The sequence below is a fragment of the Juglans regia genome, chromosome 11 (genome assembly GCF_001411555.2).
Source record: "Juglans regia cultivar Chandler chromosome 11, Walnut 2.0, whole genome shotgun sequence".
Taxonomy (NCBI): domain Eukaryota; kingdom Viridiplantae; phylum Streptophyta; class Magnoliopsida; order Fagales; family Juglandaceae; genus Juglans; species Juglans regia.
Window position 1 is genome coordinate 3,771,123 of NC_049911.1, and position 285,201 is coordinate 4,056,323.

At 35.5% G+C, this 285,201-nt stretch overlaps 28 protein-coding genes and 1 non-coding gene across 48 annotated transcripts; 14 read left to right on the forward strand and 15 right to left on the reverse strand.

The window, feature by feature from the left end:
* Nucleotides 1–6,927: 6,927 nt before the first annotated feature.
* On the reverse strand, nt 6,928–20,435 carry LOC108987886 (pleiotropic drug resistance protein 3-like). Of its 3 annotated transcripts, XM_018960937.2 has the most exons (25): nt 20,041–20,435; nt 18,468–18,591; nt 17,079–17,164; nt 15,969–16,053; nt 15,465–15,624; nt 15,289–15,365; nt 14,498–14,551; nt 14,312–14,402; nt 13,898–14,199; nt 13,534–13,815; nt 13,050–13,363; nt 12,651–12,811; nt 12,439–12,542; nt 11,436–11,589; nt 11,173–11,310; nt 11,002–11,075; nt 10,558–10,890; nt 10,167–10,457; nt 9,746–9,829; nt 9,529–9,662; nt 8,187–8,414; nt 7,750–7,921; nt 7,353–7,607; nt 7,134–7,238; nt 6,928–6,997 (listed from the first exon to the last, which is right to left on the reverse strand). In XM_018960937.2, the coding sequence occupies exons 1-25, from the start codon at nt 20,433–20,435 to the stop codon at nt 6,989–6,991; spliced, it is 4,212 nt and encodes a 1,403-aa protein (XP_018816482.2). In that variant the 3' UTR covers nt 6,928–6,988. The 3 variants fall into 3 exon arrangements, with proteins under 3 accessions (XP_018816482.2, XP_035538690.1, XP_018816481.2); XM_035682797.1 differs by having other exon boundaries at nt 6,928–7,238; nt 10,558–10,865; nt 11,001–11,071; nt 11,217–11,310; XM_018960936.2 differs by having other exon boundaries at nt 6,928–7,238.
* Nucleotides 20,436–22,604: 2,169 nt separating this feature from the next.
* Nucleotides 22,605–34,982, reverse strand: LOC108987903 (sugar transporter ERD6-like 5). Of its 3 annotated transcripts, none has more exons than XM_035682635.1 (17): nt 34,553–34,982; nt 29,958–30,047; nt 29,802–29,861; nt 29,621–29,686; nt 29,448–29,513; nt 29,292–29,367; nt 29,130–29,194; nt 28,907–28,993; nt 28,709–28,789; nt 28,388–28,472; nt 28,251–28,294; nt 28,059–28,121; nt 23,708–23,767; nt 23,543–23,596; nt 23,193–23,252; nt 22,956–23,070; nt 22,605–22,852 (listed from the first exon to the last, which is right to left on the reverse strand). In XM_035682635.1, the coding sequence occupies exons 1-17, from the start codon at nt 34,808–34,810 to the stop codon at nt 22,740–22,742; spliced, it is 1,443 nt and encodes a 480-aa protein (XP_035538528.1). In that variant the 5' UTR covers nt 34,811–34,982; the 3' UTR covers nt 22,605–22,739. The 3 variants fall into 3 exon arrangements, with proteins under 3 accessions (XP_035538528.1, XP_035538529.1, XP_035538530.1); XM_035682636.1 differs by having other exon boundaries at nt 22,611–22,852; nt 29,832–29,861; XM_035682637.1 differs by lacking the exon at nt 23,193–23,252 and having other exon boundaries at nt 22,611–22,852.
* A 7,176-nt stretch (nt 34,983–42,158) lies between these two features.
* On the reverse strand, nt 42,159–52,567 carry LOC108987883 (probable receptor-like protein kinase At2g42960). Its single transcript, XM_018960932.2, has 8 exons — nt 51,939–52,567; nt 50,717–51,401; nt 50,520–50,624; nt 50,198–50,320; nt 49,959–50,129; nt 45,199–45,328; nt 43,702–43,914; nt 42,159–42,570 (listed from the first exon to the last, which is right to left on the reverse strand). The coding sequence occupies exons 2-8, from the start codon at nt 51,379–51,381 to the stop codon at nt 42,445–42,447; spliced, it is 1,533 nt and encodes a 510-aa protein (XP_018816477.2). The 5' UTR covers nt 51,382–51,401; nt 51,939–52,567; the 3' UTR covers nt 42,159–42,444.
* A 16,146-nt stretch (nt 52,568–68,713) lies between these two features.
* LOC108987859 (serine/threonine-protein kinase haspin homolog) lies at nt 68,714–74,971 on the forward strand. Of its 3 annotated transcripts, none has more exons than XM_018960891.2 (15): nt 68,714–68,776; nt 68,918–69,038; nt 69,127–69,225; nt 69,898–69,988; nt 70,149–70,747; nt 71,526–71,649; nt 72,039–72,148; nt 72,542–72,653; nt 72,938–73,030; nt 73,122–73,183; nt 73,261–73,391; nt 73,498–73,568; nt 73,658–73,710; nt 74,121–74,187; nt 74,588–74,971. In XM_018960891.2, exons 1-15 carry the CDS (start codon nt 68,761–68,763, stop codon nt 74,711–74,713), a joined length of 1,875 nt encoding a protein of 624 aa, XP_018816436.2. In that variant the 5' UTR covers nt 68,714–68,760; the 3' UTR covers nt 74,714–74,971. The 3 variants fall into 3 exon arrangements, with proteins under 3 accessions (XP_018816436.2, XP_018816437.2, XP_035551451.1); XM_018960892.2 differs by having other exon boundaries at nt 70,149–70,741; XM_035695558.1 differs by having other exon boundaries at nt 68,771–68,811.
* Nucleotides 74,972–77,935: 2,964 nt separating this feature from the next.
* LOC108987910 (G8 domain-containing protein DDB_G0286311) lies at nt 77,936–80,918 on the forward strand. Of its 2 annotated transcripts, XM_035683012.1 has the most exons (5): nt 77,936–78,126; nt 78,454–79,911; nt 80,030–80,201; nt 80,303–80,349; nt 80,456–80,918. In XM_035683012.1, the coding sequence occupies exons 1-5, from the start codon at nt 78,060–78,062 to the stop codon at nt 80,458–80,460; spliced, it is 1,749 nt and encodes a 582-aa protein (XP_035538905.1). In that variant the 5' UTR covers nt 77,936–78,059; the 3' UTR covers nt 80,461–80,918. The 2 variants fall into 2 exon arrangements, with proteins under 2 accessions (XP_035538905.1, XP_018816523.1); XM_018960978.2 differs by having other exon boundaries at nt 77,937–78,126; nt 80,303–80,918.
* A 1,118-nt stretch (nt 80,919–82,036) lies between these two features.
* LOC108987904 (nuclear envelope-associated protein 2-like) lies at nt 82,037–87,517 on the reverse strand. Its single transcript, XM_018960962.2, has 6 exons — nt 87,198–87,517; nt 86,189–86,536; nt 85,910–86,017; nt 83,174–83,635; nt 82,962–83,063; nt 82,037–82,477 (listed from the first exon to the last, which is right to left on the reverse strand). The coding sequence occupies exons 2-6, from the start codon at nt 86,390–86,392 to the stop codon at nt 82,310–82,312; spliced, it is 1,044 nt and encodes a 347-aa protein (XP_018816507.1). The 5' UTR covers nt 86,393–86,536; nt 87,198–87,517; the 3' UTR covers nt 82,037–82,309.
* A 3,037-nt stretch (nt 87,518–90,554) lies between these two features.
* On the forward strand, nt 90,555–92,418 carry LOC108987850 (pectinesterase-like). Its single transcript, XM_018960875.2, has 2 exons — nt 90,555–91,563; nt 91,688–92,418. Exons 1-2 carry the CDS (start codon nt 90,555–90,557, stop codon nt 92,416–92,418), a joined length of 1,740 nt encoding a protein of 579 aa, XP_018816420.2.
* A 3,022-nt stretch (nt 92,419–95,440) lies between these two features.
* LOC108987845 lies at nt 95,441–96,935 on the reverse strand. Its single transcript, XM_018960871.2, has 2 exons — nt 95,936–96,935; nt 95,441–95,815 (listed from the first exon to the last, which is right to left on the reverse strand). Exon 1 carries the CDS (start codon nt 96,759–96,761, stop codon nt 95,982–95,984), a length of 780 nt encoding a protein of 259 aa, XP_018816416.2. The 5' UTR covers nt 96,762–96,935; the 3' UTR covers nt 95,441–95,815; nt 95,936–95,981.
* Nucleotides 96,936–98,567: 1,632 nt separating this feature from the next.
* On the reverse strand, nt 98,568–104,190 carry LOC108987889. Of its 4 annotated transcripts, none has more exons than XM_035695727.1 (6): nt 104,127–104,190; nt 103,892–104,001; nt 102,566–102,915; nt 100,514–102,480; nt 99,527–99,862; nt 98,568–99,431 (listed from the first exon to the last, which is right to left on the reverse strand). In XM_035695727.1, exons 3-4 carry the CDS (start codon nt 102,910–102,912, stop codon nt 100,527–100,529), a joined length of 2,301 nt encoding a protein of 766 aa, XP_035551620.1. In that variant the 5' UTR covers nt 102,913–102,915; nt 103,892–104,001; nt 104,127–104,190; the 3' UTR covers nt 98,568–99,431; nt 99,527–99,862; nt 100,514–100,526. The 4 variants fall into 4 exon arrangements, with proteins under 4 accessions (XP_035551620.1, XP_018816486.1, XP_035551619.1 ...); XM_018960941.2 differs by lacking the exon at nt 104,127–104,190 and having other exon boundaries at nt 99,527–99,637; nt 99,740–99,862; nt 103,892–104,095; XM_035695726.1 differs by lacking the exon at nt 104,127–104,190 and having other exon boundaries at nt 99,527–99,647; nt 99,740–99,862; nt 103,892–104,095.
* A 2,805-nt stretch (nt 104,191–106,995) lies between these two features.
* Nucleotides 106,996–111,341, reverse strand: LOC108987902 (probable L-cysteine desulfhydrase, chloroplastic). 2 transcript variants are annotated; one of them, XM_018960960.2, is made up of 2 exons: nt 109,524–111,340; nt 106,996–107,351 (listed from the first exon to the last, which is right to left on the reverse strand). In XM_018960960.2, exon 1 carries the CDS (start codon nt 111,007–111,009, stop codon nt 109,528–109,530), a length of 1,482 nt encoding a protein of 493 aa, XP_018816505.2. In that variant the 5' UTR covers nt 111,010–111,340; the 3' UTR covers nt 106,996–107,351; nt 109,524–109,527. The 2 variants fall into 2 exon arrangements, with proteins under 2 accessions (XP_018816505.2, XP_018816506.2); XM_018960961.2 differs by lacking the exon at nt 106,996–107,351 and adding an exon at nt 108,651–108,915 and having other exon boundaries at nt 109,524–111,341.
* Nucleotides 111,342–122,162: 10,821 nt separating this feature from the next.
* LOC108987909 (probable L-cysteine desulfhydrase, chloroplastic) lies at nt 122,163–126,958 on the reverse strand. 2 transcript variants are annotated; one of them, XM_018960977.2, is made up of 2 exons: nt 125,378–126,957; nt 122,163–122,702 (listed from the first exon to the last, which is right to left on the reverse strand). In XM_018960977.2, exon 1 carries the CDS (start codon nt 126,927–126,929, stop codon nt 125,382–125,384), a length of 1,548 nt encoding a protein of 515 aa, XP_018816522.2. In that variant the 5' UTR covers nt 126,930–126,957; the 3' UTR covers nt 122,163–122,702; nt 125,378–125,381. The 2 variants fall into 2 exon arrangements, with proteins under 2 accessions (XP_018816522.2, XP_018816521.2); XM_018960976.2 differs by having other exon boundaries at nt 122,251–122,726; nt 125,378–126,958.
* A 5,629-nt stretch (nt 126,959–132,587) lies between these two features.
* Nucleotides 132,588–134,479, reverse strand: LOC108987847. Its single transcript, XM_035682815.1, has 3 exons — nt 134,388–134,479; nt 133,789–133,947; nt 132,588–132,917 (listed from the first exon to the last, which is right to left on the reverse strand). Exons 2-3 carry the CDS (start codon nt 133,934–133,936, stop codon nt 132,775–132,777), a joined length of 291 nt encoding a protein of 96 aa, XP_035538708.1. The 5' UTR covers nt 133,937–133,947; nt 134,388–134,479; the 3' UTR covers nt 132,588–132,774.
* A 2,365-nt stretch (nt 134,480–136,844) lies between these two features.
* LOC108987896 (aspartic proteinase-like) lies at nt 136,845–142,306 on the forward strand. Of its 3 annotated transcripts, none has more exons than XM_018960952.2 (14): nt 136,845–136,972; nt 138,236–138,597; nt 138,677–138,737; nt 138,863–138,957; nt 139,081–139,193; nt 139,323–139,491; nt 139,602–139,641; nt 139,969–140,033; nt 140,190–140,303; nt 140,391–140,455; nt 140,732–140,888; nt 140,979–141,098; nt 141,707–141,795; nt 141,929–142,306. In XM_018960952.2, exons 2-14 carry the CDS (start codon nt 138,250–138,252, stop codon nt 142,011–142,013), a joined length of 1,521 nt encoding a protein of 506 aa, XP_018816497.1. In that variant the 5' UTR covers nt 136,845–136,972; nt 138,236–138,249; the 3' UTR covers nt 142,014–142,306. The 3 variants fall into 3 exon arrangements, with proteins under 3 accessions (XP_018816497.1, XP_035538703.1, XP_035538704.1); XM_035682810.1 differs by having other exon boundaries at nt 140,391–140,446; XM_035682811.1 differs by having other exon boundaries at nt 136,890–137,083; nt 140,391–140,446.
* Nucleotides 142,307–143,481: 1,175 nt separating this feature from the next.
* LOC108987907 (G patch domain-containing protein 8) lies at nt 143,482–149,122 on the reverse strand. Its single transcript, XM_018960973.2, has 8 exons — nt 149,039–149,122; nt 148,186–148,274; nt 147,737–147,923; nt 146,778–146,932; nt 146,388–146,531; nt 146,177–146,280; nt 145,609–145,768; nt 143,482–143,832 (listed from the first exon to the last, which is right to left on the reverse strand). The coding sequence occupies exons 2-8, from the start codon at nt 148,255–148,257 to the stop codon at nt 143,752–143,754; spliced, it is 903 nt and encodes a 300-aa protein (XP_018816518.2). The 5' UTR covers nt 148,258–148,274; nt 149,039–149,122; the 3' UTR covers nt 143,482–143,751.
* A 36,592-nt stretch (nt 149,123–185,714) lies between these two features.
* Nucleotides 185,715–185,807, reverse strand: TRNAY-GUA. The gene is made up of 2 exons: nt 185,771–185,807; nt 185,715–185,750 (listed from the first exon to the last, which is right to left on the reverse strand). It is a non-coding gene; the product is annotated as a tRNA-Tyr (tRNA).
* A 4,047-nt stretch (nt 185,808–189,854) lies between these two features.
* Nucleotides 189,855–193,570, forward strand: LOC108987866 (squalene epoxidase 3-like). The gene is made up of 8 exons (XM_018960901.2): nt 189,855–190,307; nt 190,621–190,732; nt 190,835–191,009; nt 191,164–191,332; nt 191,612–191,830; nt 191,904–192,179; nt 192,782–193,060; nt 193,227–193,570. Exons 1-8 carry the CDS (start codon nt 190,053–190,055, stop codon nt 193,326–193,328), a joined length of 1,587 nt encoding a protein of 528 aa, XP_018816446.1. The 5' UTR covers nt 189,855–190,052; the 3' UTR covers nt 193,329–193,570.
* Nucleotides 193,571–193,737: 167 nt separating this feature from the next.
* Nucleotides 193,738–196,998, reverse strand: LOC108987863 (pentatricopeptide repeat-containing protein At3g49740). 2 transcript variants are annotated; one of them, XM_018960897.2, is made up of 2 exons: nt 194,809–196,998; nt 193,738–194,712 (listed from the first exon to the last, which is right to left on the reverse strand). In XM_018960897.2, exons 1-2 carry the CDS (start codon nt 196,826–196,828, stop codon nt 194,618–194,620), a joined length of 2,115 nt encoding a protein of 704 aa, XP_018816442.2. In that variant the 5' UTR covers nt 196,829–196,998; the 3' UTR covers nt 193,738–194,617. The 2 variants fall into 2 exon arrangements, with proteins under 2 accessions (XP_018816442.2, XP_035538769.1); XM_035682876.1 differs by having other exon boundaries at nt 193,738–196,998.
* Nucleotides 196,999–197,522: 524 nt separating this feature from the next.
* LOC108987864 (putative pentatricopeptide repeat-containing protein At5g65820) lies at nt 197,523–199,915 on the forward strand. Its single transcript, XM_035682877.1, has one exon. It carries the CDS (start codon nt 197,727–197,729, stop codon nt 199,749–199,751), a length of 2,025 nt encoding a protein of 674 aa, XP_035538770.1. The 5' UTR covers nt 197,523–197,726; the 3' UTR covers nt 199,752–199,915.
* A 455-nt stretch (nt 199,916–200,370) lies between these two features.
* On the reverse strand, nt 200,371–204,589 carry LOC108987867 (DUF21 domain-containing protein At2g14520-like). The gene is made up of 11 exons (XM_018960902.2): nt 204,325–204,589; nt 203,548–203,624; nt 203,368–203,451; nt 202,907–203,020; nt 202,700–202,786; nt 202,283–202,422; nt 202,083–202,170; nt 201,441–201,514; nt 201,139–201,263; nt 200,768–201,027; nt 200,371–200,685 (listed from the first exon to the last, which is right to left on the reverse strand). Exons 1-11 carry the CDS (start codon nt 204,500–204,502, stop codon nt 200,644–200,646), a joined length of 1,269 nt encoding a protein of 422 aa, XP_018816447.1. The 5' UTR covers nt 204,503–204,589; the 3' UTR covers nt 200,371–200,643.
* A 6,284-nt stretch (nt 204,590–210,873) lies between these two features.
* Nucleotides 210,874–217,913, forward strand: LOC108987861 (putative pentatricopeptide repeat-containing protein At3g16710, mitochondrial). Of its 4 annotated transcripts, none has more exons than XM_018960893.2 (8): nt 210,874–211,370; nt 211,800–211,864; nt 211,972–212,034; nt 212,260–212,349; nt 212,448–212,551; nt 213,694–213,873; nt 214,042–216,472; nt 217,140–217,913. In XM_018960893.2, exons 1-7 carry the CDS (start codon nt 211,358–211,360, stop codon nt 216,275–216,277), a joined length of 2,751 nt encoding a protein of 916 aa, XP_018816438.2. In that variant the 5' UTR covers nt 210,874–211,357; the 3' UTR covers nt 216,278–216,472; nt 217,140–217,913. The 4 variants fall into 4 exon arrangements, with proteins under 4 accessions (XP_018816438.2, XP_018816440.2, XP_035551473.1 ...); XM_018960895.2 differs by having other exon boundaries at nt 213,729–213,797; XM_035695580.1 differs by lacking the exons at nt 210,874–211,370; nt 211,800–211,864; nt 211,972–212,034 and having other exon boundaries at nt 212,261–212,349; nt 213,729–213,873.
* Nucleotides 217,914–219,539: 1,626 nt separating this feature from the next.
* On the forward strand, nt 219,540–225,239 carry LOC108987865 (GTP-binding protein At3g49725, chloroplastic). Its single transcript, XM_018960899.2, has 13 exons — nt 219,540–220,039; nt 220,466–220,530; nt 220,622–220,684; nt 220,815–220,904; nt 221,018–221,130; nt 222,162–222,230; nt 222,719–222,857; nt 222,976–223,031; nt 223,159–223,209; nt 223,334–223,388; nt 223,461–223,517; nt 224,083–224,202; nt 224,432–225,239. The coding sequence occupies exons 1-13, from the start codon at nt 219,616–219,618 to the stop codon at nt 224,933–224,935; spliced, it is 1,806 nt and encodes a 601-aa protein (XP_018816444.2). The 5' UTR covers nt 219,540–219,615; the 3' UTR covers nt 224,936–225,239.
* Nucleotides 225,240–229,628: 4,389 nt separating this feature from the next.
* On the forward strand, nt 229,629–230,904 carry LOC108981773. Its single transcript, XM_035695624.1, has 2 exons — nt 229,629–230,238; nt 230,362–230,904. The coding sequence occupies exons 1-2, from the start codon at nt 229,629–229,631 to the stop codon at nt 230,889–230,891; spliced, it is 1,140 nt and encodes a 379-aa protein (XP_035551517.1). The 3' UTR covers nt 230,892–230,904.
* Nucleotides 230,905–231,413: 509 nt separating this feature from the next.
* On the reverse strand, nt 231,414–232,392 carry LOC108981774 (glutathione S-transferase T3-like). Its single transcript, XM_035695625.1, has 2 exons — nt 231,952–232,392; nt 231,414–231,854 (listed from the first exon to the last, which is right to left on the reverse strand). The coding sequence occupies exons 1-2, from the start codon at nt 232,390–232,392 to the stop codon at nt 231,414–231,416; spliced, it is 882 nt and encodes a 293-aa protein (XP_035551518.1).
* A 5,925-nt stretch (nt 232,393–238,317) lies between these two features.
* Nucleotides 238,318–242,494, forward strand: LOC109013456 (probable pectin methylesterase CGR2). 2 transcript variants are annotated; one of them, XM_035682950.1, is made up of 7 exons: nt 238,318–238,474; nt 239,397–239,550; nt 239,746–239,785; nt 240,051–240,092; nt 240,950–241,324; nt 241,577–241,632; nt 242,090–242,494. In XM_035682950.1, exons 2-7 carry the CDS (start codon nt 239,437–239,439, stop codon nt 242,240–242,242), a joined length of 780 nt encoding a protein of 259 aa, XP_035538843.1. In that variant the 5' UTR covers nt 238,318–238,474; nt 239,397–239,436; the 3' UTR covers nt 242,243–242,494. The 2 variants fall into 2 exon arrangements, with proteins under 2 accessions (XP_035538843.1, XP_035538844.1); XM_035682951.1 differs by having other exon boundaries at nt 238,354–238,474; nt 239,403–239,550.
* A 917-nt stretch (nt 242,495–243,411) lies between these two features.
* Nucleotides 243,412–244,195, forward strand: LOC109013455 (F-box/kelch-repeat protein At3g06240-like). Its single transcript, XM_018995541.2, has one exon. The coding sequence runs from the start codon at nt 243,477–243,479 to the stop codon at nt 244,026–244,028; it is 552 nt and encodes a 183-aa protein (XP_018851086.1). The 5' UTR covers nt 243,412–243,476; the 3' UTR covers nt 244,029–244,195.
* A 7,005-nt stretch (nt 244,196–251,200) lies between these two features.
* Nucleotides 251,201–251,788, reverse strand: LOC109013460 (TLC domain-containing protein At5g14285-like). The gene has a single exon (XM_018995545.2). The coding sequence runs from the start codon at nt 251,786–251,788 to the stop codon at nt 251,201–251,203; it is 588 nt and encodes a 195-aa protein (XP_018851090.1).
* Nucleotides 251,789–260,908: 9,120 nt separating this feature from the next.
* On the forward strand, nt 260,909–262,022 carry LOC109013459 (F-box protein CPR1-like). The gene is made up of 2 exons (XM_018995544.2): nt 260,909–261,673; nt 261,783–262,022. Exons 1-2 carry the CDS (start codon nt 260,983–260,985, stop codon nt 261,788–261,790), a joined length of 699 nt encoding a protein of 232 aa, XP_018851089.2. The 5' UTR covers nt 260,909–260,982; the 3' UTR covers nt 261,791–262,022.
* An 11,524-nt stretch (nt 262,023–273,546) lies between these two features.
* On the forward strand, nt 273,547–275,245 carry LOC109013461 (F-box/kelch-repeat protein At3g06240-like). The gene has a single exon (XM_018995547.2). It carries the CDS (start codon nt 273,782–273,784, stop codon nt 274,898–274,900), a length of 1,119 nt encoding a protein of 372 aa, XP_018851092.1. The 5' UTR covers nt 273,547–273,781; the 3' UTR covers nt 274,901–275,245.
* Nucleotides 275,246–281,803: 6,558 nt separating this feature from the next.
* Nucleotides 281,804–284,036, forward strand: LOC118343840. The gene is made up of 3 exons (XM_035682945.1): nt 281,804–282,123; nt 283,297–283,461; nt 283,541–284,036. Exons 1-3 carry the CDS (start codon nt 281,989–281,991, stop codon nt 283,865–283,867), a joined length of 627 nt encoding a protein of 208 aa, XP_035538838.1. The 5' UTR covers nt 281,804–281,988; the 3' UTR covers nt 283,868–284,036.
* Nucleotides 284,037–285,201: the final 1,165 nt, after the last annotated feature.

Sequence of the window (285,201 nt, forward strand, 5' to 3'; positions counted from 1 at the left end):
TCTGGATACCACTTGTAATAGACTAAGCTAAGAAATATGAGATCTAAGGAATGAAACAGACGAATCAGTGGCAAATTTCATTCAATAGAACGATAGCAAAGGCTCTCTTCGAGGGGAGCTCCTCCAAACAATCAAACAGTAAAAATTATTCAAGGTCTCAAATGCTTCTCTAGGTTGTTACCAGGCTAGATATACTAGAAATGAAAAAAGACTAAAATGTCCTTTAGAGCAACTATTACAAAGAAACTAGTAAAACGTAATAATATTCTTGGACCGGCCCGTTTTGCTGTCCGTTGCTTCCATCTTCCTTCTTAAGGCCCAATGATTTGCATTAGGCCAAGCCCACATGCATTGACTCGTAACTCTTTCTCCTTAAGCCTTCTATCATCCCCATTTGACCAAGTCTTCAAAAACTTAATGCCCTAGAGTTGTCGTGTTCCTTCCTTCTCCCATTCCGCCGCCTGAATCTTTTCCTCTTGAAACGGCATGTCACAAGGTATAAAAGTATTTCTGGGTATAAAAGTTTCTTAGGAATTCTATGAATTTTGATCTGGATATACTCCCTAATTCCTAAGAACTCAAGATGTCTGAGTCTGCAGCTAATCCCCTTTTAACCACTAGGTTACACCGGTATAATAATTAACATTAGTCATATACATAAAATGGAGAACCTAATTGATATTGTTGAAGTACAGATCTATGATTCAAGTTAAGGACTATCATTTTTTAATTATTCTGCTACTTATTTTGAATTTCTTTGAATAAATGGTTATGTTTGGAAGAGAGGAAAAGATTGGAAAATGAAAGGAAAAAATACATCCAATTAAATTCCCTAGATGATCCGATTAAGTTCGTCCCTAAGCTCCTTTAATTTGATCTCATCTAACTCAGAATCTTTCTGTCAATTGATACATTCAACTGTAAAATTACCTCCTTTATCTTAATGTTTCTTCCATTCCAAGGCATCCCTCCTAAATGAATGACCATTTGAACTATGTCCTTTTCATTTAATAGATTTGATTACAAATGAGGAGTGAAGGGCTCAATGGAAATAAGGGACAAGGCTTGGGATCGACCTTCAATTGACAGCCAGTAGTCTTGTAGTTTACTAATAAGGATCGTTAAGACTAATCTCGCGATCTCTAAAGGCTTAGGTCTTGTTATATGCATAGATCGGAAAAGAGATTGAAATCAGTTTGAATCAGCCAATTCAACTCGGTTCAGTCAAAAATCAAATCGATTTTAGTATATCATTCAGTTCAGTTGAAAAATCAATTAAATCAGTTAATTAAAGTACAGGATTCGGCGATTCGCTACTTAATTCAATTAAAAAGAAAATAAGTAAATAAATGAGTATTTTGTATTAAGCTTGAAATTGTGCATAACATGACCTTATAATTTCAGGGTATTTATCTTCTTCATAAAGGAGGACATTTAAGATTGATAAAAAATAAAAAATAAAAATAAAAATAAAATTCTCGAGGTCATACATGAATTGCACTATTATTACCACGACCTTACAATGTTCTGACTTTTGTTCCCTCTACAACGAGAAATATTAGAGGATCGAGTCATTTTCTATTAAAAAAAAGAGATGAGTCGCTGTGATTTATTATAAATCCTCACTTATGACGGAAGAATATTATAACTACAACCAATCATTTTGGGGTGACAAATAGGAGACCAAACCAAGGTGCATAAATAACCTTATTACCAACCATTAACCAAATCCAATACTCGACATAAGCTAATTTACATTTGAACGAAGACCGAGTCCTAATGCACCAAAACACTTGTGAAAAAAAAAATTCTAATTTAAAACAACAAAGGATGGTGGTATGACTGACTTTGACATAAACAGCACCAATTAACCATGCGGTGTGATTGCCTAACCCCCTTCCTTCCAACACCAGACAAGGAGTTGCTGTTTCTTTACCAAGAAGTTGAACACATAAAGCAGCAAGAATATGATCGTTTCAGTTGAACAAATCAAAGGGTTTTTCTTGGAGAATAAGCAAGTTTTACTGTACCTAAAACGCATTAGTTACAGCCTATCACACAAGGAATGAAACAATGGGGGGCCAATATCCCAGCACCTTATCACTACCAAAGAACTGCTACTCAGAATCAAGGAATTCATGAGCAAAAGAAAAAAGGAGAGAAAAAGAGAGAGAGAAATGAAACATTGTTGGAAAGGCAGTATCTAGTGACAAGACATAGCATCATGGCATGGCGGTTCATGGGCAATGCTTGTTGTTCTCTCTCTAGAAGATGCCTATCATATGCAAACATTGTTGGAAAGGTAGTGTCTACAGGCACTGTTGAGGATATCACTCCTCAATCATAGTCTTCCCATTTATGTCAAAGATTGACCAACGTGATTGTAGGAAATTCTTTGTATATTGTTTCCTTTTCAATTGTAATTATTTCCTTTTCAATTGTAATTTCATTTATTTGTATTAATGCAATACGCTATGTAAAATCATATAAATGCAAACATTCACCATCAGAAAAGTAAGGTGAATTTTCAAACATTCTCATGGTATCAAGAGCCTACCTGGATTAACATCCGTCGATCCTCATGGCCTCTGATTTTGCACCCACCCTCCTTCCCTTCAACACCATGATTCACATGGTTACCATCAAGCTTTCATCATCCAACTACCTCCTATGGAAGAGCCAACTCCTTCCCCTTCTTGAGAGTCAAGATTTACTGGGTCATGTTGATGGCACACTTGTGCCGCCATCTCAATTCGAACCCGCAGGCTCTCAGACGCCTTCCAACAAATACCTGGCGTGGAAAGCCACGGACCAGCGTTTGCTCAGCCTTCTGCTTTCCTCCCTCACCGAGGAAGCAATGGCCGAAGCTGTAGGCCTCTCCACCTCTCGTGAGGTGTGGCTAGCCATGGAAAATACCTTCAGCCACCGCTCGAAGGCACGCGAACTCTGTCTCAAGGATGATCTCCAGTTGATGAAGCGCGAATCCCGCCCTGTTGCAGCGTATGCTCGCGCCTTCAAGGGTCTATGTGACCAGCTCCATGCGATTGGAAGGCCCGTTGATGGCACCGATAAGGTGCACTGGTTCCTCCGCGGATTAGGGCCCGACTTCTCGAGTTTCTCCACCGCTCAAATGGCCCAAACTCCTCTCCCCTCCTTCGCGGATCTGATCTCAAAAGCAGAGAGTTTTGAGATTTTCCAGAAATCTCTAGACTCCTTTTCTTCCACTGCTGCGGCTTTCATCGCCACCAAGAACTCTTCTCATCGTGGTGGTTTCTCCCGAAACCAACGAGGCCGCACCAACGGCCATGGCAGCGGCTCCTCAAATTGCGGACATGGACGCTCCAACTCCTCTCAAGGACGTCGTCCCCCTCGCTGCCAAATTTGCAGAATGGAGGGTCACTATGCCGATCGTTGCAACCAGCGCTATGCTCGGAATGAGCACTCTGCTCAACTCGCCGAGGCCTTCACCAACTCGTGCTCCCTCGCTGAAGACGTTTCCTCTGATTGGTTTGTGGATACAGGGGCCTCGGCCCATATGACCTCGGATTCATCTCAATTGGACCAGTCTACAAGTTATACGGGTAAGGATTGCGTAATTGTTGGGAATGGTGCGTCACTACCTATTTCCCACACCGGTAACCTCTCTCCTATTCCGAATCTCCATCTCCTAGATGTCCTTGTTGTTCCTCATCTCACTAAAAATTTGTTGTCCATTAGTAAATTAACATCTGATTTTCCTTTATCTGTTACCTTTACTAATAATTTGTTCACTGTTCAGAATCGCAAAACAGGAAGGGTGGTGGCAACCGGTAAGCGTGATGGAGGCTTGTATGTGCTCGAGCGTGGACATTCCGCTTTTATTTCTGTCCTTAAAAATAAATCGCTTCATGCGACATATGATTTATGGCATGCGCGTCTTGGTCATGTCAACCATTCTGTTATTTCTCTCTTAAATAAAAAAGGACATCTTTATCTTACTTCATTGTTGCATTCTCCTACTTTATGCAACACATGTCAAATTGTAAAAAGTCATCGTTTGCCTTATTCTCGTAATGAACATAGGTCGTCTAATGTGCTCGATCTTATTCACTGTGATATATGGGGTCCCTCCCCCGTCAAATCCAATTTGGGGTTCGTTTATTATGTCATTTTCATTGATGACTATTCTCGCTTCACGTGGCTTTATCCATTGAAATTGAAATCTGATTTTTACCCTGTCTTTCTTCAATTTCAAAAATTTGTGGAAAATCAATATTCTGCTCGTATAAAAAAATTTCAAAGTGATGGTGGTGCTGAATTCACTAGTAATTTTTTTCAAGATCATCTTCGTTCTTCTGGCATTCACCATCAGCTTTCATGTCCATACACACCTGCCCAAAATGGTCGTGCAGAAAGAAAACATCGCCATGTGACTGAGACAGGCCTAGCACTTCTTTTTCATTCTCACATCTCTCCTCGTTTTTGGGTTGACGCTTTCAGCACTGCAGCTTACATCATTAACCGGTTACCCACACCGCTTCTTGGAGGTAAATCACCTTTTGAGATTTTGTATGGTACCTCTCCAAATTATGAAAATTTTCATCCTTTTGGTTGTCGTGTTTATCCTTGTCTACGTGATTATATGCCTAACAAACTTTCTCCTCGCAGCATTCCGTGCATTTTTGTGGGTTACAGTCCCTCTCACAAAGGTTTTCGTTGCCTTGATCCCACCACTTCTAGGCTTTACATCACTCGCCATGCTCAATTTGATGAAACTCATTTTCCTTCCCTTGCTACCTCTCATGCTCAACCTATATCCTCACTTCAATTTTCAAATTTTCTTGAACCTAGTCTTCTCCATACAGACCTGCCTCCCTCTTGCTCCGCACCCCATTCCCCACATATTACTCAATCTAAGTCTAACCCGTGCATTATTTGTACTAATCCAATGAATGAGTCCTTGCAGGTTCCTGATTCTCTTGCAGGTTCCCCTTTGCAGCAATTGGCCCCTAGTCCATCTCCTTCTGAGCCCCGTACAGATTCTACTCCTGCTGCAGTTCCATTGAGCTCTCATCCTATGCTTACGAGAGCTAAAGCTGGTATTTTCAAGACTCGCCATCCGGCATATCTTAGTTTCTTGGGCTCCTCGGGTCTTCTTCCTGCTCTTCTTGCATCAACAGAGCCTAAAGGTTTCAAATCTGCTGCTAAGAATCCTGCCTGGCTAGCTGCCATGGATGACGAAATTCATGCACTGCAGAATAATCGTACCTGGATTTTGGTCCCTCGACCCAACAACACCAACATTGTGGGCTCCAAATGGGTTTTCCGGACCAAATATTTGCCCGATGGATCTATTGAGCTCCTCAAAGCCCGCCTTGTTGCCAAGGGTTATACGCAAGTACCTGGTCTTGACTATACCGATACATTCAGTCCTGTCATCAAGGCTACTACAGTTCGAGTTGTGCTCTCTCTTGCCGTGACACAGAAATGGCCTCTTCGCCAACTTGACGTCAAGAATGCGTTTCTTAATGGCACTCTCACTGATAAAGTTTATATGGAGCAGCCTCCAGGGTACATTGATCCTCGCTTTCCCAATCATGTCTGCCAGTTGAAGAAAGCTCTTTATGGTCTCAAGCAGGCCCCCCGTGCCTGGTTTCAGCGCTTCAGTTCTTTTCTCATTCATCTTGGTTTTTCATGCAGCCGTGCTGACACTTCTCTTTTTGTTTTTCATCAGAAGTCGGATGTTATTTATTTGCTTCTTTATGTTGATGACATCATTATTACAGGCAACAATTCTTCTCTTCTTGACAGCTTCACTCGCAAACTCAATTCTGAGTTTGCCACCAAGGACTTGGGCTCCCTCAGTTATTTTCTCGGTCTTGAAGCTTCCCCCACTTCTGATGGTCTTTTCATCAGTCAGCTCAAATATGCACGGGACATTCTCTCTCGCGCTCAGTTACTTGACAGTAAGCCTGTTCCCACTCCCATGATTGTTTCTCAGCATCTGTCTGCAGATGGTCATCCATTTTCAGACCCCACTCTTTACAGATCTCTCGTTGGCGCACTTCAGTATCTGACCATCACGCGTCCTGATATTGCTCATGCTGTCAACTCTGTGAGTCAATTTTTGCATGCTCCCACTGACGATCACTTTCTGGCTGTTAAGCGTATTCTTCGCTATGTGAAAGGCACCATTCAGTTTGGTCTAACCTTTCGACCATCTGTCTCTCCTGGTACTCTTGTTGCTTATTCTGATGCTGATTGGGCTGGTTGTCCTGATACTCGTCGTTCGACTTCTGGTTATTCTATTTATCTTGGTGATAATTTGGTTTCTTGGAGTGCCAAGAAATAGCCCACTGTCTCCCGCTCCAGCTGCGAATCGGAGTATCGTGCCCTTGCTTTTACTGCCGCTGAACTCATTTGGCTCACTCATCTATTGCATGATCTTCAGGTCCCTATCCCACAGCCGCCTCTCCTCTTATGCGACAACAAAAGTGCTATTTTTTTGAGCTCAAATCCAGTTTCTCACAAGCGGGCCAAGCATGTTGAATTGGACTACCACTTTCTTCGCGAACTTGTTGTTGCTGGCAAACTACGTACACAACACGTCCCCTCTCATTTACAGGTTGCTGATATTTTTACTAAGAGTGTTTCTCGACCTCTATTTGAGTTTTTTCGATCCAAGCTCCACCTCCGATCTAATCCAACGCTCAGCTTGCGGGGGGGTGTTGAGGATATCACTCCTCAATCATAGTCTTCCCATTTATGTCAAAGATTGACCAACGTGATTGTAGGAAATTCTTTGTATATTGTTTCCTTTTCAATTGTAATTATTTCCTTTTCAATTGTAATTTCATTTATTTGTATTAATGCAATACGCTATGTAAAATCATATAAATGCAAACATTCACCATCAGAAAAGTAAGGTGAATTTTCAAACATTCTCAGGCACAACATAACATCTCCAAGCTCCATGGAAAGAAAGAGAGGGTTTACCTATGCTGGAAGTTCAGCCGTCCTATAAAGTATGCAAACAAGAAAGCAAACGTAAGGGGGAAGGCAATGAGAACAACTGCCACAAGAGCCAAGTGATCATGGTGAAACCCAAAGTAATCTGTTAAGAAATCAGGCACCGTTTTATTTTCTCCAAATACCATGATGTCCTTATCTATATCTCCATATTGTGAAGTAAGCAAGCCATTCAGCGACCAAGATGTAGGAGTCAGATAATACAACCAGATCCACCACTTCGGAATTTTCTGAAAAAATAAAACAGCCCGGTCAGTTTTTAACTATATTGTTCAAAACTTTCACACTGGCACATACTTATCATCCACAATATAGACAAGTTTTGAGGCCTTTTAGCAGCTTACCGGTTTAGGCATTGGAAAACCAGAAAACAGGTTGAATAATGTGTTGAAGGCCGGGTTCAAAATTGCAGCTACGGTGAAGTTTGGTGTCAATGAGACGAGTAGCATCCCTAGATAATTGAAGTACAGCAGTGAAAAGAATATTACATAGAAGTACCAGAAAACCTTACAAGCTGACCCATAATATCCAATCATTGGATATGTGACTATGACAAATATCGCAGTTTCAGTGAAAAGGTAGGGAACTTCCACTAGCACCTACAAAGTCAATATCCACAACTATATAAGCCAACAATACTGGTGAAAGAAGAGGCATCCAATCAAGAATTTAGGTTCCTTTTTATTATTATATTTTTGTGAAGATCAAATTCTTGTAGAACAAACAGGTAGAAGATTATACCTGTGCAAGTGAATAAGCCCATGAAGAGTACATCCCTGCAAATCTTTCCCTGTACATAACAGTTCGCTCTGCTGCTACATATGGCAGGACTGCCGTGGAGTTATGTATGCCCACGTAGACCACGGAAGCATACATTGAACCAAATATATTGAATAAGTTCTGCTGGTTATTTCTAACAGGAAAAAAAAAATGCCATGGTTAGTTGTTTGAAATATTCCAAAATATGCATCTTACGGAAAGAGGGATGTATCTGATGGATATAGTGATTTGTCTTAAGCAGAGCAGGGATGTAAAGATGTAAGATTAAACAGATACTTCCTGAGATTCTATCAAGTTGCAGCCGTAACTTACATTGCATACTAATTTTGTCAAGTGAAGTGAAGCATTCTTCAAAAAAAAAAAAAAGAAGAGGAAAACTGAAAAATACTAGAACTTACAATTTTTTCCCTTGATTCCAATATAGTCCCCCATAAAGTAAAGCACATACAAGTGTATACATGATACGCATCAAGTTGTATGCAGGATTCCTCCAATAAGCCAAATGCTGTTTCCATAGGCAAGATTTGACTTGTCCCCAACCATTTTGTGAAAAGCGGGTAGCAAAGTGAAGATCTGTTGAACCAGGAGGTGGACTACTTAACTGCCTTACAATTTTTTTATTGTTCCTGAAAAGATGGGAATAGAGGTCATAAGAAGATCATTGGTTTTAAGGACCATAATTTGATTCCACATTAAAGATGGCCTCGAGAGAGATGACCACAACCTCGATACCTCATAACCAGCATACGAGCACGCACACACACACACACATGCATGTATAGGTAGAGAAGAAACCGTTTTTAAGATCCGTTATAAATTGAAAATTAATGAACAACTTTGAGATGCTGCATCCATGATATCCCAGATTGTAGCGTATATGCAGTAACTCCCTCATGAGGTGGTAGATAGAAAAGGCCTTACATGGGTACTAAGTCCCACATTGGCTGTCTACTAGGAGCTTCAACTATAACATTACTAGATTATATTTAGGTACATCACATATGGTTAGCATTTCCATGAGTCGTGACAATGCCCACAGCCAAAGCTGGAGATAGTAAAGCAAGTAAAGATTGTTTAATTGATTAGCTCCAAATAAGTAAACCAGAGTTTCAACTTGGACTTCACGAAAACCTTGGTTGGTTTAAATAAACCATAGAAAATCAGAGTTTCTACTTTGACCAGCAATTGGGTTTTCATATGACATATATAAACTCCTATGACCGATTGCAAATTTGGATGGCCCTAGGTTTTGGAAATGAGCAAATCCTCGTAATGCAAATACAGCTTTTTTGTTTTGTTTGATAAACACTGATCAATATATAAAACAGATAGCAATGTTTTCTTTCTTTCTTTCTTTCTTTCTTTTTTGCCCTATACTTGGTTCAGATATAGAGTGCATTCTTTTTTAATTAGTGACATTACAGAATCACCCTTACATGTAATGAATCTTCAATCCTTTTAGTGGTCCCTTTGTGTAAGAGTTCCATTATAGGTCACATAAACATTAAAACTGACCTAAACTATGGACAGGCAAACATGATAGTTGGTCCTTCCTCCATTCTATTCAGAAAAGATGCCAAGTAAATGGTTTGCATCTCTTGATCTGATTATCCAACCCCCACAATAAGCTATGTTAGAAACTCTACTGCATTGAAGCTACTTTGTTGAAATAGCAAAGCATTGTTAGACTTTATATAACATCACAAACAATTACAGTTGTAATTGAACAGAGGAACTCACTCATATAATGTAGATTCCCTGTATTTCTGGGCAAAATCTACACCAAGTTCAGCTTCTGCAGATGCAGAGCTGACCTCTAACATCCATGTCGATGGATTATAATTCTCTCTAATCTTTGGAATTCCTGGAATGCCCTGTGAGAAAAAAATTTATTCATAAAAGTAACTTCAGCAACTAGAAATGATCCAACTGATATGTGGTGTTACAGGAAACTGACCTCAAAATATTCTATAACCCTGCTTGAATGCTGCCCCAATGGTCCAGAGTAAATAATGCGGCCACCAGTTTTTAGAAGGATTAACTGTAAATGTAAAAGAGGCATGAGATAAATATATCTTCATGATTTGATAACAAGAGACTTGTTTCCTGGCCAACACCAGTTCTCATATTCTGTTTTTCAAAAGAAATTATGGGGTCGGGGTGGTAGGATGGAATGATATGATCTGGTTGCAACACATCAGAGCACATTTTTTGCTCCATTGTAGACAAAAGTTAAGCCTCTATGCTTTTGATTTATCATTCAGCAGTCATGCATGTACAACTGAGATTAACAGAACTTCTGGGAGCAATAGAACAGAAAATTGGTATAAAAGTGTACTCCTTTGGCATTTCTACTCTAAATAAAAGATTGCTTATACCTCATCAAATGTTTCAAATATGTGAATACTAGGTTGGTGGATGGTACAAACAATTGTTCTTCCTGTATCAGCAACATTTTTCACTGCTCGCATGACAATTGCAGCCGCTCTGGCATCCAAACTGGTTGTTGGCTCATCCATGAAGATAATAGAGGGATTAGCAACCAGCTCCACAGCTATTGTCAGCCGCTTGCGCTGCTCGGTTGATAGACCAGTAGCCCCAGTTACACCTACTAAGGCATCCTTTATTTCATCAAGCTCAATGGTCTCCAGGACTTCGTCCACAAATTCCTGCAAGACTTGAAACAGCAGCTTTCACAAACTATTATATTATCTCTACAAAGTATAAAACTAATTCTTTTGACTTAATGTCAGTAAATTGTAATCTTACAGCTTTAGTTTTTGGGTCTACTTCAGCAGATAAACGTAGCCAAGCAGAAAATATGACTGATTCTTCTACAGTTAGTTGAGGAGAATGTATATCCGTTTGCTCACAGTAACCAGAAATCCTAGCAAACGTTTCTTGAACCTTGGAATACCCTCCAATCTTTATTTCCCCTTGGATATAACCACTGGTCTTTCTTCCAGCTAGAACATCAAGAAGAGTTGTTTTTCCTGCTCCACTGACACCCATCAATGCCGTTAGAACACCAGGCCTTAATGCACCCGTAATATCAGAAAGAAGTTGAAGCTTTTTGCTAGTGTATCCCCTTTCTCTCATTTCCTGGCAGCCAAAGGTAATAGAAAAGAAAACTACAAGAATGAATTTAATATTGTTTGAATGGTTATTTATCCAGTAACCACAAGAACCTTATATCAAGTTAAATGTGATTACCAATGGGGTGTTCACATAGTATTGGACATCTTGAAATGCTACTGTTAAGGGTGTAAAAGGTAAGACCGTCCTACCTGTAAGGACAAGATGGTCATTAATAGCTGGAAAATTATATATATATATATGTAATGAGCTGAAGAAAAATCATAAGAGAAAGAAAAATGATCTAACCTTTCTTAGGTCCTATATTACCCTGTACAGGAGAATTTCTATACTTTTCCTCTACATGGGCACTGGCGCATGAATCTTCACTTCCCAGTACTTTGGAGAGCTTTTCATGCGAAATAATAACATGGGATGATCCAGGAGCTGCAATGTTAATCAAATGAGGATGAATCAGTATCTAAGGATCTATCGTTGCATTGCCATTTAAGTTAAGATATAATGACAAGAAAGAACTTGCAATTCAATCAGAAGAAAGAGAGAGAACTTACACTTCAAGAAACTTAATGCCAAGATATATCCAAAGTTGAAAACAATTGCAAACCCAAATAGGGCCCCAAGTGATATCCAATAAAGATCTCCGTCAAAGTTTAGTCCACGGCTTTCAAGTGTTTCTCTTCCTATCGTGGTGCCTGTGGATAACATCTACAGATAATAGAGGAAAGGAAACTTAGCTGGTAAGAACATCTATTCACTCTGGATATTAATCCCATAGTTAATACTGAAACAGCAAGCATTATCAAGATAATATATAGGAGTATATGTCATACATCCAGAATTACTTGTGTAACAGCTACTTAAACTTGAAATTGCATAACCTACAAATGTAAACAGAATATTCACTACTTTAGTGGTTGGTGTATGAAGCAAGCTGACAACTATAAATTCTGCTAAGATTTATAGCCGGAAATCGGTAATCAATGAGCAACATTTGGTATGAGGTGACTATTAAGAGTGAACTTAGAGGAAAGTCTACTGAAGCTCCAGTGCATTAGAAATAATATGGAACACCAAAAAATGATGTAGAGTTGATAGTAGTAGTTTATGGCTTTATGCAACGGCAATGAGGCACCAATCCAACAATATAATTTATAACTTACTGGCTAAAACTCTAAACTACTAAGAAAGGCAAAATTGGGATGGAGTTGGGGAGGAAGGATTTGAATTCAATTGTTTAAGAAAATATTTGGTCAGTCAATTGATATGTTGCAACATAAACAAAGTTTAAATTGCCGCAACAAAAGGTTGAGATTCAAACTAAAATAAGAGGCATAAATCTAGACAGAATTAGCAAAGGCACTTATTGGAATTTTATCTGAATGATTTTCCAAGTCGATCTCTTTTTAGGGTTCATATATCAGTAGTTCTGCCCCTTGCTAGTGACTTGTGAGTAGTAGTTGTGTCACCACAAGATAGAATTTGTTCATCTTCTCCACGAACGACACTTTAATTTGCATTAATTCCAGGAACTAATTAACAGCATGAGAGACTCACCTTTTGCCATCTTGGGGCAAGAAACTCATTTAAAGAAAGGCCAATCTGTCCATATGTCAGGGGAGAAACCCAAAAACCCCACCTCAACCAGACAGGCATAGCAGCTGCAACCAACAGAACAGCTCAGTTCGTCCCCTTCCTTTCAATTGATTATCTTAGAGCATCCTCATGGGCTAGATTGAGATTGGCAAAAAGACTTATTGAAAACTTACAAGGAGTGATAATAAAGCCACAGAGTGACAATAGTAGTAATGCTGCATAACTAGCAGCTGCAAAGGCAGCATTAATAGTCCGGAAGACTGAGGCCAGGAAGCGGAACATGGACACTGAAGATAAGTGCACCGCAAAAAGTAGAATGAACTGGCGGAAGAACCTAAAACCACAGCACATGGTCAAAGAATCACAACTAACAGAATTTGACATTGCTGCTGCACTTAATATTCCTGATGTAGAAAGTAAACCATGAATGGTACAAAAGGTTCTAAAATAAATTAGCAAAATGATGTGTTGAGGCTCTAGCATATGAGAAGTTCTGGATATAAATATACATATGGTTAACCAAAAGTTGGGAGATTAACAAATAAATATACAGATTATCATGTCAAACTCACCTCTGGGCCTCAGGACTATATCCAATAACATAATAAGTAAAAGTCGTCCAAACCAGTGATTCCACAAAGGAAAGTGGAATTTTTAATATACATGCAGGAACCGCATAAGCCCAAGCTGGGTAAAAATACAATGCCTTCTGTTTGTAGAATATTTCAAGCCTTTGATTCGTCATAGACAACTCTGGGATCCCATCAACAAAAATGATGAGAAGAGCATAAAATAGGGCACCCATATAGGAATTTGCATGAAGAACGTCAACATCCATTTGAGTCCGCAAGAATACAGTCATTGTGATACATGCAATGATGACAAGCTGCAGATAGAAAAAACATAAACATGTTTCGGATTTCACTCCATGAACAAACTAAACAAAGAATATAGATGCAATAGGAAGAAAGAGCATGGGTCTCAAAGCCCCCTACCCAGGAAAAAAGTATGAATAGTAAAGGTCCAAGGAACATATGCAAAAGTAAGAATCTTAACCTGAATTGTTTTAAATATATAGATAAAAGAATTTCTTTTCATTAGAAGAAGTTCCCTTGACACACAGGCTCTAAAAAGTTCCCATTTGGAAAGAGAGTATGGACTAAAGGAAAGAGCATTCTGATTGCTTTGGGACGTATCATATGGCTCTGAGAGATCCTCATTCAGCTTCTTTCCATAAGGAGACTCATTGAACTTTTTAGAGAGGATATCATTTGGAATATAACTATAAGGAACATCCGTCTGAGACCAGTACTGTGCTTGATCTTTCCTAGAGATTACCTACATAAATATAGGGCGCATTAGTGCTTTTGAACAGATAAAATCTTACAAAGAAAACAATTATGAGCTGTTATGCACTTACCTCTTGTATAAAATCAGCAACCCCTTTCCTCTCAGGACACCTAAAACCACAATCCTCAAAGTACTCTAGAACATGATCACGTGGACCATGATACACAATCTTTCCTTCTGCCATTAAAATGAGGTCATCAAAAAGATCAAAGATTTCTGGTGCTGGCTGAAGAAGCGAAACCAGTGAAGTAGCATCTGTGCTGTGCACCAGCTGTTGAAGACAAGTAACAACTTGAAAGGCAGTTGAACTATCTAAGCCATCAGTTATTTCATCCATAAACAGAGCTTTTGTAGGACCAACAATCATCTCTCCTGCAAAATTTAAGTTCAACTCATTATAGTCAAAATATAACCTGGCATTGGGATTTAGTTATCTCATAAGACAAGAAAACTGGCCACTGTTCAATCTTTTTGTTCAGATTACCGGTAGTCAATCTCTTTTTCTGACCACCAGAGATACCTCTTCTCATGGCATCTCCAACTAGAGTGTCAGCGCAAATATCAAGTCCGAGGATCTGAGAAGTCAAGGAGCAATAGGCATAAACTGGTGATCATCCATTACAAATTACAGGGAATAGGTTTGCTGTCAGCTTTGTTGAAGGAGAATTACCTTTAGTATGTAGTCTGTTTGAAGGCTTCCTTTTAATCCTTCCACAGAAATCGCCTGCCAGAAAGATAATACAATCAATATGGTCGTAATGGAAAATGATTTATAGACATAGTGTATCTGAAAGTATTAGAGATTTGTATCTAGAACCATCTGATTTCAATTAGTAAATCCACTAACTGTAGTGATAACCAGTACTGGACACTGCTTTACATAGAATCCCAAGATAATGCACACATATAGGCTTATAGCCCATGGCTGCAAGTGCGATTTATTATCATCAAGGAACTCATTCAAATACAATGAGTGCAGTGTAATAAATCAGAAAACACATAGAGATGCCTGTCAATTCTCATTCCTACTTTGATTAAAACCCATAATGAGAATCACAACTCATGAGTTACTAATAAAGCAATACTCATTTGATCATGAAAACAATGAATTTAATTGAGTTTTGATGGTCTTATTTGATTCCGTAAGTAATAATAATCGTAGTATGATCAAAACTAATGTATTGCTAATCTTAATGGCTTTGATAATTTCCATGTGCAGCAGAAAGTTTTTCCAAGAGTCAAAGGGGTCCACTTCAAAGATTTCGTTAATAATTTCTCACATTATCTGAAGCTTTTAGTAAAAATCAAGAGGAAGTATTTCAACCACAGTAACTAATTTCATGTAGCCTAACCAGTTGGATTCTCCTTGTCATATGTATGAAGAGCATTTCAATCATGCTCTAGTATTACAGATTTCTTCACAGACATGAAGGGAAAGAAGACTGGAGATGAAACTGGTACCTTCATGTAAGTATCTATATCTGGATCTGGAACAATTCCGGCTTCTTTCTCCCTTTTACTGACTTCAGCCATAACCTCTTAATTAGGCCAAAAACAAATGTTGCTGTTATCATCATCACTGTTGTGGGTTTATGGGCGACAAATTATCTTCAATGTGAACTCCAAGGAAAACTTACCTGCCCGGCTTCCAACACCTTGACAACGAGCTGAAAAGTCCAGTATTTCCCTCACGGTCATGTAAGGAATGTGGACATCATTTTGGCTGATATAAGTTGAGGTCTTTTGGGGGACAAAGTCTTCTAGTTTGTGTCCGTTATAAGAAATTTCCCCAGCAATCTATTAAACAAAAACAAAAAGATAATAGCACACTCAATAGGACTAGAAACAAAAGTAGCTCCCAACCAAAATCTTAACAAACTAAAATTTTTTTATACAGCTTGCTAGATATAACAAAGCTGAATGCAGTATATAAAACTAGGAGATACCCTACAGTTTCACTTTATAATTCAAATTTTCAGCATCAACAAATGCCTTGCTTTGAGCTTTCATATTTTTTTTTATCATCATTCTGCTGATTTACATCACTGGTTATAGCTTCAAACTAGATCCACATTAATGATCGAATATGGTCCTCCTCAGGCTGTTAATAGATGCATTCAAGTTATATGGAAGTATGGAACCTTGAGAGATTGGTCTAGATTCCCTGACAGAGCCTTTAAAAGGGAGGTCTTCCCACAACCTGGTGGGCCAAGCAGCAGAGTTAACCTGCACTAAGGTAAGGTTATGTGAATACATTTCCAGACTAATATCACCTACATTAGTTGAATAATCTGCATGAAAGTTTTGTGAAGAGGTTATTATCATATATCAAATGGATTATAACTTGTAGATCCAAGAACACTTTGCAAATTGAAGGGAAAACATTACAATTCCACAGCATTGTAAATTTGTATTTAGAGAGACAGTGAAGATTTTGTAAGAATAGGATACCATTAGGTGGTGACAAATCACAGCACAATAACGTTCCCAAGTGAAAATTCTGCTTTGGATTAGCACCTCCTTTAAACAAAGAATGACAATCCCATATCTTAAAAACATAACACAACAGTCCTCAAAGAGTCCCTAAAACACTAATCTAAAAATAACTAAAACAGATACAAGCTTCAATTGAGGAACTTTATTTTATGTCTATTCATCCATGTCCAAAACATACAGAACCAGGAATGGCATAGGCACTCGTCCAGTAAAAGAAATCCATTGCAAGTTCATTTATCAGAAAAGTTTCAATATTTTTTCTTCTCCAACACTATTGTTTTTTATACTGCTCTTTAAACTTCCGCAAAAGTTATTCATTACTATGCAGATTATTGGGTAGTCAGTCACGAACATCATCTGATCAAAGCACAGCTCCAGAATGAAAATTGTGAGAATGGTAACAGGAACAAAAAATCATAGACTAAAAATAACTGCATCCATAAGAAGTTAGAGGTAGCAATTAATTAAAATTGTATGATGAGAGCTCAGAACATAAGTGATTCATGGGAAACAAAAGTGAATGACCATTAATGAGAATGGACTTGGTCAAAGTTCAAAGCACTACAAGGACAAGTGAAAAACTGAAATGACATACGGGTTAAAGCCACTAGAGGAAGACAAGGAGGCCATTAATGCAACAGAAGATAACCATTATACATTAAATTGCCAAAAAATTTAAATCAATAAAAGGGGTTATGAGAGTTAAATTATGTACACTTGACTTGAATAATTAAAAACTAAAGCTCTACTGCTACCTTCCAGGCTTTATGATACCACTAACGTCATTAATGATGCTGATCTTGGCTTGACGTGACTTTGAACCTGGCAGCTTAGTGAAGTACTGTTATGAAGAAAAAAATGGCCTCATTACTGGTAACAAACCTCGCCTATACAGTTGTAGTATTTTCCATAATAACAATATTTATAGCAGATAAAAGAAAAAAACTATTTTATCTCATATATAATGATAAAGGTAATTCAACAGGATTAAGACCGTCCCGGTCAGTCCTTGGTTGTCCAGATTGAAACCAGGTACAGCAGAATAGTCCCAGTTCCAGGCGTGACCACATCTGCGCCAGACAAATTACAAGAATGCCAACCAGCGGCACACCAAGAATTGGTGCTCATCCAGTTTTCCTAACTTGCTATAAAATGGTCACGCATACAAATGCATGCAGATGCAAATTTATATACAGAATGATGCCATTTTTTCTTACTTCTACCAATATTAAAAGTCCATGAAATAATGAAATCCATTGATATGGTCAGTAATCAAGCTCTATGTTACCTTTCAAAAGTGAAAAGAAATGTTCTTCATCCCAAAATTCACCACTTCCAATCACACCCGATATGTGGCATGTTTTAAGTGACTGTCATTTAAGTAACTGATGCTAGTTTGGCGGGCACATGCAACTCACATACTTGATCCCCTATTCAGTAATCGATAAATCCAAAATAAATAAAAAATACATGGTACCCAAATTATGCAAATCGAGGTTGAAAATTGAAGTGACTGTCATTTAAGGAGTAAAAGATTGCAGTGTTACAACTGCTCCATGAGTTTAAAACACATTTTCAGCATCACTCGGTATCAATTGAGGTACACAATAGTTCAAAACAATAAAGTTGCTCTACTATTGCAACAAAACCTATGGTTTTAGCAATATACTTTGGTGAGGAACAGAGAGCATGGCTCGAGATGGGATATGTTGTAGAATGGAACAGAGCAAGGGGAAAAGGCGGGGCAAAGCAGTAAATTAGTGCACAAAGTCATCAAATGAATAAAAAACCAATGACAAATCTAATAAATATTCCTCGAACATAAATAAAGCGGAGTAATGCTACTTATCATCCTAATTCTCATCATCTCAACTGTGACATTAGATAATTGGAGATTATTTATTATATTTCACTTGTGAACCAATCATCTAATACCAAATCATGGGATGATCAAAGGATAATGAATAGATTTGTTGAACAAAGCGAGTGGCATTTTTCGTGCATCCAAGTGTTAAAAACTCTCTTTTTTCTAATAGAGAATAGCTATAAAGTTATTTAAAAGGTATCACATTAACCAGTATGACTGGGATGACAAGATCTAGAATAAAAACTAATCTTACTAAAAAAAAATAAAAAATACTCACAGAGAGCTTGCTTTGAAGAGAATTCCATAGAGTTGGAATGGCCTTGCCCTGAACTACCTCACACTCAGCTTCCACACGCAGATTCTTGTACCTTACCTCCACAGTGGGCAGTTTTACACCAACTCTACAAAAAACAATTCAGGTCCAGCCAAATTATCAAATGATTCAGTTTTACACCCACTCACTCTACAGAAATAAATCTTCCGTTTAAAATCCTTTTGTTTTTTTTTTGGGTGCTTTTTTAAATGTAAAATTTATAATCAAACTGTAGTATTTGATTATTGTTAACCATGTCGTTCCAGTTACGTATCAACCTATATTAGATACCGGTTTGGCTGTGCATGCTCAAAAGACTGCTCCTTTTTTTCTCGCCTTCTGATTAACAATGGTGTGGCGGTCTATAACGAGTCATACATTGCACCTCCAGTATATTTGAGAGTGCAGAGTAGAAAGCACTCTTATTCTAGCATAGTTTCTTGGATCAAGATCCCTCCAGTCATTTTTCGAGCGTGAGAAAGTGTTAATAGATAGACGCATAAAATGAATTTACAGTATTTATTATCCATTTAACATTTTAGAGCTCACTTATCTTCTCAAAACCTCCTACAACCCCGCCCTTTTATTATTTTCTTATTTTATTAAAATAATTATTTTTATTTTTTATTTTTAATTTATTTCTTTTTACGGTTTCCTAACTAGTCAGATATTTATCTTTCTCCTTGTGTCTGGACTATTAATCTCTAATGATTTTTTAAAAAAATATATATTATTTATCTCTCGAAAACAATAATAATTTTTTTTCAAAAATTATCTTTTCCCAAATTCTAAGATTTTATAAAAAAAAATAAAAAAAAAATATTAGATTATCAAAAATGACAAACGGAGGGCATGTGAGAGAGAATGAGAAATGCGGAGGCCAATATGTTTTTTTGAGAGCTACCGTCAATCACATAAATTGGGAGTTACTGTAGCATCACCAAAAATTTTTCCCAATTTAATAGGTCAGATGCAGGGTTAAGGCTGCGTTTGGCTCCTTGACAAAATGAGTTTAATTCAGATTTAGACATCTTCTAACAATTAAATACTCAACTCTCAAATTATTAAATCCATATTAATTCAAAACTTCTTTACACGTAGAACCCATAATTTTTTTCAACTCAACACATCTTTACACGCAGAATCTATAATTTTTTTCAATTTCTTATAAATATATTTAAACTCATATTAACATCCAAATATATCTAAATTCATATTAAATAGATTTCACATAATTCATTTTATCATCTCAACTCAATATTATTTATAGAGAACTTAATTTAACTCAACTCAGATCAACCAGCCAAAATCTCACAAAGTTAAAGATAATTTTGACTATATTATTTTTAAGATAAATAATAATTATAATTACGAGTGTATAAATATTATATAAATATTTTAAGAAAATAAATAAATATGAAATTTATATAAAAAAATAATAATAATTTTTTAATAATAAATCATACTTTTTTTTTTTTAAATAATTATACGATATTTGGACGTTCCATTCCAACTGAACTGGCGTTAGATAGCTTACTTGTCTGTTCGGTTTCTGATATTTTGCAACAAGCGAAGGTTGTCATCCTCAACGTGTTTGATGAGCTTCTCAATGAACACATGCCGTTCTAGATCTCCGAGCTTGGGAACTTCAACCACGATCCGTTTCTGTTTCTCTTTGCTATCAACAGCGTCGGCATTATTATCATCCTTATCGAACAAAGATGATCCTATCCGCTCAAACGTCTCGATTTCAGCCCGCTGTAAACCATATTCATCGTCAGCATCGCCCTTTGCAGAACTCAATCCTGAACTGCTTCGAAAACTTGAGGCCGTATGACGCCGAGAAGATGATGCAATGCTTCTCCCAATCTCAGCCAACTCAACTCTCGGCGACTCTATCTCTTGATCTCTACCAACCATGCATCTCGCCATTTTCACTGAACTTGGGGTAGCTTCAAGTTGCAAGAAAAAATGGAGGAGAACGTGCGCATGAGGATACCCACTGCTAGGGAGGGCTGATCAGATGTATGTTTCTGTTTCTGATAAATTCAATTAATTAGCTTAAATATTAGAAACTCATTTTTCGACAATCAAAGAATATTATTATACAGTGCAAGTTGCAGCCAAGGGATTGACTGACTACTGAAATTAGCTGGTTTTTTTTATTTACCCTTTTTTTTTCTTTTGGCAGAAATGCATCAAGTTTCGATCCATATATATATATATATATATATATATATATATATATATATATACATGATCAAAATAGAACGCATGGACATGCTAGCCGCAAGAAAAATGCTTATTCTTATCAGATATTTTTTCATTAAAAGATTATTTTCATGGCAAATAAGTCATTTTTGGTGCAAATAAATCATTTTCGTCTTACAATTGCACAAAGCACCATAGTTTAGGCTTCGTTTGGATGTTGAGATAAAGAAAAAAAATTATAAATAATAGTGAAATAATATGTCAATAGTAATAAATTTGTTTGGTCAATTAAGATATTTTATGGAATTTAGAAAAATAAGAGAGAAAAAATTGTATAAAAATATTATAAAGTTAAAATATTATTAGAATATAAATTTTTAAAATATAACTTTTTTTTTAGAAATTAAAAAAGTTAAATTATTTTTTACGTTTTATTTTAAAGTTTAAAAAATTTTAATGATTAGATCATTAGAAGTTTAAAAATTAAAAATTATTTATATTTAAATAATATTTAAATGTTAAGATGAGATGAGTTGAGACCATCTCAACATCCCACCTTAGTCGGCCTCGTGAATCGCATGGAATAAAGTTTTTTACTTACAACGTGCCAATATTATAATTAAGGACTAGTTGTAAGCTTGGTAGTTGAAGATGATCAACATGCTATATTAATTTTTATCCAATTTTTTTAAAATAATCAGATAGACTAAATAATTGTAAATATTATACTATTAAATATATATATCATCCGTATCTTTATGAACTGTAACAATATTAATTACAAAAAGAAAAATATTTTAGTTACAAAAAAATTATATAAAAATAATCTATAGATTAACGTAGTTTGATATTATATATTAAATTATAAAATTAATTTTATTATATAATAAATCTAACGTATCATATAAAGACATGTCTTTCTGAATTTATTTTTATAAAATTTTTTAGTGACTATATCATTTCATAGAAATCTTGATTATATACGAAATCTTAATTATATAGGTATGTATAAACGTACATGCACAGGAAACAAGAAACGATCGAAGACTAGAAATTAGTTTAGATTATGTTTTATTGTTGAATTAAATTAAATTCATATCAACTCATCATAAATCAATTATTGATAAGACTCATTATTTTTTTAACTTCTCATAAAAAAATTAAATGCATCTCAACTTACTTTATATATTTTAAGACTCATTTGGATATAGAAATCATCTCATCTCATATCATCATTATAATTTTCTCAAACTCCCACACAAAATATAGAAACAATTCAACTCTTTCAAATCTCAAAATAACAATAATATTAAAAAAATAATATTTTATTCAATTCATCTAAAATCATATCATCTCATCTCACTATCCAAACGAGCCCTAATCTAAAAAGTTAAACTCATCTTAATAAAATTTATAAAATATTATTATTCACAACTCAACTAATCTCATCATCCAAATCTTAAGAATATTAGCCTCTTTTTCTACAATTATAAAACTCAATAAATATTACAATTCTAAAATATCAAGTACGACGAAGGCATCCAAGTGGCGTCCCTCTTAAGGCTTCAAAAAATTTCAGAAATGGAACAACAAATTAAAGTAGTCCTTATAATAGATTATTTATGCTAGCTAACTATAGATACAATTTAAATTTTTTTTTTTATAAATCTTCAGAAATTGAAAGGTTGTTTCGAGACATTAATTGAAATTCAAATCAGATAAAAAATTAAATATATTTAATGAAGTGATCATACTGTCACATGGTTTGTAAAATAAGTTATAAAAAATAATATTTATATCATTAATATACCAGAAATTATATTTTCAGTCGTAAAATATACAAACGTATTTTTAAAAAATTTTCAATATTTTTTTAAAAAAATATAAAAATTCACTAACAATCACTTCTTTAACTATTAAAAAACAAAAACAAAATAAGTATGGGTCTATTTGGGGGCAAGTTTATCCGTCCCCCAAGCATTTTCCAAAGCAAAATTAAGAACAGATAGATCTTTTTAACTTTCTCTAGAATTCAATGTTTTGTATCTCTTCCAAAGCTCGCCCCTTTGTCTCTGGTACCAGTTTTGCAATGAACAGAACAGTAAAACCACAAACACCGGAGAATAAGAAAAATGTTCCTGATTCATCATGCCAAAAAAAGAAAAAACATTCATGTCAAATACAAAGCTGCAAAATGAAAACTGGACATGTTAAAGTGCTGCAGAAATAGTAGTTGCATGCCTGCTGTACTCCATTCAATCATGAAATTGAAACTGTAGGTAACAATCCAAGAACCGGACCATTTCACTAAACTCACAAGGCTTCCAGCCGAACCCTTGACGTTTATAGGGAATATCTGAGATGGATTTCAAATGTATAACTGAATTAAAGCTAAAAAAAAGCTGCTTTTGTTCTGTGCAAAAGTACTAATATTGACTCCGTAAAAAGGATTTAAGATCAGTTCAATGAGCTGCATACCTCTGACACTATAACCCATGGTAATCCCCCCATGCCAATTACGTAAGACATACTATAACCCTGCAAAGGATTTGAAGTTTTGAAGCAATAGAAATTGCATGGATTGCCATGTTTTTTAGATCAAAGCTTAGTACAGAATGAAGAACAAACAGTACTAAGCTAATTCCATCCAAAAACAGCTCAAAACTCAACTCAAAAACCTGTAGTTCTTTTCTTGAGATGGAAAAAATGTCTCACGACAGATTCATCAGTTTTTTTTAGTAGAACAATTAGTCATCAATGTGTGAGTCAATTTATAAGTCTCTAGGTATTTTATCGAAAGACTTGCATGAGAAGAAGGAAAGTATTACCACAATCCCAACTAGCACCAAGATGGGAGTTAGCTCCTTCAACCGGGAGAGGTTCTGCTTACAACAAACACTTCGAAACAATTATCATTAATATTTCATACACGGGCATGCAGAATGTAAGTAAATCCTGAAATAAAAGCTCTGGGATTTGGTTTTGAAAGAAACCTGAAAGCAGAATGACAACCCTATGAGGAAGGAACCCAAGCACATGCCAGCAGCAGATATCTGCAGGAAATCATTGGTAGTGTTAATGCTAAAAATCGCACAACAGTCTGGAAGTGGAAAAAGAGTCATTCCTGGCCGGCTATGATGATTTGAGCCTCGATCGGTGTAGTCTAAAGCCTCCGGCATGATTCGGTGCAGTTGTGCGTACATCCATGGCAGTGAATGGAAAATAAATACTGAGAATGTAAAAATAGATGTACACACAAATTTAAGTGGTTCGACATAAAATCACAGTCCACGGGATTTTTGGAGATGGAATATCCACTATAATAAGCTTATTACAATCCTTCATCGCCTCTCATTTCTCACTGTACCATGGAAATCTCGTATATATTTGTTGGAGAATATTTTCTCGTTGGAGCCCTTTTCGAGAGGTTGAAGAAGTTGGAGAAGAAGTCGAAGTTGGAGAAGAAGTCGAAGTCGAAGAAGTCCAAAAAAATCCCCCAGAAATCGTCTGGCCATTTTTTTTTATATGTCTCCTCTTTTCACATGCCTCTAGGAACTGGTGAGGATTTGCCGCCTTTCCGTTACGTGTTTGACATATTCCTTTCCTTTCCGTTTTCTTTCCTTCCTCTCTTATCCTGACACCCTATTTTCCCTTGTCCCCTCCTTGTCTCTCATTCCTCTCTCTTCTTTCGTCTTTTGATAGTGGGACCTCCCCCATTGGGTTAGGCCTAGTGAGTTTACTTTTGGTCTAGTATATTTTATCTCTTCCAATTGCCCGCAGTCTTAAGGGTCATTTGTTCAAAAAAAGACAATGAGAATCTTTAAATATAAAATATGCAGTCGAAATGATCCCCGAATTCCGTAGAGAAGTAAACTCTAGGAGCGGGGGTTGTCCGTTTGACTTGCATTAAGCGACAAAGATTTCCTGGCATGGAGTTAGGCGGGAGATGTACTCGACTGCGTAAAATGCGAGCACGGAGCTCTGATGTGATGGGAGATGCACTCAACCAAGTAAATGGCGAGCACAGAGCTTGGTGTGGCGAGAGGTATACTCGACGGCATAATATGCACGAGGGTGGTTGGGCAATCAAGTGACTTGCCCGCCTACTCGAGCACCTGGGAGGCCAGGCGATCCCTAACCTTTCTTGCCTGTGTAACTTGAAAATGGTGGTAAACTGAGCAGCCGAAATGCTGGACCTGCCTCTTTGTCATGATGGAGACCGAGCAGTTCGTAAAACTAGACTCACCCGTCGTTATCGAAAAGTGCATATTTATACAACGTTTTTGTTTTCGATGATATTGGTGATTTTCCTTTTCCATCATAAATTGCTGTTAATGTTTCCATTTTATTGTCAATGTTGGAGTTTGTACGTGGTAGCCCACACAAAGTGGTCAGGAAGCTTCTCGACCCTTTGGATCCACCTTAGGCGGTTGCCGAGTCTGTCGACTCGTTCCCGAATGTATCCTGCGCAAGGCAGTTGTGGAGCTCGGATGCTCGTTAACTCCGAACGCTTGTTCCTAAAGGAAACCCACTCGCAGCGGTTATTGCACGAGTGCGCATGCCTGGCATTCGCTGAGGGAAGAGATGAGGCAAGCCCATGGAGACACGATGTTTGGCTACCCTGGTCTTCTCATCGACCTTGTAGATTGAGGAAAGGGATGAGGCAAGCCCGTGGAGACACAATGCTTGGCTCCCCTAATCTTCTCGTCAACCTCGAGGGAAGGGACGAGACACGGTGCTTGGCTGCCCTGGTCTTCTCGTCAACCTCATAGACTGAGGGAATGGATGAGGCAAGCCCATGGAGACACAGTGTTTGTCTACCCTGGTATTCTCGTCAACCTCGTAGACTGAGGGAATGGATGAGGCAAGCCCATGGAGACACAGTGTTTGGCTACCCTGGTATTCTCGTCAACCTCGCAAACTGAGGGAATGAATGAGGAAAGCCCGTGGAGACACAATGCTTGGCTCTCCTGGTCTTCTCGTCGACTTCGTAGGCTGAGGGAAGGGATAAGGCAAGTCCATGGAGACATAGTGCTTGGCTCCACTGGTCTTCTCGTCGACCTCGTAGGCTGAGAGAATGGATGAGGCAAGTCATGGAGACACGGTGCTTGGCTCTCCTAGTCTTCTCGTTGACCTCGTAGATTGAGGGAATGGATGAGGCAAGCCCGTAAAGACACAGTGCTTGGCTCTCCTAGTCTTCTCTTCGACCTCGTAGAATGAGGGAAGGGATGAGGCAATCCCATGGAGACACGGTGCTTCACTCCCCTGGTCCTCTCGTCGCCAGAAGTTCAGAAGTTGGAGCAAACAGTTGGGGCGCTTGGCCGAGCTACGGAAGTCAAACTGGTTAGCGCAGACAATTTTCAATCACAAGTGTAAGGTTTGCGCACCTAAATTATCCTATCAGAGCATGACAATGGTTTAAGGCATCTAGGCAAGAGGTCCGGGGTGCCCGCACGCACGTTATGCCAAGAAAATCATTTCTGATGAAGAAGAAAAAGGACACCAGCAGTCCGCATGGTGGTCGTCGGCACCCTTGTCATGCCACGGTTGGACTAGGCCAAGGATTTCGGCCATGCGCAGTCCCATGCACATGGTTGGTGTGGCGAGGCAAGCCGACAGAAGGCGCTGATGGTCTTGGTAGTGATTGCAGGCGGGAGATTAGGCTCACGGCAGTTGCAAACTGCCATGGGAGGGGGTCGTGCATCGTCCATGGCACTGTGGCCACGTTTTCTTGCCGCAGGTCTAGGAACTCCGACAACGCCCTGGAGGGACAGAGGACGCCGGCAGTCCACATGGTGGCTGCCGACACTGCTGCTATGCCACGGTCGGACCCGACAGAAGACGCTAGTGGTCCTAGTAGTGATCTCCAGCTAGAGCTCGAGCCCACGGCAGTTGCAAACTGCCATGGGAGGGGGGCCGTTCATCGTGCATGGCATTGTGCGTGTCATGCACGGTGCAGACGTGCATAGTGTCACATGGCACTTGCCCGCAATGTACAAGCATGCATTTAATGTATTTTTGTGCACAATATTTATATTGTACACTTGAATACACAGTGCACTAAAATTGCCAAGAGCCAAAAGCACTCATAGTCAAAGTGGCCGAGGAGTTTGGGCTCCCGGCCTTACATATTGGGTGTATAAAAGGTCCTCGAGAGAAGTGTACTTAATTACCTGGGCAAGGAAAAATTTACTCACCCCTTTTCTATAGCATTGTTTCCCATAAAAATAAAAGTGGAAAGGCCAAGAATACTTATCTAGTAGAATTTCATCTACTGCTTTCGGGATTATTCAGCATGCGGAAAATCATCATTCTCCTGCTTTCGGTGTAAAAAGTAACTCGGTCCCACAGACGACGCCGACTGTTAATGCCAAAAATTGTACAACAGTTTGAAAGGAAAGAAAGAGTCATTCCCAGCCCACTATTAGGATCTGGGCCTCGATTGGTCTGGTTTGGAGCCCCCGGCGTGGTCGGGTGCGGCTATGCGTACGTCCATGGCAATGAATGAAAAATAAATAGTAAGAATGTAAAAGAGAGGAAAACACACAGATTTACATGGTTCGGCATAAAGCCAACGTCCACGGGATTTTTGGAAAGGGAATATTTATTATAATAAGTTTATTTATAGTCTCTCATTGCCTCTCATTTTTCATTGTACAATGGAGATCTCGTATATGTTTGCTGGTGAATATGTTCTCGCTAGAGCCCATTTTAAGAAGTTGAAGAAGCTGGAGAAGAAGTAGAAGTCGAAGAAGTCCAAAAAAATCTCCAGAAATCGTCTGGCCGTTTCTTTTTATCTATCTCCTCTTTTTGCGTGCCCTTAGGGAGTGATGAGGATTGGCCGTCTTTCACTTGCGTGTCTGACATCTTCCTTTCCTTTCCGTTTTCTTTCCTTCCCCTCTTATCCTGACGAGTGACGAGTGATGCTAGACACAAGCCCCAAATGTAACAGCCTTGTACAAGCCTTTTGTAAAAATATGGGTCCCATCAAGAAAAATTGAGTTTTTCACACTTTTTCATAGTGGGGTCTACTTTTTTATAAAGGGCTTGTGCAAGACTTGTGCATTTGGGGCTTGTATATATCATTTCTCTATCTTGATATCCTCATTTCCCTTGTCTCTTCATTGTCTCTCATTCCTCTCTCTTATTTTATCTTATAATGGTGGGACCTCCCCCTTAGACCTAGTGCCTAGTAGGTTTATTTTGAGCCTGATATATTTTATCCATTCCAAGTAGCTAGGCTTTATTATTTATTTATTGCCTTCACCTTATAATTGATGAACTAAATTAACCAGAGACAAAAAAGTTGATGATTCTTTGCCATCCTTAATTAATTTAAATTACCATGAGAAGGGGTCGTCGTCCTGATTTATCTACCAATATTACACCCATTGCAGCAGCTGGAATCTGCAAAACAAAATAATTAATGTTTTCTATGCCGTTTCAAACCATTTTTCGTTAAAAAAACTAATAAATAAATAAATATTTAAAAAAAAAAAAAGAGGCGTGCAGCCACAGTTATATCGAGCCAAGTACCTGGACAATAGCCACTGACATAGTCCCGATACTAGTTGAAAAGCCTGCCATAAGCCATTCCTCAACATCATATTTCTTCTTCATTTTTAATATTCTCATTATTTATATCAATGAATTTTTAAAGCCTTTAAATTTACCAGCTTCTGCAAATATAGAGCTTGTATAATAACCGAAGGCGCTGGTCCCTCCTAATGGTTGTAGCAGCAACAACCCAACTCCAACCTATACCAATTAAAATTAAGAATTTTATTTATTTCAGAACATAATATCTCCAAAATAAAGTTTAAGAACTAATATGCCTCACGTCAGATTCTAAAGTTATTTTGTTATATCAGCTCTATGAACTTTACTTTTTTATAAAATATTTGTGAACTTGTCACTTTTCTAAATAGAATGCAGAGAAAAGGATATACTAGCCAAGAAAATCAAAGGAGCCAGCCACAATGATTGAGGCTTACCACGAGTGAATGAGCATATTTCCGCTGGAACAACTCTAGAATTCTAGTTTTTGAGTGCTGTTGAATGGTTTCTGTATAATCCTGTGCAGAAGCAGAGCATATCTTAATTCAGAAATGGTACCAAAATAAGAAAAAAGTCTCCTCTGGTCAAGGTTAGGAAAGATAAAATGTCATAAAACACAAGATAGGAAAGGCTACTCTGATGTCAGCAGCTTCTTGGGAGATATCAGCATCTTTCCCCCTTAGTTTCTGCAGATCTGCTTCAAGATCTCTACCAACTTTTGCCTGCAGAAAACTTGTGCTCATCATTTCACATTCTAATGAATGCTCACTTTTTTCTTTGAAGAATATGCCTCAAGGAAATCAAGATGAAGCATAAATGGACAAGATAAAGCACTTCCAACAAGATACTTGGACTCACCAGCCATCTAGGGGACTCTGGAAGGAAGATCAATCCCACTAACTGTACTAAACATGGAATAGCACCTGAAAATAAACTCAATTCCAATTTAACTTGTTCTTTTTAAAGAACATTATGTTCAGATCAAAGTACTGAAGGACCAAGAAACAAGTTATAAGTTACCAATTACAGCCAAGATACGCCAGTTAATGACATTTCCAAGGAAATACATCAGTGAAAAGCCGAAACATGTAATCAACTGCACACAAATGACATAGAACAGATATGTAAACAATGAGTTGGCTACTTTCAAACCATAATGATTAACACTCCCTTTACCTCAGTAGCTGATGTAAATCCTCCCCTAAGATTTTTAGGGGTTATTTCTGCAATGTATACAGGTACCTGTTTGGCAATAAGAATTTGTCACTGTTTTTTTTCTTTTTTTTCTTTTTTGTATTTGAAGTTGGTAAATTGATTAGCATATATAATATGTTAATCTAAAAGATTACCACATAGAAATAGATCCCTATGGCAAACCCCAGTAACAGTCTTCCAAGATCCAACCACAAAGCATTCTGCATCAAAGCATTGAACTCTATGATCAATGATTGAAACCCAGAAGAGAAAATGTTGGCCATCAAATGCAGCAAAATTTAGTGGCATCAAAGAGCGAAAACAAAAAAAAAAAACCTTGGCAAATGCTATGGCCATCCAACCTACCAAGCTGAATATTCCAGAAAACCACATTGCCTGAATAATAATATCATCAGCAAGAGTTGGAACGTATTGGCAAAAGAAAAAAGATAAAGTAAGGCCAAAAACAGAGAAAAGTGAAGAGAAACTTACAACCCTCCTCCCATATGTATCAGCTATCCTTGCATTTACTAATGCACCTATCACTCCTCCAAGAGACAACATCGAACCAAAAACAGAAAACTGCAAGGGAAGAAAAATGTACAAAAGAAATCATAGGCAACAGAGTAAGTTCTACTTAAACAGATATAACGTAACATTTTATTCCTCTCTAGTTTGTCAAAACGAAAACGCCCAGATCAAGCCACTGAGCGCGGGGAGGACCAAGGGGTGACCACCCTTTTTTTTTTTTTTTTTTTTAATGTTTTCGTTTTTTTAAAATAACTTTTTTTTGTTTGGATCTTGTTTTTTTTTTTTTTTTCTCAGCAAGATAGATTCATTCATTACATAAATAACTGTTCTTACAAGATTAAAACTGAAGCTGTACATCATCAACTAGAAATAAAAGGAGGGTCTTTTCCACTACGGAAATCCAACATGCAAGAAGGTAAAAAAGAAATGGGTATGCATCCATATAAGTTCTTGGAAGCTGCCCACTGCGCAATGGAATGCGCGCATCGATTCTGGTCTCGATGTATATTTCTAGTGTGCCAACTGTCGAATGTATTCAGCAAATGTTTGATGTCGTTGACTACAGGTTGTATTACCCAATCTGTCACTCTATCCGGATCATTTACTCCTTGCAAAACCACTAGTGAATCCCCTGCAATGACTAGCTTTTTTATATTGTTTCGTCTTGCCTCCTCTAGTCCAATGTTCATTGCAGTAGCTTCTCCTAGATTAGGGTTTTGGCTATCAATATGCTTTGTAATGACAAAGATTGGGTTGCCCTCTTCAGATCTGCATATTGCTGCTGCTATACTACCTGTTTGTCTAACTGCTACATCAAAGAATAGAGTGTAATGCCCGTTTGGTGTAGCTTTCCAGCCATGGCTGTCATTTACTTTTTTAATGTCCCACGCATTACAGTGTTCTTTATAGGTTCTCAAAGTATCAGAAATAAAATTATCAAGATTTGGAATTAAAGACTCATGAACAATTTTATTTCTTAAAAACCAAATACTGTCCATAGCATTGATAGCAAAGATTTGAAAATCTTGCTCTTCTCGGTCCAAAATGTTTAGCTTATCAGTGGGGGAAATGATGCATTCTATCCAATTTCTAATGTCATGGTTAACAAAGCATGCAATATCCAATGGCCATGGTGATTGCCTCCAAAGAATTCTGGTGAAAGGATAAGTGAAGAACAAATGAGCTTGAGTCTCTTCTTCATTATTGCATATTGGACACTGAGCTTCCTCCTCAGTTAATGGTGCAAACCTTTTCACCAAGGATTTTGTTGGAATAATGTTATTCAAAATTTTCCAGCAAAGCAGTTTCAGTCTATCTTGAATTTTAATCTTCCAAAGAGTTTTCCAAATGTTTTCTTGAACCTGAGGTGGATTGGAGTTCATTGTGATGGCAGCATAAGCAGATTTTACCGAGAAATTTCCAGAAGAATGGTGCATCCATCTTAGTTTATCCTCATGTCTATGAAAATTTGTTTGAGCTAGAGGAATTTTCAAGATTTCAATCACAGTATCAGGATGGAAAAGGGCTTGTAACAGAATAATGTTCCATCTTCTAGGTTCCTCCATAGTAAGTTCAGAGACAACTAGGGTCCTATCTAAGGTGATTGAATTGTTCTTTGGTATAGGCTTGAAGTTCAGCTGAGTTGGGATCCATGGATCAAACCAGACATTTGTGCTTATGCCATTATTGATCTGATAACACACACTCTGTTTCAAGAAATCTCTTTGCTTTAAAATACAATTCCAGATCCAAGAATCTGTAGCTTTTGGAAGTGTATCAAAGAAGTTTGAGTTTTCTAGGTATTTTCCAGATAAAACAGATTTCCAGGTGGCTTTGCTTTCATTTAAAATGTTCCAACCAATTTTACACAAGAGGGCTTGATTGAAATCAGAGATCAGCCTTAAGCCAAGGCCTCCAATGGATTTGGGTTTGCATATTGACTTCCAAGATTTGGGTGTGAAATTTTTTGATTTTTCTTTTGGAAATCCCCACCAAAATTTTGAGAAAGCTTTGTCAATATTTTTTGTGACAGATTTTGGGATCAAGAGAGTGGACATGACATAAGAAGGGATTGAGCTAGCAACAGATCGAATCAAAGTTGTTCTACTGGCTTGAGAGAGAACTTTTGCCTTTCATCCTGCAAGTTTTTCAAAAATTTTTTCTTGTAGATCTCCAAAGTGAATTTTTTTTTAGGCCTTAAAAGAGAGAGGAAGTCCCAGGTATTTTAATTTTGAAGAGTCATTTGAATAACCAAAGAGATTCCTAACCTCTATTTTCTTTTGAGGATGAGTATTCCTGCTGAATTGAATGGATGATTTGCTAGAATGTACTTTTTGACCCGACCAAGAAGAGTATTTTTCCAAACAATTTTTAAACATTTGAGCATTCTGTTGAGTGGCTTTACCAAAGATAATTAGATCATCAGCAAAGAGCAAGTGAGAAATTGGCGGGCTATTTCTGCAAATTTTTACCCCTTTTAGAAGACCTAAGTTTTCTTCCCTAGTGATAAGTCTCGTTAAGACTTCTGTACCTAAGATGAACAGAAATGGGGAAAGAGGGTCTCCTTGCCTAAGCCCTCGGGAAGGATGGAAGTAACCACAGGGGTTCCCATTGCTAATCACTGAGTAAGAAACAGTGGTAATACACTCTTTTATCCAATTAATCCAAATCCTATTGAAACCTAACACTGTCATAATGTTCAAAATGAAATTCCGTTCCATCATATCAAAGGCCTTCTCCATGTCTATCTTGACTGCCATAATACCTTCCCTCCCTCTTTTCTTTTTAAGATGATGGAAGATCTCTTGGGCAAAAATAGTATTTTCTTGAATGACTCTACCCGGGACAAAAGCTGTTTGATGGGGAGAGATAATTCTCGGAAGAATCTTCTTAAGCCTATTTGCAAGTATCTTTGCTACAATTTTGTAGCAAACATTTGAGAGGCTGATTGGTCTGTATTGATGAACAGTGTTTGGACAGTTTGTTTTTGGGATGAGGGCAATGTGGGTGTGATTCAATTCTTTTAGCAGCTTACCATGAATGAAGAAATTTTTTATGGCCACTATGAAATCAATTTTTATGGTGTCCTAGAAATGCTTGTAAAACAAACCAGTGAAACCATCAAGTCCAGGAGCTTTTGTTGAAGGTGTTTGTTTAATGGCACTAATGATTTCATCATCAGTAGGAATTTCACAAAGAAAATTATTTTCCATACTTGAGATCTTGTCAGGAAACAAACCTTCTAAGTCCATGTTTGGATTGGGATTGGAGGAAGTATAAATGCATTTGAAATGATCCAGAAAGGTGTTATGGATGACATTTTGATCATTCCCAGCTTTAAACTCTCAATTGAATTAGCTCTTCTTTTTATTGTTGTAGACAAGTGGAAGAATTTTGTGTTTAGATCAGTCGTTGTCAACCATTGAATTCTTGACTTTTGTCTCCAAAGGATTTCCTCTCTTTTGAGCTGCTCATCAAGGAGAGCCTTGATCTCAGCTTCAGATTCCATGACTTGAGAGGTAAGATCATTGCTTTGAATGTTTGAAAGAGTATTTTTCAAATTCTTTATGGAATTCTGAATGCTGCCAAAATGATTTTTATTCCAAGTTTTTAAAGCTTTTTTTACCTCTTTCAGTTTTCTGGATAAAATAAAACCAGGTGTTCCAATATGAGAGGTACTCCAAGCTCTTTGGACCACCATCTGACAGGTTGGGTCCCTTATCCAAAATTCTTCAAATTTGAAGGGATATCTATGGTGATTGCTTCCTATGGTGTCCAAAATAATTGGAGAATGATCATAAGAGCTAATGGGAAGGTGTTTAAGAGTGGCATCTGGAAACAGGTTGAGCCAAGAAGAATTAGCAATCCCTCTATCAAGTCTTTCTCTAATGTTCCTAATCCCTTGTCTGTTGTTGGTCCAAGTGTATTTTGGTCCATGAAACCCAATATCAACCATCCCATTAACATCCATGTAGGCTCTAAGTCCATTGAAGTTAGAAGAGCAAGCAAAAGGTCGACCTCCCTGTTTTTCAGATTGGTTGAGGACTTCATTAAAATCACCAATGCTAAGAACAGGGCCATTAAAGCTGTTTGTAATTCTCTCAAGATTGTTCCAAAAATTTCCTTTTTTACTATAATTTGCAGGACAATAAACAAGATTTAACAGCCACGGGGAGTGAACAGGATTCGAGTACACAAACATAGTCATTACATTACTATTCATGTAAACAGGTTCTACATCCATACCATTTTTCCACATACACAAAAGTCCACCCCATTTACTGTCTGGTGGGATATTCACATACAAGTTGAAACCTAATCTATTCACAATAATATTAGTATTCACAGTGTTCAAAATTGTCTCCGAAAGGAAGACGATATCAGGTTTTAGAGACCTGATATTTGCCCTCAAACTTCTAATTGCACGGGGACGGGCAAGACCCCTGCAATTCCAACTCATAATCCTCATTTTTCATCTGGTGGCAGTATTGGCCCTGCCACATTGGCTTCAGAATCCAATGAAAATAAGTTCAAAGTTTTGGTCTGAGACACGTTACCCAAATGTCGTGACTCCCTTTGATATGGAGAAAATCTTGACTTTTTTGTTTGCTTTTCCAAGATGCTGCGATTTTTTCCTTTTGCATACTGGAAGAACTTTGCAATCGGGGTCCTTTCCATTTCCTCAGAGTCCGAAAGTATTTGATGTATCTGATGTTTCTTGCTTCTTTTGCTACAAGAATCTTCTCCCAATGAGACCGTCTCTCCTTGCCCTTTGCGAGTCTGCCTTTTCTTTGAACCAATTTCAAGTTTTTCATTGTTTATTTGGCATGAAGTTTTCAGTTTATGCGGGTCTGTTTCGGAGGAGGAAGATGATTGTGAAAGGATTTTTGTTTCTGGGTGGAAAGGATTGTGATAGAACACAAGAGGGTATATCGGCTGGGTAGAGATGTTTTCCTTTAGGTCGTTGCTGTTTGGCTGGCCAGGGATGTTTGTCTGCTTGAACTGAATTGGATTTGTGTGCTGAGCTGATTTTATGGGCCATTTCAACGGGTCTGGATCAGATTGTGAGGGGTTAAAAGCCAAATTATTGGATGATTGAGCTGGGCTTTGTGTTGAATGATATGGGTTTGGTTTTATTGCAAAGCACGACCGGCCAGATGGGCTTACTAACAGTGATAAGGAATGGGCCTTTGGAGTGAAATCTGTTGAGCTTTTGAGCTGTTCGAACTGTGCTATGATGCTTTTGAAAATGTTGTTGGGTTCTTCCGTTGGGTGATCAGTTTGTTTGTTTTGTTTGCCAAAGGAAGTTGATGAAGTGATAGGAGTTAATGTTTGTGGGCTGTAATTAAGAGATGTGGGCACAGTTCTTACCCGTCGATTGCAATCATTTTGATGAGTGGAGTGGATGTTCTTGGTCTTTGTGAGAAGGGGACATATTTGACTATCTTTATTCTGCAGAGATATTTCCCAAGCCGTCGAGTTGCATAGGGGCCTATTTTCATTTAATGAAGTCACTTCTGCAGCTTGGTGTGTTCTCATGCTTCCACGTGTTCTCAACAGTTCTTCTTCCAATCCATGCATGCTGAGATTTTCACCATGAACGTCCACGCTGCTACATCTAAGTGCACTGAAACTGTGTTCTTCTTGGACCTTCAAGCTGTGAATTCGTTGCATTTCTTCCATCTTTTCTTTTCCTTTTGCACGATGATGAAAGTTAAACCTTGTTTCCAGATCTTCATTTCTGACTATAGATGCTTGCATTTCTGGTTGCCCCCATCTTGTTGCATGCAAGTGATTTTCGTGTTGCCTCCATCTTACCGTATCAGCTCTCATCCATGGACCGAAGTTAGTAACCTCGATTCTAACTTGAAACAGAGGACACACTTGTTGTATGTGACCTAAACATCCACAGCAATAACAAAAGTCTGACAGCCTTTCATATTTGAAGCTGATCCACGTTGCTTGTCTTCTAGGCCGTGAGAGTGGAAACCCATCTGAAAGTGGATTCTCTACATTTATCTCCACTTGCACTCTCATATATTTTCTGAGGATTATTTTCATGTCCGTAGCTTGCTCTACTTGAATAAAATTCCCTAGCCTCCTTGCTATTCTCTCTGCATTTGTTGTTGTCATATACTCCAGAGGCAATCCGTGTATTTGAACCTAGAAAATTGACATTTTTAGATCGATTTCTTGCAAGCTTAAACCAGTGGGCCAATCTCTAATCAACATATGAAAACCTCTGATATTCCAAGGTCGCTGCTCTAAGACCCTGTTTTTCTCTTGCTGGGTTGGAAATGTGAATAGAAAAGTGTTTGTGCATAGGTCTTCAATAGAGAGTCCGATCACGAAGCTCCATGCAGCCTTTATTGTAGCATGTAACGTAAGTTTGTTGAGAGGCTTGGATGTAATTATGCGTCCAATGAGTGCATGCTCTGAAAGGTATGCTGCATTTTCAGTTTCTGGCTGCAGATCCAGGTCTAGCCATTTGAGGGTTTCTGAGGTTTTGGTGCTTCCTTTTATTTTTGTCGTTGGATTCTCAGAAGTCTCAGAGAGGTTTTGGTGGAAAGTGAGAGATTTGGAGGAAATGTAATTTTTGTCCATATTTGAGAAAGCTACCGATGGTTGAGAAGAGTTTACGGGAAGGTGTGCGTTAGTTGTTGAAAGTTGAAATTAATGCAGGATTAAATGAGAGAGGATGGTGAGGGAACTGGGTTGAGTTTCTGGTTTGAGTTTTTGGTTTGATTAAGAAACTGGGTAAGAACTGATTCAAGTTGTTGAAAATCTTTAATCTCTATTATAATTTTTTATTATTATTTTATTGTATTAACTTTGTTCACGTATTGAATTTTCTTGATCTCTAGGTGTAATTTTTTGTATTATATATATATATATATATATATATTAAAAATTCATTGATGGTCTTCTAAGGATTGCTAGTAATAGTGATGAGTGTTGTCGGAGAAATAATTTGTAAAAATTTTAAATAGACAAGTCTCATGTAAAATGGATTCATCTTTAAAAAGAATAAAAATAACTATTACACTTTTTTATAAAAGAATTATATGAAATTTATCGATTTAAGACTTGTACCTAACATTAACCAGGTTGATATGATCAGCGGCACTTATCAATTACAGTGAAGTATAGTACAAAATAATTTCTTACGTTCTTACGTACGTACTTACGTACGTATGTCTTTGTATGTAGTGATAGGTCAACTGTCAACAAGACAAGAAGAATACATATACTGAGAAAAGAAAACTGAAAAATAAAAGAATGAATTTTTAACTCACGGCTGCCTTTGAGAGGCCCAAATCTTGGAGGATTCCTGATTCAGCAGGCGATGAATATCCTGACTGCAAACCACTCATCAAAATCATGCATTGTTCAACCTCAATGGGGATACTCCTTTTTGTTTAAAACTACTTTTCCTATTATATATATTATATAGACCCTCATTGATTAACATATTGTCACACAAAACAAGTTGTATAATAGACATTGCAATGTGTTTATATCATTGTTTTGTTATTGCCTTAAATGATCATACCCACATGCATGGCTGAGTAAACTTGGCAAAAAACACAAAATCTTTTTCACACACTCCATTTTTTGTTTGTAGGAGGGAGGGTAACTAGTTTATACTTTCTCGTACTAAATTAAGTAATCTTCCGAAGCAATACGAGAATAAAAGAATAAAATTACATGTTTTTAAGTGGTGTGTAGGAGTGTGAGACTTATGTCTAGAATTACAATCAGTAATATTATTTATACAGATTAACTCTAGAAGACTAAGTGTAGAAATTGTTGATAATAAGAATGGGACTGTACTTACAGCACAGCCATTGCAAAGTGAACCGAAAAGGGCGACGGCAGTGCTGAGTACAAGGACGGGCGTGGTTGAGTCAACTTTTGGTTGGATATGATCTCCAGCAGTTCCATTGAGCTTGGCTTCATGATCAACAGCTGTAGAGCTTGGCAGCAGTAGTCCCTCCTCCATGATTTCTCAGTTCATTTCTCAATGGAAGATTAGATGAGATGAGAGATTATATGCCATTAATGAGAGAGAGAGAATTAGGATAATCATATTACAAGACGACATGCATTGATATCAGTTCTGCGAGACTTTCAGATGGCCTGGCCACCCACTGTTTCATTTTATATTTAAGGATATCTTACGCACATGTTCCTGCATGGTTTCTCTTTTTATATTCAGATTTGTCTATATATGTTAAAAGCCAAAATCTGGTGCATTAGGCCATTTTATTTCCAAAGCTTTTCTGCAATTATGCAGAAATTAATATAAATATATATATATGCAGAAAGAAACCAACTGCTAATCATCTAATGTCATATAATTAGATGATGAGAGGATGATGATGAAATATTTATTATCTAATGCATTATGTGGCATTAAATAATTGGATGATTGAAATAATCTCCAATCATTTAATATTACATATTTGAATGATGAGAGAATGATGAGAATTGGGATAACGAGTAGTATTACGCTATATAGAATGCTTAAAAAAAACATTTTGCTTCGATAATACAAATTCTGTAAAAATTTTAATAGGGAAAAAATAGCTAACAAACGTCCAAAGCATACCAATTACCAGTAAGAATAACAACAAAGCTAGCTAGCTAGTTTAATTGCACCTAACTATCAAAGCATACCAAACTAAATACTATATTAAACAAAGGATAGAAATTAGAAGCATAGCGAACGAACCCCAGAAAATAACCACTAGCTCCAGACATCATTAACAAACAATAATCAAACCTACAAAATTCATATTCAACCACCACAAATCCGCATTCCACGTACAATATTAGTATGAAAAAACTGAAGAGAGAGACAGAGAGAGAGTCCACGTTCCTTTGATTCTTCTTTGGGAGATATGGTTGCGTAATGATATATAGTCTGTTCAATCCTAAATGTTCTTGATCTATTTCAAGTGTCATTTACAAAGCATCTCATTGGAGCTAGCTGTAAGTTGAACTCACTATAAAACCAATAATATAGCAGATAATTAGCTTTGGAGCCTCCATTTCATTGGAATTTGGATGCCTTGAAAGCTAGCTATACATGTCCCTCCATTTAGAGTTAAGAAGCCTTTTTTGGTCAAATGCATGGTTGTCTCCTCTATTTGGCAATAAGCTTAAACTTAATATAGATGGGGATTTTAATGGGAATCAGGGTGGAACAAAATGTGGAGGTGTTCTTATTAGGGATATAGTTATAGTAGTACTTTTGGCGATTGTGCTGGGCTCGAAGCATTGCTTCAAGCACTTCAGTTTTGTGTTGATTATGGACATGAGATGTGCTCATGCAATCTGATTCAGCTCTCCTGGTTTTTGTTTCAACCATCATGCCTTTTTCGGCCTCCTTTGTGAGGACTCCTGCATTCTGTTGTTACTCTTACACATACAGAGAGGGGATTGCCTTGCAAAGTTGGGAGTATCTTGTTGGTCCTGATCTTATCAGCTTCCTCTCTTGAGGCTCGGCTGTTGACGTCCTGTTGTGGTATGTGTGGCAATTACGATGAAAAGTATGTAAAGTGAAGAAAACAAGAAAAAACACACAGATTTAACGTGGTTCGGCAATATACCTACATCTACAAGAGCGGGGGCTGAAATTTCACTAACTGTTAAAGTAAGGATACATCATATATATTTATACTAACTCTAGTCGTACAAAAGTATTAGAAAATTTCAATAATATCCATGTACACTCCCCTCACTCCATTCCGTTTCACTTCCGGCATCAACTTGCTTTCTATGTATACGTGTTCCACTCAATATAAGCCACATACTACAACACGTCCCAATTAGATTTAGGCTCTTTATTTTTTTTAGTTATATGAGCTCTACCAGGGATGGCTCGATATATTTTGTGGCCTAAGGCGATATTAAGTACATGATGATTTAATTTAAAAATAATAATAATATTAAAATATTAAATATTAAAATTTTCTGAAATGCAAAACAAATATTAATATTATTTTAAATAATAATATTTATTAATACTATAACAATTTGAAACAGAATTTAATTTTTTTGTAAATAGAGTATTATTTCTTATCCATATATATACTTATTTTAATTAATACTTCATTATGAAAACAAATAAGGCCATCGATATCAAAATAAACATCATATTTTATAAAATATTGTAATATATCATTATATTTTTGCTACTTCTATTCCAATTTCACTATTGTCTTAAAATTTTGTATATTTTGAGTAATATTTTTTTTAGTAAAACTTCTATATTTACTGTTTTTTTTATCAAATTTTACCATTTAAGATTGATTTTATTTTAAGCAAAAGAAATTTCATCTTTTACACTAACTAATATTTTTTCTATAAGTTAATTTTTAGATTCATTAATATTTTTTTTTTCCTTTTGGGGGCCTACTCAAAATGGGGGGCCTTAGGCGGTGGCCTTAGTTGCCTACCCCTTGAGCCGGCCTGAGCTCTACAATGTACTAATTAGTATTGGAAATGTCTAATTGCAGCCAAGAATGTTCGTGGCAAAAAGTCTTTAGGGCTCCCATAAGTTTTTAGCGTTAAAACAAATATTCGTTAGAAAATGGGCTATTGCAGCAATTTTTAGAGTATTTGCGGCAAAAAGCTATCGCCACAAAAATCTTTTTCTCAATGATTTCCTATGATAATGGAATACACATTTCTGGTAAATTTTTAACTATTTGCGACTAACGTAATCACCAGAAATAACATATTATTTGTGATGATTTTTCCAATTTGCTGATTTTATGCAAAAAATAAAAAAGCAAACAATTCCGACGAACATGCGGGGATTAAAAATTCGATGAGAATGGATATTTTGGTGATTTTTCATAGTATTAGCGATGAAATGCAGTGTTGGAAAAAATATTTTTTCTTGTAGTATAAGAGCCGTGCATGAGAACTCGTCATTAAAATTCTTTCAAAAAAATATTTTTAAAAGCCTGTTCTTATTTACAACAAAGAACGGTGGTATGACTCCTCACAAATAGCACCAATTGGACAGTGTCATCATGTACTTGCCTAACCTCCCATCTCCCCAACACCAGAAAAGGAGTTGCTGTTTCCTTACCAAGAAGTGGAACACAAGAAACAGTAGTAGGAATATAGATGATCGTTTCAAAGAGAGGGACCAGAGGGTGGGAGGAGCCCAGCCTTCTCTTCTCGAATGGAAGGCAAATCTCTAATCAGCAGGTTAAGATTAGCTCGAAGTTATGGACCATATATATCATCAATCATTCATTTCTCTTCTTGATCTTTTGCTGCTACTTCAGTCTCTCAAAATCATTACCGGTATATTCGTACGTCAATTTCTATACCTGGCATGGACTTAATTTCCAATGTTTGCTGCTACTGATCCACCAAGTCGGGTCTTGTGATTTGATTATGCAAGTTATTTCTTTCGGATGTAACTACTAAATGGTTCTCGTCCTATGTAAAAATTTAATCCTTTTGCAGTTAATAAAGAAAGGAGCTTCTATTTTTATATAATGGGGTTATCCTACATCAATTGTGGAATGAGCTTGTGGCCAATTTATAAGTACAAAAGAAAGTCTCACCTCTTGAACTAGCTTTTGAAGTTAAGAGAGGCCCAAGACTACTTAACACTGATATCAGAGCCTAGGTTTACCAATAGTCTTAGCTCAACAATCTACAGAAAAAACGGGTTGTCGCTGCTTCAATCCAGGGTCCGATATGTTAGGAGGAGATTGTTGAAATTGTCCCACATCGATTGTGAAAAGGACTATTGGTCAGTTTATAAGTAAGGGAAAACCTAATCTCTTGAGCTAGCTTTTGAGGTTGAGAGAGGGCCAAGACCACCTAACAACATGCCATATCAAGCCACATAATTTTGTCAGACTAGGACCAAACATTCTCTTCATATTTTGTTCTACTTGTGTCATTAGAGGATTACAAAGCTAATAGGTCTACCTTAACCACTGCCTACCACACCAACTTTTAACTGAATTTTATGAATCGTCAGGTAGGATTTTCAGAGTACTCTTTGAATGGGAAAGGTTCAAGTGCCAATTTTTTATAAGAAAGTTTGGGCCAAAGGGGTAAAGGCATTCTTCTCATGGCGGCGGCGGCAGCGGCGGCAGCAGCAGCCACCATGATGCAATCACAAAGGGGCGAGAATATTTATCAAACAAATTTAAGGATCTATCAAATTCTGTACACAACCCCAATCTATTGGGTTCTTCACACCACTTTCATATAAAAACAATAATCTCTCCATCTACAAGAAACCAGATTAAAATAAAAAATGAAGAATGAAAGATCATCCACTTGCTCACCCACCAAACCCTCCCAGCCGAGGTAGGCAAACCCAATAATTCAATGGGTTGGAAAAATTGTAAGAGTTACCCTCACTTTATGTAATCCCTTCGATCATCAAAACAAATCACCCGTTTGGTTATGTACGCTGGTAGCCTCTGCTATTTGATCTTGAATCTGGGTTATCACTCTTCTCTGTATCAGAAAACTCCTTCTGGGACTCGATCTCCATGCTACCTGCCTGAGTTCTTCGGTGCCTTCGATCCTGAAAAGTCAAGAATTCAAAAAAAAAACAATCGATTCAAAAACAGTTGGGGACCAGCGTAAAAAAATTAACCTTGATCATATGGGCTACGAAAACAAAAATTATATAAAGCAGCAGGGAACAAAATCTAGGATGAATGGAGAACTGAATGGGATAGCGGGCTGTGCCAATTGGAATAAAAAGAAAACGACTTCTAAATGTCCATTAAAACTTAATACAATTGCATACATTTCCCTGGCACAAAGTTGAGATGAATATAAGGAAACTCATATAGCAGGTACATGTGCCTTCTCACTTTAGGATATGCATTTAATTTGATAGATTCGGGGCAGCTTTTGATTTGATAGATTCAAAATCCAAGCTTTTAGATAGTTAAACTCAAGGCTTGTGACTGAAAAAACAGACAATAGGCAGACACATCATTTTATGTGGCTTCCACTCCACTGCAGACTGGAAAGGAGAGAGGCCACCTCCCCCAATAGATCCTATACGCATGCAGTGGCCTCTCCACCATAATCTTTCCCCACCAGTTGCAGTAGGAGTAGATCCCCCCCTTCACTCTATGCAGTGGCTGGGGGAGTTGCCTCCACCACTCCATTTCCTTCTATAATATTAGACTCTTGAATTTAATGCTCTTAAAAGCACGGATCTTGAATCTATCAAATGAAAAGTGCAGGTTCTAAAATCAAAATGTGACAAGGTGGAGGTCCTATTGTCTGAACTTCTCGTGAGTTTATGAAAATTAGTTGATCGCAGCACACCTAATTTTGGAAAGAATGTGATGATTTCAATTCATCATAGAAAGGAAAATAAATGAAAGAGGAAAATATAAAAGACTCCTTAGAAGACAGGTAACACCAATCAAAAGAGTATGGAAAAGAGTAACTCATTAGAATGTAGAGATCACACCAATCAGAAGATTGTGGAGCCAGATCAACCATCTGAGTCCGATCATGCATAAAGAAAGACATGCTAATGTAGTAGGAGATCATACATGGATTTCAACATAGGACTTTCTCAGCTATTAAATCCGATCTTTCTAAGATTACAGAAGATCCATCTTAATTATTCATATAAGTTCAAGTTTCTGTCCAACAGAGTTGTGCTTATAGAAAGGAATCAGAAACTAACCTCTCTCGGGATGGGATACTCTTCGGATTCAAGCATACGGACAACCTGGCTCATCTTGGGTCTTTTTTCAGACTCTGGATCGACACACCTCAAAGCAGTCAAAAGGGCACGTTTTAGGGCTCTTGTTGATGGCCTTGGCTCCATGTTTGGGTCTACAACTTCTTCTGATCGCCGGCTTCCAACCATCATTTTCAGCCACTCGACCAAATTTACCTGTATATATTATAATGCATGTCATCTGAAACTTGAAAATCTCTTTGGATAAAAGAAAGTTGCAACTAAGATCAACTTTCTAAAACCTCCAGTGACTGTATGGTAGGACAAGTAGGACTGCTAACCTGTCCTAATCAAATGACCCTACTGACACTTTGAACATTTTGACCCATCTCTGAACCAATGAATTACAGTTCAGGGTTCATATGACCAGCCCATTTCTTTTTCAAACCAAAATAACATGAGAATCTAGAGAAGGTTAAGAAAGAGGCCTCAACCTCAACCTTTGAGGAGAAGATTTTACATGCAAACAACAGGACCTATTGTTCAGCATCACAAACTCTAATCCTAAAACAATGTTTTCAAACAAAAAAAATCTAATAAATCTTTCTTGAAAAATCAGGTCCTCTTATTAGCATATATTGTGCCTTCTAATTGTTCTGAGGATACAATTAATGATGATAACACTGCTAAAACCAAGAAATATTTGTTGGTATCGCTGGTTGAAATGAGAGTAACTATAAGTATGACAAAACATTTTTTTTATATATAGGTAATATAAGTATGACAAAACATGTGGCAGGCTTGACAAATTAGCAGTCTAGAGGCTGCAGAAGAGTTTCCATGTCACAAACTGAAAAGGTAGCTATGAAGAAACAAGCCCCAGAGATGGTTAAAAGCATAAATCTGATGAAGGCAGCAACACTGAAGGCACTAAGGTGACACCCATGACTATAATAATAAACTAAAAGGCTATCAAAAGATGTGTGTGACCAACGTATCCATAACATAGGCAGTTGGAAGCCATCGTAGTTCAGGCAGTAGTTTCAAGCCAGTCAGGGCTTCACCAAGGCTATAGTCAAGGGGAATGAACTGGTCTGCATTAATTAATCTCTAGCATGATAATTATCTTTTGATGTACCCAACAATTGTCAAATGACACCCATATTGCAAGATTTGTAATTTGTTAGCTAATTGTGAGCGTAAAAGGCTCTTGGACATAGCTATTATCCTCTTCAGTCCATCAAATTCATATTTGTAAAAGGCAGGGGTAAGTTGCATTCCAGATGTTTTTAATGAGAGGTACAAATCATGAAACATGAACTAATACTCTTATCATTATCTATAATTCCACACCTAGTACTGCAAATAAAACTTGCATAAAGTGCCTCTAGGGCTCATGGATAACAATAACTCAGTGTCATTCAAGCAGTTAAAAGGCATACAAACCAGCTTCAGGGAAAAAAAGGCATGCATACTAGAACTTGGTAACTAATCTCATACCTCGTGGGTAGGACGGCCATAGTCCACAGGGTCCCTTCCAGTAATTGCTTCTAAGAGCAAAACCCCAAAGCTATAGACATCACTCTTCTCATTTAAAAGGCCGGTATTTGCATATTCTGGCGCGACATACCTGTAAATGTTTTGGAGGAAAGGTAGAGAAGTAGGAGTATTAAATGAAAATTGCAGTAGTACATAGAGAGAGCGAATGAATACATTATCTTCATTAACATTCAACTTCCTATACATGCTACATTCAAATGACCATTGTACACTCCTAAACTATACTAATTACAACCATGTCCTCTAACACTCTCCCTCAAGCTGGGGCATATATATCATATAAACCTAGCTTGGAACAAATAAGTTTTAACCAACTACAACACAATGGTTTGGTAAACATATCTGCAAGTTGATTAGCAGACTTCACACAAAGGGTGTAAAAATGTCACCACTTAGTATATTATCCCGAATGAAGTGACAATCAATCTCAATATGTTTAGTCCTCTCATGGAATACAGGATTAGACGCAATATGCACTGCAGCTTTATTATCACAAAGTACCTAAAGAGAGACAGGAGCTGAAAACCCAATCTCTTGAAGAAAGTGTTGCAACCATGTCAGCTCACTAGTAGTGTGAGTCATTGCTCTGTATTCGGCTTTTGCACTAGACCGAGCTACTATTGTTTGCTTCTTAGGCTTCGTTTGGTTAGTTAAATACTCTCAACTCATCTCAACTCATCATTACAACTTTTTCAAATTCCAACACAAAATATAATAAACAATTCAACTTTTTCAAATCCCAAAATAATAATAATATTAAAAAAATAATATTCTAACAATATTTTATCATCTCAACTCAACTCAACTCAACTCACTTCAACATCCAAACACAACCTTACTCTTCCTTGTAACCAAGTTACCTCCTATAAAGGTACAATATCCAGTAGTTGATCTTATTTTTGAAGGAGATCCAACCCAATCAACATCTGAAAAGCTTCAATTCTAAGGTGTCCATTTGGTCTATACAATAGTCCAAGGCCAGGAACTCGCTTAAGATAACGAAGAATATGGATTATAGCATCCCAGTGTGAGACCCTAGGCATTTGTAGAAATTGGCTCACTACACTCACTGCATAAGAGATATTAGGTCTAGTGATAGTAAGATAATTCAATTTTTCAACAAGTCTTTGATACTAACCTAGATGTCCAAACAACTCCCCTTCATCTTTCAAGAGTTTACGGTTTGGGTCCATAGGAGTGTCAATAGGTCGTGCACCTAACATCCCCGTTTCTTCCAAAAGGTCAAGTACATATTTTCTCTGAGATAGGTTAATTCATTTTTTAGATCTCCTGACTTCAGCGAGCCACATTATCTGGACAAGGATCTCAGTTTTCTTCAATCAGAGTAATGAGAGATCAGCTTTAGCAGCCTCCTATGTTGCTCCTGGTGGGCGTGGAGGCCAGAGTGGTAGAGGTGCACATGGGGGGCGTGATGCCAGAGGTAATCGCACTTGAGGTTGTGAATCTCGTAAGTGCACTCATTGTGGTCGCACTAACCACTCGGTGGACTATTGTTGGGATCTCCATGGTAGACCATTTGAGTCCGCTAATCAAGCTATTTGCCAAAATACTACATTACCGTCAACGAGTTCCGACCCAACTCTCAAGATGATTAGTATATCAAAGGATGAGCATGATCAGTTTTTGGGTCGCACACGAGCGACTTCATCTTTCATAGCTACTTGTGCCCATTCAGGTACAGCATCCGCATGTCTTATCTCATCTGCTCAAGATCCATGGATTATCGATTCAGGAGCTAATGAACATTTGACCGGTTTGTCTTATTCCTTATCTAAGTTAGATACTTTGACATCTCCAAATAGTGTTACTCTTGCTAATGGTTCTCTTGCTAAAGTTACAAGCAGTGGATCCACTAAGCTCACCGATTCTATATCCTTGTCATTTGTTCTATATGCTCCTAATTTTCTCTTTAGTTTGTTGTCCATTAATAAAATTACTCAAACTCTTCAATGTTCTGTGACATTTTATCCCTCTGTATGTATCTTTCAGGATCTCAAGACAGGGAAGAAGATTGGTATAGGGCATGAAGCTAGTAGTCTGTATTATCTTGATGTCAAACAATCACCCACTTGAGCCCTCACATCCTCATCATCTACTTTTGAATGACATTGTCGCCTTGGACACCCATCTCTTTCTCTTTTGAAACGTCAAGTTAGAAATCTTAAAAATGTATTTTCCTTTCATTGTGAAGCATGTCAGCTTAGCAAACACCATCGTGTGTCTTTTGTACCTCGAGTTGATAATCAAGCATCTAGTTCTTTTGAATTGGTTCGCTCTGATATATAAGGACCAATCAACACTATATAAAACAAGTTTCAGTATTTTGTTATATTTGTTGATGATTATTCTCGTATGACATGATTGTTTCTGATGAAGGCATGATCTGAATTTCTTTCCATATTCAAAGTCTTTCAGAAAGAAATTAAAACTCAATTTAGACAAAAAATTCAAGTTTTACGTTTTGACAATTTTAAATAATATCAATCTAGTGTCTTTGCTACTTACTTAAATAATAAAAGAATTGTTCATCAAACTTCATGCTCTTATACACCCCAATAGAAAGGAATTGTTGATGGTGTTCTTATTGCGTGTCACCTCATTAACCGTATGCCTTCATCAATTTTCGATGGTTCCTCTCCATTCTCCATCCTATTCCCTTCCTCTCCACCTTTCTCTCCCTCCAAAAATCTTTGGGTGTGTTTGTTATGTTCATAACCTTTGCCCAAGCTTTGATAAGCTTGATCCACATGCTACCAAGTGTTTCTTTGTTGATTATTCCCCGACCCAAAAAGGATATCGCTATTATAATCCTACTCTTAAACGTTACTTCAGTAGTGCTGATGTCACCTACTTTGAGTCCATACCCTATTTCTCGGCAACATCTTCAGTTGTTGAGTGTGATCCTCTACCATTACCTACTCTTACCCTTTCTCCTACACACTCACTCACTTTTACCCAATAATCCTCCTCAGTTCCTTCCCTTGTTCCTTTACAGGTGTACTCGTGTCGCGTGCGGCCCCCGGCTCCCACGCCTTCACCAACCTCGTCTCCATCTTCAGATCCTGAGTTACCTAGTACTTCAGACTCTCCACCTATTGCTCTCCGAAAAGATACTCGTTCTTGTGTTACTCAACATCCGATTACCCAATATGTCTCCTACCATGCCTTATATCCATCTTTTTCATTTTTACTTCTCCACCTTCAAAACTTTCTATTTCTAAGACAGTTCAGGATGCTTTATCTGATCCGAAATGGAGGACAATTGTGAAGAATGAAATGGATGCTCTTCACCATAATGAGACATGGGATCTTGTTCCTCTACCATTTGGTAAACACCATGTTGGTTGTAGATCGGTATATACAATCAAATTTCATCCTAATGGTTCTGTTGAACGTCTGAAAGCCCGCTTGGTTGCTAAGGGTTACACTCAAACTTATGGCATTGATTATGCCGAGACTTTTGCCCCAGTTGCCAAAATTTCTTTTATTCGAGTATTGATCTCTCTTGCTGCTAACTTGGATTGGCCCTTATTTCAATTCGATGTTAAAAATGCATTCCTACATGGCGACTTAAATGAGGAAGTGTATATGGAACAACCACCTGGATTTGTTGCTCAGGGGAAGTATCGAGGTACTGTGTGCAAGTTAAAAATGCATTTATATGGTTTGAAACAATCTCCTCAAGCATGGTTTGGGAGGTTATCTGATGCTATATTAGCATTTGATCTTCATAGATGCCAAACAGACCACTCGGTATTTCACCTACACAGTGATGCAGGTCATATCATGTTGGTTGTATATGTTGATGGCATTGTAATTACTGGGAGTGACTCAGCTGGAATTGCCAGGCTGAAACAATTTTTACATGATCAGTTTCAGACAAAAGACTTGGGCAAACTTAGGTACTTTCTTGGAATTGAAGTCGGTAGATCTAAAAAAAGTATTAACCTATCTCAAAGAAAATATGTATTTGACCTTCCGGAAGAAACGGGCATGTTAGATGCACGACCTATTGACACTCCTATGGACCCAAACCATAAACTCGTTACCAAACAGACGTTATTCTAGATAGAAATCAGACCTTACTCCAGATTGGGGGAATACGTAGTCAAGGATAGATTAGTCGATACCTACAACCAAACTCTCTGAGACGTCGACATCGCCGGCGATAAACAGGGCTTCCGACAGCCGATGACGACGGGAGACTCACCAGTGTGCACAGAAAACACCAACGATCTCGATTTTGGTGCCCAGTACCGGAGACGACACCTGAGGTCACCGGAAACAGCTACCGGCCGCCAACGACAAAGAGGACAACGGCCACTAACCACCACAGACAACGACAGTGATACCACAGCTCCATCATACGACCACCACTAACTTCGTCGCAAAACCGCAACCGCCGCTAGCTCCGTCGCACAACCACCACTAGTTTACTACACTTTTCTTTGATACCATGTAGTCGTACATAGAGAGAGAGAATGAATACATTATCTTCATTAACATTCAACTTCCTACACATACTACATACAAGTGATCATTGTACACTCCTAAACTATACTAATTACAACCATGTCCTCTAACAAAAATGATTAATCCAATCCAAACTGAATAAAGTACATGGAAACAAACTTAAAACAGGGAAATGAAATTTTGCATGCACTGGAAGAACGACTTACCCAAAAGTTCCCATAACTCGAGTAGTGACATGACTTTTTCCAGCACCCAGCAACTTGGCTAGACCAAAATCAGATACCTTGGCATTGAAGTCATCATCAATCAATATGTTGCTCGACTTAATGTCTCGGTGCACCACTTTTGGCTCAATGGCTTCATGCAAGTAGGCAAGACTGCAACGATAAAAACCACATTAAATGAGAACTAGAATTCCTGAAAAGATGTAAATGCATTGGCTTACGCTTTAGCCGTGCCGAGAAGAACCTTCATGCGGGCCTCCCAAGTAAGATATCCATGCTGACGCATTGCTCCATGAAGCCACTGCTCTAAGTTTCCATTGTTGACATACTCATAAACCAACATCCTGAAATTTTTAAACCAGTAGAGCAAATTAAATTCCCTGATCAAGCTACCAAACAATTATTCAACCTCCAGAAGATTCTTTTTCTTCCCCCCTGATATCTGGTATTAGCACTTAAATCTCATCCTTTCTTGGAAATTGATTTCAGCTGTTGGTATAAGTATTTATATAGATTACAACACAATGTAACAGAAAACAGTACCTGTGAATCCCTTCAATGCAGTATCCCAGCAGACGAACCAAGTTTTTATGGCGCACATGACCAATAGCTTCAACTTCCACTCTAAATTCTTTCTCTGCTTGGCCCCTAAAGTAGAAGTTCAACCTTGGCTAAAGTGACATGAATAAGAACAAAATTCATTTTAAGTTCAGGAAATCAACTGTAATATTTAAACTTACAGATTATTCAGTATCTTCTTAACTGCCACCGGAGTACCATTTATCAACTGCCCTCGGTAAACAACTCCATATCCTCCCTCACCAAGAACATTGTCCTTAGAAAACCGATTTGTAGCAAGATCAAGATCCCTTAATGTAAACCAGTGACCCCAACCTAAGTGAGAAAATTCAGGCAGGCCAGAGAGAGGGGAAGGAGCAGTTATAGGATATGAAGAGGAAGGCTTGTACACAGTAACCTTGCCAGAACTACCTTCTTCTCCAGATTGTGATCCACAACCATCTTTCTCGAAGTGATTAAACGAACCTGACTGACTGCTATTGTCACCATTCTTCATCTTCCCCATACCCAGATGGACCAAAACTTTATCTGATTCTTTATCGCTGGATTTGTCATGAATTGTGAGAAGAATTCCATCACGAGGAACATATTCATCTGTTGATACTTGCTCAACTCTGACTTCCTTGATTTCCTTTGAAACAGCTGGGATTTGGCTAAGAGGGATCTTGTCCCTAGTTCTTGATTTCTTCCGTGATGTTAGACACAAGGACAGCAAGGAAAGGATAATTACAATAAATAATCCGACTACAATCCCAATTACTTCCCAGACCTTGAGACCAAAAATGGCAGTTTTCTTTGATAATTCCGCATTAAGATCTGAGGCCATCTTTCCGGATATCCAGATGCCTACAAAGTTTAGCAGAGATTGAAATATAAATCAAATAATGCAGGATCTCATAGCAAGTTTTGAAATTCTTCCACCTTCAATTTACTTAATTACAATCTTTGAGTCTTTTTCTCTTCTTGGGTAGCCATCAAAAGGGTAATAAAAGCTAGTAATATTCACTGGTATGAATTCTAAACAATCTTCACTATTCCATACAAAAATGGCAATAAAAAAAAAGGGAACTTGTTGCATCCACTAAGCCAAATAAGAAAGAGGGGGGCCATGAAGCAAAGATATCAAAATAAGAACTTAAACAAAAGCATTTCAGTGACCGAATACGTAGATCACAGAACACATTGCAAACAGAAGTTATGGTAAAGACTAGACCACTCTAGTACCAGATAATTCTTTCAACATCATGGAAACAGAGATTTTTCAAGGAATACGATCGCCAACTGGGAAAAAAAAAAAAAAGGAGCATAATAAATAACAACTAATAAGTGAGTGAGAAGCAGAACAAAGTGTTTTATTCTTCTAAAATCATTCCATCGTCTTACCTTCCTATGATTGGATCCCCAAAGGCAACCTTCAAATTCCAGATCTTTGAAATCCCTTCACCATACCTCATCCATAGAGAAAGAAACAGAACCCAAACTCTCAGATCTCTGGCCTAACGAAAACCCAAGTAAAATATAATCAAGTAGAACCCATGTAGTAAAATCCAGATCAAACCCAGCTTTCAGGAAAAAAACGAGTTTTATAATAACCCAAATAAGTTATTTCTAACTTGGGTTTTCTGAACAGGAGCAAAATGTGAGTCTGAATCTAAGCTGAGAGGGAGCTTTCTGACACCAGCACTGACGCTTCTTAAAAACCCAAACCCACAAATGACAAGAAAGTCCTGCAGCTTCCCGTAGAGAGCACACGGACAGGGAATTCTGAGTGGTGGGGATAATAAGAAGAAGGGATGGAGTTGTCAGTGGTAGGTGATTGGTTTAGATGCCTTCAATCGCACATACATACAGTAAAATAGAAGCATGGAATTCTGGAAGGAATTCTGGAAGGTCTTCTTGGGATTTTCTGATTTGTATGAACATGACGGATTATCAGTGATCAAATTGACTCTTCTGTTTTTCTAGACATTAAAAAGGACTGTTCTACTTCTTTTTTCCCTTTTTTCTTGTCTGGGTGAAGTGTGATCTGGTGGAGACATACCTCTTTTTATTTTTTATTTTTTATTTTTTATTTTTTATTTTTTTGATAGGGACATACCTCTTTTTATTAGTTTTGTTAAGTTTTTATATATTTTTCTTACAGAAGATGGAATTTTGTAGTCTATTATTTTTTTAAAAAATTCTTCTCATTAATTAATATTTATTATTTCACATTTTACACTTTATGAAAAACATTCATACACTTTATATAAAACACCTTTACATTCTATAAAAATAAAAAATAAAAATTATATACGTGAGATGTAAGAATGAATAGTGACTGATAAAAAAAAATTATTTACTTCCTTTTCTTTTTTTTCTTTTTTTTTCTGATTGGGTAAAGTGCACTCTAGTCAAGAAAAATCAACAGCTGTAACTTTTTGGTTGGTTTTGTTTAGTTGTTTTGTTATTTTCTAATAAATTTTAGCGTGAGTTGGAATTTTTTAATGGCTCCTCTCTTTTGTGGTTGGGGTAAAGTATACTCTGTTGAAGAAATACCAACAATTGTACCTCTTTCATTGGTTAATGGTTTCTTTCAGTTGCTTATTTATATATATTCTTATGAAATTTTGTGAAAGGGTAGAGTTTTTTTTTAATGAATTAGTTGGTCAAACATCCCAATTAAGACAAACAACGTTATGATTATGATTGGAAGATGTTAGTGATGAGCAATTAGTGAGATTTGGAATGGGAATGCAATCTCTTGGGATGGTCTAATGAGCAAAGATAATTACGGTTAAATTCCTAAAAATTAAAAATTACGAGTATTTATTTTATATCTGACGTGCTATATCAAGTCACGAAAATTTATATAATAATTTTTTTTATAATCATCTTAACTCATATATGCGAAATATTGTATTATGAGACTTAAATATCATCTCTCTTCCTATGCATGCGATTATGCAAAAGTCTTGAGTTATTCTTTCTAGAAGCAAGTCACAAGTTAAGACTTCTACTTTGGCCTTGGTTTTAGTGGAAATGATGGCTTATATAAGCAAAGAAGTAATTGATTGGATTAATCTCTTATTCCCCTTATAAAAGTGTGTCCAATTCATATAAGAAAAATTATATTTAGCAACCCTACATCAAACACTTGTTGAAAAAAAAAAAAAGATAAAAAATAAAAATCCATTGTGTGGTGTAGGGTTAAGCTGCTCCGCCTCGTTTGTTTTAATAGCTCATCTCATCTAATCATTATAATTTTTTTAAATTTTTACATAAAATAAAATAAACAATTCAAAATTATCAAATCTCAAAATAAAAATAATATTAAAAACATATATTCTAATAATATTTTATTCAACTTTTAATTTTAATCTCAATTCATCTCATCTTATCTGTAAAAATAAATGAGGAACTCTTCATATAAACCAGGATAAAAGATGGATCCTAGTTGATAAAAACCGATCCTAGTTGATAAAAAATAACCTTAGGTGAGTGATTTGCTATTATTCCAATTTAAATATAACAAAATTTGTTAAAAAGAAAAATGACAAAACAAAATGGACGATTACTTACAAGGGTAGCATATATATATATATATATATAATATATATATATATATATATATTTGTCTTTTTAATGAGTACTACCAAGTATTATTTTTTATTGATTACCAAACTCACTTCAACTCATCTCAACTCATCATTACAATTTTTTTAAATTTTAACATAAAATATAATAAATAATTCAACTTTTTCAAAATTTAAAATAATAATAATATTATTAAAAAATAATATTTTAATAATATTTTATCATCTCAATTCAACTCAATTCAGTTTAACATCCAAACACAATCCACTGATCGGGACCTTTCTTGGATTGGATTGGTGCTGTGCTTAGCCCATTAACCCGTCGTTTTAGGATCTTATTATTATTTAATTTTAAATAACAAGATATTTTCTTAAACTTCACATTTGTTTTTGTCGTCAATCATTACGTTCTTTTTAAAATAAAAATAAAAATCTTAATAATACTAATAAACCTTAATTCTATAGATGTTGCATAGTGTCCACCTCACATGCATCTTCTTCCTTGCCCTCGACACGTACCAATCAATGCACCAAAGTTCAAGATTGAGTTTGGGGTGAAAGATATCAAGTTTGACTATTGAGGGGTCTTTGGTTTTCAACCAAATTCAAATCTTTATTTTAAATAATTGAAAATAAGGTTTGGTTTAGATTTGAAAAATGTTTCATTTTATTTTATCTTATCATTATAATTTTTTTAAATTTTTACATAAAATATAATAAACAATTCAATTTTTTTAAATCTTAATTCAACTTTTTTAAATCTAAAAGAATAATAATATAAAAAAAATATTATAATAATATTTTTTTAATTTTTATCTTTTATCTAAAATAATTTTATCTCATCTCTAAATCTAAACCAGTCAGAAATGATCAAATCTTCAGTCAATGTATATGAGTTGACTAGTACGTATAATCAAGGTTTTTTTTATTTATTATTTTGTTAAAAGTAGGTATGCTAAAGTACCCACTAACATCTCCAATCTTTTCCTTATTGTACTCCAATAAGATTTTGCTAAGGAATTCAATGAGAGTTATAAATGCCATAAAAAGTACGTATGACAAGAAAATTATTTATTTATAATCAAATATTTTCTACTAAAATTATTATTTTATATTAAAATGAATCTATTATCACCACAAATAATTATTCTTGTTACAAATAACTCATTATAGATATATATTTTTTTTTTTTTTTTGTAGTGACTTAGCAATAAGGTTCTATATATAGTGAGGATGTTTTTTATTTGCATTTGTATTTCTTGTTATCAAGGTAATATGGTATTACTAAAAACATAAAAGGTTCAATAGATTGAGCAAAAGGTAGCTCCCAACAAAAGTAAAGGCAAAAAATAAAAATAAAAAATCCAAGTTCTGAAGATCCTCATCATCTAGCTGGAAGGATTGAGCAATAATCAACTCTCGACTCTCGAGAAAAAAGATGACAAACTTTCTTAAAATGGTGTGAAAAGCATAAAGATGTCATAGAATGGGATGGTGCATGCATGAGTCTCGCACGCGGGGTAATCGATCTTAAGTTTCTAGTGGATGGAGATAGATTTAGGTTTCGTTTGATTTAAGAAAATATCTCCTCTTATTGTATTTAATTATTATAATTTTTTTAATTTTAAATATAAAATAAAATAAATAATTTAATTTTTTAAATTTTCAAAATAAAAATAATATTAAAAAAATATTCTAACAATATTTTATTCAATTTTTTAATTTTAATCTCAACTCATTTCATCTCATCTATAAAAACAAACGAGATCAGGCCTTGTTTGGACAATTATATGAGATTAGATAATTTATAAATAGTAGTAAAATAATTTAAATTAAGTGTTTTATAAAATTTTAGAGAGAAAAAAATTAAATAAAAATATTATAAAATAAAAATATTGTTATAATATAATTTTTTACTAATATTCTTTTTATTTGAAAAAAGTTGATTTATTTTTTATATTTTACTTAAAAGTTTGAAAAAATTATAATGATTATTTAAAAAAAATTAAAAATTAAAAAATACATTTGGATATTGAGATAAGATGACAGAATCTTACAATCCAAACATGGCCTTAGCTTTTCATAGCTAACAAAATTTAAGGAAATTTGAATTTGAAAAGCTAAGGCCCCGTTTCGTTAGCTTTTCGTAGTTAATAAAATTTGAATTTGTTTTGGTGAAATCTCTTTATAGTTAAATTATTTCTCATTTACAAATTATATAGCAGAACTGATATTTACATCATCTTCTGCAAAACTGAAAAGAGAAAGATGAATCGATAAATCCTGTATAAAACATTGAAAAGCAAAGCAGTTCATGGCTTTGGACCAAGCTGCAGAAGAATGATGTAGCCAGAATTTTACTTGAAGTCTCAAGGTCTTTGTTGGTTGAATTTTGTATTTCACGTGACCTTTTATGTACACAACAATCATAGAAATATATATATATATTTTTTCTTTATGATATTCGGCGGATCCAAAAAACCCGTGAATGGAACCAAAAGCTAGCATGCAACACATGAGCTTTTTCCTTGCTTAAAAGCAACCTACCCATCAAATTCAACCTTTTCATGCCATAAAAATGAACTCCCACCAACTACAATCAATCATATATATAACTTTCTAATATATATAGAGCGTGGATTCTTTATCCAACGGATACAATTTCAATAGAAACTAGATCTAATTAAGATAGATAAATAGAGACAGACACACAAAAGAAAGATAAAGTTATTATTATAATTAATTAATTGTGGATTTGACAAAAAGAAAAATGATATTTACTGTTATAGAGTGTGCAAACACTGCACTCCTTTTGAAAAAAAGTGAGTAAATGTAAGACCCGCTTAAAAAAATTAATTTTGTAATGATAGATCACACTCTTTTTCAACTGGAGTGCGTAACGTTAGCATAACTCATGACTATATCTAACATTACTCTTGACAAAAATAAGTCTTTTAATAAATAGTTTTAGAAAAGCGACCTAGCTAAATCAATTATATAAACAACTTTCTAATATAGAGCGTGCATTCTTTATCCAACAGATACAATTTCAATAGAAACTATATCTAATTAAGATAGATAAATAGAGACACACACAAAAGAAAGATAAAGTTATTATTATAATTAATTAATTGTGAATTTGACAAAAAGAAAAATTATATTTACAGTTATAGAGTGCGCAAACACTGTACTCATTTTGAAAAAAAAAAAGTAAATATAAGACCCGTATGAAAAAATTAATTTTGTAATGGTGGACTACACTCTTTCTTAACTAGAGTGTACAACGTCTGCATAACTCACGATTGTATCTAACATTACTCTTGACAAAAATAAGTCTTTCAATAAACAGTCTTAGAAAAGCGACCTAGCTAAATCAATCATATATACAACTTTCTAATATAGAGCGTGCATTCTTTATCTAACGAATACAATTTCAATAGAAACTAGATCTAATTAAGATAGATAAATAGAGACAGACACACAAAAGAAAGATAAAGTTATTATTATAATTAAGTAATTGTGGATTTGACAAAAGGAAAAATGATATTTACAGTTATAGAGTGTGCAAACACTGCACTTATTTTGAAAAGAGTGAGTAAATATAAGATCTACATGAAAAAATTAATTTTGTAATGATAGACCACATTCTTTTTCAACTGAAGTGCATAACGTTAGCACAACTCATGACTGTATCTAAACAAAAATAAGTCTTTCAATAAATAGTCTTAGAAAAGCGACCTAGCTAAATCAATCATATATATATACAACTTTCTAATATAGAGCGTGCATTCTTTATCCAATGGATACAGTTTCAATACAAACTAGATCTAATTAAGATAGATATATAGAGACAGACATACAAAATAAAGATAAAGTTATTATTATAATTAATTAATTGTGGATTTGACAAGAAGAAAAATTATATTTACAGTTATAGAGTACGTAAATACTGTACTCATTTTGAAAAAAATGAATAAATGTAAGACCCGTATGAAAAAATTAATTTTGTAATGATAGACCACACTCTTTTCCAACTGAAATGCGTAATGTCTGCACAACTCATGACTGTATCTAACATTATTCTTGACTTATTTAAAAAAAAGTCTTTCAATAAACAGTCTTATAAAAGCGGACTAGCTAGCTAGCTAGCTAATTGTCATGTTGTTCCGTAATCAAAGCATAAATTGGATTACTTTTTATATGCTTTATTAATTATGTGCTCTGATCTTTTGATGTTTTGAGTTTGGTCCTCCGTTAAGTGTGGCGAAAGGAGGGGAAAGCAAGAACTCGAGATTGTGACATTTCCATTGACACTAAACTCCTTGGATCTGTTTCCTTTGTATTACATAATATCTTGTGACCCCCCAATCTCCCATACATTGCAATTAATTAGATTCCTAATATCCCGGTGATTGTGAATCTTTTCTGTTGATGATAATGAGTAGATTAATGTTAAACAATAATTATGTGTCAAAGACTCATATATATATATATGAAAAATGATATAGATACATCAACAAAAGTGTACCTATCATTTGTACTGATAGTGTTCTCTTCTTCTTCTTTTTTTTCTTTTTTTTTTTTTTTAAAAATTTTTTTTTAGCATTTGTATTTGTTTATTTTTTAGTATTATGTTTTTTTTTTTTTTTGTATTCTAAAAAAATACACAAAAAAATGCATTGAAAAAAAAATACACTGCCCATTTCGGTACCAAATGTCGGTGGGAGTAGCACTCCCGGCCTATATATATAATACAGCTTTCCAATTTTCACCTTAAAATATTAGAAGATTTTTATTCTTAGACCAGTGTGTAGAATACAACACACATAGTAAAGTATTTACAGGGCATAATTTGATTGAAAGATGAATTTTAAAATTTGAATCTTACAGATCAAATCTAATTATTTAAGTGATGTGGATGCTGTGTTCTACGTACCAAGTTAAAAATAAAATTAATAACTCAATATATTAAGTCCACCCTACAATATATATCTCTCTCTTAAACACCAAAATTTGGCAATTATTGTCTTGATTTAATAATTGTTTGTAATCTCAAGAAAAGAAAAACAGATTAGTGCACGGATAGAATAATGTGTTGTCCTAATTTGTTAAAATTCTAAGATTTAGTGAAAGTAAATTTGAGATTATGTGTAGTACAATAGATTCTTATGAATTGATCATGTACCATGCAAATGAACATATTATTTGGTGAATATTTTTTCAGGGCGAGTTTGATGCAAAATTCAAACCATGCATATATAATAGAGGGATGTTAGAGATACAGAAGGATCTCATATATTGATGTGGCACACTATCATTATGTCACGTGTCTTTTTTTTCTTTTTCTTTTTTTTCTCCCTCTCTTTTCTCCCCCCTCCCTCGTGCCTCTCACCTCCTCCCCCTTTTTCAACCCCTCCCCACCCCCTCAGCTTCAATGCCCACAATCTTCGTCGCCCACCATCCTCTCTGTCATCTAGCACAAACTCACAATCAAACCACAATCTATTCAAAATTACAATGAAACTCACTCTCAAACCTATTGCCCACCATCCTATCCATCGCCCACCACAAACTCACAATCAAACCACAATTCATTCAAAATTACAATGAAACTCACTCTCAAACCCACTGCCCACCATCCTATTTATCACCCACCACAAACCCACAATCCGTCGTTAGTGGTATTGGGTTGATGCAAGAAAGACGTCAGCGGCGGCATTGAGCATCGTGAGGGTCACGATTAGGGGCTGGCAGTGAGGAGAGTGGCGGAGAGGTGTCGCTGTAAGGGAAAGGGGGAGGAGGAGAGAGGCATGGGGAGAAAGGGAGAGGGAAAAGAAAAATAGAGGAGATGTCAGGAAAAAAAAAAAAACGTGGCACACTATTTGAGATCATTTTGTATCTATAGTGTTTTTCTATATAATATTCCTTGTTGGCCTAACATGCAAAATGCATGGCTGATATATACGTACGTTTATTTGTTTTTTATTTTTTATTTTAGTACTACGATGATTTCACATGGAATTGTTCATTAATTAATTATCCCCTACAAACAAACAAATAATTCCTAGTATTATAAAAAATAGTCCAAATTAAAGCATATTATATAAAATGGTCTTTTTTTTTTTGAAATAATAATCCTGTTGAAAATCACCAACGGTTATTCAGCACGTATCATTGGGTAGGTCACATGAATTATTTTAGTATTTATATCGATAATTTTATAATGTTGACTTCTAAAGGACCACATGAGTAGTATTATTTCCAATAACGTTAGCGGTCTATTTCGCAATTACATATCATAATTATCGTTTGACCAACAAGCTGTCCTACTACAAGCTGCTGGGTCCTGTCATATAAATATTGTGATAAACACAAGTAGAGTTCCTTCCACTTGAGAAGGTACTCAGTAACCACGAAACAAGACCCAAACAAGAAATCTCAAGAATCGTAGATCAACAGCACGAATATTAACAAGAACAAGTAAAAATAACAAGAAAAGTAAAAGGATAAGAAATACAAACAGATATAACGTGGTTCGGCCCTAATGGCCTACATCCACGGCAGGAACAGCCTCAGAGATTCTTCTTTATTGAGCAATCTTCAAAAGCCAATGTATATACACAGATCAAGCCAATATTGAGCCAAAATACAAGCCTCAATACAGCTTATTTCTTCCCTCAGTAAAACCCTAGAATCCCTCACATATGTACAAAGCTCTCTCTCTGTTCTCTTCGCAAACGGCAGAAAACAATAGCTCACACAATAATCCCGTAACCCTAACACGGCTAAGAGGCATATATATATACACTGTAGAGATGACCGCACGTGTCCTTAATCCAGCGGCTGAAGAGCACAAGTCAGAAGGCCAAAAGGTTGCTCACGTGAGAATCACATGACCTCAACTCTGCATATCAATAAGTGCCGCTGCTTATCACCAAGGGTCCCACTCTTATAAATGCTGCATACACACGGTGTTAGAGAAAACAATATACAGAATGATGGGAGAAAATAGTTGACACAGAACTCACAATTCTCCACCTTGACAATATTAAAACCATCACTTCTATCCTACTCTCATATCGGCTGTTCCTGCAATGTCCCTCTATTAGGGATCCTTAACATTCTGCATGTTAATAAGGTTCAGACAGTGTCTGAACTTAGCTACTGGAAGGGACTTAGTCATCATGTCTGAGGGATTTTCCTCAGTTGGAATTTTCTCTACTCCAACTTCCTTAGACTCTATTACATCCCTTACAAAATGAAGCCTAATATCTATATGCTTAGTCCTTTCATGATATACTTGATTTTTGGCCAAGTATATGGAACTTTGGTTATCACAATGTACAGTAATATTTCCATTGAAAATCCCTAATTCTCGTGATATACCATTTAGCCATATGGCTTCCTTTATAGCTTCTGTCAAAGCTATATATTCAGCCTCGGTAGTAGACAAGGCCACAACAGATTGTAAGTTTGACTTCCAACTAATAGCCCCTCCATAAGCAGTAAAAACATATCCTGTTAAGGATTTCCTGGTATCCAAATTACCAGCATAATCAGCATCTACAAAACCCTCCAACTCACAACCCCTTTTAACATTTGAACCATATTTCAGGCCCAAATTTATAGTTCCAGAAATATACCTTAAGAGCCATTTAATAGCTTGCCAGTGAGCCTTACCAGGATTACCCATAAACCTACTGACAACACTGATAGCATAAGTAAGATCAGGTCTTGTGCATACCATAGCATACATCACACTTCCCACCATGCTAGCATAGGGAATTTGTTGCATGAATTTAATTTCAGATTCTGATTCTGGTGCCTGGCTAGAGGACAGCTTGTAATGCTGACCCAGAGGTGTGCTTGCAGGTTTGACTTGGTCCAAATCAAACCTTTTTAGAATTTTTAAGAGATAATTTTTCTGAGATAGGTACAAACATCCCTTTGACCTATCTCTAATAATATCCATTCCTAAAATTCTACTAGCAGGTCCTAGTTCCTTCATGTCAAATTCTGATTTCAACATACACTTAGCCTGTTTGATTAAAGCAGGGTCTTTACAAGCCACTAACATATCATCTACATAAAGTAAAAGATATAGTAATGTTCCATTAACATCTTTATAGTAAACACAGCTGTCATAACAGCTCCTTTTAAAATCATTTTCAAGCATGTAATTATCAAATCTTTTATAACACTGTCTAGGAGATTGTTTTAGACCATATAAAGATTTTTTAAGTAAACAAACTTGATTTGAGTTAATGTCTTTTATGAACCCCTCAGGGGGTTGCATGTAAATAACCTCTTCTAATTCTCCATGTAAAAAAGCAGTTTTTACATCCAGCTGTTCTAAGTGCAAATCATGATATGCAATGTGAGACAAAAGTAATCTAATGGAACTATGCTTAACCACAGGAGAGAATATCTCATTAAAATCTATTCCCTCTCTTTGAGTAAAGCCTTTAGCCACTAGCCTTGCCTTGAACCTAGTACCTTCTACCCCTGGTATGCCTTCCTTTCTTTTAAAGATCCACTTGGATCCCACTAGTCTAACCCCATTAGGTTTGGTAACTAGTTCCCAAGTTTTGTTTTTATTTAAAGACTCCATTTCATCATGCATAACAAGTATCCACTTAGTGGCATCCTTGCTGGATATAGCCTCTTTATAAGTTCTTGGTTCTTGATAAACAACTTCATCTGCAACAGTCAAAGCAAAAGCTGTAAGCTCAGCTTGACCGTACCTAAGAGGTGGTTTTATAATCCTTTTCTTTCTGTCTCTTACTAAATTGTAAGAATCAGAACCTGGTTTATCTAATTCCTCTGAGTTTGAGTCCTCAGAGTTACTGTTTTGCCCAGTCTTAGGATCTATTGGGGTGTTTGCCCTCTCCACCTCAAATTGAACCTTTTCCCTAGTGATACTAGGTCTTTGGTTTACCTCTGACTTAGGTACCCTAGCCATTTCGGATTCATTAAAGACCACATCTCTGCTGATGATGCACTTATGTCTACCAGGTTCATCAAGCCACAATTTATACCCCTTCACACCCTCAGGATATCCCACAAAGATACACTTGAGAGCCCTAGGGTCTAACTTATCTGTTTTTGAGTGTGCATAAGCTGTACAACCAAAAATTCTAAGATAATCGTAGCTAGGTGGTTTACCAGTCCACATTTCTTGAGGTGTTTTGAAATTTATGGCAGAGGAAGGACACTTATTAATTAAGTGTACTGCAGTGGCAGCAGCTTCTGCCCAGAAAGTTTTAGGTAACCCAGCATTAGATAACATGCATCTCACTCTCTCTAGAATAGTCCTATTCATTCTTTCAGCAAGACCATTCTGTTGGGGAGTTTCCCTCACAGTTTTGTGCCTTAAAATCCCCTCCTTTTGACAGAAAACATTAAACTCAGTTGACAGAAACTCTAGGCCATTATCAGTTCTTAAGACTTTAAGTTTCCTGTCAACCTGATTCTCAACTAAGGATTTCCAGTCCTTGAAGGTTTTAAAAGTGTCACTCTTGTGCTTGAGAATGTAAATCCATACCTTCCTAGAGTAGTCATCAATGATGGAGAGGAAATAATTCCCTCCACCATGAGAAGCTACTCTAGAAGGTCCCCAAAGGTCAGAGTGTACATAATCAAGGGGCTGTGTAGTCATATGAGTTGCCCTTTTAAAACTGATTATTTTAGCCTTTCCAAAAACACAGTCTTCACAGAAAGGTAAATTTTCCAGACTATCATCAGTTAACAAACTTTGTTTGTGTAATTCTGAAAGTCCTCTTTGACTAACATGCCCTAACTTCCTGTGCCAAAGCACAGCTTTATTTTCAATGGCATTCTGCACAGGGGATGCTTCCCCTACAGTGGTTTTTCCAATTAGAGTGTAAAGGCCATTTTTAATTACCCCTTTCATAATAGTGAGTGAACCTTTAGTAACTTTAAGGACCCCTGCTTCAGACTTAAAGGAATAACCTGAATTATCAAGTGTGCCAAGAGAAATCAAATTTCTCTTTAAGTCAGGTATAAATCTGACCTCCCTCAAAAGTCTCTCCATTCCATCATGTAATTTAAGTCTTATACACCTAATGCCCATGATTTTACAGGATTTATTATTCCCTAAAATTACATGTCCACCATCTAATTCAGAAAAGGTTTCAAACCAGTCCCTGTTGGGACACATGTGAAAAGAGCAATCAGAATCTAAAATCCACTCTTTTCCAGACCCTACCTCAGATACATTCAGTACCTCAGCACTTTCATACCCATCTAACACCACTGCTACATCTCCATCCTCTTTAATTTTGTTACCTGTCTGAGTTTTCCTATCAGGACAGTCTCTCTTGAAATGTCCTTCTTTATGACAAAGAAAACATTTTAACTGTTTTCCTTTTGACTTAGACCTTCCTTTCTTAAAATCTAATTTGTTTTTCTTGCCTCTCTTTTCTGGTCTTCCTCTAACAGACAAACCCTCACCAAGATCTCTTTTGTTATCTTCTTGATTCTGTAATTCCCTAGCATGAAGAACAGACTGCACTTCATCTAGAGACAGGGTATCTCTACCATACATCATGGTCTCCTTTAGATTCTGATATGAAGAGTCCAAAGAACTCAGCAAGAGGATTGCTTGATCCTCATCCTCCACCTTAATGTCTATATTAGCTAGGTCTAATATAATTTTGTTAAAGGTATCTAGATGTTCCCCTATTTGAGTTCCAGGAGTCATCTTGAGAGTATATAACCTAGTTTTCTTACAAAGTCTGTTAGCCAGAGATTTTGTCATATAGAGATGTTCTAGCTTAAGCCAAATACCAGCAGCAGTTTCCTCACTTGCTACTTCCCTCAAAACTTTATCTCCTAAAGACAAAATAAGAACACTGTGGGCCTTTTGGAGAATGTCCTTATGGACTTCTCCCTTTCCTTCCTCTTTCGAGGAAAAACCCTTTTTATCAAAGGTGAGAGCATCTTGTAAGCCCTGTTGGACTAACAGAGCTCTCATCTTTATTCTCCATAACCCGAAGTCATTAAGCCCTGTAAATTTCTCAACATCAAATTTCGTGGTCCCCATAGAACCTAAGCTCTTGATACCAATTGTGATAAACACAAGCAGAGTTCCTTCCACTTGAGAAGGTACTCAGTAACCACGAAACAAGACCCAAACAAGAAATCTCAAGAATCGTAGATCAACAGCACGAATATTAACAAGAACAAGTAAAAATAACAAGAAAAGTAAAAGGATAAGAAATACAAACAGATATAACGTGGTTCGGCCCTAATGGCCTACATCCACAGCAGGAACAGCCTCAGAGATTCTTCTTTATTGAGCAATCTTCAAAAGCCAATGTATATACACAGATCAAGCCAATACTGAGCCAAAATACAAGCCTCAATACAGCTTATTTCTTCCCTCAGTAAAACCCTAGAATCCCTCACATATGTACAAAGCTCTCTCTCTATTCTCTTCGCAAACGGCAGAAAACAATAGCTCACACAATAATCCCGTAACCCTAACACGGCTAAGAGGCATATATATATACACTGTAGAGATGACCGCACGTGTCCTTAATCCAGCGGCTGAAGAGCACAAGTCAGAAGAGCACAAGTCAGAAAGCCAAAAGGTTGCTCACGTGAGAATCACATGACCTCAACTCTGCATATCAATAAGTGCCGCTGCTTATCACCAAGGGTCCCACTCTTATAAATGCTGCATACACACGGTGTTAGAGAAAACAATATACAGAATGATGGGAGAAAATAGTTGACACAGAACTCACAAATATATATATATATATATATATAATATATGGTACCTATAAAAACAATAATTAGAGAAACGATATTCACAATTTTCTCATTACAAGAAGGCTGGCTAGTCACTCACGTACCTATATACGTAGCTAGCCCATAAAACTTGGAAAAGAACCCCTAACAAATATGATTTGAAAGCTCGTATTATGCATCCATGCATGCATGCTTTCAATTAATTAATCCCAATCACATTTGTCCAACATATAATATATATATATATATATATATTTTAACGAAAGAAGCAAGTGATCATTTTGCCTTATTATAATTTATTATAACGTACGTATAGAGTGATATTAGATTCAATTTTAAAATATATAAATTTTGCATATTTCTTTTAAAAAATAGTTATGCTCACCAATATAAAAATTAGTTTTTTAAAAAAAATATATATTCGTCATCCATTTTCTCATCATCCCATGATGTAATATTAGATAATATGTTCACAAGTGAGATAGAATAAATATTAAATAGTCTACAATCATCTAATGACACATCATAAAATGATGAGAGCACGATAAGAATTATGATGATTAGTAACATTACATTTTTTTTTTTTTTATACGCAAGTATCAAATTTGCTCACTTCTTTTAATTGAAGCGATTCTACGCACTAATACGCGCACTCATTCAATATGATTGATCATAAAGTAAATTTTATTGAAAACAGTACTAATTTAAATTTAAAATATGAAGACAAGAATATTAATATACAAATTAATACGTAAACTTATTTATACATGACAAAACTCACGTATGGGATTGGATGAGAGTGTTGTTAGCCGGTAGCAATCCCTCAAATTTCTTTTTAATTAGAATCATGTGTTGTTGGAAGATAGAAGAATCGAAATAAATTCCCATGAATGATTATTGTATTAATTGAACATGTATATGTTTCTTGTTTTTTTCCGGCCATTGATTTAAATATATTATAATTTACATGATGTCCACATGATGATCCTTATATTATTATGTGCCGCTAATTATAACTAATTAAAAAGGCATTAGATCAATTATATCTAAAATCTGATGATGGGATTTATTGGGTAGGAGGTTCCATCTAATTAATTGTCCCATTGATAGGACTTTCGGCCAATATCTTAATCATCAGTATCTTAACAATAGCATCAAAATCAAAAGCATGCAACATGCATCGATCATATCTTAATAGATTTTATTATATATCAGTCATTATTCATTCTCATATTTTATATTTTATAATTTTTTTTATAAAATACTATAAAGTGTGAAGATAAATAATAATTGATGAGAAGAATTATTCTATCTTAATTACTATTAATTATTGATGCCATAGCTAATTGAAAATTTCCGTACATATATTGAATTAAATATTGAATAAAGTATTCTTATTTTTATATATTAGAAAAAAGATGAGGATCCATGTCAACTTCAAGTCCTAAATCTCATTAATTCAAGCAATAATGCTCTAAGTTTGAGACACGAAATATCCATTAATCATGTAACAATACTCAAAATTGTATCTAAACAATCTATAACTTTGCAACCCAAAGTGACAGAGTCGTGGGAACATTTTACATGCTTAATTCATACCGACACTATTAACGGATACTGTTCATGTGAGTGTCTCGTGTGAGACCTCCGAAATCTTCTAAACTGGGTTGATTGGGATAAAGAATAATGATAATTGACCATCTGAAATTTATAGCTCAGATGAATTTTTTTATGTGGCAGCACCAGGTAATGTGCCATGTGATTTATTAAAAAAAACACAAACACATGAAAGCTAAGATTTTAACATTCATCTTTTGTGTTTTTGGACGTTATTTTGTTTTGAATGTATTTTTTTTAAAAAAATGACATTTGCAATCCATGAGTATCCAAGCCCCCCGCGCACTTTCTTTGATAAAAGTGGATAATTTTGCAGACCCGCATGACAAAATTATTTTTTAATGATGAATTCTAATTTTTTTTTAAAGAAAGTATAGAATTTGTACACTTTAAGACTATATATAATATTACTCATTTTATTTTTATTTTTATAATAAACTATGTGACACTACATGATAACTTCATGTCAAGAGGGCATCTGACTGATAATATTCCAATAACCTAGTCTCAATGATAAAAGGCGTAAGATTGACAAAAAATTTGTTAAAACGAAAGGCTTCGATCAATTTATCTATGATCCTTATGACCAACTCACATGAAGGTTGCCAAGATCCTTTGGATCAATTGGAAATCTTGATTTTTTACTAAGAGAATTAAGGATCGAATTCCCCGCCCCATGTATTAAAAAACAAAAAAAACTCACATGAAGGTTGTGGAATTCAGATATTTACGCCTGACAAAAGTGGAGGAGCTTGAGTGGAAGAATAAAAAATTCTACTCGTCATTTTTATATCAAACACTACGCATGATTTTATTTATTTATTTATTTATTAAATGTGTGGACGTATAAATGATGAGTAGAAAAAATTTTTTAGTTTAACAAGAATAAAATAAATAAATTTAAATAAATAAATATGATGTGTAATATATAGATGATGAGTAAAATGGCTCATCACACCAATATTACATTCAAAACGAGGCTTTTAAAGCCCTATTATTTTTGGAACGAACTCTTCTCTTAAACCTGACCTCTCTCAAACCTGACCTTGGGCTGAGGTCGAACGGGAGATATCGCTGAAATTCTGAAATAAGATCTAGCCCAATCAAGGCCCAAAATGAATTCTCACTCCAAATTGAATGACACTCCAATACGCAGCGTTTTGCAGACTCCCACTCCCGCCCTGAGAGAGCCATTTTCAAACTCTGCCGAATCCCCGATACCTGTGAATCAGAGCATGGGTTCCAAGGCAGGTTGAGACAGAGAAATCCCTAATTTTTCTACTTCGGTTTTTCTCTCATTTTCAATTGTTTTTTTTTATATATTTTACATCCAAACGTTTACATACACTCGCATTATATGAAATAATGTATAATGTGTGTATTTATTTTCAGGTGGAAATTCCAGTGACCTATGGGCAGAAATCGTAGCCACTGAAAACCAACAACAAAAGCAACAAGTTGAAGTGATTTACAGAAGAAGAAGAACCCAGAAAACCCCTCAAGATGTAGACTTGTACGGTCTTCAGCATTCATATTCTCCTCCTTTTTGAATTGCTGTTTATTATTTGTTATTTTTGTATTCTATTGTTTTTTTTTTTCAGGAAGCAGCCGATTTTAAGTCGTCGGAATGGGAATCGGATGAGTTTGGCGGGCGAGGCCGCCAACAAGCGAGTTAGTTGGAACCGGTCCCTTTCCACCAGGTTATAAAATTGGGCTCCGGTCTTTTATGTTTAAAATTTGTGAATTTCTTTAAAAGAAAATTGTTTTGTTTTGGGTTAACGTTCGGTTTGCTTGTTTTATAAGTTTTTTGGGTGTGCCGTTTTTCGTGGTTGTATCCGTTGGCTTATTTATTCTTGATTTACTTTTCTGTTTAAAAGAGCCATGCTGATCACTTCCACCATGATAAACTTTAGAAGTGTGTGAGCAGGAAATCTTATGGCATATCTATTTTCTGATATCAGTTTTTTGGTGGTGGGATTTGAGGAAGAAAACCAAAAATTTACAATTAGTTCGTGATTATGCTTGGATTCAGTTCTCTATTGCACGCGAATGTTCTTTACCTTGATGGCTGCTTTGAGTTTTGTCAGTTGTATATCTGCATGTTTCATGTTGGATGCATACTTCAACTGACATATTTCAACGAAAGGAAGCTGCAAACATTGACCTATTATGTGGATTACTGAGAGATTACTCATTCTGTTTGGTTTTAGTATGCTTATCGGAAATAGGCTGCATCATACTGACTAATGAGAGACATATTTACTTTTATGTTTTCCCTGAACAGTTGACATATATCTTCGTGTTTCCTGTGGTTTGTTCTAACGTTAACTGTTGTCGCATTGTATGTTTTAATTTAATTTTCTGTTTGACAGAGGAAGGACAAGTATTGCTGTTGGTACTTGCGTGGATTATCAGCCTCAAGGGAAGCAGGCTAGACGAAAAGGAAAACCTGCTCTACCCAAAGTATGACTCTTTTACCTTGGTTTTTCAGTGGTATTACCTCAAGTGTTATTATCCTTTCCAGTTTAGTAAAACGATTACGCTGTTGGTCTGTGGTTTTCCAGTTGTTGTTCTTAGTATTTTGCAGTAACTTCATGATGTCTTATCGCTTTGAATTTTCAAGGGAAAATTTGTACAAGCTCCAACTTTTGAGAAGGAGAGGGCATACTTTCAAGAGGTCGATGCCTTTGAGCTGTTGGAGGAGAGTCCCTCGCCCAAGAACTTCAGTACATGGGCCAAGGGCACTCAAACTAACAATATTGCAATACCACGTTTGTCCTCAAGACTAGAGAAATGGCTGATTTCGAGGAAATTAAACCATACTTGTGGACCTTCCAGCACACTGTCGAAGATATTAGAAACTCCAGCCATGCCCTTGGAACCTATATGTGGCGATGATTTAAATTCCTCAAATTTGAGAACTCCAGAAAAATCTTCTATGAAGACTAATTCGAAGTTGCTTGCGGTCCATAGCAGATTAAGTTCGATTTTAGCTGATAAAGATGCACTTGAGAGGGATCACAATTCAAAATATAGAAATTTAGTATCAGGGAGTGAGGGTCAAAGGTGTTGTGAAGATTTAGAGGTTGCTGTCAGGAAACTCTCTCTGGCATCAACGTCGGTTTCCTTTGATGGTGATCAGTTGGATCCCTTTGCCGCATTATTAGCAGTTTGTGGACAGCCATCTCCTTCAAAGCTAAAGGATGTATTCTTCAAGTATTGGTTTGTCACTTATTCCCAACTTGTCAGTGTATGAGTATATATTTCACATACATGGTCACCCTGGTTGATTTCCTCGATGCTCTTCCATAAGTTTGTCATGAGTTTCATGCATAATATTAACTTATGTTTTTACTCAAAACGGCAGTTTCTTTATGTTTGACTATTTTCTGTCGCTGCTTCTTCCAGAGTTGACTATTATGCCACTTTTGTGATTTTATTCTCAAGGTATACGTTTATGGATTATCTCTTAATTGAGTGTGTGCAAATAAAAGCTTGTCGCTTAATAAGGGTTGTTCTCTTTCCTGTGTGCTTTCAGAACTTTTCAGAACTTGAGCTGCCCAAGCAAGGCAAATGGTAAAACCTAGAGAGAATCACTATATAGTATTTGTTTTTTTATGATAATAATAAGTAATTAGGGTATACAAACATAAGATTGCTCTGCTTCACGTGGTAATTAACACTGAAAATGTATGTTTTGACTCCTGGTAAGTTTTCCATGCTTTAAAATCTTTTGGATGCTTGTTAGCTTTAGTTTTGTAAAGATGGCATATGAGCTTGTGGAGAAAATTAGGAGGCATCAACCTAGGTTGTAATTTCTACGTGTTTCAGTCATTTGAGTGGTTTAGGAATAGGTCCTTTGTAGTAATATCATTGCAATTGTAACCTTATTGCTTTAGCTCGTGACACTTAACTTGTTGTCTTCCTTTTTGCATGAGTTTTCCTTTGAATTTGGTACTGCATTCTGAAGCTGATTAGAGATAAAACTTTCCTGCTCCAGTGAACTGGGAAATATCGCTAAAATTGGTGAAGGTACTTATGGAGAAGCATTTAAAGCTAGCAACTATGTTTGCAAAATAGTTCCTATTGACGGAGACTTGAGAGTGAATGGGGAAGTGCAGAAGGTACTTATCACGCTTCATTTATTGTTTCTTCAATCTGTTTCGGGTCAACATAAGGATAGCGGCTGGACACTTGCCAATGCCAGAAATATCTCGATGCCTACCTTTTGAAAATCGCTAAGTTTCCTGACGGAAATCATCTGAGGCCGTCCTCTATTATTTGAGTGCTAACATTTCTTCAAATGTTCAAGAGGGGAAAAACTAAAAGATGAAGGATAAGATGTCACTGTTTAGAAAAGAGGAGAATTCATTTCGAAAATACTTGTGGTATTTTGGGATGAATGGACTGTAAATGTCTTTTACTGTGCTGGGCTTCAATTTTATAAAAACTTTTGGTTGACTGTAGTTAACAAGTCTTGATTTATTTCTGAACCATAGTTTTGGTGCTCCAGAGGTCAGAAGAATTGCTTGAGGAGGTCATTCTTTCTCGAACTCTCAACTGTTTAAGAGGTTGCGACGGTGATGTTTATAACGCGTGCACCACATTCATAGAAACAATAGAGTATGTATTCCTCCTAGTATGTTCAAAAGCTTCTCCATTCTTCGACTATTTATGATATTATAGAAAATGACCCTGAAATTGAAGCCTCCCCATTCTAGAAATGATTAAAGCCTCGTCATGGGTACATACTATGATGTGCAATTAGTTCTTCAAGTTGGATTTAGCTACCACTGCCCAGACTTCTATTGTAATGTGTTGGGTTGGTCTAGGAGGTCTTTGTCAACAAGGCGTGAATTTAAATTTAGACTGGGTATGGATAGAAAAAGGTCAGTCCTTCAAATTCCCAAAAGATTGCACGACATGAACTTCACTACTAAATGTATACTTGGTAAAATTGTTACTTGTACTGTACGCTGTAGCTTTCCAGCCCTTCATGATTTGTTTCTCCTACAGTTTAAAGGTGTGCCAAGGTTCTTATGATTCTGCATTGATCAAAGCTTGGGAAGATTGGGATGAGAATAATGGTTCAGAAAACGATCACCCCAAGGAGTTTCCAGAGAAACAGGTTACTTATTGTCTTTATGCTTGATGCTTGTAATAGTTGCGTACCCTATCCCTTTTTTTGCCTGACAAGTAACTACTCTTTACTTCCAACTTGCACAAGACTCGTACAATGGCTTTGTCTGTGGGTGGAAAGTGCTTATTTTTTCAAAACTCTCTTTTTAGGAGTAAAAGAGTTTTTTCTAGTTCTATTATAAATTTTAAGTTCTGGCATATTGATTCTTTTTTATTTGGTTCTTTTTTGGTTGATTCTTTTTTATTTAACTTTTCTGACAAAGTTGCATTCAGTGCTATGTCGTATTTGTGTTAGAACATGGCGGCAAGGATCTTGAAAGCTTTATACTTTTGAACTTCGATGAGGCACGGAGTTTGTTAGTTCAGGTGATTTGCAGATTAGAGTTTGGTTAAAATGTTAAGTCTAGTCATGAAGATGGGATCTTTTATGTAACTGATTCTCCTTTGTGCACTTTAGGTTACAGCTGCGCTGGCTGTGGCTGAAGCTGCATATGAATTTGAACACCGAGATCTCCACTGGTCTGCTTACTTGCCAATCTATCCAAGCAATAGTTCTTCTTTGCTTTGGCTGACTCTTGAATATGTATTTATTACAGGGGAAACATACTTTTAAGGCGGAATGATTCTGAAACATTGCAGTTCATTCTTGAGGGGAAGCATATATCTGTCAGAACATTCGGATTGTTAATATCAATAATTGACTTCACGCTTTCAAGAATCAATACTGGTATTTTTTTTCTAACTTTTCGCTAGGTGCTTGATACTGTAAAGGGTATTCTTTTGTTTTTTAAAAATAAATTTAGCGTCATTAACAAGCATCCTATAATGCATAGGTGAGGAAATACTATTTTTAGACCTAGCCTCGGATCCTGATCTCTTCAATGGTCCAAAAGGAGATAGACAAGTAAGGGATTGGACTGGAATTTATAAATTTCTTCTAGTATTTTTTTTTTTCTTCCTGACATCACTCGAGTTGTTAATTTTTATATGCAGTCAGAAACGTATAGAAAGATGAAGGAGCTCACAGATGATTGCTGGGATGGAAGGTATTGTAACCAATATGATTAATTTTAGCCGTGACATTCTAATGAATTATATATTATGGGAGGGATTTTTTCTCTACTGGTTTTACTTTTATACGTTAATCTGGATACATCTAAAGATGTTCACATATGGGAGAATTTCAAAATGTTCTGGTTGCTAAATCATTTAATAAAAGAGTCGTGCTACACAAAAGTTTCACGTTCTGCACACCACTTAAAAATATTATATAAAATATGAAATATGATGGTAAAAAAATAAAATCATATATTTTTAAGTGGTGTGCAGGAGTGTGGGACTTATGTTTAAAATTTTTCTTAATAAAATGAACAAAATGTTTCTTTTCTCCTGCAAGTTATTTTTTTCTCTACAAGTTTTTATTAATGCCGACTCATTGTTATTTCATATTTTTCAGTTTTCCTAGAACAAATGTGCTATGGTTGCTGTATTTGGTGGATATACTACTCCTGAAGAAATCGTTTGTAAGTTTTCCTCTAAAGTTTTAGCAAATTAGTGAGTCTGGTTGCATGACTCAACTGTAGATCTTGAACACTTAAAGCAAACTGCTTCTTTTATGGGGTTATAACTTATATCTGTGTGACTTCCTTGGTCCAACCCTTTTTTTTTTGGACAATTAAGTCCAGCCTTCACTCGAAACTTAACAAAGTGAAGCAGCATCTTCAACTTTCTTTACCATTAGAAATCTGGCATGTTTGTCTAAACTCTAACTTGATGTTATGACAGTCATGAATGAGTTTTTACTCTGATTGAATCCACCATGGGATGAACTTGAGACTGATTAATGTCTTATTTATTTTATATTTATTCCCGTTATGAACCTAAGATAAGAAAGTAATGACAAGTTGATCAATTCTGTGGCAGGAACGCAACTCAAAAAATGAAAGAGATTTGCGCGCCCTGAAAAAACGTCTAGATAAGTATCAGTCAGCCAAAGAGGCAATTTTTGATCCTTTCTTCAGTGAATTGTTGATCATGGCGTGTGAGTGAGAAGTGGGGGAAGCAAAAGAGGTGGTGGTGACAGAAAAGAAAAGATGGTGTTTGTCTTGTACATATTTAGCAGGATGTGGGGCAGATGATCATTGTTTAAAGTTGGTATCTTCTTCATAGTTTGTGAAATATATGATGCTAAATGTGATTATTAAAGGATATGAGTCTGACAAAAAACAGTTTCACTACCTTAACAGTGACGCTAATTATCACTACTGATTTTGCTAGTAAATTGTATTGTATTGGGTATTGGTAACTTTCACATATTGCTTTAATTATTCTGTTGCCCTGAATATTCCCTTCTCATTGGACGGCTGAGTTTGCTGAGACCCACTAACAACAGTAGTTTGGTGAGACCCAAGTTCTGTGTCAGTGTCGGTGTGATTGAGGATGCTGTCCTGTTTAAATATTGAAATGAGTTAAGTTATAAATAATAATATTTTATAAATTTTATTGAGATAAGTTTAATTTTTTTAAGTTAGAATGAATTTTAAATTTTTAAATTAAAATATATAAAATAAGTTGAGATGAATTTGATTTTTTTTTAGTAGAAATTGATTAAATAATGTATCTCATTAATAATTAATTTAAAACAATTGAGATAAATTAAATTTGATTCAACAACCAAATACAACCTCGGAGTTTCAATAGTTTCTACATGAAATTTAAGAGTAAGATAGTTACAAGAGATGAGGTGGGTTCCACCAGATTTATAGTTAATGGTTTTTTTTTTTTTTGACTATTATTAAATTCTCTAAATACTTTATGTTTTACTTTATATGTTTATTTTTCTCTTAAGAGATCAAAATTTAAGAAGATTTATCATTTTTTGGGAAATTAATATTTTTGTACTTTTCATCGGTTCATTGCCATCTCCTACTTGTCTTATTGTGCTTTAAACGTTTTTGGTAATATACTTCCTATCTTCTCACCAGAATTTCGCATGATATGTTTCCAAAAGTTGTGGGCTTACACCTCATCTCTAATCTTGTTTGCCTCTATCCCTAAAATCTCTTAATCCGGATGCCAAATGTCTGATTACAGCTTGGAAAGGGGAAGATCACTAGAATCCAATGCAATTACAAAGTTGCCAAACAATCCCACAAAGCACAAGACATGAATTCAATGTAGCCATATCCTGAAGATTACCTTTTCCTCAATTTTCTTTGGTTCTTTATTCTCTGTTTTCCTTTAATTTTTTAATTTTTCAGCATCATGTAGGGACGCTTTCAAAAATGTGTAAAAATTTATTACCTTATCACTGGCATGACTGTATGGCCACCTTCTCTCTCTCTTTTGGATGTTTGCTTTCGGCTGAGACCTAGTCAGACAAGGTGCTTTTGATTCATTAATTTGAAAGAAGAGAAGCACAATACATGATTCCACATGGGGTGTCCCCACTCAGGTTTTATATTCTCTGATAAATCCGCAGAAAGAAGGTGCCTCTAAAAATATTAGATAAGATGGCCAATAAGCAGAAGGAGAGCATCTATCCAGAAAGAGTAAGGTGCCTTGGTTGTTGCAGTTTTTATATATAATGCATCTGCAGACATACAGGTTCCCTCGAGTACATACCAAAACACATCCCGGCTTATGCATCCAGTATATGTATGTGTCCCTTCAGTGTTGCAGACTGTGTCAGCCCATTAATGTGTACACTTGATGAATGCCTAAGGGAAAAACATGATGAATGCATCCAGAATTATGATAAATTTTGTGGGTTGGAGACTAGGTGATTGTTTGTTAAAAAGCAACAATGTTAACTTGTACATGATTCTGATACTTTTCTGTGCTTGAACATCTTCACTCATCATTACAACTTTACAAGCAATGAAAAAATGTCGAATTAAGCAGCACAAGATTTGTTACATGCCAGAAATTGATGCAGAAGTTGATAATTTAAAGCCCGTTTGGATTCAGAGGTGAGATGAAACTAATCTCATCTCATCTCATCTAATTTTAACAAAAAATCTCACTACTATTTACAAACTATCTCAACTTATCTCATCTCTGAATCCAAATGGGCTAGACTTTTTGTTTTTTGGTCACGACTATGTCACACATGAACAAATAACCCCAATTCAACCAACATCCAGGATGTGGCTTATTAGAGGATAATGTGGGATACTGAATCCTATGTGAGGCTTTCTGAGCTGCATCCATTAATTTCTCATCAAAGAAGAAACTGCCAAAATCTTGAATAGATTTGGAAGCCTAATCCCCGGAAGACCTTTTTTTCCCATGCCTTTTTGCTTTTTAAAAGATAATTCATTAGTTCTTGTAATGATATATAAGCTGAGCTAAGCCAAATTGACTTTGTTATCCTCTTTAACGTCTTCCAAACAACTTCAAAACTTTCTGTCCTCTTTGGATGGGCCAATGGGTGCTAATCACTGTCATTCTTCCTTATTGATCTTATGCAAGCTATGTTAAAATGCATTCTAGGATTCTTCATTGAATGTTGTGCCTCTTATCATTAAATTTATTGAATGAAAAGTACTATATATCAAGTAGGAAATTCTTTGGTAAGTTTGTCTGAGGCTAGATCCAAGGATTGCTGCCTCAAGTTCTGGGATATTGAAATGGAATTGGATCCCTAATATTCATAGTCTGAGGCTGTATTGACAGACTAAATAGCAAAATATGAAGAATATCTATGCTCCATTTTAAGGTCCTAAAATCTTAAGAGAAATGATAGTTGCAGTCGTGAGTGCACAATTTTCGTGCAATCACTTTGAAATAATGAATAAATACGGGATCTACATGAAAAAATAATTTTTTAATAGTGAATCTCACTCTTTTTCAAAACAATTTCTGCACTCCACGATTACATATAATATTATTCAAATTTTGAATTGTCTTCCTTTATTTATAAAGATGACCATATTTATCAATTTAAAGAGAAAGCAAATGATAATCTGGGTTGAACAACTTTTGCAGCTTAATTACTGTAATGCATGCGTGTTTGAACATGCATGTGCACATGTTTTCACCTTTGCCAAGTCAGGTTGCTTTGTATTTTGAGCTCATGGCTTTGGGAAAGATAAAGAAGCTAAAAAGCAGGATGATTCTTTGTACTGTTTAGCGAGGCAGAATATTTGTAAGTTGTAACCTCATCCTTCATGAAAAAGTAACATCTTTCCTTTATCATCTTTCTTTAAAGCTTTTTTTTTTTTTTTCCATTTACTCTTTCACCTTTATCTCCAGTGCTTTCCGGTTTTCCCTCCCCCCAAACGGCTCTGGTTATCGTTTTACGTGCAATGTCCTGAAAGAATAGCCATTTATATGCATCACATCAAAAATCATTTGGGTGTCTTCCTAGTGCCCGGAAACGCCTCTCGTTAACATGGCCAAAGGATCTTCTAAATGCCTTTTCTTATTACTCTTGTCTGTCCTCACCATCAGTTCCGCTGGTAAGTAACTCTCATTACCCAAAAGAAAAATAATTCATACCCTCCAACCTTCTATGGGGAAATCCATCTTCTAAGGACTTTACTCTTTTGGGTTTGCCTTGATTTCTGAAACCATAACAGTTGCTAGGGATTTGTGAAAGTAGCTTAATTGCTATAATAGCAACCTGAAGTTCAATCATCCAATAAATAATTCCCATTTTGCTCAAATATGTCAAGCTGCATATACATGTTCTTCTTTCCCCTTTTCTTTCATCCCTTTCTTCATATCATCAATTTCTTGTTTCTGTATTTACTTATTATAATTTGAAGATCGTTCCTACTTTACAGGAACTCTGGTGGGTTTCTCCTATCATGCAAGGGACAGTGCAACTTCATCTCCTGCTAGAACAATATCGTTCCTCAAGGTAAACAAGGACACCTCGGCTCATATTCGGGTTTTAGTAGCAGATCACAGGGATTTAAGTACTCTGTCTTACTCTGGTGCATCTGTTGATCTCTATTTGAGTAAAAGCCTGCCTAGTAATTTGTTGAATTCGAGATCCTCTGTTATTTCATGGCTGACAACCCATGTAATGACCTTTCTCCCACGTATGAACATCAATAGCATCATAGTCACTTGTGGCAATGACTGTTCAGGACAAAGTGAGCTCTCAATGCTTTTATCCACCTTAGAATCAATCCATTCAGTCCTGAGGACCCTTCATCTAGAAAGCCAAGTTAGAGTCTCCGTAGCACTTCCAATGTCATTCTTGGAGAAGTTGAATGGAAGACAGGAAAGAGACCTACATAGGATTTTTGGTTTCATCGAGAAAATTAGGTCTTACGTCATGGTTGAAGACGGTATTGATGGACAGTTGAACATGGGAGATCAGTTTGTGCAGTCTATGGTCGAAAGAGCCACCCTTGCTAGTTCTCTTCTTTCTCGCAAAGGTGTTCCAGTGGTTCTGACCATTAAGAGCCCTGCTGTTCCTACTGCAACAGAAATAGCTCAATTCAGGGACAAGGTGTTGAAGTCTTTAGAAAACAACACTCGACTCTCGGGACAGATAACTGGGTTATATGCAGAAGTATTATCCTTGGAAAATTTTGCACAAGAAGGGCTAAAAAGAGAAGAGGAAGAGATCTTTCCTTCTTCCCACAGAGAACTTCTAAGCAAATCCCACCTCACAACAATTTTACATGACACTGTGAACCCACCAATAGTCTTTCCCATAACTCCAATATCAACAACACCAGTCATCACCCCATCGGATAATCCCACACCAACCATAGTCACCATTCCCGCTACCAATCCTGGCACAATGACACCAGAAAATCCTGGTTCTACACCATTAACAGTTCCCTCAACCACACCCATCACGGTACCGTCCACAAGTCCTCCAAGCTCACCACTACCAGTCACCAATCCGGTAACAACTCCTATCACAGTTCCAGGGGCACAACCAGTAACTAACCCTGTAACAACTTATCCAGCCCCACCTGGAGGTGTTCCAGTCACAAACCCAGCGGCACCTCCTGCAATAACAAATGCTCCAGCAGTTCCAGGACAAAGCTGGTGTGTGGCCAAGACTGGAGCGTCAGAGGCAGCACTTCAGGCAGCACTGGATTATGCATGTGGAATGGGAGGTGCGGACTGTTCACAAATCCAGCAGGGTGGGAGTTGTTACGATCCAAATTCACTTCAGAACCATGCCTCATATGCATTCAACAGCTATTATCAAAAGAATCCAGGGCCAACTGGATGTGATTTTGGAGGGGCTGCCGCCATAGTTAATGCCAATCCAAGTAAGAGCCCGAGTTTCATTGATGATTTCAATTTTGGTATCGTATGAGATATGATTAGTTTCTGTAACATGCTTCAAAAAATTGAAATCATATCTGAGACCTTTTTGATTGTCAATAGGCACTGGTTCCTGCATTTACCCATCAGCATCATCACCATCAACAACAACAGCAACTCCAACACCGACAACAATTCCAACACCAACGCCGACAACTATTCCAACACCAACGCCAACAACTATTCCAACACCAATGCCAACAACATCGACACCACCCGGGGCAGATGCATCAGGGTAATGTGTTTTGTTCTCAAGTCTCAAATATTTGAAAATCTTCGTTACTACTTATCCCTGAAGAATAACCTATCTTTCTGTTTTTTTATAATTACTTGCAGCTCCAGTACTCCGCCTACAGTGTTAAATACAAACCAACCTGCTTCAGGTATAATGCCAAATTATAGCCCTCCTTTCAACTCATCAACATCCTTTTCATCATGTTTGAAACCCTTTATTGGCTGCGTTGTCCTGGTAACATCCTTTGTAACTAGAATGATAGTTCTGGACATTTAGAGCTGCTACTTCTCCATGCACATCAATCACTTTAGAGCTCATTGCTCCACTGGCAAATCAGAGATCTGGCCTTTCAAGTTGTGTACAGATCCATAAATGCAGGAAAGAGAGCAGAGGTAAGCTTAACAATGCAGAACTATACACCTACATGCTACTAAAATACTTTCTGGCTTGTATGAGCTTGCCTGGGCCGTCAACATATATACTGCTAAGCCACATAGCTGAAACATAATCAGAGGTTTTGTATATAGTGTCAACTGATTTCAGGCAATAAAGTTGGATGGTGTACTAGGGCTTCTTGATCTAGTGTACATGTTTTAGAAATTACTTAGATTATAGTTTTGATGCGTAGTGATGCTCAAACAGACTGTATGATCAAAGTTGCTTCAGAAATTACCTGAGTTGCATGAATAGGATTTGGTATTTGTTGTTTATGGTCAATGCCACCAACTCTAATCATCCGTTATTCATGCTTGTTATCCTTGGAAAGCAAGTGCGTGCACTAGTTTGCAAAGATAAGACCATATTTCTACATTCTATAGAATTTAAATGACTGGATTACAATCCACATAATAAAGGAGAGAATGTCGACAACTTCTCTCAGAACAGAGCATGAGAAGCCAATAGCTTATGAAACTCGAAAAAGCACCATCTTAATAAAATCTTAGAACTATTTTTATACCACCAACTAGACCCTAATAAATTACCAATTTGTATTTGTCTTTGCTTGATACTGTTGAACACATTGGAGCTTCTAAGTTTTTAATGGGATGCAATGTGCCACAAGTGTTTTAAACTAACTTGTATGATATTTTTTAGAGCAGTGCAACTCTGCCGCTCAGAGCAGCCCACTGCATGTTACCGCCAGGCCAAAATCATCTTTACATTTTTTTTTCAATTTTTTTTCATATTTTTTATCATTTTAAAACATTATTAAAATATATATAAAAAAATATCAATATACTAATAATCACTTCTTTAATTATTAAAAAAAAAACTTAAAATACATGAGGTGTCAAAATGAGGTATCAAAGTAGCATTATTCTATTTTCTACTGCTAAATTAAACAGACATCCACTAACCATTGATCCCACAAGATTAACACCTCTACACTATTATTTGGAGAGAGAAAAAATCTCTCTTTTGAATTAAACAATATTACCAATTATGTATAATGTTGCATCCATTGTGCTAAATAAAATAACGAGCACATATGATTTTGAATGTAATCAATTGATATTCTGGATTTTAAACTAATTTGAATGTCTCAGCCTTTTACTTGGATCCATCAAATGCTTCTGGTGGGCGGCATGATGCATACAAATTAGTCAAAAAGCATGTACTAGATTTCCATGACATTAGAAAGTAAAACAAAACCTGTATTTCATGTAAATTGATTTTTTTTCAAAGAAAAAGTCTCCTTACAGCTATTTGTTGGGCCACTCATGTCATGGTTTCATGCATCGGACGCCAAAAGCCAACAAATATTGACTTTAAAATTGAAGATCCAATGGATATGAGATATACCGTTGGCAAGAGTATCCCCGACTCTACAGGAATGATGAAAATTATTTAATAAATGACATTTCACCACCTCCCCATCAACATGCTAGAAATGGCCAAAAGTTTCAAGCAGTTGGTCACGATCATGCTCGGAACTATACTAACAAACCTAGCTGGTAGAAAATGGATCCCTCAACAATAACAATTCCATACACGAGAGCCTTTATAACGAGCATTTCTACATGGAAAATGGCCTCTGCATCCTTCAGTACCCCTCAAAATAAACTAAAAGGTACTAGATTCTTTATACACGAACTTAGCAAATGGTTTCATCTCTTTGAAAATACCACCAAGATCAACATTGACATTGAAACAACGATCTTGAAGCCTGAAGTTTCCCAGAAATTTTGTTTCTCAGCACCCACAGATGAACTTTGTTGTTTTGCTGCCAACTGATCTCTGAGTTCTTTTAGGGCTTTGTCCCGTCGCTCTCCCATCTGGTGGTGGAAGGAGTAGAGATTAGTGATTTAAGTGTATTTTCAAGTGGTGTAGAAATGATAAACTTATGGAAGTGAGGTAAATTTATGAAGCACGGCAAGTTGCATGTTTTAAACTTGCTCAAACAGAATAATGAACTGGCCTAATGAAAGCATAGCCTCAATCATCAATTTATCGAAGTTAAGAAAAAAAACGATGTAGCATTCAACCATGGAACTTCAGCTTATCAGAGGAAACTTACACTGTTATTAATGCGGACCATTTAGTTGACTAGGACCTGACCTGATTGGTCCGGTATTTTTTTAAAAAAAGAAAAGAAAAGGCACCAGAGCGATTGGTAAATTTCTAAGGTGTTGTTCATCAGGTTAGTGAGAAATCCATATGCTGTGTAATCAGCCTTGTAATTAACTTGTCTGCATAAGGTTTATAATGCAAACTTTGAAGATTGAACAAACAGCAGACACGTGGAGAGTTAAATATTACCCTTTGGAGCTTTCGTGTCTGGGAACGAGCTTCCTGGAGGCAGAATTCCAACTTCAACACTCTCTTTTTCAGTTCTTGATCAGCTCGCCGTTGCTTCTCTAACTGCTCCTCAAAACAGGTTGAAGCGCATAAACAAACAAGAATTGGGGACCTTAAAATAAAACACTGAACAAATGAACAGAGTAAATTGAAGAGACTGAAGGTGGATGTACCTGTGACTCCAACTCCTTGGTCTTATGCTTCCAGTGAGCAGACATTATCTTGATTTCATCCTTCAGTTTATCTATTTCTTCATCTTTAACAATCAAAAGCTTATTAATCTTCTCAAAGTTCTTTGGAGAAACCTCATCTAATAGTTTCCTCAGTTCACAATCCTTGTTTACTCCAGCTTTTGCAACAGCTTGCATAATATCATTTTCAATTCTCAAAACTTCATCTTTCAGTTGCTTTTGGGAAGATTCCCTAGCTTGAAGATCCCTCTGCAGATTATCTAATTGCTCTCCTAATCTGACTACCCGATCCTCATGCTCTTTTAGTGAACCGTTCTTCTCCTCTAATTCCTTTACAAGGGCTAAACACTGCAGCTCTGCTGATCGAGCTGACGCAGCACTTGAATCTACAATTGCTAGAGTGGCTGAAAGCTGTGATCTAAGACCATCCAACTCCTTGAGGTACTGTGTTCCAATAAATTTACAATTAGGGTTACAAAATTACACCATGATCACAAACAACAGAGGCTATAGTAGAGCACATGATGAATTGAATGTGACTGCATTGCAAAGTAAGAGCATTGTTAAAGATGTTAAAATATCTAAACCCTGTTTACACAACCCAAATATGATAAATGATATTGAAACTAAATCAATCAATAATGATAATAGTGGCTCATTAGAAAATACATGGCCTTAAATATGCTCAGCAACATGGTTACTACAATCCCAACCTAGATCATTAAACCTTACAATTCTACAATCTTATATATATATATATATATATATATTTTAATGTCGGGGAACCTTTTCAAGGCAAGGCCCTTCGGACCTACCCCTGTAGAGTAAACTATGGTCCTGTGCATCGCACCCTTAGAAGTTTTCCTATACAGAACTGGTTAAATCGCTAGCTTTTCACCAAGGGGTGTGGCCCCAAAGGATTGTTTGCACTCATGAGGTGTTGAACCTTAAGAACTTGAAGGGAGTGATACCCCATAGACCAAGACCTTCACCACTTGGGCCAATCCCTTGTGGTTCTACAATCTTATAAATAACTTGATATTAACAAGAATCTTAGATAGTTTTTTTCTGTTTTTGATAAGTAAGAAGAACCTTAAATAGTTATTACATCTTATTTTAAATATTTGCTGATTTTGTTCAAGCTAGAGGTAGAAACATCTTAAAATTCAATGATTACATAACTTCTTGAGTTGTTGAACAAATACTGTCCATGAGTTGTTCAATCTTTTTTTTTTATCGGAGAGAGAGAAAGAGAACACCTTGATAGGCTAAAGTTTAAATTAACTTTTCTATAAGGATAGATGTTGTATAACTATATTTACCCAGCACAGTGCAGATTAGTGGTAAAATGGCAGGCTTGGATCACCCGTAGACTCGTACATCCTGATTCAATTCATCACTAAAAGTTATCCTGAACTACCTGCTATATGGTTTTGGCAGGAGGGGTTGTGTATCCAAGGTTTACTCCTGGGGAGGGGTATGGATTATGGAAGGCCTTGCCCTAATCAGGTTCCAGACCATATGTTTGTTATTTTGTCCAAGGAGTTAAACCACAAAATGTAGTCAATTTTTGCTTTATTTAGTTGCAGAAATTTAAAACTAACATCATTTCATTATTTCCAACAGATACAATAAGCCCACTATTCCCTTCATTGTTCATTCTGCAATGATTGCCCATGGGATAAAGAATGTCATCTTTCATTGAAAATACAGTTTTACAACTTTAAATTCGGCACAAATATTTAATATACTGAGAAAGGAAAATGGGTATAATATAGAATGCCATCTTTCATTGAAAATACAGCTTAACAACTTTAATTTCAGCAGCAAATATTTAATATGCATGAGAAAGGAAAATGAGCATAATAATAACTCAGCACCAATACTTGGTTGTATTCAACTTTAGGATCATCAGTCAACATAATAATTGGGTTTAGAAAGTATGGTTCACCGCCAAAAGATAAAAGTTAAGTTTGGTATAGAAATTGAGTCATGTCTTCTTGGACAATCAAATATAGCAATTAGAAATGACTGCTTCAATAAACAAGCAAATGATTAACTAATAGATTTATAAAATAGGTCAGTTGAACTTGTTGCTTAAATTTCAGATCTAATGCCTTTTCGGTCAATCTATAACAGCTTTTGCTCAAGAGATAGGTTTCTCTAGCACCGAAAAAAATAGGTATCACCCCAATTATGTCCTTTCCTAAGAATATTATTCAATTGTAACAAAGAAAAAAAAAAAGGTAGAAAAATTTTGAGAGAGAGAGAGAGGCATTAAAATTACAAATGGTTTGATTTATCAATTTCCGTAACTTTTCCAACTACATTTTATCCAAACAGGGAAAAAATTTCTAAGATCATCGTAGCAACAAATGAAGGAAGACTGTAATCTAATATCAAAACACAGTGACTTCGTCACCTTGAGCACAATGGGTTCTGCGAAAAAATCAAAGAGGAAAAAGCCAAAGGGCATCTCAACAGATAAGCATAAGATGCGGGGCATATTTGACTAAATAAAAGCAGCAAGATGCGAAAAAAAAAAAGATAATGCACAAGATAACCCAAAAAAGAAAGCGAAATGACCATAATTAGTGAATGATGGCTTCAGTTTAGGGGATCCCCAAAAAGCTAAAATTTCTTTGAATAATTAGTCACAAAAGTAAAAAGATTTATTAAAGATGACGCAAAATAAAAAGACTAAGATACGAGTAGGACCTTCTCAGCAGTAGATGCCGAAGCCTGAAGCTTTGCATTCTTCTCTTCCAATGTCTTCTGCAAAGTACCAATTTCTTCCTCCATGTTCTTAGCTTTTGTCTCAGCTTCCTGCGAAAACATACCCACAAAAATCACTAAATACCAAGAGAACAGCTACAAAGTCATACGACCCCACAAAAAAAAAAAAAACCTTATAAAGATCGTAATGATTGACTTCCAAGATTCAGACTACATGCACACAATATTACAAAAAGAACCCAGAATCTCAAGATCACATGCCTGTCTTGTTAGGGACTCTTTAGCATATGATTGCTCCTGAGACGCTAAGCGGCCCCGAACCTCCTTCAACTCTGCTGCCAACGACACCACGTTTCGCCGGAAGCTCTGCTTCTTCTCATTCAAGTCCTTTAACAAAGGATCAATCTCTCTGCCCTGTATCGACGACAACGAAGAAGGCGATGGTTTGTCCTCCAAAACTGACATGAGGACAAGTTTTCTTTTGATTGTACGGAGGCTGTTGGTTTGTAGTCAAAGATCTGGTATTGTGGCAATAAGCTGGATCAAGTCCTACGGACCAGGGGATAGTGCTCTATGTCCCTGCACTGCAAGCCATTCTGTTCCACATATCTGCATGTGAAAATGATAGATACGCATTAAATTTATGAGGTCTCCAAGACGTGGGGTTTGTTTTTAATTAAAGGGAACTACATAAAAATTAAAAGCACCGATAACTTTGAAAGTACTGAAAAGGGTTTGACAAATTTTAAAAAATTTCAAACCTAAAGTCAAATTAAAACGATCTTCCAGACAATTTTTCATTTTCTCCGGAAAAACTGAAATAAGAAGACTTCACTCAATTTATTTCTGGAAAATCTACTCCAAGAAGATAAAGTTCATCTATTTTTTTCTGGCTAATAATACATATGCACCTCTTCACCTTAACTCCTATTAAGAGAGAGAGAGAGAGAGAGAGATTCACTACAGAGGACCTGTCAACCTCACCCAATAAATTATAGTGAGAGAGAGAGAGAGAGGCAATAATTGGTATCTGAAATTTGAACTCAAAAATTAAAATTTCGAACCTAATTTCAACAAACCCACCTCTGTGACTTTTCTCAGGAAAATTCAAACTCCAAAAAATTGAAAAAAGAAAAACTTTTTCTCTTAGAACTCAAAACGCTGATCCTAAACTTGTGGGACAACATGATTTAACAAGCAACGTGTTGCTTAACCAAATCAACCGGCTTAATTAATTGATTGATTGAGAGAGAGAGAGAGAGAGAGAGACCAGATGTTGAGCGGAACCAACATGCAGAAACAGCGTTACGAGCCAGAAAATGACTTGTGCTTCGGATATCTGATTTCCTTCTTCTTCCTCTTCTTCTTCTACTTCTTGAGCTTAAGCAGTTTCAGAAACAGAAAAGCCTACTGCGACGGCACCGATCCGGAATCCGATGCCATCCGGCGTTGCAGAAAAGGAAGGTAGATCGGTATTCGGAGCGAAGATTCATGAATCATAACACTTGAATTAAGGGGATTTGTCAGTAAAAATAAATAAATAAAATATATTAGAGTATCTTGTTTTGTCTTCAGTGACTGTGGAAGGGGATTCCCCTGTGTTTTAGCGACATGTCTTTGCTCGGAGACAGCGAGGGTTTTAGGTTCGGAGTGGTCCGAGCCTCGGGTTTGGTCAAAATGACAGAGCCCAAGGCTATTCCAGTGAGGATTCCGTGTGTTTGAGACGGGCCGTTTTGACTGGCAGCGCGGCAAATCCAAATTTTCACTTCGGCTGAGGGGTTAATGACACGTGGTAGACTGAGGCCCGTAGGATGTGGATCCTTGCGAACACGGAGGCGGAATATGATTGGCCGAGACTTTACGCATCTATACCCTTCTTCTTTTGTGTGATGGACCTTCGTGGGCCTCACCCTGGTTGCGTCTGTTGTTTCATTTCCCTTAATATTTTTTTTTGTTGCAATTAAATAATGCTTTTTCAGCAGTTTTTCTGCACTCTATCAATAGTTTTTTTTTTTTTTTTCCTTCTGGGATTCTATCTATAGTTAATTACTCATAAATGTTATTACGTGGTACAATGAGAAAAATAAATTTAAAAAATCAGTAAAAAAAATTAATTCTTCCCCTATTTCGTGGATATAGATTTCTTTTCAAAGATAAAATGAGTTAAGATAAAAGTTAAAAATTAAATAAAATATTATTAAAATATTTTTTTAATATTATTTTTATTTTAAAATTTAAAAAAATTGAAATGTTTATTTTATTTTATGTAGAATTTTTAAAAAATTATAATAATTAAATAAGATGAATTGAGAAATCTTGTGAAAATAAACTAGACCAGAAATGATGAGAAAATACTTTGTAAGGTGTTTGGTTGATTTCCAAGCTTTTTCAATATTTTATCATACAGTGTTTTTTTTTATAAGTTCAAATGCTTTATGTATTATTAAAATGATGGATTTTATCATTTTGTAAGAAAAATGTGGTTATGATGTCATTATCATTAATTTAGCTGTGTGTAGGTGTATGCCATGCTCATGCTATTACGCGTAGTTATTTGTCAATGGTCGATCCACTAAATAGTCAACCATGGAGATTTTTGCCTATAATGGGTTTAATGTGTAACGATCTAAATATCTCTTATCTTATACTATAAAAATAGTTATCGATGTATGAACATGAATGAATAATAATTTTGTTTGACACTTTTTATTCTGCTTATGCCCTTGTATGATTAAGTGTAATTACAATTGTGTCCCTCGGTACGTTATTCTTTGTTTCTCTTATCTTTTGCTATCGACTAATGAATAGTAAATTAATAGAATTTTTCCTCCTGTTGCATTATGTACATTTATACCCTTGTATATGAGTGTTCTGTTTAGATGTTATAATATGTGATACAACCCGTGAACTCAATACCAACACGATACGAAATTAGCAGGTTTAGATTTGATGTTAATGGATTTGGATCAAAAAGAGTTGACTTAATACACGATTTATAAAACGGGTCAACTTGCTTAACACGAAATCAGCCCGTTTAGAATTTATTTCAAAATCAAAATTTTATTATTATTAAGTTTTAATATTAGTATTTCTCAGTCACTTCCTTAATTATCAAGTAAAAAAAATATTCAAAAAATAAAAAAAATATATGAGCGGTCAAATTGAGAGGACAAACTCAGGGGCATAGTATCATTTTCCAAAGCAATATAATGAATAGTAGACGTTTTAGACTGAACGACAAAGTGAAATTAAGACAGCCAACATTTTAATACCCATTAAGAAAATGATACTATGCCATCTAATTTTGTCTCTTCAATTTGACGGCTCATATATATATATATATTTTAAAAAAATTACTTAATAATTAAAGAAGTAATTATTAATGTATTGTTGTTTTTTTATTTTTTAAAAATATTTAAAAGAAAAGGCAAAAAAAAAATTGTAATTTGCACTAGGCACACCAAGTGGCAAATTTAGGTGACATATTAGCACTACCCTACCCATAAAGCACTACGCCTCGTTTGTTTTCACTACGCCTCGTTTTTTTTTATATATATAGGGCAGTGCTATAGCCATCGATAATAGCTTCCGACACTTCCCACTGAAAAGGCTAAATGCCTGATCTTTTTATTTTTTATTTTTTTATGTATTTTTTTATATTCTTAAATATTTAAAAAAACTACAACATTATTAAAAAATATTTATTTAATCACAAAGTAAAAATAATAATAATAACAACACTATCGGGAGAAATGCTCGGACCCAAAATAAGGAATTAACCAAGCATTTCTCTGTTTTATATATATATGTTTGTTTATACTGTACGTAGATTGAGAGGAACAAATTAATTATGAGATTATCACGATGCCAACTAGGAATATTGTTGGAGGCCTCAAAAATTGAGGAAATTATAACGCATGCAGCTATATATAATTAGCTCAAAACTAAAATTAGCTGCATGGGTATGAAAAACCCTACTGGCCTCATGTTAACGTTGTACGTACGTACGAATAAAAAATATATATCTTAAATTACTCTCATTTGCATATATAAAAATAGGAGGCACAGTTGGTTGTCTGAGCATGAAGAACTGAGAAAATGGTAAGGACAAAAAAAAAAAAAAGAAAAGGAAAAGCACAATATAATATATGAGACACACACAGCAAACCGGCCAACCCAACTTGCAGGAGATCAGTTAAAAGCTGTCTTTTATGTTGGATAATTTATATATTATGCTGTTAGATCAGTAACACATGAGATATTGTTCTCAGATCATGAGATTCTCATTAATATGCTTGGGTGATCTCAAAACTAGTACTGCATGCTGATCTCAAAACTAAAAATAGGAATGTAGATGTAATTTAATTAGAGTGCAATTACTGGTATGAAAAAAAACCATACTGTTGGCAACAGCCATGATGTTGGTTTCACTTCTGAGGCCCCAAACTCGATACTTATGCTTGTTCTAACCTCCACTGATGCATATATATTACAAAATGCTGCATCACCCTATTTGTGAGACGCTCTGTATCTGCATGCATCGATCCTAATTAACTTGTTAGATCAGAAAAGTAGCGAAGAAAGAGAAAAAAATATAGAGAGAATTTTTTGGTTTTCTTGATCTTTAATGGCACGTTATGACCAGGAGGATAGGGAGGATGACATTCTGGGGAACATGATCGTGTTGGGGGTCTCGCTCGTAGTGATTGCAGCCGTTGTCATTGGCGTTGTTGCTGGAATAGATAACAGTACCATAGCAGGCGTGGGGACTTGGAACAATAATACAACTCTCGATGCCATTTGCGCCCAAACTGATTACAAGGAATCTTGTATTTCCAGCCTAAAACCAATTGGCAACAAATCCGAAGTGATAGTCTATTTCAAAGCTGCAGTCAATGCTACTGTTTCAGAAATGGCACTTGCGATGGAGAAGCTGAAAGTTGAAGGTGGCACGCTTTCAGATGAGGGTGAACTCATGGCGCTTCAAGATTGCATGGAGTTGCTGGACTTGTGCACGAAGGAACTTGAATCCGTGAATATGTTGGTAAATTCTACACCGAAGTTGTTTTATAACGACTCGGTTGATGCTAGGAGCAGCTTGAGCGCTGTCATTACATACCAAAGAACGTGTCGTGAAGGATTTAAAGAGTTTGAATCCACATACAATATGGACGGAGTTCTGCAGAGGTCGAGTGAGCTTTCAAGCAATGCCTTGGCTATAATTTACGAGCATTCTGAAAACGATGACAAAGAAGCCGAGTCTTTAGTCCCACCTCGAAGAAGCACAAATGAATTACAGGGTGGGCTATATGATGGATATCCAGCACAGATGATCTTGGCAGGTGACCGCAAACTGTTGCAATACCACTCGTTCAGGAAGCTGGATGGTCAGGCACCCAATGCAGTTGTGGCTCAAGACGGAAGTGGGCAATATACCACCATTTTTGCTGCTATCCATTCATACCCAAATGGCCACAAGGGAAGATATCTCATCTATGTAAAATATGGGGTCTACTATGAAAACGTAATCATTGCCAAGAATATGACCGATATATTCATGTACGGTGACGGGTTGAATAAAACGATCATCGCCGGCCATTTCATGGATGGAACTGCATATCGGAGAGCTACTTTGTGTGAGTTCCTCAGCCACTGATCTTTTTCTCCTTGCTATATTAAACTGCTTTGAAGTAGCAAGAATGCTTTATTTTGTCATTGATTGACGTCGCATAATTATTTTCTATCTCCTCTCAATGCCAGCGGTAATTGGCGATGGATTTTTCTGCAAGGATATTGGGATCACAGTCCCCACTCAATATGGAGGATATACAGCAGCGGCTGTCAAAGTCCTGTCCGATAAAGCAGCCTTCTTCAACTGCAGAATAATTGGCACAACATCAAGCATCTTTGCATTAGCCCATCGCCAGTTTTTCAGAAACTGTGAAATCTATGGTGCCACAAACATCGTCAGCGGCGACGCTGCACTAGTAATCCAGCACTCCGACATCATTGTGACAGAGTCAGATCTAAATGGGAAAGCAAGCATAATAGCTTCGCAAGCCAGGAGTGATTGGCGTGAAAGCACTGGTTTTGTCATCCATGGCTGCAATATCTACCGAGACAAATCTAATAATAATCATGATGACACCGATCAAACACCAAAAGTGCAAAGTACTACTACTTACTTGGGCATGGCGGCGAAGAAATATTCAAGAACAATCGTAATGGAATCAAGCTTGGGGGATTTAATACGCCCAGAAGGATGGTATGGCATCCCGGATGATCGCAACCATGCAACTGAACGTGTGACCTTTGTTGAGTATGGAAACAGGGGACCTGGAGCTCAGACCAAAATGAGAGTAAATTGGCCGGGTTATGCTTTCATCTCCAAAAGAGATGATGTACTGCGCTACACGGCTGGGAGATTCATTCAAGCACAGAACTGGCTGCAAGGCACTGTTGTCCCCTTTCAGGAGGGGTTTTTTTCCTGAAACAAACAAATTATATATAGGAGTTGGCTCCATTTTAGAAAAGCCTACGTCGTAACATGCTTTTCTTCTGCCAGAAAGAATCGAGGAAGAAAGAATGAGAAGCTCGGATCACTGAAGAGATCTAAGACAGACGTTGCACGCATGCATGCATAGGCGTCGATTTTATCTTGTTTAGAAACTTTTCTAAACTCTGAGCATGCATGCACGCAACGTTGAATGCTAGATCGCTGTAATTTAGCGGGAAGAAGGCCAATTTGGGCTTGGAAGATCATAGGAAATTAAGCATGCAACATGGTGACAAAATCTTCTTAATTCAAGAGGCACCGCGTGATACCATACGTACACCCTGTACACGTTTACTAGTAAAGTGATTAATTAAAGCAATTTTTTTTCATTATTATTAGTACTATTTCGTTTCTAAGGTTTAAATATAAAAATGACTTACTCATCAAGTTTTTACTAACAGTTATCTAAACCACCTAAAATCGTTCTCTCTCTCGAGCGAAAATGCTCTCTAGAGAGGTCTAAAAATCTTACATTCTCCATCCAAATGGTGGCTAGAGTTTCCTCCTATTTGTATAGTCCAACATTATTCTACCGCATTTTTTTTCGATTTTTCCTTCTTTCTTCGACCGTAGTATAGAGAAATAGAGAAGTTTCGATCTACTATTTTTCGGCCATCTACGACCATCACACACCGCACTGCAAGACCAATCCCCAGCTGTCGATCAAAGTAGATCGCTAAAAAAAGTGGCAAATGCGTCTCATGCAATGCCACACTAGGGAGAGTCTGTCGTCGCCACAAGCATCATTTTTGAGATCAGCGGCTTTGGATCTCTTAAATTCGATTAACCTTCACTCTTCTAGTATGACGCGTGGTCTTCATGCGCAACCACAGTTCTTGGCAATTACCCGCCGACGATTCGACTCTTCTTCCGCTTGCTACATTCCTATGTTATCGCTTATCCTAATCAATGATAGTGGGAAAAAGTAGTGAAAGTCTTCTTTAGCCAGTCTAGACTAACAACTTGCATCACAGATCCATTCATTGCAGTTTCTGGTTGTAGTATTATAGTTCGTTTTCCAGACTCAATCAAAACCACTTTAGGCAGCTTCCCCTTCTTATAGGTGAGTGTCAAATCATTAACTCCAGATTTTTTTCTTTTTCTTTTTCTTGTATTGTATTAACTGTTTTGGGATGAATGTCGAGTTTCCAACTTTATTATCTTTTGTATGTTGTAACTATTTTATATATTTATAATAAGGAAAATAAAAAAAAAAGTTTTTCCTAAAAGTCATCAATCTAATCATTGTAGTACTTTCTAATTGAGCATTAATTTTGCTCTCTTTGCATATAAGATTGATCAAATTAATTATTCCCTTTGCAAAAATTTATTTAAAAAAGCGTTAGAGATGCAGTATCCGCACCTATTAGTATTTGACATCTGTCACTTGACAGGTCACGCATGCATCATTTGTAAAAGAAAAATAATAATAATAATATAAAATCATCTAAGAACCGAAAAAAAACATACAACTAAAAAATAAAGACAATACAATATAAACTTTCAGAAAAAACCAACAAACCAAAAAAGTGATATACTAATAAAAAACCAAAGAATTTAACGATAAAAATTATTATTAAAATTTAAAAATATAAAATTAAAAAAAAAAAAAAAAGAAACTAAAAATGGGGTGGAGCGGGGTGGTAGGGAGGGTCTCCCCCTGATCTGCTGTTCAGGAAGCCTATGGGTTCCACACCCCCCCACCCCCCCGGTTGACCCTCACCCTCTCCCAGTGCAAAAATCGTGGATTGTCGAATACACGAGGATCAGATTGGGAGCTAAGCCTTCTGATGCAAAAACCATGGGCAAGAAAATGACCCTGAAACTGAAAGTGAGTAGCCTAGATAGGGTAGGAAAACTCAAACTTCTAGATTTTCCCACCAAGTTGTGAACCAAACTCCAAAGCGGAACTGTATATATATATATATAACAATTATTGAACAAGTTTTCCAAACTGTCAAAGATGATCTGGCAGTAAGTGTAGTTCTTATAGAAGAGGACAGTCATACCATCATGTCCTGGATCCTTAAAACATGTTTGCTCCCATGTCATGTGAAAAATGGTATCCTTAATTTCGCTCTCCTCTTGGAATTAAACATGTTTAACGGTTCATTATCTTAAGCGGTGATTAACCCTAATTCTTTCCAATTTTCATAAGTTCGAACGAGTCGACCATTGATGTTTCGTGACATAAAAAAGTCGACGACCGAGAAGCAGTTGTGTCATCCCACTTGATCTTCTAAAAGGAAAAGATCCACACAAGATCCTAGTCCGTAGGCAATGGCTTCATTTCACTCATGTCTTTAAGAAAAAAGACCATCAAGAGATCCTCCTTCATGACATGAGAATAAAGGAACAACCATCCGAACCCAAGCAATATCTGCTGATCAGCATGAAACTCATGAGATCAAGAAACCACAGCACTTTATTATTTTAGTTTCTCGAGAGAAAAATAACACACCACACCAGAGAAAAACAGGGATTAATGTTGCAAAGAGTGTTTATTAGCTTCAAGCCACTGCATGCCCTTTGAATTTCCATCACTTGCTGCTTTTAAAAGACAAAGGGTGGATGGAGCTCCCACAAACATGTTGGTTTTAATAGTTTTAAAGCATCCATTAATTGGAGAATGTAAAGTGTCATGGATGCCAAATCGCAACCTGCATCCATCCCTTCCTGCACTTTAGTCAGCTATACCTCTTCCAACAATAAACCATTGCATACTGGTCCAGTAAACTAAATAACAAAATGGGAAAAATTCAACAAGAAGTCCGGAACAGAAAGGAATTTATTTGTTTAGTACAAAAGCACTACCATGAACCATTCTATGATAAATTTCAAAAGAGTTTCTGAAACCTTCACAAGCAACAGCAAGAGGCATTTTCAGCGTGTAAGATTTCAAAGATGTAAAAAAACATGGGACACCAGCCATGGCTGCTTAGCACGACACCCAGATCAATAAAAAAAATTAAGCAAATTCTCTGTAGCTGTCTAATCATTGAGATCAATATCCCAAATACTCACATAAGTAAGCATGTGGACCACTAATTTACAAGTAAATACAATGCCACTGTTTGACTACAAAAGAATGGCATTGCGTCATTTTACCCATAATAAAAGAAGAAGAGATTAGACTATTTATCTCTGCACTCTCTCACCGGGTACAAGAACAGCCTATTCAGTTACTACAAGTACATTGAAGCAACGAAATGAATGAATCAAGAGAATGAAACATGCTCCGGCAGACGGAAACAACTAATTCACTTACAAATCCCATGAACAGCGGACAATTCCTATTCCTTCGAATCATTGGTCGAGCTCCCAATGCAAAACTGCAATTCATAACCAAAGAAAGGGGTAGGTAGAGTCAACAATGGCAACCCAATACAGGAAATTCAATGCAAATGGAAAAACTGACAATACAACCCTCCGTCAACCTTGTGTCATCTTACCTCAATTTCTCATTATTGGGCTGCTGCTGTTGCAATCCTGCCGTCACTATTTTGCATGGTCTCTCTCTTCCTTCACACTGGCGCGCATATGCACGTTCTCCTTCTGATTCCCATTACTTCGCATTGACTCAACCACCTCCACTTTCTTCTTCTCTTCCCCACTCCCCACCATAACATTGCCGTTCTCTTTACTTTCGACCTTCTTCCGGCTGCTTTTCTCCCTGGCCTCCACCATGACCAAGTGCTCCAGCGCCTCGCGAGCCCGCTTCTTCGCCACAGCGGCCTCCCTGACCTTCCTCTCGGCGTCAGCGCGGGAGACAATCACCGCCTTGCTCATGGAAGCGGAGGCGATCCTTGAAGCGCAGAGCAGGACGGTTGCCAGCTTCCTGTCGACGGAACGGTGCGTTTCTTCGAGGTGGAAGAAGGAGAAGTTGGGATTGGAGCAAGGCGGGCAGAGATAAGAAGAAGAATGAGAGGCAGGGAGGCAGTGGGAGTGGGTGAGGGAGGAGCATTTGGAGCAGGGGACAGTGGGGCGATTAGAGGGATTCTGCAGGCTAGAATGGGAATTGAGAAGATTGTGGTCGAAAAAATGGAAGCAGAGTGGGCAGAAGGAGGAGGGGTGGAGGCGGAGGACGCAGGAGGTGCAGAGCACGCGGTCGATGCCGCGAAGACGGACGTGGTGGACGATGGGCCAACACCCGGACCCACCCTTGGGGGTCCCACAGTTGCTGCACTCTGATGCGTCTTGTCTTCTGCTTCTGTTGCTGTTGGTAGTGGTGGTGGTATTGTGATTCGTTGCAGATTCTTTGGTGGTTTGAAGGTTCATTTGGTGAGAGAGGTAGAGAGAGAGGTGGGAGGGAGGGAAGAATCTGATTCGATTATATTCGTTATTTGTTAAAGATGTCTTTAGGGTTAGGGTTGCAGAGTGGAGAAAGAGAGAGGGAGAGAGGGCTCGAAAGAGATGAAGACGAGGACGACGATGACCGGGCGGGCTTTGTAGTTCGTTTAGTAGGGATTTCATATACGACACCGCTTTTTCCTTTTTCACTTCTCGTCTTTTATTTATTTAAAAAAATTATTCATATACCTGATTTATTTTTAATATTTTTTTAAAAATAATGCTAAACAATCTTCGCATATCATATTTTTTTAAATTTTTAAATTTTTTTAAATTTATTTTTTTAAAATTAATTCAATTATTCTATTCATTATTTATATATTAAATATTTAATAAAAAAAGATAGTATGTGAAAGTTACGTAAATTTTTTTATAGTTAGCTGCCCATTTTTTTATTTTTTATTTATCCATTAAAAACCACAAACTCCATCCCATTGATTCTTTTAATTGATTCTCATAACAACCAAATGCTTCAGTAGGAGATAAGTGATGAGACCTAATTTCAATATTGAGAATATCTTTAGAATATTTCATTATTATTTATTATTTTTTTATTATTTTTTTATTAGGAATGATAATATATGACACGACCCGTTAACTTAATACGAATACGACATAATAAAAGCGGATTAAGATTTAGCCTTAACGGATTCAGATCAAAACGTATTGATTTGTTAAGACACGATAGCTTAATGGATTGATAACGAGTCAACTCGTTTTGACCCGTTATGAAAGTTAAAATTACAGTTATATCTTTATACTTAAAAAATAAAATTGTTGAGATTTTAATTTCGATATTTTTATTGTTTGGGTTGTAATTTTAGACTTGTAGTTAGTTTTGTATATATTTTTTTAATAAATATTACGATTTTAACATTTATATAAAATTAAGCTAAACTTAACTAAATCAAACGAGTTAAATTTGGATCTGTTCAACCCATTTACATAAATGAGTCAAAACGGATTGACACGACATGACCCGTTATGTTAATGAGTCGTGTTAGGATTTTAGATTTTGACACTATAAGCTTAATGGATCAGATTAGGATTGACCTATATAGTATAATATACATGTCTTGACACGACACAAACACAACCCGTTAACACGATTTGACACCCATACTTTTCATTACTATTCACTACTATTCAATATTCTATCATTAATTCTTTTATTATTTTTTCATTATTATTCACATAATAATTGAAAATACCTAGCTCCGAAGAGTAGCTCACTGCATATTTTAAAAAAACAAAGCAATACCGGATATTGAAAATGCACAGTCTTGTTCAATGAAAATAGTAGAGCCTTCTATTAAAAAGTAAATTTTTTATATGAATTGCAAATGTATTCATTTTTTTAAAAAGAATATTGTATAGTTAAGACTGCAAATTATTTCTCAAAAAGATTAAACTTCTCTCTATAATAAGTCTCCTAATTTCATCCCCATACTCCATAACACACACCAGTATTGCACCTACAAAAGAAAGGTCGTGGCGCCGACGCCGACAACTGATATGAAGGTGGAAAAATGGAGGATGGCAGGTATGGGCGAAAAATGGGGGGAGGTGGTTGGACACAAGGGCAACTTGGAAGTGAGGTGAACTGATTGGACGAGGAGTGAGAGGAACAGTACACGACGGTGATCAGCAGGTTGGAGCAATCAAAGGACTCAGAAACTAAACAAAGAGAAGCAGAATTCTAGAAGTATAGCAGGTTAGCAAATGCGACATGGCTAAGATAGAACTTTCTTCTCAAGAGTTTCTTTGCGCTGTGTAGAAGTTCAAGACAGATTAGAAGCGACGTGAAGCAGGTTGTGCTTCTTTTCCAGTGAAGAATAGATGACTCGAAAACCATAATAAAGCAATAGTGCCGATTCATCAATACTCCTGGAAACCTTCAGACCAAAACTTTTAATTACCGACACCCAGAAACTACAAATCTCTCATCACCTTCTCTACAACCTTGACGATGAAAGCAATTCCTCGACCTCATCCTTTGCCCCGTTGAACTCAGGGATGTGTTTTCATTTTTGGGCAATAATGGTAGCATCCTGGAACATGGAGCTAGATAATACACAAAAGGACGGGTTCATGCACAGATTACGCAGATTGTGGTGCGCAAATCACGCTGATTGTGGTGTGCATGAATTCTGCATAAACAATTTGATGTTGAATTCAATCTGTAATTGGTTCTGGTCACGTCTGTCCTCCAGGCAATCAGAGAGGGTGAAGCCACCCTCCTACCCTCCTACTACAAGAGGAATGCCTATTATGTTGTCTACAAGCAAGGTCCAGATGGCAGATACCATGTGGCCCAACCCTGCAACCAGTTTTGTAACACTGGGTATGCCCACCAGCAAGCCTTAGAGCCAGAACTTTAGCGCTTATTCCACGTTTCCAATATGAGAATCACATGTTCTAATCTTTATTGTCCTTTTGGCTTTTTAATACCTTCTCTACCCACAAGAAACATGAAGGACTTCAAATCCAGCTGCACCATCGCAATGCTCATTTCACTGTGGGCAGCAAGAACACCACATCAATATCATGCCCGCGTACTAACTTCTGGCTCGTAATACTCAGCAAACCGTATTTTGACTGTACTTTATCACATGGAAAGAAAATAATTCAGAACATAGCCGATAAATGCCACCCATCATTCTAAAATAGAAATAACCAATTGAAATACATACCAGCAAACTCATATTTGTGTTGCCCTTAAAACTTATTTTCCATATAACCAAAATACTTGGATGCTTACATCAGCAAGGTGACTCCGACTTCATCGAACCTTTCAAACAACCCTAAGACATTCTTTTCATATTATTATTTCATGGTTACTAAATGTCATTTAAACTAACAAAGATTAAAGTTAGCAAAACAGATGAATAAACAAGAGAAACTACCGTTACAGAAATCAGATCCGCGGCTTGGTTATTTAAAGAAAAAGTACAGGTTTATCTTTCAGTCCCTCCACTAGAGTCGTCAGATGTACAAGAATCTGATGCCCATGGAATTTCAGTGCAACCCTATTAACAGAAAACAGAACGAGATCAATTAATTCAATGTCAGAAAAAGATAGTAAAACAGGGAAATGAAAAGGAGAGAAAAAAAATCTGGCAGACTTTTTTTTTCCTCATTGGAGACTTTTCGGTATATAGAGGACTCCGTAGTTTCCTCTAAAAATATCAGTGCTAGGGCTACATAACAGCATGTCATCAACATAGTCCATCAATATTAGGAGTGCATCAGTCATGCATATTGCATATACAACAGTCACCATTATATGCACATGAATGCTATGGCCCAGGGATTTTGCACATGCAGCATATACACACATCCATAAGTTATCCTAATTAGCAAAACCAATGAAGATTATACATGAGGATAGAACATACGGAGGCATGTACTCCTATGGACAGCAAAGCAATGCAAGGAGAAACATGCCTACAGATAATGAATACTTATGCACTGGGCTTTTTTAGAAGAGGGACAGTACCCCAAAATATTAACTTATGCATTGGGGCTTGCACTTTCAATACACAAATACATCAATAATATATGCTCGGCAGCAAAACCAGTGAAGTCAAGACATGCAATGGAAAGTTGATAAGAGAAGCATCATTCCATAACAGGAAATGAGTATAAAGATGCATTGTATGCGAGAAGCTGATGCTTACAATATCTAACACTCTAAATGAACTCTTTGCAAGTAGACTTGTTGTGCCCAAGGCCCTTGCACTTGCTGCACTGGAGTTGACGTTTCACTACCTCTTGTGGTCCATGCCGCTTTGTAGTGGGCCGGCCCGGTGGACGACGGGTGGGAGGAGGGGTTACAGTTACTGTGAGTTGAGAAGAATCTCTCTGTACAGGCATGTCCACATTTGGAATAGAATGTACAGATTCTGAATAAGTTAATCGGTAGCTCTCAATCGTGAAGTATCTGGAACAATAATCAAAGGCGCTACGGCCGATGCAACCAATAACTGCTATAGTATGGCAGCAAGGTAAACCAGTTAGCTGCCACCCCTTGCAACTACAATGCCAATTGTCAATATCAACCACTTCAATGGAGTCACCACGAACCTCAAATGTACTACCAGCTGGCAGAAGCACTTGAAGAGAATGGACTTTATGGCTTTCTTTTTTCAGTTTTTCTTCTACGGATGGAGTTAATCTTGTCAACCACTGGTTGGAATCTGCTCGTCGTGTGTAGATCAACTCCATAATTTTCTTCCTTATCACATCAACCATCTGTGTTATTGGTAGTTCATGTGCATCTGATGCCCAACTGTAGAACAGCTCCCCAAAATTTGATGTCATATGATTATATCTGGCACCCTGAAAATATGAATTTGCCCAGTTCTGGGGCTCACTTTGTATAATCCAATTGTATGCCTCTAGAGAGATACTTTTAATGCTTTCAATACATCTTTGGAAGCTTTCGAGAGTAGGCGCATAAGCAGCAGCATAAAAATCCTCAACCATGAGTCGCTTCACCTCGTGAGAAAACTGCCCTTTCAAGTCTCTAATAAGTTGCTCCGTCAAGTACCGTAGGCAGTAGCCATGGTATGAACCTGTAAATATACTAGCAATGGACTCCCTCAAACCCTTCTGTCTGTCTGCGACAAATGTTATTGGATGAGATGCTGAGAGGGCAGATCTCAGTTGTAGCAAGAACCAGTGCCAGTTATCATCAGACTCTGCATCAACTACAGCGAAAGCAACAGGAAAAACACCATCATTCCCATCTGCAGCTGTAGCAGCTAACAACATTCCTTGATATTTTGACTTTAATGGTATACTATCGAGGAAGAGGAGAGGCCGGCAACCTTGTTGAAAACCATATAATGAGGCATGGAATGAGACAAAGAGACGATGGAAACTTGAATCTTCCTTAGTGGTGAAATTAGCAAGACTTCCTGGATTAGTCTCCATTATCTTCTCACAGAAAAATGGTAACTGATTATATGCTTCTTTGTATGAACCCTGAAGCTGCTCCTTTGCTATTTCTTTCCCCCGCCATGCCTGAAAATAGTTCAATTGTATTCCATATTCCTGTTTGATGTCATTGACAATGTCTTTGGGCTTATAATTTGGGAAAACTTTCAACTTCTCCTTGATAATACTAGCCACCCAACTCCTAGTTGCTTGATGCCCCGTTGTCGCAACAGCACCTTCACATGTATGCATTGCATTCATCTTTTTAATGCATATTAACTGAGTGGTTGACAACCTTGATGCATGTATTCTCCAAGGGCAGCCTTCTGCTTTGCATTTGACAGTCACACGATGGCTATCATTCTTCTTGTACCTGAATGCAAACTGATGCGCAATGGCATATTTACGCAGTGATTCACGAAATTCATGAACACTGCTGAACCTTTGCCCGACACCTGTAATAGTATTCTGCCACTGCTGTGCACCTTTAGCATGTTTCTCCTCATTGGAACCCACGATAGAGAAAATGGGAGAAATTTCAGCGGGCATATCAATATGAGTGTCAACATGGTTGGTATCATCTACAACATCAAGAGGGGCATCGAGTGGGATTTCGGGCTGGGTGGTATCGTCTACAATATCATCAACAACAGCAAGAGGGGCATCAACAGCAAGAACAGTTTCTGACAAGGTTGTTCTGCTTGACCTACAAAACCAAAGATCGTCTGTACGCAAAAAAAAAAAATCCAACAATAATAATTAAACATTAGTGGAGACATCAAGAAGACTACCTACTAGCAGGCAAGTTTGACACATCGGGGGCAACAAAATCTTCCATAATGACATAAACATCTGCAGTGACAGAGTCCCCATGAAATTTTATCATGCGCTTTAGATCCTTGTCATTGGAAATTGTTATGAGAGTCTTTTTGTTGCCTGGAAGGAAGTATTTGATAGACATGGCATCAATGCTACAATTAAACATTTCTGCCACTTCTATCTTAAACTCGCTAAACTTCATTTGGTCATCAATGTCTATGGCATGAGCATCTCCAGCCCTATATGACAAGGAACCGTCTCTATCTGTCTCAAATTCTCCCCCTGATTGACAAATCGCTATAATTTTCTTCCCCATCATGACCTGCCTCAGAAAGAACTTCCATACTTTTTCAAATCATTCAGAAGCCATATGAACAAAGCTACTTATTTCATACATTAACAACTCTCCAAAAAAAAAAACCAATAGGCTAACAACATCATGACATACTGAATTAAATTGCATGCAAATATCACTATGACCCTGAACCCTCTACGTTCAAGGAGGCCATGAAATTTAACATCCCCAATACTTCAGAAGTGAGAAGAGGTTGGAAACAAGTTTAAACTACATAATCCATGGTATATCAAAGTATCATAATCATTGACAACCTCAACCAAAAGTTAGGACCGTTGCAAAACCAATTAATATTTGTATATGATTATTTTTTGAAGTAAACATTTGTAGCTAAGACACTTGTCTCCAATAATCCGCCATTTTATACCCAAAAACACGGCAGGTGCAATGGTGGCTCTTTCTGTTGCTGAGAAATGCAGAAGTTTCTTTCCGTGAATTAACCCTCGTAATGTTAACAACTTTTCTCTCAAAATTTCCTAACCTAGCGATTTTCTTAGAAACAGAGCATAGAATACATAAGCAAACCATTGATGTCCCCATAAGAAATAATTACGAAAAACAAACGGAGCTCAGAAACAGCAAATTGGCACTCAAGAAACGTCAGTAAAACAAACACTCAGAAGAATAAATTAGCAGAAACCTCACCAAGAGCCCTAAATAACAAAAAATTCAGATTTTTACTCTTGAACTTCAATAGTAATAGAAGTTACATCCTCAATAACCTAGAGAGGAGAAAAGCTGTTGAAATTGAAAATCACTAAAATGATCCCTTGATCCCAAAAATGTTCAAAATATCAGAAATCAAACCCTGCAAATGCCAAATTATGCAGAAACCCCCAAGCTGTATCAGAGGGTCAATCCCAAACCCTTGGAACTATATAGTATAAAATTCAAAAAGAAAACTAAGAATATATATTAAACAATTAAGGAAAGGAGTTTTAACCTTCGTATAAATCAAAAACAGAGGTTTCCGGCGCAGTACCCAAATCGAAATCGGGCCCTTTGACCCAGAGATTGCGACGAAATGGTTACATATACGTAATTACGTGCAAACTGCAACCCACACAAGACACATTGCAAGAGAAAGGTGGGTGAATTGGGGATGTCTGGTACGATAACAACAAAAAATAAATAAAAAAAAGCCAAAACTACGTTAATACTCCCACCACTATTATTACCACTAACGGAAAATTGATTACTTTCCTCCAAAACATTTTTCTCTCCTTCCTCCTCCAACTTCTTACATCAACATTTTTCTTTTTTGAGCCTACGAAATTAATTAATGTTTTTTCTTTTTTTGGGCTAAAGAGGATAAAGCGTACCAATTTATGTTAAAATAAGATTTTAATAATGAGATGAAATAAGATGATATAATTTTATATAAATTTAATAAAATATTTTTAAAATATTATTTTTTAATATTATTATTATTTTAAAATTTAAAAAAATTGAAATATTTATTATATTTTATATGAAAATTTAAAAAAATTAGAATGATGAGATGTGATAAATTAAGAGTATTTTTGTATTTAAACAGAACCTAATTGCGGGATTATATTTTCTAAGATAAGAAAAAGAAAAAAATCACGATGGTTTAATTTTTATAAAAAAAAATTAGTTATTTAAAAATCTAAATATCACCAACTTTAATATTATTATTTTTTAAAGCATCCATTCTCTCATAAATTTGATCATTTAAGCTTCAAGAAATTAAAATTTATATTTTTTGAAATAAATCAAAAAGTTTATTATTTATTTATTTTATTTACATAATTATTTGTTGTTTTAGATATTGTCCATTTTTATTTATCAACATAAAACTTAGTAGTTTAAAAGTCAGTTACCGTTTAGAGGTTGTCTTTATTATTATTATTATTATTATTATTATCAAATTCTCACGAAAGAATAAAGTATTTTTTGTCATCTTTATATTAAATTAATAATATTTCTTTCAAGTACATTTTTTTTTCCAAACAACTTATATTCTCCTTCTTCAGTTTTTATCTTTTATGCTGCTCCGATTTGGTTTTATGGCTATGAAATGGTTTATATGATTTTGCCGAGAGTGCTTTTATTTTTATCCAATTAAAAAGATTTATGATACGTGCGTGTATATACGTAAGATTTGATTTATAAGATTTAAATTTTAAAATTGAATTATTCTATTTGCAAGCGTATATATCAATACTTTATTAGATAAATTATCCACAACAATTTATAGATATAATTTTTCTTTAAAGAGATAGACACAACATCAGGACTCTATTACCTTAAATGTTAAGGTTTACATTATCCAGCAGGACCAGGAGCAACATTTAAGAGCATTCGTATTGGATTATATAAATTTAAGAAAAAAATAAAGAGTTTGAATTATAGAGTTAAAAAATACACTGTATTAGATTATACAAATGTAAAAAAAAATATTACAGTAAATTAGTATTGTGGATGATATTTAGATTTCACTGTAACTAGACCAAATTGAATAAAAAATGCTTTCTTTAGGCTTCGTTTGTATTTGTAACTCATCTCAACTCATCTCATCTTATATTTTCAAATTTCAAAATATTTTTTTTAAATTTCTACATAAAATATAATAAATAATTTAACTTTTATTTTATTATTTATAACTTATCTCAATCTATCTCAACTCATCTTTGAATCCAAATCATATTATTTTGGTAAAATATTAATTTTTAATATTATTATTATTATTTTGAGATATGAAAAAATTAAATTATTTATATATTTTATATTAAAATTTTAAAAAATTATAATGATGAGTTAAAATTGATTTAGTAACCAAAAAAACCTAAAAGTTATTTTCGCCACTTAAAAATGCTACATATTTGTGCGCACAAAAGGAGTCAGGCGTGGAGATCGCCGGCATAGACTGCGGAAAACCAGAGCAGATAATCGTAGGGAAACCGGATCCGAAAGTCAGAAGATTGCTTGTTCTATTGCAATGGGGGGAGATAGTGGTTTATACTTTATGGTTGGGAAAGCAAGAACTTTAGGAGACAAGAAAAATAAATGCAATTGCCGGACACGACATGGACTTTGGTGCAAGTGTGACAAGACCTTGCGCACAAAAGTCACCATCTCAAACCTTTCCTGGCAAGATCAAACAATACTCTTATGTATATATACACACGTATATAAGATTTCGTTAATGTCGTTTTGATAATGATTTTTTCTTTTCTTGTTTATAATTTCTGTTTTAACAAAAAATAAAATAAAATAAAATAAAAAATACAAAAACGACATCGTTTTTGGAGAGATGGATTTTTTAGCATATCCCACCCCGTAATCACTTCTTCCTCTCCTCCTCTCTCTTTTTCCTTCTTTCCTCTTGAGCTCTCTCTTCTCTCTTATGTGCACCACTGCCCTCTCTCCCTCTGGTAGTCGGCATGGTCCGTGTTCGCATCTTTTCTCTTTCCTCTCTGGTGGCACAGACCCGCTATGAGAGTTTGACTCAAACAACATTAGGATTTATTTGGAAATAGATCTCATCTCATCTCATTCTCAAACATAATTTAAATACAATTTTTTTAAATTAATCATTATAACTTTTCTCAACTTTTAAACAAAAAATAAAAAATAAAAATAATTCAACTTTTTCAAATTTTCAACAAAAATTATATTATAAAATTATATTCTAATAATATTTTAACTTTATAATAATTTTTATTCAACTTTTTCTCTCTCATTTTTCAAAATTAAAAAATACTCAACTTAAATTATCTCATTACTATTCACGAACTATCTTACTACTATTCATAAAATAAGCATATCATCTCACTCTCCATACGAGCCCTTAGGTTTCTTTCTCCTCATATCCTCAAATTTTTTATTGTTTTCGGTTTTTTCCTTTTGCTAGATTTGGTTTTCGATATGTAGTGATGTGGATTTGAGATGGTTTTGTAAATTTGTTATGGATTTAAATTTTTTTATGTGTTTTTTCAGCTAGGGGCAACCCCGTCCTTCAGGGTGCGGGTAGCACTTCTAAATTTGTGCTCAATTTTAATTTTAAGGTCTAATGCCGCAGAGTATGGCAGATTATGCATAGCAGCTCTCATTACCAGAGAAAATTTACATCAGTACACAGAGAATGGCGCGCGCGCGCACAACCAAAAAAAAAAAAAAAAGTCAACTCCGAGTTCAAACGTTAAAGAGCATCCAAATGTCAAGCAGTCAGAAAATATGTACAAGTATCTCTTAGAGCACAACAGATAAATATATATAGAAACATCTCTTCTAGGAACTCTAATCACAAAAGCTAACTGTTTCTACTCTCCATTATTCATTCGCTCCTCTGTGTTTGCTGCTTGTCCACTAATTTTGGGAGTTCATGGTACCGAAACCATGAAAGGTAGACAAGCATCCGAGCCAAGCTGAGAACCATGCTGCCATTCATCAGAACACTTGTTCAGTGCCTCGTTGGAGTAAAGACGAATAGAATACATCACCTCAGAAACAACTGACAGTTATTGAATGACTTTTCCTTGCAAGGAATCCACCAAGAGTATAATGAACATATTGCTACCTTAATTATGTTTGTAAAAGATATTGAAGAACCAAAAGAAAGTTTCCCCCTAGCATGTCAACAACTCCATGCCAACATAAAAGTGGACCATTCAAATAGAAAGAACTTAAGGAAACAACATAGGGCATCTATAGGAAACAACTTAATCTATTATGGAATAGCCAATCATTCTAAATTTCGGGTTTTATACCCATGAATGCTAACAGGGCAGGGCCTCAAAACACTCTACATGGCCACAAGAAATATCATAACAAACATATGACTACAAAAGCAACAAATACTAATTTTCTTAGCTGAACCGTTGACCACAGTATTGAGAATTTTACTTGTTCCATTCACAACATTGAATAGAAGTTTCAATCTCAGTTGACAATCTTGAAAATGCACAAGGAAGCTCACATGGGAACAGAAACTGATATTTAAATTAAGCACAGCAAAACAGACACCAATGAGTAATTAAAGATATGAAACAGCACAGAGAGACATATATAATAAAACACCAATTCAGTTAAGAGTTGGGTGCATAGGTTTTCCTCCGCCATAAGAGAGAGAGCTAATAATACAGATATTTTCTGTGGAAAAAAGAGATGACCTGCGCGGGGGGGGGGGGGAAGAGAGAAAGAAATAAATTATTGCGCATACAAAAATTCTTAAATTACAAACATAACAAAATTAACTTTTTGCTACCCAGTTGTACAGGGGCTGGTCAATAATCCTGCTCAATCCTTCTGACATTTAACAAGTCATTTCTTCTTGATCATGAAAACTTGGTTTGCTTCATTGCAAGTATTGGAAGCACAATAACACTTGCCGTTTGGGGCAGGGGCAGGGGCAGCAACCATGTTAAAAAGATGTTTTCCTTCTTGTTCAGCAGCAATAAACCCATAGTATTTTCAGGAAGTGATGGATTAAACTCATTTTAGACATATACAAGACAAAATAGAACAAGTAATATCACTCTGCAGAATCCTTGATATTTGAGAAAACAACTAAGTCTAATTGCACAATATGAGAATGGTGCTTAAGGGTGTTACAATATATCAATGCTTACCATCGTAGTTAGGTTCAGATTTAATTAATATTTTAAGTAAAAAAAAATTAAGGAATTTCTTTGTAAGTAAATTTAATTAAAGTAATTATACACATTTTATCGCATCTTGTGGACAAAATTGTACTGACATGAATTACTTGTAAAAAATGTACTGGCATGAATTTCATTTTGTACATGATATGGGTCATCTGAACAAACATTTGTATGAGGGGCTTCGCCTTTCCAGGACAAAACAATGAATTAACTGGATAAAATGCTCTGACAAATCTATAGTAATAAAATTTGTTTAAGGGTATATATCTCGTTGGTAGGAGGCAAGGTAGAGGTAGAGAACGAGTGGAGCTGTGGAGGGTCTAGGAATTCGAAGGAGCCCCTGCAGGTTTTTTAAATAGAGTAAGAAAATATTCAATATAAGAATATGGTGAAGAAGGATAAATGAGTTGCCTAAAATGAAGGAGAAGGCTAACAGGTGGGCTGCAAGAGCAGCATAATCACTTAAATCCCTAAAAATAGCCTTTCTAGTTTATACATTCTTCTCATGCAAGGAAAGGGAAAAATAGTATGCTCATTCCCAAAATAAATAAATAAAATGACTCAATTTCCAATTAAAGGACAAAATTAAATTCAGATTTTAATGCTATTGCTTTTTGACAGCCCTAATCTGCTACCTCTATGAGAGCATTGTGAATGCTTTCTTTAGCTCTGGTGGTACAGTTCTATGTGTAATGGGCATGCCTGAAGATTGACATTTTAAGGTTTAAGTCAGAGTTGTTTATTGATGACAAGACAAACTTACCACCTACGTAGTATCAAATTAGCAAACACAAACTCTGCAATCACGCACACGTCAGATAGGAGAACTAACAGTACATTACAACTAGCAGATGAAGTAGACATTAAAAAGGAAATTGTAGTCCGTAGGAAATTACCAAGAGCTTTCAAGCCATCAAAATAGAACGGATAAAGGAAAGCAAAACTTACCTCTTCAATTAGAAAGAAGGTTGCAAGTGAAACCATCGCAAACAAGTTTGTTTACTGCATCCCTGAACTTGGTGTAATCCTCGAATGTATTGTAGACTTGATAGGAGATCCGTGCGTACCCAGTTATCACGCCAACCTCACCATCTTTTGGTGCCCGGTAGTATATTGGCACTTCAACACCGAAATTCTCCCTCAAATGTGTCCTTAACTTTAAAGTGTCCGAATCATTCGAGATTGCCAAAGAAGCCGGCAACCCAACCATGATCATGCTTGCGCACATCTCCGGAGGACACCCGAGATTGGTCCCCCACGCTTTGGCCAACATCTGCCCCATCTCCACAGCATTATCATGATTCCTCTTCTTGATCCCTTCTATACCGCCTTCAAACCTATTAACAAAGTCCAAAGCTTTTGGAACCACCAATTGTGCACTGTAGTCCCTAGTCCCAATCCAAGCACTTTCCACGGCCAACCCACTTCCATACTCATGAGACACAACAGGATGATGCAAGTCCAAGCATTTGGGCGAGCCCCTACTATACAAAAAAGCAATGGAAGGTGGGCAAAATAACCATTTGTGCAAGTTGCTCGTATAGAAATCGGCCCCAATGTCTTGCATATCAACATCAGTGCACCCAATGGCATGGGCCGCGTCCACAAAAACCTGGTCAACACCTTCTTCCCTGCAAATTTTAACCAGTTCCTTCACAGGGATCACCACGCACGGCATGGAAGTGATATGATCAATCACAGCTAACCTAATTTTCCTCCCGTTCTCTTTCCCTCTCTCTAATGCCTTCCTAAACTCATGGATAATCTCATCGTTGGAATTAACAGGAAAAGGCATTTGTACCTCGATGACGCACCCACCTGCGCGCGTGACATATGCCTCGATGGATTTCTTGACAGCACCGTAGGCGTAGTGAAGCATAATCGCGACATCACCTTTGTCGAAACGGCCCTCGGCGAAGGCCCAGGCGGTACGTTGGAGGACGATGGCAGCAGCAGTGGTGGCGTTGTCGACGATGGAGACTTCGTCGACGTGGCGAGCATTGATGAGCTGTTTGATGACAGTCCTGGATTTTAGAATCCCCTCCTTGAGGCAGTTGAAGTAGAAGTGGTCGGGTTGGCGGAGAAATTCAAGCTGTAGGACCTGTTGGTCCTTGATAACGGAGGTCGGACAGCAACCGAAACTGCCGTTGTTGATGCGGGCGACGGAGGGATCATGGTGGGAGAATTCCGATTGGATTTCAGAGGGAGTGATGAGGGAAGTGGAAGAAAGTTTGGGTTTTTTGGGAAGGTGGTGGATATGGGAGTCACCGTTGAGATGGTTGGAGGCCATGGTGCGCAGGGTTATGGTTAAGGTTCGCAGAGGGTTAGAGCCTAGTGGAGTGTGAGCAACAGAGAGAATGGGTAGAGAGAGAGAGGGATAGCCAGAGGCAGCAAAGCTGCAAAATAGATCGGTACGAGGAAAACTGGGAACCATGGAAGGTCCCCAGACAAAGGTCTCCGCAATCGTGCAATCTGACAAAAGTGGACCATTCGATTGAAACCAATGGTGGAGATCTTACCACGTAATCAATTCGGTTGAGGTTTCTTCCCACATCGGTTATCCGCTTCAAAATGCCTCCTTTCACAACTTTCTCGACCCTCGACGGATTACGGGATTAGAAAGTGCAGAAAGACGGAGCCAATGTTCCTCGTCCTCCTCAAAGCCATCGAAAATCGTCGATACTTCTCTCAGCCACCCTATATTTTCAGTCACATTCAAGACCATGCTTGATTATCTCATTTTCCCCGTCAACTTACACTTTATTTGGAACTCAGACAAGTTTTTTAAGACTTGTTTTGCTTTTGTTTGAAACATATCTTCTTATGGGTCTGGTTGTATTTGGAAATAAGGGAAAGAAATAGAGATGTCAATATAAATGAAATAGATATGAAATTAATGGAATATTCTTGAATAATACTGAAAATGACTGTAAATGATAAGGGGTTTTTGAGGAACCCTAGCCTCCAGTGTTCTTGCCAAATTCATACAAGATATTCCATGACTATTTCTTTCTTCCATTCTCTCATATATTCCCTCTGTCTATCACTAACAACTTTCTGGCATACATTGACATGGCATTCCCCAAATAACTGAATACGAATATAAAATAAACCTACTACATATTCCTACTGACAGTAATCAAAACGACACGTTCTAATTAGGACTCCCTTAAACGGTGCGCTCCAAAAGGGCCTCATTAACTGCTGCTGCATTTTGTCTTTTTATTCTCCCTGTTAAAAATGACCTCGTTTGACTTAAGGCTTCTTACTTCAATTCAAGACCCAGCTCTTTCTCTCCTTTGTCGAGCCTTCACGAAGTCCCCAAAGTTAAAGAACATTGCTCACAAGGTGTGGGTAGAGTTCCTGGAATTTCCAAAGGGACTCCCAGGTATTGTCGACGGTCATGGCTCCTACCCATTTGATAAGGACTTTAGAGATGGCACGATGACCATGACGCTTGACACAGTGGTCCATAATGCACTCGGGTTCTGGCTGAATCTCGTTGTTCGCAGTGACTGGCGGCAGAGAGGGAATCAGTTGGGTCTGGACCCCTAATTTCTTTTTTAGGCACGATATGTGAAACAACGGGTGGATCCGAGAGGAGTGTGGTAAATCAAGGCAGTAAGCCACCGCACTAAGCCGTTGGATCACTTGGAATGGCCCGTAAAATCTCAGTGAAAGTTGGAGATTGTGACGAGGTGCCACGGATTTCTACTGATATGATTGAAGATGGAGGTAAACCCAGTCTCCAATCTTGAATTCTCGTTCTGTTCTTCTTCTATCTGCATATAATTTCATACGCTGTTGAGTAAAGTTGAGATTTTCCTTCAATAATTGCTTGATATGTTCTCTGGTTCGTAAAAGGTGGTCCACAGAGTCATTATTTGATGTGCTTAGAATGTAAGATGTGAGCCTTGGGGGTGAATAACTGTATAGGGCTTCAAAAGGAGAGACCTTTGTAGATGTATGGTAGGAACTATTGTACCACCATTCTGCCATAGATAGCCACCGAGTCTAAGTCCTTGGTTTAGCCCTCAGCGTAGCACTTGAGATAACACTCCAATGTTTTATTTAATGCCTTGGTTTGACCATCAATTTGGAAATGGTAGGCTGAGTTATAGTTCAGTGCAGACCCCTGTAAAGTGAACAAAGAGTTCCATAATGAACTCAAAAAAAGAGGATTTTGATCAAAGATGATAACCTCAGGGAAGTCATGCGTTTTGAATACCTGGTCCCCCTTGGACAGTAGGTAACACACTTCCTTCCTCATAATCCTTGGAATCATAAAAATCCTCATTTGACTTCTCATCTTCCCCTTCATCATACCCTTGCAACATACATACTTTGGGGCTTTTACATACATGGGAGGGGTCCCATTTCTCTTCACAATGGTAACATAATCTTTTTTTTTCTCTCTCTCTTTTCATCCATCTTCGTAGAGAAAACTCTCTTGGTAGAGGCTGCATGTTTAGGGGCTCGGTTATGACCTTCACCAGAATTTACCCCTTGACCACCACCTGATGATGATGATTTGCTTCTTTCCATCCACGGTTTCATTGTTTTCTTTGTACTGACCAGATATTCTTCTTGTATTTTTGCGAGGCCAAATGCAGCACTCAAGTTCACCGGATTAAACATAAGGAGTGGGAGGCAGATCTCGTCTTTGAGGCCACTAAGAAAGTAGCTCAACTTGTGAGTCTCTAACCTTTGTAAGCTGTTATTGTTGAAGTTTGCTTCAGCCTTGTGATTGCTTCCATGGGGTCATCGTAAGCGGTGGTTCCAAATTACATTTGGAGGGCTTGAATGAAGGTCTGCCAGTATGTAAACTGTCTAGTATCCGCTACATCTTGGTACCAAATCAATGCCTTTCCATCCATGTGATATGATGCCATGAGCAATCTTTGAGCCGGATGTGTTTGATGAAAGTCAAAATAGTGAGATGCCTTAAAGATCCATCCTGCTGGGTCTGTTCCATCAAAATGTGGAAAATCCAGCTTGATTCCTCTCTGCCCATGCCTCCAATGGTCATAGTTTTCTGGTTCCAATTCTACAGGTGGTTCACGATGAGGTACTAGGTTCTGGGTAGCAACCATAGTAAGCATCTGCTCTCTAATCTCATGGATGCTCTGCTTATGTGACTCAACTTGCCTCTGTATTCTCTCTTGTTGTTGCTTGGATCGGGTGCCCTTAGCCACTAGAATCAGTGTCTCTGGATACCAATTGTTACGGGTCTGGTTATATTTAGAAATAAGGGAAAGAAATAGAGATGAAAATAGAAATGAAACAGAGATGAAATTGATGGAATATTACTGAATAATACTGAAAATGACTGTAAATGATAAGGGGTTTCCGAGGAATCCTAGCCTCCAGTGTTCATGCTAAATTCATACAAGATATTCGTTGATTATTTCTTCCTTCCATTCTCTCATATATTCCCTCTTTCTATCACTAACAACTTTTTGACATACACTGACGTGGCATTCCCCAAATAACAAAATGCAAACATAAAATAAACCTACTGCATATTCCTACTGACAGTAATCAAAACGACACGTTCTTATTAGGACTCTCTTAAACGGTTTGCTCCAAAAGGGCCTCATGTGCTGCTACTTTGTTTTGTCTCTTTATTCTCCCTGCCAAAAACGACCTTGTTCGCCTCAAGGCTTCTTACTTCAGTTCAAGACCCAACTCCTTCTCTCTTCTGTCGAAGCCTTCACGAAGTCATAACATACCTTGTAGCATTTTGAGCCTATTTTATTTCATTCGGATTAGTTTTGTAACAATCAGGTAGCTTGCACTTCTTTTAACTAATTCTATTTTCCAGGAACTGGCTTGCTTAGGTATGTCTACTTGTACATCAAAAGAAGTCTCACAACATGGTTTAGATGAAGCAGTTACAAAACTAAGAGCTCAAGGTTTATTATGTTATGGAAAAGGCTTGGCTTCGGGTTTTTGTTTTCTTCAGCCCATATAAGATATTGTCGTAATTGCAGTGTTAAGAGAAAACAAAGATAGAAGCACACCGGGTGTTCGATGGAATGCCTCACTTGAATTCTATTGCTTGTAGAAATAATAACTTGACACTGATGCTGGGTTCAATCAGATACCTACTACTATCTGTGCTACAACAAATACCAGTACGGATTTGAAGAGTTTCTTTGTATGAAATGCCTTAAACGATATTGTGAAATGAACAAGGCCGGGGCATGCATGCGTCCAAACGCATCTTTTTCAACAAAGTTTTGGACGCATTGGTTAATTCCTAAGGATCAGTCGATCACAAGGATAAAAAGACTAGTATACTATAGGGTGGGCAGCAGGGCCCCGCCCCTACTGCCTCGCCCCGCTTCCACTCCACCCCCGCATGGCGGGGCGGGCAACCCTACTCCGCCCATGCGGGAGCGGGGCCCCTCACCCTGCATCTAGGGCCCCTAACGGGGGTAGATGACCGGGAGGGCCCACCCCCGCCCCGCCCCCACCCCCATTTATATATATATTATATACATATATAAACATAAATATATATTTATATTTTACAAATTATGTATATATAAATATATATTACAATTTGTTAGACTTGTTTACAAAATATGCATTGGCAAATTTAAAAACTAATACACTACAATTTACACAAAATATTCACTAGCAAATTTAAAAATTACATAAATTTTAAATTATAGTCATATTTACAAAATTTAAATTTATAATTTGGATCTAAAAATGTATTTTTAATTATTTTTACACTTATAAATAATTTTTAAATGAAATAAATATAATATTTTTTTAAGTGAAAATAGGCCGGGCGGATTGAGCGGGGTGCGGGGAAGGGGTGCCCCTACCCCGTAAGGGCCGGGTAGCACCCATAATATATTGAATTATATAATTTTTAGAGTAAAATTCTCTTTGGATAAACTATATTTTCCATTTCTTATATAGACATTTTGTCATTTAGATTTTTAAATACCACCAACTTTAATTTTACTATTTTCTTAAACATCCATTCTCTCATAAATTTAATCATTTAAGCTTCCACAAATCAAAATTTGAAGTCTCTGAATTCAATCTTTGATTATTCATTTATTTTATTTACATAATTATTTGTTGTTATAAAAGTTGTTTTTTTCTTATCTAAAAATAAAATTAATAATTTTTCTCCTAGTACATTTCCTTTTTTATCCCAAATAAATTACATATTCTTCTTCCTTAAGGTTTTATCGTTTCCGCTGGTTCGATTTGGTTGTAGTAAGGCTGTGTTTGGATGTTGAGATGAGTTGAATTGAATTATGAATAATAATATTTTGCAAGTCCTATTGAGATAAATTTAACTTTTAAAAGTTGATATAAATTTAACTTTTTAGGTTGAAATATACGAAATAAGTTGAGATGAATTTAATTTTTTATAAAAAATTAAAAAAATAATAAATCTCATCAATAATTAATTTAACATAAATTAAGATGAATTAAATTTGATTCAACAATCAATTATTTTTTCTCAGGTGCTTTTTTTTTTTACCCAACTTAAAGATTTACTTTGATTAGAAAGTTTAATAATTTTCTAACTTAAATACTGTTGATACTTTTTACTGTTTAAAAAGAATACTGTTATTAAGCCTTTTTTTTTATTATTATTTTTTTAAGCAAGTTACATAATATTTATAAAAACAGAGTACATAACATTTTAGTAGCAGGAAATTAATAAGTTACATCATTGGGTGGGTCCTTCCCGCTATGGAATTGCAGTAATGAAGGGAGAATTTGGATTAGAGAGATGTTACCAAAGGCTTGCGTTGTCGCTGCCCATTGCGCTAAGTTATGCGCGCATCGATTTTTGGATTTGATGTCATTGATGATCGGGGCTCATGATCCATTCTTGAACTGGAGAGGTATTTAAAATTGCTTGGATAGTGACTTGTGAATCTCCTTCGAGGATAATTCTTTCCAATTTTAACTTTTCAACTTCTTTAATAGCCATTAATGCAGCTGATGCTTCTCCTACATTTGAACTTACCCTGCTGATGAGATCAGTTTTAGCAAATAATAAAGTCCCATTTTCGCCCCAGCAAAGAGCTACAAGGATTGATCCCTCTTTTTTAGTTGCCACATCAAAAGTTATTAGTTGATAGCCAATAGGGTGTCTTTCTTATGTTTCTTCAATCTGATTCTCTTGTCTTGCCCATGCTCTGGTATGCTGATTAGAGATTTTGATCACTGATTCAACGTATGCTGAAATTGAGGGTGTTACTAAATTATGCTCAAACTGATTTCTTAGGAACCATAACTGATCCATTGCAATTGTAGCAAATATTTGAAAATCATGCAGCTCTTCCTCTGAGATCTTCAGTGTGGGTGTTGGATTAATGATGATGCTAATCCAATTAGAAATTGATTGACTTGCAAACTGAGAGATATCCAATGGCCACTTTGATTGTCTCCATAGCACTCTAGAAAAAACACATTTTAAGAATAGACGAGGGAGATCTTCAGCTTCAGTTTTGCAAAGGGGACAATAGATTTGGTCTTCATCTAGTGCAATGGCTTTGCTGATCTTTGTTTTTGTGGGGAGAATATTGTGGCATATCTTCCAAAGGAGCATCTTTAGTCTATCTTGTAACTTCATCTTCCAAAGGGCCTTCCAGTTAACGGCCAGATTATTGGTAGAAGCTATACCATTCTGCTGAACCAGGGCAGCATAGGCTGATTTTACCGAAAAATTTCCAGAAGTATGATGAATTCATTGAAGTTTATCAGGTATGCGTTGGAAATTTTGGTTGGCTAATGGGATTTTTTGGATCTCTCTGATAGTGGTTTCCGAGAAGAGAGTATTGAGAAGAAGGGTGTTCCAACGTCTTGGCTCATCTAGAGTTAGCTTTGATACAGTCATAGAGTGATCCACTACAACATTAATGGGATCTTGTAGAAGTGAATTGACTGATAAGGTAGGTATCCAAGGGTCTGTCCAAACTCTGGTGGTAGCTCCATTGTTTATCTGAAAGCATATGCTTGATCTGAGGATATCTCTTTGTTTTAGTAAACTTCTCCAAAATCGAGAATCAGTAGCTTTAGGAGAAACTTCTAGAAAGGAGTGAGATTTCAAATATTTCTTAGAGAGAGCTTCTTTCCATAAGCTGGTTGAGTCGTTGATAAGAGCCCATGCAAATTTTGAGATGAGAGCATAATTGAATATGGAAGTCTGTTTCAAGCGAAGTCCTCCCATAGATTTTGGTAAGAAAATGGACTTCTAGGATTTTGGGGTAAATTTCTTTATTTGGTTATCATCATACCCCCCCACCAGAACCTTCTTATCAAAGAGTCAATTTTTTTTGCCTTTTCTTTTGGGAAGAGGAATGTGGATGTAGCATATGAGGGTATAGAACTTGCCACCGATCTGATAAGAACAGTTTTTGAGGCTTGTGATAAGGTTTTTGTCTTCCATCCTTGGAGTTTGGCTTGGATTTTTTCAATGAGATCAGAGAAATTTTTTTTCCTATCAGCACCATTTTTAAGGGGGAGACCCAAATATTTAGAGTTTGGGGGAGAGATTCTGAAGTCAAAGAGAGATTTAACCACATTGATGGAATTAGAATTAATGTTGCACTAAAATGGAGAGAGGATTTTCTTTTATTGATATTTTGCTCGGACCAATCATTATAAGAATCAATACAATCTGCAAATGCTTGGGCTGTTTGATGGTTTGCCATACCAAACAGGAATAGATCATCAGCAAATAACAAGTGAGAGATGGAGGACCCTTCTCTTGATAGTTTTATGCCTTTGAGAATACCCTGATTTTCTTTCTGGATGATAAGCCTAGAGAGAACTTCAGAGGCAATGATGAAAAGAAAATGAGATAAGGGGTCTCCTTGTCGCAGTCCTCTCGAAGGATGAAAGAACCCATGGGGGGATCCATTGATAATTATAGAGTAGGAGACAATTGAAATGCACTCTTTAATCCAATGAATCCAATTATGGTTAAACCCAAGGTGATGAAGAACATCCAAAATAAATGACCATTCCAAAGAATCAAAGGCTTTTGCCATATCTATTTTGATGGCCATAGTTCTATTTCTAGTTCTTCTTTTATGCATGAGATGAAAAATCTCTTGGGCCAAAATTGTATTTTCTTGAATAACTCTGTTTGGTAAGAAAGCAAATTGAAAAGGAAAGATGATGTTTGGCAGAACTGTTTTAAACCTATTAGCAAGGATTTTTGCTATGATTTTATAGCAAACATTTGAAAGGCTAATAGGTCGAAATTGATTTATATTATTTGGATTCTCTATCTTGGGAATCAAGACCAGATTGGTATGGTTCAGTTCTTTTAGAAGTTTCCCTTGAATGAAGAAGCTTTTAACAGTAACCAAAATATCTGCTTTTATGATTTCCCAAAATTTTTTGCAAAAAAGGCCAGTGAAACCATCTGGTCCAGGTGCTTTTGCTGAAGGAAGATTTTTAACAACAAGAAATATTTCCTCATCAGAAGGGATTTGGCAAAGGAAACGATTTTCAATTTCAGTTACTTTCCTTAGAAAAAGAATATCCAGATCAACAGAAGGTGTTGAATTGGAAAAAGTAAAGAGATTTTGAAAATGGACCAGGACAGAAGATGTGATAAAAGATAGATCAGAGGTCCACTGGTTACTGCTGATTTTGAGGCACTCAATATTGTTATTGCGGCGCCTGATGACAGTAGAGGCATGGAAGAATTTTGTGTTTAAGTCCGTAGTAGTGAGCCAGGTAACTCTGGATTTTTGGCGCCAGAATGATTTTCTCTAATGAGAAGTTCATGAAAATTTGCTTGCAGGTCCAATTCCAAGGAGCTTGAAGAGGAAGAATTGTCTTGACCTTGAATCAAGGAGAGGGCCTCAGATAAGGTTTTTATTTGAGATTGGATATGACCAAAAGTTTTGATGTTCCACTCTCGAAGTGTTTTCTTTGTAAGTTTGAGCTTTTTTGAAAGGATAAAAGAGGGCGTACCAATGAAAGTGGAGTTCCAAGCTTTTTTTATAATGCCAAAAATAGATGGATCTCTCAACGAAAATTCTTCAAATTTAAAAGATTTGGGAAAAGACTTTCTATTTGAAGTGTCCAGGAAAATAGGAGCATGATCTGAAGAGTCTCGGTTAAGAGTAGAGATGGTTGCCTGTGGAAACAAATTAAGCCATCTTGACATGATATAATTCTGTAATAAAGTTTATTAAAAATTAAAAAAATCATAAAAAATTAAAAGGATGAACGAAAATATATACAAAAAAAAAAACTAAAATTTTAAATTCTTTTTGTCTATTTTATATTTATATTTATATATTTTTTTAATAAATTACGTGCACTACCTGATGATGTCACTAATCGTAAATTTTGGATGGTGAAATAGCATAACTGCATAAAATGACGGGTGCACATTTCCCACAGTTAATATTTTATTCAGTAAGGCCCACATGCAGTGTGAAGTGTGCATGTCTTATTAGTTAAACTCAATAAGAAAAATGATTTATCCACCACATTTTTTCAATATTTTACATAATTATATTTTAAATAAGAAATATTTTTATAAAACATGTTATAAAAATAACATCATTTTATGAAAATGCCATCATTTTATAATATTATTATATAATGTATTATGTAATGTATTGAACTATTAAGTTTGAGATGGAAATTTATTTTACCTATTTCTCTTGGTAATTTATTATTAACAACTTCTTTCACTGAAAGGAATACTACATTCTCTATTTGCGCCTTGTCTCAAACAAGAGAAAGAAATAAACATAAAAATATTCATCGAGATTTACGATATATTTCCTATGGTAACTGGGGCATGAATTATGGTAAACAAACAGTACAAGCTGCAAGGTACATTGGTCAAAGTTTCATGATTACCTTATCCCATGCAAATCATTTACCTGTAACTAGTCAATATTCTTATGAAAAATTAATCACATCAGAACGTTTCCGCGGTCAAATCCATTTTGAGTTTGATAAATATATTGCTAATGAAATATGCGTTTGTGCATGTCTTAGAGCATTAGCATTGGTCTATGCATATGCATATGCAAAGTCAAATTTGCATATTATGACCCTAAAATCTTTCACATTGGCTTATGCATATCCAAATATTTAGCTACCTATGAATAGTGCTTATCCAAATTTGGATAACCACTATTCACCCTACAAATCATATTTAAATAATTATTTCTCTCTCCTCCCACTCTCTCTCACACAATCCTTTCATTTTCTCACTCCTTCAACAACAAAACAAACATTCACTTGCACATTCATTTTATTATTATAATATATTATATATATTTTTTTCATTTTATTATATTTTTAATATATTATTATTAAAAAATTATATTTTTTATTATTATATTTGTATTATTAATGTCAAATGTATGTAGTGGATGTTAATTGTAAAATATATATAAAAAAATGGATTTTAGCAAAAAAGTAATAATAATAAAGTAATAATATTTTATTATTATTTTGTCTCAAATATGCATAAGCCAATGTGGGAATTTTGCTTGAATGGCAAAGTGGATATGCAAAAGAGGTAATTTTGCATATGCATATGCATAAACCAATGCTAATGCTCTTATAGATCTACCAGTTATTGATTGGAAATGAGAAACTAATATTCGAAAGAAACGGATGCTTGATTACCCTTAACTTATTAGGGCAGGTTTGGGGTATAAGATAAAACACAAAATTCTCATCTCATCTCATAATTACACATTTTTCAAATCCTCATACAAAATATAATAAACAATTCAACTTTTTCAAATCCCAATACATATTTTTCAAATCACAAAACAATAATAATATTAAAATATAATATTTTAAACTTCAAAACAAAACACAAAATTCTCATATCACATTCCAAACCTGCTCTTAGAGCACTAGTAGTGGGCTAGCTAAAATCAAATTTTAACCAAAGAATAACTAAAGTGTAAAATAAAGTGTAGTAATGAGCTAGCTAAATGTACAATAATTTTAGTTTTGGATGAATGGGCTGGCTAAATTTATTGAGCCAATTGAGGCTAGTCAAATATTACTTTTGACTAAAATATTCATTCCCGCTTATCTCTCCCGCACAGTAGAAGAAAAATATTCACTCCCTCTACTTTTTTGGATAATTATTTTACTTCAGTATATATGGACTCTAAACAGTTCTGTAATTTTTACAATAAGCGCTTAGATCTTTCTTTTGGGATTTGCTCACAATATCAAAAGACCACTGAAAAGATAAACTAATTTTCTCTGTTGCTTCACTACAGGGTATGTTTTTGTTTGTATCTTTTGTGCGAAGTTTCTATGATCATCATTTGTGGACACTGTATCCAACATCTATTAGTTGCGGTAGGGCTCCATACTTCTTTTTTTATATATATCTTTTATGCCCTAAACTATGAATTGGTTGGTGTCCCATGCTGGTGCATTTGATGAAAAAGTGTATTTTGTAAAAAAGTGAACGATCCATTGAGATGAAATGAAAAGAAAAGGTTTCACAAGAACACTTGAGTTGAAATTAATGAAATTGTTGATGAAATGTTATGTTTTATAATGGAAGAATATAGCCATTGAAGAATTATATCTGTTAAAAAATATAGTCGTTGGAAAAATATAACCGTTGAAAAAATTCAAATTACAATTAGAATTAAAATAAATGAAAAGTTCAAAATCAATATTTTAATAGAATAGTAAAAGATTTGTCGAGCCTGTTATTTAATATTGTTGAAAAATGACTAGCTAAATTTGTAAAAGTAGATTTTTTAGTCAAATTTTAGCTAAAATTTATTGAACCCACTACTAGTAGTCTTGCCAAATAGAACTTTTTCTCCGTCGAGTCTCATCCACGATTGACTGAACTACAAGTAATTTTCCCCTAGTCAAATGCTGCCTGCATATTAGTCTGCATAGACTGCAGAAAACCAGAGCATAGAATCGTTGAAAAACTGGATCCAAAAGTCAGAAGATTGCTTGTGCTTTTGCACTGGGGAGATGGCCTGTGGTTTATGATTGTGAAAGCAAGAACCTTAGGAGACAAATACTTCGGCGTAAGTGTGACAAATAGTAAAATCCTTGCCCACAAAATTCCCACCAATGTTTCAGCGCCCAAACCTTTCCTGGGCCCTGGCAAGAGTTAAGAGTCAACTCCTGAGTTCAAATGTTAAAGAGCATCCAAATGTCAAGTAGTCAGAAAACATATACAAATAGCTCTTACAGCCCAACACACATTCACACATATATAAACATCTCTACTGGGAACTCAAATCACAAAAGCTACTTGTTTCTGCTCTCCATTACATTTGACTACAAAAGCAACAAATACTAATTTTCTTGGCTGACAACAGTACTGAGAATTTACTTGTTACATTCACAACATTAAAAAGAAGTTTCAATCTCAGTTCGCAGTGTTCAAACTGCATAAGGAAGTTCAAAAGGGAACAGAAAATGATGCTAGTATTTAAATTAAGGTTCGGTTTGGATAGTGAGATGAGATGAAATGATTTTAGATGAAAATTGAAAGTTAAATAAAATATTATTAGAATATTATTTTCTAATATTATTATTATTTTGAAATTTGAAAAAGTTGAATTGTTTATTATATTTTGCGTGAAAATTTAAGAAAATTGTAATGATGAGATAAGATGAAACACTTTCACTATTCAAATGGGGTAGAATAGCAAAACAAACACCAATGGCATAACTAATTAAAGATGGGAAATACTCTAGTCACAAAATGATTACACAAAAATAATCTCACAAACTGATGACTTGATGTGATTCGTCAGATTGTAAAGTTACTTTTATTATAAAATAGATCTAACGGATCAGATGAAGTCATATCAATTTGTAGGATTGTTTTTGTGTAATTCTTTTTGTGGATGTAGCAGTCCTGATTAAAGATACGAGACAACACAGAGAAAAACAATTTAGTTAAGAGTTTTCAGACTTATAAAAACACTCTAGGAAAAACCATTTGGAAAGATACCAGTAACTAACTACTCTTGCCAGGGAGAAGAATAAATGAGTTTGCCTAAAATGATAAATGAGATTTCAGACTCAAAAATATATATGGTGACATGATCAAAATCTAAGAGCATGTTGGAAAGATACTAGTAAAGCAAAGCTAAATGACAATCAACACTTGCCATTTGAAACGGGGCAGTGACCATGTTAAAAAGATGTTTTTCTTCTTGTTCGGCAGCAATCAATCCATAGTGTTTTCAGGAAGCCAGGGATTGAAATAATATTTAAAATATGCAAGACAAAATAGAACAAGTAATATCACTCCATGCAGTCCTTGATATTTGAAATAACAACTAAAGTCTAATTGCACATTATGATCAGAATGGTGCTTAAAGGTGTTACAGTATCACCGCTTATCATCGTTGTTGGGTTCAAATTTAATCAAGGTAATATTTTTTATGAGAAAAATATAATTAATGAATTTTTTATAAGTAAATTTAATTTCTTTTATTGGCACCGGGGTGTCCAAGAACAAAGTCCTAATTAATCTCAAAGGTGCACATACCCTCAATAAGGAGTTTCTAGCAAGTGCTCCTCGGATAATTCAAGAAGAATTCTCTCCGTACAAAGGCCCCAAAAAGTTGTTTGTACCCAAGAGGATTCAAACCTTAGACCTGGAGGGAGTATGCCACCAACACCAAGACCCTTACACATTTTCTCAAACATCAACGAAAAAACTGTACTAATATGAATTCCTGAAAAGTTTTGTACTTGATACGTACAGGCCACCTGAAGAAATATTTGTACGAGGGGGTTCGTTTTTCCATGACATAACAATGAATTAACTAGATAAAATGCACTAGTAAATCTATAGTAATAAAATTTGTTCAAGGGTATATATCTTGTTGGTAGGAGGCAAGGTAGAGAAATAAGAAGTGTTGTGGAGGGTCTAGGAATTCGAAGGAGCCCATGAAGATTTTTTAAATATGGAGAGTAAGAAAATATTCAATAGAAGAATATGATGGAGAAGGATAAATGAGTTTGCTTAAAAAGAAGGCGAAGTCAAACAGGTGTGCTGCAAGAGCAGCATAATCACTTAAATCCCAAAAAATAGCCTTCGTAGTTTGTATGTGAAGTTCACATACCTGGAAAGGGAAAAACAATATGCTCATTCCAAAAATAAATAAATAAAAACAATATGTATTTGGAGGGGAAGAAACGCAAGAGGCTTTGAAGACCAGGAGAAAACACTGGAAGAGCTAAAAGTTGTATTTTTTAAGTTATTGTTCTCATGGGCGGGGGCCATAGTTTGTAACGGTCTTAGTATCCATGATCTTCTTCTTTCTTTTGTAACTGCTAACTAGGCACTTCTTCATATATACTTCCTGTGTACTTGGGCTTTGCCTATTTTTATGAATATATTATCTTTGATTACTTATCAAAAAAAAAATTTCCAATTAAACAACAAAATTAAATACAGATTTTAATGCTATTGCTTTTTGACAGCCCTAATCTGCTACTTCTATGAGAACATTATAAATGCTTTCTTTAGCTCTGGTGGTACAATTCTACGTGTAATGGGCATACCTGAAGATTGATAATTTTTCAGGTTTAACAGATGGGTCAAATTGTTTATAGATGACAAGACAAACTCACCATCTACGTAGTTTCAAATTAACACATACAAACTCAGCATTCATGCACACATCAGACAGGAGAACTAACTGTACTGTACAAAAAGCAAATGAAGTAAACACAAGGAAAGGGAATTGTACGCTATATCAGGGGCTTTCAAGCCATCAAAAATAAAATGGATGAAAGAAAGCAAAACATACCTCTTCAAATAGAAAGAAGATTGCAAGTGAAACCATCACAAACAAGTTTGTTAATTGCATCCCTGAACTTGGTGTAATCCTCAAATTTATTGTAGACTTGATAGGAGATCCGTGCGTACCCAGTTATCACGCCAACCTCACCATCTTTTGGTGCCCGGTAGTATAGTGGCACTTCCACACCAAAATTCTCCCTCAAATGTGCCCTTAACTTTAAAGTGTCCGAATCACTTGAGAATGCCAAAGAAGCCGGCAACCCAACCATGACCATGCTTGCGCACATCTCCGGAGGACATCCGAGATTGGTCCCCCACGCTTTGGCCAACATCTGCCCCATCTCCATAGCATTATCATGATTCCTCTTCTTGATCCCTTCTATACCGCCTTCGAACCTATTAACAAAGTCCAAAACCTTTGGAACCACCAATTGTGCACTGTAGTCTCTAGTTCCAATCCAAGCACTTTCCACGGCCAACCCATTTCCATATTCATGAGAAACAACAGGGTGATGCAAGTCCAAGCACTTGGGCGAGCTCCGACTATACAAAAAAGCAATGGAAGGTGGGCAAAAGAACCACTTGTGCAAGTTGCTTGTATAGAAATCGGCCCCAATGTCTTGCATATCAACATCAGTGCACCCAATGGCATGGGCCGCGTCAACAAAAACCTGGTCAACACCTTCTTCCCTACAAATCTTGACCAGTTCCTTCACAGGGATCACCACGCACGGCATGGAAGTGATATGATCAATCACAGCCAGCCTAATTTTCCTCCCGTTCTCCTTCCCTCTCTCTAATGCCTTCCTAAACTCATGGATAATTTCATCGTTGGAATTAACAGGAAAAGGCATTTGTACCTCGATGACGCACCCGCCGGCGCGGGTGACATATGCCTCGATGGATTTCTTGACAGCACCGTAGGCGTAGTGAAGCATAATCGCGACGTCACCTTTGTCAAAACGGCCCTCGGTGAAGGCCCAGGCGATACGTTGGAGGACGATGGCGGCAGCGGTGGTGGCGTTGTCGACGATGGAGACCTCGTCGACGTGGCGGGCGTTGATGAGCTGTTTAATGACTGTCCTAGATTTTAGAATCCCCTCCTTGAGGCAGTTGAAGTAGAAGTAGTCGGGTTGGCGGAGAAATTCGAGCTGTAGGACCTGTTGGGCCTTGATAACGGAGGTCGGACAGCAACCGAAACTGCCGTTGTTGATGCGGGCGACGGAGGGATCATGGTGGCAGAATTCCGATTGGATTTCAGAGGGAGTGATGAGGGAAGTGGAAGTGGAAGTGGAAGAAAGTTTGGGTTTTTTGGGGTGGTGGAGGATGTGGGAGTCACCGTTGAGGTGGTTGGAGGCCATGGTGTGTGGGGTAAGGCATAGGGTTCGCAGAGGGTTAGAGGAGTGTGAGCAGCAGTGGGAATGAGGAAAGAGAGACAGAGAGAGAGAGGGCAAAATAGGCTGGTATGAGGACAAGTGCGAGCCATGAGAGCTCCACCCAACTCTTAACTCAGTCAATAAACGAGTCATATGGCGCCGTTTCGGACGTACTCGCGGCATGACACGCACGTGGATTTTGGTCTTGCTAAGGTTACACGTGTGTATGCTTAGGATAGATGCTCATTTCATGTTGTGTTTTTAATAGCTTTTTATAGGTGGTGGGGTTTTACTTTTTTTTTCTTTTCTTATGAAATGTTTGTTTTCCCGGAAAGGTCAATGATTTTGCAATTGCATTTGTCCCATCTCTCGTTGGGGAATATTCAAAGATTTATCTCTAACCTAACCCTAATTTATTTATTAATGAAATTAAGTACTTACAAGACCCCACATTATCACTTATTGATGGGATTTTCAAGTTTTTTTGGCACCATTATATTCCTCATTCACAAAAGAGAACAAATTAATGGGAGCAAAATTATCATGAGTGAGGTCAAGGTGACTGTGATTTCCATTAATTTGCAATTGCAAGTTGAAAACTTGCAAGACTCCCACTAGCGTGTAAAGGGTCATGCATGTCTCCTACATATGGAGAATCTGTTTTTATAATTGATGTCTACAGAAATCAAAGCACCCATCGACCTATACAATCATACAGCACAAGATCATCAAGATGCTTTAATTTATATTAGTTAGAAAGAAATTTATACAATTTTTTTTTTATTCCATTAATATGTATTTATGTAGAGTACTGTTATTCATCTTCATCTCATTAATTAATTAGCATGATGATCCTTTCATATACATCGTCAAATGATTAAGAAATTATTTATTATTTAAATATTTAAATATGTTAGTTATTTGATACATGATTAATATAGATGATAAAAAAAAGTGTGGTGATCTTTGGTTGAATGAAGAGGTAAGAAACTTGGAAGGGCATGAGGAGGAGAGGCTTATAAAAAAGGTAATGGAAGCTGTAGGCGCGCATCAAAGCCTATAAAATAAGTGAAAAACTCCACAATGGACGGTGCTTGTTTTAGGATGGAGATTTCGATGTTGAAATGGTTGGCTTCTTTCTCTTTTGTCTGCATTACAATGGAGCTGATATTACAATGCCCAATCTCCAAACCCTATTGGCTCGTAGTACTCCTCGATCACTTGCTTGGCTGGCTTTTGTGAACCTCCACGTATAGAAAGTGACAGATCATAATAACGTACTTGTTTGAATGTTTCCATGTCCATCTCGATCGGTCCCTATTTTTTTCAAGTTACAGATGATGTTCGGGATGATGATGATGATGCAGATGGATCAAGTGATTAAGCATAAAATGAGATTTATGTTGAAGTATTCATTTCATGATAGATATATAGTCATTCTCGTGTTTGTCGCTCTGACTGCATGGGACCTATCACTACTATTTGGGAAGAACGACGTCAAAGAGTTTTTACGTTGTTGCAATTGTCAAAGCGCTTTTGTTTTTTGGCCAAGTGTTAAAGCGCTCTTAAATGTGAAGATATGTACATCACTTGAAGTTGATGTTTTGGAATTAAAGCTTCAATGTCAACGGCTAGACCTGATTTCCATGCACTTTCAATTAATTGTTTCAAGGTAAGGGTCGGTCCGTTAGTTAGCGTACAACGGGTTTGGTTCGATGCTTGGTCCTGTGAAAGGCTAATCTTTTACGTGCCCTTCAACCAAGGAGTTCCAGCTGATCAGGCAGTCAACTTCGGGCCCTTCTGCCCCCTCTCCGATTGCCCAACCCAACGACAACTCCCTTCGTCTACTAGATCTCTTCAACTTTCCTTTCGCATTTCATGGGTTTGGTTATCCCTTGCCAACATACGCATCCTATATCATTATAATTGATTTCTCCTAAACAAATAGAAATCAAGCCGGCTCCACCATTTTCATTGGTATGTGAAGCTCACACATTTTTTTGCTGTATTTGAATGTTGAGTTAAGTTGAGTTGTATATAGTAGTATTTTGTAGGTCCTATTGAGATGAGTTTAACTCTTTAAGATTGAGATGTGTTTAATTTTTGAATAATGCTAGTATGCCTCCTCATTTTAACTGTTGATATATTTAATATTTTTATAATTTTTTTTCTTAATAGTTAAGTAATTGACTATTAGTGTATTGATTTTTTTTTTATTTTTAAAAAATGTTTAAATATGTTTAAAAAATATTTGAAATAAAAAGAAAAAAAAGTATAAATTACACTGGGCACCACACAGAGTGGGCACATAGAGGTGGTAGACTAGCATCACTTACTCTTAATTTTTTAGGTTAAAATGTATGAAATAGATTAAAATGAATGTAATTTTTTTTTATTATGAAAAGTTAAAAAAATAATATTCCTTCAATGATTGATTTAAAATAAATTGAAAATAAATCTTTTGCATCTCTCCCTACCTTTGCGTCTTTTTGGGCACTTCTAGGCGTCACTCCCCACCACAACCATCATTCCCTTAATTTTTCTTACTGTTGCACTTTTATGTCATGGTTTTTCGTAGTTATTTTGTATAGAAATATTACGTACAACCGGCATACACAATTTTTGTGCAACTGGCTGACAAATTGAATCCCACTTTATCCCTTTCCTTACTCAAAAATTCTACTTACAACCGACCTGCGAAACCGCCGCATCACCGCGTCTTATGTGGCATATTGCAAAACGACGTCATTAATTTAAATGAAGATGAAGTCGCCTCCATCCCAGTAGAAAGTTACAAAGCCTCCATCCCCATCCCCTACGAAGCCAGCCTCCATTAAATCGAAACCCTCTTCTCTGTCCCCATCGACTTTGTCTTCTACACCAAGCCTGTGGGTCTTCGTCTTCTCCTCGAACCCAAGAGTCATGAACCCACAAACCCATGAACCAGAGCCATGAATGACTACGATGCCAAGATGAATGGGGCTTTGCTACTGTTTATCACTTTGCTTCTTTTCTTAATTTCCTTACCACCACCACCACATGTACAGAATTTTCAGTACCCAAGTTTGTACTTTTTATTTTTTCTTCCACGCATTTAATTTTCATCTGGATAGATTATGTTCATCCATGAAACTGGCATTGGTGACATTCCACTATATTTTATTTTGTTTTCTACTCCGATCCCCCAAAAGTTTTGCTTCTTTGCTCTTGTATGATTGGCCGGGCGAGCTGGGTAGTGACAATGTATCAGTTTGGAAGAAAAGAACGAATAGCCACGAAACCCCCCTTCGGCTTCTCCATAACCCAAACTAAATAAAAAAAATTAAACTTACTTGTGCTTAGCAACTCAATATTCCATTTGTGGTTAACTAATTGTAAAAGAAGAGCAATCTTATGCAACTAATTGTGAGGATCGTTGGGCTGATGCTGCAACAGAAGCTTCTGGGATGACAACAATAAGAGAGGGGCCTGGGGTACAGTGAAATTGATAGAGAAATAAAGAGAGTTGTAGAGAACAGTTTCGTTTTTCATTGGATGGAAAAATGAAGGGGAGAAAAAGAGAGAGAGGTAGAAAGATAGAAAAAAGAGAAAGTGGGATCCACTGTATCAGTCGATTACACGCCGGTTGCAAATGCCGGTTGTACGTAGCAAAGTTGTTCCTCACTCTCTCTCTCCCCATTCCTTTTTCCGTCTATCAATGAAAAAGTTAGAAACTTGATTTAGTGCCGACCTGCCAATGAAAAAGCCTCTCTCTCCCCTTTCCTTTTGCTGCCATTGTTTTTCGTTCTCGTCTTTCAAATGAAAGCTAGTCAAAGCTCAAATACACATAAAGACAAGGTTGGCTCAGTTTGATGTGTTAGCATTTCACAATCTCATTTTTATTGATTCGAACATATGCAATCTCCTTCCCCTCCACTTCATTCCACACTAACACAGTTCATCGGGGGTATTACAATCTTTCACGTTGATGCCCAACATCTGGCATTCTCTCTATAACTTCCTCTGTAAATCTCTTCCCACTCTCTCTGAACCCAAATCTTAGGGCTTTGGAGAAGAACGAGAGCGGGCCAGTAAACCCCCTTCGTCTGCAGTCTACGCTCCTCTTTAAGCTTCTTCTTTATCTCTTTCTAGACTCAGTCGTCACAACTGTCGTGCATTGATCACTCTCTTTTTTATTTTTTTCTTGGTACCAGAGAGTAGAGAAGAGTGACATCGAAGTAGGAGGGAAATGTTGCTAACCGTCGACAAGTTCGGGAGGCCCTTCATGGCAATAAATTAAAGAGCAGGAGCAGAAGACAGGATTGGGAGGCTTGGATGCTCAGAAGGCCAAAACTTCCTTAGGCAAGCTCGTCGCTCACCCCCTCCATACCTCACTGAGACTCAACTCTATTGTTTTTGGACTGTGCTTATGAACATGCTCTGGGTTTTTGACTTTTGGAAGATTAGGGAATTTTGAAGTTTGATCTGTCTACAAATTTTAATTTATACTTATCAAAAAGATTGTTTACGAATTTTAATTTTTATGGAATACTTTACCTAAGATTTTAAGTATTGGTTGCCTGGGCAAGATAAATGACTCGAATTTGTTATTTTGAATTGAGCACATCACTTAGTATTGTTGATTCTCCATCAAAGTCAGAGGGTAATGAAACAGAGGATCTTAATAAGTCCATAGACAAGCTGCATATTGAGGGGTAAGTTATTTGGGCAAGTTGGAAGTGGATGTTTTTCACTTTTTGTATATTATCCACGTTTATTTTTTATTTACTTTACGAGTCTATATACTTACACTTTCAACTTTTGATGGTCAGCTCCCAAGCAGTGGGAGGAACCCAGGCTAGTGCTCTGACCGCGTGCCTATTGAAAAATCAATATATGGTAAATTGTTGAGCTTGCTCGCTAATTGAGGGGGGAAGAAAAAGAAAAGTAGTGGGGGGAGCCCAGCCTGGTCTCTGGCCATTGATAAGTTGCCGGCAAGCTAACCACTGAATCTCCTTATCACAGATCTTGAGAAAGTAGAAGAGGGAGGAGGGGGAAGGGGAAGGGGAGAATGAGTGAAATTTGAGAGGGAGAATGACAGGAAGAAGAGGTAGGAAAAAATTGAGAGAGAGTGAGAGGGGGGGACGAAATGAAGAGAGAAGGAGAGATGCTAAAAAATAAAATTTTTTATTCATCCAGTTACACGACGGTTGTCCCAGTCGGTTGTAAGTAGAATTTTTCTTTTAACAATTATATTGACACAGTTAGAATTAGGGGTTATTTGGATGTTGAGATGATTTTCAATAATTATTATGACTTTTCTAAACTTCCAAGCAAAACACTAAAAATAATTCAAATTTTTCAAATTTGGAAACAAAAAAAATATTTTCTAACAATATTTTAACTTTATAATATTTTTATTCAACTTTTTCTCTTTCCATTTTCAATACCTTATAAAACATCTTAACTCAAACTATTTTATTACTATTCACGGTACATTGTAGGATACACCCCCCAATAGATGACTCAACAACCCAATCAATAAATTGTTCATATAACCATCCTCAAGACAACCAACTAGGACCGCACCATTTAATTAGTAACACTTGCCAATTTATTTTAATTTCTTACACTGCATGAATTTGATGTTTGTTAAGAAACCTCGCCCTTTCCATTACTAGTAATTATCTGGATTTAAAAAAGAGAAAAATTACTTGACTGCTTAAAGATGTGAGTTTGGCAATGGACTCGGCTATTTGAACTTGATTTCATGTTTGGAAATACATGGCCGATCACGGAAGAATTTTTACTTGCGCTTTACATTGGACGTCTTTTATACTAGAATTGTATGGAAATAGTTAATAAAAGACAACTTGCTCATGTGATGAGAGGAACATTTTAGGAACCTGGTCATCAAAACCTGCCAATGTGAGACAAACAGTGCACTTTTAAACAACAACATAGCATGCCAAGAACATTAATCTTAGTTGTCCATTTTGGCCTTCATATAAAGCTGAGAAAACATATTAAGACGAGCTTCAACCTAGCACTACTTTTTATTGTCATAAGCAGCTATGTTCTGGGGTTCACATTCAGGACTAAATAAGCGAACCAGTAAAGCGGAGGTTGAGCTGACCGATACTGCTCCACAAGTTGCCCAACGAAGACTTCTAGGAACCGTAATTCTGGGACCTGCATGAGCATAACAACCAAATGTATCATGATTTTGATCAAATATAAGAGAAAAGCATAAGGCAATCTATTTAGTGTATTTGATCTGAAAAATTGTAGCATACCATAGTAGATTAAACTTGTTAGATGGAAAGTTATGTTAGGGAGATTCAGACTCATTTACGAAATCATAAATGGACCCCGTTAGTCAAGATAATAGATTCACATTGTTTGTTATTTTCTTTTACTTTGATGTCTTCGGTTGGAGCAATACTTTATACAATTTACAAAAAGTACATAACAACTTAAGAAGGTGGATAAGGTCCTAATGGTGATGTATTTCACTGCAAAGGTTAGAATATCCACACCAAAGTTTAGCATAAGCAAACATGATATATATCCACTAAAATTCCAACTGAAGATCAATCACTTGTCAATATATCAAATGTAGAGGAGACATCAAAATTTGAAAGAGAGCAATGTTAGCATCCCCAAAGAACTTGAGGGCTCGCCGTCAAATAATCACTGTTATTCTAAATTGCACCTTAATTGCCAAAACTGTCGGTTTGCACCCTAAAATACCACCTTATGACAATGTGAACAACTGACTAAGATCTGACCCATCATGATTGTGCCGTATGTCCCATTTTTCATCTATCTATTTATCAGATCTTGATCGATGTTCCAAATCATCGAAAATTGATATTTTAGTGGTGAACTGACAGTTACGGTCTTTTCGGATGTAACCAAAGGAAAGAGTACCAAAGGAGACCCATTTTACCAATCTTTGGTTGAGTGAGTACTTTGAAAAAATAACAGTAAGTTGAAGGTGCAAAATGTAGTATCCCCAAAGAATAAATAGGCTATAGCCAAGAGAAAACATAGTACGAACCATAATGCAATCTACATAGAATCCAAAATGATAATCCTCCTCCAACTGTAAAAATCCCAGCTGTTTGTCTCATCAATCTGGAACAAGGTTTTGCATCCGCCCGCATCAACTCGCCATCAGAAAACCCAAAAAATCGTCTTAATGCCATCTATCACTTTCCTGATACAACCCAAACCAGTAAATGTGCCCATACGTAAATGTGAACTCTTTATAAAGCAAAAGAAAAACTGGAGAAAGCCCGGATGGAAAACACGCCAAAGGGTCATATGCAATTAAATATCAACTTACTTCGTTATGTTCTATATCCTTGATTCTTATACTTATTTTCACACGCACAAAGGCATACATTAGAAAACTCACCAACACTCTATGACCAACAAGCGTAGTTCAACTATACCAAACATTGAAAAGAAGATTCTGTTTCCAGTCCGGAGTAAAAAGATACTTGTTTTACCCACTGCAGCATTTTCTCAAACATTTGGAAGGCGGCCTCAGTTTGGCAGCTTGACTTTAGTGATGAATTTCGACAAACAAGCCAACTCAATAGCATATTTAAAATTGGAGCAGAAACAAACCAGTGTAGACAGAAAATTTCGTACCTGGCCGGTGCTTCGATTGGCAGCTTGACTTAAAGATTTCTATATCGTATTCTCAGTAACAATGGCAGGATACGTGCCGCAGGATCCGTATACCCGATGCTCTCTATAGCCAAGGCCCAAGTTCCAACGAAAATAAATAGAAGTGTAATAATGGGCTGGGCCTGATTTCAAAAGTTTGGTCCATATATACCGATTAATTATAAAATTTTCTCGCTTATGCGATTTGATACATCAATTTAGGCTTAATTTATTTTTACAAATAAGATGAAATGAATTAAAATTAAAATTAAAAATTAAATAAAATATTATTATAAAATATTATTTTAATATTATTATTTTTTTTGTGATTTAAAAAAGTTAAATTGTTTATTTTATTTTGTGTGAAAATTTAAAAAAGTTGTAATGATTAGATAAGATGAAATGAATTAAGAGAAATTGTAAAAAAAAACGAGGCCTTCATTTCCACGAGCTATCTATAATGATTCTATATCCCTCCCTAGGCTGGTTTGGTTACACAAAACTACGCTATCTCATCTCATCTCATCTTATATAATCATTACAATTTTTTTAAATTCTGACACAAAATATAATAAATAATTTAATTTTTTCAAATACCAAAACAAAAATAATATTATAATAATATTTTATTCAACTTTTAACAAAACATCTTATATCATCTTATCTGAACTGCATAACTAAACAAAACCTAAATGTTGTGGAAACAATCCAACAACTTTGTCAATTTAACTCTCATTGTCTGTTTTTGTCCTTTTTTCCAAACAATCTCATCTTATCATCTTTTTTAAATTTATATATAAAATATGATAAATAATTTAATTTTTTTAAATATTAAAATAATAATAATATTAAAAAATAATATTTTATTTAATTTATCTAAAACTATTTTATTTTATCTCATCTCATTTTACTATTTAAACGAGTCCTAAATGCGCTTTCAAATAAGTCAACCATGGGATATCATTTTACCTTCTTTTTTTTTTCGATATCATTTTACTTGGATATCTCAAGAACAAACGTTTATATTTTTATGTCCGGATTCAGAAAGTACATGACATCATGATTCAGAAACATTTTTTTATTTTTGCTTTCAAATTTCAAAAATTGGCAGAGGAGCTTAAATTTGAATGCCACCCTCCAAACCTTCACATCTTGGGGGAAACTTCTTGGTTATTGCCTGGCCACAAAAGATAAGCAAGCTTACTAGCTACTGTTTTCATTGTTTTGCTGCAAAATAATCTTCTTCTTCTTCTTCTGTCCAAACTACTGAAGAGGTATGAGAGTCAAAAGAAATGACAAAATGTTCATTAACATATGCATAGTTTCTTTTATATACAAGTACCACATGCATACCACATAGTCCGACAGCGGTTGTCATTTTGGAAGAAAAGGACAATGACAAATGTTACAACATATGCATGATATCATAAGATTTACGATAGAGAAGTGTTACAATCACAAATAAATTCTTATAAAAATAAATTTATAGACTAACAAGATTTTTTTATATGATTATTTAGATCTACTTTATGACAAAAACAAGTTTACAATTTAATGTACTATATCAAATAATATTAGTTTGTGAATTTATTTTTATAAATTTTTTTTTGTGATTAAAACATTAATTTTCTGGTCGTATCAAGTTTGAAAATTTGGTGGAGTTTTAGCCAAGTGGGAATCTCTTGAAAGTACACTCAAATTCGAATTTGGATTAGTTACTTCAGTGAGAAAAGAACAGGAATCGGGGAATTTAATTTAATATTCCTACATTTAGTATTAGAATTCATTTGAAAATTTACAACAACTAATTTGATTGATGAAAACTTGGTTTGTAGATACGATGTTAAAGATGTCTATTATCATCTCTACCAATTGATTTGGTGTCGTTTGTTTTTAAAAAACATCTCGTCTTATTTTATTATTATAATTTTTTTAAAATTTATATATAAAATAAAATAAATAATATAATCTTTTTAAATATTAAAATAAAAATAATATTAAAAAATATATTTTAATTAATTAATTAATTTTAATTCATTTTATTTCACCCCATTTCATCAAAACAAACGAGCGTATCACTCCATCTTTCATAGGACATGAAACTATCCAACGCAACCTCTGACCACCTTATCCATTTTTCTTAAAACGAAAAAATGTTTTTTTTAACTGTCATGCAATTTGTAGATAAATCTTTGGTAAGAAAAGCCTTGCCTTGCCAGGAGCGTGGCTTTCCATGTTTTTAATAGGCTTCAGTTATTTAAATGAGATGAAATAAAATATTATTGTAATATATTTTTTAATATAATTTTTATTTTAAAATTTAAATTATTAATTATATTTTAATAAAAATAAAATTATAATAATTATATAGGATGAAATAATTTTATTTTATTTACTATTATAGATATTTACGTGGTTGAAGACAAAGTTCAGGCTTTTCAGCTATCTATCTTCGTCCTTTTATGTGCCCTCCTATGCATGCGGATTGATTGTCTAGAAAGTTAGAAACTACTCAGACCCATCATCTCAGTTTCAGCGGCTTTTCTACTTGCTTCAAGCTTTCCAAGGTTTGACCTCTACTCTTTGTATTCTATTCATCAACAAGAGCAGCATCACACAGGCGAAGTGATCATAGTACATGCTGATTCCCAACACCAAGTGATCTTTTCTATATTTTCGTAATAGATCTTTCTCTTTCTTTCTTTGTGCTGTGACACTCTAAACCGTATGTCGAGTTTCAGCAAGTTGTTAGTTTCTCTCAGCATAATTTTTTTTTTGAAACTCTTTGGATGAAATTCTCTCGGTATAGTTTCCTTTTCCTTTTCCTTTTCTACTTGCGATAGAATCTTCGGGGGCGTTGCTTGGGTCTATATTTAGTCGTTTTTGTAGTCAAATTATTCGTACAATTAGCTTAATATGCCATAGAGATGGGATTATAATTTATTTTGTTATAAGGAGTGATGAATTACTGTGATCTTCTCAGTAACCCACTGCTCGAGTCTCTTATCTCTCTACCTACAACTTTAGCCAAAAGCAATTTCCCCTTTTCTTATACAATTGAGTTCCCCCAAAATTGTATTCAACACCAAAATATTTTGATGGGGCTCCTTGATCACTATTTTTGGTGCATACTATTGTGGCTTAGCTGATCAGTTTGCTAGTGAAGATCGCGTAGCTGCTTTTTCTTCCCTATATACCCTTAACTGGAAGCAGTGGAGCTAATTTGACGATCCTAAATCTCATGGCTTGCTTAAAAGTTTTCTATAATTTATTTAATTTTTAGACGAGTGTAACTCTGATATTGATGTCCTTAGTTTGAGCAAAAAAAAGGTGAATATATATCCTACTGTCCTCTTGGAGATTTGATTGCCTTGGTTTAACATTGATGCCTTGGTGTTTTCTTGAAATACATCTTCTTTTACTTCCTGGTGTACTGATAGATTTCTAGTAGGCAACTTTGGATATTTTAGAATCAGGTTTTGTTATACTATTATGTCCTCCATTGCAAGATGTGATGTCCACTTGTTGGGAAGCATCCGAATCCCTAGTTAGGTATTACTTATGTATACGTCATGTGTATTTGGGTTATGCCTAATATCTCACGAATAAAACTTCTTGATTAACTATCAAAAAGGAAAAAAAGGAAGCATCCGAATCCTATATTGCGATTTATTCCTTTTGTGATGCTATTTTACTTGCTGTATATCCAGTTTAATGGATACTTAAAAGCAACTTCAAATGGCACTTTCTGATGTTATGATAGCACCTCTCCCCTGTTCCCCCATATAAAATGGCTATGCCACTTACTTCTTAATGACCCTTATTGACAGGGATCTCAGTGAGCATGGGGCATAAGTATCTTTCTCTGGCTTTCTGTTTATGGGTTTTGACATGCTCACTTCTTCCCGCTTCTTCAAATGCTCTTTTGAGGATTGGCTTGAAGAAGCGGCGCCTGGATCTTCACAGTATCAATGCTGCCAGAATGACAAGAGAAGAGAAATCAAGAGAGGGCATAGTGGGTATGCCCCATTATCTGCATAATTCAGATGAAGATATAGTAACTCTAAAGAACTATTTGGATGCTCAATATTTTGGAGAGATTGGAATTGGCACGCCCCCTCAGAATTTCACTGTCATATTTGATACTGGCAGTTCCAATCTATGGGTTCCATCATCAAAATGCTATTTTTCTGTAAGTTTTGCTCCATTTTGTTCCTGTCATCTTCCAGCATCCACAAATACAGAAGTATGTATTGACCATAAATTTCCAGATTGCTTGCTATTTCCATTCTAGGTACAGGTCAAGCTGGTCCAGTACATATAAAAAGAATGGTAACTTATTGCTTTCATGCTTTTATAGTATTGTGTTGATGACTGTGTGCAGATAAAAGCTATTGGATGTAACAAAGGTGGTCCTGACATGAAATTGAATCTATAATTGTTGATTTGTGATCCAGGAAAATCTTGCGAAATAAATTATGGATCTGGATCTGTTGCGGGTTTCTTCAGTCAAGACAATGTTGAAGTTGGGGATCTTACTGTCAAGGATCAAGTGGGTCTCCCCCCGCCCCAAAACTCTTTTTGTCTTTTTAGAAGTTTTTCTTGAAACTGCTCTTTCTTGTGGCCACAGTAACATTTTGCTTGTAATATTTTATTTTTCTTTCTTCAAATCCAGGTTTTCATGGAGGCTACACGAGAAGGCAGTCTGACATTTGTGTTGGCGAAGTTTGATGGAATACTTGGACTTGGGTTTCAGGAGATTTCGGTTGGGGATGCTGTGCCAGTGTGGTATGCTCTTTGTAATTTGATATGAAATTTTGTCCTCAAAACTGTTTCTTCTCAGAATAAAGAACGATACATTTTTCTCTCTTCAAATTATCTGGTGCTTTGTTAGACTGAGTTGTTACAAGAATACAGGTACAATATGGTGCAGCAAGGTCTTGTAAAGGAGGAGGTTTTCTCCTTCTGGCTTAACCGGGATCCAGATGCAAAAGAGGGTGGTGAGATTGTCTTTGGTGGTGTTGATCGGAAGCACTTCAAAGGAAACCACACTTATGCTCCAGTCACTGAAAAGGGTTACTGGCAGGTATGAAAATTTTGTAAAAATAATGATACGAAAAGTTGTCCTTTTCCATGTGCTTGCTTCTGTGGAAATGGTATATTCATTTTTTCAAAATTTCTTTTCTTTGATTTCAGTTTGAAATGGGAGATATTCTTGTTGGGAACCATTCAACAGGTGATTTTGTAGTACCTTATATATGGAAATTTATGTTATATTTAAAGAGCAGTTCCAAATCGTTATCAAAGTAAGTACTTGATGTTATGTCATGAGTAGAAACAGCAGAACATCCTAATTTGCAAATAACTATCTATATGCTCTGCTTAAAAGTTGATGGAAATTGATGCTTACTACTAGCAGAGGGAAAATAACACTTTGATTGGCAATTTTGATGACCTTACATTTAATCCCTTAGTAGAATGTTGAACTTGTGTAAACCCCAATTAACTTTTCACCTCTAATTTCAGACAAGAAAGTATATTAATTTGTTAATAATTACCTCAGGTGTCTGCAAGGGAGGCTGTGCTGCTATTGTGGATTCAGGAACGTCCTTACTTGCTGGTCCAACTGTATGTTGTTTCATCATTTGAAAAATCACACGATTTTCAAAAAGAACTTCAGGCTTGATTTATCATATTTTTCTCTTCTCTTCCCTTTTCTTAGCATCTTTTTTCTGCTAGTTACTTTTTGGGAATAAATTATTATTTGATGACAATGATTTCTAGCCTATTGTGACTGAAATAAACCATGCCATCGGAGCTGAAGGAATTGTAAGTGCAGAATGTAAGGAAGTTGTATCTCAGTATGGAGACTTAATTTGGGATCTCTTAATCTCAGGGGTGAGTTGCTTTTACATCTACTTCTTTTTGTAGTCTGTATACATATCCCGTTTTACATCTCAACATACAATTTTCATTGATTTGCAGGTACAACCTGACAAAATATGCTCACAGATTGGTTTATGTCTTTTTAATGGGGCTAGGTATGCAAGGTCAGGAGTTATTATTGCTTCATGACTTATTTATTCTCAATATTTGCCTTTGTACACCTCATATTGGCAGTTTACATCATTGGGGAATACTTCCTAGTAAAGAAGTTTGTTTCTTGCAAATATATCTTGATTTTCGTGTCAATTGGACTTTGATGAAGGGTTTTCTCACTGAAGGGCTTTGTGCCAGTGAAAGGCTCATGGGGGTTGTAGTCTCATGATGCAGTGGGGATTCTTAAACAGTTCATCTAATTGACAATCAAACCAATTTCTATGCAGCTATGGAATTGAGACGGTGGTTGAGAAGGAAAACAGGAAGGGAGTGTTACCTGAGGATGATCTTTTGTGCACTGCTTGTGAGATGACTGTTATTTGGGTCCAAAATCAGCTAAGACAAAAAGGAACCAAGGACAAAGTACTCAAATATGTGAATGAGGTGGCTTACTCTAAAACCATAGACACTATTAAGAAGTGAACGTTAGCTATATATCGATAATCATTGTTAAACATTGGTTTTGATCTTTAGCTGTGTGAGAGCCTGCCAAGTCCAGCAGGAGAATCAGTAATAGGATGTGATAGCATTTCAGGCATGCCAAATATTTCATTCACTATCGCGAACAAAACTTTCAACCTCACTCCAGAACAGGTTAGATTTTGACATAACAAATTTCTCTTTACTTTCTTCTAGTTCATGATGCTGTAATGTGCTTGTTATATCAATTTGTCACTTCTGCAATAAAATACAGTACATCAAGAGGGTTAGGCATCCTCAGGAACTTATTTGCTTCAGACCACTCTTATAGTTTGAAAATATTTGGGAAAGTATCATCCAGAGGTTTGCAGCAATATTCCTGATATCTCATATTGAGTACAAGAATAAGTTTTGAGTTAGAGACTAAATCTTAGGTTATTAAGTAGATGAAAAGTTAGGTAATATTTTCAGACGTCTTTTTAATCTTGATTAAGCATAAACTTAAAACACACTTCTTTCACCACTCTCTTTTGCGACTCATTGTAATTTACCAATCTTATCTAGTTTTTGCTCTTCATGTGTGACAATGCAAAGTAAATCATCTAGGTATCGTAATTTACCTGAGAAGACATCGAAGTTTTTCACATTGGGTATATCAATTATCAACCCTCAAATTAGAGAAAAGTAAACTGTTATACAAAAAGATGTAGTGTCTCTTGCTTATTCCCATAATTCTGGAGAAGTAATTGTTATTGTTCTGTAACTACTTGCCTCACTTTCAGTATATTCTAAGAACTGGAGAAGGCCTTGCTTCTGTCTGCATCAGTGGATTTATGGCTCTAGATGTCCCTCCTCCACGGGGTCCTCTCTGGTATTCTTATCTTTAACTTTTACTAATGCTCATGTCAGATACCACATACCAATACATGGATACCCCTAGTGTTAATGCACGTTGACATTCATGCTTATGTGCATTTACTTATTCTGAAACTACATGCTTGCAGGATTCTTGGAGATGTGTTTATGGGTGTTTACCACACAGTGTTTGACTTTGGTAATCTTCGATTGGGTTTCGCCGAAGCTGCTTAGTGACCAGAAAATGTATAGTTATTTTTATTCAGTGATCGTAATTTCTGGCAATCCCGCAGGTTTCGTGGTTTTGTTGTTCAAGTAGTGTATTTTGGTTGGACTACGTGATGGTTAGTAGATAGTATTTCTGGATGGATATGGGGAAGTGCGTGCGTTCGCATACTTACAGTAATGCAAAGCAAATTGTCCTAAACCTTGTACGTGCTGAACAGTGTTTCATTTATCCGCTTATTTGATGGCAAAACCTAGGAAGGATACTCCTCGCCCCTAGGCAAGTTTTGGAAAAACCCATACTGGATTTATCTCATCCTCTTCGAGTCTTAGGGGCAGCAAATAATCTTTGGAGAGAAGATCCAGTTTGAGATAAAGATCTTGTAATTTGACATGCATTACTATCTCAATCCATCTCATCTTATTTTCTTTTCAAACATCACTTAAATACAAATATTTTTCAATTTCAAATCTTCAATTTCATCTAATCATTATTTAATTATTAAAGTTTTTCTAAACTTCTAAACAAAATATAAAAAATAATTCAAAAATTAAAATAATATTAAAATTTATTCTTTTTTTTCTTTATTTCTAAAACTCAATAAAATATCTTATTTCAAATCGTTACACTACTATTTTAAATATCACAATTGATTTCACGTGGTACCCAACTCTAGGAAATGACACCAACCACTAAAAGCTTAAAGTAAAAACGTTGATGTTTCGACATGGAAGCAGTGAAGAGTCTGGGCAGGATGTAGAGTTGAGTCTATTTTTTTATGAATAATAATGAGTTGAATAATAGAGAGAATTATGTAAAGTCTATCTAAACTGAGTTTAAAGTGTTTGAACGTTAGATGAATTTAATATTTTTTATGAAAAGTTAAAAAAAGTTGTGAATCTTACGTATAAAGATGTATTAAGTTGAAAAATATTGTGGATATCACATGTATACCTTGATACAATATATGAATATACAGAGACACGATTCTTCTAACTTTTTTTTGAAGAAACACGATTCTTCTAACCTGGGTAATAATATATTGGTGGCTTGTTTGCTCCAGTTCTTGTTTGCTCGAAAACTTTCTGATTATCTCGCAAGTATCATCCTAGCAAGGCAACGCCAGAGGAAAATATAGCCATTTGGGCGAAGCATGGATAACGAAAAACTCTTATCAAACAGGGTCAAACTCTGTTTTCTTCCCATGTTTAACTAGTGATTAAACCATTTCAGTTGCAGATTTGACCATGGTATGGCTCTATAAGAAGTGTCCTAACCCCCCCGTTCACCACCTAAAACTTTGATTCTCTGGCCAATTAAGTATGAAACTATTGACAATTAGATTCGACACGTAAAGATCGTTGCAAATACTAATAATTTCAACCATTCCAAAGGCTACTAACATAAGATGGCACCTATATAAATGTGAGAAACGCATTATTTGTTGTATGCTTGCGATCCTGATGACATGAAAGCTTCAACTTCAATATAGTCATACATTCAATATAGAATTTACCAAATTAATCATTTGCATGTATCAATATTTTTCAATTTCTACAGGAAACAAAAACATGTGAACAATATTTTACGCCTATCCAAGAAAAGTCCATAAACTTGTGGGCATGTGTCTCATAAACGTTAAAACAGAAGAAATTGCTAACAGTGCAATCACATGAACTGCCTAAATATAGCAATGCAAGCATTACATAAGGTACACTGCTGAAGCTGAGCTGCGAAAGCAACCTCTCACTGTTCTTCGTCGCTATCATTGCTGAAAACCGAGGCAACAGGTACTTTTGGCTTCTTTGCAGCACTACCAAAAGCATTCTGCATAATGAGAGAGAACAAAAAGCCAAGCAATTCAGAAGAAACTATTTGTTAAACAAAGATCTTAGAACTAGATCAAATTATGGGATCTTACTCCAGGCGCCATTTGGTTATATTACTAATATACTCCAAAAAGCGAGGAAAGAGAATAAATTATATTGGCTGTTACCGCTCAAAAAAAATTGTTTTGGCTGTCCTTGATGTGTGAATCAATTTTTAAGCATGCACTATAATTTCAGAAAAAGGTTACACTGTCAATTTTCTGGTGCTTTCAGCCATGACAATGACAATGGTGAGAATGTAGTAGAAATGTTGGTGCAGTCAGTTAAAGCAGTTATATCAAGCACGCCAAATGTTGATTGGTCATAATATTCAAAGAGTTGCTTCTTAGGGCCAAATCCTGATTCCATTTTGCCTCTCCCAGTCATTGAGCCCAATCAACTCAACTCTTTCCCTACACCCCCTGCTCGGGCACCTCTCTCTCTCTCTCTTTATTCTTTATTGTCACTTGAATGAAGACACCCAAAGGCCAAAAAAAAAAAAATACATCTAGTTTATATGACACCAAAGTTTAAATAAATATTTAGTACTAAGGGGATGCTTGGAGAATGGGATGAGATGAGAATTATGTGAATAGTAGTGAAATAGTTTGTTATCAGCCCTGAAATTTGGTCTTACTACGTGTTATCAGTTAAGTATTTCTGAACTCATTGTTGAATCGGATTTTCTCCTTGCTGTAAATTGGTTTAATACTGAATCCCAACCCCTGGGCATTATTTTGATATTTGGGATGATATTTTACAGTTTAAGCAACATTTTCCTTTTAGTCTCAAACATTTTTACAGAGAGGGCAATGCTTTAGCGGATGGTCTTGCCTCATTTGGAGCCCTGGGCAACATGGTAAGTTTCTCTTCTCTGGTTCAATTGCCTAAGCATATGCTTGGTTTGCATGCTTTGGATCGTGCATGCTTTGGATCGTGCAGGTGCTTCTAGCTTTCGGCATTGACTCTAGTTCTTTATTCCTTTAACTACCCTTCATAATCTTCTTTTATTAATTTTCTTATCTCATTTTTTTTAGGAGCTTGGTTTTTGGGATTATTGTAACCCCATGCTCCCTTTGTATACGGTATTCCTCTGCCATAAGTGAGGATTATCAATAAAATTGGAGTACTGTCCTCTTCCTTAAAAAAAAAAAGTAGTGAAATGATTTGTGTGAAGATGTTTTATTGGATTTGTGGAAAGGAGAGGGAAAATTTGAATAAAAATATTATAGATTTAAAATATTGCTAGAATATAATTTTTAATATAATTTTTATTTTGAAATTTGAAAAAACAGTATTATTGTGTTTTGTTTGGGAGTTTGGGAAAGTTGTAATTATTAGATAATGATTAGATGAAAAAGTTGAATATTTGAAATAAAAATCTTGAGATGAGATAAAATCAGATGAGATTATTTCCCAAACAACCCCTAAGAGTCATTAGGATGTTCACAACCTGGAACAGTTTCTACAGGTAATGAACACAAGGAGGATGAGAAAAAAGTAAATGTTCCCAAATACTTTGAAAGTGATTCAATATGGATCCAGAAAAGTTCTCTATTTGAATGAATCATGCACACAACTATAGTTTAATGTATGTGTGTATGAATGTTATGTGTGTAAATGCACATTGGAAATCATTCTTTTCTAACGACTAAGAAAATTACAAGGTCACATTAATACAAATTGGAGATCCTAAAATTAGCAGAAGGTTAGAGTCAAGAGAGATTAGGCATACCTTGGAGGTGCCACCTTTAGAAGAAAAACCAAACTTTAATGCCTTCCGCTGATCCTGAACTGCAACTGTGGTAGCACCTTTCAGTTCGGAAGCAATTGGGGCAGACCCAGAATCTTCTTGTTGCTGTTGCAGCTGCTGCTGCTGCTTATGAGCATCTGCCCTACTTGACCAAAAGGGGAAAAAAAGAAAGAAGAAAAATGCATTTAGGCTCAATAACAACAAACAATCCCCAACTCCCCTATCAGACATCCCTCCTCCCCGAGTTCAGAAAACAGGATTTGGATTCACTCTGGGCCCAGAGTGTGAGAGAGATAGACACATAAAGTGGTCCCACAACATTTATGGCTGCTTGACTGTGAATTTCTCTCGAGCAGCATTAAATGCCCAATAAATGTTGTGGGACCCACTTTATGTGTCTATCTTTTTCCCACCCTAGTGGCTAGAGTAAACTCTAGGAGATCTAAATCCCCGAAAACATATACCCCTAAAAAAAATTAAAAAAAAAAGAAAAAGAGAAATAGCTTAAGTGAACTAATATATATAACTAAGGGAAAGAGTATATTGATACATCTGAGCAAACTTTGCCATTTCCCTCTCCTGGCGTTGCTGTTCTCGTTTTTGCCGATCATCCCGGCTGCTAGTACCATGCATTTCTCTCATTTCTTTAAAACGCTGAAAATCTCATTGAAAGGTATTTCAGATTTAAACAAAATCAGTAAGGCATACAAACAACAAAAAGTGTCAACAGTAATGACATAGGCAAAAATAAATAATTTTACCTTTCTGTGATTATGATCATATGAGCTCAGGTGAGCTTCAAATTCCATAGCCAATTTGTATTGCTTGTTGCACAGATCACAATAGAACACTTTGCGAATTTCTTTCACCTCAGTTTGAATTTTCTGCTCACGCTCTGCTAACACCTGGATTTTCATAATGTGCAGGAAGCAGGCAGTAGAAGCCACCAGGTAATAAAAACTGCAGGAAATTCTCAAGACCTTCCAAACTTGATGGTCTCCTATGATATACCATTCCCGTCAAAAGACATACATATATGCTATATGCAGCCTTCTGTTATTTGATGTGGGTTCCAGAAAAAGTAAAGCATCAACCTCAACACTATCTAATTACTGAAAATTCTTACTGCAACTACAAGTTCAAAAGTATACCTCCCGCTTCTTTGCATGTTCCTCGGTCTCATCTACCTCTACATCAAGCTTTCTTCGTTGGATATTTTCTTCTGCAGTAAAAAAATCATCTTCTTCTTGTTTTCCAACCCCTAATTTTGGATCCCTGATACCAGATTTTATTGGCTCAGTTATTCCTGCATATTAACCCCCAACCCCCAAAAGAATCGTCAAGCCTGGAGCATAACTATGATAACTAAAAATTAAGACTTGTGGATAACTGGCATTCGGTGTTCACATAGCATCGAAGAAAATGATTTGTTGAAAAGAGGGGCATATTCACCCCCCAAAGAATCGTCAAACCTAAAGCACAGCTATGATAAGTAAAAATTAAGACTTGTCGATAGCTAGCATTCAGTGTTCACATATCCTCCGAGAAAACGATTAGCCATAATGAGGGACATCTGTCTTATTGTGACAAAACAGCATTGCATCAAACTAGGAGAGAATCCTAGATTTGAAATCATCAGTACAAATAAAGCCATTAGAAGTACTGAAAAGAGACAAGAAACATACAAAAAGCGGTTTAACATTAGCATTTACTACTAAAACCTTAACCATAATTCTCCAACTGCAAGATACAGAGAAAGCTAAGTAGCACCATCACATATATTTCTTTACCAGTCGTAAGGTCTGACCTATAAGTTCTTATCAATGTTCAATTTTTAATTTTGATAATAATTGCTAAAAATACTAATTTTGATCATCAATATTCTTCCCCCTTCTTTCCAATATGTCAATTGCACAGTCAATATGTTGAGTTTTCCCTTCCCAAAGTTTCTTTTTTCCTTTGGTTCAATTTGAACAAGAGTGTTAAGTTAAGGAATTGCAATAGATTTAGATCAATGATATGGTCGCCAATGATTCAGAGTGAAAAAAAATACTACATCGTACATGATGTAAATATGCTATAATCATTTGCAATTCCACTAATAGCACACCTTGCTCATTCTTCCCAAGACCCTTTCCTTTCCATCCCATTTTTTGGAGAAGCCTAAAACCAATATTAGATGACGTCAACTGTGTGTCCAATGAAGCTTGTTCCACATTATCCAGATCAACATTTTCTGTAGGCCTATGATTAATTGGCAGGCGAAAATCCTCTGACAAATCCTCAACAACGGAGTCCTGATAAATGCAGAAAACACACATCAACAAATTGGGGATAAAAAAAATATTTTCCACTTAAATGTTCCAAGATTTAATATAGATAAAGAAAAAATCATAAATTATATTTAATAAATTATTCCAATGCATGAAAGTAAAGAAAGTAGATATTTATTTTTATAAATAAAAAATAAGTAAAGAAAGTAGATATGTAGAAATCATTTACTTAAAAAAAGCTGACTTGGGGTAACAAATCAAATCATTTCACAAATTGATTGCCTACCTGCTCCTTTTCATGCTGTTGTCTATCTCGAGAACTCATTTCCTGTCTACCATTGAACCATTGATGGTCCATCGTCAATCACTTAAACCCTGAGCATACAAGAAATTTAATATTCCAGAAGTGAATCAATTAATCGGATGACAAGAAATTACTGAACTCCCTCTTTGGTCGCGATAAAAGCTGATGATATATGATAATATAAAAATAAAAACAAAAAAAGGAAACTACGGAATCACCAGGCTACTTGTTCTTATCAGCCCCAAAGATAATGACGAATTACAAGATTTTTTCAGATTTGAACTCCAAGAAATACCTTTTATAAATCTTAGTATATAGATTCATGAATTGCTCCAACAACATCAACAAGATCGATATTACTATAACTCTGAACAGTTCGAGACCAATTCAGGAACTGGGTTTTCAATGAGATCAGATTTCCCAGCGATATTTATTGCTATATATTAACCCAGCTTATACCAAAAAACAACTGATAATAAAGTCATTTTCACTACAAAGTCACCGCCAATTTCCAAGGGTTTTTGTCCAAATACAGAAATAGGCCCCCAGAAAAATGTGATTCCTCCAACTGGGAAAAGATCTTCAGCTAGATAAAGATGCCACAAAAACTATACCCAAACCATATAAAACTCAGAATCATCAAACCCGTCACAACAAAGCATATGATGAAATAACGAGTTCCGAAAGAATATATATTATAAGAAACTGAATCGAAGTCAAAACCCTAGATCAACAAGTCCACAGAGGCTTCCATAGCAGGTGCAGAGGATTTTAATTGAGAGTTATCAATGCTTAGAGAGTAAACAGAGAATATGGAATATACGAAAATATTTACCTAAATATTGAGAGAGAACTAGTTGCGATGAAGGAGAAAAGCAACTCTGCTTCGGAACTCGACGATGCTCTGTTTCTGCTCATTGGACGATCTATTTCATATACGGGGATTGAAGGGGATTTGGGCTCAGCTGGCCCACTTTTTGAATATGCCGGGCTGAAATAGTTTGGGCTTTATCTAAATTTGATCCGTGTCTTGATGTTCTTCATATTTAACAGGTTTCCCATGGAGGAATTTTTGTTATTAATGATATTATTAAATCACATTTTATATCTAAATTCTTATTTTACATTAAAGATATTGCGTTTTATTTTCTAAAATTAATTTTAGTTTCTATTTTGATTGAGGACGTTTCAATCCAAGAGAAATGTTTGCCTTATATAGAAAATCATAAAAATAAAACTTTAGATGAAGATAGCTTTGTGCAATGAAGTTAAAATTTAATTTAAAAGAAAAAGAGCTATATTTGTAATATATATAATATATTCTATATGTAAAGCTAACATTTCTGTAACTCCAAATCAGGTATTGGTCATGCTTGGTTTTCATTGATTTTTAAAAAGAAAAATTATATTCATCATTTCTATATACGACACACTATACTTATTTTTATTTTTTATTAATTTTTTTCTTACCAAATATGTAATTATATAATTACGAAAATGTGAAAAAAATAAATAAATTAAAAAAAAATCCGCTCTTTCCCATAAAGACAAAAATAAATAAATAAATAATTAAAGATGTACAAAGAAATGAGTAGAAGAAATAATAAAGAAAGAATAGAGAAATATTATTTAAATAGAATAAAGAAAGAATATGAAGTAAAATGTAGAAGATTTTGAAAAAATGAGTCAAAATTAGGAGAAAATTTAGGAAAATATGATTTTTGATTAAAATTTTAAAAAAAATTTGCTTATTCGGATTTGGATGCTCTTAGATCACATTCAATTACATTTACCGCCATTAAGGTGATCTTTCCATTTTGTCTTCATTTTATGCAATATTGCAACCTTATTAATTCGTGAAAAAAATAATGAATCTTTGCAAAACATCTCTTGTTGAAAAGATGTTATTAAAATTAGAGTTCTACTATTTACAAGTCTATTAATATGTCGTCACACCACTTATCGTGGGACATATTCAGTACTATGAGTGTTGGACATACATATGAAAAAACAGGTTTATAATTAATTTTTTTAAAAAAAAATTATGTTATGGTGGCAATTTAAGTTAATTTGTTAAGAGAAAATAAAAGATATTTTTGGTAGGAAAAATAACTAATTTACAATTCTATTTCAAATGGAAGGTAATTATATAAAATTAAAATTATTTTTAACGAAGTGGTATTCGTTAAATTAATTAATTTTAAAATGAGTTTGTAAAAGAGTTGCAAGTGTATTATCAATCTTTTGGTACATGCAACCTATATGTACGTAGGATGGAAGATGGTTGTACAAAATTTGAAACAATCATGGTTGTGACATAATATTTATTTTATAGGGTAATGATATCCTTGCAACCAATTCACTACTCCTTTGCTACTTATGCTATATTTGAATTTTTTTTTTATCATTTTTTAAGTATTTATTTTAATATCCTTAATTATTAAGAAAAAATTAAAAAAATATATATAATTTTACTAATAGTCACTTCTTAACTATTAAGTAAAATAAAAAATCAAAAAAAATTAAATATAAAAAGAATAGCAAATGGGTAGTAAAAAGGTGGTAATCCTATCATTTTCTTATTTTATAATTTATTCTACAATCATCTAACAAAACAGTGCCACCTCATAAAATCACTTGGTTACATTTGGGTAATGAGGTATTCTCAGATATTCTGTGAATAATAGTAAAAAAGTAATAAAAAATTAACGATAGAATATTGAATAATAGTGAATAATAGATAAAAAGTAATAATAAAATAATGAATGGTAGTACGGTATTATGAGAATACCATAAGTATTCTCAATATCCAAATTAGATAGCCTTCCATTTTATTTGGATTTTATATTTTAAATAAACACCCTCAATTTAAAATAGAATTATACAAAAAGAACTGTAAAAATGATCGTATATATATAATCACTTAATTTAACATTCAAATAAGATGAAAAACTCAAAATTCAAAGGAAACAAAAAAACCATAATATTTTTCAAGGAGTAACACTATCACATTGGCTGGTTATAACTTTCTAAGATCGATATCATACCTAATTGCTTGCTAGATATGGTCTATCTAAAAGCTTATTAATTTATATATATATATATATATATATATATATATATAATACATAGAATAAATGATATCCTCCAAGCTAAGATAATTCTTAAACGTCTAGCTAACATTATAAATACGTTAAAGAAGATATGGCAATCATGTGATATAGATAGCATTATCCGTTAATTTCTTTATTTTAACAGATCAGCTGCTCTTTAGAAATGAATCAATCTTCTCGTTGCATATCATTTATCCACTACTCAAATTAGAGATATGTATATCAGAATACATAAAAAGCACCACTGTTCAAGAACACCTTTTCTAAAATAAATATGCTATCGACCTTTTCATCAATGTTAATCCAAACTCACTACTTTATACCAAGTTACGGAGATTGGAGATTGCTGAATTAAGAACTAACCAATGCATGTGGAAGAAGTGAACTAATTAAATTAATTAACTATGCATTTTTTCTTGTCACACATTAATCGTTTTTAGAATATATGAACGTGTGATATAATTTTTCTTATAAATAAAATCATATTATGTCAATAGTGTGGAAAGCATTATCGACGCTTCCTTAAGGGCTGTTTTGGATTTAGAGATGAGATGAAATGATTTTAAATGAAATGTGAAAGTTGAAAAATATATATTATTTTTTAATATTATTATTATTTTAAAATTTAAAAAAATTGAATTGAAATTTAAAAAAATTAAATTACTTATTTTATTTTATATAAAAATTTAAAAAAAATATAATAACGAGATAAAATAAAATATTTTTTAAATCCAAAGAAAATAGGATTACAACAAGATAAACCTGTTAGGTAAGAGGGAACAAGGTTCCCCTGCAAAGTCTATACAAGTTTGGCATGCAACGTATAGTCCTAAAAAATATCAGGACTTTAAAGATACTTAAAGGTGGACAGACAGCTTGCATGCAATAAGGGAAGCTCTGCTTTTTTTCAAACCCCAACACGTTTGAATGCAACAATCAGTGCTTGACACCAATCAACAATTGAAAAAGAAAAAAGAATTATGATGTTCAGCCTTAGGTGCTGCATGACCTTCCATTCATAAAAGGAAAATTTTAAATATAAATCAGTACATTTATTTAAAAATATATTATTTTATTTTATTTATCTACATAATAAAAATAATTTTAAATATATTTATAAATAAAATAGGATAAAATAATAAAATAATATATTTTTAAATAAATATATAAAATATGAGACTTATAAGATAACACTGTTAAAAAAAAATCTTAGAACAATCTAATTTAGGAACTAGCTTTTTGTTATCTACAAATTGACCAAAAAAAAAATCACCCAAAATCCTCCAAAACCTACCACCAAATCTCATACAAATTTCCAAAACTCGTGATATTATCTCAAAAATCAATTTTTGTTACGAACTGTGTCCGATGGGAGGTAAAAGTTTCAATTTCTGACAACGAATTGAGACCATAAAATGGAAAGAGTAATTACATAAAATTAAATTTATAAATTGATTTAATTTTATATGATCTGTTAAATTTATTTTATAATAAAATTAATTTTATAATTTAACGAACTATATCAAATTATATTAATTTATAAATTTATTTTTATGTAATCCGTTAAAATATTTCTTTTTTCCTAATGCCAAATTCATTGGCAATATCTAGTAAAATCAAACACTTCGTGTAATAAACGCCAGCCCAGCATCCATCGCTCTATCTTGTAAAATATACAAACGGCAGTTCTCCACTTTCTATCTTTCATCGATCATATTGTAACATTGCATATGCAATATCAGAGTCACAAAAAGAATCTACCATTTGGCAAAATGATATGATTTGGAAAAGAGATAAGAAAGAAAGGAGAAGAAAGAAGTTAAAGATGTACAAAAATTAAAATCAGATAGGTTAACCAAATTAACTTAAGATAAAAGATATTTATATTTGTAAATTATACAACTGTTGTGTAATCGTTTTGAAAAGAATGAATAGAATATAGAATTCATATAAAAAAAAAATTAATTTTTTAATAATAAACTTTACTTTTTTTAAAGTAATTATTATTCGATATTTATGTAATAAATTATTAACTTATGAACAAAGAAAATGTTTGGCATGAAAGGATTCAGTCAATGCAGAAGCAAGCCTGCAACTGCAGGGAGAGATCCAAAAACTGTGTTCGGTCAATTTTCAAAGCAATGGACCACAAGAGATATGCTTTCTTTACCCAACAGCAACATGCAGGCCATTTGATCTGATCCCATCCATACATATTGGTTTTAACAGTCTTGAATGCTCCAGATTCTCCACTCTTGGGTCATTATATCAGAAGGGTACCTTCTCTGCTATAAATACAGAAGCTTCCCTTCTCGGAAAACCCAAGTGATCAACACATTCATAGTTTCTTCTTACCAAACGCTCTTTCTAAACTTGAAAGCTGCGTTTTTGTATTCATTAGAACTCAAATGGGCAACTACAGGCAGAAAAAGTCTTCAGGTTTTTTCTCTGTTCTCAGCGCCATCAAACCAAGGAGGGCTCCGGTAGGGGAAGATTCAGTGGTGGAAAAACCAGGGAGTGCACGAAAGGTATTTTCAAGATATTATGAGAACGAACCAGGGAGTCTAGGAAAGGTTTATCCAAGCGATTATGACAAGAAACACGGCATGGTTGGAGACCACAGAGTTGACAGTAAGGCTGACTATTTCATCCAAAGAGTCCGTAAAAACCATATCACGGCAAATGAATCCCAACCCATGGGAGAACTCTAACCTGTCACAACTAAGGCGTGAGATATCATCAATTATCAAATCAGATCTGCATTTATTTGTTGTTATGTAAAAGTGTAAGATATTCTTCAGTGCTGCTTCTGGTTTGTGTATCAAAATAGTGTTAAGTAATAAACTTTGTTTGTGTACAAGCTTTTGTATTTTTCCACTATGTATACAGAGTATTGACTGACTTGTAGTCTCTCAACGCTGAAATCTTCATTCTTGGTGGGTGCTATTGATGGTGTTTGTTTCCCTGGAAAACAGGATTTCCATCAGCAAACTTGAGATATAAACTATATATCAGGTCCTAGATCATTCTTTTCATTAAGTATATTGTTATTTTTAGAAAAGAAATGAGAGCAAGCACGAACTCAATTCACTGACTAAACAACTTCAAAAGGGAAAATCCCAGTAGAGCAAGCTTGATTTGGAATTAATTCTGGAAAATCTCATGTTATTGCATTCTTTTGAATTAAATCATTACTTATCTTAAAAGTTAAACTCGTAAGAGAGGATAAATTCAATCGTTGTCATGCGGAACCCCTCCTAACCGTGTTAGTAAATGAGTTTGATATTACAGTTCTTCGAACTGTTGCACGAATACCATGTTAAATCAACATTTATACGGAAAGTTTAAACTACTAAAAATGATGATTTAATAATCTAAATTACATTCTCTAATTTTGATTTGTCTTGGCTAAGATCTCTGGTAGCTAGATCATTAATTTGAGCTACCTGAGTTAACAGCTGATTTGAATGAACTTATGGTGCAACAGCTTTTCTGGTATAGAAAGATCTCGGAAAGTTGCCCAGTGTTTTTATAAAACTTCTCAACTTATCTCACATCATCTCATCTAATTATTATAATTTTTTTAAATTTTCACGTAAAATAAATAAACAATTCAAAATTTTTAAATTCTAAAATAAAAATAATATTAAAAGAACTTTGTTACTCATAATTCACATACACCACACACCACGTTTATTTTTATTTTTTTAATTTATTTTTTTTAAATTTTGTTTAGTTTTATTCTTCCTAAACTAATTTAGTTCTTTTACTTGTCATTCATCCATCACATATTTGGTAAGAGAAAAAATTTTAAAAATTAAAATATTATGTGTAGTGTGAGGATGATAAATAAATTTTTTTTGATACATATTTTTTATTCTCCACCTTTAATTTCTGGATCCTCTATTTTTTTTTAAAAAAAATCTATTCATTATTTATTTTCTTATTATCTTATAATATGATAGGTAGGTTTATAAATAAAATATATTAAATAATTTTAATTCATATTATAAAATAATTCGAATTGAGATTATAGATAGTATTATTATTTTTTCTTTCTTTTTAAGATTCTGTACCTGGAATTCCAGCAATCATTTCTTTCTTGTAGCCTGTAGGGCTCTATTCATTCTTTGCACTTCTCTCTCTTTCTTTCTTTTGATTCCTTGATAATTAGTCACAGTTCTCGGGAAGTCATTGAATTATTGTTCTCGACCTAATTATTCTCTTTTGTTTCAGAAACAAATCATTCCGAAGTCACGACTTATGTCTGGAACTGCATGCACAAATCCTAGCCGTTATTTGAAATGATTTTAAGCACTAGTATTGTTTATATATTTTGTGTTGAAGTTTGATAAAATTATAATGATGATATGTAATGAGATGAAATAAAATGAGATAGTACTTCAGACGCGGCCATACAGGAGTAAAGTAGAAAACAATGCACTTCACAAAGGATATAGAACTACAGATAGTAGATATAGAGTATATACGCAATTAAGAATTTCCACAATATCAAGTTAAGAAATTCTAATATGAGCATTAAATTCTAATTATAATTGAAAAAATATATCCGTTGAAACAATATGATCGTTATAAAAAAAATAATTAAAAAATTATATTTGTTAGAATAATATAAACGTTAAAAAATTAATATTTACTTTTTTAATAAAGAATAAATATTTTAATTACAATTACAATTAAAATAAATGAAAATGTCAAAATTAATATTTTAATAGAATAATAATAGATTTAGAAAATTTGTTATTTGATATTATTGAAAAGTGACTAGATAAATTTATAAAAATAAATTTTCTACTCAAATTTTGGCCGAACTTTGGCTAGGCTATTACTAATGCTCAACTTTCCTTGCAATCATGTTTGGATAGTGAGATGAGATGAGATGATTTTAGATGAGTTGAATAAAATATTGTTAAAATATTATTTTTTAATATTATTATTGTTTTGAAATTTAAAAAAATTGAATTGTTTATTATATTTTGTATGAAAATTTGATAAAATTACAATGATGAGATGAGATAAGAATGAGATGAGATCGTTTCTCTATCCAAACAAATCTAAAGAATCATGCTATATTTGTGATTATTCTACTTTTTTTTCTTTGACATTATTCTTTGAAACTACTATGTATTGTTGTGGTGGGTCCCTCAATGTGAGGGAAATTATGACAATGACATACTTGTAATTTTGCTTGTCATACACATATATAAGTAAATGAGAGTGGCGGCTAAAAGTGACGGTACTTGCATAAAAAAGAAAGAAAGTGAGAAGAGGAATAGATAGTAGAGAAAATGGAAAGCGAGTCGTTCGTGCGTGTTCAAGTTTTTTTTTTTTTTCCTCACATTTTCAATAGACATTTGAGAAATCATCTGTGGTTCGATTTTGATAAAATTTTAGTATGTTGTTCATGATGTCGACAACTTTATTTTGACTGGTGCCGATTGCTGAGATTCATCTTCATATGTCCTCTCCAAATACTCACTTGGCGAAGTCTTTCTTGTCACTCTTGTATTTTTTTCCATCTGTATGGTGATGATTTTGTGTTGAACCAAGAATATAGATATTCTTGATGTATTGGTAGCCTCTATATATTGTTCTAGAGAAGATAATCTGTAAGTTCATTATCGTTGATAGTGGAAGTTTGATTGGACTAGGTCCCGTGGTTTTTCCCTTCGCATTGGAGGGTTTTCCACGTAAACATTCTTGTTGCTTGCTTGTGAGTTTATATTTACTAGATTATTAATTTAATTTACACATCGAAAAGGTAAAAAATATTCTGCTATGATTTTTGGTGTTTACCCTAACAAAGTGGCATCAAAGCTTTGGTTGATTATTTTGTTAATTATCGGTGTGAATTAAATATGGAAGATTTATCTAGTAGTATGATCAAACTCACTTCTTCCAATTACTCAATTTGGAAGGCAAAGATGAATGATGTTCTGTATTGCAAAGAGTTATTTGAGGCTATTGAAAAGAAAACTGATGATGAGTGAAAAAAAACTGATGATGAGTGGAAGAAATTAAACAGTAAAGTTGTTGGTCATATCAGGCAATGGGTTGACCAAAGTTTCTTCCACTATGTAACTAAAGAAGTAGATGCTTACAGTCTCTGGATGAAACTAGAAAGTCTTTATGAGCGAAAGACTGCACAAAACAAAGCTTTTATGATAAGAAGGCTTGTGAATTTTAAATACAAGGATGGGGAAAGTGTTGCAGAACACCTTAATAATTTTCAAGAATTATTGAATGAGTTGTCTATTATGAAACTTGTTTTGGATGATGAAGTTCAGGTTTTACTTTTGTTGAGTTCTTTGCCAGACAGTTGGGAAACTTTGGTTGTGTCTATCAGTAATTCTGCACCTAGTGGTGTAATGACTATTAGTATGGTGAAAGATAGCATGTTCAATGAAGAGGCAAGAAGAAAAGAGCATGGCATTCCTTCTCATTCAGAGACACTTGTTACAGAAAAGCAAAGGAAGAGTAAAAGTAGAAAACCTCGTGGTGATAACAGCGGTGACAAGATAAGAGGAAGGTCCGCTTCAAGAAGAAGAATAAAATATTTTCACCGTGGTAAGCTTGGGCATATGAAGAAAGACTGTGGGAAGTTTAAAAATTAACAGCTGAAAGAAAAAAAATGAAGAGCTAAAAGAAGAAAAAGAAACTGCAGTAGTTGCATGATACTGATGTGTTCATTGGTTATGATGATGCTCATGTTAATATTGCTTGTCAGGATTCTACTTGGATAATTGATACAACAGCTTCCTTTCATATTACCCCACGTAGAGATTTATTCTCTTCCTATACCAGTGGTGACTTTGGTTGGGTTAGGATGGGAAATGAAGTAAAGTGTCAGATTGTGGGCATCAGATATATGCAATTGGAAACTAACATTGGGTGCAAATTGCTTCTCAAAGATGTCAAGCATATTCCTGATATGTGTTTTAATTTGATCTCAATTGAAAAATTGGATGATGAAGGCTACCATAATCATTTTGGAGATGGAAAGTGGAAACTTAGTAAAAGCTCTCTTATTCTAGCAAGAGGAAGGAAGGTCAATACTCTCTACAAGAAAGATGCAAGATTCATCAAGGGCGATGTTATTGTTGCTGAGATAGAAATCTCCACTGAGTTATGGCATAAGAGGCTTGGCCACATTAATGAGAACGGACTTCAGATTTTTACAAATAAGCAAGTCCTATCCAATATCAAAGGTACGCAACTAATGCACTGTACTTATTGTCTTATGGGAAAGCAACAAAGAATTTCTTTTAAGAAATTTTCTCATTCTAGAATGAGTGACATTCTTGATTTGTTTCATACTAATGTTTGCACTATGAATGCTAAAAATCTTGGTGGTGCATTGTATTATATCACTTTTATTGATGATCATTCTAGAAAAGTATAGGATTTTCCATTGAAAACTAAAGATCAGGTGTTAGATGTGTTCAAAACACTACATGTGAAAGTTGAAAGAGAAACCGAATGACATTTGAAATGTGTTCGGGTAGATAATGGAGGTAACTATAGAGGACCATTTGAAGAATACTGCAGAAGTCATGACATAAGGCTTGAGAAAACGGTTCCTAAGATACCACAGAAAAATAGTGTAGCAGAGAGAATGAACAGAACAATTTGTGAAAGAATCATGTGTATGCTCTCTCATGCAAAATTGTCTAATTCTTTTTGGGGTGAGGCAATGAGGAAAACAGTTGACTTGATCAACTTTTCTCCTTTAGTTCCTTTGAATGGTGACATTCCTGAAAAAGTTTGGATAGGAAAATATATTCTTCTTAAGCATTTGAGGGTGTTCAACTGCAGAGCTTTTTTCATATTCCTAAAGATGATAGGTCTAAACTTGATAGCAAATCCAAGCAGTGCATTTTCCTGGGTTATACACATAAGGAATTTAGTTACAGATTGCGGGATCCAGTTAAGAAGAAAATTCAAAGAAGCAGAGATGTTTTTTTTCTTTGAAGATCAAACCATTGAAGATGTGAACCAGAAGAAGCATGAATCTCTAAATGAAGAACTTGTTTGTAACACCCGGGACCAGCACCAAGCCGCTTTCTAAAAGTTTTTAGATTTATATGTATGGAAAGCCAGTTGATTTGTCGAATATTTTTATAGGCCGATAATTGTTTTCAAGAGGCAAGTTGGAATATCGCAAAGTTTGGTTCGAAGCCCAAAACTTAGGAAAGAGCCCATTTATTTTTATACCAGTCTTGAACCCAAATTGTTTTGAAGTGGGCTCTATCCTATCACTCCAAGGCCCACGCTCGTTTTTATTAAACCGGGAAACCCAACAGCAGTTTATTTTTAGAAACTCCCCACCTTTACATGTCTCTTTCCGTTAGGTATATGCATGCACGTCTCTAATGTATTCATCCACTCCCATGCACATACACATATCCCTTATCCCTCTAGGGTTTGTTTTTGTTTTTCGTTGGCCTATATATATATAATCCTTCGTGCATGAAGAAAACCCAAGAATAGGGTTGTCGTCTCCTTCCCCATCCCTCTCGTGCGCTGAAGCCAAGAAACCACCATAGAAACAACCCCAAACAGGAAGCCTCTGCCCTTATACACCACGAAACAAGTGCACTACCATAGAGATAGCAACCACAGCGTTGCATGTTGCGTGAAGCCCATCAGCCGCATCTCCTATGTCAACTACAAGACCACCGTGGAACAGCCGTGCAGCACCCCAGTCACTGCCACCAACAACCTCCTTGCCCAGACCTGCATGAGTCCTCTATCCATTTCCCATACGACACGACCACCACCTTGTAGAAACCGTAAGTCACAACCTGCACCACGTATCGGCAGCCACCTACATAAAGAATCGAAGATTGCTGTTTTTACTCCTCAAAATAGAGGAATTACTATCCCCACCGAGTGCCACAAACCACCATATTTCTCGCCGGAAACCACCGTAGAAGCAACAGAAATCGCAGGCGAAAAACTTTCCATCATCCCCAATCTGCCGGACGCCACCTTAGGCTCACGGTGAGCTTCATATCTCTCTAATGCTCGGCTTGCTCATCCCGTAACCCCTCTCTCACTCTCACTCTCACTCACTCTCTTTCTCTCTCTCTCTCTCTAACCAGTGTTCTGCCGCCTCCCCCACCACCGTAAACAACCGCCCAGATCTCTACCTTCGTGCCCTCCATCGCTCGGTGAGTATGGCTCCATACGAAGTTATACTGTTATGTATATGAATCTCTGTTATTCCAAAAGAGCCCTTATGTGTTTTGTTTATTCCCTAAAATACCCTTATCATTAGACTAATTATAGGTATATATTAGTAGGTTTTGTTTTAAATACAAGATTTTATAAAGAAAATAAATAAATATTTGAGATATATTATTAGTGATAATATATTTTTAGAAGTACATAGTAAGTGCAAGATTTTATTTTGAACCTTTTAAAAAAAATAATTAATCTATTTTTATTAAATGAAAATTTTACTTTCCTAAATTTTAATCAATTTTGTTATAATTATGCTAAGAGAATTTTTAAACTAGAGATGCATTTTTGTGGCATAGTTGTATTTAGTATAATATTATTATGCAGTTTAGAAATGACTTGGAGTATCATAGTCAAAGGAATTATGTGGATATTGAGGAATTTGGGAAGTTATGATACTTTAAGGTTAAGAGAAATTTTAAGTTTTGAGGAATTAAAGTAGGTCAATTTTTAACATTTTAGGTTACATATTGAATTACATGTTCGACGAGAAATTTACGAGTATCACATGACTATTTTATAAGTGACAAGTAATTTTCGTTCAACATTGTTTTGAAGAAATTCATAAAGTTAAGAAGTCCAGGTAAGTCGGATTCCTATGCTAGACTTTACATAAAAATAAAATGGACTGAAGTCAATTTTGAAAAATATGCATGCTTTGACATGAAAAGAAATTTGGAACAAACTCAATTATTTGTTCTGTATTACTTATGAAATTATGTATAAGAATAAAATATTTTTTGGCATGACTGGTGTAGACATGAGCTGTTTTGGCATTTTGTTTCCGAATTGTGCAAAAGAGAGTGAATATGAAATTTTGAGCATAAATTATGTTTTTGTGATATGATTTTGTTCTATTTTAAAGATATTATGTACTCTGATATGATATGATGTGATTTTTGAAAACTTCTAGCATAACATTTTGTTTCTATTTTTGTTCTGTTTTGACCTTACCACGGGTGTAAAACTCTGACCTCTGTTCAGGTTGATACCAACTTTTTTGTTTCCGGTGCACCTACTTTGGAAGCAAAGTGGTTTTCTGCGTGGTCTTTCATGTGTGCACACTCGGGGCTCCGAGAATAATGAAGGGAAGATTCACATTTTATTTCTGTTCGGTTCCCCGCCGAGGTTTGCACAACACTATCACGGGGGTTAAATATGGTCTCTGTTCTGATATGATAAGATAAGATAAGATGTGATGTGATGTTTATGCCATGCCAAAGAGATTTTGATTATGAATATTTTTGAACTTTCGCTCTGATATTTTTTATAACATGTTATGACTCTGCATTCTGAAAATAAAAAGTGTTTTATTCTGCATTATAAACTTTGTAAATGCTCATGGTTGCATACTAACATATGTTATATACTTACTAAGTTGTTAATAACTCACCCCTTATCTCCAAAACTTTTTCAGATAATTTGGATGGTTTAGCTGACGAACAAGAGTAGGAAGTTTTAGTAAGGTGTGATGATCGTAGAGGAATAAGTGTACGAGAGTACAAGTACTTATTTGAGAGTCATAGTTAGTAAATTGTATATTTTTGGATATTTTGATGTGTTGAGTTAAGGGTAATTTCGAGTTTTTGGGAGTTTTTTAATTGATGTTATGGATAATTTATTTGTTGTCTCTATGAAGGAACATGGATATTTGGGTTGAGCAGATGAATTAATATTTTATGAAGTTCTAGGGGGAGGTTGGCCGGCTCTGCATTGAGGCCTCTCTTGCTTGCGAGGCGAGGGACACGCTGCAACAGTCCCTTGACCAATGCCAATTGGAACTGGAGCTATTGCAAGCCGATATCAGGGAGCTTCGTCCTCATCGGGACACAGATGGTTGGTCGATCAAATGGCTCAAGACTAAGGCCGCAGAGTTTAATGAGTCAGTGATAGCGAGGAAGAAAATCCTGGAGGAGGAAAGGCAGCGAGGAAAAGAAACGGAGGCTGCCTTGGTAGTGAATAAGCTGGTGCTCGAGGGTCGGGAAGTGACCCTCCGAAGCTTGCGGGATGGGCTATCTCATGTTCGGGAGGTTCGCGATGATCCATGGAGGTTCGGTTACAATGAAGGCTTGGAGTGGATGGAAACCTACCTTCCTTAGAACCCCCAATCTGACCTTCGGGTATGAGCGTGGGTGACTTTCCTTTGCATGATGAGTCCCTGCAGTGGTGCAACATTCTCGGGAAGGGTCAGTCCCTGCAGTGGTGATAGTTATGCAAGGAATGAACCCGCTTTATGAGGGCAAATATTCCTGGCATATCTCCTTGCCAACCCTCTGTTATTGGGGTCTCGGACCTTTTATTCTCGTTCTCGCCCTTTTGCTTATTATGCTTTGACTCCGAAGCCGTCTTCCACGGCCGACAGGCTATCTCGGGGGCTTAGTGGTAGTTCTACGGGGAATCAACCCACTTTAAGAGGACGAGATTTTTGGGCAGATCTCCTTGCCAATCCTCTGCTGTTAGGGTCCCAGATGATGCGTTCACCGTACGACTCAATTAATTGCTTCATTACATCCATGTTGATGTTTCGAGAGAACCTCTGGCGTTATTGACACGTCGTAATGTTGGAGACCTTTGCCCATTGCCTTGTATGGAAGAGTGATTCGATCGGGCTAGGTTGCTGTGGTGAACGGCCCTCGTTCGATAAGTGGTTCTTAACGTAGAGATTAATTTTGAGATGTTCCAGTTCTTGGCAGTATTTTCGTTGTTGCTGAAAACTTTTGGCCCACCTTCCGTCATGTCGGTCCGAGAACGGTGTGGTCTTGTGGCCCTTTTTAGGTTATCCCCATCTGCTTTACGGTCTAAGGTCCAGCACTATAGCCTGCTTTGTTAAATATTTGAGTTTCATGGTGTAACTGGTTCATTGCAGTCTCGCGGCTTTATGATGTAACTTGCTTCTTATAATCCTTTAGCTCCATGCGGCTTTATGATGTAACTTGCTTCTTATAATCCTGTTAATTAATAAAATTATTTTGTGTATCCGGCTGTATGATTTCTACCTTTTTCATGCTGTATTTCTTCTTTCTCATTTTCCTTCCTCTCATTTTTTTTTTGTACGGGCCGGCCTTGGTGAAGCTCGGTCGCGAGCTTTCACCTTTCGATATCTCTCATGATCTACCCCACCAGCGCTTGGCCGCGATCAACAAGCTCGCCTGTTGGTGGCTCTTTGCATTGCCTTTCCCTGTTAGCTTCGACTGTGGCGCTATAATTTTTTGTACTTTTCTTGTCAGTTTTTTGTTCTTCACGTCATTGTTAGGAGCCCGTCCTACTTTCTCGTCACAGGAATCAATATCACAAATCTGAGTTATCGGCATGTGCTTACTGATTATCGTCCATCTTGTACTGCCGTCTTTTATGATGGTGATGTCCTCGTTTCTTACTTTTTATTATCTGGACGACCCGTAGACTCAGCCCGCTCTCCATCTGGAAGGGTTAGAATGCCGCATTTCCTTTCTCTCTAATTTCCTTTAGCTCCGTTCCTTTTGCTCCTATTGCTTTACCCCGTCGAGCCTTTTTCTTCCCTTTTTTCTTTCCTTTCACTTAGTCCTGCTGCTTTTCCTTGGCTTTCTCTTTCATTTGCTCATTCCTGTATTGTCAGAATGTTAATTTTTGTTGGTTAAGATCCCTTCGATGAAGATTTCGCTGATGAAGATTTCGTTGATATGGAGTCCATTGGTAGATATTTCTTATTTTCGGGTGGACAAGGGCCAACTCACACTCCTTCGTAAGAGGGATAAGACAACCTTTAAGGTCTATTTTTCTCTTTTGCCTCACAGGGAGGTAAGCTATTGATGGTGATCTCGTTGGTGTAGATTCCGTTGATAACGTCATTGTCTTTCTCTTCGTTATTCGGGCCGTCCATAGACTCGGCTCGCTCTCCGTTGGGGAGAAGTCGGAATGCCTAATGTCAAACCACATCTTTCTCCCCCGAGGATGTAATTCGAATAGCTACCTTCCCACAGTGGATGATAGGCAAGCAAGCAGCTCAAACTCCTCATCTACGAGAGCGGGACTAGCCTCGAGGTAGCTCGAATAATTTATCTCGACCCCCATCATAGTGAAAGAGTGGATCAGCCACATCGTTGTCTGAATTACCTCCCTGCGGGGTAACAGAGGGAAATGTAGGCCTTAAAAGTTACCTTGTCCTTCATGCGGTGGAGTGCGGGTTAGTCCTCAATTACCCAAAGGAGAAAGCTTTTACCTTCCTCGTGAGCGTCAACTGGCGGGAGCGAGCCCAGTAACAGATTGCCCGAACAATTTACCTCCATGCAGGATAACACAAGGAAAGATAGGCCTAAAAGGTTGCCTTATCCCTCCCCCAGTGGAGAGCAGGATCAGCTTTGCGGCTACCCAAATGACTTACTTCGAACCCCGCTACAATGAAGTGCGGGACCAGAGCCAACCTGACCCAAAATTACCATTTCCTATGACGTCAAAGGGCGGGAGCGAGTCTAGTAACAAACTGTCTAAACGACTTACCTCCCTGCGGGGTATCATAGAGGAAGGTAGGTATAAAATGTTGCCTTATCCCACCCATAGTGGAGAGCAGGTTCAGCTCTGAGGCTGCCCGATTACTTACCCCAACCCTTACCATGGTGAATGAGCGGACCAACCACTTCGCTACAACCAAGTACAAGGTCAAGGTTTCCCTGCTTTGCGGTTGGTTAAGGAGCGGGGGGCTTGTGAGGTACTTCTTAAGGGATTCAAACGCTTGGTCGCGCTCGTCGTACCATGTCTTTACCTTCTGCAAGACTTTGAAAAATGATAGACACTTGTCGGTTGATCTTGAGACGAACCTGTTGAGGGCGGCGACTCGCTCGGCCAACCTCTATACTTCGTATATGTTGCGTGGTGGGGCCATGCCGAGGACGATGTCCACCTTATTGGGATTGACTTCAATGCCTCGTTCGGACACCATAAACCCTAGAAACTTTACTGACTCGACACCAAAAGCGCACTTTGCTTGGTTCAGCTTCATTTGGTATTGCCGCAGTATTGCAAAAGCCTCTCACAAATCGTTCAAATGTTTCTCTAAGGTCCTGCTTTTGACCAAGAGGTTGTCCACGTAAACTTCCATATTTCTCCCTATTTGATCTTTGAATATACGGTTGACCAACCGTTGGTAGGTGACCCCTGTATTTTTTAGACCGAAGGGCATCACCTTATAGCAGTACAAACATTGATCTATGATGAACGAAGTTTCTCCTTGTCCTCAAGCTTCATATGGATTTGGTTATACACCGAGTAGGCATCCATGAAACTGAGCATGCGATGACCTGACATCGAGTCAAGGATGAGGTCGATGCGGGAAAACGGGAATCTGTCTTTCGGGCAAGCTTTGTTGAGGTCAGTGAAGTAGACTCACATTCTCCATTTGCCGCTCGACTTCTTTACTAAGACCACATTCGAAAACCATTCCGGGTAGTGAGCTTCTTGGATGAACCCTGCCTTCAACAGTCGGTCCACCTTTTTAGCTATGGAGGCGTTCTTTTCCGCACTGAAGCTTTGGCGCTTCTGCCGCACCCTTTTAGCTTTTAGGTCCACACTTAAACTGTGATGTATGATTTCAGGTGCTATCCCAGGCTTGTCCCTGTTATTCCATGAAAACACATCCAGGTGTTCAGCGAGGAGTTTTCGCATGGTGTCTCGAGCTTCCTTTGTCTTTTCGCTGATGATCATCACCGTAGCCTCTGGTCGGTCTAGGCGGAGGGTAACAAGTTCCAGTGGTCCAATTGGCTCTGCCTTTCAGAGCTCTTGTTCGTCCTGAACTTCGCTCGTGACTTCCATGCGATCGGGGGCTGGAGGCAAAACGCCGGTCGCCCCTGTCATGGCTGTTTTATTCACGCATGCATGGCCTTCTCCTATCGTGATTTTTTCATTTTTGCATGCCTGGTTCTCTGTCTGGCCTAATTCCATGTCTCGAGTTACTTCAGTGAACCTCTGAGTCAACTAGAATGGGTTATCTCGGGTGCACAAAAGACATGCAAGATATATTACAATCCCACAGATGGCGCCACTGTTAACGTAGTGTTTCGCACACATTTGGGCCAAGCTTCAACAACTCAAGTCTTCGAAAAAGGGCCCTGCACAAGGTAGAAAAGATTGTAGTTTGAGAGGGTGGCCTTGGGGCCGGGTAACCTTCGATGCCAAAGTTAGTAAGTATTCTTAGAGTGTAGCAAATAAGTAAGAGAGTTTAGGGATCAGAGAGAGTTTTTCGGTACCTAAAACTTGCTATTTATACCGTGTCTAGGGAGGGTGCAAATAGTCTTTTTCCCACAAAGTCCATGCTTCTCTTTTTGTATCTGCTATCAGACTTCCTTTAATCAGCAACGTCATTAATGTGGTGTGATTTCCTGACCCATGATCCGACTTATACGAGTCATAGATGACCTGTTGCCGATGAATCGAGGGCTCTCCATGTTTTCTGTGCATTCTGTGCATATAATGTTCCCGAGGGCGGCCACAGTGTGTCAAGTTGATCTGTCTTGTCAACTGAACGGCGCCTCTCCCTGGTTGACGGTCTATCCCTTGCTTGGATGGGGAACACCTTGGGCCGAGGCCTGGTGCGCCTTTCCTGGGGAAAAATCCCCTTACACTGTCATTAGTGAATGAGCGTGTTTGTAAATAAATTTTCCAATCAATAAATTATCATTCAACCTAAAGAAAGTGGGATTCCCACCCGAGAAAATTACACTTTCTAAATTGTAGTCTTAAGTTTAAACTCACTCGAACGAGTGCAGATAAAATATAGTGAAAACCTCCATATACGAATTTCAGAAACACTTGGGGGAATTATTCCTTATGTCTTTCATGATCTCCTTTCACTTTGAACGGTTCCTTCAGCAACCTGAAAACAGGTTGCATCGATCGATCTCTTTTTACATGACGACAAAGTGAAACCAGGTCACACGAGGGATGCCATACTTATTATTGCATGCACTTTTGTTGTACTTGCTAGCTGTATGCAATGGTAACCATCTAAATTAGCAAAAATCCTACTTTTCCTCAGATCCCTTTTCACAGCTTCTTTTTCTGGTTTTCTTGCATTTATATACTGCCTCGAACAAGTGCTGATTGTTTTAAACCCTTCAAATCCGTCCTTTTGCTTTTGTACTCCACTAAAAGAATTGCTCTCATAGCCTTTTCATCAATAATGACAAAGGAATCCCATGTCTTTGCCATGATGTTACTGATTATATTAAATCTGTCGGAGATATTTCTGAAAGCTTAAGAATATTTGTTTTTTTTATTAATTTTTTTTCCTGCAAACTAGAGATACCATTCTGTGAGGCCCTTTTTTTCTCACTATTTATAAATATAATTTAAAAGGTGAAAACCCATTTTAATTAAAAATTTAAATGTGTTATAAACATGGGCAATGAGTTGGAAAACATATTGTTCTCCAGCTATTAAGAAAGTTCTTTAGGTTAAAAGACAACCACCACATGAAGTAATGGTCCTTGATTAAAAGAAAGATCATTACATGACTTTGTGATGCCTTTGGTTGTCATTCATGCATTTCTTTGAATATTGTCAACAACAGTTGCTTGATCAGAATGATCACCGAACAGTACTTATCTTGATTTCACATTTTATTTCTGAAATACATTTTACTGTGTTAGGCTTCCCTCCACCTGTTGGAGAAAAGTCTACACACTCCTCGTATGGTTAGTATCAAGATTAGACAGCTTGCATGCAATATGAGCGTAGAAAGATTACACTTTAAGGTAAAAAACGATATCTCTTAGCTTTTTCTATTGTCCTCTGAATTAATTTATAGCTTATAAATCCACCATCAAATTTTCCTAATATCAGAATCAATGGCAGTATCTAGTAAAATCGAACACTTCGTGTAATGGATGCCAGCCCAGCATCCATTGCTTTCTTTTGTAAAATATACAAACGGCAGTTCTCTACTTTCTATCTTTCATCGTTTCATATGGTACGTACTAACCTGTGTATGCAATATTAGAGTCACAAAAACTTCCCAGAATCGACCATTCGTGCAAAATAATATATGATTTGAAAAAGAGAGAAAGAAAGGAGAAGAAAGAAGGCCAAGATCATGTACAAGAATGAAACGAACACTACAAGAAAATTAGTAATTTATGATCAGTTATTTCTAACGAAATGACTATATTTAGACAAAATGAATCTATTTTCGTTATAAATAATCATTTTTATTGTAAAAAAAAATCAAAAATACTTGTTTTTCTTATAATGGAATTGGAATCAGACAGGTTCATCAAATTAACTTAAGAGTTAAGTGAACAAAGAGAAGGTTTGGCATGAAGAGATGCAGTCAATGCAGAAGCAAGCCTGGGAAAAATCCGAAAACAGTGTTCGGTCAATTTTCAAAGCGACGGACCACAAAAGAGATGCTTTCTTTACCAACTTTGACAAACAAAAGTAACATGGCCATTTGATCCCAACCATGGCCATTTGATCCCAACCATACATATTGTTTCGAACATCATCAGGGTGGATCATTATATATCAGAAGGGTACCTTCTCTGCTATAAATACAGAAGCTTCCCTTCTCGGAAAACCCAAGTGATTAACACATTCATAGTTTCTTCTCATCACCAAACGCTCTTTGAACTTGAAAGCTACGTTTGTATTCAAAAGCACTCAAATGGGCAACTACAGGCAGAAAAAATCTTCAGGTTTTTTCTCTGTTCTCAGTGCCTTCAAACCTAGGAGGGCTCGGGGAGGGGAAGACTCAGTGGTGGAAGAACCAGGGAGTGCACGAAAGGTATTTCCAAGCTATTATGAGAATGAACCAGGGAGTGCACGAAAGGTTTATCCAAGCGATTATGACAAGAAACACGGCATGGTTGGAGACCACAGAGTTGACAGTATGGCTGACGATTTCATCAGAAGAGTCCGTAAAAACCATATCACGGCATCTGAATTCCAAATCGTGGGAGAACTCCAGACTGTCACAGTTTATCCCGCTAAAAACTAAGCCGTGAAATATATCACCAATCATTAAATCACTTCTACATTTATTTGTTTCTATATGTAGTACTGTAATCTATTCTTCAGTGTTGCTACTAGTTTGTGAATCGAGATAGTGTGAAGCAATAATACGAAATTCTGTTTCTGTACAAGCTTTTGTATTTTCCACTATATATACAGAACATTGAGCGACTTTTATTCTTGGTGGGTGCTATGGATGGTGTTTGTTTCCCTGGAAAACAGGATCTCCTTAGCAACCTTGGGATATAAACTACCATGGCCTAGATCATTCTTCCCATCAACTATATTGTTATAAGAACTAAGGAAGCTTTGCTAGCTAAAGTTTATAGAAAAATCTAAACCAACCATGGATCTTCTCCTCAATGATTACTTGAGGATATACAAGAATACTCGAAGAGGAATTGATAGTAGGCATGTGCTCAGTGCACTGACTTGAGCACTTCAGAGGGGAAAAATCAGCAGAGCAAGCATAATTTGGGATTAATTCACATCAATCCCTTGACATGGCATTGATTATTACTTATCTCAAAAGTTTAAACTAATAAGAAATTATGAATCCAATCGTTTACATGCATGTAGGATCAATCAACACGTGGACCCTTGTACTAGAAAATGAATTTAATATTTTAACTTGAACTCAAAACCGCAGACATATACAATGTTAAATTAGCACTAATCTCAGAAGCTTAAACTAACAGAGATGATTTTAATAATCTAAGTTACGTTCTCTAATTTTGGTTTGGCTTGGCTAAGATCTATGATAGGGCATTTCAGCTACCCGAGTTGCTGATTTGAATTAACTTGTGCTACAGCTTTTCCCGTATAGAAAAATACCAGTTAGGAGCTGAACATGTAGAACTTAGAATCTTATACAACCCCATCAAGAGGGGTCTAGGTTTCTTGCGGACAATTAATGTTGTACATGGTACATGTTGTTCTCAACCTTTCACTTCTTGGCCTTCATTCCCAGCAACCCTCTCTCCTTTCTTTCAGGAGTGTATTCCTTGTTAACATTTTCTTTCTTTCTTTTTAATTTGTATTCCTTCATGATTCACGGTACTCCGTACTTGTGTATTCCTTGTCTACATTTTCTCTCGTACTCTTTCCAACCATATCATCACAGATTAATTATGAAGATTTGAGGGTCGTTTCTATTGGGATTAACTGCTTATCAGTGGCTAATTTGAAATTTAATAGCAGAAGCAAACAAAAGAAAATTCGGCAATCACAAAGAACCATTACAACAGAAACACTCTTTAGGGACGAAATTTTTCATCCCAAATTATAGCCATTTTGTCCCAAAATATCATTTGGGATGAAAAAAATTCATCCCGATCTCGTTCCAACAACACTGTGTCAAAAGATATTTTGAGACGAAAATCACAATTTCGTCTTAAAAAAATATCTTTTGGGTCGAATTTGAAGGAAACCGTTCGAACAGGAAATTTCTTTTGTCACAGTTGAAATTCGTCCCAGAATATCGTTTGAACGGTTACAATTTTACGTTCAAACTGGATTAATTTGTTTTAACAATTGCAAAATACATTTGAACAAAAATAAATCATACACCCGTTCGAATGATATAAATTTAGCTTTCCGTTCGAACACAGATCGAACGGTATAAGTGTTCAAACGGGAAAAATTATATTCAAACGCTACGAAAATAAATAGCGTTCGAACATTATGTGATCATTAAAACGATTTAATAAATTGTGTTCGATCGTTATGTGGTCGTTCGAACGATAATTATTTTATTTAAACTCAATAATAAAAAACCAAATAGACATTCATAATATTTGAAAAAATACATTAGAAAATGTTTAATACTCACAAAAGTTTTATAATAAGTGCGAACTAAATAAATAACTGTGAGACTGGCATTGTTCGTACATAAATAGATAATCTCAAAATCTGTACGTAAAAAACCATCAGTTACGTGGAGGCTTGTACTGTTGCATAAGCTACTACATTTGGAGTTGCATCTGTCTTCTGAACTCCTCTTGTTGTTCTTCATGTTGTTTGATGTGATCTCCATGTCTGCTTGTTTCCCGCTATAATAATTTTACTTAACGTGCCAAAATATAAAATTCCATCGTGTTTTTGGCATGAAATATGAAATTCATTCCTAAATCTCACTTTTTGGGAAGATTTTCTTTTCGTTCCAAAACAAAATCGTCTCAAAAAGTCTTTTTTGTTGTAGTGAACACCAAGATTTATGTAGTTCGGCTTGAACAAGCTTACTGGTGGAGTAGGAATCAAGGAATTCACTATCACAAAAAATAGAGTACAAGAGAGAAATCACAAATCACTTATCAATCCCAAAAGCCCCAATACACCCAATGAGCTTTCAAAATCTCATAAAAGGAGTTCTCTCTCTTCTTTCTATTCAGGCTGCAACACTATGCAATACTGTACAAAAATGCATGAATTTATACTTAACGGTGCAAGAATCCTAATTTATGAACATTCACTCGAGTGAGGTGTCGAGCGAGCAATATGCCTGGTGTTTGCTCGAGTAGATGTCAAGTGAACAATCTGTTTTGAGTTCGCTCAAGCGAATTGTCGAGTGAATATCGAGCGAAAAGTCTGTCTAAAGTTCACTTGAGCCAAGGTCGAGCCAGGGTCGAGTCATAGTCAAGCCAAGTCTCTAGAATGATATTTTCAACAGGAAATCAATTCACCATTCTAACAAATCTCCACATTGGCTTAAATTTCGTCAAGCTTGAACAAAAATAAACTTCACCAAATTGAACTTCACCATTCGATAACAAAGACATCAAAGATGTCCACCAAAGATCAAAAAACAAAACTCCTTCACAACTCCCAAACGGGACACACAACCCCTATCTCTTGAAAACCCATTTCCACCCAAAAGTCTTCATCTCCATAGACAACTTGGCCAAATCACAAGTTTGGCTCTAACAAAGATAAAAAAAAGTAGTGATTCTACCCCTACACAACACCTAGAGGGGGGTGCATAGGTGTAAATCAATTTTGATGGTCTATTAAAAAATATTGTTAAACAAAAAATTAATCAATGAAACAAATCACACAAATAATCAACACAATAATTTGGTCACGAAGTGGAAACTCATTTAAAGAATGTCTTCAAAATCTAAAATCACTCAAGGTGTAAGTCACCACCTCAAATCCATTAAAAAAACTTTAGTTTATTACAACCAATTTAGAAACATTCACAAAATCTTTGTAGTAGCTAAACTTGGCTTACAACACCACAATTGACCCACTCAATCTCTACACACATGCAGTGCCATAACTCCGACCTTTCTATAGCTTCCCATGAGAACCTCTTGATTTCTACATCAACAATAGCTCCGGAAACCTTTTGGCCAATGAACACGTCCACACCAGTGGACTTCTGTGTTTAATCTTGAGTGTGATATGATGAAGATGTATTTTTCAAGAAAGATTCGACTTTGAATGTAGAAGGGAGTATCTCTCAAGTGCTCTTGCAAGAGGTTCTGTTTTAGCTCAGTTTCTCGGCACATTAGGACAAAAAAAAAAGTTTTCTTTTATACTTAGAAAAGAATACAGCTCTCAAACCCTAGTTTAAGTGACAATTATGAACCTTCATTCGAGCTACATGTCGAGCGTGTGTCGAATACAAGATTTACTTCACAAGTCGTTCGAACGAGGATTAAGTGAATTCTCTGTTTGGGTTACTGCTCGAGCGAGTGTAGAGCGAACTCTCTGGATGGGTTACAGCTCGAGCTCCAAGTTGAGCGAGTTTTGAGCGAACTCTTTGGATGGGTTACCGCTCGAGCTCCACGTCGAGCGCTTATCGAGCGAACTCTCTATATGAGTTCCGCTCGAGCACTATCATCAAGCGCCTGTTGAGCAAACTCTCTGTATGAGTTCTACTTGAGCTCCATATCAAACACCTATCGAGCGAATTCTCTGTATGAGTTTCGGTCGAGCGCTATGTCGAGTGCATGTCGAGTGAACTCTTTGTATGAGTTCTGCTCGAGCTATGTTGAGTTCACTTGACCCCTTTTCACTTTAACACACTTCAACACTTGTTGCAACACAATTTAACAAAGGTTTTCAAAAGAATATTCCAACACACTCATTTTTACATTAACAGAAGAGATTCAACCTCTTCACACAAAAGCAACGCACCACTATACAGACTGCTTACTTGAACAACGGCTTCTGAATAAATACACGCGGAAGGCTAATAGCCAATATTCTCTGCCAAAGTAAGTACAACACAAATTTTGCATGATCATATCCTGAAGGTGGCCAAACTGCTTCCTCTATCTACTAGACGAAACTGTAGACTTGCTCTCATTATGCACCAATGCAAATATCAGAATCATGGTCATTTCCAATAGCATGATCTAGAGTACCACCTACACTCTATTTTGAAGCTTTCCTAGCAACTCCACCTTCTTGCTATAACCCTGCTCTCATTCACTGTGAAAGACAACAAATGCTGTGAAAGAAGAATGGTTCATCCAATAGCAAGCTATGTTGACTGCTTCACCCAAATTTGTAGACAAGCCTGGCATACCAAAAGTATACTATTGGCTCTCACACAGGAGTCCGATTTCGTTCCGTTTAGCTACCCCATTTCTGTGAAGTGGACGCAACTGTACGACACTTGACAATATCAAAATTCCATCCCAAATGTCAATACAAAGTAGCTTTACCTTATTGTCTGTCAGATTCTCGATCAAAACCTTCCAATGTTTAAAGATTATCAAACACATCACAAAACAAAAATTAAAAGTAAGAAAACCCAAACTTTTTCTCAAATGGTCATCCAACAGACATGAGTAAATACTGAACGACACCTTTGGATGGATAAGAACAAGATGGATCCCATTTCAGTCAACCCGCTTACTCAAGATAACCATACCCTTTTCACTCACATTCGAGTGATGTTAGAATCTGGATCGTCTATAGTTGATTCTACAGTTGTACAATCATCGTACTGTCCTGAAGAAAATACAGACCATCTGTCTTCTTCCCTGTCATTACCACCGAAAAGCCCTTATAGACTCGAATGACTCCACCTTCAACTGAGTACTAATAACCAAATAAGTCAAGAGTGCTCATAGATATAAGATTTTTCTTTAAAGATGGAAATGGAATATGCCTAACATCAGGAAAGTTCTAACAATTCCATCATACATCTTAATCTTGACTGAACTGATCTCAACAATATCACAAGTCATATCATTTCCAGCCAAAAGGGAATCACTGTTGACTAATTTATAGGCAGTGAACCAATCTCTCCTGTGACACATATGGAACGTACAAGCAGAATCCATGACCCACTTGTTTCCAAAACGGTCGCTAGAGCTGCTGACTGCTAAGCAATATCAGAGCTGTTATACTACTCTTCAATGCTAACTACATTGGAGGAATGTTTACCTTTCTCCTTGTTCTTCAATCTGGGAAACTCATTCTTGTAATGACTAAACATATGACAGTAGTGACATTTAACATTTTTCTTGTTAAATTTTGAACTGCCACTGGAATTACCCCTACTCTTTTCCAAACTTCTTTCTCTGAATCTACCACTAGAAGAATATTTCACAAACAAGTCATTAGCTTGATTATCCATGCCTTGTACACCCAATTTTGTTCTCAATTCCTTAGAATTCAAAAAAGAATTTACATCTGCTAAAGAGATAGTATCTCTACCATATAACATCGAGTTCATTAAATTATCAATTGAAACTAACAATGAACACAACACAATTAAGGCTTGATCTTCATCATCAAGCTTAATATCATCATATCCATAATAGTTTTATTAAACTCATCTAGATGATTGAAAATAGAAATACCTTCCCTCATTCTTGAGAGTGTATAATCATTGCTTCAAATACAAATAGTTGGTGAGCGACTTCTTCATGTAAAGACTCTCAAAGACCATCGGCAATCTCTACTTGAAACTATTTTGACTATCGAACTTCTCTACTTCAAACTTTGCCATAGCCATTCCTCAAAATCTTCTACAAAGTCTGACGCTCTAATACCAGTTTGTTGAGATTAACTGGTTATCAACAACTAATTTGAAGTATAATAGCGGAAATAAACAAAAAAAAAAAAATCGACAATCATACAAAAAATCAAGATTTACGCTATTCGACTTGAAGAAGCCTAAGTCCACTGGCGGAGTCGGTCTCAAGGAATTCATTGACACATAAAATAGAGTACAAGAGAGAAATCACAGATCACTCATCAATCTCAAAAGCCCCAATATGCCCAAATCACTCTCAAAATCTCACAAAAGGAGTTCACTCTCTTTTCTCTTTGTTCTGGCTGCAACACTGTGTAATATTGTGAAAAATGCATGTATTTATACTTAATCGCACAAGAACCCTAATTGAAGAACATTCGCTCGAGCGAGTGTCAAGCGAACAAGTTATCTAGGATTCGATCGAGCAAACTATCGAGCGGATGTCGAGCGAACAATCTGTCTGAAATTCGCTCAAGCTAGGTTCTAGCCACAGTCAAGCCAAGTCTCTAGAATGGCATTTTCAAAAGGAAATCAAGCCACCATTCTAACAGTTTCGACACTTAAATATATTAGAATATCTATAAATAATAACAAAATAACTAGTGAATAGTAATAAAGTTATTTTTACAAAATGATGATGCGTTTATCATCACTTTATAAATTCTTTTACCTTTATTTGAAACATAATTGTGAAAGAGAATGTAAAAGAAGTCTCAAAAAGGATTTGCGTGTTTATGATTTTTCAATAAAGATTGGCGTAGGTTGTTTTGAAATCTCCTGAATAGAATTCTCGAGTAAAAATCATGCAAGAGATCAATCCAGTCAAAGCAGAAGAAAGTATGCAAGTGCTTGGAAAGATCCGGCCAAAACAGTGGCAAATTGAACTTCCCCCACTGTTCATTCAAAATCGTGAAAGCAACGGACCCCGCGAGATATGCTTTTCCCAACTTCTACGACCAAATTAACAATAACTTGGCCATTTGATCCCAACCATCCATATTGGTCTGGCACTATTACTTCGAAACTGCAGATTCTCCACCACTGGATCGATATAAATACCAGAAGCTTCCCTTCTCGGAAAACCCAAGAGAACACATTCAAAGTTTCTTCTCACCAAACAAAGCTGCGTTTGTATTCATTAGTACTCAAATGGGAAACAGCACCTTCAAACCTAGGAGGTCTCGGGGAGGGGACGATTCGGTGGTGGAAGAACCAAGGAATACTGCACGATCGAGAAGGGTTTATCCAAGCAATTATGAGGATGAAGCTAAGGTATATCCCAGCGATTATGACGAGAGACACGGCATGGTGGGAGACCACAAAATTGACATTAGAGCTGAAGATTTCATCAAAAGAGTCCGTAATAACCATATCACGGCATCTGAATGATCCCAAACCATGCATGAACTCCAAACTGTCACAGTTTATCCCGCTAAAAACTAATTAGGTGTGAGATATCATCAATTACCATATCAGGTCTACATTTTTTTGTTTTTATATAAAGTGTAATATGTTGTTCAGTGTTGCCTTGCTTCTGGTTTGTGAAATAAAATAGCGTGAAGTAATAAATTTAATTTGTTTGTGTACAAGCTTTTGTATTTTCCACTATGTATACAGAGAATTGACTGACTTGTAGTCTCTCCAAGCTGTGATCTTCATTCTTGGTGGGTGCTATATATTGATGGTGTTTGTTTGCCTGGAAAACACTATTTCCATCAGCAACCTTGAGATATATATAAACTATCATGACCTAGATCATTCTTTTCATTAAGTATATTGTTATAAAAACAGAGGATCGGAGCTTTGCTATCTACAGTTGGTACAAATGGCATCATATGAAACATTTAAGATAACCAGTGCGGATCGGCTAGAAAATAAATGAGAGCAAGCACGAACGCAATGCACTGGCTTAAGGATCACTTCAAAGGGGAAAACCCGGTAGAGAGCATGATTTGGAATTAATTCCGAAAAATCTAATGAGATTTCATTCTTTGAGTTAAAATATCATACTTATCTAAAAAATTTAAACTCTTAGGAGATGATAAATTCATCGTTGGCATGGGGGTCAAATAGCATCCAAAGCCTCGTATTAGAGTTCTCCGAAAAGGATTAATCATCTAAATTACATTCTCTGACTTTGGTTTGTCTTGGCTAAGATCTATGATAGATCATTTGAGCTACCTGAGTTAACTGCTGATTTGAATGAACTTATGGTGCAGCAGCTTTTCTGGTACAGAAAGACACCAGTTAGGAGCCGAGTACATAACACTTAGGATCTTTAACAACCCCATTAAGAGGGGTCTAGGTTTCTTCCGCATAATCATTGTACATAATACATGTTTTTGTTCTATCCTCCTTTCACTTTTGGACCTTGACTTCCTGAAATCCTTTCTCCTGTCGTTTTGGAGTCTATTCCTTTGCATTTCTCTCTCTCTCTCTCTCTCTCTCTCTCTCTCTCTCCCCTTGACAATTATAGTCGCAGTATTCCGTACTGTTTAATGCACACGCATGGAGTAGTGGTGGCTTCTAGCTGATCAATGATTCGTTTCTGAAACAAAAGAGAATAAAGGTTGAGAACCATAATTCAATGACTTAATTCCCGAGTGAGTACTAATTAAAATCGACTTAATATCAGCCGGATCAAAACGAGAAAGCTAGCTGTTCATGTCATATCGAAACCATTGGTGGCCAACCCACAAAAAAAAAAAAAAAAACGATTGGCGCGGGTTGTTTTGAAATCTCCTGAATCGAATTCTCGAGTAAAAATCATGCAAGAGAATATGCATGCGCAGTTGGCATGCACATATCCTAGCTATAGCTATTTTTTGAAATGATTTTTAAGAACTTTCCATGCAACCCTTTAATTAAAATAATCGATATATATATATATCATTCTATATTTGTGATTATTCTACTTTTTTTTTCGACATTTTCTTTGAAAGTACTCAACGAATCATGGTATGTTCTGTCATTATTATTTGAAATTTTGAAAAGCTGAATATTTATTAATGTCTAATTTCTAATTAATGAAAATACAAAATGCTTTACTTGAGCCTCATTCAATTGGCCTACGCTAGCACTTCCTGAACTATTTGAGTCTGTTGAATGAATTCTTTGGATTAAGACTCGATCGTATGAAATTTGGGATATTGCTAGCTCCAGCTTCTGTCCAGATGAAAGTTGACAGTTCAATAAAATATTACTATAATATATTTTTTTAATATTATTTTTATTTTAAGATTTAAAGAAAAATTAAATTATTTATTATATTTTGTGTGAGATTTCGAAAAAATTGTAATGATTAAATAGAATAAGATGAGATGAGATGAGATGATTTGTGTAACCAAACGGGACAGTTTAAAACTCGACTCGAATGAATGCAAATAAAATATAGTTGCCTCAGTAAACAAATATATATAGTGAAAACCTCCATATATATCCGAATTTCAGCAACATTTGGGGAATTATAATTTATTCCTTTTGTCTTTTCATCTCCTTCCACTTTGGACGGTTCCTCCAACGACATGGAAACATGGTTGCATCTCTTTTTACATGATCACAGAGTGAAACCAGGCACGAGGGATGGCGCCAGACTTAAAAGTACTGGTACAGACTAAAGTGGGTATTTTGTCTTTCATGATCTCCTTCCACTTTGAACGGTTCCTTCAGCAACATAAAAACATGGTTTGCATCTCTTTTTACATGACAAAGTGAAACAAATCACGAGGGATGCCATACTTAGTATTGCATGCACTTTTGTTGTACTTGTCTAGGTGGATGCAATGGCAACCATCTAAATTAGCAAAAAAACCAACTTTTCCTAGGATCCCCTGTCACTTCTTTTTTCTGGTTTTCTTGTATGTATATGACATATGCTGCCTCGAACAAGTACTGATAGTTTTAAACCCTCCAAATCCGTTCTTTTGCATGCTTTTGTACTCCACTAATAAATATCTAATTGTTCTCTTAGCTTTTTCATCAATAATGACAAAGGAATCCCATCATGTGTCTTTGCCATGATGTTACTGATTAAACTAAGTCCCGTTTGGTTGCAATACTCAGTTGAAATCAATTCAGTTTAGTCTAATTTTAAGTCGAGTCTAACATCCAAACACCCAACTTTTAAATTACTAAATTCATCTCAACTCAAAACCTCCTTATACGTGGGACCCACAATTTTTTTCAACTCAATACATATTTATACGTGAGACCCACAACCTTTTTCAATTTTTCATAAATAGTACTAAACTCATCTTAACATCCAAACATATCTAAACTCATTTTAGAAGGGCCCCACATAATTCACTCTACCTACTCAACTCATTACTATTCATAAAGAACTGTTCAACTCAACTCAACATTCAAACGCAGCCTAAATCTGTAAGAGATTTTTTTGAAAGATTAAGAATATTTGTTTACTTTGTTTTTTTTTTTCATTATTTATAAACATAATTTAAAATGGGAAAACCCAGTTTTAATTATCCAGCTATTAAGCAAGTTGTTTAGGTTAAATACATGAACCACCACATGAATTAATGGTCCTTGATTAAAAGAAAGATTACATGACTTTGTGATGCCTTTTGTAAAGGGTGCCTAGCTCTGTAGTTTAATCGACAATCCCTATATACTTCTTCCCTGGTCTCTTGAATAAAATTAGAAATATGTTCATAGTACTTATATTAAACATGTCATTGCATAGGTGTGAATGTCAATATTCCTGATGCAAAAGACAATTTGAGAAAGAACTGCAGAAAATATTGGAAACTGCATAGCACTCTGCATGGAGCTTCCAAAAACAAATACGATCTTTTAGACTATCCTCCTCCTCCACCCTGAGATAAACTTCAAACTACGAACAGTCAATATTATAGTATTGGTTTGGAATCAGGAATGAGAGAGCTTTGCATGCTCTGGCCAGTGGAATGAAATCTTTCTACTTCAACTCCAAGAAAGGTATTCTGTCTATAAGATTCAAAGCTTTAGGTAAATATCTCGATCATAGCAGCTAGCTAGCCACTAGGAAGCCGCAACTCCAAGTAATAAAGTTTTATTCCTTACTTTTCATTATTTTCAAAATATAAGAATGAGAATCGTGTTGAATGCACTGTTTTGAATTTTAAATTCATCATTTGAGTTCAGACCACCAAAAGGAGACAGACTTCCAAAAAAAAAGGGGTCAAAGATCCTTCCCCTAATGGTCTATTCTTCTGCATCTTTGAATGTATTGCTGCTCTGCATCTTTAAATTGGTATAGGCAGAATTGATTTTGTTTTCGCAATGAAATGAAATGAATTGAAATTAAAATTAAAAGTATAATAAAATATTATTAAAATATATTTTTTAATATTATTTTTATTTGAGATTTCAAAAAAGTTAAATTATTTATTTTATTTTGTATGAAAATTTAAAAAATTTATAATAATTAGATGAGATGAATTAAAATTTTCAAGAAGATAAATCACTAGGATCGAAGTTTCCTACTAGAATTTCGATATAATGTCTTCTAAAAACTCAAGCATATATATTTGATTCAACCTCTCCATTATTTCATTCTTTTTTTTTTTTTTTCTTTTTCTGTTTCTAATAGATGGGAAAGGCATAAAATCTGTCCCAGAAATACGGTCAAAACGAATAAATACGTTTTACTCAAATCATGCTGTTTAATTCCTTGTCACTGCATGCACTGCAGCAACAAGAGAGCTGAGGAAGCACAAACAGTTGTCAAGAGATTCTATCTTCAATACGAGCGACAATGGCTTTAAAACTGCATTTGTGATATGGCACAGACAATATTGCCTTAGCCACACCTGGAGAAAGCGCTTGGAGTGATCGATCACTGATCAGTATTTTCCACTATATGTAGAGAGTATTGAGTACTGTCTTATGGTGTTTGTTTCCCTGGAAAACAGGATCCCCATCAGCAACCTTGGGATATAAATTACCATGGCCTAGGGCCCTAGATCATTTTTCCCATCAAGTATATTGTTATAAGAACTAAGGAATTAAAGCTTTGCTAGCTAAAGTTTATAGAAAAATCTAAAACAACCATGGATCTACTCCTCAACGATTACTTGAGGAATGTTAAATTAATACCCATCATCCCACATACCACACACCACGGTGATTACTAGTTAGGAGCCGAACACATAGAACTTAGAATCTTGCACAACCCCATTAAGAAAGGTCTAGGTTTCTTCTGCACAATTACTGTATATGTTTTTGTTCTCCATCTTTCACTTCTGGGCATTGATTTCCAGCAACCCTTTCTCATTTCTTTTAGGAGTCTATGATTCCTTCTTACAGATAATGTTGGATGAACCTCCTCCATTCACAGATAAACTTTAAACTACGGGCAGTCATTTTGGTATTGCTTTGAAAATTTGCAAATTATTCTGTCCATAAGATTCAAAGCTTCTAGTAAACATCCCACGGCCACTGGATGGGAACTTGGGAAGTAACTTCAAGCAAGTCATGCTAAACTGCAATTTGCTACTTTTTATTACTTTAAAATATAAAAATGAGTTGGACAATCAACAATGCAGTGTTTGAGCGTAGAGTTCTTCCTTTGAATTCAAGCCACCAAAAGGAGAATCCCAAAATTCCAAAAAAAAAATAAGAAAATAAAAAGATCAAAAGGGTTCAAAGATCCTTCCCCAGACCAGTATCAATCCTAAACCGTACGACTCTTAGACTGTTCTCCAGGTAGCTTTGAAGTTTGAATTGGTAATATTCTGTGTCTACATGAGTACATATGCCTTACCATGATTGATTGCTAAGTCTTGTCAAAGATAAATCACCAGGGAATTTTTCCAACAGCATTTCCATATCTCAAGGTGTGGAAGTCACGAGTACGTTTGGGTGTTGAAAAGTGTTGAGAAGTGTTGAGAATGTTTGTGAATAGTTATGAGTAGAGATTGAAGTGAGTTTGTAGGTCCCATTGAGAGTATTTTGAAGTATGTGTGAAGTATGTTGAGTTGTTGACTTTTGAGTAGGTAGTTGAAAAATATGTGGGTCCCATAAATATTATAGTGATTTTATTTTTAGTAATAAATATTATAATGATTTTATTATAGTGATTTTTTAATATTAATAAATATTGTAGTGATTTTATTTTACTTTTATATATAATAACGATTTTATTTTTAATTTATATATAATTGTGATAAATATTATAATGATATTATTTATATATATAATAGTTATAAATATTATAGTAATGTTATTTTTTATTTATATATTATAGTGATTTTATTTTTTATTTATATATTATAATGATTTGATTTTTTATTTATATTTAATAGTGATAAATATTATAGTGATTTTATTTTTTATTTATATATTATAGAGATTTTATTTTTACTTTATATATTATAGTGATTTTATTTTTTATTTATATATTATAGTGATTTTATTTTTTATTTATATATTATAGCGATTTTATTTTTTATTTATATATAATAGTGATAAATATTTTTTATTTATATATTATAGTGATTTTTTATTATTTATATATTATAATGATTTTTTTTTATATTTAATAGTGATAAATATTATAGTGATTTTATTTTTAATTTATATATTATAGCGATTTTATTTTTTATTTATATAAAATAGTGATAAATATTTTTTATTTATATATTATAGTGATTTTTTATTATTTATATATTATAATGATTTTATTATTTATATTTAATAGTGATAAATATTATAGTGATTTTATTTTTTGTTTATATATAATAGTGATAAATATTTTTATTTATATATTATAGTGATTTTATTTTTTATTTATATATTATAGTGATTTTTTATTATTTATATATTATAATGATTTATTATTTATATTTAATAGTGAATATTATAGTGATTTTATTTTTTATTTATATATTATAGTGATTTTATTTTTTATTTATATATAATAGTGATAAATATTTTTTATTTATATATTATAGTGATTTTATTTTTTATTTATATATTATAGTGATTTTTTTTATTTATATATTATAACAATTTTTTTTATATTTAATAGTGATAAATATTATAGTGATTTTATTTTTTATTTATATATAATAGTGATAAGTATTATAGAATGTTTGTGAATAGTTATGAGTAGAGATTGAAGTTAGTTTGTGGGTCCTTTTGAGATTATTTTAAGTTGTTTGGTATGTGAAGTATTTTCAAAAGTACGAGAATACTTGAAAAGTGTTGAGGATACTTAGTCACCCAAACACAACCTAAATATTTCCGTCCTTTATTTGACACCTCTACATACACAACGTACGGATTGATAGTGCGTACCATTTAAGTAAAGAGAAAACCTTTGTCGAATTTAGTACTCAAAAAATATCTTAAATGGTATTTTTTTTTTATCCAATAATTAAAAAATTATTTTTTAATAATGTTATGAATTTTTTATTTTTTTTTAAATATTTATAATGATTAAAAAAAACATAAAAAAAAAATTATACTATTCAGGAGATTCTTTAGATTTCAAATTTGGGACCAGTTCTTAAGTCAATCAAAAAGTAATATTGCATCATTTTTTTATTTTAAGAGAGTAATATTGCATCATTTCCATATTGAAAAATAATACAACTATATTTTGATAATAAGTTCGGCGGAAAGAGATGAGATAATTTTAAATAAAATTTAAAAATAAAATAAATTTTTTTTTAATATTATTATTATTTTAAAATTTAAAAAAATTAAATTTTTTATTTTATTTTATTTAAAATTTTTAAAAATTATAATAATAAGATAAAATAAAATCATTTCTATATTTAAACCGCATTTATGATCTGTTAAATTTCCACCCTTCCGATTGCTTGCCTCTGGTCCAACAATTCCGTACTATTTAATCTAAAAACATCTCCTCTAATTATTTTTAGATTCGACCTCTCCTCCAATTTTTTTTTTTTTTACTTTTTTCTAATAGTTATGAATGCTTTGGATGTACCTCGAAAGTCGAAAGTCGAAACAGTAACATTCATTTGGTCTCGGCCATACATATTGGAGACTGCAGATTTTCCAATCCTGGACGATTGACTGACTATAAATTGAGAAGCTGCTTCCGCCGGAAAACCCAAGTAAAAAACATTTAACTTGAAAGCTGCATTGGCATTCAAACAGTACTCAAATGAGCAACTACAAGCAGAAAAAATCTCCATGTTTTTGCTCTCTAATTCTCAGCGTCTTCAAAACTAGGAGGGCTCGGGGAGGGGAGGATTCAATGGTGGACGAAACCGGGAGTACTGCACCGAAGGACGTATTTCCAAGCTATAATTATGAGAATGATCGAGCAGGGATTAATGCACCAAGCAGGGTATATCACCGCGATTCTGACATGAAACATGGCATGGTTGCAGACCCCGAAGTTGACATTCAAGCTAAAAAATTCATCGAACGAGTTCGTGATAGCCTTATCACGGCATCCAAATCCCAAACCATGGAAGAAAGCCAAACTCATGTCTGACTTTATCCCGCTACAAAGTGAAGGCCTGGCTGCAATGAATGGAGATCCTTATGGTCACGTTCAGAAGGCTAAGCTACGTTGTCCGCCCCTTCCCATTCTTTTTAAAAAGACAAAAAAAGTGAATGCTTGAGATATCATCAATTATCAAATCAGCTCTAAGTTTATTTGTTCTTACGTATATATCTATATAATATAAGGAAAGTGATTTATACAGTTTTAACTATATCTAACGTGGTTTCATGTCTATGATTTTTAGGCCTGAGTTTTGGTCTTTTTTGAATATCCATAAACCCTCGTGTTTTTAGTTGTAACTATAGTTTTCGTCCGCTATAAATGAGGAAAAATTAAGATACCGTCCTCTTTTTAAAAAAAAAAAATAAATAACTATATCTAATATTACGGTATAATGTATTCTTCAGGTTCGCAAACTATTTTTGTGAGCCAAAATGATGTGAAGTAATAATTGTTATGAATTTTGGGTTGTGTAAAAGGTTTTGTATTCTACACTATATATACAGATAATTACAAGGTATTGAGTGTATTGTTTACTAATTTGATTAGATTAACCAGGCCATGCCAAAGGCCCAAAACTGAAGTAAAGTTGTTTTGTTGGAGCCCACAAATAAATACATGGGCTTTTTTACAAAACAAGATTTTGCAAGCCCAAACAAAAGTGAAGATCGAAGAGAGATCCGACCTGCCGGATTCGAACCAGCGACCTAAGGATTATCTGACAGGAAATACCCACTACAGTCCTCCGCTCTACCAACTGAGCTAAGGTCGGTTACGGAAATCCTAATCCAAATTATAATTAAGAATAGATCAATATGTCTAAGAGATGCATCTCTAGTACACATTTTCCTACTTCCGTTTTCTTTCAAAGAAGAAATGCAAAATACTAGTTAAAGGTTCATTGCTTATATAGAGAGCTCAACTGGATTTTCTGAAAATCGAGTCCAGTTGAGTTTTGAAATTTTCAAATCAAGCTCGGAAAACTTGAATTGCTTGAACTTTGCAAATAATACCCTATTTTTTATTTTGTAAATGTATTAATTACGTAATATTGAAGTCAGAGAATATATAGTAATGTTTTGAATATCGTTTCGGTGGCCATTTCAATTAAGGCACTAAAATGAAATATTTCGATATCGTTACTATTTCGAGTACCATTTTAGGATAGTGTATATATAATAAAATAATTATATATGTATAAATTATATTTTAAAATAACATCAATGTAAATCTTAAAAAGTTAAAACACATATTTATAAAATTCAATAATACTTCTAAGTTCTCAATCCAACTATTTTAAAAAATAATTACTCATCTTCATCATGAAAATGAGAGTAAGGATTTAATTTTCAATCTTCAAGAAAATGAGATTAAAAAAAATTAAGAAAATAGTTTTCAAATATAAGAATTAGAGTGAAAATTATGAAAAGAATAAAAATTTTTACATTAATTACAAAAATAAATAAATAATTTCAGCCAGTACACAGAAAACCAGCCAGTATTAACCGAAACGCACCAGTACGGCCGCTATTTGACCCGGTACGAAACCCCTATCTCACCCATATCGATTATTGTCTGGTACGGTACATATCGGCATATACGGCTCATACCGATATGGTATTCAAAATATTGATATGTAGCTTTATGCAAAAATAAGTATATAGCACTTCAATATTTTCTTCTTTTTTAAAAAAAAAAAAAAAGATAAAGATAAAGAAAAAGATAAAAATATATTGTACACTTTTAACTTATCATCATGTTGCAACCCCAAGGGTTGGCCTTAGTGGTTGAAGTCTTGATCTTGTGGTATAGCTCCCAAGGTTTTGAATTTCGTTTCGTACCGGTCGGTACGGTCGAAATTTTTCTTATCGGCCGTCCGGTCGGTACAGGGACTATATACATTTCGTACCGGCCTAAATTTCGACCAGTGTTTTTTTTTTTTTTTTCATTTTTTCAAACTATAAGTTTATTTTTTAACCCTCAATTCAGACTAAACTATTTATAATTTATATATATATATGTATTTATATATAATTTATTTTTATATAGACTATTATTTTGAAATATAATTTTTATATATCGATCATTCTGAAATGTTATCCCGAAATGCTATCCCGAAACGGTACCGGTATCGAAATATTTCGTTCCAGTGCCTTGACCGGTACAGCATCCGGTATGGTATTCAAAACATTGATAGCTCCTCAAGGTCCTAGGTTCGATACTTCACAAGTACAAATAATTCTTTGGGGTCACACCCCTTGGCGAAGCCAATAACTTACCCAGTTTTGTGTATGAGAAATTTCTGATGGTGCAGTGCACAGGACTGAGATTTACTCTGTAGGGATGAGTTCGAAGAGTCTTGCTTTGGAGAGGTTCCACGTTAAAAAATAAATAAATAAATTATCATCATGTTGCTCATTCCCCCTCTTTCTCTCTCTTAAAAAATCAAGGACTCCAAATTTGATTTTCGTCGAAGGGGGAGGAGTTTCCCTCCTTCCTCCATTCACTCACCTTGTCTATCAATATTTTTTTTTAGTTTTATTTGGCTTTCTTCAAGATCGAAAAAGATAGATCTACAGCTTTTCAGCAACTCCCAAAAGATATGTGCGGCACAAATAGATTCACAGGTTGAAAATCGTTCGGAAGAAAGTGGTGGTTTTGCAAAAATCACGACACGTCGCGCTCGGTTCTCACGCGCCACCCCTTCCAACAGCTCTTCTTGACACACGTGCCAGATCACCGGATTCGTCACCACCAAACATTTCAGATTTGACCTCTGTGGCTAAAAAGAAACAAGTGTGTTACCTTCACAGGCCGTCACAAATTCTAAAATTTTTCGGAGTTGGTCCAAATTGCAATTTGTCATTTTTCACATCTATCTTATTGCTTTTATTTTTAGTTTCCTTATTGTTAATTAAAAAAAAAATCGTCTTTTGAACGTTTGTTTGTAAAGGATGAGTCGTCTCTTTTTATGAAGGGTGATGTTGAGTCTCTATTTATATAGAGAGTCTTGTCTCTTGGACATTTGTATTTAGAGAGTATCAGTGATAGTAAAGATCAGACCAATCACAAAAATGAAATAGTGTACTGGTGGAGTTCCAAATGCATTATTTTGATTTCTGACATCATATTTGATATGAGGATATCTCAAAATGTATCCGGTCATGAATGTAAATTTCTTTAATAAATAAATGATAATAATTTTCTTTTTTAAAAAAAAAAAAACTTATCATCATGTTTTTCAAATTGCAATGTTTACACCTTAAACTACCAAATATAATTCATTTGTAGCCCAATTAAGATTTAACCATTCAACTAGTTCTTTTTTTAAAAAAAACAGAGATTTAACCAATTGGATCAATGAGAATAAGACATGTGCAATAATTTAATTGATTGGATCTTTCACTACTAGTGCAAATTGTTAAAATTAGATAATTTATGGTATAAATTACCAATTTTGATTATTGGAGGTGCCAATTGAGAAAATAATGGTAGTTTAGGAGTATAAATTCAAGATATATGTTGTGTGTGTGGTAGAAGTAAGTTTTCTTCACTATTGTTTTATTTCATCACCCACGAAGATCAATTTTATACTATAATTATTCTATAATTATAGTGATTATAATCACTCCTTATACATTGTGAAAATTCTCTTCAGGAAAAAAATCATGGGTGGTTTCAAAATTATTAACACCATAGAAAAACAATATACATCTGGTTATCAAGATATTATTTATCACCTTTCTAATCAAATCAATATTTTCTCCCTTGCCAAACAAGGTTATAGATATGTACAAAATGAGGAAGAGCCAAGACCCAAAACCGACAACAAAGGTCTCTATTTGGCACAAAACACCCACAAAAGGAAAAAAGTTTGGAACATTTTTAAAAGGAAAATTTTATATACCATATTATCATCTCATTCAATAAAATATGTCATATTTATTATCATTATTAAAGAATATTTTCATATTATTTATAGACAAGATCTTAAATATATTTATTATCAATAAATAATCTTATCTTATAGAACCGATTTTATGAAATAAATTAAGTTTATAAATTTTTTCATAATATCAAAATAAAAATAAAAAAAGAAGAGAGAGAGGAAAAGAGATAGTAATTAAAAAAATTTATAAACTAAAATCAAATCTACGAGAGAGATACTCTTTACTCATGAACATGCCCGAGCCAAGTTGATGGATGATCTCCTCTGTAATCTCCAAGCATAGGAAAAAAACAGCAGAGATATTAAACGATACTACCGCCTAACCCTTCATGAACGCGTGTAAGACAGACAAACCGACAAACCAGTGTCGTTGACGTCTCAAGTGAAGGAACTCGGTCCCTCAATAACTGCCTGACATGACTGTACCTAATTGAGGACGTGGGCTTCAGTTCACCAATCACCCAAATCTATATATCTCTGCACTGAGCACTCCATTCATTATGATGTGTCCGTTTATGGAAAATTTTCTATAGAGTAGTCAACACATTTTATAATATATTGTACAACAATGTGTTAAATGAGGGATATTATTGTAAAATTATTTTATAAAAATAAGATGATTTTATAATAATATCCCTCATTTAACACATTGTTGTACAATGTGTTATAAAATGTGTTGTAGATAAATCATTTTCTATTTTTTAATAATTTTTTTTTTACTTCTTGATTAAGAAAGTATTTTTAATGATGTTCTAAATTTATTTTATTTTTTAAAAAATATTAAAAAAAATTATATAAAAAACAACTTAAAAAAAAACACTATGCTACAGCCCCCAGCGAGCATGATCCGTCCGTTTATAGCCAATGTCGGTTGTATATTAAAGAGCTGTCAATCAGAGGGTACCAACTACCAGCGCTGAGCAGTAATTGTTCATCCTCAACATCAACCCTCCATTATAGCGGCACGAGGAACCAAAACTAGAGCCAGCATTGCATTGCATAGCCAGATCCCATTCATTTTGTTCTTCTTTTTCTTCTGGGTCGCAGTGTTTCGTTCCGCCGAAGATAATGATTGTGGTCGACCAGCATTTGCTCTGGACCTTCTTTGCCTCTCAGTTCTGCTTTGTTCTTCTCTACACTCTTCGTCGCCGTAATAGTAGCAATGCCAATAAGATAAAGCTGAAAAAGAAAAACTTCCCAGAAGACTGTGCGAAACAGAGGTTAGCCGACAGAGAATGCCCCCTCGTTGATGGCTCTCGCACCGACGTCGTCATTGTCGGCGCCGGTGTCGCCGGTGCTGCCCTCGCTTACACCCTCGGCAAGGTCTTTTTCCTTCTTTTTTTTCCCGAGCAGTAAACGTTAAATTTGGCCTTTTTCAAACTTGAATATGAAAATTGGTGAAGGAATGAGTGCTGAATACTGATGGTCTGCTGGGCTATTTTGCATAATTTTGATACAAACTTTTTTCCCGATGGATTGCTAACCATTTTCTTCTCTGGTTTTACTGATACCTCTTGGATTCTGCTATATATATTCGGCAAAGACCAGATTCGTCAATTTAGCATCATGGCACGGTAGGATTCTTTTTCAATTCAGCATCATGATCAGCTTTTTTCGATGTATATTCTGATTGCAGGAAGGAAGACAGGTTCGTGTGATTGAGAGAGACTTGACAGAGCCGGACCGGATTGTAGGGGAACTTCTCCAGCCTGGGGGTTACCTGAAACTAGTCGAACTGGGCCTTGAAGGTGTGCACGACACATTACAGTTTTACAGTATTTTTCAAGTTACAATGAAAATGTGAAGGGTGATTGCTGAAAACATGGTTTTGTCTCTGAATTTGATATAAGATTGTGTTGAGGAAATTGACGCTCAACGAGTGCTCGGATATGCTCTCTTCATGGATGGGAAAAATACCAGGCTACCTTATCCTTTGGAAAAATTTCAATCGGATGTGGCTGGAAGGAGCTTCCACAACGGGCGTTTTATACAAAGGATGAGAGAAAAAGCTGCTACTCTTCCCAAGTACTATTTCTTCTTGCCTTCATACTTTGAATACCATAAAGTTCGTTGCTATCCTGGTGGAAGTTCCATTTTTCTTGAATCATTCCAAGGTTTCGTAACTTGCTAAACACATATTTATTTCCATGTCTTTTTTCTTGTCCAATCTTCTGTGCAGTGTGCAATTGGAGCAAGGTACAGTAACATCACTGCTCGAAGAAAATGGGACCATTAGAGGAGTTCAGTACAAAACAAAAGATGGTCAAGAACATAAAGCTTGTGCTCCTCTAACAATTGTGTGTGATGGTTGCTTCTCAAATTTGCGCCGCTCTCTTTGCAACCCCAAGGTGAAGCGACAATAATATTAACAATTGAGAAATGCTTTGGCCACAAAGAAATTCTACAAAAGTAAATGCACGAACTGATGTGGCTTGATGTAGTATGCCAGATGTCAGATTGTAAAATTATTTTATTGTAAAGAAATCTAACATATCACATGAAACCATATTAATTTGTGAGATTACTTTTATGAAATTTTTTTGTGATTGTAGCAGTTCTCTTAACAGTTTGCTTGGTGTGGTTGGAATTGAGTTGGAAAATGATTGATGGTTTTTTTTATTTAACAGGTAGATGTGCCCTCTTGTTTTGTGGGTTTAGTGTTGGAGAACTGTCAACTTCCATTTGAAAATCATGGGCATGTCGTTTTAGCAGACCCTTCACCCATCTTGTTTTATCCAATCAGTAGTACTGAGGTTCGCTGTTTGGTTGATGTACCTGGTCAGAAATTACCTTCCATTGCAAATGGTGAAATGTCCAACTATTTGAAAACAGTGGTGGCTCCACAGGTATTATACTCTTTAGTTTAGCTTTGACATTGTGTCTTGCACTTTGGATTAATGAAGAAAACTTTTGTTACAGATTCCACCTGAGCTTCATGATGCCTTCATATCTGCCATTGATAAAGGAAATATAAGAACCATGCCAAATAGAAGCATGCCAGCGGATCCACATCCGACTCCTGGAGCCCTTTTAATGGGTGATGCTTTCAACATGCGCCATCCATTAACCGGCGGCGGGATGACTGTGGCGCTTTCTGATATTGTTGTGCTACGAGATCTTCTTAAGCCACTGCATGACCTGAATGACGCAACTTCATTGTCCAAATATCTTGAATCCTTTTACACCTTGCGCAAGGTAAGCTGTCTTGAATCCTTTTCCACATGCAATGCTGAATGTATGTTGTGCAAATAGAACTCGATAGAAAAGTAGCAGCGATCATCACTAGAAGAAAGTATTATTTCTGTTGTTTGAATCTAAGTACTTAGGAATTCGATGCACCTTTCAAGGGATGTTATTCCCAACATTGGATAACAAGCAACCCTACTCTTAGGGCAGGTTTGGGGGCTAAAACAAAACACAAAATTCTCATCTCATCTCATCATTACACCTTTTTCAAATCCTCATACAAAATATAATAAACAATTCAACTTTTTCAAATTCCAATACACTTTTTTCAAATCCCAAAATAATAATAATATTAAAATTTAATATTTTAAATTTCAAAACAAAACACAAAATTCTCATCTCATCTCCCAAACCTACCCTTAATCTAAAATCTTGTCATCCTTAATCATACCTGTTGGTATATTTTAAGTGACTTTATGTGTCAAACACTTAAATGGAAACTGGTTAAGATGCACCACATAGCAAATGTGATTAGGAATGATAAGATCTAAAATGAAGAACAACATTTTTCTTATATAACTTATTCTGTGACATGGTGGTTGTCGTTGTAGCCGGTGGCATCTACAATAAATACTCTGGCTGGTGCCCTCTATAAGGTACTTTTAGCTTCACCAGATCAAGCAAGGAAGGAGATGCGTCAAGCATGTTTTGACTATTTAAGCATCGGAGGAATGTGTTCCACAGGACCCGTGGCTTTACTCTCCGGTCTAAACCCACGTCCAACGAGTTTAGTTCTCCATTTCTTTGCTGTCGCAATATATGGCGTTGGCCGTCTGCTTCTTCCATTTCCTTCACCTAAACGCATGTGGATTGGAGCTAGGTTGATCTCGGTGTGTATTCCCTATCCTTTTTCCTTGTTTCTTGTAGAATGTTGAGCTACGCTGATATATATATATATATATACATATATGTATGTTTGTATTTCTATCCTTGTTTCTGAGGCATGAAATTCCTTTGAAATCCCAATGCCCATTGAACAGCTTTTTTCTTTTCCAGAGTGCATCTGGTATAATATTCCCAATCATCAAGGCAGAGGGAGTGAGGCAGATGTTCTTCCCAGCAACCATTCCGGCATATCACAGAGCTCCTCCTGTCTAGTGAGATATCTAAAAGGGTATGATAAAGATCAAGTAGCTTTGGCTTTCTTGTAGTCAACAAAACGGGGTGATTAATCCGAAGCAAGCAAATGGGGTGGGTAGGTTTGTATGTTTGCGGTTTCCCCCAGAGGACATTGTAAAATTATTATATTGTTGAGACTGCTAGAAAGTGTACTCTGTATTTAACTGGATGAACAATCGTTCTATTAGAAAAACTCGAAATTATGTAATTACTGTTTTGAATTTCTTTGGCTGGACAGTGGACAACCTCCAAAGTCCAAACAAACAAGGGTTGATTACTTCGGCTAGAAATTTGAGCAATTCTAAATGAAAGCCTTACACAACACACCTCCACTAATCAATATGCGATTTGTCATTTTTTCCTTCTATCTTAATGCTTAAATAATATGTTTAAATAGAATGAAAAAAATGACAAATCACATGTTAGTTAGATAGAAGTGTATGGTGTAAAACTTTCTCGTAGCATTTTTCTATAAATTTTAGTCTAATGTTTCGTACTCTCGCTTGCTCGGAACACCTTCAAATGGATATTAACTCAACTTTGATCGTTTCAAACCCTTTCACTTCAGGACCAACCGGTTCAGCTAATTTTCTCACCAACAATGTATACCGTCTCTGGTCTGGGGAGACCATTCATGTGATGTCTTGTTCTGTTACTCTGTACAGCTCAAAACCCACATGGTCCGCAGCAAGTTGTTGAAGTGTCTTTGTTCCCTTCTGGTTCCCCATGACGTAGGCTTTTTTGGGCATGAGGGGAGGGGCAGCAGATATTATATATAGTTCTAATTGCACATAGTTCTAATTGCACATGAAGCCTCCACTCTAGGCTCAAAACTAAATAGGAGGGGAAAAATCCTAACTCCAGGTCGCTTCTCAAGTTTGTTACTAAGTGATATCACATCCATTTCTTGGAAGCTTTTCCAAGATACTTAAGCTCCCTTCCTTAACAAATCATCAGGGCTTTGACTAACCACGATTATATCAAAATGGGCAGGAGGGGGATGTAAGAATAACACTTCCATCAATGACCATTGGTGAATCCCTCCTCTTTCTAGAAAGCAACTCTGCAGGAGGACTTCGACTTGAAGGAATGTGGCCCCTGACCTTCAATAAAGTTAATAGTAGAACCTATACAGCCTTGCTGAACTAAAAATGGAGAATTAGTATGTGTAATGGTGGTAGATGCATTAACCAAATCAAATCAAGAAATTGCCACCTCACTGTGGAGAAATGTTCTAGCTGAACATGGATCTCTCCAACTTCTAAGGTTTATGACCCAATCCAACTGTAGCCAGGTTGCTTCATAACTCCACTCCTCCTTATCAGTTCCCTAATATTAGCTGATTCCTCCCATTGACCCGCGGCTGCATATATGTTTGACAAAAGCACATAAATTGATGGATTACTACGATCCGTATCAAGAAGAAATCCAGCGACTATTCTTCCTAGCTTTATATTACCATGAGCTGCACAAGCACTGAACAACGTCCACCAGATATTGGAATGTTCAGTTTCCACATGTTTAATCTTTATTATTCTTTGCACATCATCAAGATACCCACCGCGACCTAGAAGATCAACAATGCAGGAAAAATGATCCACTCCAGGAATCAACCCATAATTTTTCACCATGGAGTTGAAAATCCGAGTGCCATCATCAACTAAACCTGCATGGCTGCAGGCAGAAAGAACTGCAGTGAAGGTGGCCTGATCTGGTTTGACCCCAAAGGAGTCTTGCATTGCCTCAAAACAGTTCACAGCGTCTTTTCCTTGCCCATGCTGTGCATAAGCAGATATTAGGGCATTCCAGGAAACTGTATCTTTTTCAACCATTGCATTGAACACTCGCAGAGACCGATCTAAAGCCCCACATTTTGCATACATTGTCACTAGTGCATTACCTAAAGATGTCTCTGAAAACAATCTGAATCTAAGAATGTAACCATGAACCTGTCTCCCATGTTGCAAGAATGAAATGTTAGCACAAATGCTCAAAATAAGACTGAGGGTATATACATCTGGCCTAAGTTCCGTTTTCACCAATTCAGAGAATTGCTCCAAACCCTGTATCGGGCATCCATTTAACATGGACCCTGCAATAATGCCATTCCAAGAGATCAAATTTCGGGGGTAGCTGTCGTGGAAAATTTGATAAGCCTGCTTTACCTTTCCATGCTTGAAGTATCCAGAAACTAATGCATTTGGGACTTGGATTTGCAACATGAGCCCATTTTTAGATGCAAGGGCATGGATCATCTCCACAATGTCTAAGCACTCCGAGCTGGCCAATAAACTTCCAAAAGTAAACTCGTCGGGCTCAGTTCCTGCCTGTCGCATTTGCTGGTAGGCCAAGATTGCTGATCTACCAAAATTCCCTTGAGCGTAGCTCGAAATAACGGTGTTCCATGAGACAAGATCTTTTTCCTCTAGTCTCTCAAAAATCATGTGAGCAGCATGCAAATCCCCAAAACTGGAATACATGGTTATAGTTGCATTGCTCACAGACGTAAATGCTTCAAAACCCATCTTAACAGTATGGCCATGTACTTGATGCCCAACTCTTGCAGATGAACACGAGCTCATCACACTCACAAAAGTAAGTTCAGTAGGCCTGAGACAAGCCTCTTGCATCTCTTTGAACACCTCTAAGGCCTCTTTGTCTCTTCCCGCGCTTCCCAAACCATCTATCATCACATTAAAAGTAATCTGATCATATACCCCAGCTTCCGCTTCTTCAAATACCTCATAAGCATTGACAACAATTCCACAATTAAAGTACATCGTAACCAGAGCATTGACCACAGAAGCTCTAACCAAATACCCAGTTTTTATCACCAGTGAATGCACCTGCCTTCCTAAATCCAATTCCTCCGTAGAACACACACTCAAAAGACAAGCAAAAGTGTAATTGTCATGCCTAACACCCACCCTTTGCATTTCACAAAACAACCCAACAGCAACCTCCACGTGCCCATTCTCGGCACACCCTGTAATCATTGCATTCCAAACCGCCACATCACTACCCGGCATTCTACCGAACACCTCCCAAGCATCCTCCATGTGCCCCAGCTTAGCATACGCCGACACGAGCGTCGTCCACGAATAAACATCCGGGCTCTCTATATCTGCAAAAGCCCGTCTCACCGAGTCCAAATCCGCCGCTTTGACATAAAGCGAAAGCAGAGTGTTTCCCACATGAGGGTAGGCTCTGAGGCCCGTTAATATAGCATGGGCGTGGAGTTGGTTCCCAAATAAGGTTTCCCGAAGAATAGCGCAGGCGGTGAGAGCGGTGGAGAGGGTGTAGTGATCTGGTTTTGGGGATTGGAATGAGTGAATTTGGGTGAACAGGCGAAGGGAATCGAAGTAGCGGTATGAGCGATTGAGCTGGGCGAGCAATTGGTTGAGCTCAAGGAGTTGTCGTCGTCGTTGTGCAGTGCTTTCGGCTATGGCGTTTATGGCTTTGACAAATGTGAGCTTCATCACTCATTTTTCTTGCTCTGTTATTGCAGCTGGCGGCACTGGATGTCAATCGGTCGTTCTTTGAAGCTTTGAGCCACCGTTGGTTGCCGCCGTGCCTTATTTGCGGAGTAATTTTGGGACTCTCGTGAAGGCCCAATGTGTTTTTCTCTCAGGTCATCCTACATCCACAGACCGAGAATCCCACCGATCAGCCAATTTTTTTATTTTAATTTATTTTTTAAATTTATTAAACATTTTTTAAAAATTAAAAAATTAAAAAATTATTAGAAAATACTTTTTTAATTATTAATAAAAAAATAAAATTCAATACAAAAATTTCGATCAACATTCTCTTGAAAGTAGTATTTTTCTTTCTCTCTTTTTATTCTTTGTACAAACTAAAATAGAGTATAAATAAAGGTATTACATAGGGTGTTAGCACTATAACTAACGGAAATCTCCTCACTTTTATTTATTATTTATATATTTTATTGATATAATTAATTAAAATAATTATTTTATATTATAAAAATAGAGCGTACAATAAATATATAAAAATAATTATACATAAAATTTTTGATATTTTAATATATCTATTAACAAATTTATAATTTTTTTTAATCTAATATTCTATATTATGATTGCTGAAAATAAAATTTAAATTTAAAAAATACTTCAGCGAAAAAAATACCGTAACGCTGCTCGATAATAGCAAGTTAGCAACGACGATTGACGATTACCAGGGATTTTACACGCAGCTGAAGCGCGACCAATTTTTGAGGTGTTCCCTCCTGACTCCCGAGTAGATGGTACTGCTTCACCACCATTGAGCAATGAAGGAGGGCGGCGTCAGCATGATATTGTGGTCGAGTAATCAGTGAAAGCCAAGTTGAGCTGTAGCTGCAGACCCACGAAGAAAATGCAGAAATTGTATTCACGAACTGAGATTTTCTTCAAGAAACGCCCTCACTTCCTCGTTTCCTCCAAAGCAAACCAGCACTTCAACTTCTTTAACTCAACCTCACGCGTCACAGCCCATGAGTTCCCCCAATCCCGTCCCTCCAACTCTCAAGGGATTCTTCCCCACACCCCATCGCAATTCAAGCCAAACCGTAGCAGACCCTCCAACCAGATTGACCACAACCATGTATCAGACGCTATAAGAAGTGGGTTTCGGCTGGTTCGCCTTCAAACTAACTCAGACAATCAGGCCCACAATGAGAGCCATGACGAGTTTACCGCCGATGTCGAGAAGGTTTACAGAATCTTAAAGAAATTCCACTCGAGGGTTCCCAAATTGGAGCTCGCTTTGCAGGAATCAGGTGTCTGTATGCGTTCGGGTTTAACGGAACGAGTATTGAATCGCTGCGGCGATGCCGGGAACTTAGGGTACAGGTTTTTTGTTTGGGCTTCGAAGCAGCCCGGCTATAGACATAACTATGAAGTCTACAAAGCTATGATAAAGATTTTAGGGAAAATGAGGCAATTTGGTGCTGTTTGGGCGCTGATTGAGGAAATGAGGACGAATAATTCCGACTTGATATCCCCAGAAGTGTTTGTTGTTCTGATGAGGCGGTTCGCCTCGGCCAGGATGGTTAAGAAAGCAATCGAAGTGTTGGATGAAATGCCTAAGTATGGTTGTGAGCCTGATGAGTATGTGTTTGGGTGTTTGTTAGACGCTTTATGCAAGAATGGTAGTGTTAAGGAAGCTGCCTTGTTGTTCGAGGATATGAGAGTCCGGTTTGTGCCGACGCTTAAGCATTTTACATCATTGTTGTATGGTTGGTGTAGAGAAGGGAAGCTTATGGAGGCCAAGTTTGTCTTGGTGCAGATGAGGGAGGCAGGGTTTGAACCGGACATGGTGGTGTATAACAATTTGCTAAGTGGGTATGCTCAAGAGGGAAAGATGAGTGATGCATTTGACCTTTTGAAGGAGATGAGGAGGAAGGGTTGTGAGCCGAATGCAACCTCCTATACTACTTTGATTCAGGCGTTCTGTAGGCAGGATAGAATGGAGGAGGCAATGCGTACTTACATTGAGAGTCAGAGGAATGGGTGTGAGGCTGATGTTGTGACCTACAGTACATTGATAAGTGGCTTTTGCAAGAAAGGAATGATAGATAAGGGTTATGAGCTTCTGGATAATATGATACAGGGAGGACATGCTCCAAATCAGACAATTTATTTGCATATCATGGTGGCTCATGAGAAGAAGGAACAGCTGGAAGAGTGTATGGAGCTCGTGGAGGAGATGCGAAAGTTCGGTTGCATTCCCGATCTTAATATTTATAATACAGTCATTAGGTTAGCTTGCAAGTTGGGGGAGGTTAAGGAAGGTGTTCGACTTTGGAATGAAATGGAAGAAAGTGGACTTAGTCCAGGGCTTGACACCTTTGTCATAATGATTCATGGGTTTATTGGGCAAGGTTGTCTGGTTGAAGCTTGTGACTACTTCAAAGAAATGGTTGAGAGGGGTCTTCTATCTGCTCCTCATTATGGTACCTTGAAGGAGTTATTTAATTCTATATTAAGAGCCGAGAAGCTTGAGATGGCTAAAGATGTATGGAGTTGCATCACGGCTAAAGGGTGTGAACTTAATGTGTATTCATGGACAATTTGGATCCATGCACTCTTCTCGAATGGGCATGTGAAGGAGGCTTGTTCATACTGTCTTGACATGATGGATGCAGACGTAATGCCACAGCCAGATACTTTTGCTAAACTCATGCGTGGTTTAAGGAAACTTTATCACAGGCAGCTTGCTGCTGAGATAACGGAGAAAGTAAGGAAGATGGCTGCAGATAGGAATGTTACTTTCAAGATGTATAAGCGGAGAGGAGAAAGAGACATGAGAGAAAAAGCCAAGATGAAAAAGGATGGAAGGAAAAGGAGGGCTCGTCAACGCCGTTGGGGTGGAGGCCGTGGTAGAGCTAAACTTCTATAGTTTGAATGAAGTGGTTTCTATGAAGTAATATCATCTTTTTAGTCATCATCCTTTTATTATTTCCTGACATGATATCAAATGACTAACAGATGATTGAAAGATAACCAATAGTTATCTAATCATGTAATACCACATCAAGATTATGATTAGAATTTCTCATTAAATGGCTTTGAGTTGACTGATTCTGTGAAGGTGATACGTTTACACATTATATGGGAAATACACTCTTCATGACTGGTAAAAGCAGTGGACCTATTTATATCCATGAGAACAGAACTTCTCTTGCATGTATTTCGGATGCAACTTTCACAACGGGTGCGTCAATGGCAAAAGAGCAGGCTTATTTTTCTTGGCCAAGATTATGATGCTGCTGCAGAAGCGGAATTGAAGTGGTAGGCTCGCTTTGCTTCTTCAAGCTCCGCCAGGCTCGGAAGCCATTGGCAAAGTAGAACCATGCCTACAAGCTGTTTAAATCTTCCTGTACAAATCCTCACAATGGGAGTTTTTTCCAAGGCATCACCAGGATCTAATACTCCAAAACTCAGAAAGGAGCCACCTGTATCTTCTAAAGCACTCAAATCTTGCTCAAATCTAATTATGGGAATGAGGACAGTCATATATTGTTAGGTACAATGTATCCATGTTCTCCTATGTACCCAAGAAAAAAAAAATTATGCAATTGTTCCTCAAATGTAAGCATGGTTAAAGAAAGGAAATTCGTTGTAGTTCAATTTGTTTTATTTATCTCCTGTCAATCATTAATTTCCAGAGGCTATAGAGTCATTGTACAACTTTTCCTTTATCATCTTTCCTACAATCAGTAATCGTTCTGATTTAAAAACCAATGTTGTATTCTCTGTATGTCTTTGTAGTAGCTGAAGCTCTCGAATTACTAACCCATGTCGCGATTATCCGTCTCGTCATAGATTTCTTCCTAAACAAGCAAATTAATGGAGGAGTTAGTAAATTTATGGAGGATGTGATAAAAGAACTGAACAAAACAGAATTTCTCATACCTGTATGATCTCTTCAATGACATCTTCCATTGTTATAATGCCAATAGCTTCTCCTTCTTTGGTGAAATTCGGGAGTGGCTCGTCACTGATACGCAGGACTTCTGGGTGAAAGTCCTTTGACCATTTCTTGCTCTTTGAGAGACCTTTATTACCATTGGCGTCGCCAGGTACATTTTTCAACTTCTTGAGTGCTCCCCTGCTCTTCAAAATTTTCTCTTGGGGATGCCTTTCACCATGAACGTCCAACCTCACATCTCTTACTAAATTTACATATTCATAATACAACATGCAAATTAGATCTTGGGGCTAAATTTAACATAAGCTTTGGACAGGATAAACAAGACAATCCATTGCATATATTTGGTGCTTACCGTCAGTTCGGTTTTCGGTAGCCGACTGTGCAATGTCACTGTGCTCTCTAACAACAACAGCCATATGGCTATGACCTTTTTGAAACTCATTTAATATGTCATACAACGGCATTGTTTCTGAGACCCTGGCAGACACCCCCATTTACATTGTACATCAATTTCAGACTTAAGACTGTGCACAAAGATCTAATCATTTGACTGCATCACACACAAACATACAGAACGTGTCTATATGTATGCATATGTTGTTCATTATATATACTAACCATATCTTAATCTTACAGTCGGTCAAGGTTAAATACCTTGGAATCTTGCGGATAGTGACATTCTTTACAGGCACCTCGTCAGTTGGATGGATAGTCAGTAAGTTCTTCACCTATAATTTAAAAATATAGAGTGATAGACACTTCAGATCTACACTGAGCAATTTACTACTCCTTATTTATTGAATAAAGTAAACACAAGAGGCAAGTATGTAACCGGATACAATTTGCTGAATGAAGAACTGCAAAGAACAATCTGTAAAGTTTTACTGGGAAAAAAAGGAGTAAACGACTATAGGATGATGCTAGTGTGGAACTAAACATGTACAGGTTGTTTACAGATCCAAAACTGAAGAACTGCGAGCAAATGTGGCATTGTTGAATCATTAGCAATTATGTCATACATCACAAGCCAAGATCTTATCCAAACTTTAGAACTTCAAGTAAGAGAACAATGAACACATGAGCTGAGTACTATAGCATGTAATGTTGACCAAAAACTTCATATGGACATAAATAAATATTGTAGGACCCATTTCATTATACCACTTGAAGCCCTCAAGAGTTCGGATAAGAACTCGATGGGTTTTTTTCTCACGAGATGAAGGGTCCAAGGGAAAACAATGAGCTGCTTCTCTTCTCATAATTATAAAATGTTGAAGTCAAGGAACGAGCATGTACCAATATAAGTCCGATGATGTTTATCGGTTGCTCGTAATAAACTGGCACTCTGCTATGCCCTTGCTCCAAAATTAGCTTCATCAGATCCCTTAATGATAGCGAGAAAGGAAAAGACATTTTATAATCACAGGGAGACCAAAAATAAAACTTATTCGTGTTTTATTATAAGTATTTTTGCTAAATAGAGACTCATGATATACCTGTCGAGTTTGGCATTTATGTCAATTGCAAAAGTTTCAGAGATAGGAGTCATCGCATCCCTTGCTGTTTTCTCTGTAAGTTCAAGTGCTCCTGCAATGATCATTGTCTCATCCCGCGTAAGTTCTCCTCCTTTTCCAGCCTGCATACCAGCAAAGAAAAAAACAATGACTTAATCAGTAGACAAGCATTCTAACCTTGATGAAATTGAAGGTCAAGTGGGAGAGAGATTGACATGTTGAATGGGTCTCATAACTTATTAATCATTTAATACTGTTCAAAAATTTGTACAAACAGTAATAAATATTGTGAGACTCGCCTCATGTGCCTATGTCTCTCACTTGAAGCCTTCAAGTTTTAAGGAGTAATTTTTGCTAGTAATTGACTCTTCAATGTCGATGAGTGTGAAAAATAAGTACCTCATTGCCGTGCAAATCAACTAATGTTTTCAATTCAGCTCGACGAAAAAGTGGATCATGGTCTTTTCCCAGCAATAGATCTAATAACTGGTATATACCACCAAAAGGAATGATCGTTCATGGTGAAAACCAGTTATCCATAGAAAAACATTTTATCGGCATTTCAAAGAAAATTAAATGCATTCAAACGTATCCAAAGTATGTCACCTTGCTAATTGGATGTGCAACAGGAAAACAAATCCAAACAAGTATCTGGACAACTGGAGCCAATGCTGCACCAATTGCCAAACCATATCGAGTACAAACAGCTTGGGGTAGAATCTGCATATAAAAGTTCAGATTCCAATGGATGTTCACTAAAATATCTGAGATCTTCACTAAAGAACCATTGCAGACACTGCAGCTCCATCTTTTCATGAAAGATTTAAAATGTCAATGGAGCTGTTATTTTCAAGTGGAATGTTCAATCAAACAATGCCAATATCTAGAGGTTAAGCTTTCTAAGATTTTACTCAGCTATATCTAGAGGAGCTTTAAATCAAAGAAACTTCAACCAGGTTTGCACAACCTCTACATTTCCATCATTCTGATTCCTGTTATTGGACATGCATGAATGCATGCAAATTTTTGACACACATACACAGGCACAAGCCGAGATAAGAACTGACCTCACCAAATAAAAGTATCAAGGTCACCGAAATAATTATAGCTCCCCATGCTGTGACCAAACTATCCAGGAAAATGGGAAGTGTCTGAAAAAAGGCAGGTTACAAACATCGTGTATGAGAATGCTTCTAGTTCAAGTCATCTGTATATGCTGCATGTTTACATTTGCTGATAGCACTTACCTCCATTGCAGCAGCATTGCAGATTAAAAGGGTGCAAAGCAGTAAATGCTGCCTTCTCACGACTGGCAGTATCTTCGCTGTTACAACATAGTCCTAACTTTAAGTGATTTCAATCTAAAATGTTCTATCCCTCAAACAAGTTCACAATCAAGCAATTACGTACTGATGATAATATAACATGGAACTTGGAAGCATCACTCAAAGTATCCGTGCCTCATTTGGTGCTCATATGACAGATCCCATGCTTTCACTTAAAAAAGGTAACATCTTAAAGAATAAATGTAGCACTCCGATATATGAGCACCGAATGTCGAAGAATAATGAATAGTAGTAAGGTATTATGAGAATAATGTCCAAACATCGTGTATGAGAATGCTTCTAGTTGAAGTCATATGAACACAACTAAATCATATGAACGCAATCTAATTCATATGAACACAGAAGGAGGACAGTTTTTTCTTTATTCATTTCCCTAGAGAGTGTTTCAAAAAGAAAACATCCATTGAAACTCCCTATTATTATCATGGTAATGAATATAAGAAGGTGATCCTCGAGAATCATTTAGGCGGTCTTCCTTAAACTAATAATAAGATGAACTTCTACAAGAAGACAATTTTATATTCTTGTGATTTGAAAAAAATGGGAACCCATATATATTATTTCAAATAAACAAAAGATTTGTAACATATTCATATCTAGCTAAACACAGGCTATTGAAGGAAACGTAATTTATTTGAGAAAAAGCAGAACAAGAAGGAGATTCATTGAATCAATTACCGGCATGTTTACGATCACTGGGGGTTCCAGACTTGATAATAACTTCAAGCTCGACCAGGCTCATCGACATGAGGCCCAAGGTGAGGCCAGACATCATCCCAGCGAACAACACTAGCAAAGCGATGATTCCTATGTGAATGAAAAACCCTGTTTCGCAGCACGTATACTCAACAGCCATTGACTTCCCTTTTCCTCTTCTTCCTTCTGCTCTTCTTTGAGCTATATAACTTTAGTTCAGACCCCTGCAGTGTGAAGACACAGCGACTTTTAGAGACACCTATATATATATATATATATATATATATATATATATATATATATATGCTGGAATGGTGAAGTTCCAAAGATATTCTGCTTGGCTCGAATGAAATCAGATTCCACCCACTCTTTGTGGGGCTTTCGCTTGAAACATCTTAAACCAACTTTTTCCATCTTAAATGAAGTCAGATTCTCTGTTTCTCTCTGTAGGAATAGATGGAGCAAGAGCTTGGCCTAGAAGCCTAGTCGGAGTCGACAAAGTACACAGTAGTTATGTCTGTTGGGGTTGTATGTGGGACCAGATGCCCTTGTTTTGGACCTGAATTTAAGTCATAAATAACACATTACGAATGCATTTGATGAAGAAGGTTGCCTCAACCCCAAGTGGGCAAGTTTTAACTCTGTTTTAATCAGATTGCAGAGAATCAGATCTGGGCAAGTGGGAATGTGATTGGATGAGGATATTATTCTGCGAGTGCTGTTAAATGAGGACATCATCGGGAACTTTCTAGGATGCAAGTTCGGCAAAAATGTTTCATTATACTCAGTCTCTGCGTTGCCTTCTATATTCTCCAGTAACCGGACATCTCCTGTTCCAAAAGTCGCAGCTTTTACATGTCACCTTTTAGATAATTAACGGCAATTACGATAGCCTCTATTAGCATAACTGACTCAACACTGGAGCATTCCAACAAACAGCAGATGAGCATGCACTGCACGTCTACTATATCAGAGAGGCAGAGTAGTGGTTCACGCCATTTACAGCAGACACATGATATTCCTTCTAGAATAGCACAGTAGACAATTCTGTTATTATTCTCTCAAGTTATTGTAACAATATTATTCTTTTTATTCTTGTATAAATACCATAAACACTCAACGAGGAATCAAGGAAGTTTTCGCATATTTTCCTTCTGTTGACATGGTATCAGAGCGATTTGACTAATCGTCTCTCTGATCTATGGCTCCATCATCTTCCACTACCACCCTCTCGTCCTTCTCTCATATAGTCACTACCAAACTATCAAACGAAAACTACCTTCTATGAAAGGCACAGGTTTCTGCGTATTTGTGCGGCCAAGATCTCTACTCCTACGTAGATGGTATTAACCATATACCCTTTATACCCTCTGCTGTAACATAACATTTATTTGTATTTTATTACTTTTATATTCTGTTGTAACTGAATTTGATTCCCTGTAAACAGTGTATAAATATACACTGACTTGATGATGAATATATGTGAGAAATATTCAGAAACTGCTCTCGTCTAACAGATGGGTCTCTTTCCTCACCTCCTGTTCTTCTACCCGCTTCTTCAGATACTATTCCGAAAGCTAATCCTGATTTTTTCTCGTGGAAACAAACTGACCAACTCGTTTTAAGCATCCTTTTTTCTTCTCTTAGTGAATCTATTCTCGGTCATGTCCTCTCAGCTACAACGGCTCATGAACTTTGGAAGTCCTTGTCCTCCATGTTCACATCCCACTCTCAAGCAAAAGAGTTTTAGGTTCGCTTCCAGCTCACAAATCTATCATAGGGAGACTAATCCATCTCTGATTATTTCGAGAAGGTACGCTCCCTTGTGGACTCACTGTCTGCCATTGGTAATTCTCTCCCTGACAAAGAGGTAGTCACCTATCTCCTAAATGGCTTAGGCAACTCGTATGAGCCTTTTATCACTTCTATCACAACTCGAACAGATCCTTTCTCTTCTCATGAATTGTTTCAACTTTTACTTATTCATGAGAGTCGTTTATCTCATCAAACCAGGAGTGTTATCTCCTTGGATGAGCCTTCTGTAAATCTCAGTACCTTTGGTCCTCGAGATCATCGTGGTCGTGGCATCTTTAGTTCTGGTCGCCAGGGTCGTGGAAGGGGTCAGTATTTCAACGACAGCAAACGAGGAGGACGCAATTTCTCTTCCAACTCCTCTTCATAGCAGACTCCTGCTTTCAACCGACCCACATGCCAAGTTTGCAACAAGTCAGGACACGTTGCTATTCAGTGTTACTATAGGTTTGATCATTCATATCAGTATGATGCCCCAAAGTCTTTTTTTGCTCATTATACTGCCTTTGATTCTGCAACTGACTCTGCTTGGTATCCAGACTCAGCCGCTACTCACCATATTATTAATAATTTGTCTAATTTGAATGTTTCATCTGAACAATATTTTGGTAGTGATTCTATACGAGTTGGCAATGGTTCTGGAATTCCTATTCAACATTTTGGTGATTCTTGCTTCTCTGCTAATTCTTCCATTTTTACTATTCGTAATTTACTTCATGTTCCAATGATCACAAAGAATCTTGTCTCGGTTTTACAATTTTGCATTGATAATTTGTGCTACTTTGAATTTCACTCTTCTCATTTCTCTGTGAAGGACAACAAGACCAAGAAAGTGCTCCTCACAGGGCCCACGCATAATGGGCTCTATATTTTTCCATCTCACTCATTCAACTCTTTCAACCCATCTGTCCATCTTGGTGAACGTACAAGTCTGGCCCAGTGGCATCGCAGGCTCGGGCACCCATCCTTGGACCTTGTCTCTCATGTTTTACACTCCAAGTGTTTTCCAGTTTCTTCAAATAATTAATTCTGTTTTTTATTGTCCTGAATGTCCACTAGCTAAAAGTCATCAACTAGCTTATTGTAATAATCGGTCCACTTCAACTAGGCCTTTACATTTGCTTTGTGCTGATGTTTGGGGCCCAACTCCCTATGTTTCCAGACTTGGTTATAAATATTATCTTTCTTTTGTGGACCAATTCACACGTTATACATGGTTTTTTCCGCTCAAACTCAAATTTGATGTTGCAAATATATTTACTACCTTTTTACCATATATTGAAAGATTATTCAATACTAAATTAATTACCCTTCAAGCTGATGGTGGAGGAGAGTTTAAGCCTCTCACCTCCATTTGTCAAAAATTTGGCATTACACACCGTTTCTCTTGTCCTCACACGCATCAACAAAATGGACTTGTCGAGAGAAAACATTGACATATTGTCGAAACCAGACTTGCTCTTTTGGCCCATTCCTCTTTACCTTTTAAATTTTGGGCAGATGCCTTTGAAACTTCCGTCTACTTAATAAACCTTCTTCCCTCACCCACCATAAAAAATAAATCCCCTCATTTTCTTGTGCATCACTCTGAGCCTGATTATAAATTTTTAAAAGTGTTTGGGTGTGAATGTTGGCCTAACCTTAGACCCTATCTCTCACATAAACTCACTTTTCAGTCTAGTTCGTGTGTTTTCCTGGGCTATAGTCATTCTCATAAAGGCTATAAGTGTCTCGATGTCAGCAAAAATCGGATGTATATTTCTAGAAATGTAGTTTTTAATGAGGCTTCTTTTCCATTTTTAAATCATCGGCCCATTACACCTACTCATCCCCCTGTTTCCGAAATGGCCACCTTACCAATTCTACCTTCATCCATACTTGGACCAGGCCCAAGCCCAATCATCCCTCTTCATGTTTCCACGCCCTCATCATCTTCAACCTCGCATCCCACTCTTCCGCCTGAAATTAATTCCTCTCCCACTCCATCTTCATCAACTCTCATACCACCACGTTCCCCCATCATCACACGTGCCCAAACCAACTCTTCTAGACCCAAAATCTTCACTGACTCATCTCATTACTATTTCACTACCACTATTTTCAGTTCCTGATGATCCATCAAATTATTCAACTACATCTAAATTTGCTAATTGGCGAGCTGCTATGCATCAGGAATTTTTGGATGAGCTTAGCCATTAAGACAGCTTGATATAGAAAATGCCTTCCTACATGGTTCTTTAACTGATGAAGTATATATGCAGCAGCCTCAGGGATTTGTGGACCAAGCTCATCCAAACTACATCTGTAAGTTGCACAAGGCCATTTATGGCCTCAAGCAGGCCCCGAGAGCATGGTTTGCTCAGCTAAGCAGTTGGTTGCTCGACTATGGCTTCAGTTCCTCCAAAGTAAATCCCTCTCTTTTCATTTTCAATCAAAATGAAGTTCAACTTTATTTTCTAGTCTATGTCGATGACATAGTGCTCACTTCATCTCATCAGTCTGCTATTGATACTCTCATTCAAAACTTAAGCTGTGCCTTCCTAGTCAAAGATCTCGGCACTCTCTCTTACTTTCCTGGTCTTGAGGTTGATAATCTGTCAAATGGATTGCTATTGTCTCAGAGGAAGTACATTAAGTCCCTACTTACTCGAAGCAAGATGCTTCTTGCAAAACCCATTTCCTCTCCTATGGCAACCTCACTAAAGCTGTCCAAACATGATTCACCAGATTTTGATGATCCCACACTATATAGAAGCATTGTTGGAGGGCTTCAGTACTTGTCTTTCACACAACCAGAAATTTCTTTTGCAGTGAATAAGGTATGCCAATTCATGCATAACCCAAAAACCACACATTGGACTGCTGTCAAACGTATTCTAAAGTACCTCAAGGCTACAATCAATTTTGGTCTACTCTTCAAACCACAAACCAGCTTTCAACTTCATACATATTCAGATGCAGATTGGGGGGGCTGTCCCGATGACCGTAGATCCACTGGAGGCTATTGCATCTACCTGGGTCATCACCTCATCTCGTGGAGTTCAAAAAAACAGAACACTGTGGCTCGCTCATCAACAGGCAGAGTATAAATCCCTAGCCTCCTCTGCCGCTGAAACCATATGGTTGCAAACTGTCCTTCGTGACTTAGGCATACCTCTGTCCAAAGCTCCAAATTTATGGTGCAATAACAGAGGGGCCACGTACCTCTCAGTCAATCCAGTATATCACGCCAAGACCAAGCATATGGACATCGACTTCCACTTCGTAAGAGATCGGGTCTCTGCCAAAACCTTACAAGTCAATTTCTGCAGCTCCAAGGATCAAATAGCAGACGTGTTTACTAAACCAGTTGTTGCATATCTTTTTCATCATCTTCGAACGAGTCTCCATGTGGTTGACACCCCATTGGACTCGAAGGGGTGTATTAGCATAACTGACTCAACACTGGAGCATTCCAACAAACAGCAGACAAGCATGCACTGCACGTCAACTATATCAGAGAGGCAGAGTAGTGGATCACGCCATTTACAACAGACACATGATATTCCTTCTAGAATAGCATAGTAGACAATTCTGTTATTATTCTCTCAAGTTATTGTAACAATATTATTCCTTTTATTCTTGTATAAATACCATAAACACTCAATGAGAAATCAAGGAAGTTTTCGCATATTTTCCTTCTGTTGACAACCTCATAGTGCAGAATCATTGTGCCATTTTGTGTCAAGAAAAACTGCAAATGAAAATATCCTTGTGATAGATACCATGTTGTCTTAATTGCAAACTCTTATTCTTGTTCAGATTTATAGCAGAATGAAAGTAATTTATCTTTTCTCTGCCCACTGATATTGATATTATTAGAAAGTAAGCAGAAATATCCATCTTTTATTTTTAACGAAAGTATTGCCTTCCTGTTTGCCTCAATAGCCTCTTTTATCAGGGTGAATGTGCTCTATTTCAATCGAGTAATTCACAAAACCTTTGTAAAATGTGGTTATCATCATAAAAATAATTTCTTTTCTACTTTTTTCACGGTGGGATCAACTATTTTACAAAAGAGTTGCATGAGGCTTGCAACTATTAGCTTTTTGGAAAGTGATTGTGCTTGTGTTAGTATGGTTTTCCAAGTGAACCCACATCCAGATATTATCCCACCATTTACACATGAAAAATTATTCTCATCAATCCCTATTTACTATCACACACCTCACACTCTATAAAAAATATCATCATACCTTATATAAAAAAAAAAAATTATAAATGTAAAATATAAAAATAAATAATAATTGATGCATAAAATTCTTCTTTACACATATATATTATAATTTATTTCTATGAAAATGTTTCAGCATTCCACTCAAAAAGTTCTATGCATTTGTTAAACATCGAATGAAAGTACTGCAATCATACTCAATAAAAGCATTGGGGGTGTAAATGAATATTGTTAGATATTTTGAAGAACCATTCTAATTTCACTATTATACATTTTTAAGAAGAATTTTATTATGCAAATTTAACATAATTTGAAAATTGTATTAATAAATATTAAATGATTTGAGATTTATAAGTTTAAAATATGTCATATTATTTCCACTATAATTTTCTTTTTTAAAAAAAAAAAAGTTAATTTATTATAATTAATAATAAAAATATTAAATTTTCATGCTAAAGCCCCGGCCGAAACCCACCTCTGTTTGAACTTTGTTTTCCAACTGAATTTCCACACTTCAATAGACGGACAGACCACAGTCGCAGTTGTGAATCTGACTCTCACATTCTGAGATGATCAGAAGACCCATTTCTCTCGGACGAATCCCCCTCAGGTCTCTCACGCAAACCCTAACTTCTTCACTCTGTTCAAACCCACCACAACCACCATTTCCTTCTACTCCTCAAGCTCTCTGTTCCCCTTCATTCCGCATTCTCATCTCGCGTTACTCGTACTCCTCGAAGCAGAACAAGGAGGAAGCAAACGACCTTGTCTCGCTCTTCAACAGGGACCCCATAACCCCCTCCCAAGCTCCTCGTTGTCCAGCCCCGCCCCCGCCCCCGCCCCGATACCTTCTTGCAGGCTAAGCTCAACGAAGCTCTCTGCCTCGCTAACTCTCCCGAGGAACAGCGAGATGGATACTTCGACATCGATTTCTTCGAAAAGGCCTTGCCCTCACATGCTGTTGTTCAAAACCCAGCTGCCAAAGCTCACATGGCTCGCGCAGGTCTCTCTTTAACCTTCATCTCAAAGGGGTTTTGCTCTTCAAATTTTAGGGAGGGCTTTTAATTAATTATTATGATGAGAGTGTGTAACGTACTGCCACTGAAAATTACATTTTGATATCGGACTGGTCGAGAAACATTGACCTTTTGGATTTAATAAGTGATTATTATCATTTTCTTTATTCGGTAGCAAATCCTGCCTGAGCTCGAAACTACGGAACCCGTTCGCATTATTTTTTTTTTCTTTGGAGTTTTTGTTTTGTCTTTAAATGGATTTATGTCAGAACTAGCGTGAGGTAGATGTTTATCTTTCTTTGTTGGATTTTCTACAACTTTGCGTGAAAAAAGATACTAATCATACCGTTGCTGGGTCTATAATTTGTGCTTCACTTAACACTAATCTTTTAATCATCATTTCTTTTTCGGTTCAGACACATATTTTGGGCCAGGGACAGTTGAGACTATCAAATGCAGTCTATATGGTGCTGAATCAGAGGCAAGAGACCTTTTTCAAATTTCCCTTCATTGTTTGATTTCCTGTTTTTATTCATGGAACTTCCAGCATTCAACTGCAGAAGTTTAGTAACGTTACATGTGTAACAGGGTGAAGTGGATGCTGTTTTTGTAAATACGGTACTCTCTAGGGTTCAGCAACGGAATTTGGAGGCAAGTTCTGCCTATTCAATTTCTCTTTTCAGTTTTTCATCTATACGTATTTTTTTTTTATCAGTAAACAAGATTTTATTGATTAAAAGAATAGGCAAGAGCCCAAGTATACAGGACTTTTCGTCTATAAGTGAAATTAAAGTAGAGCTTCAGTCCCATGTTTATATTCCATAAGTAAGGTCTCTAATTGCATGTTTTCTTTCATTTTCCCATTATGAATGACAGCGAGCATGGGACAAACCTGTACTAGATCGTGTGGGTCTTATAATAGAGATATTTAATGGTCATGCTTTTATAAAGGAGGCAAAGTTACAGGTATAATTGGCAGCTTTTTACTTGAGAAATTTTAACAATTTGCCGAGTGAGAGGAACTGCTTCAGTGAACCTTGTTTTGGTTATTTTGATCTTTATAGGCTGAATTAACATTCAAGAAAACAAGTCTTGTTCACGTACATGGCCTAGATGGACGCTACACTTTTGGAGCAACTGAAGAAGCTGAAGTTGTTAGTGCCTGCGGGTTAGCACATTGCCAAACTTCTTTTAGCAAAATAGTAATGGATGTTTATAATTGGAATAAAGTTTTGTGACAACCACCAAGTACATGTTACTCACACCCTTATCTGCTTAATGGTGTGTCAGTGAACTTTTTTTTTTTTTTGAGAAAAAAGAAAGTTGCTTTAATTTGATGTTGGATTTTCGAGAATAAGCCATGGAATCTGTTTGGTTTAGCTGCTACTGACCTGAGGAGATTGGTCTTAGATAAAGTGATCCAATTAGAGATTCTGGTTAACTTCTAGTTTTAGTTGTTAAGAGTAATGTTGTTCATCATCTCCTAATGTTGCATCAAATGATTGAAAAATTATTTGTTATTTTTCCCTTATTTGTTAATCATTTGATGCCACATCAGAAGATGATGAAAAGATTATGGATAAAAGAATGATGAATAACATTTTTCTAGTTCTTAATGCCAGTTTCCTTGTCTCGCTTGGCTGACTGAAAAAACTGGGCTCAAAGAGAATTCGCTACCCCTCCCAAAAGTCTGGCTTAGATTATGTTACACTCCCTTCTTAGACCCTTGATGTGCCCAAAAAGTTCTTTTCTTTAATTTTGTTATTTGTGTCAGATGATCTGATTTTCTCAGTGACATTAAAATATCGAATGATGCACTTCACTAAAAGCTTTGTTTTCATTGACTCAGATTTTAAGTTTCTCCCCTTTATTTTTACTGTTAATTTTATTTGACTTGATTTAGGTAGCTTCTTGCCCTGTTTACGTAGCACTTTTAATTTCCTCCATCAGTTTTCTCCCTTTGTCTCTTAAGGTATTGACTTATATTGTAACATCCAGGAGGGGTGATCGAGAACCTCTTTCTTTTGCTTCCTGTTAATTTTGGCTTTTTGAATTTCTAAGTGCTTCATGGGTTCCTCGATTTGAGTGTATTTGATTTTGAAGTATACTCCCTGCCTATCTCAATAATGCCTTTGTTTCTTTTTTCTGATCATTAATAACCATTATCTGATTTATCAAAATAATATAAGTAACCATACCTTTTTTTTTATAAGTATATAAGTAACCATACCTAAAACTCTCTCCTCATAGACACCCATGTTCTGCATATGCACATTTCTGTGTTTGTATATGTTTTTCTTTGAATCTCAGGAACCACTTTTTTGCTGAATGGAGTTACATTGCAGGAGAGGGAGTGGGGGGCATGGTGTTATTAGTGGTGCAGGAGAAACAGAACTTCAGCTTCAAAGACGAAGGTTCGCTCCATAATACTAATGCCTCAACTATATACTGCTTCCTCATTGGTCTTTATAACAGGGAAAATCTACATTGGTTAGTGCACTCTCAGACAGTGATCTTTATAGTGATACTCGGTATTCTAACCATCTTGTGAAATATCTTATTGAAGTTTATGTTCCATGTTGTGTTTAAGCTGTTGAGTTTTGATGTCTACTTCTTCCCCCTTTTCTGGCTGGTGATGTGAACTTTGGTTTTTGGCAGCTTGTTTGCGACAGTTGATCCTAGGTTAAGAAGTGTTATTCTTCCTTCAGTGGCTGTAAAGCTCTCGCCTTTAGCTATTTCCAAGAGAATCCCCAATCGGGTCAATCTAAATGCATTCTTTTCTTCAGTTTCTTGTGCTAACGGCATCGACATTTTCCCGGTAAACAATCAGAACCTACCCACCTCGTCTGATTTTGAACTAAATGTCCAGTTTTTAAGGAATAAGATTTCACCGGATAACTTGATCAGAGTTTTGGACAATACCAGTGACGTGAACTCAGCAATGAGGTTATTCAAATGGGCGACCCTTCAAAAGCCGTTCTCCCACACTGCCGATACTTATTATCAGATAATTCTGAAGTTAGGTATGGCTGGAAATGTTAAGGAGATGGAGGAGCTTTGTCAGAATATGGTCAAAGATAGATGCCCAGGTTTTGAGGAGGCTCTTGTCGCATTGGTTGGTACCTTTGTTAGGCATTGTAGGCTAAATGAAGCAGTACGGGTTGTTCTTAATATGAATTTTGGCGGTCACAAGCCTGTGATAGATGCATTTAACGCTGTATTGGGTGCTCTAGTGGAGGGAAAGAGAGACTTTCATGATGTGATGTTTGTTTATAAGGAAATGGTGAAGGCAGGAATGGTACCTACGATTGATACATTGAACTGTTTGCTGGAAGCTTTGTTTGAGGCCAATAAGATTGAGTCTGCTTTGGATCAGTTTAGGAGAATGAACAAGAAAGGGTGCAATCCTAATGTGAGGACCTTTGAGATAGTCATAAAGGGTCTTGTTGAGAAAGGCCGAGTGGATGAAGCTGTTATTGTTTTAGGTGAAATGTTTGAACTCAGCTGTCAGCCTGATTTGAGTTTCTATTCCTGCACAATACCTTTATTTTGTAGGGAAAATAAGCCTGAAGAAGGGATTAGGTTGTTTCGATTGATGAGAGCTTCTAAGTTTGTTCCGGATTCATTCATCTGTGAGGCCTTAATGCAGTGTTTGTGTGAGAACCTAGGGCTGGATGATGCAATGATCATTTCCAAAGAGTTGATAGAAAGTGATATAAACCTGTCTGCTAATGTACTTGTGGATATGATAAATGGTTTTTGTAAATTAGGGAAAATAAATGAAGCAATAAAGTTCTTGGAAGGCAAATATGCTTTTGAAACTTCACCACACAATGCATTACTCGAAGGTTGCTGCAATGCCGGTAAATTTTCTGTGGCAAAAGGTCTGATTGAGAAAATGTCTGAGAGGAACATAGCCAACTGCGATTCTTGGAATATTCTGATCAGGTGGCTTAGCGAGAATGCAGGGATTGGAAAAGTATATGAAATTCTCGGAAAAATGGTAGTATCTTCATGTGTTCCTGACTGTACCACGTACCTGGCTCTAGTTATTGGCAATTGTAGATGGAACAAGTATGATGATGCTCTGAAGCTATTTAATGAGATTCGTGCAAAATGCTGGGTTTTGGATTCTGTATCTTATTCTAAACTAGTTGAAGGGCTTTGCAGGGTTGAAAGGACTCTAGAGGCTACTGAAGTGTTTTGCTATATGTCTGGTAAAAGATGCTCTCTTCAATCTTCTTCCTTCGATGTGTTGATCAAGGGTATTTGTTCCACAGGAAAGGTCAGTCAAGCAATAAAGTTGCGACAGATGGCTTATTATTCTGGTACTCCTTGTAATACTGCAACTCACAGCGCCATTATGCTCAAGTTGTTTAAGCTAGGGAAGGCAAAAGATGTGTTAGTGGCACTCTCACAAATGCTGGTAGAGGGCTGCAGTCTTGATCTGGAAGTATATAGCACCCTCATACAAAGCATGAGTTCACTGAATCAAATAAAATATTGTGTGTTCTTTTTTAATATGATGGTCAATGAGGGTTTGGTACCTGATTCTGATTGTCTATTTGATCTACTTTTGTGTATGGCCAACCATTCTCAGCTGTGTATGGTTTCAAGTGCAATTGATAAACTTATTTCTAAGTTTGCAATTCTAAATCCAGAAATTTACAACATGCTGATTAATGGCTTCTTGAAGGAGGGCAATCAACATGAAGCGTGTCGATTATTGGATTTGATGTTGGAAAAAGGTTGGGTCCCAGATGCTTCCACTCATGGATTGCTGATTGGATCTGTAATCAGAGAGGAAACAGAAAAGGGGGCGTTTGCCTATGATAATTCCTCTGTACAAGATACTGTTAGTAACATACTTGCAGAGGGTTTAGGACAAATGTGATGCACCCACTTTTACAAGAATAGAGTTTGGATCAGCTGAGGGCTTAGTTTCCCTGTGAATTATACTCTTCCACAACTTCAAAATTATGGATTCTCTCAAATTTGTCAACGAAATGAGGGATTGAAACAGCTTTCAGACGGTTTTGTGGCTATGGCGGCGCTGTCCTTTCCCTGCATGTGATCGATGACATTCCAGGTTGGCTAATTATCCATCTATTGATCTCTAAGATATACAATGTACTTGTATACTCAGGAACATACTTTGAGCCACTAAATCTTCAGAAAGGATAAAAGATGATTAGTTCATTGCTTTAGTGCTGCTTTATTATTGTTATAAATTTATAATTGTTGTTTCTGTTCATATTAGTATATCATCATCGTCCATACTCTTGCCATGTTTTTCTGTTCATATCCCACTTTGGTTACTGAACTGATCAAAAAAAAAAAAAAAAAAAACTTTGGTTACTGAGATGAAAGGTGCAGATGGTTCAGGGAGTTAATTTATCCGAGAAATAATTATCTGAGAAGTGGTTCTTGTAACAACAACTTTCATCTTAGAAGTGCTATGGTTCATCATGAGTTGGTCTATTGCCCTTGTTTGGTGTTGGTAGTCTAGATGGTGTTGGTAGTCTAGAAGGAATATGATCGCCATCCTCTCTTGGGCCAACTTTATTGCTCAAAATGGCAAGAGTATGACATAACTTTGCGCTCATTGTAAAATCAATTTAGTTGACATACAGCTTTTAGTTCCACCCTTTTTTTTCCTCGGCTTTTAATTCCACTTAAAAGCTGAGTCTAACAATTTTTCCCCTTTTATTTTGGGGAAACGGAAACATGACCTAGCTGATGGATATGCTTTGCAGATGACTTGCTTCTTTGCTGTAATTAATTGTATTGATCAGAAGTATCAATCACTGACTGAGTTTTTGGGGCGCCTGTCAACACTGAGAAGAGTGGCATTTTTAGTTTGTAAAGGAGGATCAAATTCACAACAGCTTATGAATTTTTGAGGCTTGAGATGCAAACCTAATAGAGCTATGCTGGAATCTCCTTTTACAATCAAGGTATGGGTCACAGTTTTGCAAACTCAAATCAACAAGAGTATGTTGCAATTTCCGGCTCAATACCAATTGGCAAACTAGTTGAAGCACTAGTACTTGGCAAACTACCGCTATATTGTTCTTCAGCCGTAGAAGGTGATAAAAGAAGTACAAGGCGTCAGTTTTATTTTGAACAGGTGTAGACGGTACTAAAAGCATGAGCTAGCTTTTCCGGGGAAGCTTTTTGAAATCTTGGGTGGAAGGCTACTCAAGAATTGGATATTAAGAGATGTATTTGATGCACAGCTTCTTCTACTTCAACCCCGTGGGGAGTGAGGAATTGGTGTTCGGACTACTGATCGGTGGTAGGAATTTGAGAGACACGGCCGGGGTGTGGATTTGGTGCAGCGATTCAAGCAGTGGTGCACGCATATGTGACTGGTTTGCAAGTTTGGTTTTCAAGTTTGTTGTTAAAATTCCTCTAAAAATAAGTCTGTTGAATTCTGGAGGAAATGAATCAAAGAAATTTTGATGATCATGAGCGGAGAATGGACAATGAATGAAATTTAAAGTTTTTTCTTCAATACTTTTTTTGCTTTGGACAATTGATATATATATATTCAAAGTTTTCATGATTTCTTTGTATCTTTTTCTTTTCTTTATCTCTCTCAATAAAGAAAAATTATAAAAAACCAGAACTTGTAAAGGAAAATATATAATATATTAATTGTTTTTGAGCTAATAAGGGGTTGGCTAAAGTGGTAAAGGCGGCTTGGAGTATCACTCATTTCAAGGTCTAAGGTTCAATACTGAATAGGTATAAACATTCTTTTGGGGCTATACTTCTTGGTGAAAAATCAACGATTTAACCTGTTCCATATAGGAAAATTTTTGAGGTTGTAATGCACAGGATCGAGATTTATTTTGCAGAGGTAGGTCCGAAGGGCCCTACCTTGAAGAGGTTTCCTGATATAAATAAATATATATATAATTATCTTCTATCCATAATGTATTCTGTATTTCTATATCCGGCCACATCAACCGTTATATGACAATAATTTAATTTTATTGCCTAGAATCTCAAGTAAAACACCTCAATAAGAACCAATGATATATATGGGTATTAAATGATAGGTTCACAAGTGAAATATAATAAATAATCTCTAATCATCTAATGTCACATAATGAGATGATAAAAAGATGAAGAGAAAATAGATGATGAATAGCATTACTAGTCTCCAAAAGCATCAAAACTTCTTAAGTGGGTCAAGACTTTTTCATTTACTAATACATAGAGAACAAACAAGCAAAACTTCCATTAACCAAAAAGAATAAGTAGCAGAGAATTAAATTAGTATCCTAGAAGTATAGGTGTCAAATGGGTGGAAAGAAATGGATTTACGTAGAGTTCCAACGGAGGACCCATAAAATAAAAGGAAAATTTTTTTTATAAGTGATTTTGCGTATCAATTACGCATTAATATTAAATATAAGATATTCTTTTATTTATTTTTATTATAAAAAAAGTTATATGAGTGTGGTACGCGATTTGGTGTGCCAAATCGCTTCTAACAAACAAATCCCTAAATAAAAACAAATAAATTTTACTTGGATATGATGTTACAAATTAGAATACCCAAAAAGTTTTCTAAGCACTAGCATCAATAGTTGGACATGGACAGAATTGATGGCACATGTTTTCGATCTCGAGCATATAATTATAGAGTCTGTAACTTTTACATAATTTTTTTTAAAAAAATAAAATTTATTATTAAAAAATTAATTTTTTTATATCTTGTTAGATTTACCTATTGTTTTAAAAGAAATACTGGAAACTTACGTACCCTAATAGAGTGCAAATATCGATCTCTTCCTCAGCAAAATTGAACAGCACACAACAGTATGAGAGTATGAATTACGACATTAATTAAATCCACGAACGTGTCTCTCACGATGCTTGAAAATACATTACTATCCAAAAATAATAACCAATAATTTAAAATAAATTTCTTATACAAATTTAAAATAATTTGAAAATTGAATCAATAAATATTAAGATTTATAAGTTTAAAATAGGCCATATTATTTCTTCTATAATTTTATATTTTTTTAAAAAAAAGGAAATAAAAAAAGAGAAGAAGTTAATTTATTATAATTAATAATGAAAATAACAAATTTTCAAGAACTTAAAACCCCTACCAATACCCACACCTCTGTCCGTTTTCCAATTGAATTTCCACACTTCTATAGACGGACAGAGTCACAGTCGCAGTTGTGAATCTGACTCTCAAATTCTGAGATGATCAGACCCATTTCGCTCGGACGAATCCTCCTCAGGTCTCTCACGCGAACCCTAACTTCTTCGCTCTGTTCAAACCCACCACAACCACCATTTCCTTCTACTCCTCAAGCTCTCTCTTCCCCTTCATTCCGCATTCTCACCTCGCGTTACTCGTACTCCTCGAAGCAGAACAAGGAGGAAGCAAACGACCGCGTCTCGCTCTTCAACAGGGATACCATAACCCCTCCCAAGCTCTTCGTTGTACAGCCCCGCTTTCGCCCCGATACCTTCTTGCAGGCTAAGCTCAACGAAGCTCTCTGCCTCGCCAACTCTCTCGAAGAACAGCGAGATGGATACTTCGACACCGATTTCTTCGAAAAGGCCTTGCCCCCACATGTTGTTGTTCAAAACCCAGCTGCCAAAGCTCATATGGCTCGCGCAGGTCTCTATTTAACCTTCATCCCAAACGGGTTTTACTCTTCAAATTCTAGGAAGGGCTTTTAATTAATTATTAGGATGGGAATTTGTAACATACTGCCAATGAAAATTACTTTTTGATATCGTACTGGTCGAGAAACATTGACCTCATGGATTTAATAAGTGATTATTATTATTTTCTTTATTCGGTAGAAAATTCTCGCTGAGCTCGAAAGTACGGCAACTGTTCACATTATTATTATTTTTCTTTGGACATTTTGTTTTGGATTTAAATGGATTTATGTCAGAACTAGCGTGAGGTGGATGTTTATCTTTGTTGTATATTCTACAACTTTGCGTGAAAAAGATACTAACCATACCGTTGCTGGGTCTATAATTTGTACTTCACTTGAACACTATTCTTTTAATCATCATTTCTTTTTTGGTTCAGACACATATTTTGGTCCAGGGACAGTTGAGACTATCAAATGCAGTCTATATGTTGCTGAATCAAAGGCAAGAGACTTTTTTCAATTTTCCCTTCATTGTTTGATTTTCGGTTTTTATTCATGGAATTCTCAGCATTCAACTGCGGAGATTTTAACAGGGTGAAGTGGATGCCGTTTTTGTAAATACGATACTCTCCGGGGTTCAGCAACGGAATTTGGAGGCAAGTTCTGCCTATTCAGTTTCTCTTTTATAAGTGAAAATAAAGTAGAGCTTTAATCCCATTATGCTTATATTCTATAAGGAAGGTCTCACATTGCTTCTTTTCTTTCATGTTACCATTATGAACGCAGCGAGCATGGGACAAACCTGTACTGGATCGTGTGGGTCTTATAATAGAGATATTTAATGCTCATGCTTTTACAAAGGAGGCAAAGTTACAGGTATAATTGTTAGCTTTTTACTTGAGAAATTTTAATATTTTTCTTATGCTTCAAGTCACTGAGTGAGAAGAACTGCTTCAGTGAACCTTATGTTGGTTATTTTGTCTTTATAGGCTGAATTAGCAGCTCTAACATACAAGAAAACAAGACTTGTTCGCATACGTGGCCTAGATGGACGCTTTACTTTTGGAGCAACTGGAGAAGCCGAAGTTGTTAGTGCCCGCGGGTTAGAACATTGCCAAATTTTTTTTAGCAGAATAGTGATGGGTATTTATAATTGGAGTAAATTTTGGTGACAAGCACTAAGTACATGTTACACACACCCGTATCTACTTAATGGTGTGTCAGTGAACTATATTTTGGAGAAAAAAGAAAGTTGCTTTAAATTGATGTTGGGTTTTTGAGAATAAGCCGTGGAACCTGTTTGGTTTAGATGCTACTGAGCTGAGGAAATTGGTCTTATACGGCATGTTAGGCAACAAAGATGAGATGAGAAATTCTCAAAACTTCTCACAATTTCTTTACCAAACATCACTCAAACACAAAATACTTTTTAATTTTAAATCTTCAACTTTTACAAACTTCAAAACAAAACACAAAAATCAATAAAACTTTTTCTCCTTTTCCAAAACCCAATAAAACATCTTAACTCTAACCATCTCATTACTATTCACAGACCATTTCACTACTATTCACAGAATTCTGAGATATTCCAAGTGTCCAGATGGAGATTCTGGTTTATTCTAGTTATAGTTCTTAAGAGTCATGTTTTCTGATGTTGCATCAAATGATTGAATGATGCACTTCATTAAAAACATTATTTTCATTAACTCAGATTTTAAGTTTCTCCCCTTTGTTTTTACTTTTAATTTTATTTGACATGATTTAGGTAGCTCCGTGCCCTGTTTACATAGAATTTTTTAATTTCCTCCATCAGTTTTCTCCCTTTGCCTTTGAAGTTATAGATTTGATTGTAACATTCAGGAGGGGTGTTCAAGAACCTCTTTCTTTTGCTTCCTGCTAATTTTATCCTTTTGAATTTCAAAGTGCTACGGGTTCTTCGATTTAATGCCTTTATTTATTTCGTTCTGATCATTAATCTAAATTATCTGACTTCTCAAAAGAATATAGGTAACCATACCTGAACCTCTATCCTTGTAGACGCCCATGTTCTGTGTACGCACATTTCTGTGTTTGTATAGGTTTATCTTTGAATTGCAAGAACCACTTTTTTGCTGATGGGGGGTAACATTGCAGGAGAGGAAGTGGGGGGCGTGGCTTTATTAGTGGTGCAGGAGAAACAGAACTTCAGCTTCAAAGACGAAGGTTTGCTCCATGATACTAATGCCTCAACTATATACTGCTTCCTACATGCTGTAGATTGTGCCTTTTTTTCCCACGTGAGCATAGGCTTCATCTTTGTGCCTGATGAAAGTTGATGTAATAATAAATATGGACATTATTGGGAGCTGTGAAGGTTTCAGCTTGAAACTGAAAAATTCAATTTAGTGTGGTCAAAACATCTGTGCATGTATCCTCATGCGGGACATAGGCTTGTCTAAGGAAAAGACCTCAACAATGTACCGTTTAATTTGTTTCAACATTCTACTATGTGGAAGTTCTATGCTAGTGATATCTTCCTTGGGCATGTCGTCACGTATTTGTAGGAACTTGACTAGGTAGACCTTCCCTTCAAAATTAAATTTTATCCTGACACAACATTTCAAATTGTGTCAGTGAGTCTCGATCTGTGGTTTACTGATTATATTGACATGCATTTATAGTATGTTTACTGAATGAAACTATGATTCCAGAATTCTTGAACGGAGAAATAGTCTATTAGCACAAATTGAAGAGGTTCGTCGTACACGAGCTCTGCAACGTGCTGCTCGCAAAAGGCATGGAGGCGGGCAAGGGTTAGAGACTGTTGCTGTTATTGGGTACACAAATGCTGTAGGTGTTCTTAATTTAGTTACATTTCTCCTCATAGCTGTTATGCATATAATCTAAACATTTTACTTTTACGCTTCTTTTTTTATTTAACATGTTTTTGCATTATTTTTTATAACAGGGAAAATCCACATTGGTTGGTGCACTCTCAAACACTGATCTTTATAGTGATGCTCGGTATTTTAACCGTCGTGTGAAATATCTTATTGAAATTTATGTTCCGTGTTGTGTTTATGCTGTTGATTTTTGATGTCTACTTCTTCCCCTTTTTCTGACTGGTGATGAGAACTTTGTTTTTTGGCAGCTTGTTTGCAACAGTTGATCCTAGGTTAAGAAGTGTTATTCTTCCTTCAGGGTAATACATTCAGTAGCGAGTTATATGTTCCGCTCTCTGTAGTGCATTGAATTTTGAGAATAAGTTTTATTATTCACCTAGTTAGAGTTATTATTCCACTGATTTGATCAAGTGTTTTTTTCAGGAGGAAGGTGCTTTTTAGTGATACGGTTGGATTTATATCAGATTTGCCTGTTCAGGTAATTGAAAAGCCTGTTCAACAGCTTTTGATTATTGCTACTTTCTGTCGCTAATTCAATCTATTTTTGTAGTTAGTGGATGCATTTCATGCAACTTTAGAAGAAGTGGTGGAAGCTGACCTGCTTGTGGTACGGTTTAATTGCTGGAGATTGGAATTTAACCTTTCTGATTTATAGTCCATAGCTCTCCTTGCTTTGCTAAAATTAAGGTTGACGAGATGGGAAAAGAAGTGCCGAAACATTTATATGTATAGTCAATTTTCTTTATAGATTTTATGATGATACGATACATTCTCCTTATCAGATAATTCCTATAGAATTATAACTATATGTTATTCTCCTTGTACAAGTCAATTAATCAGTAACCCCTCGTATAGCATAGGACATATAAATGTTCAATTAAAGAAAGAACGGGAATCCAGATGATTTTGTAGATACATGCTGTCATGTGAGGGTATGGTTTACTCTGGAATGAATGTAACTTTGATATTTTTAACGAAAGAACAGGTCTTGAGTTCTGCTTGCATCCCTTGATAAGTTATATTTCTTTCACTCCTTTTTTCTTAGTCCTGCAATAGTCAGAGTCAATAACCAAACCAAATTTGTTTCCGGATTTTTCATGGTTAACTTGGAACAAATCATTCAAGTATATTCTGTATGATGACTCGTCTGATAGAAGCTCTTGTCCTTGCAGCATGTGTTGGATTGCACTGCCCCTAATCTTGATGAGCACCGGTCAACAGTGTTGCAAGTTCTTCAGCAGTTAGGGGTATCAGAGGAGAAGCTTCGGAATATGATTGAAGTTTGGAATAAGGTATTACTATTTGCAATTTGACCACCAAACTATCAAAATTCTCACTTTGTTCCTCAGTTTGTGGGGCATTATCTTAACGAGCTTATGCTTCAAATTGAGGGACAAAGTGACAACTTAATAGTTTGGTGGTCATATTGCAAAAACAGTAGTAGTGGGAGTGAAGTGTAATTTTCCGAGGAAAAAATTGATTATCAAATCATGTTGCTTCTGAATTTTGAGAATTGCTCAGATTGATTATCAAGAAGAGGGCGTGGATGATGGTGAAGATGGTGACAGCAGCAGTATCTCAGGAGATGAAGATGATGTGGCATCTGATCCATCAATGGCAGAACAAATTGTTGATTATGATGATGATAATATGTCCGAACAGTCACCTGAGAATCTTGTAGACACCTTGGATGATGAACCAAGTGATCACTCAGATGGCTGGCTTCATGAAGAGACCACAGGGGAAGAAATTCTTTCTGGAAGGGCTGGGGATGTAAAAACAAACGAGCCCTCTAAGGATTGCATAATGGATAAGGATTTGAGTTCTCAAGGTCTGCCTGGTGCGCATATCAGAACATCTGCCATCACTGGAGTTGGCTTGCAAGAGTTACTGGAACTTATCGATGAGAAGCTAAGGATCCAGGATGAGAAGATGAAGTCTGAACAAGGAGTGGAAAAGGGTATCTTTCATCGGAAGTGGAGGCCCCCTCGTGCGGAGGATGCCAGCATAGCTGTTGAACAGTAGCATGCAATAGCAGCAACATGGTTTATGAAAAAGGCGCCTCTCGGGACATGCCATTCGCTTGCTCTAGCTAAATTCACCCAAATCACCTCCGCCTCAGTTATGGTTTTGAAGGAACTGGCTTGGGTTAGAAGAAGAAAATGCACATGAGCTTGTTCGCTGGTTTTCTCAATTTCTCTGTCGATTGTCTTCTATGTTGTCTGGCTTTATGCTGAACAAGCCTCGAGAGTTTGAAATGTGTGGAGTATACCTGTACAAGTTTCGATTTTATATACCCATTATGTACAAAAGCGCAGTAATTTCTTTATTTCTGGACAATTCAATCAGCAATAAATCATCGGTTCCGCTTTGGAGCGGCACCATATACTTTTGAGTGAAACCAACATCCAATAGGCAACTGCCATATCAGTAACGTAGTAAAAAATTTTTAAAAAATTTTGAGGACCACTCTATCAGATTTTTTCCCAAAATATCCCAAATCTATTTTCACTCTAGTGTTTCGTTACCCACCCACCAGACGTAGCCACCCACTAGATGCTCCGGCTTGCCCTTTAATATTCTCCACCAATCACCGCCACCAGGCAGCTTGACGCAACCATCCAATCCGAAGCCAACCAGTTTCATGCAGGGCAATTAGCCACCATGTAGTCTGTCGCCATCCACAATCACCACGCAGTCCAACGCCACCCACAGCCGCCATGCAGTCCAACGCCACAGCCACCACGCAGTCTTGACGCAAGCACTACTGTTGTCTTTCATGATTTGTTTTTTGAAGATGCATTGTTTTGAAAAAAAAAATTCTCCCATTTTCATAGAAAGTGCTTGTGAATTAGTTGGCAAAATACATCTAGATTGTCAAAGCTACAGTTCTTTGATAGTGTATTTTATCAATAATTATTGCTTTGAATTGTGGAGCTAGAATTTCATACAAACCTGAATTGGAATATGGCACTTGGTTGCACAAAATAGGATGCAAGTTTTTTTAAGGATTATGTTCGTTCAAGCACTATGTTGAATGACTTTGTGCATTAATATGAGAAAGTCTTAGATACATATTATTTTAAAGAGAAAAAAAATGATATGCGAACAAAATCTACAAGAGTAATATTGAAAACGTGTCACAAAATTGAAGAAGAGAGAGTCTTAGTCTATACAAGGAAGTCTTTAGCCAACGATACAAGTCAACCAAATTTCAAAGGGATGGTGAAAGCAAGACATATGGAATAACACTCCATGGTAAAGAAACCTCTATCTATTATGTGACATTGGAGAGTTGACAAGAGAATGCAACATGCACATACCACATGTATGAGTTTATGAGAATTATTTGTAGGCTTATTCTATGTGTCTTTGGCAAGAAATCCAAATTAGATATGTTGCCACAACATTATATTCTAAAGAGATGGACAGTCAATGCTAAGAGTCGAGTCATTCTCGAAATACCAACTTCTGAAGCACATGTGACAACATAGGATGATCCTACTATGAGAAAAAACAAGTTAATGATGATTTTTGAGATTTCAGAACTTGGGTCACAGTCAATACAAAAATCCAACCACATCTTTCTTGCCTTAGACAAGATCCATAAAGAGTTGCTTTTAATTGAAAATATTTAGAAAAAAAATTTAGGAGGTGGAGATATGTCAACCAATGATACTGTAATGTTAAGAAGTCAGGTTGTATCAAATTTTTCACAAACAATAAAGGATCCTCCACGGGTGTTAACAAAAGGACGACCAAAATCTTTGCAGACAAAGAATCCAAAAGAGACTCAACCAGCAAAGAAAAAACATTGTAACATTTGCAAGAACGAGGGACATGCAAAGAATAACTGTCATTCAATGAGGTATATAGTCAATACAAATTTTTTTTAGTTTTATACGTTTTAATCTAAGAACTTATTTCTTGTGTTTTATTTGTGTTTTGTTGTAGGGATCTTGGGCATATGACTACAACATATCTCAGAACTTGGATCTTTAGTTTTACTTCAGTTGTACATTGTATGTGATATTTGTATTGATTTCATTTTTATGTTACGGTGATAATTTTTTAACAACTATAATTGATTTTATTTTTATGTTACAGTGAATGATCTTTGGAGTGAAATAGTGAAACTTTTGCATTCTGGATGAATTTTGGCTTATGTTACAGTGAATGAAGAATGATGTATTGCTCATCAACTTATTTTGTGATATTGTGGAGTGAATAAGATTTTATGTAACTTATTAGTGATTTTAGGGAACTTGTTCTTTTTATGGAGTGAATTCAATTTTATGTTTTTTTTATTTTGTGTAGTGAATGAGATTTCATGTAACTTATTGATGATTTTATGGAACTTGTGATTTCATTTTTGTGGAGTGGATGAGGGTTTATGTTTTTTTATGTTGTGGAGTTCATGAGCAGAATACAACAACTAGATTTTATGTTTTTTATGTTGTGGAGTTCCTGACCTTAATGGCTCGCAATTGGCATCTTGTTTACCAAAGTCAGCGTCTTCACTCGTCCTGCTGATGGCTCCAGTATGTTTACCAAAGTCAGCGTCTTCACTCGTCTTGTTTATTATGATCACATATAAGAGTGATCACATATCAGAGAGGGCCTACCGAAACAGAAGGGCCAACCAAAGGGACAAAAGAAAATGCAGCTAACATTGTTTATTATTTGGCAGCAGAACTCGCAAATGAGGAAAAAACGGCCTCTGTTATGATCACATATCAGAGAGGGCGTACTAAAACAGAGAAGTATAATGAGTATGAGAAGAAACAACAACTAGATTGAAATGAGCATCTCTAGGGAAAAAAAATCCACATTACAAAAAATGACTTAATGATTACGAGTCTTTGCAATGACTGACATACATTATTTTTTCTTGGATACATAAAACTTATAGCAAAAATCCTAATAAAAAAACAACCACAATAAAAACAATGCTTTCAAGGTTCCCTTGTACTTCTTCTTCATGGCTTGTTCGATCTTTACATGTTCATCATGTATCCTATCGTTCCTTCTTGAGCTAATTCCAACGTCATCTTGCAGCATGTGTTTTGTTCAATTTGAAGATCAATCCATTCAAAAAAGTCACATTGCTTGTCGCTCTTATAGTTGGTACAATTATAAAACTTTCTACCAAAACTAGTATCCTTACCAGAAATACGTAGCTTCAATGGAATGCCACAATAGTAAAAAGGTCTCTCAAAACTAGCCACATATTTCCCTCTTGCAGTCCAATAACTTGAACCAAAATTAGAACTTTAACTATTCATTTACTAAAATATAGATAAAATATGTTATAAGCATGTTACAAATATTCTCAAAACATAGTCTTAATTTCCTTTTACCATTGAAACAGAAACTCAAATATAAACAGAAAATCCCACACAACATTTATGCTCAAGTATAAACTCATAACTCAAGTATAAACACAGTCTGGAGTTGGCATGTGTATTTGTGCACTAGAGTATAATCATTTTCCTATTGAATATTGTCCACTGTTGGAGCAAACATAAAATTGTAAATTGGCTCAGAGGGAGTATTTATTTTGGAATTTTGTTTAGGTTGTTATTCTGCATGAGCATATGGGTGTATGAGGAAATTTATCAAACACGTACGAGTCTTTGAGGAAATTTATCAAACACCTTCCCTGCCTTGCTCTTATTTCATTACCGAAGTCTTTCATTACATTCGTTGGTTCCCTTAATACAATACTGCATCTACATTCCATATTAGAACCAGATTCACAACAAGGTTCGTAACACATTCCATGCATCAGGGTTATTTCATCCAAGCCGATTTCAAGCAATAATCCACCCATTTGTAAAGCCAAGGTCCCTCCACACCAAAAACAAGTAGAATTAAAAACAACGCAGCGTCGACACCAACGAGTTCACGGTGTTGAGGGGGGGGGGGAGTTTTCTAGGCATAGATGGTGAAGCTTTTGGGATCTCCGATGAAGTTCACGGCGTCGGCGTCGGCGTCGATGCCGATGCGTTCACGGCATTGAGTGGCAGCGGATTTGATGAAAGAGAGAGAGACGAGCAAGAGGGATGAGGATTTGATGAGAGAGAAACCACTCAGAGCATCCCCATCCGGATGCCTAAAATTTTCTCTAAATTTTAGCTAAAAAGGACACTCCCTATAATTTTATCCTAAATTTTACTCATTTTCATAAAACCTTCTACATCTCATTCCCTATCCTTTCTCTATTCTATTAAAATAATATTCTTCTATTCTTTCTTTATTATTTTTTCTCACTTCCATTTCCATTTTTAACTACTAACTATTTTGTCTTATTCTCTTATTTTCAAATATCACATTTTATAAATACTTATACGATTTTTTTGACAGATCCAGTATTATTTTCAATTCAATATCGATATTAAAAATAATAATTTTTTTAAATATGTGCATTTCTCGCTTATTGATGATAAATATTTTGCAGAATAGTATAACGGTAACATTTTTAATTCGTTATGATTAGTACACACGCTTTGTCATTTATCAAACGGTAACATTTTTTGTCTCTTCTCCAACAGTAACTTTTTTTGTCTTTTCTCTAACGGTAACTTTTTTTGTCTTTTCTTCAACGTTAACATTTTGTGTCTTATATGTAACGATAACTTTTTTCTCTATAAATACGCATTTTGCTTGCATTCACATTCTCAAAAATCCAAGTCTCATCTCTAACTCCCTTCATTAAATGGCTCGTTCTTTCTTTCGCAAATTACTTACATACTTGTCATCTGATGATGAGCTAGATGCTGTTATTAATGTCGAGGCTGATGGAGAGTCATCAAGACATCATGGCAATCGCCAACGTCGTAAGTTTATTCGGCGTGATCATATTCAAGGGCATGAGTGCATTTTTCGTGACTATTTCTCAGAAAATCCAGTATATCCCTCCAATCTATTTCGAAGGAGATTTCGGATGAGTCATCCCTTATTTCTCCGTATCCTAAATGAGGTAGAGGCTTACGAGCCGTACTTCGTCCAGAGAAGAGATAATGCCGGAAGACTTGGTTTATCTTCTATGCAAAAGATAACCGCAGCACTTAGAATGCTGGCCTATGGGGTTACTGGAGATTTTATGGATGAATACATACGTATTGGAGAAAGCACCGCAATGGAGAGTCTCAAAAAATTTTGCAAGACAATCGTAACTATTTTTTCAGATGAATATTTGCGGTCTCCAAATGCCAATGATATTGCTCGATTGCTTGTTGTTGGTGAACAACGGGGATTCCCAGGAATGCTAGGAAGCATTGATTGCATGCATTGGAAGTGGAAAAATTGTCCCGCTGCCTGGAAAGGTATGTACTCTGGCCACATCCGTGAACCAACTATTATTTTAGAAGCAGTTGCTTCATATGATCTTTGGATATGGCATGCATTTTTTGGTATGCCCGGTTCACATAACGATATTAATGTGCTAGAGAGATCTTTTATTTTCACGGAACTTGCTCAAGGGCGTGCTCCACCAGTCAATTACACAATCAATGGCAACGACTACACTATGGGGTACTACCTTGCCGATGGTATTTATCCTAAGTGGCCAACGTTTGTGAAGACGATTCCATCACCCCAAGGGAATAAGAAGAAAAACTTTGCCACAGCACAAGAATCTGCAAGAAAAGATGTCGAGCGTGCCTTCGGAGTATTTCAACAACGATTTGCAATCGTTCGTGGACTTTCCCGATTATTCAAAGTCAATGACCTAACAAATATAATGAAAACATGTGTTATTCTACATAACATGATCATTGAGGACGAGCGTGATGATAGTCAGGGTCTGAACATGGAGTACGATCAACTTGATGATGATATTCCAGAATTGTCGCGCAATCCAACAAATGAGTTTATGAACTTCATTCAGCGCCATCATGAAATTAGGGATAGCTCGGCACATCATCAACTACAAGCAGATTTAATTGAACATCACTGGCAATTCCATTCCCAAAAATAGAAGAGAAGGTTGTGTTGGAGTCTCTATTTTATCATTAGTAGCGACGGTGTATTTCAAGTTTCTAGAATTTTCATTCCAAAAAACATGTTTGGTTCAAGAAAATGTAGTTTAAGTTATTGTAATATTTTCATTATCTGTAATAGTTTAAGAATTTGTAATGTCGAGTTGTAATCAAGAAACATCGTTCCATTGATGATTTAAATTTGACGATCACGTTTTCTATCTTCTTAATAAAACTTTGCAAACGTACAAATTATATAATACAATAAACGCAGAAAAGTGCCATAAACGAGTGGTTCATAATATACATCACATTTATGTGCTGAATAAATGTTTAGTTACAAAAAAATAAAAGCCTTAATCTGAGGATGCATTGCGTCGCACCAATATCTCTCTTTGAAGTTGCTGGAAATATACTTGCTGAACTTCATTTAACGTACTCACATCGAGCAACATTATGCGCTCCTCTCTCTCCAACCGGGCGATTTCCAGTTTCTCCGCCTCCAACCTCAGTCTCTCATCCTATTGTCCAATTTTATTTTCCTCCATTTCTCGTTCATATGCCATCTTCTCCGCCTTGAGTCGGAAAAATTCTTTCTCCTGAGCACGTGACTCCTCTAGGAGAGTATACCTTTTCTTGCTGAGCTCCACAAGCTCTTCTGAGGCTCTACCTTGGGCCTTACGTTTTCCTTTCTCAGCTTTTCTTCCTATTGGCCTATCCAATTCGATGACATCATTAGTATCCATATTCTCGCCCTCTGTACCACCCACTGAATCAATGGGTGAATTAGTTGCCACTGCTGATGTACGCGAATATGTAGGGGACATCGTCGACCTTCGCTTTGTCCCGTCCTTTGTGCAACGCTGATTCCATTTCGGCTGGTCTTTCAATAGCTGCCAACAATGCTCGAACTGAAATGCCGTTTTCTCAAGCGATTGGTACATGACCTTCGCTTTGTCAAACTTCCAATTCAAAATGAAAATCAAATAATTAACCAACCCAAAATGCAGATAAAGGGAACATAATGCATATAAATAATAATAAAGTGGATGCTTATACCTTATCTTGCTCAGTCATGCCACTTTGATTCAGCCCTTCAACTTGGGCGAGTTTAGCACAAAATTTGTTCGTCGCCTTTTGAATGGCAGACCACCGATGTATTAAGGACCCAACACTTCGCTCATTTGTACTTTCTTTATAATCATTGAAGTATTGACTAATTTTTTCCCAAAGTTGGGCGTGTTTTTGGTCCGTTCCTTGGATGGCATCAATGCTACTATTCAGCCATGCGGAGACAAGTAACTTGTCTTCTTCGGGGGTGAAGTTTGCACCCCTGGCTGATTTTCTTTGAGAGGGGGGAGGATCTACTTGGGGCGGGGGTGGAGAGTCATCCAAAGTCACGGGATGTTGTTCACCTTGACCAACATAAATGTAGTCAAGTTCAGGCTCCTGAGTCAGGAGGCTGGTGAAGAACATATTTCCATGCTCTCCTGAGTCCATCTCTAAAAATTTGTAAACATAAAACATGTGATACACATGTTAGAAAATTAAGAAAAAAATTTGCAAGTGATTTTTGTAGCCGGCTCAGGAATCCTATGGCAACGTATGACGACACACTTGGCACCCTCCCTTGCATGGTTGCAACAACCGGTTGCCACTATTTATCGGCCATCCGGGTTACCATGCCATGGACCAAAGTGTTCTATCATCATGTTCGGATTGTCTTATCATCACAGCCGAGGGGTTAAGACAACTCAGATCCAATAAAAAATTTAGTTTGAAAACGTGAAAATAAGAGCATTCCCATCCACTTCCCTAAACACTTGTGTGTTTTAAATGTGGCTCAGAATGGGTTACAAAATTTACATCATGTGTGAGAGAGGAGCCCAACATCAAATGGCTGCAAAACCTTACCCAAACCCCACGTGCCTTTTGTGAAAACTATTACAAACTGCAGTATGATCATTCGGGTAAGGATTACCCCGCCATCTCAATGGGGCCCATTAACACTTATGAATTATCTTACTAAACCCCATCATCATAGCCTAACAGTAGACATGCAGCCCCCTCCCTCCCTCCCCCACAAGTAATAATTATTCATCAGTACTAAACACGGCAAAGGTCCCAATAGCACAGACAGATTCACAGCCAGGGGTTAGAGAAGGAAAATCCAATACTAAACAGCATGCAAAGTGCATAAGAACATAAAAACAGATTTTATCTTTGTCAAACTAACAGAGTTTAGTCCATGGGAACAATAATTAAAGAGATAACAATAGCTCAAACCAGCAAACACATGCCACAAACTCAGATTAAATAACTGGTATGAGGTAGGATTAAAAATTGAAGAGAGTATAAGCTAACAGAAAAAGGGAGTATAGGATTAAATAACAGAAAATTGAAGAGAGTGTAGGAACAGAAAATTGAAGAGAGTATAGGATTAAATAACAGAAAATTGAAGAGAAAATTGAAGAGAGTATAGGATTAAATAACAGAAAATTGAAGAGAGTATAGGAACAGAAAATTGAAGAGAGTATAGGAACAGAAAATTGAAGAGAGTATAGGAACAGAAAATTGAAGAGAGTATAGGATTAAATAACAGAAAATTGAAGAGAGTATAGGATTAAAAATTTGTATGAAAAATTGATGCACAAAGCACAATCAATAATCAGTTAATGTCATTAAAAATGGCTTTATATGTGTGGTGATCAGAGGATGACATATATCATTCGGGTGGCTTTGTATGGACATAAACCATTAAAGTTTAATAATACACAACATGTTTGTCTCCATTATATGGATTATGGGGGGCAAAAACAGCACAAACCAAAAGTATATAGCCATATGTACCCAAACATATATGGTCATTGACAAAATACAAATTATATAACAAGAAATATTCATTATAGTCATGTTGAATGATACAAGAAATGTATCATGTTGAATTATAAATTCCTAAACACATACAAGTAATATTTTTCATAAAAAATCATTTAACAAAAATACTACAAACCAACAAGGGAGCTCGAAGCTGGTAATGACAAAATGACAGTAATAGTGCCATAAAAAATAACACCATTTGGTCTCATTGGACAACATGACATGTTTGATGACAACCAACTGGATTATGGTAAATGATTCAAAGGGAAAAAGAGTCGGGCCATACAAAAATGGGGAGTTTTCATACGCACTCAGCTTCAGGAATTAATGACCAAATGATGCACAACACTCCACACAAGCTCCACAAAGCAGAGCAATGTCTGAGATTTATCCATGGCAGACAATAAAGTAACTGTGCCGTGAATGATACATAGCAAAAATTGTTCATTCAAACCGCAGAGCACCCAATAAAATGCAGTGTTTGTATATAGCAGCAAGTCGATTGATGAAATAGCACTAAGAAGTCGATAAATCCAGGAACAAAATAAAACCATGGCAGATACATGCATTCTAAATCCAGTGAATATGGGTCACAGATCCATGAATATTCATACCCTAGAGTAGTAATTGAAATCTAGGGTTCTCGGATTTCAAGTGGCAAAACTGACAAATACAATAGATCATAACAATAAAACTCGAAAATATATGAGATTCACCATGGAAAGAGGCTCAGTTTGTTCAATTTCTGCGAGAGAGGACAGAGTCCATCCATGGAGAGAAGAAGAGGGCGCGAGTTTCATAGAGAAGAGAAAACTTACATTCCTGTGGAGTCGATGAAGAGAAGACACCGTAAATGGTGGCAGACGGGGCGAGAGAGGGCCTCCTTCACGAACGAGGGCGATCGAGAGGGAAGAGAGGAACACGCGGGACCAAGGGCAACATATTTGGGGTTCGGGCGATTTGGGGATGTACAGTGGTTCCCCAAATATGGGGAACGACTGTAGATCCCCGAAAAGTAATCCCTAATTTAGGGAATGGGATGGGAGGCGCCAAAATCAATTTCCCTAAATTTCATCTCTAAATTTTAGAGATAATAGTGTTTTAGGCATCCGGATGGGGATGCTCTCAGACGAGGGTGAGGGAGGGATTGGGTTAAGAGGGTGAGGGATGTCTGCTTTGATGCGGTGCGTCCCATTCCTAGTCTAATGGGTGGGCTACGTGATTCAGCCCCACATCAGACGTACCGCTCAAAAACGTATCGTGTGTATTTAATGTTCGGACTCATATTCTTATGAATAATATTTAATATTATAGACTCTATGTTTATATTAAAGACATGTTTGGACATTTGAATATTTCAGAATTTTGTATAAAAGAAAGAATAAAAATTGAATAAAAATATTATAAAATTAAAAAATTATTTAAATATTATTTTTATATATTATTTTTATTTTGAAGTTTGTAAAAATTATATTGATTTTTATATTTAAATCATAATTATATAATGATTAGTTAAAAACGTAAAAATTAAAAATTAAAAAAATATTTTGTATTTAATGATATCTGAAAATAAAATTATAATAAATTTTGAGAATTTTCAATATCCAAAGATGCCCTAAAAGATTGTAGAGGATGGAAAACAGTTTATCTGTGTCGAATGTTCATCTAAGAGCATTAGCATTGGATTGGCTATCATATTCTTTAAATTTTGACTAATATGTAACTTTTTCACTTTTAGCTAATCATTCAAAACTTGAAGTCTAAATTGTATTAGTCATCACATTCTCTATAATAATAAAATATTATTATTTTTTATTATTTATATTTTTTTATTAATTTTTATTTTATTTTTATAATTTTTAATAACCTCCAACAAATCATATTCATTTTTATTTTCACAATCTAATAATCTATAATATAATAATCTCATATATATATAGATAGTAAAATCTCATATGAATAAAAATATCATATCTATAATATAATAATATTAAAAAATATTTTTAGACTTTCTATAGTTCTTTTCATATTTAAAAAGAAGAATGAATTTACTGTAACTTATAGTTTGGATGAAAATAATTTAATTAATTTTATGTGGAGTAAATATAGATGATATTTATTAAATTTAAAAATAAAAATATATTTAATTAATTCAATGCCAACACTCTAACGTTACAGTATAGAAAGTAATTTTTAATCAAAAATATAAAATAGTTCACTATCTGAGTCTTCTGCATAATAGCAAACTTTGACCCGTGATTCGTAAAGCAGCGCTTCGAATGAATAAAGAAAGGTAGGGCCACAAAGCTTTGGGAGGATGTCCCGTCGATCCGACTGTCAGATGCTCCAATTCGGAGTTTCTGACAAAAAACTGGAATTATACGGTGCTGTACAGACTGTACTGCTTCTTAATTTCATTCATTCATTACCAAAAGCAAAGGAGGCCCCAAAAAATAAAAATTAAAAAATAAAATATTTATAAATTAATGTAGATAATTTATATTAAAATATTTTTATAAATTTAATTTTATCATGTAAATAATATCTATGTGTGTTCTAGATTTATAAATAAATTTATATTTTAAAAAATTCAGATTTAGTTTCTATATATTAATTTACTCATTGATTTAAAATAATTAATTTTTAAATTAATTTAGTTTCAATAAAATGTATTGTACAGACTGTACTGCTTCTTAATTTCATTCATTACCAAAAGCAAAGGAGGCCCCAAAAATTAAAAATTAAAAAACAAAATATTTATAAATTAATGTAGATAATTTATATTAAAATATTTTTATAAATTTAATTTTATCTTGTAAATAATATCTATTTGTGTTGTAGATTTATAAATAAATTTATATTTTAAAAAATTCAGATTTAGTTTCTATATATTAATTTACTCATTGATTTAAAATAATTAATTTTTAAATTAATTTAATTTCAATACAATGTATTGAACAATAATAATAAAATATAAAATGTTAGGGGAGGTCATGCTTAAAAGAAAGGTATATGAAAAGAACATTATGGAAAGTGAGAGTAAGAAAACATAGAAGAGGATGACGGCAAAACAAGGACCATATATTTAATAAATACTTCGTTTGGTTTCTAAAATTTATTTTAATTTATCTCAATTTATCATTATAATTTTTTTAAATTTTAATAGAAAATATAATAAATAATTTAATTTTTTCAAATATCAAAATAATAATATTAAAAAAATAATATTTTAATAATATTTTATCATCTCAACTCAACTCAACTTAATTCAATTCAATATATAAACGCATCCTAATATTGACCACAACTACATGCCTAAAATGTGGTCACGTAAATAACTAAATATTCTAGTATCAGGATCCAATTATACAACAACACGCGTCTAATAGAATATCCCACATCTATAAAATGAGGAAAAAAAAAAAATAGATAGAGATTGCTCGAACTTTGTTTGGATATTAAAAGTATCGGTGATGTTTGAATATATAAGAAATAATAGCTAATAGTTTGTGAAGGAAAATGCTTGGCCAACCGAGAGGTGGTCCTGAGATATTTTTCCGATTCATTTTTTTATTTAGTGATTAGAAAATTATTTTTTAATAATATTATAATTATTTTTAAAATATTTAAGAATATAATAAAAATATACGCGACCCAATTTTTGAATAGTAATAAAATAAATAATATCTGAAAATAATTATATTTCCAAACAAATCATAAAATGAGCTATAGTGAATTTCTATGAACAGTATATGAAGTATGAACAATAGTATTATTTATACAGTATTCTACGTGATGTTATTAGTATTACAAATTGTTAAAAGAGAATTGTTATAGTTATAAAGAGATTTTATAAAAGTAAATTTATAAATTGACGTGATTTCATATGATATGTTAGATCTATTTTATAATAAAAATAATTTTACAATTAAATGTATTACATCATTAAGTCATGTTAATTTATAAATTTAATTTTATAAAATCTATCGGTGGTTAAATTATTTTTGTCGTTAAAATACTCGCATTAAACTCTCAATTTGTGAGATGAATTTTCTTTTATTAAAAAACCCTTACGTGAAGTATATTAATTTTTTTTTATTAATTAAATTGGATAACTCGTGACTTTTTCATATTAATTATTTCATTTTTTTGCTCAGATTGATATTACGAATAGGAACGAACTATTGTTTCATGGATAATTTTGGAGCAGCATTTGGAGGATTGATGTATTTTTTATTTTTCTTCCAAATCCTAACAACAATTCACAGTCGAGAATTGTAAAAAATAATTTGTATTGATATATACATAACATATTATATAATAATATTATAAAATGAGGATATTTTTATAAGATATTTTTATAAAATATTTTTTATTTAAAATATAATTATATAAAATATTATAAAAAATATTGTAAATAAATTATTTTTAAAAAATAATATATAAGAATAAAAATACAAACTAGCCGACACACGATGGAATAAAGTAATTTATATTGAATGATTACCGCGTGCTACCGCGCGCGTTATGCCCACCCAAATACAAAGACACGCACTCCGACATTATAAATTCAATTACACATCTCTCTGTTTGTCTGTGTCTCTCTCTCTCTCTCTGCATCGCAAGCTAAAAAGCGGAACGCGCACAGACATCAGATCTAAGATCCAAATCTCAATGCGGTGCGCTCGTTTCCTTTTCTGAGGTAAAACATCCCAACTCGAATTACTCTTCAGCTACCCGAACTGGGTTTTCAGTATTCGTCTTCGCTTTTGTTATATCTCATATTATTAGTCCGGTTATTGAAACTGTATCAACTGGTTCAAGGAGCCCAACGATTTAAACTGGATCTGAATGCATCGTCTTCTCTTTGGTTTCTTTTGTTATCCGTCTCCTTTTTCTTTTCGATTTGGTGTCATTGAATCTGATGGGCTCAGCTTCCAAGTTCAGTTCTATTTGATTCTAATAACGGTCATGCAGCTAAGTTGATTATGGAATATCCTTATCCCATCTCATTCTATGCTTCTTCTGTTTTCGTTTGCTTGGATAAAGGGTGGGGAGGAAAAGGAATTGAAGTTTTCAATTTTGTCTCTTTCTGAATTTGCGAGCTGGATATACAGTAACACGAGTTTTGTTTTCTTAATGTAAACACGGCCGGCCTTTAAATGTAGAGTTCTGATTTTTTGGGTGGTTGTTTAGATGAGCTTGATGTTCTTATGGCTTCCAAATAGAAGTAACACTTGATTTCCATAAACATGTCTAGTTTATGCAATATTTTTAGTTTGTATTAGTTTGTAATGTTGATTTACGTAATTTTGTAATGGAGAGATTCATCGAATGAATGTTAATACTTAATACCCTTGGACAATGTTTCTGGATAGTTTTTATATTTCAATGCATAGAGAATGTGTGATTTTAATGACCTTATTATGGTAAATTTTGCACTATGCTTGAATAAGAATCTCATGGGGTTAGTGGCTGTGATACAAACTTCTGTGAATAATATAATGGCTATGAAAATCATCTCTACCAAACACTGCTTAACAAATGCTAAGGTTTACAATTTTTACGAGGCTTATCGACTTGTAAAAGCTAACTTTCCTCCTATGTTTTCTTTTCCAAACAAGGTACAGTTTTGTGGACCTTTTGCTTTATAGAAAAGTAGTCATGTCCAGGAGGCAAGTAAGCTCCACACGACGTGGTGGAAGCATTCCGTTTGTGGGAGCCTTAAATTCAAAATCAAAATCTTCTCCCTTATTATCTGTGGGCCTCGTCCTTCTGGTAATGTTCATATGTACACATCGCTTATATTTTTTTGATTCTATAATTTGGTTTTATTCAGTTAGAGGATCATGCTTGTTGGTTACTAACTGTGTTTTTCAATTTCATGCCCGTATTAAAATAGTACAAAAGCTAGCTCAAGCCATTAGTTGATAACCTAATAGTTTCTTCTTTTCTTCTGGTTGGAATTCACAGGGAGCATTCCTTCTCATTGGCTATGCTTCTCGTGGCTCAGGTTTGTATTTGGACTGCCTACACCACTCTACTCATTACGTAAAGTGATTTTTAAATTTTAGCCTCAGCAGGCTAGCCATGCCATATTTGGCTTGCTGCTGTCAAATTTAGCCATGGCGTAGCATGAATTTAGTTGATTTGTTCTTGGGGTACTTTGCTTTTTAGATGAAAACGTTTTTTTCTTCATTTTCTTGTTCTTGAATTATTGCTTTGATTAACTTTATTTTTTGTTTTTTTTATAAGTAACTTTTATTTTAATGATACAGGTTTATTTGGACGAGATAAAGAATCATTTAGTAAGGTTGAAGGTAAATTTATTTGGCCTGCTCTCCATTAAAAACAAAAAAAAAAGAATGCTTATTATTGCCTTGTAACTGAACATGTGAATATATCTTGCCATGTGGTTCTTGGAATTTAGGAACTATATCTGTTCTTTAAACTTCTGAAATACTGAGAACCAAAAGTAATTTTTTTTAAGGAGCTATATTCCTTATGGCTGAGTTCAAGTTGATTTTCTTTTGGGTACACTAGAGGCACACTAAACCTATACCAAGCAGTACATACTTATACTAAGGGTCTATTCTTACAAAAAGAAAGTATGTATTGACAAAAATGGGTGGCCTTCATAGTGAAAAATATTCACTAAGTGTTGCTTTTTCTAGAAACATCAGCCTTTTAAACATGAGATTTTGGTAAGCTTATTAAGCAAGCAATATTTAAATACATTCAATTCTTGAGTTTGTTGCCTATCAAGATCCAAGATTCTCTTTATATGTTATTTTCTCCAAAACTCATAAAAAATACTATTGGATACAATCATTTATATTAGGATGTATAATCTGAGATAAAAAGGGAAATCATTTAGTAAAAAATCCTTACTCATATGCTACTTGAGATAATATGATCTGCTTTACACGATGATCCTATCTGGAGTTGGTCATGTTTTGCTGCCCATTATGTATCTTGTCGAGACAAGTTCTGAATGTCTCAGATGTGTTTCGATCTGTATCAGATTGAAATCAGTCAGTTTAAAATTTTTAGCTGATAAAAGTTCAATTCCTATTGGCCAAAAGCGAGTTTTAAGTTAGTGCAAAGAAATCACCATCCGCAATATGCCCTCAACCATATGTATGAATACAAGTCGGAAATTCATTTCATCTTGCAGGTGACTTTACATGCACGCAAGAAGTTCAGAGAGCAATACCTATGCTAAAGAAAGCATACGGTGACAGCATGCACAAAATTTTGCATGTAGGCCCCGATACTTGTTCAGTGGTCTCTAAATTGTTAAAAGAAGATGAAACTGAGGCATGGGGTGTGGAACCATATGACATAGAGGATGCTGATGGAATTTGCAAGAATTTAGTGCGAAAAGGCCTTGTGCGCGTGGCTGATATCAAGTTCCCACTACCTTATAGAGCAAAATCTTTTTCCCTTGTTATTGTATCAGACGCTTTGGATTACTTGTCTCCGAAATACCTGAACAAGACCCTTCCTGAATTTGCAAGGGTGTCTGCTGATGGTCTAGTTATTTTTACAGGTACTTTTATTTTTTCCTTTTCCTTATTTTTCCTTACCATTGCAACAAATTCAATATTAAATTCACATGTGATGTTATTTTACATTATGACTCTTCTTATAATTGTTCTGAAGTAATTACACTCTAGCCATATCGGTTTTGAACTTTGGTGTGACAATCTCTATGTTTCTCTCCCCCTCTAATTCATGCACACACTACTTTCTTGTTAGTAATGATCTCTGAGTTTTCTTTGCTTTTCAATATTATGTTTAGGTTACCCTGGTCAACAGAGAGCTAAAGTTGCTGAATTATCCAAATTTGGACGGCCGGTAAGTGTTACTCCTATTTCTTTTATGGCATCTCTCAGCTCCTGGGTTGGTTTGATTGAACTACTCTTCCCAATCATGTTCTTGTTGATGTCTTAGATGGGGCACTTTTTAATGGAAAAAAAATTGTTAACTCAAAACCTCCAAACAAATTTCTTTTGTGATTCAACAATCGTTGGCACTTCTACAATATTAAAACCTTTAAGAACTAGGCAGTCATTGATCTGACTTCTGTCATGGCTAAAATCTGTTGGTTCATCATTACCGAGTAAAATGGAAGGGTCAAGGCACACTTTCCTCAAAGTCGCTATATTTATACTTTATTTTCGTGTAATATGGTATTGACAATTGCTCGATTTATACTTTATCTTGTGGTGATATAGTACATGTTTCTGTAGCCATTTTTCTCGATCTCTTATCAATCCTCATTTTGGCTGTTGTTTATACTTTTACTGTGAAGGCAAAAATGAGAAGCGCATCTTGGTGGGCACGTTTCTTTGTCCAAACCAGCTTAGAAGAAAATGAAGCTGCCATTAAGAAGTTTGAACAGGCTGCATCCAAGAATTCGTACAAGCCAGGCTGCCAAGTTTTCCATCTCAACTCATACCATTGATATTTTAAGATTTATAACAACATTTTATTCATGGTAGTAGTTTTGGGGGGGCGATTCTCTCATGCAAAAACAATGCATGAAAAGCATAAAGCAAAAAACTGTCCAGCTCTCATATAAAACGTACTCTCTGGGGGTGATTAGCTTTGGTACCATAGATGTTAAAATGATATTACCTGATGTTTTGTTCTAAACGTTATACAATCAATCTCCATTCATTTTATTAAAAGAAATATAGCCTGAATTTTGCTTTTATATGTATTGTTTCTGTTTTGTTCACCACCATTTTTAGGAAGCTCTCCTGCAAAAATAAATAGCTACAAATTAATGACTAGGGGAGATGTTCAAAATGCGCTGCTCTTTGGGACAAAACATCAAAGTCTCGTTTGGATATAAAAATATTCTTAATCTATCTTATTTCATTATTATAATTTTTTTAAATTTTAATATTTTATATAATAAATAATTTAATTTTTTTAAATTTTAAAATAATAATAATATTAAAAAATAATATTTTATTTAATTCATTTAAAATCATCTCTTCTTAGTTCATTATCCAACAAGCATATGAGACATAATCTTAAATCCAAATTAGTTTTCATTCATTTATGCAAACTATCACCTTGTTTTAAAAATGATAAATATATAACTAGGCTATCATTTCATTATCCTCTTTGAAAAAAAATGATATACTTATAATGATAAAATAATTATAAAATAATTATAGGTGTATCATTTTCTGCTCTCTTCATCAAAAGTGGTAGTGGAATCCTAATAGGCCTGACAAGTGAGATTCAAAAAGGAAAAGTATCGCAGAGGTTAGGTTTGGATATAAAAATATTTTATTTCATCATATTTTATTTAATTATTATAAATTTATTAAATTTATATATAAAATATAATAAATAATTTAATTTTTTTAAATCTTAAAATAAAAATAATATTATAATAATATTTTATTTAAATTTCAAATTTTATTTTAACTCATCTCATTGCACATCCTCACTGTCCAAACCTGCCCGTTTCCCAATTGAGAAATGATACTTGCAGTCGTGAGCGTGCAGTCGCCGTGCAGTCGCTTTGAAAAAAGTGAATAAATAAGGGACCCACCTGAAAAGAAATTAATTTTTTAATAGTAGACCCCACTCTTTTTTAAAGCGACTGTACGGCGTTTGCGCATTCCACGCGAAAACATTTAAAAAGTGCAACACGAAAACATTTTGGGTCAATTGATTTTATGAAAGAAGCGATGTCTAGGAAGTTTCTACCTGAAGAAGTCGTCGTAGAAATCCTCTTGCGATTGCCGGTCAAATCTCTGGTACGATTCAGGTGCGTGTCTAAACGATGGCTCTCACTAATTTCGGATCCCCGATTTGCTAAATCGCAGTTCAAGCGAGCAGCTGACCACATCCAACGACTGCTTTTTCCAACCCCTTTCGGACTTGGATCCCTAGAAGTCGATGCACCATTTGGGGACAGTTCCTCTGTTAGAGAACTGTTCGTCCCTTTTATGGAACCGGGTTTTCGTCTTAACTTGCTAGGTTCTTGTGAGGGTCTGGTTTTTGCGTCTCACTATGACCTTGAGGATTTCTATATTTGGAATCCATCGACCGGAGAGCACCGAAAATTGCCTGACCCTGGGATTTCTCCCCATCCTGACAACGAATACATGTATGGCTTTGGATATGATTCATCCGCAGATGACTATAAGGTTATAGTTATAGTAACCTTTCCTCCCGCTGCGTCACTCTCCCGGATATGTAGGCAAGATTCTCTCCCTAAAGAATAACTCTTGGAAAAGTATTAAAAAACCCGATGATGTATGTAGCAGTTACAGGTCAGAAGGGGCGCTTTGTGGTGGGGCTGTCCATTGGTTAGTAAGTCTCCGACCGGGGGCCAAAATAGCAATCCTTGCGTTTGATTTAGCTGAGGAGAAATTCCGTCAGGTGCCCATGCCCCTTGAAGCAGAGGATGCGGACTACTATGGCATCGCTTGTATTTGTTTGCTTAATCTTGGAGGACGTCTATGTTTAATCCTTCGTTGGCATGCCGAGGAAGAGCTATGGGGGATGATGGAATACGGAGTGCAGAAATCATGGGCGCGTATGTTTAGAATTGACGGAGATTATGGTCCTAAACCACTTTGCATGTCGAGAGGTAATCAGCTTGTTGCAACAAATGATGATGGAAACGTGTTGATTAGGGCTACTCCTGAAGGGAAGATTGTTGAAAGTTGTTTGTTTTGTTGGCATGAACCATCGGCTGTCTTTGTTGAGAGTTTGCTTTCACCTTTTTTTGCTTTGGAGTTTTGAAATCTCATCTCTTAAGAGTCATGGTTGGGGATTTATGTTGCAGAGTATGTTCTTGTTTACATTGTATTCTCCAATTTGCACATGTATTGCTTCCCATGTTGACGTCCATATTAAGGGCGGGTTTGGAATCAGAGATGAGATGAGATGAGTTAGTTTTAGATGAAAGATGAAAGTTAAAAAAAATATTATTAAAATATTATTTTTTAATATTATTATTTTTTAGAAATTTAAAAAGTTGAATTGAGATTTGAAAAAGTTGTAATGATAAGATGAGATGAGATGAAATACTTTACGAATCCAAACGGGGCCTAAATGTTTAGCTGTTATCCATCCAGTCAACTTACCTTCAATAAGATACCTTTAATTCCCACAAAAGAGTGTGCCTTCTCTCTAAACATAGAGAGAAACTCTTTATTCTCTCTAGAAAATCCAAACATTGCATTCGTTGGAGAGGAGGGTGGAGTTGTGGCTCTCACCTTTCTCTCTTTTTCCTTTCTTTTACCGCAATGTGTATGCACTTTTATGATAGTATTTTTTTCTCCCTTTCCACCGCTTTGGTTTTGGTTAGATTTAATGCACATCGGCCGCCATCAGTCGACACGCGCCCCACCACGCCATCCTACAGTAGCTGATCTACTGGGACAGAGTGGAATCGTGCCAAAAAGCTCGGAGCATGGCCCTCATGTGCGACTTGTTTCCGCACATTATCTTCACTCACCGCCGCGCCACGACGTCTTCGCTGGTTACAAGCATCGTATCAGTAGATTCCCCACACCAAGATCTTCCAAATCTGTTGTACCTCGCCTCCCTACCAAGCGTGTGGTTGACACACGCCACCACTGATGCGTGGGAAGATAGATGACTGGCCGCGGATCAATCCATATGATGTCATGCTTTCGACTTTGTTATCGCTTTCCCTAACCAATGGTCTTGAAAAATGGACTACAGACCTCTCCAAAAAATATTTCAAGACAACAAACTGTAGTGCAACCACAACTTTTACCACTTCCAGCAGAGGTTCCACCGCCATCATGGTGGCTTCATATTTCGCATGACTTTGCGAACTGCTAACTACCGTCTTTTAGGACGACGCCCTTTGTGTAGGGCACTAGTGAGAACCAAGAAATTGGTCTAAAAATCCATTTTCTTTTTCTTTTTTTCACCACTTTTACAATGTGGTTATTGTACTAGGACGTTTCTTGTGGAACCTCATCCCCTCCTCATGTATCATCATTTCTGTTTCTAATAGAAATTTAGAAATAAAAATAAATAAAATAAAACTTACATTCAATAATATTTGGGATAACGAAGAATTATATGAGTTTTTTTTTTTTTTAAATATGGTGCAAATTCTTTTCAGCCTTCAAGGGGTTTTTTGGGAAAAAAATTTCATCCCAACATTTTCATTTTGTTGATCTCATTTCATCCAATCTCCTTCTCAAACATAATTTAAATACAAATATTTTCAAATTAATTATTATAACTTTTTCAAATTAATTATTACAACTTTCCCAAACATTTAAATTAAAAAAAAAAATTAACTTTTTCAAATCCTAAAATAAAAATTATATTATAATAATATTTTAACTTTATAATTTTTTTTTAACTTTTTTTTATCTCTCATTTTCTAAAATCTAAAATACACTTAACTCAAACTATCTCACTATTATTCACAAACTATTTTACTATTATTTATAAAATTGTTATCTCATTTTACTCTCCAAGCATATCCTAAACCATTCTAGATGAATTTTATAGATAATAAAAAAATATAAAGGAAGTTGATCAAAAGTGACATTCAATGGATGTTGTATATGAATTTCATTCTACATTTTGCTACAATATTTTCACTAGATGTGGAGTGAACTGCACACTTCACTAAAACATTTAATTAATTTCTCTCTCCTACTTTTTTCCACTACCGATACTTCCATTTATTCATTTTAGTCCATCTCTCTCAAAAGTGGCTTTATCAATGACCCGATGAGACGCATATCAAATTTGACGAGAGAATCTCACACTTCTTTAGAATACCATCTGCAAATAATATTTGACTCTCTTGGTCATATTCTCATAATATAATCTCTTTTCTATTTTTTGAATTGATTTATATTTTGTTTTAGTTTAAAAATTTAGATTAATATGAAATATGACATAATTATATGATATTGTATATTGAGAGATATTGCAAATATTATATGAAAATATCATTAGTAGTTAGAGAAAATATTTGAAATGAATAAAAAATATTAAAAAATATAATATTTAAATAATATAAAAAAAATAGATAATAATTTATGTATAGTATATTATAAAAGTCAATACGTAAAATAGAAAAATTAGATTTTGGTTATGTATATTAAATGATAGTGTAAAGGGATTTTTTTCCCTAAAAAAGGCCCACCAGGTTTCGGCCCAGAGGCTCGGCCCAAGGTGTTTCCCATCCAAGCAAGGGACAAACCGTCAACCATGGAGGGGCGCCGTTAAGCCGACAGGACAGATCAACCTGACACACAACGGTCACCCTCAGGAACAATATATGCACAAAACGCATGAAAAACATGGAGAGCCCTCGATCCCTCGGCAATAGGTCATCTACGGCTCGTATAAATCAGATCAGGGGTCAGGAAACCACACCGCATTAATGACGTTGTTGTTTAAGTCACACACCACATTTATGGAGCTGACACAAAGCTTGACAGCAGGCACAAAAAGAAAAGCATGGACTTACTAACTTATTTACTAGATTCTCTTACTTATTTACTACACTCCAAGAATACTTACTAACTTTGGTATCGGAGGTTACCTGACCCCGAGGCCGCCCTCTCAAAGCCATACTCTTCTCTACCTTATGCTGGGCCCGTTTTCGAAAATCTAAGTTGTCAGAACTTACCTCAAATGTGTGCGAAACACGACGTTAATAGTAGCGCCGTCTGTGGGATCTTAATAGATCTTGCATGTCCTTCATGCACCCGAGACAACCCGTTCCAAGCAACTCAGAGGTTTAGTGAAGCAACTCAAGACATGGAAGTAAGCCAGACGGAGAACCATGCATACGGAAGCGAAAAAATCGTGACAGGAAAAGGCCATGCATGCGCAAATCAAGCACGGCACATGACGGAGGAGACTAGCGTCCTGCCTCCGACCCCCGATAGCGTGGAAGTTACGAGCGAGATTCGATATGAACAAGAGCTCTGAATGGCAGAGCCATTTGGACCACTGGAGCTGGTTAACCTCCACCCAAACCAACCAGAGGCGATGGTGAAGATCAACAGTAAAATGACACAAGAAGCTCAAAAAGCCATGCGACAACTCCTCGCTGAACACCTAGATGTGTTTGCATGGAATCACGGGGACATGCCTAGGATAGCACCTGAAATCATTCATCAGAGTTTAAGTATGGACCCAAAAGCCATAGGAGTGCGACAGAAGCGTCAGTGAGAAAAACAATGTTTCCATAGAGGTGGACTGACTACTGAAGGCGGGGTTCATTCGAGAAGCTTACTACCCGGAGTGGTTGTCGAATGTGGTGTTATTAAAGAAGTAAAGCGGAAAATGGAGAATGTACATTGACTTCACTAACCTCAACAAATCTTGCCTGAAAGACAACTTCCTGCTCTCTTGCATCGACCTCATTGTCGACTCGACGACGGGTCATCGCATGCTCAACTTCATAGACGCCTACTCGGGGTATAACCAAATCCGTATGAAGCCTGAAAATGAAGAGAAGACTTCGTTTATCACAAATCGAGGTATGTACTTCTATAAGTGCAAGGGCCACCTACCAACGGTTGGTCAACTATATGTTCAAATATCATATAGGAAGAAATATGGAAGTCTACGTGGATGATCTGTTGGTCAAAAGCAGGACCTTAAAACAACACTTGGACGACTTGAGAGAGGCTTTTGCGATACTACGGCAGTACTAAACGAAGTTGAACCCAACAAAGTGTGCCTTTGGTGTCGGGTCGGGAAAGTTTCTAGGGTTTATGGTGTCCGGAAAGGGCATTGAGGTCAATCCTGAGAAGGTGGACGCCGTCCTCGACATGGCCCCATTGAGCAACATAAATGAAGTACAGAGGTTGGCTGGGCGAGTGGCCACCCTTAACAGGTTAATCTCAAGATCAACTGACAAGTGTCTACCGTTTTTCAAGGTTCTACGAAAGGCGAAGGCATGGGACGACAAATGCAACTGGGCGTTCGAAGCCCAAAAGAAGTATCTCTCGAGCCCCCTACTCCATAGCCAACCGTAGAGTGGGGAAACCTTGACCTTGTATTTGGTCATGTCCCCCCAGGCGGCTTCTTCAGCATTAGTGCTCGAGGAAGAAAGGATACAAAGACTGGTCTACTACGTCAGCCGGGCATATCAGGAGGCCGAAGCCCGATACCCTCACATAGAGCAATTAGCTTTCGTGTTGGTAGTGACCATGCGAAAGCTGGGCCCGTACTTTTAGGCTCATCCAGTACGAGTCCCAACAGAGACTCCACTTAAGAATGTATTACAACGGCCGGATGCTGCAAGGTGCCTCATGAATTTGGATGGCCGGTAAGTGTTACTCCTATTTTTTGTATGGCATCTCTCAGCTCCTGGGTTGATTTGATTGAACTACTCTTCCCAATCGTGTTCTTGTTGATGTCTTTGATAGGGCACCTTTTAATGGGGAAAAAAAAAAAATTGTTAACTCAAAACCTCCAAACAAATTTCTTTTGTGATTCAACAATCGTTGGCACTTCTACAATATTAAAAACTTTAAGAACTAGGCAGTCATTTATCTGACTTCTGTCATGGCTAAAATCTGTTGGTTCATTATTTCCGAGCAAAATGGAAGGGTCAAGACACACTTTCCTCGACGTCGCTATATTTATACTTTATTTTGGTGTAATATGGTATTGACAATTGCTCGATTTATACTTCATCTTGTGGTGATATAGTACATGTTTCTGTAGCATTTTTCTCGATCTCTTATCAATCCTCGTGTGGGGGTGATTAGCTTTGGTACCATAGATGTTAAAATGATATTACCTGATGTTTTGTTCTAAACGTTATACAATCAATCTACATTCATTTTATTAAAAGAAATATAGCCTGAATTTTGCTTTAATATGTAATGTTTATGTTTTGTTCACCACCATTTTTAGGAAGCTCTCCTGAAAAAATAATAGCTACAAATTAATGACTAGGGGAGATGTTCAAAATGCGCCGCTCTTTGGGACAAAACACTAAAAGTCTATTTTGAATACAAAAATACTATCAATCTATCACATCTCTTCATTACAATTTTATTAAATTTTAATATTTTATATAATAAATAATTTATTTTTTTAAAATTTTAAAATAATAATAATATTAAGAAATAATATTCTAATAATATTTTATTTAATTCATCTAAAATCTTCTCATCTTATTTCATTATTTAGACGAGCCAGCAAAATTAGTTTTCAATCATTTATGCAAACTATCACCTTGTTTTAAAAATGATAAATCTATAATTAGGCTATCATTTCGTTATCATGCTCGAGAAAAAATGATATACTTACAATGATAAAATAATTTTAAAATTATTGTAGGTGTATCATTTTCTTTTCATTTCATCGGAATCCTAATAGACCAGACAAGTGAGATTCAAAAAGGAAAAATATCACTTAGGGTAGGTTTGGATATAAAAAGCATTTTATTTCATCTAATTATTGTAACTTTATTAAATTTATATATAAAATAAAATAAACAATTTAATTTTTTCAAATCTCAAAATAAAAATAATATTTTATTCAAGTTTCAACTTTTATTTCAACTTATCTCATTGCAACTCACTATTCAAGCTTACCTGTTTTCCAATTATATGATTTTTTTTTTCCGAATCTTTATATTTGATCGAATATAAATAAGTTACATAATTTATTTTTTCCTTAAAAAAAAAATTGAAAACTTAAAAAAAAGAAGGGTAAAAAAAGGAGTCAATCCTCGTCAAATGAGGGCCGAGTAGCACCAAAAGCATGAAAATGAGAGTGGACTTTAGGGTCAATTGATTTTATGAAAGAAGAAGCGATGTGTTAAGAACTCATTTGTTCTTACAGGGATAACAATGGAGATGATGTGAATGGATGAATGATGGTAGCTGTAGGACTCTGTAACGCACCGTGTAATGAGGAAGGAAATGGCAATGGAAGTGTACTGCTACTGCAAGGGAAAAACACAGGCCACAAGCAGTAAGATGAAATGCAAAAGAGATACTGAATTGCTACGGGAGTGCCTACAACAATATTCTTGATACCTCACTCTCTCTCTGATTCCTTCTTTATTCTTACATTTCTCTGACATGTAACTACTTTTTGCATTCAGCTCTTCTACGTACAATCGGGAGGTGTAAGCGCGGGGAAATCGTCCTACCACACGTCAGCCTATCAGTTTAAAAAAAAACTAAAACAGATGAAAATAGAAAGGAAGAGCTGCATTCAGAGCTCTTCTCTTCGAAGGGAGGGATCTCTCATCTTCGTGGGTTGAAATTTTTTCTGGGGGTTATTATTTTCTCTGAGGGGTCTCTCGTCTTCCACTATGGTTGCAAATCATCGAGCATGGTAACAACAGTGTTTGTCTTCTTCACTGCCTTGGGCGACTTAGCATTGCTCCTACTGCTATATATACATCTATCTATCTAATTTTCTTGTCCAGTTTTCCCGTTCTTTCTCTGCAAAACTCGGCCCAAATATTCGAAACCCACAATATACTAACAGAAACATCCGTAAGAATTATAGCAATCCAAGAAACCCACACCCACTTTGGGATCACACTCTTCGTAGCCCCACTCGCATAGAATGCAAACATTTTGTACACAAAATACAGTACCATGAGACCCTTGACAATCGAATACACTGTGTAAAAGAGGGTAGACATGAGATCGTACAATTTCGCGGCAAATACGACATCATTCTTCTGAGCATTCGCGAGCATCCAAGTGTTCTGGCACGCGCTAGTGACCTCGGCATGGATGAGGAGTACAAGTATGGCGTAGGCGCCATGAGAGATCAGGTACCGACATGTGAGGAAGACGAAGAGCGTTGCCAAGTGGTTGGCTATGAAGAGGAGGTCTTTGGGGTTGAAGACAATGAAATGGAGAAGGTCCATTAAGAAGTATGCGATGTTATAGTCGATGACTCTGGGGTTCTCTGGGGCTCGGTGTTCAGAGATACAAAATGGAGATTCTTTGGAAGACGAAGGGAGGGGACAAAAACGCACCATTTTCCATTTCACTGAAACGATGCCGTCTCATTTTCCATGTAGACACCGACTCCCCAGCAGTTACGCCCCCGACTGCATATAGCTTTTTTCTTTTGCATTTGCTAAACTGAACTTGATAGACTTGGACTTAACTGACAGACTCCAAAATATAAATGAATGACAAGGCCCTGTGCAGACGCAACCCAAAACACAGGCCAAATGCTGCGTATAAGCCCCTAGACTCTAAAATCCAGTACCAAAATGCATCGTTTGGAGACTATAACTCAAACGGTGCGTATTACATTATTAAAACAAATAACAATAATTCTATGGGCAATCGGGGTGCATCCTCGACGCAGCCCCACATCTGATGTGGCCCATGCCACGTCAGTGTCTTGTTTTAATTATAAAAAAAAAAAATCAAATACGAAACTCAAAAGACCACAAAATTGCAAAGCAAGAAATCACAAAATGCTGAGCTTCGTCCGTCTTCTCCTCTGGGTTTCGTTTTTGAGCTGCAAACTCCCAATTCTCTCCCTTGTCTTCTCGCCCCTTGTTTTCGCACACAGATCGTCTTGAGCATGCTTCATTGGTAACAAAAATGAGTTGCAGAGATTGAAGCTTCTTCTTCTCCCGAGTTGCAGAATCCCGAGCTCTGTCTTCTCCTCTCATCTTGGTCCAAAGTCTCTAGTTTCATCTTCTCCCAAGAGAACAACGATAACTTCAACCTCAACCAATAGACCCAATAGATTAACTTATTATCCAAGAATCATGCTTCGATTCCGCTAGTCCCCGACTCCTAGGGGTGTAACTGGTCCGGTCCGGTTCGGTTTTGGGTAAAATCTAGGACCGAACCGGTATGTACCAGTTTTGTATTTTTCAAAACTGATTACGCACCGGTTATCCTCCTAAACCGGTACTTCCGGTTTTCGGTACGGTCCGGTCCGATTTTTCAGTTTTTTTAAAATGTAAGTTTCACAATTTGTCATTATAAATTTGTTTATAAAAAAAAACTAATTTAAAAAATATTGTTTTATACTTTTATTATAAGTTATATATTAATATTAGTTATAAACTATATATTTAATATTAGTATTCGTTATAAACTTTTAGTGATTTAGTATTAACATTTTATGTAATAATTTATAAATTATAATAAGAAATTATTTCATATATAAATATATATAATTATATATAAAACTTTCACATAAAAAATTATAATTATACATAATATATAAAACTTATATATATTAATATATATAATATTTTGTATAAAACTTATATATACAATCATATAAATATTTTTTTTATATATATTTTTTTTATCAACCGGTCCGGTCCGGTCCGAAAAATCCTAAAACCGGAACCTGACGGTTTTCACATTCTAAGAACCGGTCCCGGACCGGAACCGGTTCAAAACCGGTAAAACCGGTTCAAAACCGATAAAACCGGTTCTGTCCGGTCCGGTCCGGACCGGTTTTCCGGTTTCAACTTACACCCCTACCGACTACCTTTCTCACTCACTACTTCAAGTAGTCTGTTTAGCGTTTTAGGCCTGAGTTCCGTACCAACATCAGGTTACTGGAGACTGCGAGTTCAAGCAAATCGACTCCCACGAAAGGCACCTCCAAATCTCCGACAAATTTCAAGCTAGACACAGGCAACTATTCTATCTTTTCTGATCTATATTTTTCATTTTCATTTTCATTATTATTCTTCATTTGCTGATTTTGAAAATTGTCTTTTACGTTCCTAGATCAGTTCAGCATGCTGATTTTTTTGTTTCGCTTGGTTGCTGAGAAATCTAAATAGTGGTAGATGTTTATGGAATAGTTGGAAGCCAACAGTTGATTGTCGGTGTAGTTTGTTTTCTTTGAATTTCTCTTTCGCTGTAGTTACACATTTTTATTGGCTTTAATATCATTGTCTTTCTGCGTGCGTCCAGTTCTGTGTTGGAATGGGTGGGAGTGAAACCAGAGTGCAAAACAAAGAGTGGAAAAGTATTTCGTTGTAGTCGCCGTCGTCAGTGTCATTCTGTCGCGGTCGTCATCGTGAGGGGGATTGCAACTGCAAAGTATTTTTGTGGATTATTCCAGATGATAGAGATATTGTGTCGGCACATTTTGGCCGTGTTCAAATGTAACGAGATAAAAATTTTGCCAGATAGGTACATTTTAGATCGATGGAGGAAGGATATCAAAAGACGATACACATTTATCCACTGTAGTTATGATACAGGAGAACAACGGGCAGATTCTAATAGATATTCAGAACTGTTGCATATCTGTTATAAGATGATTACTGATGCAGCGAGTTCAAAAGAGCACTAAGTTGTATGTAATGATTGAATATTATGGTGTCAACCAACAACAACCATCGATTACCCAAACAAGTTTCAATGTTGGTTGTACGGTAAATGACACTACTACAGTTGGTACTTCTAAGAAAGTACTCAGTCCACATGTTGTGCGAGGGAAAGGCAGACCGGAGAGCATTCAGGATGGAGAAAGACATGTAGAAAGTCAAAACGAAAAAAAGTATCAGGAAAATGCAAAGAGGTGGATCAAATTTAATATATGATTTTTTTTTTTATATTTTATAAATGCAAATATAACAATTTTGTGTTCTTATTTGTTACTTTATTATTAGCGGGATGGAGGAGATACATCATGCGTGGACACACGGAGACCTTTATTTTTCCATTCAGAGATGGGTGCATCCTATGTTGGATAGCAGGTATATTAATAAGTACATATTTATATTTAAATTCCAATTTTGGCTGTATTTTGACGAGTATTTCTCACCAGGCTGTTTCAGAAAGCACAACATTTGACATTAGTGGAACCCAAATCCGAGGAACAGTGATTCCAAGTCAAGAAAGAGTAAGTATATCTCAGTCTTCGTCTTTTCAACATCGTCGAGTATCTGCTCGAGCTCTTTCTCCTTCCTTAACAGTTCATTATTTTTTTTTTTCTAAATTGGGTCTTAAATTCTTGATTAGTATCTGCCCACATGAAAAACTTACAATATGGTAATCCCTATAATTATATCCCTAAAAAAAGAGTTAGATGTACAACAAATTATATTAATTACTATAATTTAAAAATGTTAGATGTAAAAATGATGTAATTACCTCTATGTTGTATTTTGGACACCCTAAGGGGAGTCATCCTAGATTTCTTGTAATATTTGAGTATTTCAATGTAGCTTCGACTTTACAGAAGAAAAATGGTTGTCCCAAAGGACATTTTCCAAACGATGTAGAAGATATTGATGAGGATGACATTCTATACTGATTTCTATAACACCGAATAAATGAATAAATAAATATTTTCATCCATTTTCTTAATGAGAATTCATAATAATTAATATGTAATAAATCGAAAGAAGCTGAAGTTAAACATGATCTGTAATTTGTTGGCTGCTTTTCAAAAGAGAAAGCACAATGTTGAAAGTAGGTTAGACAATTAATTGAGGGCAGTAAAAAGGGAATAAGACAAAAGGGAAAAAAAAAAAAAAAAAAGGTACAGCTTTGAAGTCAAGCGAAGGTCACAGAAGAGTTTAAGTTAGGTGGAGAATGCTAAAATTTGGTTAGGGAAAAGTTGATGGATGGAGATTTCTAAAACACTTTTTGAGAAAATATAATTACCAAATTAATATTGTTAGTTAATTGCAAGTTATCAAGTAGTCAATTAAGAAGATTCCAATGATCAAAAAGAAAAAATGCATCCAGCCAGGCTAAACCCATCTGCTTCTAACAGAGGCAGATCCCAACCACATGATTTTTGTTTTGATTTAGGATGGCAACCTACTTAGGCTTTTTTTTTTTTTTTTTTTCATGTTCTTGTTACAACCTCCTTAGGCTTATGTGTCTGCACACATGCAAACTTGAGAGAATACAAACCTCAAGAATATTACAAATTTTTCAAAAGAGAATGTTGAAGAGATTAAAAACATATTTGAGTGGCATTGAACATTGTAAGACTGGATGCATCAAAGTGTTTGGGCAGCATATTACAAATCATATGAACTTCAACTTCATGTTCCAACAACATCCACATCAAGAATCAATCCAAACATTCGAACGTGGGGCCTATTTACGTGCAAATGTGGAAATTTGTACAAACTAATCAAAGTGCACACGTTCTATGACTCATTCTAAAATCATGGTCGAAATAAATGAATAACAACATGTCCGAATTGATCATCAATGGGGGCTCTTGAACATCTTTTAACATAAAAAATTATATATAGCCAACATAAGAAATTTTAACATTATATATGAAGCATATGACAGCTCCTAATCCAAATTACCCAAATTCTACAAAACACATAACATAATCAAGATCAAAACCATACATATACTAGCATTGCAGGTCACATGCAAAGTTAGCACAAATAATAAAGCAAATGAAACAACCTAAAATAGTTAGGTTACCTTGCACCAATAGAATACGAAGGCAGATTTCAGATCTTGGTGGAGAATTTGGAGGGGATTTCGTGGAGAAGACGAAGGGGCTTCGTGGCTGTTGTGGGAGAGTATAGAAGACGAAGGGACTTCGTGGGCTGGAACCAGCACTGCTATGGGTATTTGTGGGTTTGTGGAAAAGGCGAAGGGGCTTCGTGGGTGTTCGTGGAGAAGACAAAGGGACTTCGGGCGGTGACTTTAGTGAAGTAGACAAAGACGGTTGGGGGTTTCGATGGGGAGAAGACGAAGACGGCGAGATGGGGTTTTCGATGGGGAGAAGACGACGGGGTGAAGCGCAGGGAAGACGACGGCTTATGTGTTTGTGAGGATGGGGTTTCCCTAGGTCTACTTCGTGGGTCGACTCGAAGATGAAGCTCGGGAGGAAGAAAAAAAAGGGCTTTAATCTCTAAAACCCATAGGAGAAGACGAACGAAGCTACCGATGAAGCTTCGATCTCTGTAACTCATTTTCGTTACCGATGAAGCAAGCTCAAGACGATCTGCATGCGAAAAGGAGGGGCGAGAAGACGAGGGAGAGAATCGGGAGTCTGCAACTCGAAAATGAAACCCAGAGGAGAAGACGGATGAACCTATGCATTTTGTGATTTCTAGCTTTGCGATTTCTTGGTCTTCTGAATTTCGTGTTTTATTTATTTATTTTTATAATTAAAATAAAGTGCTGATGTGGCATGGGCCACGTCAGACGCGAGGCCGTGGCGAGGATGCACCCTTGTTGCCCATAGAATTATTGTTATTATAAACCCACCCAAAAATTAGAATGAACCCAAAACACACGCACACGTCTTCTCCCTTTACGCCGCAACGCCCCGTTTTGATCTCACTTTCCTCGTTGTTAAAATTTTCATCTTCAAAATTTGGTGAAACGTACATGTTTTTCATAAATTCAAAACCTCTCTATCCATAACCACACATTAGATTAGCAATTGGATTCATCAAAATAATGATATAATATGATTTTTTTAATAATAATATTTTTAATTTATTTTTTTTTTCATATTTTACAATTACATTAACTATATGTTAGTTAATAATTAATTTAATACTTAAATTATTGTTTCCCAACTTAAATATATTGTGGCTCAAAATTAGGAAACAATAATTTAAATAAATAAAATAATGATTATAGAGTGTGAATAGTGAGTCTTCAAATTTAAAGATAAATTGGAATGCATTGTAACTCAAAGTTTCAAATTTTAGTGTCTGGCGAATTCAATGCAGTAATTTTAAACATGAATTTATCAAATTTTAAAGATTGAACTCATTTTATGAGGTTAATGCCAATGCTTTGATACTTCCATACTTTCATTTCAGTCCATCTCTCTCAAAAGTGACTTTCTCAATGACCCGATGAGATGCATATCAAATTTAATAAGACAATCTCACCCTTCTTTACAATACCTTCAAGGAATATTTGACTCTTGGTAATGGTCACCTAATATAATCTATTTTTTATATTTTGAATAGATTTATATTTTGTTTTAGCTTAAAATTTAGGATTAATATAAAATAGGACATAATTATATGATATTATATTTTGAGAGATATTATAAATATTATATGAAGATATTATTTGTAGTTAGAGAAAATATTTAAAATGAATAAAAAATATTAAAAAGTATATTATTTAAATGATAAAGGGAAAAATACAAAACATGATGTATAATATATAATAAAAGTCAATAGATAAAATAGAAAAATTAGACTTTAGTGATGTAAATTAAATTATAGGATAAAGAAGCTACTGTGAATGCTCATAGGAGATGTTTGTAAAATAAGATGAGATAAGAATTTTGTGAATATGAATGAATCGGTATGAGTTAAGGTATTTTATTGGGGTTTGAAAAGAGGAAGAGACTGATGAATAAAAAAATATTACAAAAATAAAATATTGTTAGAATATAATTTTTGTTTAAAATTTTAAAAAAATAATATTCTTCAAATACAAAACATATGTATAGTGAATGAGATGAGACGAACAATTCTCAAAATATTTAATCTCATTCTCAAATATTATTCAAATAGAAAATATTTTAAAATTTGAACTTTTAATCTGATCGTTACAATTTTTTAAAATCTCAAAACAATACATTTTTAAAATTTTAAATTAAAAATTATATTAAAAAATTATATACAAATAATATTTTAACTTTATAATATTTTTATTTAAAATTTTTTCTTATTTCTTAAAATCTAATAAATTTCTTAACTCAAATTATTTCACTATTATTCATAAAATTCTAAAATACTAGAAATATCCAAATTTGATCTCATTTATAATAAAAATAATTTTATAACACGATAAGGGCCTATTTGGGATTGCAATAGGAGTCTTAAAAAAATATTAAATAACCTTAAAATTTATTTAATAGAAAATTTTGTTTGTTTTGGTGTTACATATTAAAAAAAAAATTTAATCTCAAAATAAGTTAAAATGTACGTTTGAGCAAAAATTTCATTTTGGTGCTTTTCCTCAAACGGGCATTTTAGGATAATGCAGAACGTAACTCAAATTTTAAAAATATTCTCGATAGATGAAAATACTCATGCAATTTTAAGATATTTATAAATTTTAAACTTAAAAGAATATGATCATAATTTTTAAAAAATCAAATGATCGTCTTTTCTACATCAGAAAACATATTTTTAATTTTTTTTCAAATAAATATAACATATTTGAAAGTGCTTTAATATGTAATACCCTAACAACCTAATTTTTTCATTAAAAAGTTTTTAATACTATTTAAATGCTTTTTAAAACTCTTACTGCAACTACAAACACAAACTATAAAGGCCTGTCTGGGGTTGCAGTAGGAGACTTAAAATACTTAAATAAAAGCTATTTAATAAAAAGATTAAGTTATTTGGGTTTTACATATTCAATCACTTTTAATTTCAAATAAGCTTAAAACTACGTTTGAGGAAAAGAATTATTTTGAAATTTTTTCTCAACCGTTCTTTTATGAATAATGCGGAACGCAATTCAAATTTTAAGGCCTCGTTTGTATTCGTAACCCATCTTAACTCATCTCAATTCATCTCATCTCATCATTACAACTTTCTCAAATTCTCACACAAAATATAATAAATAATTTAACTTTTTCAAATTTCAAAATAATTTTTCTCTATTTCTGTACAAAATATAATAAATAATTCAACTTTTATTTTATTATTCACAAACCTTCTCAACACATCTCAACTCATCTCTGAATCCAAACAACTCGTAAAAGACTATGAATGAACTTAAGTGCCTAAACAATTTTAAGATAATTACAATTTTTAAGCTTCAAAAAATATAGTTATAATTTTTAAAAATTTAAATAGTCGTCATTTATATCTTAAAAATTATTTTTTAATATATTTATAGACAATCGTAATGTATTTAAAAATATTTTAAATATATAGTTTTCAAATAATAAATAATTTTATAATAATAAAATAAAAACCTTAAAACTATAAACTATATTTATATTTCTTGTCACAATCTAAAAAATTGCATAAAGTTATCTTTATGATCGCAATCTCAAGATTCTAAACCAATAAGTCCCGGATTGGATGTAAGAAATATTTTATTTTAATTTTTATTATTATTATTATTATTATTATTTTAAATTTATGTATAAAATATAATAAATAATTTAATTTTTTAAATATCAAAATTCTAATATCATTAAAAAGTAAAATTTTATTAACCTTTTAAATTTTATTTAAACTCACTATCTAACCCGACTAAATAACATAAATCGTTAAACTTTATCTTCATATAGTCTTACTCTCAATAAAATACGGAAAATGATTTGTACAAATTTTAAATAGATAAATTTTATATAAATTTTTTTAAAAAAGTAGATTTCATCTTAAAAAAATGTAAAAAAAATTATTTTTTATTAACAAGACCTATTTTTTTATAAAAAACTTATATGAGACTTATCTATTTAAGATTTATATCTAATATAAGTAGTGTTATCCATAAACTTTACACTCTGCACACCTACTTAAAAACATATCATTTTATATTTTTATCCTATTTTACTTACAAATATTCTTAAAATTATTTTTATTACATAGATAAAAAAATAAAATGATATAATTTTAAATAAATATCTAAAATGTAAGACTTATATTTAAAATTTTTCGTCTAATATTAATCATAAAATACCGTTTGAAACAAGTTTTATCGCTTCGATTCACGTGCCCAGATTCAAGAGTCGTTGTTTGAAAAATATTAATAATTCATTTCATTTTTTTATTATAATTTTTTTAAAATTTATATATAAACACATAATAAAAAATTTAATTATTTTAAATTTAAAAAATAATATTTTATTTAAATCTCGTTTAAAATAATTTTATCATATTTCACTTTTTTTTTTATTATTATTTTATTTCATCACTACTCGTACAACCATGGTCTGACCAAGAAAATTGTGTCCCAAGTTTCAATGAGAAAGATCACCAACTTACTCAGTACTCACAGTCGGCAATCTCTGAACTAACAACACGCTTCTTCTCTATCACTCTGTCAACTCACCGCAGCCTTTTTCACCCTCCCGTGCAGGAATTCCTGTACAAAGAGTACTGCGCACTCTACTCTTCTCTCTCTATTTTTAATAGCAAGATGATAGTCACACCACCGTAGCAAGTGTAATCTCTGCACTCACTTTCCGGTTACCGTTCCAGCCAGCGGTGCCAAAGCATTGTTGGGTCACCTGAAACTTGTAATAAGAGCGATGTCTACGAAGTATAAACGATTATCTATCCAAAGTCATCGAGGTTTTCCACTACATCTACCCGAAAACGTCGTCGTAGAAATCCTCTTGCGGTTGCCGGTCAAATCTTTGGTACGATTCAGGTATGTAAGTGAACGTTGGTGCTCCCTAATCTCGGATCCCCGATTCGCTAAATCGCAGTTCAGGCGAGCCTCTGAGCGCTCACAAAGACTTCTCATATCATCCCGTTCTGGAATTCGATCCCTAGACTGTGAGGCGCCATTTGAGGACAGTTCCACTCCCAGTGTACACGTCGTGCCTTTCCAGAAACGGGGTCGTTATGTTAGCATCATTGGGTCTTGCAATGGTCTGGTTTGTGTGTCTCTATATAGCCATAGGGATTTCTATATTTGGAATCCTTCAACGGGAAATTACAGGAAACTGCCCGATCCTGGTATTTCACTCCATGGGCGCAAGTACTGGCATGGCTTTGGATATGATCCATGCACTGATGACTACAAGCTTCTCGTGGCCAATTTCCGGATGCCTCCTTCTCGGGGAAGTGAAGGCAAGGTTTTCTCTTTCAAAAGATATTCATGGAAGAGGATTCCTCGAGGTCTCGAAGATCCCGGTTATACGGAAGATTCAGCAGGGATCCTATGCAATGGTTCTCTGCATTGGTATCTTCAATTGTTCCCCGAGCCACTTTCTGGTCAGAAAATACCTTATATGTGTTTGACTTGATCCTTTTTTTTTTTTCCTTGTTATTCTCTCTTTTTGTTTCAGTTCTTTTGCTACTCATCAATGAAAGAAAAATGCAGAACAGTGACGGTTCTAAATCTCAAAGATGACATGTATGGAAGATCGTAGTTTTTGCAGTGCATCCTGAGAGCGACTTGAAATAGCAAATTTCTGTTGGACATGCACTATTTTGCAGAATTTGTTTCTGAACTACAATGTAATTAGGATTTACATTGTAATGAATGCTATTCGGTCCATTGTATTTTCAGACTGAGTGGCTCTGACTTTCTCCTCGATGATAATTACACAACTTTTGGCTTTTTTTTCTTGGCAGAATGGATGTTAATGATATTCCTGATTTTAGTTCTAGACATTAGACAAGCCTCATGGAAAGACAATAAGGATAGGGTGGATTATTTTGTTCATCGTTTTTGTCTTTATGACATTAACTTCGATGTCTATAGACGTTACAAAATGAGCCAAGAAACACATTATTAGAAAAAGTAATGAACGAAAAAGGGTATGCTTTTAGGTGGGCGTGATTTTTTATTTTTATTTTTTGTTAAATTTTTTGGTTATTAAGGTTGTGTTTGGATGTTGAGTTGAGTTGAGTTGATAAACTATTTTTAGAATATTATTTTTTAATATTATTATTATTTTGGAATTTGAAAAAGTTGAATTATTTATTATATTTTGTATTGAAATTTGAAAAAGTTGTAATGATGAGTTGAGATGAGTTTGGTAACCAAATTCACCCTAAATTCATTTCAACTCATTATTATAAATTTTTTAAATTTTAATATTAAATATAATAAATAATTTAATTTTTTTAAATTTTAATATAATAATATTAAAAAATAATATTAAAAAAATATTTTATCATCTCAATTCAACTCAATTCACAGTTCAACTTTCAATCCACATTTTCCTGTTTAGCTAGTCATTTGTTTAATTCTCGGGTAGTTGGAAAGTTTAATCTTAATTTAGCCGTATTAAAAAATACATAAAAATAGCCTAGTTTTTAACGAATATAAAAAAACATACCCTAAATGCTCAAAGGATAAAATGAAGTCTATCAAGAGGAAACTGAACATTGATCATTGTTTTGCTGTGGCAGTTTGGTTTAGTAGTGGAGACTGTAGGTTACTTTAATTAATTACACCATTTGGCACATGACTGCAAGAGTAACTGAGAAACATAGGGATTTATCTTGGCAGTTGACAAGCTTCTATGGCAATCCGAGTACCACTTATAGAGATAACAGTTGGAGTTGTTGAAACACTTGAAACCTGAGGAGGATATGCCATGCATGGATCTATTTTGGAGATTTTAATGAGATCGCCAACCAACATGAGAAGTTTGGAGCGGCTGTGAGGCCTTACAAACAAATGGAGGCATTTAGGAATGAGTAATGCTATATACAATCGTGAAATGTGTAAATGTCATACAGTCGCTTTGAAAAAGAGTAGGATCTACTATTAAAAAATTAATTTATTTTTATGTGGGTCTCATATTTATTCACTTTTTTCAAAGCGACTGCATGGCGCTTGCACGCTCATGACTGCAAGTATCATTTCTCTTTAGAGATACTTGTGATTTTTGCTCATTTACTTTGTTTGGTTTTCAAAATCATCTCAACTCATCTCAACTCATCATTACAACTTTTTCAAATTCCAATACAAAATATAATAAATAATTCAACTTTTTCAAATCTCAAAATAATAATAATATTAAAAAATAATATTCTAACAATATTTTATCATCTCAACTCAACTCAACTCAATTCACTTCAACATCCAAACACTACCTAATGACATTTTTACAACAGGAGAGATTCATACTTCACTAAATGGTATTAGACATTTCATGGAGATAGCTGTTTTGTTATGCTAGCTCAGAGATTAGACCATTGTCCTCTTTTTATTTCAGCCTAGAGTACAAATCACAAGAGTCATAGAAAAGGAAGAATTTTCAGATATAAAGTAGCTTGGGCCTTGAGGGAAGATTGTGCACAAACCATTCCTAATGCTTGGGGCAACAATACTAATTCAGAATTGCAGAGAAGTGCTTAAGAAATGGAATGTGGGTGTTATCCTTAATAATTAGAGATCTATTAAAGGCGAAATCAAGAGTATGGGACAACTACAAGTTGGAAATTCAGTTCATCTTGCAGGTGACTTTACATGCACGCAAGAAGTTCTGAGAGCAATACCTATGCTAAAGAAAGCATACGGTGAGGCCCCCGATACTTGTTTAGTGGGTCTCTAAATTGTTAAAAGAAGATGAAACTTAGGCATGGGGTGTGGAACCATATGACATAGAGGATGCTGATGGAATTTGCAAGAATCTAGTGCGAAAGGGCCTTGTGCGCGTGGCTGATATCAAGTTCTTGCTACCTTATAGAGCAAAATCATTTTCCATTGTTTTTTGTGTCAGACGCTTTGGATTACTTGTCTCCGAAATACCTAAACAAGACCCTTCCAGAATTTGCAAGGATGTCTGCTGATGGTCTAGTTATTTTTACAGGTACTTTTATTTTGTCCTTTTTCCTTGCCATTGTAGCAAATTCAATATTAAACTCACGTCATTTTACATTATGACTCTTCTTATGATTGTTCTGAAGTAATAAATTTTAATAATAAAACTACACCCTTACATCAACAATATTTATTACATACCTGTCAAGTTAGGAACTTACCATTCAATGACCACCCTATTTGCCAACATAGAAATGGCAATGTCATTCGTAATTGAAGTTATAGCTCGACCAGATTTCGTGGTCATCTCAAGATGACATGGCGAAGCTGTGGTGTCACCAACCGCATGGCCACTTGGATCGAGCTGCATGTTTCTCCATTGCTCAAACAAGAAGTCGTTCAGAGTCATCATTCTAATAAAATTATGTAATATATAACATGCGGTGATCAGGAGTCCTTGCTGCCCAACTAAATACGAAGGCATGTTTCTTAAAATTTTAAATCGTGATTTCAAATCACCAAATGTGTGTTCTATTATATTACGAATGGATGAATACCGATAATTAAAATAGTACTTATATCCCCTTAATCCCCCTGACTTTGACAGTCACTCCTATGATACCTTTTTCTGGGATACGGGGACATAAATCTTTGAGTACATGAGAACGCTAATTCCACTAGATAATAATAATCTATTAACCCATTTCAACCAAAAAATCAGTTACTTACCAACCATTTTGAGAAATAAAACAAAATGCATACGAAAAAAAAAAAACAATTAAACAACATTAGAGGTTTACCATCCTCAGGATATGGAAATTGGTTTCAGGCTTAATTCAATGCATCGAGGAATACGTGAGCGTCATGTGCTGTTCATACTCCGTACTCCATTATGTATCATACGCCATTAATATTGATTATTTCCTAGTATATAATAATCTTCGAACGGTCATATACTTCCTTTCCGACTATACATCTTGTAGTTAACATCTATAAATATGAATAAAAAGGCTCTCAACATTCTCACGGTGTAAGAGACATTTTTACAAACACCTAGTGTTCATTATAGAGTACAAGATCTGCCTGATGTTAACAAAATTGGGGATACATCCCTTTCTTTTTTTAAAAAAAAAAATAGATCTGCCTTATGCTCAAGATCTACCTTATTAACAGTATTATTCTAAGTTAAAATGATTCCAACTTTATAGAATTCTTCATTATAATTGTAACAAAAAGTGGTAATGAAGCAAACAATACACAACATCCAGTACATACTTGGACACCTAAACACATGGAACTTCCATAGGAAATAGAATAAAAGGCAAGCAAGTATGAATACATAACATCCAAATCAAAGCATATTAATACATAGGATTTGAAATACACAACATAGCAATGCAAATCATAGGCTAATAAAATGAATACATAGCAGCCAGAAAACATTCATATACATAGAAGGAGCGCATCCTTGGAGGCGTTGTGGTGACAGAATGAGATCGACGAACTTTATGCTTAGATCTGGAGATTGGGGTGCAGTGTTTGCAGGTAATTGGAGGGCTGGGTTTCATAGCTTTCAACATGGTGTATTTGTAATGGAAATTGGCCTATAAGGTGCCAAATTGTAAATTGTTGTAAAGATTTTGAAAATCTCAACTTCCAGCACAAAATGCTGGCTAATATTAACTTTAGGGCATGGGGTAGGGGAATCTCTAGTAGGTGTTCAAGCCACAATGAGAGTACGGATCGAGCAGAGTTGAGTTGACAAAGGGACTTACCAAGCACGCGTGAGCAGAGCCGAGTTGCGGAGCAGGGTCCTCACTGGCTTTGCAGGAGTCGCGACCTTCCCAACCACCCTGATGAATGCTCTGTACGGCAACCCTCAGAGGTGGGTCCTGCACCAGACCGGTCCAAAATCGAATCGGTTCCACCGATTCGGGCCGGTTTTCTAATTTTCTGGTTATTTTTTACACCTCTAATGCTTCTGTATATGGGACTTCAAATATGGTACAATTCAAAAGGCACAGAAGACTTGGCTGAATTATCAGCTCCATCATAAAAAAATGTATTGATTTCCATATTGAGGACATCATTGAAGATCGAAAAAGAATCACGAGTATGCTAACAAAAAAAGAAAGAAAAGCAAACATGGAAAGAAGTTGGTTTTGAGGAATTTAAAATCTGCACCAAATCAAGAATCTACGTCAGACACAACAAACATGGAAACATCAACATAAAGGAGTATCCACATATGTATGAAGATCTGATTTGCCTTAATAACCCTTTATGTTGTGAGATTACTAATTCTAAAGTTGAGATATATCAACATGTGAGGCATAATGGGATGGGAGTGGAGTTTCATCACGACCCCTAAAATAAAACATAGATAATTAAAAAGATTGAAGAGTCCCCTATATGCATGAAAGCTCAGGGTGGTCCAAAGAATAAACTAGGCTCTTAAGTGGATAGGAAGAGCAAGGGCTATAAAGTAATGTTTTGAATACCGTTTTGGTCGAGGCATTGAAACAAGATATTTTGATATCGATACTGTTACGGATCCCGTTTCGGAATAGTTTATATATGAATAAATTATATATAAATATATATAAATTATTAATATAAATTATAAATAGTCTGATCTGAATTGGTGGGTCCAAAAATGAGCTTGTAGTTTGAAGAAATGAAAAGAAAAAAAAAAAGTAACAGGCTGAAATCTGTATATAGGTCATTACTGGCCGAAATTCGATATATTGGCCGATATGGCCGAAATTTTTACCAGTACAAAACAATGTATTTCTTTATACCGGCTACCCGGTCAGTACGGCATATTTCGACCATACCAGCGGATACGAAACGAAATTCAAAAGCTCACTATAAAGGACTCTACTAGTAATGAAGATGCTAAAAGTGGCTATTCTCAAAAAAGGATGATCCCCTCTCCTCTGGGATTAGACATAAAAGGAGTTTAGATGAGAAAAACTACCATCCCAGTAACTAAGAAAGTTAAGTTCTCTTCTAAGAACTCTACAAGAGGGATATAATTCAAGCCATTCAAAGTTACTAGCAAATTTGTCCAATCTTTCTTGTACAAGAGCTAGTCCCTCCCTCAAATTACTCTAGGTGAACAAAGGCCCAACAACATCTATACTACGGAGTTGGCAATAATAGAAAGCATGCCGAAAACCTCTCATCTGTCTAGCAGGTTGTTCTCTACCCCCCAACATCTATACTACCCCAAGAATACGGACTCTACAAGAGGGATATAATTCAAGCCATTCAAAGTTACTAGCAAATCTGTCCAATCTTTCTTGTACAAGAGCTAGTCCCTCCCTCAAATTACTCAAGGTGAACAAAGGCCCAACACATCTATACTACGGAGTTGCCAATAATTGAAAGCATGCCGAAAGCCTCTCATCTGTCTAGTAGGACGTTCTCTACCCCCAATTTCTCAAAGTTATCCAATATTGAATCTTTCATTGAAATCGCCGTAGAATAACCACGACCCAACATATTGATCTTTCAATAAACATAACAGTGCCCAAGTATCTTGTCTGAGATAAGTCTCGGATTCCCATAAATTGCAGTCAAACGCCAAGAATTATCAGAAATTGGGTCTGATACAATCATATCAAAATGAAATTTAGAATAAGAGTTTAAGACAAGATTTACCTCCCGTTGCTAGAAGAGACAAAGCCCGCCACTCCTACCATTACTTCCCACCTTAAGAAAACAAGAAAAACCAAGGTTAACCTTCAGGACCTCCATACGAGAATGAGCAGAACGAGTCTCAATGACAAAGACAAGTCCTCGGGAGCTCAAGCTCCTCAAGGAAGGGTTCGAACTCCTCGAGGGTTCCAAAGTCCTCGAGAGTTCTAGCTCATGATTTTCATGGTTGTCGGCGCAGTTGAGCATCAGCCTCCGCTGATAGAAGTTAGACACCTACCAGAGAATCATCCTCAACAAACGTCTGCTTCTTCCACTAAATCAGACTAAATGAATCTTTCAAGGCCTTCTCCCTTGACTGACGCTTCTATGGAACCACCAGCAACCGAGATGAAACTACATGTCAGGCGATTTACTCTGATCGCCATCCACAGTCGTATAAGGGTCCGTGCTTCCATCGATAGAGATCCCCAGAAGTACCCTCCGCCCTTAGCCATGGACCATAAGGAAGGTTAAAATTCTCAAAAGCATATTTGTTGTTAATCCATTGCAAACAATCACGTTCTCCACGTCCCAATATCCCACAATAGTAGCAGAATTGAGGTAACCGTAAAAAATTAAAACATATCGATACATAATCTGATTCTCCCACAGCAACACGTTTACCACGTGGCAATGGTTTGCTAATGTCCATGGATATATGCACACGAACATATTCCCCCCCCCCCCCCCCCCCCCCCAGGCCTCGTCTCATTGAGGTTAATGTCTTCAGCATCTCCCAGGGTTGCTGCAATTTTCCGAACTACCCGCTCATTAATTTCATCCAATGGTAAGTCATAAATCTTAACCCAGAAAGAAGCAAACATCATAGGAACTTTCTTTATTTGTAAAGTCCCATCATAATCAATTAGTATCGCCAGATTATTTCCAAAAGCCCAGGGCCATTTGATAATATGCGTTGTTTTTCACCTTTCGTAGAACAGGCTGCCAGAAAAAAAGATTATCTGCCATGTCATAAATATGAAATCCCACCGATTGGATGCCATAAGTTTTTCTTCATCCTTTTAAACTCCTCCTTATTCTAAAATTTCACAGTCAAAAGTTTAAACAAAAAACACTTTGTACTATCAAATGCTTGATTTGAATTCGTAGAGTCAGATAAGCGTATAGCAAATTTTGCTATTTCTTGTAATGAGGAGGACTTCCAACGCTCTGTAATATCATTAGCAATCACAGAATACCACAGGGAATTAAACAGATACAAGATGATTAGGGCAGAGCCAACTCCAAAACGTAGAGACAAAAACTTGCACTTACTGCAAGAGAAGGACTCTCATCGTCGCACGAGAGAATCTTAATTCCGTGTCACTTCAGAAAGATCGAAGGATAGGTAGTAGAGTGGTATAAACTTAAAATAAAGGTCGAATAAAAAATATTATAGAGTTAAAATATTGTTAGAATATAATTTTTATTTTAAGATTCGAAAAGTTGAATTATTTTTTAATTTTTAATTTTTATTTGAGGAGATACTTTGAGAATGAGATGAAATGAGAATTTTATGAATGATAGTAAGATGTTTTGTGAATAGTAGTAAAATATTTGACTTAAATATTTATTGAGTTTTAAAAAAAGAGAGAAAAATTGAATAAAAATTTTAAAAAGTTGAAATATTATTATAATACAAGTTTTTTAATATTATTTTTGTTTTAAGACTTGAAAAAGTTGAATTATTTTTTATTTTTAATACAAACTCTTATTTACGTTTAGGTAGTGAGGTATTTTCAAGTATTCTGTAAATAATAGTGAAAAAGTAATGATAGAATATTGAATATTAGTGAAAAGTATGTGAAAAATAATAATAAAATAATGAATAGGAATGAAGTATTTTTAGAATACTTGAGATATTTTCAGTACCGAAACTAGAGTTGAGATGAAATGAAAATGATTTGCAAAGATCCTCTTAAATTGTATCTCCATAAAATCACACTCTAAATAAAATACAGCTTGGAACAAGTATTAGTGCTTGTATTCACGTGCCTAGATTGTTAGGACTTGTTTGAAAATAAAACTTATCTCAAAATTCTCATCTCATCTAATTCTATCTCATTTCCAAACATAATTCAAATACATAATTTTCTAACTAAGCATAACAACTTTTTCAAATTAATTATTACAAATTTTCTAAATTTTCAAACAAAAAATAAAAAACAATTCAATTTTTTCAAATTGCCAAACGAAAATATTATTATAAAACTATATTCTAACAATATTTTAACTTTATAACATTTTTTATTCAACTTTCTCTCTCCTTTACCAAAACCAAAACAACTTTTGGATACAGAAACACTCTCAACCCATCTCATCTCATCATTACAACTTTTTTAAATTATAATGCCCCGTCCTCGAGGGTTCGGAGAGTTAACTCATATTACTTGATAGTCAACTCCAACATTGCTAATATTCTTCCAAAAGCTTCAAATCAAACGTAAACACTTCAAATTTAATTAACCACACATACTCGTATATAAAATCATCAATACAGTAACATCAAAAATTACCAACTTCTCTACATGTCACTTAAACTCACATTTCAGTAATATAATTATCAAAAATCACCAATACTTATCAAAAACTTTCTATTCTTAATCCAATATTCTTAAGTCATCTCCCCCAATTATTCATAGTCCTGATCCTTAGCTAAAATATCCAAAAACATCGAAAAATATTGGAGATAAGAAGGGAGTGAGTTATCAATAACTCAGTAAGCAGATAACATATACTAGTATGCAAACATGAGCATTTACAGATTTTAGAATGCAGAACAAAACACTTTATTTTCAGAATGCAGAGTCAGAACGTGTTATCAAAAATATCAGAGTGAAAGTTCGAAAATATTCTTATTCAAAATCTTTTGGCATAGCATAACTGACCACCATCATACCAGAACATCAAATCACATCAGAGGCCATGTTTAACCCCCGTGGTAGTGTTGTGCAAAGCCCGGTAGCTAACTGAACAGAAACAAAATGTGAATTTTCCCCTTATTTATTCTCGGAGCCTCGAGTGAACACACATGAAAGACCACCAGAAAAATCACTTTGTTTCCAAAATGGGTGCACCAGAAACAGAACAGTTGGTACCAATCCAAACAAAAGCCACTATTAGCACCCTTGGTAGGTCAAATAGATCACCATCCACAAACCACATCCCGATTCAGAATGTCATACGAAAAATTTTCAGAAATCACATCATATCAGAGTACAAAACATCTTTAGACAGAACAGAGTTTTTAGAAATCACAAAACATAATTTTATGCACAAACTTTCATATTCGCTCTCTTTTGCATAGTTCAGAAGCAAAATACAAGATAACTCATGTTTACATCAGTCATGCCAGAAAATACTTTATTCTTAAATTGAATCTCATGAGTAATGCAGAATAAATAATTGAAGTAGTTCAAATCTCTTTTCATAACAGAACATGCATATTTTAAAAAATCAACATCAGCCCATTTTATTTTTATGCATATCTAGCATAGGAACCCCGCTTATCTGGATAACTTAATTTTTCAGAATTTTCCTAAAAAATGTCGAGTAGACTATAAATCGTCACCTATAAAAATAATCACGTAATTTTCGTAAGTTTTCAATCAATCATGGATTTCAATATTTAAGGCTAAGCTTCTTAAATAACTTATTTTAATTCCTTAAAACTTAAAACCTTCATAATCCCAAAATATATCATCAATTCCTAAAATCACCAATATCTACCATAACCCACGTCAAACTCAAAACACCAATATCTAAATCCGAAATAGCCAACAAATCTCATAGCATAAACCAATCACATAAACAAATCTATCATCCAATCCAACCGACTCCATTACTCCTCGGACTCAGTCCAGCACAACCAACCAATTCATAGTAAATATGAGTTAGCGCGAAAATACATTTAAATCTCAAAAGTTCTTTGGAAAAATACTTACAATGTTATAATATAATTTTTGAAAAATCACGGAGGTACTAGATGTGGCGGCACAACAACGGAATAGTGCAAAATGCACTGTGACCGTGGGTCTCAAAAATCCACTTTTAAACGGGGACAAACCAAGACTCGAGATTGATAGGGAATGGCTTAGGGATGTCGGTAAAGCTATTGGTGGTGGTGGTTGGCCGTGGGTGGCGGCGTAGAGGGCGATTTACGACCAAAATGTTCAAAACGAAAATATTGATGGTGGGGCTTCACCGGTGACAGATCGAAACTGAGGATGGGTGCATTAGGTTGTTAGGAGATCGATGATGATGTGGTGAAGAAATGGTGGCCGAAGGTAGGGCGATGGCGATGCTGGAGTGAAGAGAAGGCTGTGGCTTCAAGCCGTGCGTGGGGACTCACGGCGGCGCGAAAGGGGCTGGGATTGAAGGGGAGTGGTCGCCGGTCGATGGAGAAAGAAAGGAGAGGGGCGGTGTCGGTCACGATCATTGAAATGCAATGTTAGAACATTAGTATTGGATTAGCCAAATACATTTTCATCTTCAAATTTAGCAAATATCATCCATATTTGCTCTATATTGAATTAATTAAATTATTTTCATCCAAACTATAAGTTACAGTAAATCCATTATTCTTTTCAAATATGAAAAGAACTATAGCAAGTCTAAAAATATTTTTTGAGATTATTTTATTATAGATATGAGATTTTACCATCTATATACATTTGAGATTATGATATTATAGATTGTTAGATTGTGAAAATAAAAATAAATATGATTTGTTGAAGGTTATTGAAGATTATGAAAATAAAATAAAAAAATATAAATAATAAAAAATAATAATATTTTATTATTATAGAGAGTGTGATGACTAATCCAATATAGACTTCAAGTTTTGAATAATTAGCTAAAGGTAAAAAAGTTACATATTAGTCAAAATTTAAAGAATAGAATGAATAATCCAATGCTAATGCTCTAGAGCACTCTCAATGGATATTCTATAATACAATTTTCTTTAAATTATGAAGAAATTTGTTCAAAAATACCTATAATGGATATTGTATTTCATCTTTATTTTTTATTTTACTACAATAATCTCACTACATCTAGAGAAAACTGTTCATTTATGTAAAATATTTTTAATTTAATTCTCTCCTCTTCATCTGATTTTTCCCATCTCTTTAAAATCTTTTATCTTCATTTTTTACCACCCCCACTCTCTTTCCTATGCTTTCATCTTTGTTTTGCGTCAAAGAATTTGGGTCTCTCAAACAACAACTTTGGACACCGAAATTTGTTCAAATAATGATTTTTAGCTTCTCGATTCCTTTTAAATAACAATTTCGTTTCTTCAAGTCATTGATAAAATATATTTTTTTATTTTTTAAATTAATTTAAATTTAGATTTAACATATAAATTTGAATTAATTTAAAATAAAAAATAATTAAATGATATTGTATATAAAAAAATATTGTAAATATTAATAGATATGATGATATTTTTAATTGTTAGAAAAATATTTGAAATGAATAAAAAATATTAAAAATATTATATTTAAATAATATAAAAAATATATAAATTAATTAATGTATAATATATTATAAAATTTAATATATAAAATAAAAATATATATATTTTAATAATATATTTTAAAAAATAAGATAAAAAATTCATTAAGAGCTCTCAGTACTCACTACTCGGTAGGCACTGGTCTGAACTGACAACACGCTCCCCTCTATCATTCTGTCATCTCACCGCGGCCACCGTCTCCCGTGTATAGGAATCCCTGTAGAATGAGTACTGCGTACACTACTCTCTCTATATATCTTTAACAGCTAGATGATAGTCGCACCACCGCAGCAATTGTTATCTCTGCACTCACTTTCTGGTTACCATTCCGGTCACCGTTTCCAAAGCATTGTTGGGTCACCTGAAACTTGAAATAAAAGCGATGTCTACGAAGTATAAACGATTATGTCATCGAGACTTTCCACTACATCTACCCGAAAACGTCGTCGTAGAAATCCTCTTGCGGTTGCCGGTCAAATCTTTGGTACGATTCAGGTGTGTATCTAAACGTTGGAACTCCCTAATCTCGGATCCCCGATTCGCGAAATCGCAGTTCATGCGAGCGTCTGAGCGCTCACAAAGACTTCTCATATCATCCCGTTCAAAAATTCGATCCCTAGACTGTGAGGCGCCATTTGAGGACAGTTCCACTCCCAGTGTACTCGCCGTCCCTTTCCAGAAACGGGGTCGTTATGTTAGCATCATTGGGTCTTGCAATGGTCTGGTTTGTGTGGCTCTATATAGCCATAGGGATTTCTATATTTGGAATCCTTCAACGGGAAATTACAGGAAACTGCCCGATCCTGGTATTTCACTCCGTGCGCGCAAGTACAGGCATGGCTTTGGATATGATCCATCCACTGATGACTACAAGCTTCTCGTGGCCAATTTCCGGATGCATCCTTCTCGGGAAAGTGAAGCCAAGGTTTTCTCTTTTAAAAGAAATTCGTGGAAGAGGATTCTTCGAGGCCTCGACGATACAGGTATGGCGGACGATTCAGCAGGGATCCTTTGCAATGGGTCTCTGCATTGGCATCTTCTAGCGTGCCGCGAGCCACTTTCTGGTCAGAAAATAGGTGGGTTTGATTTAGCCGAGGAGAAATTCCACGAAATGCCGATGCCCTCCGGGGATTATGGACCACGCGGGTATGTATGCATTGAAACTTTGAGCAATCTTGGAGAGCGCCTTTGTTTTATTGTTTCTATGAGTACCCATATGGAGATATGGGGAATGATGGAATATGGAGTCATAGAATCGTGGGCACCAATGCATAGAGTTGATTATTTTCGGGAAGAACTGGCCGGAAAAGATCTAAACCCGCTTTGCCTTTCCAGAGGCGGTCAGCTTGTGGCAATGAAACATGGAATTGATTTGATGAGAAGTAATCCCGATGGAGAGATTCTTGAATATGTTGAGGACTTCAGTGACTGTGACTCGCGTGTTTGTTATGCAACTGTGTTTGTTGAGAGTCTTCTTTCACCTTATCTGTGTTTGAATTGATCCTTTTTTTTCCTTCTTCTTCTCTCTTTTCTTTTTTTCAGTTCTTTTGCTACTCATCAATGAAATGCAGAACAGTGACGCTTATAATTCTCAAAGATGACATGTATGGAAGATCGTAGTTTTTGCATTGCATCCTGCGCGACTTGGATTGGACTGTTCCAATGCTCTTTTGTGACCTTGTAGAATTGGGGCAAATTTCTTTTGAAACAGGATGTTGTGATCATGCACTATTATGCAGAATCTGTTTGTTTCTTAATTGAAATGAATGTACTTCGGTTCATTGTATTTCCAGACTGGGTGGCTCTGCATTTTTTCTCGTTGTTAATTACAAGAGTTTTGGCTTTTTTGGCAGAATGGATGTTAATGATATTCCTGAGTTTAGTTCTAGACATTAGACAAGCAATTTTTCCTCATGGAGAGACAATAATTTAGGCTGGATTGCTTTTTGATATAATATTCTTGTTTTGTTTTTCTGCGGAGATTAGATGTTCTGCTATTTCTGACATCAAATGTGACTTCGGTGTCTATAGATGTTACGAAATGAGCCAAGAAATTCATTTGAAAAAGTAATGAACAAAAAAGTGCACGTGTGTTTCAATCCACCTCAGTCATTTGTTTTATTCTCGTGTAGTTGGAAAGTTTAGGTCCAGTTTGTTTTGAAAAAATATTTTATTTTATCTTATTTAATTATTATAATTTTTTTAATTTTTAATTTAAAATAAAATAAATAATTTAATTTTTATAAATTTTAAAATAAAAATAATATTAAAAAATATATTCTAATAATATTTTATTTAACTTTTTAATTTTAATTTCATCTCATCTCAAAAAATAAATGAGGCCTTAATCTTAATTTAGCCGTATTTAAAAAACAAAGAAAAATACCCTTGTTTTCTTGTACATTATCTATAATTTGCATCACTATATATATATAAGATATGCAAGAAGTGAAATCCGCAATTTGTATCCTCACTTTGGGGTTTTATATTATTGTTGCCTTTTCCTTGTTTTCTATATTTTGAAAGTATAATTATTAAATATTTTTGGGATATAAAGAATAAGAAAATGATTTATACACAATATTTTTTATAACACTTTACTTAATTATGTTTTAAATGAAAGGTATTTTTGTAAAATATCTTATAAAAATAACATTATTTTATAAAAATGCCATCATTTTATAACATTGTTATATAATGTGTTGTATAATATGTTGTGTGTATATCATTACTTAATAAAAAATAATTTTTTTATATTTTTTTAAAATAGGGTCTATTTTTTTTATAAAGACTTGTACGTTTGTCTTTTTAGAATTTGTATAAATCACTTTTAATTATATAATATATTGAATTAGTATAAGAATAGAGCTGACAATATTTAGCAATACCCATGAATACGGCACAACACGATATGTAATAATAGAGACAAAGTTGTGCATAATAAATTGTGATTCAATCCGAATATGGCACAAAGATTAATCGACCTGAAGGGTTAGCAGGTGAATCTGTATGATTTGATTATATATAAATTTTATCAAAAAAAAAAAAAGATTATATATAAATATTATATATGAGCTTCAGATAGATAAGAATGCCAAGTTTGACCCTTTCTCACAATTAATAATTCTACAGGGTAGGCTCAAAATTACTCGAAAATTCATAATATCCACTAGATTTTATTAATAATTCTATGTATATAAAAAATGGCCCCCACAAAAATTTTATAGTCTCTATATGCTCTCTAATATTTTCTAAAATTTGAATATACGTAGAATTGCATCTCTCCGATATTTTTTCTATACTCCCAAAGTTTTGTATAATTTCTATATATTATTTATTTTCAAGAAAGTGACCCGACCAATATTAAACTAAAACTAAGTTTAGGTGAAATAATAAAATTATCTAACATGAACCTCGTAATAAAATATTTCGCTTCTTAATTAGAATCCAAAGTAAAAATACAGAAAAAAAATCTAAGTTTGATGGCCTATATAAAAAATAGTTTATAGGTATTATCCTCTAGACTTCATTAAGTGGGAAAAAATTTATTTAAGATGTTGATTGTGACATTATATGCATAATGTGACACGAAAATATCTAAATTTTTTACAAAACTTGATGAACTAACTTAAATATTAGAGGGAGATATGGCCTCCTAAAAGATCACATGATGATTTCTACCAAGAAAACAAATTATAAATATTTCACTTGAAAAATAATAATTAATGAATATCATTCAATGTAATATTGTCATAAGATATTTGAAACAGACATTAAGTTGTGTTTTTAGAATTTTATTTCAATATGTATGTAGCAAATTATCAAGGACCAATTTTATATATAGTTATATTTTTAATATTTTTCATGAAATTAAGATTAAGAACTTTATATAAACGTGTCACATACTAGAAATGTTAGCTCCCTAAAAGACATTGTTGGTTCCATCATTAATAAGGTGAAACTAACCGTACTTAACTCACCCGGGAGTTTTTGTCTCCTTGGTCCTTAGATAGAACCCTCTTCGGTCTAAATTCTTTTAATGGATCTTGTTCACCAAAATACATTATATTATCCGAAGAGTCCTTATGGGTGCATATTCATAACATGCCACTTAGTGGAATGACTTGATGCATAGGAAAGCAATTAGGAAAAGTGATGGGGGATGTAGTTGAGGTGGATATGGATGATGATGGAATCAGATGGGTCCTTACCTTAGGCAATAAAGTCTAGCTTAATTTCAAATATAAGAGGTTGTCAATTTTTGTTTCAAATGTGGCATTATCAAACATGGAGAATCAGGCTGTTTAAAGACATCTTTAGCCAGAACTTTACATGATGGAGATCAAAATCAATATGGAGCTTGGCTTCGAGGATCCACTAAAAAAGCTAGCAAGAATCCCAATAACAACATCAATGGTAGCTGACTCACTAAAAAATGAGCAGAACAAAAGCTGTCTCAAGTGCAGGAGGATGTCGTTTAATAATTAGGAATAAATTCTTAGATCGTCTCATCAGGAAAAGTTACTTAAAATCAAATTCGTTTAAAATGGTGAAAATATTCAAAAAAATAAAATAAAAGTGGTGGCATGTGCAATGAATAGAAGAGTACCACCAGATTAAAAAGACACTAGTCATAGACTATATTCATATTTTTAGATTTTTTTGAGTGTCGGAATGAAATGTAAAAGACTAACAAATTGAAATTAACAATTAAGGAACCAACTAAGATAAAAAAATCTCAATTAATTAGAAAATTAATTAATAAAATTAAAATTATTTAAGTCCTAATTAAGCTTTAATCAATCTATAGTAATTGTAATCTCTATTAAATGAAAGCTTAACTACATCAAACTTAAACATACTGAAAATAAAATATCCAAAATCAAATGATTATAAATTAAAAATCTCAAAAATACACTATAAAATTTAGACTAAAATTAAAAAGAGCTTAGGGAAAGAAAATAACAAGCCAAATGAATCGAGATGAAGATAGAAAGCAGTGAAGGAAGCTGGAGAAGCTGTAGTTTGGAGCCATCGAGGTTCTTCAAGCAACAACGTTCTTTTCCTTTATACGTCCGTTTCTAGCATAAAAAAAAAAAAAAAAAAAAAAGAATTCAAAACTCTCGTGCTTTTTTAATATGTTAAAAAAAGAATGAACCTCCCGTTTGGCTGCTCTCTTCTATGCATGCATTTTCTTATTGTGCATCTTTCTTCTAACTTTTTCTTTTTTCCTCTTTAAGCATCAGTACATCTTGGCCTATATATAAAAAATAGAAATCAGAAAAAATAAATAAATAAAAGGATAGAATAAAATATCAAAGATGTATTGTGCATATGAAGAAATATTTTCCAATTAAATCACAAGGTATAAAATTAAGCATAAACTATGCTATAAATCAATTTAAATCACAACTTGGATTTAAGCCTCTTAACTATTTTCCATCTAAAACTAATAATAATTTCATGAAATAATTGAAATATATGGATTCTAAATATATAAAATATGCAATAACTTAGCTCAATCACACCACTCAACAAGCGTTTTGCTAATCTTTGAGCAAAATAATGAAAATTAATTGAGATTAATATTACATAAAGATTGAAATCTAAACAGAAGTAATCAAACACAATTTTGAATTCTCACAAAAGTGACACGTTACTGCTCAACCTCCAAGGGCTATAGCCACCAAAATTATCTCAAAAAATCTTTCACATATAATTGATGCAAATGTCTCAGAACTCAAATGTGTGTGTAGAGCTAAACTCGCTGTGTGTTCCTCATTACTAGCCAGTTCCTCATTACTAGTCATGATTTGTCCCAAAGTCTTGACTACCTGCTTCTGGCCCTTAATTTAGGAAATCTCCATAAATCGATTTCATATATTTTTTTCTTTCTTTTTTCTTTTTTTTTTTTGAAAAAAAGGCTCAGTAGTCCTGCAGTTTACTTCTCTTGTGTTAAATCAATAAATAGTAAATTGAGGAACACTACAAATGTAAGTATGTGCAAAATATCCTTCAAAATTTTTCATTCGTTCTACAAAACTCTCACAAAGTCTCATCTCAATGAGTATAACATCCTAGTGTTTCAAGCTACATATTAACAAAATATGATGCATCAAAAATCATGTTCTGTGCTCAAGCTTGAAAATAAATTTTCACAAAGTGATTCCGCTTAACTACTCTACCAAGATGCTCAGAAGAAAACAAAGTACACAGGAATAAGTAAGCAACATAGACAACCAAACATATGATATAAAATCAAAGCAAAACAACGAATAAATAAAAAAGATAAAATGCAATTAAACAAAGTTATAAGGGGAAAAAAGATCAAAATACTTTCCTGAAATCTTGCACAAACAAGATCTCTTCATTGGGTTCGAAGTAAGTCATAAACGACTTAAGACGTTCTCCATTAACAGTGAAAGAGATATCGCTTGTAGGATTCTGAACTTCTACTGCCCCATGAGAATGAATTTTAGTTATAACATTGGGGTCACTCCAATGAGATTTCAATTTACCAGGAAAAATATGTAAGCGAGAGTTGTAAAGAAGAACTTCCTGGCCAAGTGTAGAATGTTTGAGATGAATTTTCTAATCATGTAGAATTTTCATGCGTTCTTTCGCCAGCTTAGAGCTGTCATAGGCGTTTCGATGAGTTTCATCCAATTTATTGATATGCAATTTTCTCAATCCTGAAATTTCATCAAGTGACATGTTAACATGTTTATAGCCCAAAGAACTCGATGCTAAATATCAACAGGTAAATGACGAGTTTTACCAAAAACTAATCGATAAGAGGACATCCCTAGATTAATTTTAAAAGCTGTCCTATAAGCTCACAAAGTGTTAAAAAGCTTAACTGACCAGTCTTTCTCATTAAGATTGATAATTTTTTCTAAAATGATTTTGATCTCTTCGTTTGTCAATTCTGCTTGCCCAATTGTTTGAGGGTGATAAGGGGTAAAAACTCAACATGTGATTCCATATTTCTTCATGTGTGCAGAAAATGATTTGTTGAAAAAATGAGAACACCTATCACTAATGATAACTTTGGACATGCCAAAGCGAGTAAACAGAGATTGCAAAAATTCTAAGACAATAGGATGGTCATTTGTTTTGCAAGCGACGACCTCTACCCATTTTGAAATATAATCTACAACCAATAAAATAAATGTACAAAGGAAATCGAAAAAGGTCTCATGAACTCTATTTCTCAATAGTAAAAAATTTTTAAAGATAGTGCAAATATTAAAAGATATGAGAATATTATTAGTAGTTAGAGAAAATATTTAAAATACTTAAAAAATATTAAAAAGTATAATATTGAAATGATATAGAAAAATATAGATAAATTAATGTATGATATATTATAAAAGTCAATATGTAAAACAGAAAAATTAGATTTTGGTAATGTCTATTAAATGATAGAATAAAAAAGCCATTGTGAATGATCTTAGAGGATGTTTATAGAATGAGATGAGATGATAATTTGGTTAATAATAATAAAATGGTTTGAATTAAGATGTTTTATTGAGATTTGACAAAAATGAGAGAAAATGTTGAATAAAAAATATTATAAAATTAAAATTTTTTATAGAATATAATTTTTAATATAGTTTTTGTTTTAAAATTTGAAAAAATAATACTATTTTTCAAATACAAAACATATGTTTGGTGGTTGAGACTAGACCAAAAATTCTCAAAATGTTTAATTTCCTTTTCACTATTATTCAAATACAAAAGAATTTAAAATTTTACATTTTTATATAAACATTATAATTTTTTAAAATTTTAATAGAAGATATTTTAAATTTAAAAATTGTATTAAGATAATATTTAATTTTATAATATATTTATTTAAAATTTTCTCTCATTTTTCAAAATCTAATAAAATATTTTAATTCAAATTATTTCACAATTATTTATAGATTATTTTACCACTATTTACAAAATATTTCAATATCATTTATAAAATTTTAATATGCTACAAATATTTATAATAAAAATAATTTTATAACGCAACATATCACTGTAAATAATTTCCAAATTAAATTTCTTGAAAGAAGGTTTGTCAGATGAATTGAATTGAGATGAAATGAAATAATATTCGAATAAAATATTATCTTTTGATATTATTTTAAATTAAATATTTAAAAAAGTTAAAAAACACAATTATATTCATAAATAAATTACATAAAAATAATTTTATAATCGATTTAATTTAATATGATTTATTAAATTTATTTTATAATAAAAATAATTTTATAATATTAAATAAATACATAAAAATACGAGAATTTAAAAATTATTTTTATATAATTCGGTTATAATATTTCTATTTTTTACTCATAAAAAGCGAAAATCTCAGTCTCAATAATATAAACAAAAATTCTACTTGCACACGGGAGGGGTACCCCCCGCGTACCCGGAACGTCCATGTAGGATTATTGAAACGGTGCGGTTTGCACCGTTTCAATAATCCACTCGTTTGCCTCCCAGATATAGAAAGGCCTTTTGAACTCATAAAACTGGTTTCGGCCATGGAACCCCGAGGGACTTGAACCCGCGTTTCGCCTCAGCAAGAAGATCATGGAACCCCGAACGGAAGCGTACGGGAACCTTCCCAAGCAAGCAACGAAAAAGTTTCAAGCAGGGTGGTCATCTTCTTCTGCTCAAACACACGACTGCCCCACCGACGTCATAGAAGACGAAACACAAAGGGAGGTACTTTCATGTGTATTAGTATCTTATCTTCTTGTGTTCTTTTGAAAATGCACCGAATCTCCCATTGATTGGGTTTGTTTCTTCAAAATGAATGTTTGGATTCTCCCAATACTGAGGAAACATTCATCTTGAATAACTGAAAACCCTAACCCTAACCCTAATATAAGATTTCGAAATTCTTGTAGATTCGAAATAGCACTTGATTTAGATCCGAAATTGCAACTGATTTCGAAATAGTTGTGGATTTGAAACTTGTGGATTTGAAACCCCTTTATCGGTATGTACTCTGTTTTTTTTTTTTTTTTTTAGGAAAAAGCCTTTTAGGGTTTTAGGGGGGGACGAGTTCATCAGGTTTATTTCTCTAACATTACTCTTGATTGTTGTGAATGTATGCATGAAATTGAAATAGGATACTGAGTCCTGATACATTTATGTTGTTTTGTTTTGTGGGAGAAATTTAGGGTTCATCTTAGTCACTAGATTAGTCCTGAATCCTGATACATTTATTTTCTAAAATGTAAACTATCCATTTTTTGTTACTATGTAATCTTGTTTAGATTTTGTGTTTTTTTTTTTTAATTGCATATTGTTTTGGTATGTCAAAGTAGTCGTTGTCAGGTGTATATCAAGCTCTTGATCTCTTGTTGAGGTTCACCTAATATTCAGCATCTTTTTCTTAGATTTATCTCATGGGATTAATTCATGAAGAAAGTGTATAATTAACTTCCTGAATCTGTGAATTGTTGGTTTGTTTAATTCCTCTTTTCTTTTAATTTGCTGTGTGGTGGTTCTACTTTACTATTCGAAACGTGTCTGAGGTTTTGTTGGCATTCAAATGTCTGGTGAACCATTAAAAGGCTGAAAGTTGTGATGGGTCGAACTAATTGACTTTTCTCCTAAATATGTGCCACTTTTTTGCCTTTTTCCCAACAGATTTCGAGTTGGTTTGATATATTATTTGTCTTTTCAAACTAATCTGTTAGTCTGTTCATTATTTGTAAGGTCCAACACGTAGAATATCTTATTAATTGTTTGGAGAGTAAGATTTGTTTAGTTTAAATGTGTAGAGACTTTAAATTAGTCTTGATAGTTGATATTGTTTGAAAGAAGATGCTGCAAGTTTAGTTTTGTTCTTGATTGTCTGTTTTCCTTTTCTTTCTTCTTTGCCGTCAGTTTAAGAATAAGCTGGTTTCCACCACGGACTCTTCTTCATCTTTTGGTAAACCAAGTCTGGGTCAACCATTATGCTTCTGTGAAATTGAAGCCCAACTAAGATACTCATCTACTATAAAAAATCCAGGACGACCTTTCTTAGGGTGTCCTAACTACAACACAAAGGTAATGATATTAATGTTTAATCAAAATTTTAAAATTATGTGCATCTCACATGTTTCCAAAAAATGTTTAAAATGATTAGGGATTACCATATTGTAAGTATTTCAAGTGGGTTGAGGAGGATCAATACAAAAAGTCCGATCTAAGAGAAACTCACAATGAACTGTTAAGAGCCAAGAAAGAGCTGGAGAAGATACTCGATGATATCGAAAAGAGCAAAATTGATCTCCGTAAGAGAGCGGATGAGATCGAGATGAGAGAGATGACGCTATCCAATAGAAATGAGGAGGTTGTGAAGAAGGAGTTGGCGGTTCTTGTACGCGAAGCGCAAATAAGACACTCACGCACACTACTCCGAGTGTATTGGGCTGCCGCATTTGTTGTAGCATGTTACTTGTCTTGCAAATAGGTGACTTAGGATTAGTGTTAGAAGTTAGTTGCTATGTATATCTAAGTTGTTTATATGTTGGTTGGTGATGTTAGAACTTAGTCTGGTTGTATAGTCTAATTGTATTTTATGACAATGACATAACTTGTGGAAGTAGCTGTTTATATATTTAATATATTATTATATATCATTTTTCAACTTCTTCTCCTATTAAGCAAACAACTAAAGAAATAATATGATAGGTTGAAAGTGATACAAAAACTGGCTAGGATTTAACCATTATGAGAGAGCTTAATATTTGTACACTTTCTTTTGCATGTGTATCATTTATCTCCTTAGCAAAACATTTTTTGCTTGCATATGCGATAAAATTGATAGCATATAAGAGATTCAATTCCTCTTCTCCAGTGCTATATGAACCAAAATAAAGGCATAATGCAGAGATCCGAACTCATGAGCAATGAATTATGGTCTATTTTTGTGTTATCTGTAAAGTGTATTAGGAGGATGAATCCAAACTCATTGATATACTTGAGCACAAGAAATGACTAATGTTTCATCCAAAAAACAAAAAATGACAAAATAACAACACCCATGACTCATCTATAAATTAAGAGTTAGCCTTGATATCTTGAGTTTTTGCAATGAAAGATTGCCATCCGTATAACTGTAGTATATGCCAGTAGTAATCACAAAATACCAACTGTCATTCACATCGAGCAACCACACCCTGCATGGAGAAAGATAGTTATCAGTATATCAGCTGCCCCCATTTGCCCCCTGGAATAATTTTTGTTACTTTTATGCTCAACCATTGTTCGAATAATGCCGATGATTGAAAGTGTGATCATTGATTGGAAATTAAAAGACCTTTTTACAAGTACGAATGTAAGGGAAAAAAACACCAAAATACTTTCTTTCTTTAATCTTTACTGATCATCTCTACTAATATTACAGACAACAAGATATGGTCATTACATTATGTAAATAGATTTAATAATGACATTCAGCAAGACATTATCTGTCAACTTAGACCTTTTGACTAGACTTAAAAAGGCACATATTCAGACGACAGGAAATGGCTTATTGCATTACTTTTTTTTTTTTTTTCACTGATAACGATCAGCAAGAGATTGTCTTTCAACTTAGACCTTTGTATTAGAATAGAAAAGGCTCATATTGAAAATGAACTTTTGGTACATGTAAGGTAAAAGAAAAATGAAGTATTGGATGGTAAAAATCAGTCTACTAAGGCTACCCAACAAGCAAAATTATGTGATATAATCCATGTCCAAAGATGAATCAAATTGAAGACAGGAAAGAGGTCTGTATAAGGAGTCACATAATTGAATCCA

Excerpts from the sequence above, each read along its gene's own strand:
- LOC108987886 (XM_018960936.2), bottom strand. The coding sequence starts at position 20,435 with ATGGCGAGATGCATGGTTGGTAGAGATCAAGAGATAGAGTCGCCGAGA. Across the intron at positions 12,812-13,049 it reads TATAGTCCTGAGGCCCAGAG|GTTCTTCCGCCAGTTCATTC; the intron begins GTGAGTTTGACA and ends CTGTGGTTTTAG. Across the intron at positions 12,543-12,650 it reads TGGCTTTATTATCACTCCTT|CTGCTATGCCTGTCTGGTTG; the intron begins GTAAGTTTTCAA and ends TGTTGGTTGCAG.
- LOC108987903 (XM_035682635.1), bottom strand. The coding sequence starts at position 34,810 with ATGAAAAACTTGAAATTGGTTCAAAGAAAAGGCAGACTCGCAAAGGGC. Across the intron at positions 30,048-34,552 it reads AAGGGAGTCACGACATTTGG|TTTTCTGTTTTTGGTTCGAT; the intron begins GTAACGTGTCTC and ends CTTCCCTTGCAG. Across the intron at positions 28,122-28,250 it reads TGTCAGTGGCTATTGTCCAG|ATTCCAGCTGCTGCAATGGG; the intron begins GTACTTGGCTCG and ends TTTGTTTTGCAG.
- LOC108987883 (XM_018960932.2), bottom strand. The coding sequence starts at position 51,381 with ATGGCCTCAGATCTTAATGCGGAATTATCAAAGAAAACTGCCATTTTT. Across the intron at positions 50,625-50,716 it reads AAGAAGATACTGAATAATCT|GGGCCAAGCAGAGAAAGAAT; the intron begins GTAAGTTTAAAT and ends CTTCTACTTTAG. Across the intron at positions 45,329-49,958 it reads CGAGTTATGGGAACTTTTGG|GTATGTCGCGCCAGAATATG; the intron begins GTAAGTCGTTCT and ends AAACATTTACAG.
- LOC108987859 (XM_018960891.2), top strand. Across the intron at positions 72,149-72,541 it reads ACATTCATAGAAACAATAGA|TTTAAAGGTGTGCCAAGGTT; the intron begins GTATGTATTCCT and ends TTTCTCCTACAG. Across the intron at positions 73,392-73,497 it reads GCTTTCAAGAATCAATACTG|GTGAGGAAATACTATTTTTA; the intron begins GTATTTTTTTTC and ends TATAATGCATAG.
- LOC108987910 (XM_018960978.2), top strand. The coding sequence starts at position 78,060 with ATGGCCAAAGGATCTTCTAAATGCCTTTTCTTATTACTCTTGTCTGTC. Across the intron at positions 79,912-80,029 it reads CATAGTTAATGCCAATCCAA|GCACTGGTTCCTGCATTTAC; the intron begins GTAAGAGCCCGA and ends GATTGTCAATAG. Across the intron at positions 80,202-80,302 it reads CCCGGGGCAGATGCATCAGG|CTCCAGTACTCCGCCTACAG; the intron begins GTAATGTGTTTT and ends AATTACTTGCAG.
- LOC108987904 (XM_018960962.2), bottom strand. The coding sequence starts at position 86,392 with ATGTCAGTTTTGGAGGACAAACCATCGCCTTCTTCGTTGTCGTCGATA. Across the intron at positions 83,636-85,909 it reads CGGCATCTACTGCTGAGAAG|TACCTCAAGGAGTTGGATGG; the intron begins GTCCTACTCGTA and ends ATTGGAACACAG. Across the intron at positions 83,064-83,173 it reads CCAAGGAGTTGGAGTCACAG|TTAGAGAAGCAACGGCGAGC; the intron begins GTACATCCACCT and ends TTTGAGGAGCAG.
- LOC108987850 (XM_018960875.2), top strand. The coding sequence starts at position 90,555 with ATGGCACGTTATGACCAGGAGGATAGGGAGGATGACATTCTGGGGAAC. Across the intron at positions 91,564-91,687 it reads ATATCGGAGAGCTACTTTGT|CGGTAATTGGCGATGGATTT; the intron begins GTGAGTTCCTCA and ends TCTCAATGCCAG.
- LOC108987845 (XM_018960871.2), bottom strand. The coding sequence starts at position 96,761 with ATGAACCTTCAAACCACCAAAGAATCTGCAACGAATCACAATACCACC.
- LOC108987889 (XM_035695727.1), bottom strand. The coding sequence starts at position 102,912 with ATGATGGGGAAGAAAATTATAGCGATTTGTCAATCAGGGGGAGAATTT. Across the intron at positions 102,481-102,565 it reads TCAAACTTGCCTGCTAGTAG|GTCAAGCAGAACAACCTTGT; the intron begins GTAGTCTTCTTG and ends TTGGTTTTGTAG.
- LOC108987902 (XM_018960960.2), bottom strand. The coding sequence starts at position 111,009 with ATGGTTCCCAGTTTTCCTCGTACCGATCTATTTTGCAGCTTTGCTGCC.
- LOC108987909 (XM_018960977.2), bottom strand. The coding sequence starts at position 126,929 with ATGCCGCGAGTACGTCCGAAACGGCGCCATATGACTCGTTTATTGACT.
- LOC108987847 (XM_035682815.1), bottom strand. The coding sequence starts at position 133,936 with ATGGCATTAAGACGATTTTTTGGGTTTTCTGATGGCGAGTTGATGCGG. Across the intron at positions 132,918-133,788 it reads TCTATGTAGATTGCATTATG|GTCCCAGAATTACGGTTCCT; the intron begins GTTCGTACTATG and ends ATGCTCATGCAG.
- LOC108987896 (XM_018960952.2), top strand. The coding sequence starts at position 138,250 with ATGGGGCATAAGTATCTTTCTCTGGCTTTCTGTTTATGGGTTTTGACA. Across the intron at positions 139,642-139,968 it reads TGTTGGGAACCATTCAACAG|GTGTCTGCAAGGGAGGCTGT; the intron begins GTGATTTTGTAG and ends TAATTACCTCAG. Across the intron at positions 141,099-141,706 it reads TCAACCTCACTCCAGAACAG|TATATTCTAAGAACTGGAGA; the intron begins GTTAGATTTTGA and ends CCTCACTTTCAG.
- LOC108987907 (XM_018960973.2), bottom strand. The coding sequence starts at position 148,257 with ATGGACCATCAATGGTTCAATGGTAGACAGGAAATGAGTTCTCGAGAT. Across the intron at positions 146,281-146,387 it reads ATGATCATAATCACAGAAAG|CGTTTTAAAGAAATGAGAGA; the intron begins GTAAAATTATTT and ends TGAGATTTTCAG. Across the intron at positions 143,833-145,608 it reads CTAAAGGTGGCACCTCCAAG|AATGCTTTTGGTAGTGCTGC; the intron begins GTATGCCTAATC and ends CTCATTATGCAG.
- LOC108987866 (XM_018960901.2), top strand. The coding sequence starts at position 190,053 with ATGATTGTGGTCGACCAGCATTTGCTCTGGACCTTCTTTGCCTCTCAG. Across the intron at positions 190,308-190,620 it reads TCGCTTACACCCTCGGCAAG|GAAGGAAGACAGGTTCGTGT; the intron begins GTCTTTTTCCTT and ends TTCTGATTGCAG. Across the intron at positions 191,831-191,903 it reads AAACAGTGGTGGCTCCACAG|ATTCCACCTGAGCTTCATGA; the intron begins GTATTATACTCT and ends CTTTTGTTACAG.
- LOC108987863 (XM_035682876.1), bottom strand. The coding sequence starts at position 196,828 with ATGAAGCTCACATTTGTCAAAGCCATAAACGCCATAGCCGAAAGCACT.
- LOC108987864 (XM_035682877.1), top strand. The coding sequence starts at position 197,727 with ATGCAGAAATTGTATTCACGAACTGAGATTTTCTTCAAGAAACGCCCT.
- LOC108987867 (XM_018960902.2), bottom strand. The coding sequence starts at position 204,502 with ATGGCTGTTGAGTATACGTGCTGCGAAACAGGGTTTTTCATTCACATA. Across the intron at positions 202,787-202,906 it reads TTGCACATCCAATTAGCAAG|TTATTAGATCTATTGCTGGG; the intron begins GTGACATACTTT and ends GGTATATACCAG. Across the intron at positions 201,515-202,082 it reads ACATCATCGGACTTATATTG|GTGAAGAACTTACTGACTAT; the intron begins GTACATGCTCGT and ends TTTAAATTATAG.
- LOC108987861 (XM_018960893.2), top strand. Across the intron at positions 212,350-212,447 it reads TAAAGGAGGCAAAGTTACAG|GCTGAATTAACATTCAAGAA; the intron begins GTATAATTGGCA and ends TGATCTTTATAG. Across the intron at positions 213,874-214,041 it reads AACAGGGAAAATCTACATTG|CTTGTTTGCGACAGTTGATC; the intron begins GTTAGTGCACTC and ends GGTTTTTGGCAG.
- LOC108987865 (XM_018960899.2), top strand. The coding sequence starts at position 219,616 with ATGATCAGACCCATTTCGCTCGGACGAATCCTCCTCAGGTCTCTCACG. Across the intron at positions 220,040-220,465 it reads AGCTCATATGGCTCGCGCAG|ACACATATTTTGGTCCAGGG; the intron begins GTCTCTATTTAA and ends TTTTTGGTTCAG. Across the intron at positions 223,210-223,333 it reads AGTGTTATTCTTCCTTCAGG|GAGGAAGGTGCTTTTTAGTG; the intron begins GTAATACATTCA and ends TGTTTTTTTCAG.
- LOC108981773 (XM_035695624.1), top strand. The coding sequence starts at position 229,629 with ATGGCTCGTTCTTTCTTTCGCAAATTACTTACATACTTGTCATCTGAT. Across the intron at positions 230,239-230,361 it reads TTGTCCCGCTGCCTGGAAAG|AGAGATCTTTTATTTTCACG; the intron begins GTATGTACTCTG and ends TTAATGTGCTAG.
- LOC108981774 (XM_035695625.1), bottom strand. The coding sequence starts at position 232,392 with ATGGACTCAGGAGAGCATGGAAATATGTTCTTCACCAGCCTCCTGACT. Across the intron at positions 231,855-231,951 it reads GCATGACTGAGCAAGATAAG|TTTGACAAAGCGAAGGTCAT; the intron begins GTATAAGCATCC and ends TTGAATTGGAAG.
- LOC109013456 (XM_035682950.1), top strand. The coding sequence starts at position 239,437 with ATGTCCAGGAGGCAAGTAAGCTCCACACGACGTGGTGGAAGCATTCCG. Across the intron at positions 239,786-240,050 it reads CTATGCTTCTCGTGGCTCAG|GTTTATTTGGACGAGATAAA; the intron begins GTTTGTATTTGG and ends TTAATGATACAG. Across the intron at positions 241,633-242,089 it reads TATCCAAATTTGGACGGCCG|GCAAAAATGAGAAGCGCATC; the intron begins GTAAGTGTTACT and ends TTTACTGTGAAG.
- LOC109013455 (XM_018995541.2), top strand. The coding sequence starts at position 243,477 with ATGAAAGAAGCGATGTCTAGGAAGTTTCTACCTGAAGAAGTCGTCGTA.
- LOC109013460 (XM_018995545.2), bottom strand. The coding sequence starts at position 251,788 with ATGGTGCGTTTTTGTCCCCTCCCTTCGTCTTCCAAAGAATCTCCATTT.
- LOC109013459 (XM_018995544.2), top strand. The coding sequence starts at position 260,983 with ATGTCTACGAAGTATAAACGATTATCTATCCAAAGTCATCGAGGTTTT.
- LOC109013461 (XM_018995547.2), top strand. The coding sequence starts at position 273,782 with ATGTCTACGAAGTATAAACGATTATGTCATCGAGACTTTCCACTACAT.
- LOC118343840 (XM_035682945.1), top strand. The coding sequence starts at position 281,989 with ATGGAACCCCGAACGGAAGCGTACGGGAACCTTCCCAAGCAAGCAACG. Across the intron at positions 282,124-283,296 it reads AAGACGAAACACAAAGGGAG|TTTAAGAATAAGCTGGTTTC; the intron begins GTACTTTCATGT and ends CTTTGCCGTCAG. Across the intron at positions 283,462-283,540 it reads GTCCTAACTACAACACAAAG|GGATTACCATATTGTAAGTA; the intron begins GTAATGATATTA and ends TAAAATGATTAG.